Source organism: Miniopterus schreibersii (assembly GCF_964146895.1).
Source record: "Miniopterus schreibersii genome assembly, chromosome: 6".
Taxonomy (NCBI): Eukaryota; Metazoa; Chordata; class Mammalia; order Chiroptera; family Miniopteridae; genus Miniopterus; species Miniopterus schreibersii.
In genome coordinates this window covers 66,268,670-66,557,027 of record NC_138107.1, presented here as the reverse complement: position 1 = coordinate 66,557,027, position 288,358 = coordinate 66,268,670, and the positions used below count along the sequence as shown (strand labels likewise).

The 288,358-nt window shown below is 40.1% G+C and overlaps 3 protein-coding genes, 1 long non-coding RNA gene and 1 pseudogene across 12 annotated transcripts; 1 reads left to right on the top strand and 4 right to left on the bottom strand.

The window, feature by feature from the left end:
• Positions 1-75,671: 75,671 nt before the first annotated feature.
• TRMT11 (tRNA methyltransferase 11 homolog) lies at positions 75,672-117,019 on the bottom strand. 5 transcript variants are annotated; one of them, XM_081139851.1, is made up of 13 exons: positions 116,885-117,019; positions 112,757-112,822; positions 110,556-110,629; positions 106,644-106,725; positions 106,464-106,556; positions 106,089-106,223; positions 105,229-105,385; positions 99,141-99,221; positions 96,628-96,792; positions 94,898-94,970; positions 94,646-94,777; positions 92,397-92,517; positions 75,672-77,226 (listed from the first exon to the last, which is right to left on the bottom strand). In XM_081139851.1, exons 1-13 carry the CDS (start codon positions 117,011-117,013, stop codon positions 77,095-77,097), a joined length of 1,440 nt encoding a protein of 479 aa, XP_080995977.1. In that variant the 5' UTR covers positions 117,014-117,019; the 3' UTR covers positions 75,672-77,094. The 5 variants fall into 5 exon arrangements, with proteins under 5 accessions (XP_080995977.1, XP_080995981.1, XP_080995978.1 ...); XM_081139855.1 differs by having other exon boundaries at positions 76,662-77,226; positions 116,931-116,988; XM_081139852.1 differs by lacking the exon at positions 99,141-99,221 and having other exon boundaries at positions 76,662-77,226.
• A 4,220-nt stretch (positions 117,020-121,239) lies between these two features.
• HINT3 (histidine triad nucleotide binding protein 3) lies at positions 121,240-134,278 on the bottom strand. The gene is made up of 5 exons (XM_081139850.1): positions 133,894-134,278; positions 129,886-130,003; positions 126,961-127,030; positions 125,069-125,195; positions 121,240-123,517 (listed from the first exon to the last, which is right to left on the bottom strand). Exons 1-5 carry the CDS (start codon positions 134,050-134,052, stop codon positions 123,485-123,487), a joined length of 507 nt encoding a protein of 168 aa, XP_080995976.1. The 5' UTR covers positions 134,053-134,278; the 3' UTR covers positions 121,240-123,484.
• A 15,230-nt stretch (positions 134,279-149,508) lies between these two features.
• NCOA7 (nuclear receptor coactivator 7) lies at positions 149,509-274,968 on the bottom strand. 4 transcript variants are annotated; one of them, XM_081141079.1, is made up of 16 exons: positions 274,378-274,968; positions 256,797-256,911; positions 217,321-217,541; positions 203,531-203,610; positions 199,933-200,040; positions 195,866-195,979; positions 195,145-195,270; positions 192,957-193,141; positions 187,821-188,863; positions 186,765-186,933; positions 165,347-165,494; positions 157,100-157,225; positions 155,435-155,587; positions 151,080-151,175; positions 150,599-150,672; positions 149,509-150,229 (listed from the first exon to the last, which is right to left on the bottom strand). In XM_081141079.1, exons 2-16 carry the CDS (start codon positions 256,844-256,846, stop codon positions 150,094-150,096), a joined length of 2,829 nt encoding a protein of 942 aa, XP_080997205.1. In that variant the 5' UTR covers positions 256,847-256,911; positions 274,378-274,968; the 3' UTR covers positions 149,509-150,093. The 4 variants fall into 4 exon arrangements, with proteins under 4 accessions (XP_080997205.1, XP_080997204.1, XP_080997206.1 ...); XM_081141078.1 differs by lacking the exon at positions 274,378-274,968 and adding an exon at positions 273,688-274,248; XM_081141080.1 differs by lacking the exon at positions 274,378-274,968 and adding an exon at positions 273,688-274,248 and having other exon boundaries at positions 187,821-188,830.
• On the top strand, positions 229,828-230,215 carry LOC308558743 (protein mago nashi homolog pseudogene; annotated as a pseudogene). Its single transcript has one exon. The product of its transcript is annotated as a protein mago nashi homolog pseudogene (transcript).
• A 5,202-nt stretch (positions 274,969-280,170) lies between the features above and the next one.
• On the bottom strand, positions 280,171-283,079 carry LOC308558492. Its single transcript, XR_013999020.1, has 2 exons — positions 282,467-283,079; positions 280,171-281,029 (listed from the first exon to the last, which is right to left on the bottom strand). It is a non-coding gene; the product is annotated as an uncharacterized lncRNA (long non-coding RNA).
• Positions 283,080-288,358: the final 5,279 nt, after the last annotated feature.

The following is a 288,358-nucleotide window of genomic DNA, read 5'->3' as shown; positions in this document are numbered from 1 at the left end:
CTAGATAGTAAGACTACATCATAGATACACATTCAGAAAGACACAAAAACTGGCCAGAGTATGAAAAGTCAGGATATCCATGTTGTGACTCCTTACTTCACCAAAGTCAAGTAACAGACAGAAGGTCAATGGGAGAAACACCAAAGCACAACTTGAATAATGTCAGGTAATTTTGACCTACATGGGAAAGTTCAGAATGCACTTATTCAATGCATGAATAGGAGCAAAGACAACTAGCCAATCCAGAAGTGAGTCCACAGGGTGACAGGTCCTAAAACCTGTGACACCCATACTCTTGTCCTCAAAGTTGCCACTACCCACGCTCACCATAATGCTATCATCATTCAACTCTACAGGCAATGAGATTTACTTCTGGCATGTGATTGGAGCTTAAAAATACTAAAAATTGTTATCAAATAGATAAACCATTAGCTTCATGAATTTGTGAAATTATCTGTGTTGCTGTCCCAATTTCAAATAAATTTTACTCTCTCTGTTGAAGCAGGTGGAATGGTTATTTATTGCCACTGTCTCCCAGATTACACTTGAAAAACAACCAGTGACATAAATAAATGATCCTAGTCATTATGCTACTAGTTGCCCTAATGAGCATGTACCCTCATCTAAGTAATCTAGTTATTATGCCACTAAGGTGTATTGTATTTATTCAAAGACTGAGGGTTTTCTTCCCTGTTTCATTGAGTTTATTACATATAATTGGCATATGACACTATATAAGTTTAAGGTGTACAGAATGATGATTTGACTTTACATGTATTGTGCAATTATTACCACAATAAGTTTAGTTAACACCTATCATCTCATATAGGTACAAAAGAAAAAATATTATTTCCCTTGTGATGAGAACTCTTAGGATTTACTCTCTTAACAACTCTCATACATACCATACAGTAGTGTCAACTATAGTGAACATGATGAACAGTACATCCCTGTCTTGTAACTAGAAGTTTGTAACTTTCAAGCATCTTCATCCAGTTCCCTCTCCCCAATGCCCCCAGCCTATGGTAATCACAAATTTGATCTCTTTTTGTGTGAGTTTTGTTTTTTGTTTGTAGATTCTACATTTAAGTGAGATAATACAATATAATTGACCCTTGGACAGCACAGCATTGGAAGCAGTGACTCCTGCACAGTCAAAAATCTATGTATAACTTTTGCTCTCCTCAAACTTAACTATTGATAGTCTACTGTTGGCTGGAAGCCTTACCGATAACATAAACTATTAATTAACACATATTTTGTATGTTGCATGTATTATATACTGTATTCTTACAAAAAAAGGTAAGCTAGAGAAAAGGAAAGCTATTAAAAATATTATAAGAAAGAGAAGATACCTTTACAGTATTGTATGTGTTTAGTTAAAACCACTCTCATATAAGTGGAACGGTGCAGTTTAAATCTGTTGCTCAAATGTCAACTCTATTTGTCTTTCTCTTACTTATTTCACTTAGCATAGTGCCTTCATGGTCCACCCATGTTGTCATAAATGAGAAGATTTTCTCCTTTTAACGGCTGAATAATATTGTGTGTGTGTGTGTGTGTGTGTGTATCACTATTTCTTTATCCATTCATCTGTCAATGGACACAGGTTGTTTCCATGTCATCACTATAGTAAATAATGCTGTTATGACCATGGAGGTGCAGATAGATATCCCTTCAACATAATGTTTTCATTTCCTCTGGATATATTCCCAGAAATGGAAGTGCTGGATCAAATAATAGTTCTATTTTTAATTTTTGAGGCGCCACAATACTGTTTTCCATAGTGGCTATACCAGTGCCCAAGGATTCCCTTTTCTCCACATTCTTGCCAGCCTTTGTTATCTTTTGTCAAAGACTGAGGCGTTATACTCACTAAATCAAATCTACCTTCCTGAGACCATTATTGAGGACTTTTGTTTAAAAAATAAGCTAATATTCTAAAATGTGTCACAAAAAACCAGTTGTGATCTGAATCAATTTGCTAGAAGAACAGTGTCTAAAGCAACTATTCATATTGCTATATGCTGTTAGGGGCCCAGAAGAAAAAGCGAGAGCCTGAAAGTGGGGTGTGCTAGTCCAGCAGCGGGGTGGGTGGGAGGGGGGCGCGCCCTCAATGAAAGTGATAGCCTGTCTAACATGTGGCTAAAACAGACTGACAGGGCAATCGAAGAGATAAACGGTGGATTTGTCTCCGGGAGGGTCAGCCTGGCCTCGTTCCCGTGCTCTAGTTTCCTTTTAAAGGCGTGGTGTAACTGCAGCTTTATGTGTTGAGTTGAGGATTTACTTGAAATATACTTAGACGTACTGCTTCTACACAAGGGAATTGATGCGAGTTCTTAAAATTCCTGCAGTTCTGTCCTCGGGGAGCAAACACTCTATAGCTAAATCCCATAATGCGCCACCTTGCCAATACTGCTAAACCCCAGATCAGATATCTCCTTTGTGGACTGGGGTCGGTGGGGTTGGAAGTTTTAAACCAAGAGTTATCTAGACTGTGACAGGGTCAAAATTTGCTATAACAGCAATTCTCTTGTCCAGGATAAAATAATTCCCTTATATTGTATGTCTGTCTGTTGTCTTCAGACATGGAAGCTATTATTATCCTTTCTTGGCAGACTTTTTAAGTATATTTTGCTTTGTGTGTTTTTTTTCACAGACTTAAAGTACTTGTCAAAAATGGGTTTGTTCACATCTGCTGAAGGGAATACATATAAATACCTATAAACATCAATATAAATAGACTTAACGCCAAGAAATAACATGTTCCACTGCATGTTAGGTAATTACAGCAAGTCTCCTGAAGGCTAATAGACAGTGCCCCAAATTGTTCGCATGATGTCTTTCCCACTTATTCAGGGAAAATACTCTGATGGTGGCAAAGGTTCATATTTACCTCACATTCCAGCGCTCATTCAGAGTCATTTGTCACTGCTAATGTTTTCCCATGGAATTGAACTGCATGTGGGGAGAAAAATCCTCCTGCTCTCCTAGGGAAAATCTTGAGAGTTGGCTGCTGTGCGGTTGGCAGGGAGGTTGTGGTGAATGTTGAGAACCACCATCTCATAATCATATGCTTGAAGCTTTAAATCATGACTGTCAAAATTCATAGCTGGAAAATTGTGGGCCATTTTGGAGAATCAGAGATGTACTACAGACTCACAATAAAACTGGCAACATATACAAGGAACCTCTGCATTTTACCCAAGGTTTCTTTGGCTTAAATGCCATGACAGTCTCCTCAACACCTTGGAGCACATACCCTAGACTCAGAAGACCCAAGTTCACATCTGGCTTGGTAACCTACTGGCATGTTATTTAACGTCTCTGAAACTCAGTTGACCCTTACATTTAAAATATCAAATAATAGTGATAAAGGATTAAAGGCTATTACATATATCAAAGGATTCTGTGTGCAGTGAGTTTCTTTATATCAACAATCATCTTCTAAGGCTTGCTGTTCTCATAATACCTAGAACACCACATCAAGTAAGAGTGCAAACTTCCTATGACCAAAGACCCTGCTGATGATTCCGTCATATCTTTCTCTCTCCCACCTTCAGTGAGGTATATTTCCTCACACACTCAAAACTAGAACGGAGCTTACCATAGCTCAAAATGCCCAATAGGTTTAATTAAACTTCTAATAATTTGAACTGAAATGATCAGCCTTCCAGTTGTCAGTGTAACAGGATGCCCCATGCCAACACAAAGGTTCTGGAAGATCAGGTCATTCTCATGCTGAGCCTTCATTAGGCTATCAAACTGAGATACCCAAAGACGCCATCTCTGTGTGCCAGTTGACTGCCTCTGTGCCACTGATGAGTTCTATGAACTTGGAAATGGCAAAGGCAGAGTCTCTCTATGTTCCCAGACATAGGACAGTTCGCCAGAATCCAAAGACTGGTTGTATTAAACACACACACACAGCAGCAGCATCGCAGAACAGGAGATAAAGCAGCAAATTGTGGCCCAGAGTGAGTGATCAGGATATTCTAAGAACAGTTGGCAATACAACTTTATATAATGCTGCTTGAAAGCAGAATGATAAAAAATAGATTTAAAATCTGCATCTGGTGTACTTCCTGTGCCTGGCACCATGCCAGGAATTAGTTTATAATTTGAACAATTGGAGATGGACGAACATATTTTCAACAAAGTGGCAAAATAAAAGAGCTAACATAAAGTTGGAGCTTATTCTACATTAGACACTGTTCCAACTTCATATGCATCTTCTCATTTAATCTAATAACTTGTCTGAGGTTGCATACATTGGAAGGAGTGGCTAGAAAGGGACAACGTCACAGATAGAAGGAATCTCTCCACTTACTGTCAAGGAATATTTCTAATCTGTAAGGGCTAGAAATTCAGTGAATTTCAGCTCCCCCGTTTTATAGATGAGAAAGCTAGGACCAGAAAGACTCAGTGCTTGTTGGCTCAACACCACATTGCTAATTAGTGGTGGAGTTGGGACTAGATCCAAGTGTCCTCTGCTCTTTGACAACTCTGCATAAGCACGGGAAACAGAGGATCCAGACCACAAGAAAGGCTCTCTCCCCTCTTAAAAATTCGTGTTAAAAAAAAACAACAACAACAGCCAGATGTATTTTTTCCTGCCATGTTCCTATATGTTCAGAGCCATAAGAGGGTTTGTCATCTTTTCACTTCCAGAGCAAGTTCATTACCATCTCACCGGGGATATTTAATAGGTACTTACAGAGGAACTGCTGGACCAAACTTGTGGTGAATAAACAGAATGAGCTTATGATAGAAATCTTTTTCAACCACAAACATTTATTGAGAATCTCTACATGCAAGAGAGGGCAATAGGTGTTGTGGGGATTACAAGAAAGACTAGATTTCTGTTTGCCATCCCCAGAGAGGGAAAAACATGTTCACAAATGACCTCTCTCTAGTCAAAACACAAGAAGGGGTCCAGGAACGTGGAAGAAAAAGGCAAGAACTCAGGTTGAGAAGAATGGGTGCGGCTATGGGGAGAAAAATTAATAAAATTGAGCTTCATTCCATGTGAAAAAAATGAGACTGAATTATTCAATTATAGGTCCTCCTAACTGGATTTTCCAGATTTAACATATTCTTAACTCTCAGTGATGGTACGAAAGAGGTATTTATAGCCTTTCTCTACTAATTTGGAAGGAAAAGGGAAAAGGAATAGATATTACTTTTAACCCAGAAATTTAGGCCAAAGCTGACATTTGTTATGTTCTTATCTTAAATGGACCTAAGTAATTAATTTATGGAAAAAGCAGCCAAATTTATTTCAACAGTGTGTACTGGTATTTACTTGCTGACCAAGAACCTGTCTAATTTCCTATGAGTAAATATCTACATGCTAATATTTCATTATTACCATTACAATAGGCAGAAATAAATCAATTCCTAGGTTATCTAAAAACATGCGCAAGGCTGTTATTTTAAGTTTTAAAATTTGCAGGAATCTCCTGTCATGACAACGTTAAACACTTTAGAATCTCAGGATTAAAGGAAGCATAAGATCCTCTGGTCCAATCATCCCATCAATGAAATCTCTTCTACAACATCCCCACCAAGTGGTCATCTACTTTATGCTTGGTTGCCTAGAGATCTAGAATATTCTCCCTAGGCAGGAAATTTCAGCTTTAAACTATTGTCCAAAAAAAAAAAAAAAGCCCACGTATGTCTCCCTGGGGTCCCTAACCATTGCACCAACTTACCAACTTCAGCCTCTCCTCTGCATAGCAATTTGATGGCTCCGGTGATAACTAGGCTCTTTGTTCTCCCTCTCTGAGACCAGCCCAAGCTTTTCTCAACCTCCCCTTACATCCTGTGGCTCTAGATTCCACAGCCTGCCCCGAAGGCGCTCCTCTGGACTCCCTCTGGTTTACCAGCATCTCCCTCATTTGGTGGCGCGCAGGTTAAAACGATGCTCAGAAGTGGACGGAACCGCAGGGAAGAACGAGACCAGTAGCCAACCTCTTCCTCCTAATGTTGTCTTCCAACTACAATGCCCGAGGGTCATATTGGCTTTTATTAACTCATGTCTCTAGATGGAATCAGGCAAAACATAAGGGTACTATATAGTCTCTGAGGAACACAGGTTGTTTTTCCTAAGGAGCTAAGGAAAACCAATCTTTGTTTATAGGTTTCCAAGATGTAAACCAATTATAAATCTCACTTCAAGGGTTCAAATCAATCTTGACATCTTAAGGATATTCTACTCAATATGGTAACTATAGCAGGCCCTAGGGCTACAGAATGTCTAAACCCCTTTTTTTTTATTTTGGGAGGGGTGAGCCTCAGCAGGGCTGAACTAGCCACAGGCCTGCAGAGATGCAGGCATGGGGTAAACAGTTCTGTGGAACAACCAAAATTAAAGGGAGGCACCAGGGACTGGAAGAATGGCCAGGCTGGGGTCTTTAAGGGATGCCTCGAGCCCAAATACCATGAACAGCAAATATGAAGATGCGGGGAGATCATGAGGTTGGATAACTGGAGTCATGAGTTCAAAACTCTGTGGAGACTGGAGGAGGTTGTAGACCTTAGCAATTAGGTTCAGTGATCTGGCAAAAAGAGCTGGATGTCAGGTAGATGAGGAATTTCACAGAATACAAATAACTAAAAAGGCCAAAAACTTGTTCAGAATCTGCAACCCAAGTCATTAACAAATATTAGTAAAACAACAAAATTTTGAAATACATTTAAAAATATATACAAATAAATATGTTCATATTTAGAGATATCTGATAATAATAGAAAAAAATTATCTGGGAATAGTAATGTGTCTCAAGTCACAGATTAACTAAATATTCCTTAGTATTATTTTTAAAATAAGACTCCAATTTCCTAATCTCTAGAGCAGGTAGAAAAATCAAATGCCCACAGAGGTCAGACAAATAATGTGAATGTGTAAAATAGCCAGGTCTACTACCATGGAAAGTGGTGGGGATGTTCGCAGATGGGACAGATCATGCCCCATCTAAAGAGGACAGCCTCTATTGGGTTTTGCTTAATGTTACTATGCAGGAAGGTGGCCCAATGTTGTAGTGTCTTTTGATTTTTCAAAAGAAGCTGGAAATCAGAATGTGTGTATGTGTGTGTGCATGCTTATGCATGTGTATGTATATGTTAGAGAGAAGGAGGAGAGTGATCTTGATTTTAAACGTTGACAGGATGTTCTAATTTTTTTTAGCACTTTGTACTACCCTGAAGATCCCAAGGCTTAAGGGGGTTAATTTACTTCCCCATATTTAAGCTGACAACTACATGACTCCGCCCTTATACTGGCTCATCCCTTTATAAACTTCAGTGAGCAATGGAGGTAGCTGTCCCAATAATACTAGGACAATGCAGAAAGGAGTGCTTGGGGGAGACTGTTAGTAGATCTCTATAATGTAGGTTCCTTGAGGCGAGGAATCACTTCTCTTTTGTTCCCCACTGTTTCACCAGTACTGGCACAATACTTGACCCACAGTACACCCTTGAAAAATAGCCATTGAATAAATTACTACACAAGATTCAACACAGAAAAGAGAAATCATTGGTAGAGAAGTCAATTACCATTATATTATTAAATTATTCAGAGAAAGGTTTATAATCATGTCATTTAACACTCTGAAGTAAATCACACCTATCAGGTGAACATTCACAGGAAAGAAAAGAAAAAAAGAAAGACTTAGACTCAGGGAGAAAGCAATAAATCAATGGAAATATTTCTGGCTAAATATGGAATATTGAAACCCACATTTCTCCCCATTTCCTCTTAAAATCCCTCTCTGTGAGAGGAAAAGAATTAAAGGCCCAAGTCCCAGGGACAAAGTGAACCAAGACGGATGTGACAATAGACAAGATTGATCAACAAAACCTCAGATATTGGAAGGGGAATGGGCAGATAACCCCCAATAGGAGAAGGCCAAACCTTGGAGCCCCCAGAGGGAGACACAAAAAGAAACAACTCTGTTAGAACACAGGACCCTGGAAAAGCTCAGGAACTGTCAGCTCAGACCTGTGAGTATGGGCCCCAGGTGTACGCAAAAGAAGACTGGTTGAAGATTTGTATAAGATGCAGTTAGCCAACCCTGTTCCTCTCCCATATGACATGGTGACTTCTCCCCAATCCAGCCAGAGGACAAGAAGTTAAGTTCTGAAGAGGACTGTAGCCCTCAGGAGGACGGTAATACCCTGTTATATTAGTTATCTGGTTGGCAATAATGCTTTGTAACAAACAACCACAAAACCACAGTGGTATTCAGCAATAACAATTTTTTGCTTATGAATGTGCAGCTTGCTGGAGACACTCACAAGCTGGGAGACTAGTTTGCAGATCTAGGCTCACTTCGGCTAGGGTGACCAGAGTAACTCCATCTGATCCACAAGCCTCTCGTCTTCCAGCAGAGAGCTCAAAATGTCCTGCTGATGACAGGCAGGAAAGAGCAGGCCAAACGCACAAGGCTTTTGGAGCCCTAAACCTGGAAGTGACACACTGTCAAGTCTGCCATAGCCTATTGCCCAGAATCAGTAACGAGGCAGCCCAGATTTCACTCTTGGAGAAAGAAACTTTGCCTCTGCGGTGAGAGGAACCGCAGGGTCATACGCACAGCAAAGACGCGAATACAGGGAGGCGTGAAGAAGTGACGCTGTTATTGCCATCTGCCACGCCTGCGCTCAGAAAGAGGCCCGTGAGGCTCCTGCACTCGCGCCTGCGTTCAGCCTGAGGACACTGTAGCCAACCTCCCACCCCCAGACCGCGTACAATTCCCCTCCCGGGAAACAGGGAACCCCGAGAGAACTGATTCAGACACGCTGGGCACCTCCTCATGAGAAACCTCGCTAACCTCTTACTAATCTTCTGTGAAGCACATTGCCAATACCTTATAATTATAAATGGACAACCCAGGTTCACCAGAAATTTGAGGAAATCTCCTAACGCAAAAGGCAGAAACAAAACAAAACAAGAAAAGAAAAAAAAGGGGCAGAGAAAGAAGAGCTACAACGGCGCAGGAGGCAGAGAAAAAAAATTAAAACATTTTAAATCTGTCAAATTATAAATTAAAGTGATTTTTGGAAAAAAAAAAAAAAAAACCTCAAAAGGACAAAAGGCAAGAGATGGAACATTAGGAGAGAAAGAAAAAATATCTAAGAGGTTATTAGAGGAATGTCAATATCTGAAAGCAAGGGGCTATTTACAAGAAGTTCCCTGAAACATCAAAATGACTTAGCCACGATGTATATAGATCAGGTAACCAGAGCAAACTGTATATGTTCTTTATTTTTTAATATCAGATAATCTAGTTATTATGTTATCCACACAGGTATTCCACATCATTTCTATTGTATTAAACACCTAAGTTGTGAATAGATGTAGGAATTATATCAGAAAAAAAAAAAAGACATTTCATTATTAGGAAGTTCCAGTGTTTATTTATATGGTCAGCATCTGAAAAAAAATCAGTGGTGTCGAGGTTGAAGGACAAGATTCTTAGGCAGAGCCATCACCTCCCTTGTCTATTTACTGGAAGTGCTCAAGTCTGTCGCAGCTCACAGACCGCTCCTTATCTCACTGGGCGTCTGGGAACTTTTTCAGTGCCTTGTGTTCCTTGACTAGTACTGTTAACAAATCCAGACCTCTGTGAGCCACAGTCTCCAAAGTACATGCTCCCTTCCTCCCCCCAAAGATGGCACCAGAGCTACAATGAAAGCTTTAGTTCATTGTTGGAATACTTGGCGCAACATGGTCCTGGAAGAGCACCACCTTTTAAATCAATTTATTAGCAGTTTCTAGCTTTGGTTGATTGCTTACTATGTGCCAGGCACTGTTCTAAGTGCCTGGCAGACAAAAGCTCATTTTATCCTCAAAACAGCTCTATATGGTAGGTGGTATTATTATTATTATTTTAATATTATGATCAGTCCATGTTCCAGAAAAGAACCTCTCTCAAAAACAGAGAGTTTAAGTACAGCAACAGGATTTTTAACCCAAGCAGTTTAGCTCTAGAGTCCGCTAAACTCTCCTGCTTTGAGGATATAAAAGATTCAGAGATGATATACTTACAGCCAAATAGGCTTTTACTGCAAAAATTTATTCAATATTTCAGCTTCGTCTTCCCTCAAAATGTTGAAAGGCGCCACTGTTTGGAGGCCTGTGTTGTGCAAAGAGATTAGTTATTTCAGAGCAACAGACCCAGAAATTAAGTAAATACCACCCTGCAAAGTCTAGAGGGCTTAGCCCTGGCTTTCTCCGAGGGAATAAATTGTCCCGGATATGATGGATCCTCTGTCCTTATGAGCACAGAGACTTAAATCTGCGCCAGACACTATGTTAAGTGCTTTCATGCATCATTTCATATAATCCTCACAATGCTGGGAGACAGACATTAATTAATTCCGCATGTTACAAATGAGGAAACTGAGGCATGGAGAAGCTAAATCATTTACTCAAAATCCTGCTGCCAATAAGTGTCAAGGTTAGGTTCAAACACAGTTCTTTCTAACACAAACTCACATATTCTTCCATACTACTAAAGTTAAATAAACCACAGTGGAGAGTCCTGGTAACTTAAGCCATGAGTGCTTTATAGCTCTGTGCTCCATGTTTGGTGTCTGTAGTTTTCTTTAGAAAGATATCTTATGGAGAAATTTTTAAAAATTCATTCTTACCCTTCCGTGTGGTAATATTTTTGAGCTGATAGATGTGCATTATAACAAAATTGCATGAACAGAGGGAAGCAGACTCTGGGCCACCCGAATCAACACTTGATTCATTCAGTAAATAAGTTTAATTCTGATAAGATGAGCAAGGCATGAATGACGAGAGACATAACAACCCTTGAGCTTACAAAATGAACGAGCTACATTAATACAATGTACAAACACATATGTGTGCCAAGGCAGTTCTAAGGGGGGGTGATCACACTCATGAGGGGCAGCAGAAGAGGCTTTAAGGAAGAGCTTTCCGGTAACATAAGCCTAGAGAACGTGAGAGGACATGATTTTTTAGGCAGTCCAGGCAAAGGAAAGACCACTAAAATGGTACCAAGAGAGTGAGTCCAGATACCCTCTTCATATATGTCAATGTGTCTGAAACATGGAAAGCAAACAAAACTTAGAAAAAGAGTTTGATGACCCAGGTCCATGTCCAGTGAATAGATAAAATGATTACATGTGTGTGTGTGGTGAGAAGGGCCTGACTCAAGTCTTCCTCTATTTCTTGCATGTTTCTGTGATTGCTAAGTTCTAAGAAAACGGCTTAGAGAACATCTCCCTGTGTTAAACTCCATCCAACTTGTTTGTATCTCAAATTTGGCCACAGCAAACTACAATCCTATCCAAAGTCAAACATCAGGTCCAAAGTTCATCCTATGTAGACATATTTATGTAGAATTACAGCCGTTGAACATAAGGACCCGTACATAAAGGAAAGCCTGGCAGATCTTTAATTAACCGCCGGGAAATTGCTGCGTATGCAGCAACAGTCAATCTCCTCAGAGGACACCGTAGTTTAGGTTTATATGCTTGACACAAACACTTGCTCTTAGATAAATTTTTAATAATATTTTTCTATATCTAAAGTAATAAATAACCATTGTGAAAAATTTGGAAAATACAAAAAGGAATAAAGAAAAATAATAATAACCATTTATGGACAACTACTAATTCTGTCCTTTCATTCATACATATGTATTTTATATGCTTGAGAACATATTATTGATATCATTCATATACTGCTCAGTCACTTTTATAGCACAAATTCGTTCCCATAGTATTCATTCTCCTATTAACAAGCATTTAACTCGTTCCATTATCCCTGCAGTTATAAATATATATATGAATGTTGTTTAACCTCTTGATAAATATTTCCAACTTGTTTTTCCAGAAAGATATTTTCAATATACACCCAGCCAGATGACACTTCAAAGTGCACATCCCCATTCATAAATTCGGGACATCTAATAGAGAACCAGGCTGACACCCCCTGGCACACTGACACTTCATCTTTCCTTCTGTGCCTTTTTTTTCTTTTTTCAACACCTTTTTCCTGCCAGCCATCCAGTTTTCTCATCTCCCTGCGTGTCTTTTGTCAAAGGGGAAAGGATCTTATAATATCAAGCACACTGAGGTAGATCTATTGCCATATTTTAAAGAGAATGGCCTTGAAAGGCCAGATTTAACCAACTGTGGTGAAATACTATTAGTGAAGAAGTTCAAGATTTCTCAAATCGCACCACATAGGCAACCACGAGCAAAATTGTACCTGTTCTTACTGTGAAGGACAAAGCTCTATTTAGGGAGCTTTCCCTTTGCAAATGGCCCACAATCACATGCTTATCCAGTGATTAATGTCTGTGCTGAAAGTCTCATCAGAAAGAACTCTCCTGGGCCAGCCTTCAGAGGGATCCCAGGATCAAATGTTGGAAGTGAATGGCATATATTTGGACCAAGGGATTTGGATCCAGAACTCTGTGGAAATAAAGCAATTTGGTCCTTTTGGTCAATTTGATCCTTTGGGAAAGTGTATAAAAACCCTATGTACCTAAGGAAATGTTGATAAAAGAGATTAGACAGCCTAAATAGTTGTCATTCTGCTTATTAATGAATAGTGATACATGCAATTTGGCTTTAAGAAAAGGGAGATGTCTCCAAAGTGAGTAGCTGTTGAAATATTGTAAGATGATCTTCCTCTGAGCTTTGCCTTGTAAACAAAATATCTTCTATAATTTTTCATTTGTTAATCTCTATAATTAAAATTTCTATTATGGAGAGGGTAAAGAAAGTTGTTTTCAAACTTTCCTCAAAGAATTAAAAGAAAATAAGAAGCAAAGTCAGAAAACAACCCATTGGAGCTGAATTCAGTTCCTGAGCCAACTATTTGAAAGCTAGTCATTTCTTCAAGAAATAGGAAGAAAGGAGGTCAATTCCTCCATCTCCTTAGGAACCAGTGTTCATTTTCTGAAGAAAATAGCTTCACCAGCCCTTCACCCCAAACCTGCCAGACAGCATTACTACAGCCGTCTCCTCCATGCAGATGAAGGCCTTCGTCACGGCTGTGCACGCCTGTTTGCTCAGTGTTGTTCCGGAGGACTTTGTTGTTGTAGGGGGGGAGATAGTTTTATGAAATAGAGAATATGTGATTTTACCCCCACTTCTCACCCCCCCACCCCCAGGAACGTCTAGAACACTGAAGATAAGGTAGCATCCCCTGAACTGCTAGGAATCGCTGAGGCCTGACAGCCACTTACAGTGTTATCGTTTTCTGAGAGGGCTTGCTGCTGGTTTCGTGGGCACTGTCTCCACAGCAGCGGGCACTTAGTCGCTCAATGTTGTTTGAAGAGTTCTAAGAGGTGCTGCAGCTGCTGCAGCTCAGGGTTCTATTTTTAATTGGGATGAATTTAACTGGGGCCTGAATCTCTTCGAGAGAGACTCTCAAGAAACATGGTAAGTCTACCGACAGCAGCAGAATGTAAAGATAACTCAATCATCAAATCCTCTGAGAATAAAGCATGTTTCTAGAAAGTCAACCAGAACAGAAGAGTTGGGGGATTTAAGAGTTGATGGTCTATGAAGTGGACACAAACCTCATAGGCCATATAAAATGCATATTATAACTGACATTTTGCATTATAGAATAGGCAAATAAGGTCCAGAGAGGTTAAGTGACATGCCCATGGTGGCACAGCTAATAAGCAGTAGTATTCTGACTAGAATCTACATTTCCTGACTCCGTTTTCAGTGCTCTTCCTTTTTTATTCACTGCTTTCTGGTGACATACATTTTGAAGGACTTTATGGTCATTGCTGTTTTCCCAATCAGGTGGCAAGGTTACAGTTAGCCATCCTTATTACTTTTAAGTAGATGAATGGACCTGGGTCCTATGGAATAATGATGGGTCAGAATGAAAGTTTTAATTGAAGGTCTAGATTACACAAACCACTCAAACTAACTACTATAATCAACAGAAGCATTAATTAGACAATATTATAATATGGCTTGACCTACCCACTCGAGGTGGAAGAAAAAGCGTAATTGTTCCCTGATTGTACAATAGAGAAGCCATTTTCAGATGACAAACAGGAAGTCACTTCTGTGTTAAAGCAGATACAAAACATCCCTTCCAACCCCACAGAGGATGCTGATCCTGCGGAGAAAACAGGCTCATCAAAGAAAGGGCAGATGAGTTTATGTGGAGTAGGAAAAGAAAACTGCAGTGTTGTTCAGCCAATTCCACAGATATTAAGACTAAAATTTTTCTACAGTTAATAAGTATCAGAAGCAAAATATAAAGATCTCAGTGGAGTCCAGGAGGTATAGAATTCATAGTAGAGGACCCAGGGTGTTTTAAATTTCCCTTAAATGTACTAGCTAATAGTTATTCCATTTCTTTAGCAAGAATACAAAAATCTAGTGTAATCTTAACAGTTGGTATGCGTACGGTAAAGTAGTCCTCAGACATTCAAAGATTTAATATTTGTGTTTTCAATTATTAATAAGTAACCCTCCCAAAATCTACCTTTGTACTTTTTCTGTAACAATTTGAATTATGGGTTGTGGTTGAACCCTAGGCTAGTGGTTGATCCAAGGTTCTGCATCTTAACAAGGTTTGGTTTTTAACTTACTTTGTTACATATGCAAAAATGCTCATGAGGTGATTAAAATTATTTTATTGTTAACACAAAATAACTTCAAAATATTAATAACAAAGTGTCAAGACAGTGAAACAGTGTAGAAAAGTGGTGTGTGAATCTAACTCCCCCTCACAAATGCCCAAGTCCGCTCATTATAGTATATCAATCAATGCACTGCTTATATATAGATGGTAGTAAAGTTAAATATATCAGGTGCAGTAGAGATACTTGTACCAAATAGATCCTCCTTTATTTTTAGAGTTAAGATACTACTTCCCATAGTGGAAAAATCTGAGAAAGCATAACCTAAATTATTGTCTTAAGGAAACATATCCACATGGACTTACTATGTGTTATATAAGCACAGAGCATTGTCTTAGATGTGCCCCTCTTGACAGGAGTGAATCCCATGCCCAAGAGAAGATGAACAACATGCACTACCGTGTAATTAAGGACAAGACCAAAAATACAGAAAAAAAATTATAAACTCTGGGCTTAGGAAGAGTGGTACAGGGGACTTAGATTAATAAAATCTGGGTTTAGATTCTTTTAGTCAATTCCTTGGGGAGTTATTTTAAAACTCAAGTGGGTAAGAAAAAATGCTTTTAAAAACTCATACTATTGTTGTCTATTTACTAAAAACAATGTACATACAAAGAGGCTGAGGCAAAGAATTGTCACCCTGTATTTGATGTAACCTGACAAAAGTACAAATGTTACTGCTGGTGAAAAATGTGCCCAAGACCAGGAACTTGCCCCACTGCCTCAGCCACTGATGTAAGGCCAGGCAACTCAAAATTCTTAATAGGAATGTAACTGTCCCTCAATTAAACTGGCCTCGTGTATTGGTCCTTACTTTATAAATAAGAAAACCATGCAATTTATCATCAAAATAGAACCACCAAGAGTGAAAGAGAGCCCTGTTAATAAATCAGAACTGCGGGGCAAACAGGGCTATATAGTTACTCTATAGGAAGTCAAAATACTACAGCTTCCTTCAGGGCCATTTGGAGGCAACACCAAACCACCAAAAGTCACTTTGTTTATAATTAGTTATAAAATCTTAGAACATTGTATTGTGGTTGTTTAAATGCCTAGCTTCCCAAATGGAATGTGAGCTCTTATAAGGAACCATGAGAGGGGCTCCATCACTGTTTATACAGTTACCAGACTATAGGCTGACTAGGTCAGGCCTTGGCTCAATAAGGGTGTATTGAATTGATTCCATAGTCTAAAAACACCCAACCTGCCTCAGTAATAGGTTGTCCAGGCTATAGTAGGTAGATACATACAAACAGGAGACATAAGGAGATACTGATTCAAGGGGACTTAGTTTCTCTCCTTACAACGGAGAAGAATGATTAGTAAAATATCACAGTAATAACCAGTGGATGAAAGAAAGACAATGAAATAGAGGAAAGTAGGCAACTAGCAATCAGCAGAGGATTTGTGGTAGAAATGGCAGGTGAGAAAATGCCAAGAACTAGAGTCTAGGCGGAGCTACCAGCAGCCAAGCAGAAATGCGGAATAATTAATAAAGTTGACATTTTCAGACAACCAATTATGCACACGGTGGTTATTATTGCTACAACAAATAATCATTGCAGAGAGCGAGGCCAGGCTCCCTGCAACATCCTGGAGGAATTCTTGGTGGCAGCTAGCCAGACTATGCCAGTTGAGGGAAGTTCCATATCTCCACTAGGTCAGAATGGCTCTGACTATTTGAGGTGAAACAGCATTCAAGTAGAAAACCTTTGGGGTCGAGTGTAAAGAAGAGACAGAAAGAATTTACAGATCCAAAGACATCAGAAGGTGAATTATTTCACAGATTCAGAGAGACTGAACCATTCCTAGCAGACATCAGGAAAGGGTTGCTGATTGACTTGGCAGTTTATTCAAGCTCTGTCCTGGGGTCCAGAGATGGGCTTCACTGAACAAACAGCCCAGTTTTCCAATAAATGGGCAGTGGCCCAGTGCACCAAGCAAGGAGAAATGGGAGAAAGGGTTAACGCTGGGCAAAGGGTAGCTCTACAACACAGCAAACCCCCTTGAAGAGTATAGCCCAGTCCGAGCTTTTTATTCTGGATTTAGAGCAAGGCATACATACATAAGTGTATGCGTGTCATCTTTCATGGATTAGTGTTCAGGAGTTCAGACGAGCATGAAGTGGATTGGAAAGAAACTAAGAGGCATCCTTCATGAACTTACTCTATGCTAAGCATCGTCTTCTATGAGCACATTTAAGATTCAGAGCCACACTAGAAATTAGGAGACATTATCCCCAACTTATATACTAAGAACTAAAGGGGCAGAGAAGTCACTTGCTGAAGATGTCAGTTACTCGGGAGTTTGCTGTACCAGGTGTCTGAACTTGGGTTGTTTGGCCTCAGAATTCCATTTGAAATTTCCCCAGTGGTCACAGAGCAGGTGATGGGGAAAGCCCTCCTCACGTCACCCTGCCTGGGACGATGCCCTGCAAAGCCAGATGGAAAATTCCCCGTGTGCGCTGCAGAAACAGCACGCGATGGCTCTGTGAGCCTGCAGCTTATTATTTCTGCCTTCCTCTTAACACGTGCTGCCCATAGCAGCTGGAAACAAAACGGGAGGTGATCCGGGCCCAGGAAAGTGAGCAACCACGTAATTAGCAAAGTTAATATTGTGCAGTTTCCATAAATAACACGCAGTTTACCTTTGTTATTAAGAGACATTTAATATTAAAAAGTGTAGGGGGTGTCTGAGGCAGAAAAATAAAGACATTTCTGTGGCACATGTTAAGGAGGGAAAAAACTTATTCTAAGAAATTATATCTTTATTTTTGAATGACATTTATATCCTTTAAAAAATCCCCTCAGGGTTTCCCTTGAAGCTAGGGGACTTGATTATTTGTTGCACTGCTTATGCAGGTGGAGAGTGAGATTTCCACCTGAAAATCTGCCTACAGATTTTCAGGCCAGCTTGTTATTATCCAACACAGGGAGTCTCCCCACCACGATTCCTCCCAGGGGGTCTGAGTTGTGGTAGAGGAAGATTAAAGTGTCAGATCACGCAGCCTCCCGGGGCCCTCCCAGGGTTCTTGGAAATGGCTATAAACCATCCCTAAACTAGACATTTAAGTCTTCTCACACTTTCTTCATTCCCAACTGCCGGGGTCAAACTTATTTCTCCTTACCTACCTTTTCTGGGAATGCATTATTCAATATCCCTGTTTTGGAAGTATCATCTTTTTCTCTTTTGTGGCTTTGCTATCTAATTCCAAGCATAAATCCACTAAGCAGAGTCAACATCTAATTCCAGGGTCTATCCAGAGGACTATAGACTTGCAATAAATGTTAAATCACGAAAACAAAAACAATAGACTCAAATAGCAATGTGATCACAATAAAACACTTCATTTTCCCAACTGGATAAGCTCTGTGAAGCTTTGACCCCCAAACAGCTTTATACACATGCGTATCCACAAGCACACACATGTTTCTATGGTTTCTGTAACCATAGGGAGGGTTTCCATTCTGCCCCATTGTTTGTTTATACAACACCTCATTGCTATGCTCTCTAGGAACACTGCTAAATTAAATGAATAGGAAATGCCAGGGGACAAAAAAGGGATTAAAAGAAAGGAAGCGGAAAGGGAACAGAATTACAGAGGGTAAGGATGATTTTTATAAGCAATTGAATTCTAAAATAATTTTATCTGGCACAGTTGTTTCCCAGTGCATACTCCATTGAGCATTCTGATTCCCCCACTTTCACCCAACTCAGAGGTATGGAAATGAACTTGCATTTCTCAGTCTTACGGTATTTCTTGGAAGGATATGGAGCCCAAACCGAATCATGCTATGTGTTTCTCAGCCCCAAGAGCATTGCACCAGAAACCTTGTAAGAGAGAAGTGTTCACTAAATGCCAAAAAAAAAAAAAAAAGATGACAATGCAACCCTAAGGGAGTGTAGCTTCAGTGTTAGTCCTGCCCAAAGTGCACACCTTCAGTCCACAAGGGGACATCAGGCAAATGCAAATTGAAACACAGTTTGCAAAACAGCTGACCTGTACTCTTTTTAAAAATGTCAAACGAAAAAAGACAAAGACAGAAGCTGTTCCAGACCAAAAGAGACCAAAGAGACATGACAGCTGAATGCAACATGTGGTCCATGAACGCACCCTTCCAAAATATTTTTATTGGGACAACTGGTGAAATATAAATACAATCTATAGATTAGATATTAGCACTGAATCAGTGTTCACTTCCTGAAGGTGATGATTATAACGTCGGTAAGAGAATTTACTCATCTTAGAAAACATACACCAAAGTAGTTAGGGGTAAAAGGCCATTGTGCCTGCAAGTTATTCCCCGATGATTCATAAAATAACAATAAGTATCTAGAGAGACAAAATGATTTTTGTGAAAGGTGGGGAAAATGTTAACCACTGGGGAAGTCCGTGTGAAGGGATATGGGATTTCTCTGTATGTTTCTTGTAACTTTTTTGAGAATCTAAAATTATCTCAAAAAATAAAAAATTGTCCAAAACAATGTAATCCCCTAGAGTGAAAGATTGGTCTTTCCTAGTTCTTAGAAGGCCCAAAGAGCCGTGCACATCACTGCCCAGTAACAAGACAGCTGAGAAGACAATTCCATTCAACAAGCCAGCTGGGCAAGACGCCCTCAGTTCTGCTGCTGGTCACACTCCTCCCGCATCTAACGTCTCTTCTCACCCCAGCCTCCTGCTGCTCACGCTTCTAGAAAGGTCAGCGAGGGTGCCGTGCGGTGGAGGGGCCCGCCGGCAGGACTCGATCCTGGCTCTTTTATTCAGGAGCCGCATGTCCCAGGGCAACTAATTTGTTTCATCTCTGAAATGAAGGTGATAATAGCATTTACCTCAGGAAGGCGTTGTGATGATGATGTAAGGTGCCTGCCACATGGTAAGTATGCAACAAATGTCACCTGTTAATCTTTTAGGTCAAATAGATTGAGAACCTTCAAGAAACAAGAAAATTTGACTCTTCAAAATGAATAAGTTGGCACTATCCATGTGTTCACATCATTAGGACATCATGGGCTAGAATTCAAAAGGAAATTGAATTCAAGCAACTATGTAGCCATGACCAAATTAAGAATTTCCCCAAATCCAAAATAATAGAAGACATGAGCATAAATAAGCAATTTAATTCCATTTTAGGGCTCTGACAAATCTAAAACAAAGTGGAAATTATAGGCAACAGCTTAAGGAAAAATGAAACAAAAAAACCCATAAAAAAGTACTTTGCCTCCCACTGGGAAACTTTAAAAAGATAGGAAAGAATATTTGACTATGAGACAAAAACATGTGTAACTTTCTCATTTCCTGCTCACGAGATGCTCTGGCAGCCATTCTTTAAGCTGCACTGAGGACATATAATAAGAGACTAAGCAGATAGAAGTGTTCAGCAGGACGATTCTTTTTTTTATTAATTTGTCTTTATTGATTTCAGAGAGAGGAAGGGAGAGGGAGAGAGAGATGGAAACATCAATGATGAGTCATTGATCCGCTGCCTCCCGCACGCCCCCTACTGGGGATGGAGCCCACAACCCAGGCCTGTGCCCTGACCGGGAATCGAACCAGATCTCCTGGATCCCAGGTCGATGCTCAACCGCTGAGCCACGCCAGCTGGGCAAGCAGGACGATTCTTTATGGCCCCTTGGCACCCCATGCCAAGCATTAATAAGGTTTATGAGAAGCCAGCGAGCACTGTAAATGGCTCTCTCTCCTAATTTGAATCAAGCTGCAGACTTCATGTTTTTCCTGCCTGCTGACCTGACAATGAGAGATAAATCTGATAGAGTTCTCTAACTTGGAAAGAGATTTGTTTTCCGTCCAGGGAATCTATCTCTACAAGGAAAAGGCTATTGGGCCTGGAGCCACAGGCAATAACATATGTACCTGGACCGCCCCTTTGATATTCAGAGTGTTGTCACACAGGACACTTTGCTTATTCAGCCTTTTTAAATGGTTCCTGAAGGAATGTTTCTGTGCAGCCCCCTCAGCCGCAAGCTCGCCTGCAGTGAAGTGATTTAGGGCTGAGATGTCATTAAGTGAGCCGTATGTTATGAGCAAGGGCTGGGTGGCCATCATTTTAGATCTTCTGTTACTCCAAACTCTATTGCTTATTTCCATTTTTTAGTATTTAGGGAGTAAATAGTTCCAAGGCACATATACCAGTGTGTAGCTTGTCAGGGTACCCTGCAAGCCATTCAAAGAAGGGGGAATTGACTTCACCTTGATTTTCTAATATTTCAGGCTGGTTTGCATTCTGCCCCTAGTGATAGTCTTCGTGGCATAGTAGTGTGTTATATCATAATTGCATTAGGCAGAGTCATAACCGACTATTGCCAGGAGGGAACTATTCCATTCTATGGGGGGAGGTAAGGGATATCATACACTTTTTATACAACATTATATTTTCATTCTTTCCTAAAAGCCAAGAATCGCAAAAACTGTATTTCAGAGTAACAAGAAATCCAAGCAACACTCTCCATCCAAAACGGTGAAGTTCTTTTAATAAGTATCAGGCATATTCTTTTCTTTTAATGCAAAGATCTCAAAATATACCCTGAAAAGCTAAAGATATGGATAAGTGAAAACTATAGTAAATTTTATATAGGACAATAGTTACATTGCCACAACAGAATCTGAATTTTAACAAAAAGTAAAAACTGCAGCAATTACTGATGTATATACCAATACTACTAAGTGATTAAAAACAACTCATAGCTAACAATTATTGATATTTACTACACTTGACATGGATGACCTCTTTAAATCTTTATACTACCCTAAGAGGTAAGTACACACCCATTGTACACATAACGAGAGTGGAGCTTCGTGGAGAAATATTCTGCCCAAGGTCACAGTTCTTTGAAAACGTAGAGCCCAGTTCTCTCTCCAGAGCTCAAGCTCATCCACTTTGCCACCCCACCCCACTCCCCGCCCCACTTCTATCTTCTAATTCTGGCCTGTTTCTGCAGCAACAAGACTCTTTCCAAGACCGAGCACTAGTGATGCCATAAAACTAGCAATTTCTTAGAAGCCCCATCTGAAGTTCTAGTGAGAAAAAATATTAGGAAATAAAAATCAAGATGTTAACTAAACTTGGAATAGACAAAGGAAAATTCTAACAGCCCAATAAAGACAAGTAGCTCATTTTATGGAAATTCAGCAAATATGCATTGAACACCGACTGTGTGTCCGGCACTTGCATTCATGGGGATAACACACCTTTAGATTCTCTGTGTTCATTGAATGCTTTTATCAGAAACCTAGGTACCAGGTCCTATAACTAGAAGTCAGGGTTTCCAAGGTAATAAGACAGTCTCTGGTTTCCAAGACCTCACAGTCCAGTGCCAACTTGGCAGACAAGAATCAGGAGTGCTGTGGTCTTTACCACTATTGTGCTTTCTCTTCTTTTCCCTAAAAAACAAGAGTTAACCACCCATATCCAAAATAGCACACAGAACTTTTGAGATGTATCCTGTTGGTTTTCCCAATTACTCTCTAAAAGAAGCAACATGCCAAAAACCACCTTCAATCTGTAGAATCAGAATGTCTGAGAGCTAAAAGGAAACTTCAAGATTGCCCACCTGAACCTACAGGTGTGGAACCTGAGGCCTGGGTCTCACAGGACACCACCGGCGGATCGTGGTTCTAACCCATGTCTTCTGGCCCCAGGGACTTTGCTCTTCCCCAGAGCATCATGCTGAGCCACCTCCTGTGTGATCAGCCCATGTCCTTTCTGCCTACCAGAGGAAAATGAAAAATTTTATTGTTCATCATTTTGGATAAGTTTCAATATTGTAGGTTCATATAAATTTGCTCACAAATTATACTCAATAAACCCCAGTGAGTAATTTAAAGGCACGATACCACCCCCCACTCTTGCTGGGGGGGCAAGGTGACGATGGAGTAGGAGAGAGGAGAATGGGGAAGCTCATAAATTACGAGAAGCAAAGGAGTGATTTCATCAAAGTGCCAAGCTCAGTCCATGGAATGTTTCAATTGTATAAAATTTATAGTTTTCTGAGGGGGATGATTTATGGGCCCTAATTTTCCACAATAAAAAGCTCAGTGGGGATTCTGTGAATGAAATATCTTTTTAAAAATAAATAAAAAATGTAATTCGAAATGAGGGTCAATGGTGCCACGTCCGGAGAATTACTCCTTCTCGGATCAGCTCCAAAAATGAGTCATGGGAGAAAGACCCCATAAAACATGCATTGTTTTAAAAGGCCTAGGAAGTTGTATAATAAATAAGCAATATGCAGAAAAGTGTATCTGTTTCAACTTGTTCAATCGATAGGATTGTATCTTTATCATTAGGCTTCAATAAAAAACAGAATAACTGAATAGAAATCTAAGGACTTTAATGGAAGCTAAGGTGTTTAAAGAATAGGGGAAGGAGAAAAAGAAAATGAAAAATTTTGTTTAAAATGATTAAGAAAGCGTACCTATATTAAGGGAAAAACAAAATATAAATACCTATTGCTTCCTACAAACTTGAGCAAGATCGAATCAGAGCCTAGATTTGTTAAGATAATTCTCAGTCCCTTTCCTCAGGGAAGTCTTTCACAGGGAGTCTACTAGGAGCCTTCCTTCTGCCCACAGACCAGCCAAATGCTAGTCCTGTGAACAAGGGCTGGGCCCACTGAGTCACAATCCAGCCTCAACCCCCCCTGCCTGGTGGTCCATTCTTCATGGCTGTGGCTCTTCCTCAACTTCCTCCTGGCATTGAATCCCCCACTAGGCTATATCCCTACCCTTCCAGGCCGAGGTCCTGATAACCAACCTGGACCTCTCCAACTTCTCTTTCTCAGGGACTGAATGAACCCCAGACCTAATACACCCAGGCCTTTGCCACCCACTTGGACAGATGGCTTTGTATCTCAGTTCCAGCAAGAGTCAAGTTTCAGGTGCCCACACAGCTTTGGAAAGTGACTATTCATAGGAAGTTATATTCCTCAACACACACCCACAGTCTATATATTCCTGGGCTCCCTCTGCACCAACCAGAACTCACTGTGTAGCCAAGGCTATCTCACTATTAGTGGTGATGATTTAATAGTTAGCACAAGAAGATGAGAATCAGGATTCTGAATTCCATTTCAAGTACTATCATTGATTTGCTAAATGAATTTGATAAAGTCTCAAATATTTGTGCATTTCTTGCTTCTTTCACTTTCGTTGTGTATAGGCTCTAAAGTGGTCACCTCATGATCTTTACTCTTATTGTTCAAGTTCTTGTTATGGAGAGTGTGCATTGTTTCTAATGAACAGACTATGGCAAAGATAATGGGATGTCACTGTCATGGCTATGGTACACTATGCAAGAGTTTGTCTTACTAACAGACTCACTCTAGAGACTCTAAGTGGCTGGCTTTGAAGAGGGAATGTTCAGTTTTGGAAAAGGCCTTTAGGAGAGACCCATGTAGCATGGAACTAGGGGCAGCCTCTATCTGATAGCCAACAAGAAGATGGAGCCCTCAGTCTCACCACCACAAGGAAATGACTTTTGCCAACAACCCGAGTGGGCTTAGAGGCAGATCCTTCACCACTCAAGCTTCCAGATGAGAAGTGAGCCCCAGCTGATATCTCAATTGCAACTTTGCAGAAGACACAGTTAAGACAACTTCAGACCCGCAATAATTGTAAGATAATACATGTGTTGTTTTAAGCAGCAATACATAACCAATGCAACTTTAATTCAAAAAATACCCAAAATATTATTATGATGTTCACTTCAGTGAATGCTATAGAAGATACTTTTAATCCCTAAATACCAACAAGGATTTTTATCATCTGGATGGAAAAATTAAGCAAAGTTAAACAATATTGTATGATAAGTGAATGTTACCCAGGGCAATTCATAATCGGTTTCCAAATAAATGAGGCAGGCGTAAGTGCTCTAGGGCACTGTGGATCCCAGGAAGAGTTAATTAGGGAAACAGAGCCAGTTACACAGTTCTGGCAAGATGGATAGGGCTTGCTTTGGCAGAGATGAGTAGTTAACACATTTGTCGTCCAAGTACACCTTTCTTAGAAAATGGTGAACACACCCCAGTCCCTATAGAATGAAAATGCTCTTTTCTATGGGATCAACGATTCTATCATCCTACAATTATATGAGTTTGGCAAATTATTTCATTGTCTAAACCTCAATTCCCCCAGTTGTAAAACAGAAATAAAAATGTTACCTTCCTCATTAGGTTGTCTTCAAAGTCAAACAAGGAAAAAAGAATTAAAGTTCTTAGTATGTGCAAGCATCTGATTGTTAGCTCTTATTATTACCAGCAGGACAGTTCATACTTGCTGAGAGAAGAGAGCACAGTTCAGTATAGAGCTCTCTTTTCATTTGATCCTTCGGGAAGCTCAGAGGCAAGCTAAGAGTCTCAGCCTCTCCCAAACAGGGCCATTCCCAAGAAACAGTGCCTTCCGCCTTCCACTCCTGCTTCCTGCCTTGACTGTCAGGCATTTCAATGACAATGGAGATTCCCTGTACTAAACCATGAGTGACTTGAGGACAAAGGCCTATTTCACCTTCTTAACTCTCACCAGGTCCAAAGCAAAGCTTTGCGTGTAGTAAATTCTCCTGAAGTGGTTTTGTTTTGGTTTTCAGTGATGATTATTAGGCCAGCATCTCAGGAGGCTGGGGGTGGGGGAGGCAGTGGTGTGGAGACATTTCTCAAAATTCTGGCCTCTATCCTGTGTCCTTTGAAACGTTTTGCTTGAAGTTCTAGGATTTAATCCCACCTTGTTCAGCCTCGGGAGATTTTCCTAGCCCGATTAGTATAGGTAGTTCCACATTTTATTTTCAAGATATCCATCACCTACCACTTACACATTGTTCCCTTCTTTTCTTTCAGCATTCGCCTTGAGAAATGTTCCTTCCTTGCAAGTTTCTCCACAATAACCAACTGCCATGATCAATAATGACAGCAATAACCTGAGGAGGTCCCATCAGTGTGTATTTTTGCAAGCTGCCAACTGTCTCCATGGAGAGAGCATGCAACACCTCTATCATACTAAAAAGTCAAATTTAGAATGCATTACATCTATTGGATATTTATAAATATGAGGCATATGTGAGTCTTTTGGTTAGCTGATGGAATTTACAGTCTTCCTGTTGTTCAGTGCTGACACTGGAACATAAGTCCCCAGGAGTTTGCTGGAATATTCACATATGGTTAGATATTACACATACATTTGGCATCTTGGTATATTTAAGAAGCAGTGTGTCTTCACACAGACAATTGGCATCTGGCTTGAATTCTGAAAAGTATGGAGGGAAACAGAGATGCCAATGAGAAATCAAAAGAAAAGAGGACATGGAGAATGGCCTTTCTCTCAACCAAAAGAGAAATGGAAACACTCAGCTCAATCAGATGATCAGCTGCCCAAATCTGAAAATGTAGTGTGCCCTCGGGGTACTTTTACCTAAAATTAATCCAGAATGTTGTTTCCTTCAAATAAATGAAAAAGACCTGAACAACAAAGTTGATTTATTTTAAGAATCAAAGTCTCTGGGAGGAGGCTATGGTGGAAAAGGCTTGAGTTCCTTCTTCATAACCTACCAGCTGTGTGTCCTTGGGCAAACCATGTGACCTCTCTGCACACCAGTGTCCTTGTTTGTAAAATGGTAACAGGCACCTGCAAGACGTCATTGTGATTCGGAACAAGACCATGTAACGTATACACTCCCATAAATATTGTTAGTATTAGCTTCATTGAATCATTTTGTGAGTAAGTGGGGTATTAATTTCAAAATCATTGCTAACCACAGTACACATTTTGGGGGGTCTCCCCTCTTCTGGGAAATTGTGTTTCAACTCCCCCCTCCCACTCCCCCAGACCAGGCTTCATGGGTAGTGTGGGAGCCACCATGTGAGTCCAGCATGAGTCCAGCCTGCCCTGGATGACTGGGACAATGGTCCTGAAGTCTAGCCATACTCTTGTCCTCGGAGTATGCGCAGCAACCCCCATATCCATATAGCCAATTCCATGTAGCAATTTTTTTTTTCTTTCTCAAACTTGTTCAAGTTGAGTTTCTGTCACCTGCAACAGGAAAGATTTCTAAACCCAGATGGGAGAGAATAATGATTAAGGCTACAAAGAAATGGAGAGAATTTCAACATGGGGAGAATATCAAAAAGCAAGGAAAGTAATGGATAAGAAGTGAGACTGCCCAAGATATCTGCTTAAAGCTGTTGAAATATCTACATTTGTGACTTACTAGTCATGCAACATTGAGCAAATCACAATCTTGACCCAAATGCATAAAATGGAATTGGTTTGAAATGCTCATAACCCTTGGGGTACAAATGTGCTGGTGTCTCTTATTTTATCAGATATAGTTAAAACTAACTCAGGAATCCTATACTGCTCGGCCCTCCACTTTTCCTTCCCCTGCATCATCTGAGAACCCCAGGATGCTTAAATAAACCAAAGTGCCATAGGTTGGCGTGGCCCCTGGAAAGAGGGGAAAACTGCCAGCCTCACTACTCCCTTGCCAGTAGTGCCAGGCACACACTCAGCCAGTACCTTCCAAAGTCCCTACTGCCCACAGGCTCCATGCCCAGACTGGTACAAATGCCCATTTTGTCCAGACCCACAACCACATCTTTCTTTCCAGTCCCAAAGATCACCTCAGAAGTCTGATTGCTTTCCTTTTCAATCTCTGGAATTAAAAAAAAAAAAAAGAGTGAAGGCCTATTCCACTTCTTTCTGTGATTCTGGAGCTACGCATGCACCATCCTTCCTCACCCCATCTCCTTGTCAGAGTAGCCACCTGATTTGTCTTCCTCGCTGAAGTGTCCCAACTTTCAGCCTGAAGCCTAATTACTGTCCCTCCCCACTCCCTGGAGAGCAGGAATTGGAAACTCCTCTCACAGCTCAGATCGTGAGGCCTGTTCCTCTAAAACAACGAGCTCCTTGAAAACTGGGAGAGCATTTTTCTTTTTCTTTTTGTCAAACCATCCCCACCACCACCATCCCCCAACACCTAGCAAGTGCCAGGCACATATTTAACTCTTAAAGGTGTTCATCAAATGTGGAACTGCAAGATCCTTTACCAAAGAAGAGAGTTGGTTTGGCTCTGACATTCCTCCAGCTACCTACGTCCCACCCCACCCCACGGCGGGGCTCACTGGTCAAGGGCAGCGGTCAGGCCTCCTGTTGAACACAGAGCGGGAAGCTCTGCTACCTCCCTTTGCATTTGTTTTTGGCATCAAATGGGAACAAAGTAGCATGAAACAGAGGGTGTATGGTGCACTCACATGACGAGCAGTGTTTATTCTCATCACGATTTTCAAGCAGAATTAGAAAGGACAACTTCTGTGCCTCCTTTTTAATAGCGTATTTTGCACTCAGGTTTGACTCTCCATGTCCTTATTTTATCCACTGCTCTTACCCAGGAAAATTTATCATCTTACCTGTGGCTTTGGTGTCTTCACTGTAAGTAAAGAGTTTAAAATAAAAGGTTGGATCATATAGACAGTATAGGGTCCTTTGGACCTGATATAAAGTCTCCACATCATTTTACATCCATATGTCACTATGGTTATGCTTTTGTCTTCCCTTTAAAACTATTCTTCAGAAATGAGAGAATTTTTGTATATTGAAGTCCTGACAACATTTCTTATAGTACAGGGCACTTTCTTAATTGTTTTAGTTTGAACAGTAATGTTGACTGAAATTACATCACACAATGTTTATAGAGGTCACCTGAAATAATTCATTTTTTCAAATGAGATAGGAGGCAAAGAAACTTAATGCAGATTTAGCATTGTAAGCAGGCTTTTTGAAAATAACTTTACAATATATGATTATAATATAGAAATTACAAATAGAATAAAATTCCCTCTACCAGCATCATTCGCAAAATCAAACAATATTAGAACTCAAATAGTTAGGTGAAGGTAAAGATAATTTTGTTTGGAAAACTTTGATAGGTGATTCAAAACATCCTTCTAGTGATAGATTAAAAAAAAAAAAAAGGCTAATGCTGAAGATGTAGGTACAGTATTTAAGTGAACTTGTTTCATGAAATGTAAGGGTGGAAAAGAAGTCTTTCTAAATCAATACACTATTTTATATATTATTTTATATTAATATATTGATTCTAAAATGAATATATTATTTTATTTCAAATATATGTAGGCAGCTAATTAATCAATCATATAGTACATATACAAATTACCTATTTTATCTATTCATAAAAGAGTTTTGTATTCAAACTGGCCACAAAATTGTTTTTATTATCTTTTCTTCTGAAAATGGAAAATGGCCTAACACTTGGGGTTGCTTTAGATTAAGACATATACAAGATACCAAAATTAAGAGATTTAATAACGTCTACAGTTTTTCCCTTTTACTAAGGTCTAATCCCTGCCCCCTAGTTTTTGCACTCAGTGTTACAAAGATGTTTCTTTTTCTTTTTCCCCTGGTCCCTGGGCCGATGCTCAACCACTTGGCCATACCAGTCGGGCCAGAACACGCTTCGAGAAAGCTCAAACCTTTACAGAACCTGAAGCAACCACCATTCATTTCTTTGCATTACAATAATTTATCTGAAGGATACTCTTAGTTAAAAGGCAAGTAAGACAATAATGCTGGGAAAATAGAAGGCATCAGGAAAAAAGGAAGACCAAATACGAGATGGATTCGCTCCACAAAAGAAGCCATAGGCAGGAGTCCACAGGAGCTGAGCAGGGCTGCTGAGGACAGGACATTGTGGATCCCACCCACTCATAGGATGACCAGGGGTCAGAGATGACTCAATGGCAAGTAACACACACATGTCCAATAGGAATATTTATAATTCACATTGACTAATTCCTCAGAATTTAAATAGCACCATAGACAGAAGTGAAATTCTAATGAGAGTGGTGAAGTTTGGGGTGGCAGGATTGGGAGGAAGCGTCACAGAGAGCTTGCCACCACGCTGTGAGAAACACCTGTCACAGGGCTGAGCTGCGCCACACTGGGGACCTGAGAGCAGCAGCAAAGACATGGCGCGGAGCAGAGATGGAAAGTGAGTAGACACCAAATACAGTAAGTAATTACCACAAATTATAGATTAGAGGACCGGGAAGGGGCACTAAAGAGCTATCTGGCTGTTCAATGAGAGGAAAGGTTGTCTCCATTGGGTGGCCTGTGGAGTCCAGAGGTGTGATTTGTCCAGAAAAACAGTGGGGAAACTCCAGACTAGACCACACGCCCTTCCATTTAGTGTTCTGGAAGAAATTTTGAATAATTCTTCAGGTCATTAAAATCCAGGGAAAATTTCAGGGAAATTATCCTACCCAGCACTTTGTAAAACCACTTACCATAAGAATAAACAAAGAGAATTTGGAGATCTTTCTTTAAAATGGTAAGAGGTATTTTTAAGTGCTTTTCTCCACTTCCTCTCCTTACTGCCCACACCCCCCAGCCCTGCCCCAAGAACACACACATATTGAAATATACAGCGGGGAAAAAAAGAGTCAGGAATAAAGAGCTTAAGCTTAAACAAATTTTAGTCTTCATAAGCCAACTAAATCTCTGGAGTCGAGAGAAGTAAAGATGAGATGAAGAAATCTTGGTTCAAGTTTGTATTTCTTTTTTATTTCAACTGATTAAAAAATTTGAGAACACCCAGCATTAAAAATAATTCCTGAATCACACTTCAGAAGCCATTAAAAATAAAGAAAAGTTTAACACTTAATATGTATGCAATAAAACAAAAATTATGTCATATTTCTTAGACAAGTACCATGATATACTTTTGCCCTAAGGTAAGGAAAGCTAAAACGATGTACAGTGCTCTTTTTATTCATCAGTGTGGTGCACTAAAAATGTATTCTCTGGCCTTGGCCGGTTTGGCTCCGTGGGTTAGAGCATTGGCCCATGGACTGAAGGGTCCCAGGTTCAATTCCAGCCAAGGGCACGTACCTTGGTTGCAGGCTCGATCCCTGGCCCCAGTCGGGCACATGTGAGAGGCAACAAATTGATGTGTGTCTCTCTCACATCAATATTTCTCTCTCTCTCCCTTCTACTCTCTCTGAAAAAGCAATAGAAAAAATATCCTCCTGTGAGGATTAAAAAAAAAAAGCAAATGTACTCTCTGGAAGTTTGCTTTCTCTTCAGTATTATTTTAAATGATTAACATTTATTACTATATGGTCTTAATACAGAATGTAGGTCCTGTGATGTAAGCATTATTTATTGCTGCATTTTAGCAGCTGGTTGGACACCAACCGAGAGGCTGAGGCAGGGAGATCACCTTCCCAAGAAGGAAGTCATATTCCAACCTAAGTATTCTATTAGAGCCCTGAAGTTAATAGCTTTTCCCCTAACAATACTATCAGAACATTCCTCTATTTCATAGCCATCTCCATCAAATCACATATTTGGGGGAAATTACAAACCCACTCGTGTCTTTATCGAGTCTTCTTTAGTCTTGATATGTTAACATCAAGTAAAAGTCATGCTGAGAGGAAGAAAAGTCTGCAAGTTGGAATAATCTGATGAAACAAATAACATTCCCTGTAATTACAAATGATTCTAGCCATTGACTGTGGTTATAAACCCCAAGCTGATATCTGTAACAGTGACTCACTGCCTTGAATTCTGTTCTCCAAAATTTAGCTTTTTACATCTCTAATATAATGAACCTCTTCTTAAGGAACTCCTCCAAGAAAGTTAGATAAATTTAAGTCAATATCATATTAATAGATAATGGAAAACAGCAAGAGAGAGATTTCAGATGCAACCCAAAAAATTCTTTATAGGAAAAATATGATTGTGAACTCATCCTTCAGTGAACAGTTACTGAGACCCTACTACATACGTAGGACCATTATAGGTACACTGGAGATACAAAGATTAATAAGACCCATTTTGATTCACAGAGGCTTAAAGACAAGGCCACAAATAGCAACAATGCCCTCAAGCCCATGATCAGCATGCTAGGGGGCAGTAGCAGAGTGGAGGGGTCAATAGGGGAAAAAGAGGGACATGATTCACTGCTGATATTCAGAAATGTACTTTTTATGTATTGACCTTAAGTCCTACAAACTTGCTAAGTTAACTTACTTGTTTTAAGAGATATATATGTTTTATGGCCTCGAGCTATTCAAGCACCTGATTAACTGTATTCTTCTACCTAATACATGTTAACTTCATAATTTAACTCTCTAAGAGAGTTAATTTTATATTTTGTTTGTAAGTTTTTGATCACATTTCAGCACCCTCTGATCAGACAGTACTACGGGAAAAAAACATGTTCTATTATCTTCACTAAGGTGACAAATGAAACAGTCTTGGCTAATGTACTGAAAACTGAAGCAGCAGCATGCCTAGTTTGTCTCAAATCCTATTACACTAATAAGAAGAAAGCTGCACCCTGGCTGGTGTGGCTCAGTTGGTTGAAGCGTTGTCTCATGCACCAGAAGGTCATGGTTCTATTTCCAGTCAGGGAACAGCCTAGGTTGCAGGTTCAATCCCTGGTCAGGGCACATATAGTAGGTAACCCATCAATGTATCTCTTTCACATCAATGTTTCTCTCACTCTCACTCTCCCTTCCTCCCTCTCTAAAATTAATTTAAAAATAATAAGAAGAAGAAAGCTGTTACAAGTCCCTTCTGCTGGTCTACAAACTTCTCATCCTACATAATTATATTGGAATTAATTACCTTTATAGTCAATTTATCTTAACATTCCAAATACAAAGCATACAGAAAGTGGACAATGAAGAAAAAAATTTTAGTGTACAAATGAAAGAGAGCCAATAGTGTTTACTTCTGCCTCTCAGGTGCCTAAAGTTCAGATTAAGCAATATGATGAAGTTAACATGCTAGGAGAAATTAATAATTTCTTATGGGTTTTTATTCTACCTAGATCATTCAGATTTATGACTGGCCAATATAAAGATAACTTACAAAACTCTCAAAATTATACTTGGGCTTGTAAGGAAATAAGGTAATACCTTCCTAGGAAAATATCTCCCTTTTTCCACCTCCATTAAATAAGCAATATGGAAAATATTTCATAAGTAAGAAACAATTCATGGGATAGAGTAAAATATGATTCCTTTTCATACAGACAAACTCAAGTACAATGAGACTTTAGTGAGGGGTCCCGAGGATAAACATAGAAGTCTTGCTTCATTTCTAGAACCGTACAATTTAGTTCCACCAAGAACTGGCAGAGCTCATATACTTTCTAAGTCAAAAATTAAGAGTATGCCATTTTCACTTATTTGTGAGAATTCCAATATCCAATTGATCAGCCAGCAAATAAATCTTCAGAAACAGAACTACTGGATTGGTCAAAGTTCCTGACTTTTCTAGAAATAGTCATGACAGATACAGGAGTTCACAGTTGCTATTGGCTCCAAATATCGTAACAAAAATAAAGAAATAGACATATAGATGGACCACTAAGAAGAGCAAAAGACTCCAGATTGTATTCACTGAGTTCTCCAGTTCCTTCTTCTTACAAAATCAGAAAACCAGGTGTGGTACTTGAGTTAAAATTAAAACTAGATCTATGCAGAGAATTCAACCACTCTGAGCAAGTAATTATATTAATCATACCAAATAAAGTTTTTATAAGCCTACTTTAAACCTGAATCATCTGAATAGCTACCTTAACTGGCCATTTCATATTTCTTACACAGCTTCTTAAATTTTGAAATCATATAACTGTATATAACTTAAAAGTTTATTAGGACTCATAAGTGTAGGTGGTGAGTTATTTTTAACTCCTTTCTTCTGAGTAGTTTGAACACTGGGATATGAATTAACAACTTAAGAAGTCAGAATTTGAATAAACTGAAAAGATTTCAAGATATTAAATGAATTTCCATATGGTCATTTTAAGGCCAGAAAATACTGAAGAAAAGCAATCAATATGTCACCAAGATGCACAATATTCTTCAGACTGAGATATAACTGTTTGACTTTCACTATTTTAACACAAAAGAAGGCAACTAGTGCTCCTTAGACTTCTATGAAAACAATCAAGTTGCCACAATAGATAATCATGAACACCAGGGTTGACAACCCACACGATTGTAGGCAGAGGGTCCCTAACCCTGTGCACCCTAGAGACATTTCCCCAAATAGCTCTCCCAGAGTACATCTCTTTCAAAGGAAAGTTTTGAAAAAAATAAAAAGGCTGGATTCAGATGCTGTTTCTCATATTAACAGATGAACACCCACATTCCACATGTATAAATTAATTATCTCTCAACATGGTTATTTTAGTCACAGAAGTCCCAAAGATGAATGCCAGGATGGATCAGTCTTATGCACTAAAGAAAACAGTGTATAAGGATGTCTTATTGTGCTAAATATTAATATTACATAGAATCAAAATTTCAAAAGAGATGAACTGACTCCAGGAGACCAAGTTTACATCTGTACACATGGATAAGCACTGTTACCAATGGTCCTGTAAATCAACGAACTGCTTCCAGAGAAGGCTTTATCTTTGTTTAACACTAAATGTATTTATTTGTATATATGTATACCCATACTTCCCTTAAAATTTTTTGAGATGACAGGTTTTCAAATAAAACAGAAATCTAATCAGATCAAGATGAAGACTTAGCTCAACTTTTACAACATGATTTCTTGGGTAAATTCCAATTTTTCTCAATTATAATTCATTCAAAAATTCAACCCATCATTTATTGATCACATAATATGTGCTAGGCACTGGGAAACAGTCTTGCCCCAAAGAAGCTTCCCAACTCCTAGGAAAGACAAGTGAGAAAGGATTGCCATGAAAACTATAGAAACTATAACATAGCAAGTTATAAGGTATAGCCTGAAATAGAGAGACAAAGGAAAAAGTTATTTAGGCCACCAGGGAGTCGGGAGTTAAACGAGTTCAACAAGGGGAAACATGTCTGAGCGTCTTGGAGGACTGGCTGAAATTTGACAAGAAGAAATGACCAAGGGGAGGGAGGGCACATGGCCAGCCAGAGCAAACAGCCTGTGCACATCCACTGAAGCATGAAACAGCACAGCATGTTCTACAGCCAGTAGCTGAACTGGCATTGTATTTAAACACAGAACAGTTGTGTTAATATAGTCTATAATTTCCCTACAAATAAACCTTGCATTAAAGCCACATTGCTGCTCTTCCCCATCTTAAATACTATGGAGGGGAAATCCCACGAATTTTCTTAGAAATTTTACAAGATCACCCAAAACGCATTCTAGTGGAAAGTTACAAACACAATTACAGCAGACATAAATTCATAAATGACTTACAGTTGAACTTAAATGAAGAGGAAGCCCCCCTACAATTTATATCTTTTCCATCACCCTTGGATTTCAGGGTTAGCATTTCATTCAATACTGTGTTCAGCAGCACCAGATGGTAGAAGTTTTTCCTGCATGCACAGTGCAGAAGTCAGAGCTTTGGACAGACCTGAGAGTTCATCTCGTCTTTGTTTCTCAGTAATTATGTGACCCTGCGTAACTCTCTTATCATCTCAAGCCTCAGATTCCTTGTGTATAAAACAGGTGTTATACTAGCACATGGCTCAAATGGATAGTCTGACAATTAAAGAGGTTATATCTAAAGATCTTTGCAGAGAGCCTGGTATGCAGTAAAAGCTCGATAAATAATTTTAAAATAAGAACAAAACAAGACAATATGACATTGGTCTGTAAATGCAAGCAAAAACTAGGAATTCATGCAATTACCTAAACAATTGAGAATGAGTTCTCATTCTTGAGAAATAACCAGCTAGTTTAGATATAAAAATGGTGTGGGTTTCTGATGAAAATGGTTTGGGATTTGGTTTTCCTAGCAGAGCCAATTCTTTTTTCCTTTTAGCATACAGGACAAACCTCAACTTCCAGTCTCACTAAACTGCCTAAACTTCTTGGACCTTTGTTGTCCCATTTAGCTCTGTAGTTAAAAGATACTTACATTGTTTACTATAAATAAATGTCTGAAAGAAAAGTACCTACACACCAAAGGAGAGGCTATGGAGATATTTGAGAAGCCTAAAGCTCACAAACACACTGAAAATAGCTGGCAGAAGCCCCCACCCAGGAGCAGTTTCCATGGGCACCTTGACACATTAGCACTGTCCCCACTGACTGACATCAGATGATGGTATAGCTCAGTGCTTTTCAACACTGGCTCCATTTTAAAATCACCTGGGGACCCTTTTAAAACTCCCTTGTGCCTGGCCGGGCGTGGCTCAGCGGTTGAGCACAGACCTAGGATCCAGGCGATCAGGGTTCGATTCCCTGTCAGGGCACATGCCCGGGTTGTGGGCTCGATCCCCAGTTGGGGGCGTGCAGGAGGCAGCCGATCAATGACTCTCTCATCATTGGTGTTTCTCTCTCCCTCCCTCTCCTTTCCTCTCTCTGAAATCAATAAAGATATATTTAAAACAAACACAAACAAACAAATAAAACTCGTTTTCGGGTTCAATTGGTTCAAGTAGCAGCCTTGGCATCTGTATTTTTAAATTCCCCGTGTGATTCAAATTTGCATCCAGTATTGAAAACTCCCAGTGTGGCATAGTGCCCACTTATAATTTGGAAAACAAGAGAGGGAAAAAAGAAAATACTTTGTATAAAATACTTGAAGATGGTCACATTCTTATTTTTTGTTTTCTTTAATAAATTTACAAGGAGAAAATAATCTCTGTCATTAAATGCCTTTTGTTTAATTCAATTGAACTATAATTTTTACTAAGTGATTACTCTGTACATTGTACATTGTGCTAATAACTGTCAGGAATATTTTTTAAAAGTCACTTCCCTTTTTGGCAGAGGGAATAATCTGATTAGGAAAACAACATTTACAAACAAAAGCATAATTAGCGATAACTATAACACAGTAATATGAAAAATTGAGTAGTCTGATTCTAAAGCTTTCAGAGGGTCAGGGGAAATGGCCAAGGTGGCCGGAATTTCTAGGGAACACTTAGAGGAGGCTGGGGGACACTAAGACAGGTCTGAAAGCAGCAAGGTTTGTAAAAGAAAAGAAAGAGGGAGGAATCTCAACATATCTTTTGGGGATGTATGTTGGGAAGAATCCAGTTTTCAAGTTATCTTTCTAGCTGGGCCTTCTTATTGTTACCTTGCCCAGCCTGCCCAGCCTGCCCTGGCCTCATCTGGGGCGCTCCTTTCTTCATAATTCAGAACCTGTGTAGGATGTGAGCTAACATGCACCATGATAAAATGAGAGTCATAGCCTCTTTCTCAAAGGAAAATTCTCTGAGATCAGTTTACAAGGAAAAACAAAAACAATGAAACAAACTTGTAGAAATTAGATATTCTTAAAACTCTTAAACTTATTTCATTTTCACTGATTACCCAAGTGGGCTTCCTGACATTTTGGGGAGGGAGGGAGGCGGCTAATGTTCTTTAGTTTACCATTGGTCTTCATTCTACTGGTTTGGTCCCTGGACTTAGTCACATCTTCCCTTTAAAATGCTGGCAGCATTTACTTTAAAGTAGGTTTTAATATTGGTTGAGAATTTTTCTCCTTTCATTTGCAATTTGCGGTTGGGAAGTGATCTGCTTTTTATTCCAGGTTGTTTAATATTTTCCAATATAATAATATTCCTGCTTGCTCTCCAGTGGGTTCATCTACAAAACATTTTATGTCGTTTGTGCCTTTGAAGACCACTGCATTCAGTGAGAACAAAAGTGAGTTCCGCCCGGCCGGGCGTGGCTCAGCGGTTGAGCATTGACCTAGGATCCAGGCGATTGGGGTTCGATTCCCGAACAGGGCACATGCTCGGGTTGTGGGCTCGATCCATGGCTCTCTCATCATTGATGTTTCTCTCTCTCTCCCTCTCCTTTCCTCTCTCTGAGATCAATAAAGATATATTTTTTAAAAAGTGAGTTCCTTCGCAGAGCTTGTGATGGTTTGTCATCGGTAAACGACTAACTTGACCAGGTTTGTGAGCAAATAAAGAGTAGGAAACTTCTGGATGCTTACTCTTTTCCTTTCATTCATTCATTTATTCATTCAACAACCGTTTATCGAAACATCTCTGTGTGTCAGGCACCACACTAGGCCCAAATGAGGCTCAGCTCCTGCCTCCAAATGACTTAGAATTCTTTGGAAGAGGTGTGTGGAGAGGAGACAGAAAAATAAAGAGAGACGTAAACCCAAGGTGACAAATGCCACGACAGAGGTAAGCACGGGAAGCTGTGGAAGCCCAGAGGCGGAGTCCCCTCCCTGAGCGGTGCCGCAGCTCTAGGAAAAGCAAAGGGTTTTAGCTGCACAAACAAGAGAGAAAAATCACATCAGGCACAGGAAGCAGCTTGTACAAAGGCCTAAAACCCCAGGATAGCGTGAAGCTTAGAGCGCGGAGGAAATGACCCCAGATAAGCCCCAGCGTGGAAGGCCGCTCGGGGCGCCAAGCGCGTGAGCTGCAGCCGGTGAAGAGCCTGGAGCTGCCGAGGCCGCACCGCGAGTAGGCGGCGAGCGATCGGGCTTGAGGGGCTGTCACCTGGCAAGCGGAGCGGGGACGGGGCGAGCGGAGCGGGGACGGGGCGAGCGGAGCGGGGACGGGCGAGCGGAGCGGGGACGGGGCGAGCGGAGCGGGGACGGGCGAGCGGAGCGGGGACGGGGCAAGCGGAGCGGGGACGGGGCGAGCGGAGCGGGGACGGGGCGAGCGGAGCGGGGACGGGGCGAGCGGAGCGGGGACGGGGCGAGCGGAGCGGGGACGCGGCGAGCGGAGCGGGGACAGGGGGAGCGGAGCGGGGACAGGGGGAGCGGAGCGGGGACAGGGGGAGCGGAGCGGGGACCGGGCGAGCGGAGCGGGGACCGGGCGAGCGGAGCGGGGACGGGCGAGCGGAGCGGGGACGGGGCGAGCGGAGCGGGGACGGGGCGAGCGGAGCGGGGACGCGGCGAGCGGAGCGGGGACGGGGCGAGCGGAGCGGGGACGGGGCGAGCGGAGCGGGGACGGGGCGAGCGGAGCGGGGACGGGGCGAGCGGAGCGGGGACGGGGCGAGCGGAGCGGGGACAGGGGGAGCGGAGCGGGGACGGGGCGAGCGGAGCGGGGACGGGGCGAGCGGAGCGGGGACCGGGCGAGCGGAGCGGGGACGGGGCGAGCGGAGCGGGGACGGGGCGAGCGGAGCGGGGACCGGGCGAGCGGAGCGGGGACGGGGCGAGCGGAGCGGGGACGGGGCGAGCGGAGCGGGGACCGGGCGAGCGGAGCGGGGACGGGGCGAGCGGAGCGGGGACAGGGGGAGCGGAGCGGGGACAGGGGGAGCGGAGCGGGGACGGGGCGAGCGGAGCGGGGACGGGGCGAGCGGAGCGGGGACGGGGCGAGCGGAGCGGGGACCGGGCGAGCGGAGCGGGGACGGGGCGAGCGGAGCGGGGACCGGGCGAGCGGAGCGGGGACCGGGCGAGCGGAGCGGGGACGGGGCGAGCGGAGCGGGGACGGGCGAGCGGAGCGGGGACGGGCGAGCGGAGCGGGGACGGGGCGAGCGGAGGGAGCGCAGCCGCCTGAGGGAGAAGCAGTGAGGCTGCGAACCGGAGGAGAGGTTCTCATGCAGAAAAGGGGTGAATCTGCGAGGCAGCGGGGGCGGAGCTGACGGAGCGTGGGTGACCGGATGGGGACAGCGTGGCCGTGGGGAAAGGCAGGCACACGCGGAGGGCTCGGTTTCCAGCCTGAACAGTTGCGTGGGTGACAATGCTGCTAGCGTGCCTCTCTTACGCTCATCGTGGCTTCAGTAAATTTTGCCCAGAACCAAGCTAAACAAATGTGCTTAAGTAATAATGGAAGCTTAAATGATTCATTCATGATTCAGTGAGTAAAATGGGCAAGACTTCATTTGCGGTTATAATATTTGGATGATGTCTGAACTGAGCGCTTCTCAATTTGAATCTATCTCCTTTAAATAAATCAGCACAGGAAATAGAGACCAGAAAACGCACCCTTTTAATATGAGTAATCTAAGCACATTTTCCTCTGATGATTAAAATCATAACCTCTGATGCCACGTCTCATCTGTTTGTTAAACCTCTGAGTCCAGAAAAGAGACAACAGGCGGGCATCGCTCTGAGCACAGCCAGGTGCCAAGCGACTGGCCTGCTGCAGGCCGCGACTCTGCCGCTTCATGGCACGTGGCAGGCCCGAGGCGTATTTAGGGTCCCCGGGGCAGCCTTCCTCTATTAAATACGTCGTGCTGCCTCACACAGCGCACATTTTTCTAATGTTTGATATGCTTAGGAGGTAAAGAAATTTGAAATGGCAAGAAACCAAAGAAAAATGGTAAAGGGGCCTAGCCCCCAAACGAAATAAGAATGGATAGCGGTCCATTTCCTGAATAAGGAGTCTGCAGCACTCCCCGGCAGGTCAGCTGGTACTGTACCTCAGAAACCAGATCAGTCCCCTGCCCTGCTGGAATGCGCAGGCTGGTTAAAACACATTTAACCAATGATGAAAACTTGCTGAAAATTCAGAAAATAAATCAGAGGATATGAAATTCCAAAATGGTAAAAAAATAAAAGGAAATAAGAGCCTCTTGGCTCATTTCTAGAACACTGAGAAACTTGATATAAAGTAGATAAAAATTGATAATAGTTAAAGAATTTTAGAGAATAGAAGACATGCTTATAGACTAATTTTCAAAATGAAAAGCAAATTATAAAATGTGAATATAATGATAATTTAGGGCAAGAGTCCACAGGGTGGCAATCAAGTCTTCAAAGGAGAAAACACATAGTGAATGATTGATATTACATTATTACCTGTACATTACAATATGCAACTGATACCCTAATATATAATATTGAAATTGCAATAAAAACACAATATATTGATAATATAATACAATATATTATGTCACAATAATTTGTCTATTGTATTATCCTGGGTTCAGAGAAACAGAAGCAGTAGGATACATGCCTGAGGCTCACCCCTAAGCAGGGCTGTAATGATACAACTGTCCACTTGTGGTGGTAGGTCCATATAAAACGATCTGTAAACTAGGCTCAAGATTTTTCTTTCTTGTTAAGTTGGTTCTAAGGAACTCCGCTGGGGGTCATGAACTGAGAGGGAAGAGGCAATACAACAGGAATCAGTTTTGAAAGAGTCTGAACCACCCGCTAGAGCATCTTACTAGTATCTTCTAGACCAGCCCAAGCTCTGTCTCTTATATGTGATTTCCACTTGAAGATGGATTGTGCTGTACACACCCAAACCTGTGGCTAGATGGGTCAGAAAACATGCAATTCATGATAGGAAGCTTAAGTTACATAGTCAGTGTCCCACGGTTAGGCAGTCAGTCTCTTTACGGTGTAGTAGCAAGCCAGAAGCTGTTTTCAAAAGAATAATCACTTACAGAGGAAGGTATAGATTTGCTCTAAAAGCCTAGAGACCTACTAGCCAGAAGCTCCATACAGCATCTCTATTTGCTGTACACACATCGTCAGTGGATCTGCTGAATCATAAAGCCCAGGTGGTAGAGGAGCGGGCACTGAAGCCAGAATTGCTGCAGAGCCTTCTCTTGCTCTGGTTCACTTTCAAAACTGGCAGCACTGTGGGATAACTCTGCACATAGCCAGGAGTCGCTTATTCAAATGTGGTATATGTGACCTCAAAATTTTATTTAAAAACCACATACCAAGCATTGTACCTCTATTTTCATGGTAGTACAAGGTGCAAAACTTATCTTTCACCTTACTCCAGACAATTGAACCCTCAAAACTTCATGGAGGGGGTGGGCCCCTGAATTTTTGTGGCGTTATGTTCCACTCTCTTATTTACATATTTCTTACTAAGGCATCCAATTTGCTACTTACTGCTCATCAGATACAATCAACATAATATTATGAAATACAAGGTCAGTGTGATGTTTAGTGCACTATCATGACAACCAACTTCTCTGCAACCTAGATTATAGAAGAGAGCAGAATTGACATAGAGTCCTGCCTGACTCGAGGGTAAAGGTGTACTGTTGGTTGTGCCAAATAAAAGCAAACTTCTTCTAGTTGTCCTTGGAAATTGGTTTGGAGGAAAAGATGTTATTCAGGTCAATAGCTGAATTCCAAGTTCCAGAGCCTGTGTTTATTGGTTCCTATAGAGATGCCATATTTGGGATAGTAGCTGCAATTGGAGTTACCACCTGATTAAGATAATTATTCTTAGTAATTATCCAAGATCCAGTCAATCGCTGCATTTAAAAACACACACAAAAAAACAGGTGAGTTTAATGGGGATGTGATAGGTATTACTGTGAACATTTCAAGTCTCTGATAATGGCATTAATCTTTACAATTTCTTCTAGGGATGTGATATTGCTTTTAGATTACTATATTTATAGCGATGGGAAGTTCCAGAAGCTTCCATTTTGTCTTTCCTACCATAATGGCCTTACTCCATGGGTGAGAGAGCCTGTGTGGGGATTCTGACTGTTACAAATTATACATTCCAATTATTCCAATGATACATTCAAGAACTGGGGAAATAACCATAGGATGGGTCAATTGACCAACGGGGCTCACTATGAGTTAAACTTGGGCTTAGACTTCTGTCTCCTGATCACTGAAAACCCCCCATTTTAACTGGTGGGCTACAGTGGGTAGTTTAGGTCATAGGAATTAACATAATTAAGAGCCAATATCTAGTAATTCCTGGAAGTTCGAGGTATTTCCTTTTCCATGGTGCACAGTCACCTATTACATGGCTGTAGGTCCCTTTGAGAAAAGACTTACAGAAAGATTTATGGCATTTACTTGAAGTAATAACAAAGGGTCCTTCTTCCAGGAGACCTAGACTTTCCTTCATTCAAAAGGCTTCAAATCTGTGAATTAAGGTCAGGACACTTGGTGAATGGTGCTTACTCTCCATTGTAGCAACTCAAGTCAAATTTTTGGCCACCAGAACTGTAGTTTTTATATTATATAGATCAACCCATACTCTAGCAGACTGCCCAGCTATTTCATTCCTAGAGCCACCATGATCAAATAGCCACTCTCAAAGATCTCTGCAGCCCAATGTACTCTGATGGTTATTATATCCCTGCTGACTTCTACATAAACTTACAATTTCAGTACAAAGAAACCCCATATCACGGGGAGGAAAAACAAGGAGCTTACTCATCTTGTCCTGGGACTTTCATAGTAAAGTTGATTCCCTCTGGAGAAACTGACATAGGCCGACCTCATGCAGGTCTGAGGTTCTGATTTATTCTACCTTTATGGTCCAGGGACTTCCCAGTTGAGAAATTAGTAAGCAGCGACGCCTTTCTAATGTCATAGTTTGCTCATCTGAAAGATGTAAATACTATTTACCTGCTTCAAAGGGCTGTTGTGAGGACTGAGTGTGACAATGCACGAAAGCACATTGCATAATGCAAAGTAGATGGATAATTCATAATAAATATTAGTTGTTACTATTCTTTTACTAGAGACTATTACACTGGAAAGTGCACCTCAGCCACCATCCACTGGCCTGAGCAGCAGGACAAGAGCACAAGAACTTCAGAATGTCCCAGGGTCAGTGTTTGCCATTTGACTCCCCCTAAGCAGCTGTTTTCCCTCAAGCTGACTGAGGCCGTATACCTTCGGCTCCTCTGGCGGGGCTACGTGCATGCCCTCGGCACTGGCTGAGCTTGTCCTCAGAGCAGCCTGACTCTCTAACCTCAAGTAAACTCAGTGATCCAGGGCCTCTGACAAATGCACAGTAAGGACGACGTTACGACAGAGGAGCTGCTTGATTTATTGTGCCTTATGAAATAGAAACCTCCTCACATCATGGGAATTAGTGATGGAATTTTTAAAAGAATAACAAAATGAAATCAGGAATGGAAGAAAAAATGCACGGGTCCAACTCAAAAAAAAAACAAAACAAAAAACTTTCTAATAAAAAATGCAAACCAGATGCAGTTAGAGATGACTGATAATTAAGGATGATAAATGACTAATGTTTTCTATTGAATTATCCAGTGCGCACTATTGTTTCTACATGAGGGAAGGATTTACATATGGCTGCTGGGCTATCTTTTTACTTAAGTTTGATTTCACAGGCAATTCTCCCCACCCCAAAGTGCCCTCTCTATCCCTGAGTCCTATACTTCCCTCAGGTAAGTGACCATCTTACCCTTCAGAGATTTATTTTATAAGAATAAGGAATAGATTATGGATAAACATCTCTCCAATGAGCATAAAATTTATGCAATAAAGCCACAATAAGTAGGATACAAATACAGTTTCCTCAGTAAGGGTGATGCATTAACCCTAAGCTACCCATGTTCCCAAACCAGTCTATCTTGTGACTCAAGGTGTGTATTTTTCAGGTGCGTGTAGCGGGTAAGGTGCATGGTCTGCGATGAAACCGTTCTTAAACCCCAGAACAATCCCACCCTCTGTTGTCATTTATCATGAGTGCAACCTGTCTTGTGAGCTCCTAAAGAGGTTTAGTCTACACCATCTAACACAGTATTAATGGATGCTGCCTTTTACTAGTAGCTGTTGTTTAATCCATACTACTATTATCTCACCAACTGGATTGTGAACAAGGTAGGGACCGGATTTGTTGCCCCCATTCACTTAATACCATGTGAGCATGAAGACTATTCTCAACAAATACTCAGTGATGACTTGACAAAGGATGTTTACTCCATTATGAGAATGACGCTAACATTCAACTGAGACAACTAGCTGCAACCAGACTCGCTATGTAACTTCAGGATTTTTTTAGACTCGAGGTGATGGTGTTAACCACATGAGAAGGACTCTTTTAGTAAAGAACAGCCTAATAGACAAATGATCAACCTCTTTCTACCCCTAGAGAATCCTACTTTCCCAAAGTTGCTGTATATCAATTATTGTCATTTGGAATTGTCAATGAAGTTGTTAAACCTTCACTCTAACATAGGGAAGAAAACAATACTTACTTTATATATTTTAAAGGAAAAGCAGCCCCAATCTAGGAAGAAAGAAAATGTCTTCTAAGAGGAAACTTGATTCCTCCTGCCCACCCCTCTAGGGCCAATAACACTTTCTACCCAGTAGGAGGATGTGGGTTTAATTCATCTTATTACCTGAGGACATTCTATGCAAAGGGATTTAGGGGATTTTTCCATGTGGGTTCTTATTCAGCGCATTTCATTATCTCAGACAATATAACTTTACCTTTGTTGCCTCGCTTGTGAAACAGGAGGAATTCTGCTTTCCAGACAGAAGTTTCCAGCAAACTTTGACAGGATCAGATGAAAGAAACTACATAAGAAAGGAAAGTAATCTGTTGGAGCCTCTTATCTCATTTTGGATGTCTACGTGTCTTGTTTGATTTCCTAATCACACTCTTCAAAGCCCAGATGTTGAACATCTGGAACAGAGCAGGTCGGACACTGCGGTGATGACAATGTTAAAGAAAAGTCACTCTTCAGTTCCCCGTCAGACAGCCAAACTGCTCTGTTAGTTTTAAATTTAAAAATTGGCCCCAGCTGCTCCAACTTCTTTTGGCTCCTGATTTAGAACACTAAATAAAGACAAATAATTAATCAGCCTATTGGAAAGAAAGTAAGCAAATGTCATGTGAGTTAGAGACTGAGGTTACAATAGTTTGGGTCACCAGAGAGTTATTGCAGATCTACTTTCAAATTTTCTCCAGAAGTGTTGGGTTAAATAGGACAACTGGGCCAAGACTCCCAACACACTCTGCACAGCTTGGGTCTGGCTGTGGGATCCATACCCTTGCAGTGTGATGGCCAGAGAAAACATTATTCATATTTATTTCAGATATTTGACTCTAAGTCTATTTTCATGGAGGTGATAGGGAAGAAGGGGGTTCTTCCTTCATATTCTTAACACTGATTTAAATATCTGACTTCTCGCAAGTGAAAATTATCTGACAAAAATCCGTTTCGATTCAGAGAGTAATCAGCCAACTAGTAATTATAAAAATTACTGAGAGTTGAATTAGGATGAAAAGAAACATATAGGATGGCTTAGTCGCTCCTTATTTATATGGTATCTATATGACAAAAGCAAGAATTCTGTGATGTGAATGTAGCTATAATTACCTGTACTTTCTTAGGCAACTGCTAGCATTTGAAGTTTAAGACAAAGGGGTGTAAGGACACTGTTTTGAAGTTTTGTAGAGTAACAACTGCTAGATCTTCTCTATTAGTTGCAAGTCACAGAAAGCTCATCCTAGCTCACACTGAGGATGGTTCTATAGTCTCTTTGTTTGGCTTCATTTTCAAGCACACACATCCACTGGTGTCACTCTTCTGGCACAGCCATCATTCAGCATTGTAGGCATCCAGAGCCATGAAGCCCAGGGAGCCCTGAGAGAAGGTCCCTCCCATCTCACCTCCATTTCCTCTCAGTCAGGTGGAGGGCACATGCCCAGCTCTGGAGGAGACGCCAGAGCTACATGAACTGAAATTGGGAGACAGATGATTCTCATAAGGAAATGGGGTCCTGCTACCAGAGGAGATAGTAGATACCCACTGCATATGTCCCCTTGTCCTCAGTTTCTCCCATCTCCTACCCCTGGCCCCATCAATGTTGGCAGAGCACTAGGCAGGCAGAAAAAGGAGTTGATTAAATCTAATTGCCAAGAATAATGTGACAGAAGCAGCTGATGTTCACTGACTATTCAGGTGCTCAGATACATGCCTCAGCCCCCCTTGCAGTTATCTGGGGCCCTGTGACTAGATCTGGTAAATAGACTCTGAACCACAGTGACAAGTGTCTTCTAGGCCAAGGCAAGTAAGGGCATTATGCCTTCTCCAGCTTCCTTCTCCTTTGCAAACAGTGACCTTGGGGACTCTGTGGTTCAGATGGGATGCATGGTTACCAGATGGAGGAGGAATTCCCAACCCAAACTGGACTCCAAGTGAGCAAGAAACAAACTTTGTAACATTAAGTTACTAAGACTTGGGCATTTGCCTGTTGCACCCTAGTACTTTACTATTTACCAGAAGCCTCCTTGGACAGACGTGAAGTAACAGTTGAAAATAGCCTTACTGGAAAGAAAAGTCATCAAGAGGAGATCCTAGATGGCGGCAGACTGAGTGGAAGCTACACTGACACTCTCCAGGGACCAATCTGGATTTACAACTAAAACATAGAAAAACCATCCTGAAAACCAACAGAAGACGAGCTGAAGAGCACCCTCACAACCAAGGAGGAAAAGTGGAGACCTCATAGAGACTGGTAGGAAGTGTGGACACGAGAGGGCTTGTTGGGCTCCCACAGGCAGCAGCTGAAGGTCTGGAGGGAGATCTCAGTCTGGGGGGGTTCCCACTGAGGACTCTGGGGCCTAAACCCCAGGCTGGGCTTCCCAGCCAAGAGCACAGAACTGAGAAAGGTGCCCACATAACATCTGGCTGTGAAAAGCAGCCAGGTTTCTGTCTGCCAGGGAGAGGAGGTTGGAACTGCAGGCACCCTCTTAAAGAACCAACACACAAAGTTTCGTGTGCAGCCACTCACCTTGGGCTCCAGCGGAGGGGGAGTGGAGTGGACTGGAGCTGTGTGGGGAGAGACTGGGGAGAGTCAATCCCCCAGACTGTGGGGGACATCTTTCTCGAGAGGCAAATTTTAGGCTTTTGCCTGAGGGGGAAAGCAACTGCCCCACCCTGTTGGAGAGCCTCTCACCCTGCCCAGTGGAGTTTCTACAGCCTGAGGCTTGTTAAGAGACTGATAATAACCACCTGCCCCACCCTGTGGAGCTTCTACAGCCTGAGGCTCGTTAAGAGAATCAGATTAATCAGTCTGCAAGCAGAGGCCAATTTCAGGGTGCATTGAGTCTTTGCCTGATCTGCTTTGGGACCCGGGCCTTAGAAAAGCAGACTTTGGTGTGCATCTTGGTGCTGTCCAAACTCACCCAGCCCCAGCAGTGGAGACCTCAAGCTGGTTGTTGATAGCACCAAACAGGGTACTCAGGGCCAGTAACAAGCTGCATCTGACATTGGCCTGCACCAGAGACCCTCCAAAAAGACTGAGAGTCCTAGCAGATCTACCTAACACTTAAAAACAAACCCAAAAGTGCCCAAAATGAGGAGACCAAAAAACAAGCCCCAAATGAAAGAACAAGAGAAGTCTCCAGAAAAAGAGCTAAATGAAATGGAGATAAGCAATCTCTCAGATATAGAGTTCAGAATACTGATTGTAAGGATGCTCAACAGCATGAAAAAAGATATGGAAACTATGAAAAATGACCAATCAGAAATTAAGAATGACACAGCAAAAATAAAGAATACATTGGCAGAAATAAACAGCAGATTAGCGGATGCTGAGGATTGGATCAGTAAATTAGAAGACAGGGTAGAAAAAAATCACTTGATCAGAGACCCAAAAACAAAAAAACAATTAAAAAACAGGAGGACAGTCTAAGGGAGCTGTGGGACAGCATAAAACATAGCAATATTTGTATTATAGGAGTGCCAGAGGAGGTCAAAAGTAAGCAGGAGTCAGGGAACCTGTTTGATAAAATAATGACATAAAACTTCCCTAACCTGGTCAAGGAAAAAGGCACACAATTCTGGAGGCACAGAGAGTCCCAAGCAAGAAGAATCCAAAGATGCCCATGCCTAGACACATCATAATTAAAATGCCAAGAATCCAAGACAAAGAAAGAACCTTAAAGAAAGCTAGAGAAAAGCAATCTGTTACCTACAAAGGAGCCCCCATGAGGTTGTCAGCTAACTTCTCATCAGAAAGTCTACAAGCCAGGAGGGAATGGCATGAAGTATTCAAGGTAATGCAAAATAAGGATCTGAAACCAAGACTACTCTATCCAGCAAGATTATCAATCAAGATAGATGGTGAAATAAAGAGCTTCCCAGACAAAAAAAAGGCTAAAAGATTTTATCACTACAAAACCAGCATTATAGGACATGTTAAAGGGACTGCTATAATTAGAAGTAGAAATAAAGAGAGTGACAAACATAGGCATAAATAAACAAAATGGCTGTAGATAAGTATCTTTCAATAATAACCTTAAATGTAAATGGGTTAAATGCCCATTTTGATAAAAACTCTCGGCAAAGTGGGGATAGAGGGATTATACCTCAACATAATAAAGGCCATATGTGACAAACCTACAGCCAACAGCATACTTAATGGGCAAAAACCAGAACCATTTCCTCTAAGAACAGGAACAAGACAGGGGTGTCCACTTTCACCACTCTTAGTCAACACAGTACTGGAAATCCTAGCCACAGTGATCAGACAAGAAGAAAACATAAAAGGCATCCAAATTGGAAAGGAGGAAACAGAACTGTAATTATTTGCAGATGATATGATATTGTACATAGAGATTCCTAAAGACTCCACCAAAAAACTATTAGATTTAATAAATGAATTTAGCAAGGTAGCAGGATACAAAATTAATACCCAGAAATCGATGGCATTTTTACATGCCAATAATGAACTCTCAGAAAGAGAAACTAAAAAAACAATCCCATTTACCATTACAACTAAAAAAATAAGATATCTAGAAATAAACTTAACCAAAGATGTAAAAGACCTTTACTCGGAAAACTACAGGACACTAAAAACAGAAATAGAGGACGATATAAACAAACGGTAAAATATACCATGTTCATGGATTGGAAGAATTAACATCATTAAAATGTCCATATTACCCAAAGCAATCTATAAATTCAATGCAATCCCTATTAAAATACCAACAGCATATTTCACAGATCTAGAACAAACACTTCGAAAATTTATATGGAACCAAAAAACACCCTGAATACCACGGCAATCTTGAGAAAGAAGAATAAAGTTGGAGGGATAACAATACCAGATATCAAGGTATACTACAAAGCCACTGTAATCAAAACAGCCTGGTACTGGCACAAGAACAGACATATTGATCAGTGGAACAGATTAGAGAACCCAGAAACTGACCCATGCCATTATGGTCAATTAATATTTGATAAAGAAGGCAAGAACATACAATGGAGTAAAGACAGTCTTTTCAATAAATGGTGTTGGGAAAGTTGGACAGATACATGCAAAAAAAGGAAACTGGGTCACCAACTTACACCATACACAAAAGTAAATTCAAAATGGATAAAAGACTTAAATGTAAGACATGAAACCATAAAAATCCTAGAGTAAAACATAGGCAGCAAAATCTCAGACATCTCTTGTAGCAATATGTTTGCCGATACATCTCCTAGGGCAAGAGAAACTAAGGAGAAAATAAACAAATGGGACTGCATCAAAATAAAAAGCTTCTGCACAGCAAAAGAAACCATCAACAAAATGAAAAGGGAGCCCACTGCATGGGAGAACATATTTGCCAAAGACACATCAGATAAAGGGTTAATATCCAAAATATGTAAGGAACTCATACAACTTAACAAAAGGAAGACAAACAATCCAATTAAAAAATGGGCAAAGGACCTAAATAGACACTTCTCCAAAGAGGGCATACAAATGCTAAGAGATATATGAAAAAATGCTCAATGCTGCTAATCGTCAGAGGAATGCAAATTAAAACCACAATGATGTATCACCTCACACCTGTCAGAATGGCTCCATCAACAAATCAACGAACAACAAGTGCTGGCGAGTATATGGAGAAAAGGGGACCCTAGAACACTGCTGGTGGGAATGCAGACTGGTGCAGCCACTATGGAAAACAGTATAGAGGTTCCTCAAAAGATTAAAAATTGACCCCCCATTTGACCCAGTGATCCCACTTCTAGGAATATATCCTAAGGAACCCGAAACACCAATCACAAAGAACTTATGCAGCCCTATGTTCATCGCAGCACAATTTACAATAGCTAAGATCTGGAAACAGCCCAAGTGCCCATCAGTAGATGAGTGGATAAAAAGCTGTGGCACATTTACACCATGGAATACTATGGAGCTATAAAGAAGGATCTTTTATCCTTTGGCACAGCATGGAGGGAACTAGAAAGTATTATGCTAAGTGAAATAAGCCAGTCAGAGAAAGACAAGTACCATGTGATCTCACTTATATGTGGAATATAATAAACAAAATAAAGGGGATGAACAAAGTGGATCCAGAGACATAGAAGCATGGAACAGACTGAGGGATCTCAGAGGGAAGGTGGGGAGGGGGGAAGAAGGTGGGGAGAGATTATTCAAAGAATTTATATGCTTACAAGCACAACCCATCGACACAGATATTGGTATGGGGAAAGCCTGGGGGTGGGATGGATGCGGGGTGGAGGGGATCAATGGGGATAAAAAGGAGACATCTGTAATATTCTCAACAATAAAGATAAAGAAACTTAAAAAAAATAAAATAAAATAAAATAAAAATAAAAATAGCCTTACTTTATTTAAAGTCTCACAGACATTTACTCTGACTTCTTTACCATGGAAATTTGAAAGTTTCCTTTAATAAGAGAGTAAAAAAAAAAAAAAAAAAAAGGTTGTTTCAAAGTGTCCTGCACATGTTACCATGATTAATTTATTGACAATTTTTCTTTATACAGAGCATTTAATTGGCATTTAGGGCTTAATTTAGGAATCTCGATTCCCTAAATAGAATATTCTATTAACATTAAAATTATTTTTTAGCCCGGCCAGTGCAGCTCAGTGGTTGAGCGTTGACCTATGATCCGGGAGATCGCAGTTCGATTCCTGATCAGGGCACAGGCCCGGGTTGTGGGCATGCAGGAGGCAGCCGATCAATGATTCTCTCATCATTGATGTTTCTATGTCTCTCTCTTCCGCTCCCTTCCTCTCTCTGAAATCAATAAAGATTTTTTTAATTATTTTTTGAGTTTTTAAAAAGAACCTTTCTAAAATGTATTATTCTTGTTATCAGCCTTATTTTTTAAATTAAGAAATGTTTGATGATGGAACATCACCATGAAAATCAATTATTTTTATATACTTCAGTAAATGAAAGAATAGATTGAAAGAGTACTGACCTTCAGACTTTTTCTGGAGTCAGTCTTGAAAATAATTCTTTAATTATTTGCTCTTTTTGTTTGCTTTTTCCCCTAATGTCTGATTCAGGTGGTATCCAGTTGATTAAGGATTCTGCCTAATTAAGTTCCTATTTATCTAGGTTTCATTGAAATAAGAAATTGAGAAGTCAGTTTGGATGCAATCATCTCTATATTGAGGAAAAGAGCATGTAAAAAATTACTGCGTAAGAAAAAATCATTGCAAGACATTTGACACTAATAGTGTAAAAAAACAGACATTGCCTCAGGGGCCTAATAGCGAAATAGGTAACAACTCCTCAGTCCTAAGTGCTTTTCTCTCCATTGTAATGGCCCTCCTGGTAATTTTTCTTTTTCTTTTTAGCTATTAAAAATACAGGGCTGGGCAAAAGTAGGTTTACAGTTGTTCATATGGAAAATAATGCAATACTTAATAAATAACAGGAAAAAAATAAACTCTGTGTTTTGTGTACTAACAACTATAAACCTACTTTTGCCCATCCCTGTATTTTAGCCTATATGTCCCCATCCCCACCCCAAGCAGTTCACTTTGATGAGAAAAAATATAAGTATCATTGATACATTCAAAAAATAATGTGCTCCTATAGTAAAGCGTGAAGCCCACACCCCGTGCCTAAAGAGCTTGCAGTCCAATGGCGCACATGATAACAGGCAATTCTGGTGGAGTAAGTACTAAGTGCTCTGCAGCCCACAAGCACAGGAGCATTGAAAAGACCTCCTGGAGGAAGAGATGCCTCAGCTGCATCCTCAGGGATTACCAGCCAGGTAAAAAAGTGCAGAGTGAGAGACTTCTAGGCAGAGAGCACAGGCACAGAGGCAAGGAAAGCAAGGAGGACTAGCTGGTTTAATTCAATGGAATCAGCCATGAAATATTCAAGCAGCCATTTGGAACCATGGGCATCTTTTCAAAAGCCATGATTTTATAACCAAGTATGTTGTGCCTTATCTCTCAGAAACAGAGTTCACAGGGTATTGCATGAATTCTTGGTTTGAAAACCCTGATGCCCACAAATTCATTCCAGGGAGCTGAGATACGGCATTTTATATTGTTAGCACTGCAAGGACTCTCAGGAATGCCAAGAGACCCAGCCAGAAGGCAGGTGGTGACCCACAGAGTGAGCTGATTGGCTCGGTGGTCAGTATGCAACTAATAAAAATAAAACAGGGCTTCTGGGGTTCAGTGAGCTTCCTGCTGATCCTTGACTGTGGAGTGGACCCTTAGCCCAGCTGTGTCCAGACCTAAGTGTGCTACAGATCTGTCGCTCTCATGAAAACACCATTTAGAGACCATATTTTCTTGAGGATAGGTCAATAATATATTTTGATATGAAGGGTGGCATTGGTTCATCTTCAGAGGTGCCTAGAAATAGAAAATCTCCATCCATGTTGTAAGCAGAGGAGATCCCACTCAAATTGGAAGTAACAATGAAATACATAGCAGATGCTGTTAGATACATCACAGTTGTTCTTAAACCTGCACCAGAGGAGGTGCAGGTGATTCAAGGAAAAAGAAGCTAAGAAGTGTTCAGGTCACACAGCTGGTTAGCATGGATCTGGGACTGGAAGCCAGACTCTGAAAATTCACCTATCCCAGCAGCATCAGCAGCACCTCAGAACTTGTTAGCAGCACAAATCTCAGGCCCCATCCAAGACCTACTGAGTCAGAAACTCTAGCCTGGGGCCCAGCAATCTGTGTTGTGGGAACCCTCCTAAATAATTCTGATAATGCTGACGTTTGGGAATGACTGATATGCTGTAACATGCAGAAAGCCTTAGCTGAGACTTGATTTTTTTCAGCTGTGGCCATTATGTTCTGAACCTGTTCAGATGCTACATCTTAAACTAAAGGCCACTTATAGCGTGACTTCTAATCCCATATTCTTCTCCCCAGCTTTTGGAAGAGTTCATTTTAGCTTCTGAGGGGAAAAAAAAAGTCTCCCTCACTGATCAATACACCAGCTTTTATTCTTAGAACAAGGCCTGCATTGAATTATGTGCGAAGATCTCCAAGATCTTTAATATCCCACAAACACATGGGAAAATAAACCACTAAAAATGTGTCAATTTTTCTTTTTCTTTTCTGTGATTGCGTTACTGAAAACAATTCATAGCTTTTGCAATCCTGAGCTCTGTGAACTTACAGGAGATCTACTGAAAATGCCATAAACTCAAAGCAATTCGGTAAAGGAAAATAGGAATTCAAGCTATCACACAAATGTCAATGGCCCAAGTGGCTTGATTAAAATATAACGTCTACTTTTCATCATTTTTACAGCTAATTAGAAAGATTTATCAGCATCCAAAAGAAGCCTCCCAGAGGAAACAGGGCTGCATGCAGTGATTAATGACAACTAGTTTCTACTTAGCATGGAAAACTACCACGCTCCAAACACTTGTGTATGGCAATGGGGCTGACTATTGCTTCTGAAGGCAAAGAACTGATCAGAGTTGAGGGCATAAGAAGGCCATAAATGACACTCACTTGCTTACTTCTTCCATACATCCTTCCCCAACTCAAGTCCCATCAATTCCACAAACTTCCCTCACTGGCATTTTATTTCCTTCTCTTACAGTCCAAATTATTGTGGACTGCAAGGCACAGTGTAGGGCTGAATTATCAACGTGGTTGGAGGTCAGACCAGCTTGACACTTCCACTTAGTACATGTGTGGTATTGGTCAAGCTCTTAATCTCTCTAAGCCTCAGCTTCCTCATCTGTACAAATGTGGAGAATAACAGTACTGACCTCACAGACCTGTTTTAAGAATTCAGTGTGATAAAACACATTAAGTAAATGCTGACTAAAAGGTGCTGTTACATTGTCTTCATTGTTCAAATGCAGTTTGTGTGTGATGGTGTCACCAACTAGGATGTAAGTTCCTGGAAAACAAACACTAGGTCTATGGCTTCTATAGGGAAGAAGAGAGGAAGGGGGAGGGAGGGAAGGAGAGGAAAACATTCAGGCCCTCCCACCAACTGATTGATTCTTGGAGTTCTGCCTTCGGAGCTTCAAACCTTCACTTTAGGTTTCTGATCTCATAAATCTATCCAGTTTTGCAAACATCTTTCCCATAGGACGCATGCAAGATCTAAGCTATTTTTATTCAAATTTTGGGAAAAGAGAACATGTGAGAGTACCAGGTATATGAGAAGGGGCACAAGAGAAGAGGTGTCCGTGCAACAAGAACAAGCCTTGCATCTTCCAAAGTTCTCCGGATTCCAGCCACTAGAAGAAAACCAAAAACCACTATGGAAACCCACATGTCTCTTATTCTTATATGGGATTCCTAAGAGAACACAAAAGAAGGGCAAGTGCCTTCATTCTCTGGTGGAAAGCACATCTTGGTCACTGTCTCCAGAGATGAGTCTCTCTTTCCTGATTAAGCTTCTGTCCAGAGAACTCAGAAAAAGAAAGGGAGCACATGGCTACTACTCAATGTGTCTTCTGTGTATTTGGTTTTATTTCGATTCTGACAGATCCTTTTTTGTTTCAATGAAACTAACAAGAAACCTTCTTCATCTACAAAAACCAAAGGTATCATTATTGTCATTCTCTCCCCGTATGTCCACAGTTACAGCCTTTGAAAACAAAAGAAAAACTGTTCCTTAGAAGTCTCCAATGACCAGAGGAGACGATGCCTCTGAGTGCTGGCAGGTCCTGGATGACAGGTTCCGGAAACAGAGACACCCAGCTGGCAACCGCAGGTGGAGAGTCCCCAGCATGCAGCTGCTAACCAAGGAGAGTCAGGATAACAGGCAGCTTCGTGGCTTGATGGCTGTCTCCAATTGCAGGGCTCAGACAAGGGTCCGAAGCAACTAAGCCAGCAAGCACACCTAGGTAGAATTCCATGTTGGAGTTTCATTGTTTTGAGAATTTTGTTTCATTTAAGAGAAGAAAACTAGGTAAAAACCAGAGAAACCCAAATAATTATTGTTTTGGGACGTTTTCAGAATTCTCCCAGAAATTGTCAAGGTAAAACAAGGCACTGTCAATACAAGTTAAGCATTTTAATGGTTGCTCACAACCTTGTCTTTGTTTGGAGTCATGCACACGTTTGCTCAAAAGGAATTCCCTGTCTCTGATCACAACTACCAAGCCATTGGTCTGCTGCTGCTTTAGCACATTGCTGAACATTCACAGCTCAGTCTTCCTATGCGCTTGGTCAAGCACAGCCTTACAGGTAGTTAGGACAAAGCCAGGGAAGGGAGGAAGGTAACTCATGAGCATCTTCTGTGACTTGGCATTGTTTGGGGCTGGTAGAAACCCTTCACTCTTTCAGTCATCATGGAACCAGAATTATTGAATTTCACCACCTTCCAGGTATACACCTTGATACCTTAAATTACAGTGACTCCAAGTTCTCCCTCCCTAAATGAGCAGACTCTTATCTTTTCTCGGAGTCCCCTTTCCAAGTATTCAAGAATCCACAAATATGCTTACTCATCTCCTAAATTATTCCTGGTCCTTCCAATAGGTCAGGAACTCAGGTGGCCCTCAAGCCTGAAGAGCTCCACAACTGCTGGTCTGAAGGTTGCTTCCTACAGAAGCCAATGCCAGATGCTATAATGGCCATCATAGCTGGAGTGGCCCTGAACTTGGTAGACCTGGACTATTGTAACTCATAAAGTAAGAAGAAATAATTTTTCTTAAATTCACTTAGTAAAAATGGAGGGAAGGGGTAGGATGATGAAATGAAGTCTTCCAGTCAAAATTCTAACCAACTTTTTTGTGGTACTTGGTACAAGGTGATTTTAAAACTTATAGGGAAATACAAAGAGTTAAGAGTAGACAAGATACTTTTGAATAAAAAGAAGTAAAAAGGAAAAGTAAGATGACTGGTTTTTCCAAATATCAAATATCAGATCACATTCTAAAGTTATAGTGATTAAGGCAGAGTGGTATTGGCACAAACACATGTAATTATATCAATAGAATAAAAGAGAAAGCCCTGAAACAAACCCATGCATACATGGATACTTGATTTATGCCAAAGGTGGCGCTGCACAGCAGTGGGGAAAACAATCTGTTCAAATTGAAAATACGCATAGCAACAGCATGACATAGCAAGTCACCTCCAAGGTGTAAACCCAACCAAATGCATGTATGCGTTCACCAGGAGACATATAAAAGAATGTTCACAGCAGCATTATTCATAAACGCCAAAAACTGTAAACAACCCAAAAGTCCATCACCCCTAGAACTGATGAATACTGTAAACTATGGTATATGCATGCACGTAGCAAAGGACATGAATAAGGTTCAGCTAGATATGACAATATAGATGACTCTTACAAAAATGTCGAGCAAAAGAAGCTACTAAACTATGACCTTTGAAGATGGACTCATAGGTGGTAAGCAATGCAGTGATTACCTGAAAGTCAGGATATTGATTACTTTGAGCATGCACCCAAGTAATTGTGCTGGGAAAGTGGTCTACAGGGGGCTTCCTGTTTGGGCAATACTCTATTTTTTAAATTAAACTTATTGGGGTGACATTGGTTAATAATTATTCTATTTCTTAAGTAATGGTTACATGAGTGTTTACTTTGTGATAATGTATTGAGCAATATACTTAATGTTTTATGCGTTTACTCTATATGATATATTTTATAAAACTGTATTTTTCTTTAATTTAAAAATAAAGTTGTGGAGGGAGTTGCTCGGGCCCCCAACATTGCAGCCATTAAGTAATGCACCCTTGTTTTCGCCTTGGCTGGTGCAGCAAAGGTCCTGGCTGTCTAGGTGGAGGGCACTCCACCAAGCCTCACCTCGGCTGCGCCATCTGCCTTCCCTCTGCCCTACCCTCAGGGCAGACCTGACAATTCACCTAAGGCGTCCAGCATCTCTAGGCAAGAGAATGGAGCATCCTGACAGCAGGCTTAGACTCGGTCCACAGAGGGTCATGCTGTAGCAGCTTGGACCTGTGATTCACTCTGCAAGACAGGCAAGGATAAGTTCTGGGCCCAGAGCACCTCTCCTCACCCTGGCCCAGGGGCAGAGGCCAGTCTTGGTCCTAGCCTGCAGTGTGCATTTCTTCCAAGGGGCTTCCTTGCTCACCTACTTTCAGTCTGGCCTTAATCATGGCCTCCTGGAGTCATCAAACAAGGGAAGGGATCTGAATTCTAGTCCGTTTCCCTCAGGAGTCTCTAATCCAGGTAATTGTAAAAGACTGTGCAGGCACAAGGGCTCTCCCCAACTCTGCCCAGCAGCATCCAAGCTCCACCTGTCCAGAGTCCAAGCATCTGTCTCAGCACCTATCCCTTTGTACCCATGATATGCTTGTGAAATAGGTACCATTACCTCATTGCATTTAACAGAAACTATTTCAGAGAAATAGTACAATTTGCCCATGACTGCATAGCTATAATTTCAATTATTAAGTATTATCTATTCAGTACTTACTGTGCATCAGACTAAGTACTTCACGTGTTAATTTTACAATCCTCACAATAAACCCATGAAATGGGTATTAGGTACTATCATTATTCCCATTTCACAGTTAAGAACATCAAGGCACAGAGAGGACTAAGTCATTTTGCTCAAGGGGTTATAATTAGTGACTAAGGCACCAGGAATTGAACTAAGTTTGACTCACAGGTTAGCCAGCAGGGCCCCACCCCTGCCTGGGAGATCAGCTTTCATTTCTAAAATAAAAGCAGGTTCTCTTCTAGTATTGTCATTGCAGCTAATTATCCCTTTTAGTATCCCTGCTCTGCACCAAAGGTACTAAACAAGCAAAATCAGGTTGTTGCAGGAACAGTTAAGATATGGAACATACACCACTGAGTCTCCTAACTTACATGATTTTTTTGGCCTGCATAAATCATATTTCTGACCTAGTGTTTGCTCTCAAAACTGTCACCTTTTATTAAATACACAGTTTCAAAAGATTGTTTCTAATCTTTGATTGCAACTTTTATTGCATCTTGGAGGCAAATTACTTTGTCTTATGAGACTTCCCTTCCAGATTCAGAATGCAAGTCAATCGGGAAATGAGATCTAACAGTTTTCCCCTACACAACCTCAAGCAAGGGGCCATGGCTTTGGGCTACTCTGGCAGCAGCTTATTCAAGGTATTCTAATTCCCATTTTGAGAAGACAAAGTACTAACCTTTTGGAACTGTTTACATGTTCTTAAAAAGGGTCCACAGAGTTCTGGTTTAATCCTGGATGTCAGCACCCAGGCAGATTTTCAGAGAGGCCAGGGGCTGCCCTCAGACACACCAGGGGTCAAGGGTCCCAAGTTGTTGCATGGTCCCTGCACAGCAGGCCCACTTGTGCTCAGGAGTCAGCACCAACCTTCAGAGTCACCACCACTTGCTACTGACCCTCCCCCCACACGCACAAGCTGCCACTTCTCTCAGAATACCCTCTGCATAAGTTGCCAACATCTGTTTAGTTCTAATTCGCTGGGGGATGGGGACCAGCAGTGGCATCTTCAGGAATATTATATCAAATAATATTATAAGAAACAATCATGTCATCGAACAATCTCCCTCAGTCCCTCCTCCGCCCATCTGAGTATGTTCTGACCCAACATCCCACCTTGTCTGGATCTCTGACCTCAGTTCCCTTCTGCTGACACACTCAGGACCCAGACCCAGGAGGCTCAGAACCTCCCAGCTTTCTGCCCTGGGCTGTAAAAGCTTTTGTTCACCAATTGTTTATTTTTCCTTACCTTGGAGTTATTTCCCAGGTCATTAAAAATGACAACTTCTGTCTAGAGACACTTGCCACTCAAAGTGTGGCCCATGGACCAACAGCAGCCACCTTGACCCAGAAGCATGAGGAAAATTCAGAATCTCAGGCCTCATCCCAGACCATCTGCACTTTCACAAGATCCCCAGGGGATTCATCTACCATTAAAATTTGAGAAGCTCTGGTCAAAAACCAGAAATGTCTGTTATAACACAAGTTTAATTTATTCTTTTTTTTTTTTTGAATCCCCAACTGCAGGGCATCTTTATAAAATCAAACAGAACTATTGGAAAAAATATTTTCTTAATTTAAGCTTAACTGAATTTGGTTAATTCAAAATAATACCTAATAAGACTTCTCCCACATTCTCAGGGAAATTCAGTATTTCTGTGTAATTTCTACAAGGCATAAGGTTTAGTCTAGATATTTAATCCTTGACATATCTTCCCATATTAATTTATATGTAAAGACCACTGAGTTGCTAATTTATTTTTAACTAAAAATAACCTTTTCCTTTTTTCGTGTTATAAAAGCAAAACATATTGTTATAGAAAAATCAGAAAATTACATAATTGAAATAAAAATCAAACAAATCAATAAAATAAAGCTAAACTAAACTACCCAGAGATAACCACTGTAAGACACTGGACTACTTCCATTTATATGTAACATTACTATAAATAACAGATTATAAAATGAAGTCACATGGTGCATACTCTTTTTAATTTATTATAAACACATGCCCAATAAGTATTAATCTACATTTTTATTGGCTAAAGAGCATCAATTATTTATTTATCTACCTCAGCCAATGTTTCATCAGGATCCATCTCCAATTTTTCTGAAGGCATTATAAAAATAGGAGCTGTATGGCAATTTACAATAGCTAAGATCCAGAAATAGCCCAAGTGCCCATCAGAAGATGAGTGGATGAAAAGGCTGTGGGCATTTACGCCATGGGATACTATGCAGCTGTAAAGAAGAAGGATCTTGTATCCTTTGGGACAGCATGGAGGGACCTGGAGAATATTATGCTAAGCGAAAAAAGCCAGGAAGAGAAAGACAAACATCACATGATCTCGTTTATATATGGAATCTAAAGAACTTAATAAACTGATGAACAGAATAGATTCAACGACATGGAAGCATGGATCAGAGGGATCGAGGAGGGCGGGTGGGTGGAGGGAGAGATTAACCAAAGAATTATTTGCATATATGCATAACCCATGGACACAGACAATGGTATGGAGAGGGACTGGGGAGGGGGGTGGGATGGGGTGGAATGGGTCATGGGGAGAAAAAGGGACATCTGTAATATTTTAAACAAAAATTAAAAAAAAAATAGTAAATTGTATAGCATATGTATTCTATATTAATAAAATTAGTATTTTAAAAAAATAGGAGCTGTATGTTAGTGATCCTCTGGGCTCTTGATTCAATTGATGTTTTTATAAGGCAGTATTATTTATTCATTTTACTAATCTGTATTCATCTTCATCCCTTTGTGTTCACTAATAAAGTTAAGAAATACATTTGTGGAAAATGTGTGTGAATTTTTATGCAGCTCTATGAATAAATAAAACTGAAATCCATCAACAAAGTAACATACTTTGATGGTCATTAAGTGGATTGGCCTGTACTAACATTATTGTTTTCCATATGACAGATAAGTTACACATGTGTCCTTTTTTGTCCCAGGGCTAATTTTTAACTCACTTAGGATGTACTACGAGCACCTGAAGACCAAAGTCATAAGTTTAAAAGCTAAAAAAACACACTGAGGTCAAGGTTGATGTTGCCTCCTGATGATTATTAATCAGTATTAGCCTTTTCACAGATCTATACATAATATATAAAAAATATACAGCTAGGTAAGGGAGAAAAATTATGAATAGCATTTAAACAACCTTAAGTTTTTTTAAACCTGACTGTAGAACACAACCCAGTGAGTGAAACAAAGTGGCAAGTTGTGGTGATTTGTTAAGTGCCTTCCCTCCTCATTAAGAACAAAATTGGTTTTCCACAACATGAACCATATTTAGATTCCTTTGCTCAGCTGGGGTTCTTTGGCTTGAATTAACAAGAGGAACTCTGGCTACCTTAGGCAAATAAATGAACTGAATTGTAAGAACACGGAATAGTAGCAGAAGAAAAGGCTGAACCTCCAGGCGCTGGGCCGCACAGCAGTCCAGAAGCTCCGGGATCTAGGCAGCCACGGGCCTTTCAGCTATTACAATGAATAAGCGAACGTTAATCGCACAATCAGAGAGTGTCCATTTGGCCCCACTTTGGTCACCTGCCGACCCCTGGCCATTGGAGAAGGACTTTGATTGACAGCCCCACCTACCTGTAGACCTCTGACCAGAAAAGTGTTCTCATGAAGGGGAAACAGGTGCCTGGGCGAGCAAAACCATAGCTGCCCACAGCCGTCACTCTCTCCCAACAGCCTTACGGCTGCGCACTGGCTGGGGTGGCAAAGGACCAGCACAGCCAGAGGGCAGACGGAGCTGGTCCCGGGCCTCAGTGGCTAAAAGAACTGACTGACTCTTAGTTCATTCTGAGAAGGGCGACATCTGTGAAAAAAGAAAAAGAAGCCTGTGATTTAGTGATTCACAATAAATGGTTTCAGATAAAGCAGGCTATCTTGGTTTAAGTAAACAAATGATTAACCTTGATAACAAAAGTTTAAGAACTCTGTTAATGACTGCAGTCATCTTTCTTCCCTGCTAGCAGACAATAGTTGCAACATATGTGGTATTAATGGAAACTTGTTCCGAGTTTGGAGCGGAGCTTATCAAATTTTAGTGTCCGCATAAATCACTCGGGGATCTCGTGAAGAGGCAGATTGTGATTCAGCAGGTCCAGCGTGGGGCTGAGGGTCAGCCTTTCCAACAGGGGACTGAGCACCCCCCCTGCGGATCACCCGTGGCTGTGATTCCCCTCGCACGCCACGCAGTCCCTCACTCAGTCTCCGCTCGTCTCACCAGCACTTCCAGTAGCAGGAGGCCACTTAACTTTTGGCAGCTTTTAGAAGAATATGCTGGAGAAGATTGAAATTGCCGACTAAAACGAGTCTTGTGGATTTTATTCATACAAGTGCCATGGACTGAATGTTTGTGTCCCCTCGGAATTCATATGTTGAAATCCTAACTCCCAATATGATGGCAGTAAAAAGTAGGGCCTTTGGAAGGTGCTAGGTCAAGAGGGTGGAGCCTCATGAATGACATTCGTGCCCTTATAAAAGAGGCCCCGGAGAACCCTGCTGTGCCATGTGAGGGCACAGGAGAGGGCTGTCCGTGAACCAGGATGCAGCCTCTCACAAGACGCTGAATCTGCCAGTGGCTTGACCTTGAATTTCCCAGTCTCCAGAACTATGAAGAACAGATTTCTGTTGTTTATAAGCCACCAAGTCTATGGTGTTCTGTTAGAGGAGCCCATGCTGACTGACACACCAACTGATCCCATTTCGCTGAGCACAGAAACTACACAATGTATTTGTCCTCTGATCTGAAAGCAGACAACAAGCAGTCTATGTTGCATTCTCAAAGTGCTGCTTGACTCAGAAATCTAATAGAGTGACTTACCCCAGTCTTAAAATGGGGCATTGTCTGTCATCAGAGTTGGGGGATTTATTTCTCAAACGAAAGAAAAAGAGGGAACTTTGAAACAAATCTATTGTGTGCCTGCTGGACAGAGCCCAGGCCTTGTCCTCACCCCCAGCAGTGACTGGCCACATCCTGTGAGCAGGGCCAACCCCGACCCTCTGGGTGCTGTGAGGTGTTCTTATCTGCACCTTGTCACAGATGCACTGAGTGACGGAGCCCGGCGTGAATGGCCTATTCTCTCTTTGGGGACACAGAGTCAACAGGGTTCTTGTAGAGCACTTGGCCTTCCTTGCCTGAAGGAGGGTGGGGGCACCACGCACAGCCCTTCTGGCATTTCACTTCCCTTGGTGGACAGCTGGAACTGGAGAGCCAGTGATAAGATAGAAGTAAAACAGAAACAGCGGATGTCAGGTCTTGAGGCAAAGCATTATTTTTAGAGACTAGGTAATTGAGCAGCTAGCCCTTAGGGGAAAGCAATACCGCAATTTTTAAAATTTAGTTCCTGACCTAAGGTTCTGAATTTAAGAAATAGAATAAAAATCCTGCAATCAGGTCGAGGTTGGGTCTGCAACACGAAGAAAGGAAAAAGAAAACAGAAATAAACATTGCAGTGCCTTTGAAATTAATCCACAGGGTTTACATAATCTTCCTCCGGTTCTTGTCTGTCCATTTTCCCTAGAATGCTGACGAGTGGAAGGCTCATGAAAACCCCATGGTCAGCAGAAACGGCTCTCACCTACATTTCCATTGACCACGATGCCTTTTTCCTGATAAATTTTCCTCCAGATAAATGTTGCATTTTCTCAGAGCTGTCTCTGGACATGACTATGTACAGCTCTTCTATCTCAGTGGAGGCCTTATAGTTTGTGAGAGGAGGTTTAATCACATACAACCAGACACTATGACTAGGCATTGAGAGAACCCAGGAGAACGGGCCGGAGATTCTCCTAAGACAGGAGCTAAGAGCTCTGGGTAGTAAAGCATAATGCTCGGAAGTAAAGATACCTCATCAGATGTAGGTTCAAATCCCACCTCTATCTGACATTACTCACCATTTAACAGGTCACTTTGCTTAATCTCTGTGAATTTCAGTTTCTTCATCTTTAAAACAGATATAATTCCTAGGACTTAGAATGGTTATGAAGATTAAATATTATATATAACAAGCACTTATCATAATATCAGCCTATTAAATATTTAGTACAGGCTAGTAATTATTATTATCAGTATTGCAGCTCATAGAAACTCCTTACTCCCAGTCTCTGCCTTCTACCTACTAATAGCTTTTCCTTCTGTTCATGTTTTTGTTCTGTTTATAAGAGCTGTTATGCACACTCATTTTAGCCACATGATGCCTGGTCTAAAATACATTGAGAGCAAAGAGAAGCATTCAGAATTGTGTGATGTACTCTTGTCTTGTATCAACTCTGGGTCCTTTCTGGGTCCTGAATCTTAGAAGCTGTTATCTGCCCCATCTTTGGCCACCAACAGGGACAGAGTGGTGTCAGCAGAGAGTAGAGGTGCAAGGAGCCGATACATCCAGTGGAGTATAAAGGAATAACCTCAAGACTCCAGGCAGGCTCCTGGGCCTTACTGAGGGGCAGTAACAAAATCCAGCCAGCTCTGGCATCAGCACTGGCCTATCCTTTAGGAACACCACTGGGAGATGGACCTGCCCAGTCAAGCCTCTCAATCCTTACCTGCCCTTTAGCAAAGATGCTCTGGTAAAAAGACTTTGAAGACAACTAAGGCAGTAAGGAGGTAATCTCTTAGGCTGCTAGGTCTTGACCTGGGTTCCTTGAGTTCCGTTGCTGTCAAAAAACTAAAATCATCTTGCGTACAGATGGTGGATTTGACTGACTAAAGGCAATGGTGTAAATGACACAATTTCTGTGTTTTTCCTGAAGACTAATTGCTGCAAAGGCAGAAGCGTTTTAACTATTTTCATTATTACCAAACCCATCACAAAGCTCCTGGTGTCTGTGCACTTTATATGATTTGTTTAACCAAGCCTGTCCAGTTCATTGGTCACAAAGATATCTCCTACAATTACAGAGCTCTAATTTATATTCAACACTGACCCAAAAGCCACCAATGCCTTCCAATCAGTGGAGCACTCCAAGCTTCTCCAGAGATCTCCTAATAGAACCACCAATAAAACCAGTGTCTCCACCCAGGCATTCCAATATAATTCAGCACAACACACTGTTGGAAAGTATCTGGTTTTTCCCTAATACATGGAAGGTAAGTAACTTCAAATATAACCTAAGACAGAACACTTCAGTTCCCAGCACCAGAAAGTCAAGACGACCACAGACACCACGAGTCCCCCGTGGGGCAACCTTTACGTCCGCCTGCAGAGGGACGAGGGCAGAGGGGGAGCAGGCAGCAAAGACTTGCCAGCCCTGGGCATTCTCCCAGGCAGCCTGGGGCTTCGCTTAGGCTGCTTTGTAAAGGAAAAGCAGTGCTCAAAAGCAGCTTATCATTTATTGAGTCTCTGCAAATCAACCACTGGCTCTTAAAAAAGAAAGCAAGCTACAGAGGGCATAAGCTTAGGGTCCCTTTGGTAAAACCGCACCAGCGTTCGCCGAGCAGCGGGCACGGGTCCCTTCCACATCGCTGCAGGGCTCCCTCTCTATTTGGCACCATATGAGACTCAGTGGGCCGACCCACAGCTACTATCTGCACTAGACACAGGCTTCCTGGGGCCAGGTGCAGGGACACACAAGTGAAGCCTGCCTTATCGCTGCTCCTTGCTTCCTATCTTGTGTGGATAACCAAGGGCTCCAGCCCCAGACTATCAGGCCAGGTCCCCTTCACACACGCACATTTCACGGGACATCAGAGTCTGCATTCCTATCCCAAGTACAACTTCTTCTGAAGTCCACGGCAAGCTCTGCCTCAGGGAGGACGGTGATATCAATCCTGAAGTAACAGCCCTACAGCAGTCTATATTTTCTCCCAACTCACACATTTTCCAAAGTAGCCTTGACCGTATCTTTCTTTCTTTGAAAAACCACTCCACAAACCAGAAAGGAATCCAGCGGCCCAGGAAATAAGTCCCGGCTGACCCCAAAGGTGGCAGATCAGGCGGCTACAAAAGGAGTCGCATTCTTGGCCTAGTTAAGCATCTGAGAGAGGCCACCCCTTCCCATGGGTGATGGGAAAACTCAAGAGAGGATTGGAAAACTGACAGGAAATAAATCTAGCTCTTGTCTTTCTCTATTGGGCCCAATAGCCTCTCCACATCTCTTCATTGGAAACAAATGAGAGAGTTTCTGGGGCAATATCCTGGACAATTCAACTCCTTCCCACGACAAGACTGATGGGTTTAGCTTTGGGCTCTGGGTTTTCTCTTCCTTTATAGAACAGTTTTTCAAAATGCATTCATACACATCACCGTAATGGATTCTCAATCCAAGGGAGATAGCTAAGGAAACGTTATTATTATTTTTATGTTAACAGTGAGAAATAGATGAATTCAAAGCTGTCCTGATAGGGCCAGGATAAACCCCCTAACCCCTAGTTCTTTGTTCTTGCCACTGTTCCACATGGGTGTTGCAATTATGGCTTCACATTTGGACTATCCTATGTTGCTGGACATTGAGCTAAGCCATCTGTGACAGTGGTTGTCCCCAGGGCAGGGAGCTGGGTGGTTGAGAGAACCACTGGGAGGGAAAGAGCAGGAGAGGGAAACTTTCCACTGGGTATACCCTTTTGGACTGTTTTGAATTTTAAACCATGTAAATTTATTGCCTATTCACAAAGTTTGAAACTTCAAAATTTTTAAATAACTGCAGAACTTTATAGAATACTGAAGAAGCATGAAAAAGATGGTTGTAGAACTTTATAGGGAGAAATAAGAACATGTAAAGATAATGGTTCCACCATGAAAAGAAGTAATACACACTAAATGAGGAAAATGTTGAATTGCTTTAAGATTGAATACATCCCCCCACCACACCCAACCTCCCTAGTACCTCACCCAGAGAATAGTACATGGAAAGTGCTACAGTCGTATTTTTGTTTGGTAGTTTTGCTTGGTCTTTTTTTTTTTTTTTAAGTACCAGAATTTGGGACTCAGGGCAAATATGTTTTAATAATTTAACAAAAATTAGCTTAACCAAAGAGCTTTTTAGCCTAAGAAACACACCTTTTATCATCTTGGTGTCCTGAGTGGTTGGTATGTAGCAGGCACATGGCCAATGCTGATGAAAAAACAAGCAGAGAATGAAGAGGGAGGGCACTGGAGAGGAAAGGATGACAAGGGCCTATGGAGATCCCATCCGCCCTCCCTCTTTCTCATTACTGACAGGTTTTTAAAAGGCTACGGTGACTCAAAAAATATAGAAGGCTGGATGTTCTTGGTTGGCTGCTTCAAGGAGACGAGAAAGAGAATTGCTGGGGTTTCTGAGCCATTTTCTTTCAGGGAACACTCTGTATGTTAGAAGACAGAACAATGGACCTCAAGGGAAAGTTCTGAAATAAGCAACAGTGTTTGAATCATGAACCGTTTTTTATTTATGACAGATTCCTTGGGGTTGATCAGAAAAATATTCTGTATGTGTGTTGCTAGGATTTCAAAACCATGACACTTCAACAGCTCATTTGTCTTGGAGCAGAGAGGCAGCTCCCGGAGACAGGGCCTGTGATTGTCCTTGGAACCGAGGACACACATGAGCTGGCAGCCCACCATCTTGACTTTCATCAGCTCGCTCTTGCGCCGGCCTACACCGTCAGCACTGCGGGGAGAGCAAAATCAATAAACATCATCTCACTCCTTGCGGGAGGCCAACTCAGGACTGTTTCTTGGCTCTGGAGCAAGTATCTGTCAGTCGGGGTCAGGGAGGTTTCTGCTGTACTTATCTGAGAAATCTCCTGGACGGTGGAACTGGGAACCTAAGACGGCTTTCAGATGAAGAGGCTGAGGCCCTGAGGTAACGCGTTCCTTCAGGCCGCCTTACGTATGTAGCTCGCCCAACTCAGAGCTCATTACCTGAGACCCAGAACCAAGGGAGAAGCAGCCCCTAGAGCAGTGGCAAAGCCACAAACCTCATCATCACAGGACCCCTTCGTCAAGGAAGTCAGGGCACCATTTCGTAAGAAGCTAAACCTTCCCGAAGAGCCTGGGCTCTTCACAGGAGGGAGCTTCTCCCAGGATCAAGTCCATGCAAATCCTTTACGACCTGGCTCTCGTTTCTGCTCCAGCTTCACTTCCTCTCTTCATCCAACACATTTAGTTTAGCTCTAGGCACAGGAACTACTTGAATTGTCCAAATCTGCTTTTCCAGATGCTGATCCCTGTGCTGGAATCCCCCTCCCACCCTCACCACCTGACATCACCTGGCAACTTCCGCTCCTTCTCCAGGAGTCTCCTGAGACCTCATCATCTCTCAGAAGTCTTCCTCGCCCCAATCTTCTCCCATCCCTATGTTTCAAAACCAACAGGCCAGAAGACATTGCATTGAAAAGATAGTATGCTCCTTGCAGTTCCCAAGAGAAGGGCCACATGGGGTGTCAGGAGGAGAGAGGAGTGAGAGAAAAAGGTGGGAAAGACTCCTTATTGGGGTTCTGATGGGAAGGAATGAGTAAGACAGGGTAAGCAGGTTTGGGATGGGCTAGTTTGAATAGTTTCAGTGGGCTCTGGTGTGCAGGGTACTGTCCCTAGTTGCGTGGCCCAGGAGTGATCAGACAGGACTAATGGCCCAGAGTGTAAAAGCCAAAGAGAAGGTGGTGGCACATGTGCGCCCTGAACTGTGTAGTTTGCATATATGAAACGTACACTTGCAGATGAGTCCATTACTACCTCTAGGAATGACTCTGGGAGGGGCTGTGTCTCCAGAGTCAGCAAGGCCTCAAATGTCAAAATATAAGAAACACCTGGTAATATACCCTTCCACTGTTAGAAGTGGCTAAGTACTTACCCTGGGCTTATCCTCTGGAAGACTGACCACTATTTTTTTTAATATGTCTTTTTATTGATTTCAGAGAGAGGAGAGGGAAAGAGAATTGATCGGCTGCTTCCTGCACACACCCCTGCTGGGGATCAAGCTGGCAACCTGGGACTGACCACTATTTTAATGGACTATTTACCTCTTTGTTTTCTACCATCCTGTCCCCAGGCTATAAACTCAGTGAGGACAGGGCTGTGTTTTTTTCATTGCTGAGAATGGCAACAAGCTCCACAGAGAACAACTTCACAGGCTTCCAGGTGTAGCCCTTGGTTCTGATACACTAAGTGACATCACCTGTAGATTGAGTCTCCTGGACCACGTACAGATGTGGAAATGTGCCACATCTTTTCCCAGAGGCCTTGTTCATTACATGGCAGCATCTTGCCCGTCTTCTTTTGGGGGGAACCCAGTTCCTCTCCTGGGGTTCAGAAAGCCAGGTTGGAGGCCAAAGTTTCAGTTGTTCTCAAGTTCTTGATCTGTTTCTCCAAAACTGAGAAAGAAAACAAGCTAACAAAGGCAAAATAAAAAAATAAATTTTTATTCATTTATTTATTCATTTTATTTTAAAAATATATCTTTATTGATTTCAGAGAGAGGAAAGGAAAGAGGGAAACATCAATGATGAGAGAGTCGTCATTGATCGGCTGCCTCCTGCACGCCCCAGACGAGGGATCGAACCCGCAAAACGCAACCCAGGCATGTGCCGACTGGGAATCAAACCACAGTCCCCTGGATCCTAGGTCAATGCTCAGCTGCTAGCCATGCCTGGCTGGGCAATTTTTATTCATTTAGTTTGCTCCAAAAGATAAGACTATTTGTAGAAGTAAATGTCAAGGGACCTTAGAATATTTCCTGACAGAATGTCTGCGTGAAGCTGTCAACCAGTCAGCCTAATCCAAGTGAGTAGGAGCTTCAGAAAAGGATTTTGGCTGGTCCACAGCTGGGAAGAGGTTTATCATGCACTTTGCCAAATGCACAGAATATATAAAAAGGGGGGGTGGGGGGAATTGGAATTTTTGGCCCAACATTTTTTAATAAATGAAAAAAACAAACAAAACCCCTATTTAATTAAAATTTTCCCCATATTCTTGCCTATCCATAGTTTTAATGTCACTGCCCAAAAGCTATTATGCAGTTACTTAAATAAGAGAAAGATAGGGGAAGCATTTTTAATTTTAAAGGAGAAGAGAGAGAAAATTCTCTTAGTGTTTCTTTTTCCATATCTTGAGTCCAAGCCTTGGTGACCTGTGTTTCTTTGGCAGGTTTTTTTAGAGGCACATTATACCAACAGCTTATCAGTTCAGGTTCAAACTCCAGGATGTAGCCCAACTCATACAACAAATGGGTCACATCCGCCCACACACTTTAGTCAGAAGCACATCGCCCCAAAGCCAGTGTTCTTCTCTGCAGCTCCAAGCAGCGCAGCAGAGTAATTTTGTCTCATTAGTAATTCGAGTATAAATTTCTTGTAATAAAAACGTGTAATGGCCTGATCCAATCTCATGCATATTAGGTTGTGCCAGTTCTCTTTGCTGAACACACATATCACGCAGGGGGAAATGCAACAGAATGAATCTGAGCTGTACAGTGTATCTTAACTCAGTGGTTGTCTGTCCCCTACAGAGTCCTCTGCTCCCCACTGTCCAGCTTTGGTCTTACGTATTCAACAGCCTGCTGTGCAGTTCTCCATGGCCATTCCGTAGATCCGCATGTTCAGGACGTCAAACCTAAACACATCTTTTCCCCACTATTTTTTATTCCAGTTTGTATCATGCCATTCACCCAGTCGCCCAATCGGAACCCTGGACGCCATCCCTTACTCCTCCCTCACCCCTGTTCCCAATCGATTACCAGGACCTGCTTCTTCTAAATATTCTCCAGTCAGTCTCTATTGCCTCTGCTCTAGCCGTGACCCTTAGATCTCTAACCTTCTGACTAGCATGCTAGCTGGTGGTGGTCAGGCCAAGCCCGACAACATTGCCTTCCCAGGGAAAGGGGTATAAAGCCCTCCTGCCATACTCCATAGTCTTACTTTGTTGACTCCCAGTTCATATGTCACACTTCAGTGATTCTGAACTGCATGTAGTTCGCTTACACACCACACACCACGCCTTTGCATCAGCCAGTCACCAGCAGCCTTAGAATATGGACAAGTAGAGTGACACATGCAACTTGTTTTACAGTGGTTACCATTAAAATAAAATAGGAAAAAAAAAATTAACATTTTGGGGGAGCTAGAGGAAAATGTAAAGAAAAGAAGAAAATTAATTAAAGAGAACGAATCAGCTGGAATATTGGTTTTTCCTGCTTTGACGTCAATAATAAAGCATCCCAGGTAGAGGAGTCCTTTTCGACCGGATTGTCACAGCACCCTTGTTGGTGCTAGTCTTAGGAAATATTCCCAGCTTGAGACTCTAGGTATTAATCACCGATTGTCTCTGAGTTGAAACGCACTAATGAAAAGACTCAGGTGTCTGACAAAGGACAAAACACTGCACTATTCAGAGCTAATTTAGGAGCAATGTTCTGAGCCTTGCTGAAGGCTTGGTAGAGGACTGCCAGAGAAAATAAAGAACAAATGTAGAGAGAATTTCCAAAGCTCAAAACTTCCAAATGCCTGTGGATGGTATGGAGCATGGAAAGACTATCAAATACCTTGACTATCAGCCCATGGTTGAGTGGCTTTTGCAATAAAAGGTATAATACCATTGTCATACCAAATGGTCCAGAAAGCCAAACACGTGACACAGATCAGTTTCAAGGGCCAAAAACGGTGTGGCTGGAGTCAACTGACCGGACTGGAACAGCAACACTGAAACCTGAGAAAGCGTCAACCATGATGACGCACAGCCAAGAGCTCCGAGAGTGGGGGCAAAGATCCGAAGTCATCAATCTGCCAGGAGCAGGCTGGACACTTCGTGGAATGTGGTCTCCTTCACCACAAGGCAACCAGGTCAACTTCTGGCAGGAGTCACAAGTCTGGCACCAATGGTAGCTCTGCATCTAACACACAATCCATTACTTTGTTTGCATCCTGTCTATAACGGTGGATGTGCTGCCATGTCTGGGACAATGATGGATCCAGACAACAATGATGGCAATCTGGGTGGTGCCAGCTCAACCAACAGCTTTAGTCTAGTTGTCTCTTCAGAGAATGACCCAGACAGTTCAGTCAGCAGCCACCATCTGTTTCCAGTTTTTAGTCCCTATGAAAGGGTGTCTTTAATCTGCCAATCTGTAGTCTTCCAAGCGACAGACGAAACCATAGGTCATTAGCAACAGCCTAAGAGGCAGTAAAAATGTAACAAGGCTCAGCAAGGAGGGTATTGGCTGGAGCTAGGAAAATGGCTTCGAGTTCTGCCTGCTGAGCAGGCCAACCCCATCCATTTTCAGTTCTGCACACCTGGCACTGAGACTCGGCAGCCATAGCAGCCCGCTGGCTGCCACTGGGTCTCAGTTTGGCCAAGCCATCAGTCAGAGGCGGCAGGCATTTAAAGGAATCTCCTAAATGCAACCTAAATGTATTTTTAAACCCTCTAAATGTAATCTTTATTAATCAAAGACACCATTGAGCCAGTGCCTTTGTTTCAGGCAGGGGAATTTTCCCCAGATAGCTGCCACTTTTTCATGTAAATCCAAGGTGCCACTGGGACTAAGCCAGCTGCATTCTTGAATATATAGAGTCCATCTGACAAGTGAGGCTTGTTTGGGCCCTTCTCACCTTGGTAGTCATGAGTCTGCTTGATCCACTCCAAATGAAAGTATCAGGCTGATGGCTCGGGTGTTCAGTTTTGACAAGAGTCCAGTAATCTGCTAATAGTTGTTTTTCAGAAGGGGGAGGGGGCAAAGGAGGTGGAGACACTATCCCTATCTTTTAAGGGTGCTCACACATGCCCCAAAAGACAGTCTAGGAGGCAGGGAGTCAGCACCTCCTTACAAAGATATATACAGAAATGTAAGACACCTTTGGAGAATTGTCTCCCAACAAGTATAAACTGTAGAAAAAAATGAAATAATACAAAAATAATGGTTTTTCTGTTTGTGCTGGAAGCACTCAGACTTGTGGTGTGATACTCCAGTCCATAATTTATAATCAAATCAACAAATATTTAGGAGATTTTACAGATTTCTAAAGCTCGCCAATACCAGCTCTGACCATCTAGATCCACTTTACAAACTTATAACCCGTTAGATAAAATACTTGGGCAGTCTATCAAAGTCTGACTCAAGTCCCATTTCCATTTTCAACTTTAATTTTCTTTTCAGTCTTTTTTTTTTTTTTTAATTTGACTAGCTTCACACATAAGCCCAGCTAATCTTCACTGCTGGATGTTAGACAAAATAGAGTTCTTCCAATAAGCCCTCAGGAGAGATTCAGGGAGGCTTGATTAAAGGAGAGATTTTAAAGTCATAGGGGTCAAAGCAGATTCCTTTTTAGGCAATTGTTTGGCATCACTGCAATATGATTATCCCAGCATGAACATTCAAATTCTAGAACAAAAATATACTAAGTACATCCTAATAACCCAAGAAATAGGGCTCGAAGTTACACAAAGTGAAGTTGGCTTATCTTAGCATTCATCTATTAAGCCCCATTTTGTTCCATGACCCAGGCTTCCTAGGAGACTGCCATGACAACTTAGCCCCCCCCCCCCCAAGAGCCTGTCTACAACGGCTTATGAAGGAAGGGTAACAGCCAAATTCCAGGTTGGCCTCAGTTATGTCTAAATGTCAATTTGCTTATCCCACACAGTGAAACATGTGAACATCCTGAGGCAGACCCCTGTTAAGGGAATAGGGTCAGGTTCCCTAGTAAGCTTTTTCACCCCAAAGGACAGACAGGAATGTGCTGCCTCTATGATTCTATGGCTAGAGAGAATCACAGACGTGTTTATCATTTCATTACAATTCTTTACTCTCTAGACCTCATGTTCTCAAACCACTGTTTTAGAGAAGATCTCAGTGTTTTAGTGAAGTACAAACATGATCAGCCTAGTGTTATTATGTCCATGTGTACGTTCTGGATTAAGGCACTTTTTTTGTTTGGATTACAAACCACATTACTTGATAAATATCTGAGAAAAATGGGAGTGGGTGAGTTGGAAATGAAAGTAGACTTTCACTTATTCTATGAATACAATCCTTGTAAGAAAAAAGATTCCGACAAGTGTTTAGTTTTCTAAATACCTTTATAATGGAGTAAAACTATGCTCCTGTAGAAAGAGCCAAGGTCCTTATTCTGGTATAATATTCCCTTTTGGTCAAACAGGAAAATCAACAATAAGGTCATCAGTGTCCTCAGCAACACCCATGTCCATTTCTGCCCCGACACGCCACTGATGAATTCTGTTTATTTTTGCCCTGCTTCATCAACAAAGTGTTTTTTACTTCTATTAGAACTATTTATATCAGTTTAGTTCCATTGTTTTGTCAAGGGGGATTTATTCAAATGGTGTAGAATGATCACTGCTACTCCCCCCCCAAAAGTCACCTTCAATTTTCAATACATAAACATTGTTTCATTCCATATCTCTTTGGACTAGCAATACTTGATAATACTTCCAGCATAGGATGTCAGCAGCTTTTCTAACCCAAACGACTAAGGCCTTTGATTTAAAAGCTGGATTTGCTTATATTGGCATCTAGATAACACAATCTTAACATCTAATTTCCTGATGTTAAAAAATGGTCAAATCCCTGTGTCTTTAATTTAATTATAATAAGAGTATAAAACATATTGTCTCAAATGCTGTTTCTATGTCTGAAACTTTTAAGGCATATTTTGCATCCAATAGTATAAACACATTCACTGCGCGCAGCTGGTATGTTAACTCATACTCTACTTCCCCTACCAAACTTGAAATAAAGTTCTTGGATGTAATACCATTCATTCTGCCTTAGTATACAGGGAATCTCAAGTTTTAAGTGAGTTTTCTCCACAAGGAAATAGTGGTAACACTGACTTACCTCCCAGAGTTTAACCAGTCTGAAAATGTTTTATTGCTCAATCTTTGTATTTAAAGAATTACTCATAAGGAAGTTAGTGGTAAGCTGGCCCAAACCTGGGTCACTTGGGGCAGGAAGTGGCTAAGAAATTTGTAGCAGATTTTAAACTTTATAAAATCTGCTGGCCACTTTGGCTAAACACCCCAAAGACCACCTACTCCACTATTCCCTCCCAGCTATCACAGCAAAAAATTCCCACCAGAATGGATAGAAAGGAGGTTGCTTCTGACGGAACACAACCAAGGTAACCGTCTGGATTTTATGGATATTTAATATATGCCAGAAAGATAATTATAGATTTTGTCATATTATAAACATTTATAAACATTAAATAAGCCAGCCCACAGACCACCTACGCCTCACTCACAGATTATACCATAAATTCATACTACAAGAACTGTCCAAATGTAGGCATTTTGCTAAGCGACATTTCTAGTGTGTGCACAAGAAGTGCATACAAAACTAAAGCGATCCTGGAAACAATCTGCTGTACCTTATGCAGAAAGCAGTAACACCCTGAAGCCAGAAAATAAAGTGTCTCTTTTTAAAAGCAGAGGGCTTGAGACCTCTACTCTAAAATAAAAATTGGGTGAGTACCAACTTTAAAATGACTACACAAATTCACAGTCTGAGCCTGGTGGCTTTCAGGAATGGGAGACCGAGCTTACTGGTAAACATGAAAATAAGCCTCACGATAATGACGAATCAGAAATTAGGAGACCTCGATTAATGGTAATAAGAAATAATTTAAAATATTTTTTAGACTTGACTTTGGGTGGTAAACACACAATACAATACACAGATGATGTATTGTAGAAATATATACCTAAAACCTGTATAAAATTTTATTAACCACTATCACCCCAATAAATTCAATAAAAAAATTTTTAATGTTAGGTCATTTTAAAGAGCGAAGCGACCAAAATTAATGTTTCCAGAACTACTTGGACTTGTTTTTGTGACAACTAAAAAATGGTAAAAGGCTAAAATCTCGAATTCCATATTTACTCAGCTTAAACTCACCCCCCATATAACCTCAACAAATTTTAAGATGGTTTATAACAGAAATACTGAAAATAAATCATCCTTGAATACTTTTAGATTTTCCCTAGTGTACCACAAATCACAGCCAGAAACCCAAACAAAACAATCACTGAAATGCTTGAGATCTGCTGCTGAATCAGAGCTGCAGACAAGAAAAGGAGAGCGAGGTGGATGCCTCCCTTTTTCTCTCTCTGCTTGGGCAGCACTGCTCTTTCAGAAGTCCTAGGCCATGCGCATTCAAGTTGTGAGTCAATAAAAGCCAGCAGTAACACTATAATAATAATAATAACATAAATAACAATAGGGTCTGGTTGGAGGGAGGGGATTCATTTACTGCTGCCTGCTGAGGTGCATCTGACCACGGAGAGCAGAAAAGCTATTAGCATCCTGCAGTAATGGGTGCAGTGGTTTTCGAACAAGATATTTTCATGATGGACACAATGTAGACTCAGCAAAGTTTCTCCTTCAAGAAAAATATAGCTTCTATTTCAAAGAGCTCTGATTAGGCTTAATACTATTAGGAAACCATCAAGGATGTGTGTTGTTGTTACTGCTTTTAACTATCGGTTGCTTTCTAAACCAAAAATTGTGGGTAGTTAACTTGACCGACAGTCAAGGTTTAGGAATGCAGGAGCAAATCCAAGGTACAGATGAGCTTCAGATGTGGACAGGCCTCAAGTTGGGAAGCTTTTTAGGTTGTCAGGTTCTAGCCTTTCTCATCACCACCATTATCACTGTTATGACTTACTTGTCTGACATTTATAAATAAAAATTTATTTCCTTCATCACCTTCCCCCTGAAAAGCACCAAATACAACTTTAGGAATCCTCAGTAAGCTTTATTAGTGGCAATGTAAATCAATTACAATAAAAAAACAAATAAAACAACTCTATCTAACAAATAAACTCTAAACTACTATTAACTGCCTATAATATATTTGGTAGATAGCTGTTTAAAAAGTCAACAATATTAGCTTCCTTTGTAAATTACCAAAACTATAACTGTTTTCAATTTCCATAATACTTGAAAGTACAAATATAAATTAAATAAGATTCAAAAGACCACATACAACAAAATAGCCTATAAAACAAAGCTAATTTTAAAAGAATTGTTCAATTTACTTTGTAGCATTTATTTTGTTATATAAAATTATTTGAAACAGTACATGTTTTCTGTATCACACATGAAAGTTCACTTCCAGATGTCTTTTCTATGAAATCCTTATTCTTTCTCCATTGTCAAAATCTTAATTTTCACTCCTGGCTAGATTTTTCTTCTTTGGCAATCCTTTTTGTTATCCCACTGAAATATTTCTCACGGAAGGAATTATGGCCTTGGTATGGCAGAAACTGATCACTTAGCAGATGTGAATACTGGTCCCGGTTCTGATTGGTTGGAAAATACAGAAAATAAAGATGTTTGAGTTGAAACAGTCATTTACTTCAAGCAAAATCTCACTCTCTGGTGTATATTTGTTTTACTTTTCTTTTTTTTAATTACCAGAATTAGAAATATATCATCACCACTTTATACTTGCTTGGGTATCTAAAGTGTTTTCACCTACTTCACCTCACTTGATCCGCACAATCCTCTGCACAGAGAGGACAAACACTTTTACTGAGAAAACAGAGACCTAGAGAGGGCAAAGAGAGTCATCCCAGGCAACATAAGCTGAGAGGACCACGTGCTTCTTCTGACTCCTAGTTCAGCACAAACTGAGATCATCTATGACTGTAAGAATTATCAAACAAGAAGGCATCTACTCCGAAGGTATATAACAACAAATTACTGCACTTGTATAATAGCATACAGATAAATCAAACTGTTTGGGGATACATCTATATCCAGTTAATAAAATAAACTATACCTAGCAACTTAAAGTTACCACAGTAAATGAAGACACAAGATAAACAAGTGATCTCCCCACTTTTAGGCTTCAGAGACAGGTGAGGGCTAGTGCTCAGACGGACATCTGGACGTTGCAATAGCAATCTGGATGAGGGAGTCATATTTTCCAGCTTAGATGACTGAGAGAAAAACACTGAAAATCAACTTCTCATTCAATTTCACTAGTCATCTCAAAACATGAAAAAAATCTAATGAGAAATAAAATCTCATTTCCCACGTACTTCTCTAAATTTATATTCAACTGCATGTGGGTTAATGTGATTTTGAGAGCAGGTGTGGAAACACAATTAGAAAATATGAAGCTTAATTTTTTATCCTGGTTTCAGTATCAAAATGGTATCTACAAACATATCTGTGATATAACAATCCTCAAAATACTTTCACATTTTTCCTTATTCCTGTATAGGATACATGTCTTACTCCTTTCCCTCATAACTAATATTAATAAAAGCTTAGGTATAGCCAAAACAAAATCAAATTATTAAACATACTCAGATTTCCTGATTCATTTAAAAAAAAATTATGGCACTAAGTATATTACAGTTCCAAATTCATGCAAGCACACAAAAACATGACAATGGTTACTAACTTCAGGCTATATAATCCCCAAAAGATGATATATTTACCTGGTCAACCTGTAGGTATACAATTACAGAATACCAAATGAAAGGCAGTATTTACTGGGCATTTATTATAGGCCGAAACCTATACTAAATGCTTTACATGCACTATCTGACATATGCAAGCCAGCTCGCAGAGGAAAGTACACTATCACCACCTTTGCAGATGAGTTATTTAAGAGTGCAGCCCAGGACAACAGCTGTAAAGGACAGAGCTAGAATCTGACCACTGGTATATCTCACCCCAGAGACCATACTGTTAACTACAACACAGTGAGGTTTCTCCAAAAGAACTGACTGTTTCCTTGACTCTGGAAGGAGAAGCACCTCTGGGAATAAACAGGTGATGTACTAAGCCCTACCCAGAAGGAACCAAGAGGACCAGAGGTACAGTGAACTTAGTTCCAGTACCTGAGAAGACATATTTCAGTGACATAAAATTTTCATTCCAGGAGGGTACTTAAGGAGCCTTGGGAATGCCTGAGGGACACCTTAAGCCTAGAGCAGTCGACTTCAGAGGACCCAAGTCTGATCCATCTCAGGACCACATGTGGGAGAGCAGCGATACAGAGCAACATGCCCACGTCAGCCTCTATCAAGTGTGACTGAAGAGTCATATGAAAGGGAGGGCCATGCTCTCCTCTGCTTCTCCAGGTGTTCCAAATCCTGGCCTTATATCAAATACGATCACTGGAAAATGTGTCCACTTTCTGAACTACATCAGCTTAATCCTAGAAGAAATGTCTTCACGTGGCTGTACTTTAAAAGCTAAGTTTAGATGCTGACATCTCTCTGCTACCCTCCTTCTCAGAACTCTCTCCCTCTTTCTCCACCTAGTCATCAAGGTCAGAAACTTGGGTCAAAGCCCTGTCCCTTTTCTTCTGACACTTAGTCTTAAACCCTGAGGCTCTGCACCCTGAGTGCCCCAGTCCGCTCCTCTTCACGTAACCCGTTCTGAAGTCTGAGCCTTCTCCGTCTCTCCTCGTCTTTCCCAGGGGCCAGTGGCCCTGTCTTCAGTGGCCCCTGCTCCAGTCCATTCTTCATGCTGAGACCAAACTCAACGCATTAAGTGCAAATCTAATATGCCAGCATTTCTGGCTAAAATCTAAATGGGTTTAAACTCTCCCCAATTCCGAGGCTTTCCCTCAATGTTTGGGCAGTAGATTCGATTGCACATCAGTTTGCTGAATGTCCTCTCACTTTCCTCTCCTGTAGGAGAGGGATCAGCACTGTCAGGCAGCAGGGTCCTCCCCAGCTTTGCCCTTCTGCCCTTTTCTCCCGGTGACTCCTCCAGGCCATGCAAAATCACCTCTACTGGAAATGACTGTGGACTATGTCAGGGGCTGTCCTGGAGCTGCAGTGGTGAGGAGGAGATAGGACAGAAATGTGTGACTCCAAGCTTAGAAGGCAGAGGCATGGTGAGACAGCCGAGGACAGGCTGGGGACAGACTCAGGTTCAGGTGCTTGTGTGCCTAGCCAGCCACAGCTGCCAGGTAAGCAGCTCACGGGAGGAAGCAGGAGACAAAAGCCGAAGCACAGTGGAAAACAGGCTTCCTCTTAGGGCAAACTGGTGATAAAGAACAGAAAATTATAAAGACCAGAGTTGGAGACGGGGAATGAACAGAAGAAACCTGGAAAGCCCAAAAGGAATGATTAAAATGTATGCTAATTAACAGCTATCTAGAAAACATGTACATACTACCTATGACATTCTTTGTATGAACAGCTCCAATCTCAAGATTCCCTCAGAATAAAGCAAAAGCAAAAAAAGTCCCTAATAGATCATGGGTTGAGTTCCACAGGGATCCAGTGGCAGAGAAAAACATGCTACTGGGGAAGTTGGAAAGACCATCAACCTTAGAAATGCAACCTCGGCGGGGCGGGGGGGGGGAGGGGGGGGTCTCTTTTCTGCATCTCCCAGGGAATAGAGAAAAATCCCAAGAGGTATGTATTTGAGTCCCATTCTGGAACGCTTCCTCCTATAAGACTGATTGCCCCATGACTGTGAAATAAGACATTATAACAAAAACTGCTGGAGAACCTAAAAGCTCCAAATCCCTTGTATATATAGCCAGGGATCTGGCAAGAGCCGTCCTGTTACCTAGCAGCATAAGCACTGCTTCAGGGTAAGCCAGACAGTCCAGAGACTCTGGCTGCCATTTTCATCTAAGTAGAAAAGTCATGGTTCCCAAAATGTTCCAAATGAAACATTCAGTATATCTATGGTCTAACACATATTACCACATATATACCATACATGTAAATATCATATACCTATGAACAATACACATTTCAAATATAACGTGGTCCATATGAAGTATACTATTTGCAACATTCAGAATTTATGTTACCTCAATGCTGAAGAAAGTGGCAAACTTCTTTTCTTCCTCTCATCCTATCTTTAGTTTTGTTTACCAGGGCTCACACTTGAGATGATGATATTCAACTCCACATATTTTTCATCACCTTTTCATGCCTCTTCTTTGTTTGCATTCCCTGCCCATCTCAAGCAAGAATATCTGCAGATTTTTTTTTCAACTCACTATCTCAAAGGCCGAAGTGCTTACTTAAAAGGACAAGAGTATCCTCAGGCAACACAACCCTTGATGTCCCTCATCAACTCGAGCTCATCCCAGTCCCAGTGTTTGACTTCTGGTTTTCCTAGCACTTCCAAATCTGTCTCCCAGTATATCTATGTGTCATAATCCTTGAGTTCTACCAATTTTTAGTAAGCAAGAAATACTTCATGGAAAACAAAAACACACAAAGAATTAGGAAATGCCTGGCACTGAAAGATTACAGACCACCTTTCTCAAATTTCATAACTAGTGGTTAAATTTTGGAGCATGATAGTAGTTAAAGAGATACGAGTAAAATATTAAGATTGTTGGTTACACTGTCTATAGTTTATCATCTTTTTTATAACCAGAAATTAAGAATTTCTTTAGGAAAGTCTGTGCTAGCTACAGATGGCTTCCTAATGGAATTATACAGCTTTCAGACCTATCACTTAACCTTGTAAGACAAACAGCAATTGTAAATTTGACAAGAAATATACAAGCTCTGATTAAGAAAGCAACTACTATTATATGTTTACAACTATGTGCTTTATATAAATGCATTATTAAATTTTCTACATCTTTGCACAGCAGATTATTGACTAAATTTTGCAGGTAAGGAAAGGGAGACTGAAGGAGTTTAAATAGTCTGCCACTGGTCATATAGCTAGTTAGGTAGCACTGGCAGGACTGTAGCCTAGATCAGACTTCAAAGCTCACGCTTCTTCCCTCACACTTCTTTTCTTTCTTTAGCAGAAATTACATCAAAACAATGGTTAAAAAGTTAACTTCCCACATGGTAGATTAGTGAGTCGTTCAAAATGGAGTTTGACGTTTAGAGGACATTCCTCACTGAACAGCAACATTATGGTAGCACATATTTCAGATCTAAACTTTTAGACAGACCCCTTTAACCACTGTCCCACCCAGCCAATTTCCTGTCCTATCAGTACTGCTAATTCTAAACATAAACCACTCGAGGAATTTTAACACACTTGCCAAAGAAACCAAAAGAAGCCTTACAAATTGTAGTGTACTTATATGTGTACACTGCCCTCTGCTGGCAGAAGCAGATAGATCCTTTTCTTTAGTATTTCCTGCTGTGGATAGAGTTTGGAACAGAGCTGACCATACATCTGACAGTCAGGAGCGCTCTCTTCCCTCACCGAGTCCTAACTACTATAAACATCTGGAGTCACAGAGCACCGGGATGACCAGGATGGCTATTTTTCTTCAGGGAGCATCAGTATTTATTCACACCATTTCATTTTTTAAAGCATTATGTGGAAATACACAATACATATTCACTTTGGTGACGGTGAAGTGTATAATTGTCAACTATGTCCAACCTGGAATTACAAATTATTCTCTAGAAAGAAAAAAAAAAAGAGTACATAAACTAGACTTTATTCAAGTTATTCATTTTTACAACTAACCCTACATCAAAATAGAGCATCACAAAACCCCCAAAAGAAATTAAAAAGTACTTCAGCCACTTATAACTTAATTATCTAAAAGGCAACAAATTCTCAAGAAAGAAACAAAACTGTATGTTCTGTAGTAACATTTGAAACTGACACTTTAAATGGAACTAATGACTCTGGGTTATACCATGAGAAATATGTGTAAGAGTGTTTCCCAAACAGCACCATAAGTTATTCCAGGTAACTTCACTGAGAACTCTACTTCGGTAAAACCACCCTTCTCCCAGAAAGTTGCCATTCTTTGTTCCCATCTCCTCCTTAAATAGAGGGACGGTGTTTTCCACAGTATGGTGATTCAGCTGCTTTCCTGGTTTGCTTCTCATGAGAAATGAGGCCTGGGTTCCACAGAATTAGAATGTGTTTGTAACACTCACTGACTTTTGGAGTGATGTCAGGATAATAAAATTCAGTAAATTTTCAAAGACAAAACTTTTAGCTAGCTATAAACTATCTGTTCCTACTCTTCCTTCAAATGGATAATTTAAATACTGTTAAATTTAGTTGTTGTTTTTTTAATTCTGGAAAGGTCCCAAATAATCAATGGTTACTACTCATTCCCTAAACATTTACTGAGCAGTGAGCAAAGCAAAGGTCTGTGAATTCAGAGCTTATATACCAGTGGGAGACAGACATTAAACAATATATTCCCAAACATATGCTTGCAAACTGTGATTACACACTGAGAAGGGTACCATGAGAATATAAGGAGACACCTAGTTAGATGGAGTGAAGAAAATGGACAAGAAAGGCTTCCCTAAGGAAGTGATAGTTACCTGAGACCTCAAGGATGGATTAAACTTACTCATAGAAAGAAAGGGAAACACTATGGAGAAGATGAAACCAGAAAGAGGTGAAGTACATTCCGGGACCTGGAAGCAGACCAGTGTGGCTCAGGCTTGGTAAACAAAAGGGAGAGTCGCACAAAACGACATTGGGAGACGGCCAGGAGTAGGTCGGGTTAGCTCTGAAGGTTACCCGAAGGATTTTTAATTTTATTCTAAATTCCACAGAAAGTCATTGATGACTTTTAAGCAGAGGAATTTCATTATTTATTTACATTCTCAAAGATACTCCAGCTACTGTATAAAAATATAACAGAATAAATTGCAGAAGCCGGGAAACCAGCTGGAAGGCTACTGCAGCTCAGGAAAGCAGCACTGCCCCATGTCCTTCGGGGGTGGGGGATGGATAACAATATATGCAAAACTACCACCCCCTCAGTTATCCCACACCAGATTTCTTGAAGTTGCTCTTAACTCCTGTCTCCGTCACATAAGTATCCAGTCGGTCATCAAGTCCCGCCGCGCCTACCTCCCCCAAAACTCTCCATTCCAGTATCTCTGCATTCTCCAATCCTACCTTTCTTACCCACAGCCTCCTCATCTTTACGTGACCATGCCAGGAGCCTCAGCACTGGTATCACAGGCTCTCTTTCCACAACTCGAATTGTCTGCTTATTAAAGCAGAAGACCTTCATAAAGCTTCTGCCACTCCCCTAACACCCCTCACAGGCTTGCCATTACCAACAGGATAGACTTGGAGCTCTGTATGTAAAGACCTTCAACACTAGGAATTCCTTTGGTTTTCTGCTTCATCTCCAACCATTCCTCCCCCAAATAGTATTTCACTCATGCTAAAATGTCTAGGGTTCCCTGAATGCACCACAGCCTCTCCCAGTCTCAGCACCTCTGCTTAAAACGCTGGCTTCCTCCATGACTCAAGCACCATCTCCTCAGGTAGGTGCTCTCTGTGCTCACATAGCACCTTGCACAGGTCACTACAGAACCCAACACGTTAAGCTGAAATGGGCTAGGCGACCATTTCTCCCACTGTGCAAGTTTTCTAAGGGTATGGACTTCGCCCTATCAGTTTGTTTAGCCCCAACACCTCACACAAATGGTTCCATAAGCATGTGCTGAGCGATGAAAGCCATGGCTTTCCCCTCAGGGAACATGTAATCAAGTCAGGGAAAGAAAACAAACAAAAATATGAGAAATACACACATGTAAAAATTATTAAAAGCAGTTTTCTTTCTCATTTCTCATAGCACCTTTTCCAAAATTTCACCTGTCCTCAAGACCTTACATTAATACTCATTTATTCACTCCCAAACAAAACTTATATCCTTCTTTACAGAGAAAAAAGGAGTCATCAGGCATGAATTTCCTCAGCTTCCGTGCCCCACCCCATCCTCTACTGCAAACTGGATCCCCTTGCTTAGCTCTGCAGCCTCCTCTCTCTCACCAGGCCCCACCCACATTCTGACTAAAGTTAAAATGCTCTCAGAGTGTCCCTTTACTGCCAAGAGTTACTTTTTTAAAATTCCCCAAACTTCAGTGAAAATGCTTAAGGATAATCATCAGTTTATAAAATTACTGTATAAAAACAAGAGATTTCCCCTAGAAAGGTGTCACTTTGGGGATGAAGTTGAAAACCATTCAGAAGAAAACCAAATGGCTTCTACTTTAATTACAGGTCAGGTTTAAGTTGTCCTGTTACTTACTGACAGTTCCTGATAATGAAATAATGATTTCTTCTACCTCACTAGTATTAACCTTAAGTTATTTATATTCTCAGAGTGACAGTAGTTTATACAAAACAGCAGTTTCATTGCAAACACTTCAATACAAATGGCTGAAGAAACTTATTCTATGATAACTGAAAACCAATGATGCTGTCATCATAGTAAAAGCCACCAAACTGGCGATGCTCATCTAATTTTGTCAAGAAAGGCTTCTGGATTCATGAAACATTAAAGCTATGATATACATTCTTCAATAGGGTGAGAGGAAGAAGGCAGAGAGATGGAAGAGAAAAACAGTGGGTAGGTTTTCTGTCTTGCAATCAGCAGAGTGAAACGAAATGTAAATGACAGTGCTGAATATAATGGGCCTCAGTTCAGCTCCAGGGTAATTACCCACGTCCGGCTTTTGTTTAAAAATCCTGCTCCCCTTATCAAAGCTTCCCACTGTTCTGCATCTGGTACTGGACAGTAGCTATAGAAACCACTTGTGCTAAAGTTATACAACTATAAACAGCACTCGGCCGTTTCCAAACCAAGGACTAGGAGGTCAAAAGCCTGGCATCGGATACTGTGAAGAGAAACCTCTGGCACTACTCATGGGAACAGGTAAAACTGAAGCTCTCCATCCCCAAAGTAAGTATTTACATATGGCCTATACCTTGAGAAAATGTTCATTTCTCTGCAAGATATTCAATTACCTAAAGTCTATTAAAATATTTTTATATTAAAATCTTCTTATCTACAGTTCTGAAAATGAGCTGACATTTAACAAATGAACTCTGACATCTGGCACTCAGCACATAATTTCTTTCTAACAGTAAAAAGAGTCTCATGGATATTCGTGCTATCATGATGATATAGAACATGAGTACTTTCTACATGCTCTCCACGAATATCTGTAATTTTATAAAATTCAAAGCTTAACCTCAATTATTAAAAGAATGCAGGGCCAACACACCAGATAAAAATGTAATGACAACATATTAGTTACTGTATCTAATATTTAATTAAAATTAAAAACTGTACTGACCCTAACTAAGCAGCAAAGGATGAGTAACAGGCCAAAACATGTGCATACATTCTCTCTTGCTTTAATTTGGAAACTATTCATCTCCTGGGTGACTTTTTAAAACTGTCACAATCCATTAAAAAAATAATAAAATCACATACATTTATATAAAGAGAGGGAAAAAAAGCAAAATTACTTTGCTTAGGAATGAATTCGGTAGTGAAAATATTACAAAGGAAAACAGGACAGCGATTACCATAAAAGTCAGATTAGTGGTTACACCTGCTGGGAGAGGTGTTTATCATCAGAAATAGCCACAAAAGGGGGTGCTTCTGGGTGCCACATTACTCTGTAAGCTTGACCTTGGTGGTGGTTACACAGATGTTCACTTTATAACTATTCACTTTAAACTGTACACTTACGTTATGGACAAAAAACACAAGTTAAAATCTCAGGGTTAAATTCTTGGTGTGTTATGGAATGGGAAGAAGACACAAGTTCATGTTTGAATTTGAAAAACACTAGAAAGATAATTCTACGTTAAATAACATGATAAATAAATAAAAACACAAGAAATACAAAGTAGAAAATTCGTCAGGTGAGAATTATAAAAGAAGCTCCAGAGGATTATGCTGACTCAACACATATACTTCCAATTTCTCTAAACCATTCACGCCTTAGACTCCCAGATCATACTTTATATTTTGCAACTGACCTCTGCCTAAGATCCTAGAGCATCAATATATTCAAGACTATTTTAATGTCAAGCTTGAAAATATGAGCATTAGAGCTGGAACATAAAAACAGGTGCTCTGCCTTCAGTGACCTGCTTTGTCCTACAAATAAAGGAGTCATATCCAAAGAGTACCTACCATAAGTAGGACGCAGATATCTTAAATAATTGCCTTCCTGGAGCTGGTAGGGGATAGAGACTTTTGCTTCTTCTTGGTTTACCAGAAACAGTAACTTAAAACTATTACAATAGCATTATAACAAAGAATCCATTTTGTTTGGCAAAATTATTTAGTTGTAGAAGAAAAATAAAATAACCCTCTAAGATTTAAATTCAAGGAAAAGTACCTTTAAAAGCAAAGCAATTCATTTAGAAGTAAGTAGATGTCATGCAACACGATACGTAGCACCACTAGGATTCTGCTTTTATAAGCCTTTCTCAAACATCTCAATTTATCATCTATAGATAAATGCAAGTAGTTTCCTCCTGACTTGTTCTGCAAAATAATTCTTTAAAGATCCACTCTTTCATACACACACACACACACACACACACACACACACAGACTTTCACACTTTGATGGTAATGAATATAGCACTGTATTAAGACCTAGACTGACTTCATATCCAATTACCAATGTTCTTACATAGTGTCTCCCTGTCTTATTTTTCTTACTGATAAACGAAGTAGCATCTATTTCCCACCAGCAGTGTTATATGATTGAAACGCTTCATACCTAATCTCTTCCTCATTTAAAACATGTTGTTATAATGTTAATTGTTCTTCCTCCCTCCACAGCTTCAAAATCTTTCAGTCCTTTAGTCAAAGCCCTCAGTTTTGGCAACCTTCCATTCTGATTAATGAAGCATTCGTCAGCTTCATGTTACTAGACTCTTTCATTCAGTTCAAAATAAAAAAGTACATTAACTTTCGTCACCTGCCACTATGATCACCCAATGTTCTTTATTTTAAATAATCTGAACTACTCTGGCTCGCTATAAAAAATAATGACAACTGGTCTACATGATATTATAACTTTAGTCTAAACTGATGTCCATATAATACCTAGAATAAAACTTACCAATACTTCAGTCCTCAAATCACTAGGAGTACAAAGTAGCATGTCAGGTAAACAAGCCACAAAACAACAGGGCACAGGTTGGCCCATTTAGTACAATGACAATTTTAAATGATTTTTTATATTTAAACTAGTACTATAGAGTGTAAAAGTGGCACCCTACACATAAAAAAGATTTCAAGAAAGTCTTGAAAATGGCTACTCTGGGAACTTTTTCATCTGTCCAAGTATACTGGTAGAAAGAGTTGAGAGAGTTTTCTTTTAGGTGACTTTCACTGGAGACATAACTATTAAACTCGCATTCCTATCTGTTGTGGACAGCTCTGGAGATCAGCATTTTTCTATGAATTTCTTAAGAGAAAAATATTGTATAGGAGTAACCACTGTGACCAAAATTATATATGGCAGCATCGACTACATGCTGTATTAACAGGAGAAATGAGTTCTAGTAAAACAAGTCACATTCTACCATAGCCCCATGAGTGATAAGGAAAGGCTATCTTTAAAAGAAAATTATATGCCACTCAAGAATATTTGCTTTTTAATCTTGGTATATTGTGTGTGTTTTTTAATATATCTTTTTACTGATTTCAGAAAGAGGAAGGGAAAGGAAGAAAAGATAGAAACATCAATAATAAAAAAGAGTGATTGATCAGCTGCCTCCTGCACACCGCCTAATGGGGATCGAGCCCGAAACCTGGGCATGTGCCCCGACCGCGAATGGAACCGAGATCTCCTGGATCATAAGTTGATGCTGCTCAACAGCTAAGCCACGCCGGCCTGACAATCTTGGTATATTCTAAAGGTAGAAATGTATTTATGATGTAGAAAAAAGAATACAGAATTTCAAGTACAAAGAGGAGTTTTGGTCTCAACTCAGCCACATCCTAATCTCTAAAATGTGCAAAATAACAGGGTCAATGGATCTAAAAGCTTTGTAGACAATAAAGCATTATTAAAGTGTTACTTATAATTCACTTAGCTTTCAGACTATATAAACATGTAATACTGACCAAAACACTAGCTTTTCTTATCAGGCACCTTCATAATTTCAATATGGTTGGCAAGAATTTTCTTCTTTACTACTAACATTCAATAAATCTAAAAACTATGGCCAATAATCTAAAGATACAAAATTTTATGAAATATCCGTATGCTTTAAAAAGTTTTTGCATTTCTGTTTACATTCTAAAAGGCTGGAAAGGGAGAACACTTTGTAACAACCTAGCAAGTGGGCCAAAAGTTATACTGAAGTTAAACTTAACAAGTGACAAATCAAAAATGAAGAGACACAGTATACAAAAGTGTAAAAATCTAAAATTAATAGTCTTCCATTGCCAAAATCAACAACGCTGAACAAGCCCAAGAATAATTTGTTAGACGCGTATGAGAACTGTTTGACAATTTTATGTCATCACTTGCATTATAAAGGACTGGGATCTTGCTGCAATTATATACACTTCTCTCCATACAAACAGAAGGTAGAAATGAAGTAATTAATTAAAAACCAAACATGATGAATTTAACAAGACAGTATTTTCAGTTATAGCAAACTCCATACTAGTTAAAACTCACTGATTAAATTTGATCTTATAAAGACACCACTTCAAAAATTACTTGAGCATTAGGTTCTTTCCTTTTTAAAAATAAATTTTAAAAGGACAAAAGTAAAATAATAAAAAGCAACTAAACAAAAATTAATACTGCCCTTAAAGCTTTAAAAATATCTAAGGTTAGTGCTCTTATCATTTTTATGTAGAAGAAAAATTCTCAGAAGCATCCTTAGATCATTCTCTATTTCTTCTTCTATCAAATAAATTTGCTCAGAAAAATACTATAAATCTGGAAAAAAATACTAGGCTTTCTTAAACAAATTAAACTCAAGGGAACACAAATGTGAAATTGTCCACAATTTTGCCATTAAAATAGAAATGAAATAAATAAAATCAGAAATGAAAAAGGAGATATTATAACTGATACCACAGAAATACAAAGGATTATAAGAGACTTCTCTGAATAATTATACACCAACAATTTGGGCAACTAGGAGAAATAAATTCCTAGAAACACAACCTTCTAAGATGAGTCATGAGAAACAGAAAATCTGAATAGACAGATTACTAGTAAGGAGATTAAATCAATAATCAAAAACCTCTCAACAAAAATAAGTCCAGGACCAGATGGCTTCACTGGTGCATTCTACCAAACATTCAAAGAAGAACTAAATTCAAACTAAAGAAGGAGGGAACACTTTTGAACTCATTTTATGAGGACACAATTATCCTGACACCAAAACTAGACAAAGATACCACAAGAAAAAAAAATTAGAGGCCAATATCCCTGATGAACATAAATGTAAAAATCTTTAACAAAATATTAGCAAACTGAATTCAACAATACATTAAAAGGGTCATATGCAATGATCAAGTGAGATTCACCTAAGAGATTCAAGGATGGTTCAATATCCACAAATCAATCAATGTGCTACAACACATTAACAAAGTGAAGAATAAATATTTTATAATCATCTCAATAGAGGCAGAAAAAGCATTTGACAAAATTCAACATCCATTCAGGATAAAAACTCTCAACAAAATGGGTATAAAGGGAATGTACTTCAACATAATAAAGGCCATTTATGTCAAGCCTACATCTAACATCAAATGCGACAGTAAATAGCTGAAAGCTTTTCCTCTATGATCAGGAATAAGATAAGGATGCCCACTCTTGCCACTTTTACTAAATATTGCATTGAGAGTCCTAGTCAGAGCAATCTGGCAAGAACAAGAAATAAAAGCCATTCAAATTGAAAAGAAAAAAGTAAAACTGTCACTATTTGCAGATGACATGTTATTATACATAGAAAACCCCAAAGACTCCATTACAAAACTAATAGAACTAATAAACAAATTCAGTAAAGTTACAAAAATCAATATACAAAAATCAGTTGTGTTTCTATACACTAATAATGAGCCATCAGAAAGAAATACCTAAGAAGAAATTTAACCAAGAATATGAAAGACCTGTACACTGAAAACTGTAAGATACTGATGAAAGAAACTGAAGACACAATAAATGAAAATATATCCCATGATTATGGACTGGAAGAATTAATACTGTTAAAATGTCCATACTACAAATTCAGTGCAATCCCTATCAAAATTCCAATGGCACTTTTCACAGAAATAGAACACACAATCCTGAAATTTGTATGGAACCACAAAAGACCCTGAATGGCCAAAGCAATTTGGACAAAGAACAAAGCTGGAGGCATCATACTCCCTGATCTCAAACTATATTACACAGCCAAAGTAATCAAGACAGTACGGTATTGGCACAAAAACAGGTATGTACATCAGTGGAACAGAATAGAGAGCCCAGAAATAAACCCATGCAAACATGGTCAATTTTATGAAAAAGTGGGCAAGAACATACACTGGGGAAAAGACAGTTTCTTCATTAAAGGGTGTTTAGGAAACTGAACAGCCCCATGAAAAGAATGAAACTAGACTATCTTACATCATACATAAAAATTAACTCAAAATGGATTACAGACTTGAATGTAAGACCTGAAGCTATAACACTCCTAGAAGAAAACACAGGCCGGACCATAAGCTCCATGACATAGGTCTTGGTAATGATTTTTTTGGATCTGACTTTGAGAGCACAGGCAAAAGCAAAAATAAACAAGGGGGACTACATCAAACTAAAAAGTTTCTGCACAGCAAAGGAAACCATCAACAAAATGAAAAGGCAACCTATTGCATGGGAGAAAATATTTGCAAACCATATATCAGATACAGGGTTAATATCCAAAATATATAAAGAACACATACAACTCAATAGCAAAAAGAAAAAAAATCTGCTTAAAAAATGGGCAAAGGATCTAAATAGACATTTTTCCAAAGAAGACATACAGATGGTCAACAGGAGCATGAAAAGATGTGCACATCACTAAATTCTAAGGCATTAACAATCTGTTCTTTTCTGTTTACCCTATAGACCCAAAGCAAAGATGGGGCTTGCTCAAGTTTCTAGTGAACATGGAAGGGCTTTGGTTGTCAATCCAGGTTAAAAACAGTCCAAATAGCATTCTGTGCATTTACTTAAGCTCCCTTGTAAGGCATTATTCATATCAATTCTGTTCTGATCTGGATATGAAATACTGCAGATGTTTTATTCTTTCTTCTCAAGCTTGCGGGGGTGGGGAGAAGAAGAAAGAAGACATGTGTTGAGCCCTAACAGATTACTTTCTCCCTTATATAAAGTGACATTTTCTCTTCAGTATAGTCTGCAATCATGCTTTTGGAGAAAAATGGTAACTAGCAGACTGCTAATTAAACGAGTTATATAATTAAGAGTGAGCTGTTTTATAACTGAGTTAGCGACAGAGATGTCAAATGAAGCCTGGGAAGTTAAGGTCAGCTTTAATTCTGTTCTTCTCAATTTCTATAACCTACTTCAACCCTCTAACCCCATCAAATGCCACAAACCTCTTTACCTTCTGCCTTTTCCTGAATTCATTGATAATTTTTCTTTTTAAATCAAGGACTAACATTTCCAAACTCCACCAGAGGAAAACTAAAAAAATTGACTTCTGATCCTTCCAGAATTTATCCCAAAAATACTAGGATAACTTACCTCAAATTGCTTCACCTTTTCCATTGTTATCAAGCGCCTTGCTGTGTGACTGGAAAGCTTCTGCTCACAGTTGCTAATGAGTTTCAGGCAAGGATGCCAGGGCACCATCTCTTCAGTGTATCTGCAGGAAGAACAGCTGACTGTTACAAACACTTCACATGGATACCCCACACATGATGGTCATGGAGGTTATCCAGTGTGTATGAGACCTCCTCCCACTACATGTGATGCTGTACCATTTTATTTCATATATGCTGCTTACATAACCCATAAACAAGCTATTTAAAAAAAAAAACACAAAGTATTTTAATATTACCACATCTGAATAAAAGTAGTTTGTTTTACCTGTAGAATGGAAATGAGAGAATACAAGTATGTTTTATTGAAGAAGGCCAAGAACTTAAACCACAAAAATATAAGACAACAATTCCACACTAAAGGATCCCACAACAGCACCCAAAACAGTCAAATACATTCTACAACAACCTGACATTCATGAAAGACTGATTCATCAGGAGATTTATAATTTCCCAAAGTATAAAGGCCACTACAGCATATACATTACTCTATAAAATTTTGCCCCTGCAAAATTTTAATGGCATTTTGAGACCTCCATTAACTTTGTAAAACTTCAGGGCTAAAGTTATTTATAAGATTATTCAAATAGACTACCACTAAAATAAACACTACAGATGCTATCAGTTCTCTGGTCACCTTAACCATGAAATAAAACTGCAGGAAACCACAAAGATGGGCAGTGGTAACTGCTGCTATGGAGCACAGGGACTATGTGAATGGAGATGATGCCAGCCAGAGAGCAGGACAGTCAGGCTGCAGTAGTTTAGAACCTGACATCTGACAGGTTGTTGGTATCAATCTTGGCAGAAAAACAGATGACAGAGACATGGGGAAACCAGCTCTTGGCAGAAGCACAAGGGAGAGGGTACACCGGGAATTGCGTAGTTAACAACGCTGTAATTGCCAGTTCTTATTTTTCCTTTGCAAATCTCTATACCTTTCTAGATAGTGTCTGGAAACACTTATTATATAGGGAAATTTAAAGCTCTGCCCCAAAATGGGGAAGATGCTGATTTCACTTCATGTAAAGGACTACCATCTTGGCTAGCCTGTTCTTACGCATCAACACTGTCTCCACCACCCCACTTTTACTGACTTCTCTAGGTCTCTCCAACCTTCAAGGAGCTCTCCCCGTTACCTCAACCACATGCTCAAAACTTCATCACCCACTTACCAAGCAACATTTATAATGCACTTCATTTTATTATCAGTAGAAGGAATTCTCTTGAAGTCATTCTCTGCTTCCTTCCTTAGGGCTCTCCAACAAGCAATGACTATTTCAGGTTTCACCTCATCTAATAATTCTCTAATGTTCATTATATTGTCAGAAATGTTGCACTTGTACAACATTAGTTAAAATCAAATTTGGAGTCTTCATACAAAGTACTTATGATATGAAGGAATATATTCCACACCATAGTTGACAAAATAAAAAGTGGTAAGGGAGAGAAGACAGAGCCTTGACCTTCAAAACATCTTATCTTTCACTGTTGATGTACACAGCTCTATTTATAATTAATAATTACTGAATAATAAAACCCAAACCAGTAATGTTGAACATAATCAGGACCTTAAATAGATGCACAGCTTTTATACTGGTGTTAGCTTTTTAAAAAGATTTATTGCATTTAAGGTGATCATAATAGCCAATATATATTAAAGCTAGCTAGATACATGAATCATTCAGCTAAGTTGTTAGAAATTACCTATTTGTGGCCAGGAAAAACAGCCACTGAACAGCTCTATCAGGCACTAAGTCAAGTGTGAACACAACAGGGAGTGGCAAACTTTCTCTCTAAAGGGCCAGAGGAAATACTTTAGCCTTTGTGGCTAAAGTATTTTCTGTCACATATTCTTCTTTGTGTTTCTTTTTAACCCTTTAAAGATATACAACCAGTCTTAGCTTAAGAACTTTACAAAAACAGGCTGAGAACCATATTTGGCCCACCAGCTGTAGTTCACCAACCCCCGACATAAAATAAAAAGGTCAAAGTAATTCAATCAATAAGATAAAGGGCCAGTTTTACACATATGTAGGTAAACAAATACTACCATGTACATTAAATAGAAAGATGTTTATCCTAAAGACAATTATATAGGGAAAAAATTATGCTAGATATACAAACACCATAGACAAATGACACTAAAAAAAATGTATTTAATTTACGTACTCTGGTGTGTATACTGGTAACCAATAGACTAGTCTTCCACCTAATACGAGGGTCTCAGCTGCAAAGTTTAACAGGTCAAAAAACATATCGCTCAGATGATAACTCAAGGAAACAGGAACATGGCTTTCTGGACTAGACAAAAAAAAATTCAAAATCAGTGAAAAACTTTACAGCTGTTAAATTGAGTTAATTAAAAAGAAGCAACATGCTTCTTCTCGAAGTAGTAATACATCACATTTAGCTTTCACTTACCATTTTTCTATCCCCTTTGGTATTTCCTTCTGTGAACCTGTTCTTCTTGTAGATTCTCTGATACCATATGGAGCTAGACAGAAAACACAGGTAACACACACAGGTAGTCAAAAGTCACCTACTCCCCAGTGAGGGGCAGATGGACTTATGTGCCTCCAGTTGTGGCACCCTGAGAAGGATGCACATCACCTACACAATATTCCAGCTGAGAATGCGTACAGGAGGAACATATGATTTAAAAGATTTGGGAGGGCGGGCAGGCGATTGTGTTCTTAAAATGTCAGTGGCATAAAGACAGAAAGGCTGTGAAAGTGTTACAAATTAAAGGATGCCTACAAGATATGACTACTAAATGCAATACCTAACACTAGAGTAGGTATCACACTAGAGGGGGAAATATGCTATAAATGATTTTACTGGGTCAATTGACAAAACTGATGACAAACTGCAGATTAAACTATTGCACTGATTTATTGAAATTGGTACCTGTACTTTGGCTGAGAGACTATCCCTATTCTTAGGAGATGCACACTGAAGTATAGGGGTAAAGGGCCACAATGTATATACTTTACTCTCAATTCATCAGAGAAAAAATTATATTTTATGTAAATATACATGAAAGCAACAATAAAGCAGTGGTAATAAAAATTACCCAAGTTGCCCTAGCCGGTTTGGCTCGGTGGCTACAGATTCAGACTGTGGACTGAAGGGCCCTGGGTTTAATTCTGACCAAGGGCATGTACCTCAGTTGCTGGCTCAATCCCTGGCCCCAGCAGGGGCACATATGGGAGGCAACCAATCCATGTGTCTCTCTCACATCAATGTCTTTCTCTCTCTCCACCTCTCTCTCTCCTTCCCTCCCTCCCTCCTTTTCTCTCTCTCTCTCCCTTCCACTCTCTGAAAAGCAATGGAAAAAATATCCTCAGGTGAGGATTAAAAAAAAATACTAAAAAAAATAATAAAGTTACTCAGTTTTCATAAAGTATATTCATACTGACATTATAATCCCTTGATAATTTTTCTTTTGTTAACACGATTTGAAACCATCTAAGTTACCAAAGAACAAAAGTGGGCTGAGATGGAAGGGTTGAGACACACTTGCCACAATTTACAGATTCACTGCCAAATACTTTAGAAAAGGCAGATCTGTTCTCATACAGAATTCCTGAAGAGCCCAAGAACTCATGAGGCACAGGAACACAGTTCTCCTGCACATTCCTGAAGCTCAGTGGGTTTGCAAGCCCAGTGGCCACAGAATTTCTTGTAACTCTGGATAGGAGATGCCAGTGAAAGCAGGCACTACTAAAAACACAAAAGCTTACACACGGAAAAATGTGTGATAACTGAAACTCTCTGCTTCAAAATCTGATACCATAACTGCAAATGACATTTTGGCTCCAGTGGGTATACTAATAACCAGTTATAGCCAAATATGAAACAAATATAAAAACAAATACATACCTCAAAAAATAAGCTGAAGAGAAAAAGGGATGACAAGTTAATATACATAGTTTAAGAAAACTAAACAGTAAACTCTTAACTATTTAGTTAAAATGGTATCCTACCCTACATTCACACATTTTTCCTTCTCACTATGTGAAGAAGTCAAGGGTGGGGGAATACCAGTATAAGTTGGCATCTTGTGTGTGTGTTGATAAATCTTATATTTTAAATGTGAATGACTTTAGGAAACTAATTCTACTCCTACTTGTGTATAAAAGCAAACTTACGATCAGTGATGATTGCATCAAAATATGTATCCTTCCTCCAGGAAGGCTTAGATGCATCTGAAACCAGGACATCAAGGTAATACTTCTCTAACCCATACTGACGAAGATTGGCCCTAATGTTTTCATCTGGTCCTCTCCATTTCTGGTTTTTCCTACTAGCCTTTCCTGAAAGAAAAGAAAAAGGAAGAGAGGAAGTATTAAATCAAACAGGCATTCTTACTTCTTGTCATTTAGCTAAAAGTAACGTTTAATTCATCTAAACCTCCATTTATTCAAATAAAGCTTGCTTTCACTTAAAATCTGTTTTATTTATACAAATAATTGTTTATTTCAACTTAATAAAAAAATGTATTTTGAACAGTAAAATGTACTGATGTCTGATATTGTTCTGTTACCTTTCAAGTAAAACTGCTTTAAAACAAACACTCATTCAATACTTCCTAAGTTCAAAGCAAATACTACTAAGATACACAGTTGAATAGAACACGGGCTCTTTCCTCCAGCAGCAAGCAGTCCCATGTAGAAACACAGTGACGAATCGGATAAATGAAACAGGAACTAAGAAAGTTAATTTGGGAAGTGCAGGAGCTGTGGCCATGAGGGGGGGAGGCAAATGGAGACATTACAGATGAAAAGTTACAGCAGGGGTTGAAGGAACAACTTCAGAAGTTCTAGTTTAGAAGACGCAAGTGGATGATGATACCATCTATTAAGATGAGCGAAACCAAGAGGAAAACAAGCTTAGGAAAAAAGATGGGGTTCACTTGAGACACAACTATCTTGGTTCTGAGCTACCTACAGAACATTCAGAAAGACATATTCAGCAGGTAGCTGAGGTCAGTATATAAACACATAGGAGACATCAGTATATAAACTTACATAAAATCCATAAGAATGAATGACATTATTAACCCAGGTGGCAGTTACATACCTGTTTGCTTTATATTTATTCTATTTTTATATACTCTTCTGTATTATGATCTACTTCACAATAAAAACAAAACTTAAAAATCAAAAGGAGAAGAATGACATGACTACATAGCAGGCAGTGTGATCAGAGAAGGGGGCAGAGAGGTGCTGCATTGGCAGAGAAAGCCAATGCATAAACACAGGACAAAGAAAACTACAGGGCCTTAAGGAGGCTGCGATGGAGCAGCCAAGGAAATAAAAGTACGACCTAATGAGACTACTATCTGGGAAGCCAGGGGCAGCTTTATGAAGGTCAACACTGCCAAACGCTGTAAATCTGTGGCCTTAGAATTTACAGTACGCTTGGAAGCTGGCAAATTACAGGCACCAGAGACTGAAGATGAAGAGGAGACAGCATGTAAATACTGGTGTTTCAAGAAGTACGCTGGCAAAAGCGGAAAACAAAATGGTAGCTAGAATACCCCTACAGGATTGATAGAAAAGGTTTTGTATTTTTAAAAATAGGAGAAACTTGAGACTATTTGAGTACAGTAAGAGATCAGAAGCCCAGCAACCAAAGGGCGTATCTAACAGCATCTTGGATAAGCTCTGAGGAAACTCTACACCCATCAGAATTCTACCCAAGTACACTGAAAGGTTATAACATAACTTTTGTATACTCTTCCATAAATAAAAATTCAAATAAATTATATATGACAATTTTCTTAAAGCAAACATACTTCTACTATAAGCAAGCTGGAATGATTCTTAGTACTTTGTCTGCTCTAACATATTTCAGACAAAGAATATTTTTTTCCAGTGAGCTTACTTTGGTGAACTTGATAAAATATAACTTGTTTTCCTTATGATAAATATTACTAAAGTCCTTACAGTCAAGATAGAAAAAAAGACATGTCATCAAGAACAATATATCAAACTTCTTCAGCAAAAGAAAATAAAATATAATAAATTCTCACCTATATAATAACTTACATTGAGTAAGAAAAAGGAAAAGAGTATTTTAAGGGTTGATTCAACTACACGTATACAAACAACTTCAAAATCATCAATGAAACTTGACATTTTTAATACCATTCAGCTATAAGGAGTTGGTTTTTCAGTTTGAGTCAATTCATCAAATAACACGTCATCAGCAAAGCTCCCAGATTTTAAACTATTTTCCAAAACTCCCTCAAAAGAAAGCAATCTTTAAATAGAAACTGCATGTTTTATGAACACAGACATGCTGATTACAAAATGGCCAGTCCTTCTCTACTACTTCTCTCCCAACCCTAAAGTTCATGGCTTTATGGTTTGCCTCCTTTTAAAAACCTCTCTTACTAAGACCACAATCCCTCTGAGGGGAGGGCTTTTTCTCATTCATCACTGTGTTCCCCCAGGAGATCACTTTGCACATACTGGATTACTTCATAAAAAGCAGATACCCAATGAAATCTTACTGTTGTAAAAATAATTAAAACTGTATTATACCACAACTCTGTATTTTAACATTAAACATAGATGTATAATGCCACATAAAACTATTTAAAGGCATATTTGGTACAAGAGCAAACACTGTAACACTGTCTAGAACCACTACTCACCCAAGCCATGAACTGTGTTGTAGTCTATGTCTGTCCCGTATACATATGCACCAAAATGAGCAGATGCTACCAGAAGGCCACCTGAAAATCACACAATTATGATCTGTTAACAGAAAGTCCAAGACTCTTATGTCTTCCACTATTTAATCTGGCCCAGATTCTTACAAACCAGCTGCAGGGAGAGTACCCTAGAAAGACACTAGTCCTGGCCACAGTAGCAGGCCTCTGAACTAAAAGAAACAAACCCTTAAGTTATGCTCACTATGGTCACAAAGCAGGTAACTGATGTATGACTTGGAATCATTACTTTAAACAGCAATACTTACAGAAAAGTATCTTTTGGGGGTTCAAAATAATGTATATTTAGACATTATTTTCATTTCATTTTAAGAGGTCTACACAAAGCACCTTGCTCCTTTTATACAAATGAGCAGATGACTATTACACAAAGAGTTGGCAACAAATAAATTCTGACAACTGGGCTCAATTCCCACTGAAGTCACAAAGTTTCAAATAACTCAAGAGCATATAATTAATATGTAAGACATTAATCCTTGCAGTAATTAAAATATTAGGATCAGAAATAGTTATTTCTATAACCAATGAAGCAATGATCTCGTTTTAAAACTGTAAATATGAATTTCTGAATAACAATTATGAAACGCACACAAAAACAATACAATGACTTTTCTGCTTGCTTAGTGCTATGATCAGAGAAAGAACAAATGTCCCAATACAACTAGACTAAGTAATCTGGCAGATGTGACTAGCTCACACATAAAGAAAAATCCTAATAAAGATTAAAAAATTAATGAAATCCTCTAAAATAAAAGGCAATAATATTTTTAAATTGTTTTTAAAATTTCATAAAATTAAATACTTTAATACTTGTACTTTCATTGAACTTCACTTTTTTTAATCATCCAAATGAAAACGCTTTTACTGTTTGGGCAAGTCCTACTACCTTTACTATAGAAAGGTCTGTCAGTAAAACTGAAATCAGAAATACATTCTTAGACTGTGCACAGACTTGGATAAGGGAAAATAACCAGGGCCATTTCCCTTATATCCTTTTGAAATGTTCTCTCTAAAATTAAGATGGGTAGTGCCTCCAGAAGGTTAAGATCTATAAATTAATAGTGTTCCTCCCATAGCCATTTAAAATACAATCTGATAACATGTATTTACAAACACTTTTCTCATGAATAATATTATAACTAACTACCTCCTATTGGGGTCCATGAAGAAGAGAAATGCAGGACTAAAAACACAGCAAAAAGCAAAACCTAGGTTCTCTCATACTAACTACAAAAGCATTTGTGTGAGAGGTAAGGTAAGTAAGACCTTATAATTCTTACTCTATAAATGGAACAGTCCCTATTTGGGAAAGGTACATATGTGATGACGTGGAATACTCACAAAATCACTTCACCCAAATTACAGGAATTACTACAATTCTGCCAATTAATGCAGATACTCACCTAGAAGAACTAGTTGTCAAGGGGAAGAGAAAAGCTTTCCTGTGCTTCCTTAAACAGAACCTTATCCATTTGGTTAGTGAGTTTTGAGAAGACCCAATTTAGAGTACACTGCTGCAAGGAGATGAATAATCTGTTAGACTGCATCTGATAGTTAACTGTGCCCTTTAAGCTTTGAAAGTTTTAAATAAAATTGCTATAAATTCGCTTCTCTGTCTGTTCACTAGGTAATCACTGTCAATCATATAGTTGTTTTTCTCCATTATCATGAAGCATTTTTTGCACTTAGTTATACCTCAGCTGGAGTGTCCTGGAAGCTTTCTGGTGGATGAAGGGGTGATAAAAAGAAAGGCTGAAGTGCTGAGGGGGCAGGTAATGTGACTCATCTGGTATCTTATTACATGCTATTTGGTATCTTATTACATGCTATCAAATGTAAAAACACCACAAACTCAGTGTTTTAATTTCTCATTACTTAAATAGCAACCACTTTAAGGTTAGGGAAATATCATATAGGCAAAAGGACACAATAAGGGGAATTTATTTATGATAAAGAAATTAATTTATGATTTTCGTCTTCAGAGATTTAAGTGGAAAGCTTCACAAAATGTGAAAATGAGCAATTGGCTTTGATTTTGCAGAAAGAAAAGGAAAAAGGGAGAAAAATGGAGATACTATACATCTATTTTACCATTAAAAAAAACTCAAATAAATTAAACTAGCAGCCTAAGCAAAAGGATATTGCTAGAATACAGAAATTTTAATAGATAACCTAGAAAACTCAGGAAAAGGAAACTACAGAGAGTTGCGGACAAAATGGGAAGCAGAGGCTATTCACAGGCCTACAGAGATCAATCCTCGCTCTCACTTTCCCCCTGCAGTCGCCTCCCAGAACCAGGACAGTCAGTTTCCCAACACCTGGCTCCCGTGTCTATCATTTTGCAATGATCAAGTTTCAAAAGAAGCTACACTCCTTTCCTTACACCTGTGGGCCGTGTGAAGATAGAAGAGGCCAAGGAGAACCAAGTAGTCTCCTGGGAGTATTCTCAACTGAAAGGAGCTGATGCTCTGGGGGGGGGGGGGGGGGGGGGCCTCAGAACTATGGCTGCAGAGTTCCTTCATAAAATCATACCACAGCTACCTACACCAGCAGATACGGAGCAATTATTTTGTCACATACAAAGAACAAAAGTTTACAATTTTAACCCTCAGTTTCTTTGCTGGCTGTCATAATTTGCCAACAGGTGCAAATTATGAATATTTTGGAAATTAGCCAAAGAAGAGACTATAAAATAAGTTCATGGTACAATTGCTCATCATCACCATTCAATATTGGCTATATCTAACGTCTTTTACCAAAAAGGCATTTAAGTTCTTAACAAAATAATAATTAAAAATAATAATGATAACCAGTCCAGTTCACTGAATGTCTACCGTGCATCAGGCGACTGCCTAAGAATTTCATACATATACATTACATCACTTAATCCTCACAATATATTACTTATCAACATATTACAAATGATAGAAGTGAGGCCCAGGCAAGTTAAGAATCTTGTCCAACGTCACATAGTAACTGACAGAGTACAGATTTAAAACTAACTCTACTTGCTCTTATGGAAGTCTATGCCATACTGTCCCCTTTGGGGTCAGTAGCAACTGAAGTGAATATACACTAGCTTACCAATTAGGAAAACAAAAGTAAAATTTGTTAGTAAAATAAATTAAATTAAGTAAAGTTGCACACTCAGTTAATAAGAGCTGTAAACCATTCACAAGTCTTGTATCGTATCACAGGCAGGCCTGTACCCATTGTATGTATTCAACACATTCATGCTGATCATCCCTTTAGCCATGCTCACATTAGAACAGCAGTAGTTCCTAACTATTGAGAACTGACCCAATGATATGTACCTTCCCCCTCAGGAAAAGAGAGACACACAACTTTAAAAAAAAATCTTACAAAAATGAGAATCAAAGTACTTACTAATATGGAAAGAAAAGTGTTTCTGTAGCTCATAATGTCCTTCTAGACAATGTAGCAGACTATCTAACAGAAAAAGGAAAGGTATTTTTCCTAAAGATTGTATCTGTCCTTTCAGTTTCCCTGAAGCTTTCTACCCTAGTCTATAGCCCTGAGAAAATCAGAGGTCATAAGCAGTCAGTGGGTAAAGAATTTAGGAAACTAATATGTCAATTTTGTACCGTTAAAATGGAAAAGGGATTGGATAGACTTGTTTAAAAATACTAAAAGAGGAAACAGAAGAAAAAATATCATCAAATGCTTTGTGAAAAATTATGGCCATGGAGGAGGGCACAGGGCTTTTTAGTTATCCAATCCTTCAGAAGGTACTACCCATCAATGAGACAAAAGGCCCTAGGGGGGATGAGCTGTGCTTAAGAACTGTGTCTTTTCACAACTATTGGCTACTACCAGTTTTAAAACAAAACACCAAAAACTAGCTAAAGTCCTAAAGCTATGCTTAAACTACAAACACAAATTATAAAATATATTTTAGCAGCATCATTTTAAAGATCTTCCTCTTGCAGTTTTCCATTGACTGTCCTATATATACATAAACAGTCAAATGACCAAGATATTCTACACACTTTCAGGAGCTACCATAAAGCAATTTAGGGGCAGGTCTCCTCACCCCTTACCAAAATAAAGGTAGTGAAGACCTTGTTTGCTGTGGAAGTTAGCATTTCCTAATATATCCATCCTAATCTGCATGAAGGGAAGAAAATTTTACCTCCACTAGTTAACTCTATTTCTACACTTTATGGTCTGGTCTATGTGTTTGTGTGCATATTAAACATTATATACATGTATATATCTCAAAGAATTATTCTCACTTCACAGAAAAAGTTTTTAAAAGTCCAAGAACAAGATTAAGGATTAATTAAGGACTTAGCATTTGGAAAAAGATAAATTAAATCCATTCCTCACATCGTACAAGAAAATAAACTCAAAATGGACCAGAGATCTAAAAGGAAAAAATTAAGACTACCAAACTACTAGTCAAATGCATAGTTTAATCCATCTATAAACTGGATGTAGGGAAAATTTTTGCAGGTAAAAAGCAATTACAGGCTGTATCAAAGGATAAATGGAAAACTGGGAGAAAATATTTTATATACATACACGGGGAAAGAGGGGGCTAATGTCCCTAATATACAAAGTACTTTTAAAATTGAGGATACGCCCAGCCAGGCGTGGCTCAGCAGTTGAGCATTGACCTAGGATCCAGGAGATCACGGTTTGATTCCCGGTCGCGGCACATGCCTGGGTTGCGGGCTTGATCCCCAGTCGGGGGCGTGCAGGAGGCAGCTGATCAATGACGACTCTCTCATCATTGATGTTTCTATCTCCCTCTCTCCCTCTCCCTTCCTCTCTGAAATCAATAAAGATATATTTCTTTTAATTAAAATAAAATAAAATTGAGGAGACCAAAAAGTCTACAGAAAAATGGTCAAAAGACATGAAAAATAATTTTTAAAGTAATAAAAATGGCCCTTAAAATATGAAAACTTATTAGACTTCACTCATAATAAGAGAAATACAAATTAACACATTAAGATATATTTTCATCCAATGGAATGGCAAAATTTCAAAAGCTTCTTAATATACTCTGCTGGCAAGGCTATGGGGAAACAGAGACTCTCACATATTGCTGGTAAGAATGTAAAATGGTATAATGGAGAGGAATGTGGCAACACTTAACACAACTACATAAACTACATATGCATACACTCTTCAACCCAGCAATTCACCTTCTAGGAATTCACCTTAGAGATACATACATATGTATCTCCAATACACAGTTATTCATTGCAAACATTACTTGTAACTGCCAACTATTGGAAACTACCCACACCCAAGTATAGGGAACTGTCTGAATGAATTACAGTACATACACCCATGGAGTACAATTATAAAAAATAACGAAAGATACAGAAAACAAACTGATGGTTGAAAATGGGAGGGCCGGGGGATGAGGGGGATGGGAAGAGTGAAGAAAATCTCTATGAACAAATAGAGAGTGAGTTCTAGGAAATACTGTTAGGTAAAAAAAAGCCCACACATTTAAAAACAACATATATAGTATGCTATCTTTTGTGTTAGATAGAAGTGGAAATAAAATGTGCATGTATCTGCTAATCACTGCCAAAATAAAAAACACAGGAAGAATCAACTAACAAACAAAAAAGTCGGCTACCAAAAAGGGATGGGGAAGTATATGGCTGTCAATTTTAAAAGATAAACACATTTTTTTGTCACCCAAGTCTTTCTTCCCAGCCAAGAATTTCCCTATTTAAATAAACTATATAGCTTTACAACATTTCCACAATGTATGACACTGCAATGCATGGTATGCTTCCCCCTTGTGGTTTACTTGGGAAAACCACAAATTTCTATCAGTATCCTCTTTGAAGCAGCAAAAGTGTTAAACGCTTGCTACTGCACAAATATGTGGTTGCTTCTTAGTCACTACTAGTAATTAAAAGACGATTCAGTCCATTTAACCTTTTAGCAAAAATATTACTATGACCTTGACATACAAACAAGCAACATCTCTACACTAGCTTTAACAGTTAAATAAAAATACCTGTTCCAACAAATGGATCAAAGACAATATCATTTTTTTTCACTTTTCCATGGTTGGCCATGATGAATGATAAACCAGCATCCATGCTTGTATTTCCAATAAAGTGTCTCTTTTTGACACTGTATGACCCAATAAGTTCTCTCTGTCCATCTGCAATCTAGATCAGAGATATTTTTCAAATTAGTGTTACTGTACAGAACATATTTAAGATAATCACTCACAATAAAAACCACCACAATATCTCAATGATGAAAACTCCTTTCACTTACTACTGCTCTAAACTTGTTCCTTTACCAAAAAATTGTGGACAAATACCTTTAGTTCCTAGTGTGTTGTCATTTACTTTGACTTTTTAAATCAAATTTGAATTGAATCTGAATGTAATTATTACAGGGGTCTGTAGTAAGCTTTACGCATCTTTTCTTCTACTAAATAACAACTTTCTGTAACATAAGCCACAGCTTCCATTCACCTACTTAGAGCCTCAGGTAAGTGGCAGAACTGCTCTGCAGTAATTTCGTTTATTTTCAGAAAGGAAACCTAGACTGGAGAGCTCCACGAATGAGATCCCCCAGCTATCACAGCATCTGCCCTTGGCTTTATTGAAAAAGCAGTTTAGACTTTCTGACAAGTCTTGTGCTAATGTTTCCAGGTACACCTCCCACCTAGGCCCTAAATCTCTAGAAAAACAAACATAGCAAAAAAACAACACATAACCACATATTTTTCACTGACTTTAATTCATACAGTTCTGAGTCTTCAGCTGCTATAAAGTTCGACATCTAGAGTTAAATAAAAAGGCCAAACATTTAGCTTTGAGAGAAAATAAACTGAAATAGGTAAAAAGAACACTTCCTTACCCATCTCCCAAAATAAATATTATGTGGATTCTCAGGAATGCAGTTTGGGTCCAAACCATAATCTTCCAAAACAGAGAATACATGCTGTGGCTCCTTTAAATTTACTTTTCCTTCAAATGGCAGAAACTCAAGAGCCTACAAAATAAAAGTGATTCTAATGTGCTATAAAAATTTAAAAGGGAAAATAGTGTTTATATAATAATACCTATCTTATAAGTTTGGAATCAGGATTCAATAAGACAAAAAAATGAAACATACTTAGCACACAATGTGCTACAAAATAAGCATTTAACAGACATTGGGATTATTGTATATCAACAGGGGCTAGACTACATGAATCTCACAGGTTTCTTGGGTTTTGCTAAATTCACTTACATCTATTCGTTTGACTTTTTCTTCTTGTGTCAATGTTTTATTGAATGTGTGAATCTGTATTTTATATGTAGAATCTGAATGTAGAAATGGAACCTAAAATAAAAGCAGATAAATTTTTTAAGCTTGGTAATTCCACAGTATCTACAGACATACTAGATGAAACCACATTTCACTACGCACCATCTTCTCCACAGGGTAGTTTTTGAGAGAACTATACAGCTCCTCTGGAGATTTTCCATGACCCCATAGTTCAAATATGGACCTAGGAAATAAATGATTAGTACTAACCTGTTAGGAAATTAGTTCGCACAGTAATATGTAACAATGATTTCACTAGTTCTTTTTCTTTATGCTCACTCCACTAAAACAATTACTGTCTAAGTTTTCTAAGCTATAAATGAAATATATGTATCCTGGAAACAAATATAGCTGAAGTCCAAATCACACACAGGAGTTGAACTTTACACATAAATAGATAAATTTATCATAAATCAAGATTTTTCAAGCTTTTCATCATTATATTTTTGTACTAGAACACAAATGATACAGTAAAATCACTGAAGTTATTTTAGTGAAATGAGTGAAAAGTTGCAGAAAATTCCATTTTTCCCAGTGTATTCTCCATGAAACAAAAAGAAAAATGACCAGATACAAATGTTAAGTGGGGTAGAGGGGGTCAATGGGGGGTGGCATCTGTAATACTTCCAACAATAAAGATAAATAAAAAATGTTACTGATATTTAGCTATTATTTATTTAGCAATATTTAGTAACTAACAATTACTTTTATAACTATTACAGAAAATTCTTATATAAAAAATATCCTCAAGTTTCCATATATTTCAAGGAACGTTTAAACAATTACAAGCAAAATTTCATTGCAATCAGTTCAATAGTTCTTAGAATTAGTTGTAATACAACTTGATCTATATATTAGCACAGTTCTGTGCATCTAAATTCAAACTACTTTATAACTGTAATTAACAATGCCATCAGAATTGCGATTATCCTTTGAAAATGAATTCCTCCTTTCCTTTGTATTAAATTTATAGAAAGAGGGCCTCTACAGCAATTCTGCTCTTATGTAGCTATCACTTAAGGAGTGACCTCAGCTATACAAAATACAGAGAATAAAGGGCAATACACACACACACACACACATATATATAGACATATACATACATATATATGTGTGTGTGTATATATGTACATATATTTTCCAATATAGGTCCCAAAATTCCATGTATTCATTTTCTTAATGTTAAAAATTATAACAAGATTGGTCAATTCATTCATTTAATAAATATTAAGGATTACGATATGACAGGAATTGTTTCAGGCACTAGGAACAGAGAACAAAGCTCACTGCATTCATGAAACTTAAGGGGAAAGAAAGACTCCTAAAACATTAACTGAGAGAAAGCATAAATAACTCAACCTGAGAAAGGAAATACCTTGAAAAGCAAAAATAATGAGAACTAACATTTAATGTAGCTCAAAGTAACTCAAAGAACAAGGACTGTTCTAAGTCCACTTAATATTTATTCACTTATTCCTCATAGGTGCCCTATGAGGTAGCTGCTTGTATTGTCAGCCATTTAAACAATGAGGAAACTAAGGCATAAAGAGATTAAAAAACTCTCAGGTCATACAGCAACTGAAACAAGGGTTCAAATCCAAACCATCTGACTCCAGACTCCATGCTCTTTACACTACCATACGCTGTTTCTAAAAATTAAAAATGAAAAAACCCCAGGAATCCCAGGCTATTCAGGAAAGGTGCATCCAGTTCCAGATCGTAATTGTTCCTAATAAACTACTATACAGTATAACGTAAGAACCAATATTTGTCATGATAACCCAGAATCAATAAAATATGAAATAACACTCCTCCTCTTTTATGGAAAGAATTTACAAACCACTAACAATTTTATATTTAAAATGTTCAAAATAAAACATTAGACAAAATTCAAAGCTTCAGTTAAAACTGGAATATTAATTTATAGTAGTAATACCTTTCATGATATAGATTTTCAGAGTGAAAAGTTTTCATATGTAAGATTGCACTGTTATGATCCCTATTTTAGAGATTATAAAGTTTAAAAAGATTGTCTCATTTCTCATGGGTGCTACATAAATAAGCATGGATGTCAACTTAATATAAAATCAACGACGAGCAGTATAATAAAACCTTCCTGACAAAAAAGCTTTAAGAAACTATCCTTTGAAGGAAGGAGGTATTGGAAAGGTGCAGAGAGTATCAGTGGTTTCTGTAAAACGTATTTTTTCTTAAAAAACAAACAAACAGGGGAGATCTAACAAGATAGATACCTAGGTGTTTGTTATATTTTTCACTTTTTGCGGTATGCTCAAAATATTGCATGTTAAAAATAAATCAACAAAATTAACTTTCACTACCTAGTCTACCACACAAAAAAATTGAATTTAAGTTTTAAATCTATGCTTATGTGCTTATAATAGTTGATTTTACTACAATTAGGATTCTGAATTTTATACTGTGAAAATGAATTCCTCCTTTTCTTACAATTAAATTTACAGAGAGAAGGCCTCTACAGTAATACTACTCTACTCTTACTTAGCAATCACTTAAGGTATAATCTCAGCTATACAAACTATACAGGGAATAAAAAGCAGTCAAGGAAATTATATAATATTAATATAATCATTACACAGTTATTAATTGTACCACTTATCAAATATATGCATCAGAAGATACGAGCTTTGAATGAAATGTGAAAGTTCTTGGTCCTCAAGTAGCTATTTTAAACCTAGTAAACCATATCTTTGGAAATCAAACACCGCTTAGAGCCATAACTTTTAATACGCTAAAGTGATAATTAAGGGTGTGTTTTTTAGTTATGTTTCCATTTTCTAGTCATTTTTGTAAAATACCTTAGCCCCATTAACAAGCTTCAGTTTAAGAGATTAGGTTTAGTACTGTGGCCAGTTTTCAATAGGATGAATTTAACCAAATACGGGGTTAGGGTCTATTCAATAATACAGCAATTGCATATGCTACAAAACAGCCAACCATGTTAATAAAACTAGATATATGTAAATCTGTATTTGCACTGCATTACTAAATGTTATAATTTCTTTTTTTCTTTTTTTTAAATATATTTTTATTGATTTCAGAGAGAGGAAAGGAGAGGGGGAGAGAGAGAGAGAGATAGAAACATCAATGATGAGAGAGTCATTGATCGGCTGCCTCCTACATGCCCCCGACGGGGATTGAGCCCACAACCCGGGCATGTGCCCTGACCGGAAATCGAACCCCAATCGCCTGGATTCTAGGTCAATGCTCAACCGCTGAGCCACGCCCGGCTGGGCCTAAATGTTATAATTTCTAAGGAAAGAAGGCATCCAGTAATCTTACCAAATGTTCAGGAGAAAAAGGCAACTCAAAGATAACGTAAGTTGTTCAAATTTTAAGATGCATGTTGAAAATAGTTTAATTTTCAAACCCCAAAATAGAAAATTTTCCAGTAATATAAAAAAGAAGAAATGAAAGGAAAAAACAAATGCCAATGATAAATTCCAGAAAGCACTCAAGATAGTGAACAACATAATTACATTAATCCATACTAAAATATGATCATCAGAATTCCTCCCTCTAACAAATGAAACAGTAAAACTTACTGCATGCAGTCCTCACTTTTTCTCATCTTACACTTCACCAACCTGCTCATCCAACTAAAAACCAACTATAAGAGAAACATTTTTTAGATTTTCAATATTTTGGTTAGAATTAACTGTGGCATTTATGCTATGTAATAACATAGCACTTACATCTTATAACATACTATTGCTTAATACAGTTTATAAAAAAATTATTCCAAAATAAGTGTTTTCTGCATTTCATACTGAGATTCTTTCACCCTGTTTCAGCAGGTAAGTCTCCTCTGTTCCCCCACCTCCATCCAGTGGCAAATGCAGGTAACTGCAAGCTAAACTGACCGCCACTCAACAATTGATCCCTTTCACTTTGTGCAATACAGCAAAAAGTAGGGCATAGTAGTTATGAGAAGCATGGTATACACTCATGCAGGAGAACACTGTAAGTTTTTCTTACTTGGCACACACTGTCCGTTTCATTAAGTTTCTGGCAATATCTTCAGAAGGAATACTAAGAATCCAAAAAGGAGACTGAAAGAAAAAACAATATACAACTTACTTCTACAAAGTTTTATGGCTTCATATGCTTTTATTCAAGAAGTCAAGGAGATTACTATTTACTACTTTTAGATAATACGCAATCTGACTCCAACCAAAATTAAAAGTGCTCTAATAGTCAAAAAAGTAAATCACTTTAATAGGGGATCTGTTAGGATGTTATAGCATAATGTCAGAACACATTTATAAGTGACTCTATAAATGAAAATATCAGCAAATTTAAGGTTATTTAAACTTCAGGTTAATTTTGTAGTTGCTCTCCTATTTAGTTTGACCAAAATAATAAATGCATATAAAATCCAAAGTATAATCTTGAATTTTTTTTCTATTGCTAATCATTCCTTATAATAGAACTATTGTATTTCTAACTTCTAAGTAATGTACTTCTATGAATGATCCCTCTTTTTCTAGGTAGTTGTGACCACCTGAGTTGGGGGAGCGAGCTCTGAAATAACTAGGATAAATTATTAAATTATCATTAATTTTTCATATTCTAGCTTAGAAAAAAGTTATAGGTGCCATAAGGGGGATTTCCCCCCAACCCTCTGTCTCAAAACTGAAAACTTTTCCAAAACCCAGCAGAACCATGACCTTAGTTCATCACCCTCACTCAGTAATATCCACACTCTCCCTCTTTTCCTCCTTCCTCAACAAGTGAAAGTCACTCAGGAGTACAAGTCCAACATCAGGAACTTTTCTCTCATCTTTTGCAAGAAATAATACCTGCCACACCCAGTCTTTCTTCTTCCAGTATTTACAGGACCCTACAAAAAAATTCAAAATAATCCAAACAGGAAAAAAGATGGTCACCCTAGTACTATTATTATTAGAAAAAATTTTAAAGCAACCTGAATGAAATAAAATCATTAGATAAATTATGATAGAGCTAACCAATGGAAAATATTATACAGCCCTGTTAGTGATGAAGGCTGTGTAGCAGTGTGTGCTTATATTAATATAACCAAGGGAAAAAGAGACTGCAGAAGTTCATAAGTAGCATTACAACTGAGGGGGTGGAAAAGTCAATGAAAAAAGACTAGAAGGCAGTCTCCCTAAATTATAAGCCATGTCATGGAAGAAGAATTATAAATGATTTTTTTTTCTACTCCAGAACTTACCTAATACACTGATAAACTAACAAATACAAAACAGAAAGCTCATAAATTCATAATCTTGCACATGCACAATTTCAAATTTTAAAATGAATACCAATATAAGCCTGAAATTCAGCTAAATTCTAACTCTAATTATACCTCATCAAAGAAAGCCAGCCCTTTTATATCTACTCATCTACTCACAGACACTTGGGCTGCTTCCACAATGCACTACTACTCAACCATTAAAAAAAAAAAAAAAAAAGAAATCTTACCCTTTGGGACAGCATGGATGGACCTATAGAGCATTACGTTAAGTGAAATAAGCCAAAGAAAGAAAAGTATCATATGATTTCACTCATATGTGGAATCTAATGAATAAAATGAACTAACTAGCAAAATAGAGACAGACTCATAGATAGGGAGCAGGCTGACAGTTGTATGGGGTAGGAGTGGGGGTGGGCCTGGGGGGGTAGAGTGATTGAGCAAAAAAAAAGGGAAAAAAGAGAGAAAAAACTTATAGACTCGGACATCAGTGTGGTGTTTGCTGGGGGTGGGAGGAAGGTATAAGGGGATAAAGATGATGGAAGGAGACTTGACTTGGGGTGGTGAACACACAATACAGTGTATAGATGATGTGTTGTGGAACTGTGCAACTGAAGCCCGTATAATTTTGTTAACCAGTGCCAACTTAATAAATTCAATAAAACGGAAAAAAAAAAGCCAGCCCTTTTTTCAATGAAGGAACCAGATACAGATTATGGCACAATTGTTGAATTAAAGTTTATAAACTAAAAAAATAAGTAAATACTAGAAATAAATCTAAATTATTTTCCAAAACCACAATTTCCCCCAAAATATGCTTTTTATTCAATTGCCCCATAGAAACAGCTACAAGTAAGCACACAAATATAAATTTAACATTTGCAGTTCTTCTCTTCAGATCCAAGGTTCTATCTATAAGTATATTACACATGATTTAATAAAAAATATAAATTTGACTTACCTTTCCATAAGTCTCCTGACAATTGGTGAAGTGACCACCAAAAAGTGAAAGCAAGGACTTTATTTCCTATATTGAAAATATTATAGAGAGAATACATTTTAACACAGGGAACTCAAAGTCTATTAAAAGACATAGGTATAATGCAATTAAAAATGAAGAGAGTGGGTTGATGATCTACCTAAGGCATTTAAAGTTCAATACCATACAAATTACAACTCCAGGTTCTGAAAAAAATGTATAGTTACAAATAGTAATTTCTGAGAAATTATATACAACAGGAGAGTTGCCAAAAGATTTATCAGAAAATGTCCTGATTTTGAAAAGAAAAAAAAACAGATTACAAGAACTATAGATTAGTAAATCTGATACTAGAGCAATAAAAATAAATTACACAGATGATTTCAGAATGTTCAGAAAATAACATATTTGTAAACACATTTAAGATTCTCTTTTCTTCCCTCTGAATCTTAGTATCATTAACATTTTCCTCCTTGGCATCAGAATTGCAAATTTTTCAGTAGGAAACAATATACTTTAGGCTGAACATTTAGGTGGTTTCCAATTTTATCAGTTTAAAATAAGGCTAACATACAAATGTCATGAATATATGGCTTTTTCCATATTTTGGATTTGTTTAGGAGTCACAATAAGTAGGGTTACTATATCCAGAGATATGAAATTTTTATGGCTTCTTACAGTATATATGGCCAAAAAACTTCCTTAAAGGGTTGTCCTAAACTATAATGTAAGAGAGTCTCAATTTCTTTTCACTACTTCTCAACTGGATGTTGTACCACTTTTTTGATCAATTGATTAAAAAAGGTACTTTTAAGTTTTTTTTTATTACTAGCACAATATTTTTAATGTATTTGTTTACAAGTTGCATTTGGAACCATTCTTTCTCTAGAAACTAAAATCATTTGTGATGTATTAATTTGTGATTTAAAAACCAACAATTTTACCAAATAACAGGCAAGAATGAAGAGAGTCCCACTGCAAATTAACTTTGTTGTCTTTTCAGTTAATTAGATGAATAAATATATGTTGAAATAAAAAAAGAAACGATTAACTAGGGAGCATCACTGTGAATTCATTAAACACAAATTTCGGTAACTTAACCTCCTCTTCTTTCTAGATAAAGTTACAGAACTAGAAAGAGAACACAATAGCTACTTTAAAAACATCAGAAATACAAAATTAAAATCTGTCAGGCTTTGTATTGATAAACACGAGATGACTACGAATTTTATGATTTGTACCACTTTGTCTCCTCAAATAACATAAGGCAGGCATAATCCCACTCCTCCATGTAGTACTTATAGAGAAGAGGACCATGCAATGGTGGGCCTTGAATGCCAGACTAAGGGGCGTTAGCCTTAGGACAATGAGAATATAAAACTTGGGGGATAAAACTAAGAAGAATTTAAGTAGGAAGAAACAGGTAAAATCACCAAACACCAGGGACGCAATTTTTAGACTGTAGCCTAACCACTCCCTTCTCAAAGCACTGCCTGACCACACGCACTCACCCTCCTTGGCCTCACTCTAGTTCCACTGGAGTATTCCTCTAAGTGGGATCCTTTCTCTGGTACTCCAGAATTATCTTTCTATAACACAAATGATTGCTAGTCACTTCCTGCTTTAAAAAGAAAAAAAGAAACACTTCGTAACTTCCTGGCTTAAAAAGGAAAAAAGAGTCAATGGCTCCCGTTTAACTTAAAATTAAATCCAAATCCTTGCAATGGTTTCAAAACACTAGAGCATCTGGTTCCGACCCACATCTCTATCCTGTTCCTACTGCTTCATCATCTCTTCCCGCACATCCCACATGCCAAACCACCATAAGCAACCATCCTGCGCACTGTATACCTATACTAGTTTCTCACTGAGGTGGGCTTGCCAATTCTCTTCACCCACAGAACACCTCCTTTATCAATTAAGATCTAATTAAAATATTACTTCCTCAATGAAACTCTATGCTCTTGCAACCCTATGTTGCCAATGTGCCCAGTGGAACATTAATTCTGAAAGACACAATCTTTCTTTGTAATGAGAACAACTGAAGGAAATCACAGAAATCTTGGCAAAATTACAAATACAGGACCTTCACCCTCAGCTGGGTTTTCGGCATTACTCTAACACTTGTATTCTTATCTATTCAATTGTTTAACTTGTCAGATCTCTGTTCTGCTCTCAACGATTATTTCAAATTTTACTATTTTTCTCAATTTCTCCATAAAACTGCTTTGTCCCCCATCTCTCAAGTAATAACTTTGACTTATTCATTACCTAGAAAACAGGCCCTGGGGTAGCTACCTACCCCACAGCCATCCTTTGCCCAGTCTTCATTTCTATTGAAAGACAAACACCTCCTCCAGCTGTGACTTATATCCATTTTCCCCATCTCTTCAGCCTATTAGCATGCCAATCGCTGGGGGAAGTGGTTCTCCCTTGACCCTAGGTCCCTCAAACTCTTAACCAATCTTACTTTCCCTTCCTATGCTCTATTATGATCTAGTTAAGAGCGATACTCTATCCCTCCTTCCTCATCTTTTGTGACCATTAAACCAAAGCAATCTAGCCCCCCCTCCAAAAACACTGCACAACAGCTATAGCAAAATCCCTAAAACTTTACCCTCCAGTTTTCTGTGGCCTCACACCCTTCCTGTTATGACACGTGCCTATCTTCATGACCTCCTCTTTTCACTTAATATATTTCCAAGCACCTGGAGTTGGCTGACCACTCTCCTGACACTACGCTTTCTCTGGACAATTTCATTTTCTCTACTAGTGTTGGTATGCAGAAGGCTCCCAAATATGTATTACCAGTCGAGACCTTTCTATCGTGCTCTGTGCATACTCATGTATGTATTCACTGCCTCCTGGTCATCTTCACTTGATTTTACACAAGCACAGGAAATTCAGCACAACCAAAATGTAACGCCTGCATCTGGCTGTGCTGTTTTAAGTATAGACACCCTTATATCCGCTCGGAACTCATCTGTGATTGGTCCCTCTTCCCTCCCACAGTCAGTCATCAAGCCCTGATACACCTTATCACCTATACTGCCAGTCTATTCCATCCTCTTACCCCTTGCCCTACTTCTGAGCTTCTTAATCTATTAACAAGAATATTCCAACAGATTCCTAACTGGGCTCTGATTCTAGAAGTATTCCCCTCAAATCCATCCTCTGTGTTGCTACCAAAGCGCCTTTAAAAGAAAAATCTGATTTTCTCACTCGCTTAAAACTCTTCCATACATTCCCCTTCCAAGCTCCAGGATATTGAAGGCCTTGGATTCTCTGGCCCCTTTCTCTCCCTCCTGCTCTCTTCTTGTCACTCTCTGCTACATATTTTGTCATCCAGTAATAAACATAGCTTGTAATTCTAATTTACTTCTCTGCTTGGCCCGGCGAACTCCTATTCATCCTTTAGTTACTGCTCGGGGAAACCATCTCAAAGGCCAACATCCTCCGCCCCTCCGGCGGATTCGACCCCCGCTCCGTACGTTCCTGTATCTCCCCGCGCGCCTCCCCGCCGCTGCACTTCGCAACATGATTTCACGACGCTGTGTTTATGCATCTGCTCCGCCCTTGGACTCACCAGGAAGCTCCCTGAAGATGGAAACTGGTTTTGTCACCGTTATATCCCCAGAGTCCCGCGTGTTCAATTACAGGTACTCTGAAGGTGTTTCCAAGTGAATAAATAAAACCCTTCCCAACTCCTCCAGCAACTAAGCCCTACCACCCCCACCCCCCACTCTCCCCCCAGAGCCTGACCGGCACATCTGACACCTAAGACACCGCCCCGAGCCCCGCTGCCGGGTGCCTGCTCCCCGCTACGACCGCCTGGGGGAAGAGGGCGGTCACGTTCACCTGCGCGGCGCGCGGGAGGGAATGAACGAGAACGCCCGCGAGGGGCGAAAGGCCGTCTCGGACTTCTCCACGCGCGCCCGCCGCCGACCCGGGCCCGACGCGGAGGCCGCGGGACGGGAGGCGCGACGTCCCCGGCGAGCACGCCCCCGGGGTCCCCGCGGCTCAGGGCGCGCGGCTCGCCGCCACCCGCACGCCAGCCCCCGCCGCGCCGTCCGCTCCGGTGGGAGGCGGTGGCGGGTCCTGCAGGCTCACCGGCAGGCGGAACTCCAGGTGCTCTTGCGCCATGAGCAGCAGGTACCTGTTCAGGGAGCACGGCAGCGCCATTGCTGCCACCACGCTGCGCACGCGCAGCCCGCGCGGCGCACCCCCTCCTTCGCCCATCCGGCTCACACCCCCCCGAGAGTCGTTTCCGCTGAGGCGGGGCGTGAAGGGCCGGAAGCGGAAGCTCGGAGAGGCGCGCGGCGTCCCGGGAGCCTCACCTCGGGGCTTTGGGCTCCCGGCTCCCGGAGGGGCGGCGCCGCTGCTGAGCGCTTACTGGTCAAGGTCCCCTGAAGCCCCCAAGTACGAGCACTTAGTGGAGGGGCGCTGTGTGTTCTGGAGCCGGTTACGCGGAAGACAGTGTATCTCCAGCGGCCCTCCGCCTGGGATGCACGTGCAACTTGGTCCACAACTTCTGCAAACCCTAGTTCTCCGAAATTGGACTGAAAAGTCCTTTTCGTGCAGGCTTCTCTGACCACTCCAGGCTTTGGGGACTGACTGACCTGGACCACTTATTTAACATTTGGTATACTTTTTGTACTTTTGCAATAACTTTTTAAGGATACATGCCTTGTAAGCCAATTAAAATAAGCTCTTGCGGGCCAAGAACACCTCTTATGGTTCATTCCGTACTGCACACAAAACAAAACAACGGCCTCTTCATTGTAAGTATTCAATAATTACGAGGTTGTGATGTTAGACCCCCGTGACCACTGTATATTAAAACAGTGATGGAAGCTGCTTCTAACTGTTCACTCTGGCACAGGTGTCATAGTAGCACATAAGCAGTAGCATATTCATAAATTTTAATAATTTGCTAGTTTATGTATATGTGTTGTTTTTGAGAGTACTGAGTCCTTGAAGTTATTGAGAGCTATTTTGCACTGCATTCCACTGTAATATTATGCAAAGTACAAGAGTAGGTATCCTACATCTGCGCACCATGTGCCAGGAATGTAGGTGATGTAGTAGAACATAGGCTGTGCTGTCAGTCTTAGGTTCAAACCTCAGTTTCACTGTTTACCAACTATATGCTAGTAAACAAATTTCTTAGCCTGTTTTATCTAAAATGGAAAAATGCTGCCTCCCTCAAGAGATTGTTACGACTAAGTGAAGTAATATCTACATAAAGTGTTTAACATAATACCTGGCATTTTGTATGGGGCCAATAAATGGTATTTAAGGAGATTTTTCTTTAAAAAGTATGAGATTCTTAGTACACAATCTGCCTGTTAGGAAAATGTCTTGATTTCACTTGAGGTAAGGGAGTCTCTGAGGAGCATGGATGTCTCTTGGCCCCTAGGTTTGAGACCCGGGAGTAAAGTACTCTATCAGACACGGAAAGGAAGTTTACTTTTTGAGAGAGAGGCGGAGATGGGATAGAGAACCTAGGAAATTCTAGCGGGAGGGTGTGTAGTGCTTGATATACCCCATCCCCAAAAGCTATCAAATTTACCAAACACATGAGATTTTGATGGGGCATCTTTTTAAATATCAAAGATGTGCTGGTTTTCATGCCTGGAATAATATGCTGTGCAAAGACAGCAAATGAGAATACAGGGTGTAGGAGAACCCAGTGAATCCAAGTTTCATTTATTTTTCACATGGGATCCTTTGAGCTAAGGTTCATGACTAATTCCCCACTAATTCTTCACTCCAGAAATAAGCAGGAGAATATCTACATCATGAATCTCAAACTGTTGGATACATGGTTTGGGAAAATAGAAATTAACCCTACACAGGCCATTAGGGTTAGTATGAAACTACTCTGAGGTCAATTAAACTACCTTTGAGTGACTCACAGCCATACCTGTTCAATGTTTTTGAGTTTACTGAAGTAGTTAAAGAGCCACAGGAGAATATGGGCTTTGGAAGTTATTCAAACTTGCAAAAATTTTTTAAATTTGTACTGGAAGGGGCAAGAAGGTTCATCATCTCTTCGGGGAATTTATCCAAAGCTCAATCCCTGCTTCATCTACCAGGTCAGAACTCAGAGATTTGGCTCCTCCCATGAGATTACTGTTATGCAAGCATTGAAGCTTCTAGCACAGATTGTTGATTATTAAAAAACCAGAGACATTTCTGGGAAGCAAGGACCAGGAATTGTGGAAGAGAGTGTTGTGTTCTGGTTATAACAAGCCACCAGTTGAGACTAGTAGGACACAGTCAGTGAAGAAAGGAAATGACCAGAGAGTTAACAGTTCCCAACAACAGATGTCATGTGTAATGTCAAAACTGCTCATACATCGGTATCAGATGGAGCATCTAACACCTGAAAAGGGATTGGGTATCACAGAGAATCATAGGGATTTGTGTGCCAATGTGAGGGAGAAAACGTATCTTCATATTATTAAAAATAGAAGATTTTTGCAATGAGTAAAAAACAATGGGGCTTTTGAACAGTTTGGAGAATAAAATTTTATTGGAACAAATTATGTAAGAACTATGGAAACTTCACTAGAGTGAAGCATTCCTGTGGGAGTTCTAATTTCATGAGATACCAGAAGGGTCTCCAGCATCTTCAAGCTTAATGGAGATGATTCAGGAAGAGAAGAACACCAAGTGCTCTCAGGAAGCAAAACTGAACAAGTTGGGACTCTGGGGCACCAGTTCAAACTTATGCAGCTGCAGTTGATTTAAGTATGACTCAGCTTGAGGTTAAATTCCCAACAAGCAAGATATCCAGAAGTGGAGAAAAGTAGATCTTGTCCTCTTCAAAAGACTCCTCAGAACCAATCTGAAGTCCTAGTTGCAAGTTAGGCCCACTAATTTGCTACCTGTAAAACAGGTTCTATGCAGAGAAAAAATGTGAAGGAGAACAGGTTGGAGATTCAGTCCTCTCCCCCAGTCATCCTTAAACTCTAGTGCTGCCACAATTCCAATAATCAAGGGCCATACATTTCCAGACAAATGTAAGATTCAGCCTGATTGAGCTAGGCTCGAGGAAAACTGTCCCCATTTCTCAGCTGCTGGCTGAAATAGAAACAGTTTTCCAAAAGAAGCCTAGGGCCTGCCAAAATTAGGGATGCCTTTCCTCTTTGGGCCAGTTCTTAATTTGATTCTTTTGTTTGCAATGAGACTGAGATTGCAAGAGAATGAGAGAAAATATTTGCAGAAGACACATCTGATAATGTACTGTTATCCAAAATATACAAAGAACTCTTAAAACTCAACAGTAAGAAAACAAATAACCACCTTAGTAGATACCTCACCAAAGACATATAGATAGCAAATAGGCATATGAAAAGATGTGCCATATCATGTCATCAGGGAAATGCAAATTAAAACAACAATGAGATACCACTACATACCTATTAGAATGGCCAAAATCTGCCCTGGCCAGGTAGCTCAGTTGGTTAGACAGGCATCCCAATATGCCAAGGCTGCAGGTTCGGTCTCCAGTCAGGGCACATACAATCAGCAACCAGTGAATGAATGCATAAGTAAGTGAAACAAAAAATCGATCTCTCTCAAATCAATTAAAAAAAAAGAATGGCCAAAATCCCAAACACTGACACCACCAAATTCTGGCAAGAATGTGGAGCAACAGGAATTGATTCATTGCTGGTGGGAATGCAAAATGATACAGCCACTTTGGAAGACAGTTTGGCAGTTTTATACAAAACTACCATATGATCCAGCAATTGTGCTCCTTGGTATTTACCCAAAGGAGTTGAGTATGTCCACACAAAACCTGCATACAGGCGTTTACAGCAGCTTTATTCCTGTCAAAACTTGTAAGTAACCAAGATATCCTTCAGTAGGTGACTGTATAAACTGTGGTACCTCCTGACAATATATTATTCAGCACTAAAAAGAGATGAGCTATCAAGCTATAAAAAAACATGAAGGAACCCTAAATATGTATTACTAAGTAAAAGAAGCCCATCTTAAAATGCTACATACTGTATGATTCCAACGATATGACATTCTGGAAAAGGTAAAACTATGCAGACAATAAGATGAGTGGTTGCCAGGGGTTGGAGGGGGAAGGGTGAATTGGCAGAGCACAGAGGCTTTTTAGAGCAGTGAATGTACTCTATATGGTACTATAATGATAGACACATGTCATTATACATTTGCCCAAACCCACAGAATGTACACCAACAGTGAGCCCTAAAATAACCTATGGACTTTGGGTAATTATGATGTGTCAATGTGGGTTCAACACTTGTAACAAATGTACCACTCTGGTGGAGAATGTTAATAATGGAAGAGGCTACGCATGTGTGGGGGTAGGGGGTGTTTGGGAAATCTCTATACCTTCCTCTCAATTTTGCTGTGAACCTAAAACTACCCTAAAAAAATAAAGTCTTTAAAAACAAACCAAAAAATTCAGAAAGACAAAATTTGACACAGTATTTTTCCACATTTATTTAGCCTTCTTTTAGCTAAGTACAGTTTGAAATGGCTCATTATTAATAATTTTACAATTCTTTGATTACAAACAAGTATGACAACTTATATAAATAATGCTTTTGATACTACTTTAAACATTTTAAGATAGGTTTTGAATTAGCTTTGCGCTGAGCTAACATTATAGGTACCAAATTCTTAAACTACTGAAAAGGCTGAGTAAATTTTAATTGCAATAATTTCATTATTAATGTTTACAAGTTAAAGAAAACTGCACTGAAAGTGTGAAGTTCTAAGAATCTTCCAACAAAGAAGAAAAACTGTGAGAAAGTATAAACCTATATAAATTAAAATCAACTGGCTAATCACATTTTTTAAAAGGTTCATGAGTCACTGAAAATTCCATAAGCACTAAATGTCATTATCATAATGTTGTTAATTATATCACTGCAAGTTCACATAGTACAACATGGTGCACATGCTGAATATTCCTTTTCTGTATCTGGTCATATTTTAACTGATTTATATAAACTTGTAGCTGCTAATCTGTATAAGTGCTCAGCAGCTGCTTAACAAAACAGTGCTCAAAAACTTGTAAATCTGATTTTCAGAGTCCATAACCCCTACTCCCAAATTCCTCTCTCCACCTCCGGTGAATAAAACGGAATTTGGGCATCCATATCCATTGTAAAGTAAATAATAATGGAAGCAGAACACAAGAAAAAGTACATTTGGGTCTCTCAACCTTAAGTTCCACTATCCACCTCCCTAACATTGAATCTTAAATACTCAATTCTATTGCCACCTGCTCTCAAATGTGTTTCCCTCTCCACAGCCTCTTCTGTAGACATTATAGCACTTAATTCATTCAACTATAATCACTAGTTTTGTCTGATCCTTGTATTAGCCATTGAAGGCAGTAATTTCTCACTTCTATATTTCCTGATCCTAGCAATGGCTGATACACGGATACACGTTAAATGCTCAGCAAATATTTGCTGAATGAATAAATAAAAGAATTAAACAATATTGATTTCAGATGTTTTAACTAAACAATTAGTATTTCATTACTTAAAACTATGTTTATTATCATGCAAAAAATAAGAAAACTAGTCATTTTAACCTATTTCTAACATCAATATTTTAATTCTTACATTCCTAACATCAATACTTTAATCCTACATTCACTTATGTTCATGTACATAGCACTATTATAGACTGGAACAATGTAGGATTAGCTTTCAGTACCTACTACTCTTCATTCACATAGTGACATTATTATTCTAGATTAGCAACAAAAGACAATTCCTAAAGAAATATGTCTCATAAAGTGATATGTTAATAAAGTTAACATTATGTTATTAACATAAATTTTCTCATCCAAGTCTGTCTCTACTTTCAAACCACGACTTTTTCATGATAAAAGCTAGATCTTATCACTTTTTAATTCTAATTATCCTTTGGTACAGTTAAACAAGCCATAAAGCAAGAGTTTCTACCAGTTTTAATAAATTAATATAACCATTTTATGTTTCTTCCCCACATATGTTCTTACAGGTGTAAAATTCCATTACAGTGAATTCCCTTAGATAGCCAAATTGATTGTTAGTGCAAAGTCACTGTTAGAAATTATTATATATATTATATAGATTTCAGGATTAATTTATTACACAAATGCTAGGCTTCAAGAAGTGAAAACCAGCATCTGAAATCTGAGTAAAAAGTGACATGTATATAAATTCTATCAAGATCAGAGATCACTGTGTAATATGGTACTCTTTAATTTGAAATATTATATGCAAAATCATGGAACTGTCAAGAGATAGTTAATTTCTTTTTCTCTTTCATAGTAACAAAGACTCCAACAAAGTACTTTCTATACCAGTTTATTCTTCATAATAAATCACTATTATAATTGGCAATAGTGAGAAATGAAAATATTTGAACTTTTTTAAAATACAGAGCCCTTCTTGATTAACAGAATGTTTTAATGAAATTTTATCTATAGTATCTTATACCTTAGACAGTAACCATTAAAAGAAAGAAGACAATGACAAAGGATTCATATAACTCTATCACAGATCTCAGGAAACAGACATTCAGAAAAGATTTAAGGCTACCCAGTAATAGCCTCTTATAAAACCCAATAAACCTTACCACTGTAATTTGATTTAAAAGGGACCAAAATATTAGTTTATGTTGAGCCAAGAATAAGCAAATCTTCCACTGCTGTCATTTTCATGCTTTTAGTTTTTCAATCAAATAATCAGCCTGTAATTTAAAAAAACATATTTTTTATTCCAGATATTGTAGCTGGTGTGAAATAATCCTACAAACCACAGCAGATTCGCTGGATAATACAAATTCTCCTCCTAAAAATATCTTACAAGAAAAACTAAATATAAGTGGAATAATATACTGTTTGGTTTATTTTCATTAGTGTAATGTCCTCAAGGTTCATCCATGTTGTAGCATGGGTCAGAATTCCCTCTTTTTAAAAAAATTTCATTTTACAAATACAGTGGACATATTATATTAGCTTCAAGTGTACAACATAGTGATTAGACATTTATATACCTTAGGAAGTGTTCAACCCAATAAGTCTAGTAACCTTCTGACCATATATAGTTAATTCAATATTATTGACTATATTCCCTACACTGTAATTTACAAATTAATTTTTACTATAAAAGCCTGGCTCATGTAGGAAATTAGAAATGCAAGTAAGAAAAAAAATCCCGCTTTTATCACATTGATATTTTAGAGACTACACCAACTGTCCTGCAAAATCTCCTATTTTATTTCAAATACACACACACACATACACACACAAATTTCTTAAATATATTTCAATTAAATCATCTAGCCAAGTTAAAGAGAGGAATAAGTTTGAAATACGAAGTTTCTAGAAATCAGATGCTTTTGAATTTATGTACTATGACTATAATAATATGCATTAATGGTAATTATTTAATTTGCAATTTAAAAATTACTCAGATATAGCAACTATTGGTCATCTTATCATCATGGACACATAAAATAAGAGACTGGTAAATCACTAGTCCAGTGGCCTGGAAGGACAGAGTCATTTAATAACTAAGGCTTGACTGTCAGGCCACAGGTCTATAAGCAGCTGAATTCTATTCTACTTTTGTCCTAGCAAAGCAGAATTTTGCAATTTATTAAGCTCAACGCTTCAACCTCACATCTGGTAGTTGATGTTACTATTGTAGCCCTTTTTTAAGGGGTTTAAACTATCAAAAATGAGAAAATCTCAATTTCTACAATAATGTTGCTGATGAGGATAGACGCTGCAGGTAACATTTACTGAGTACTTACTGTTTGCAAGGTACAGTTTTAAGTGCTTTATATGTAAATTATTTTATAAATTCTATACTCAATTTTATAATCAAAATTATAAATTCTTTATAAATTCTATAGAGGTAGGTACTAGATGCAGGTAACAGATAAAGAACTTGGGCCTCAAAAAATTTAGGTAACTCGCACATGGTCCCTCAAGTAACTAATGACACCAGAATTGAATCCAGATTTGATTCTGGATTCTGCACTATTAATGCCATGGTTCTTCCACAGCACATCCTCTGCTTGGAACAGAGAGACTTAGCCTTAGCTTCTCTTCCTATAGATCTGGTGACCTGGAAAGCCCCCCAAGTTAAAAATATTATTTTGGGTATGTGCAAGCAGTATGTTAAAATAGACAATCACGCTTCTGAAAGCTGTTCCAAGAAAATAAAAGCTACAAGGAAAAGGACAGAAATGTTAAAATACTTTATATGCTGCTTGTGCAACAGTAACACTTACTGTGACAAACCAGTAGGAATCTGCTCTATAGACCAATCTTGACAGGAAGCTAAAATGATCGACTGGTGCTATAACATGAAGGTGCAAGTGGGAAATGGAACAGAACGGTGGCACATGGAAACCCATTCTAAAACAGAAAGGTAGGAGATAATTGACAAATCAGTTCTACAATAGTTTAAAGCTAATTTTTTTCATGTTAAAACACATAAATCTCAGAGATCCAACACAGGTTACCTAAGGTAGGTTTCCACTCAAACATCTCTTTTACTGTTTTTCTTTACACACTTCAAAGTATTCACACAGTTCCTCTTCTTTTCACGTTTAAGTGCCCAGTAACACAAACTCTTCATCAAGGAAGGCCTAACAGCATATTGTGCCTCCATACAGCCTTCATGAATTCTGAGGTGGCATTCTGTGTTATCACTTTCAGTCTTTACCATACTAAGCTTTAATTCTCCTAATATATGCCTCTGCAATAAATCTTTTTTAAAAAAATTACAGGGCACTCAAGTGTGGTTCCATTATCCCAAGACATGGCCAGTAGATGGCGAGCTTTCTCTTTTAATAAAAGCGGTAAATCATTTCATTAGGAACCAGTATTTCAGTAGTGAAATGCATTATATCATTAAAAAAACTTTACACTTGTTTCTTGTTTAATAAGGAAAAGTTAGATTACAATTATTCATATTCATTTGCTTTACAAAATAAGAGAATACCTTTGACTAGTAAATTTTTAAAAATATTTTAACCTTTTAAAAATCAATTTATAGTATTTCAAGTCCATTCTGTCTAAGTGGAAGAAGGCAGAGGAGAAGTGCTATATTGTATCAATATAGGACAATGTAAGTCAGATATACAACACATTAAAAAGTTTTCACCACTACCTAGAAAAGGAAACCAGGTTTTCCCTATGCGAAACACGATCAAGTAATCTTAACGCTAGAAGAAACTCAACCCTTTCATCCTAAAGATGGGAAAGCCAAGACCCAAAAAGTTTAAGAGACCGCCACTACAAAGTGGCAGTTACAATTTAGACTCAGGGCTCTTAACTCTTAGTCCAATGTTCATTCTTATAACAAGCAAGCACTCCTATGGTTAGGAAGGGAATGTGCTGCTTTTGGCCAAAGGATATCAAATACCATTTGTTCCTTGTTATTATCACTCTTGGGTATTGCTTAACAGTTTTCAGAGGATTTTCACACACAGTCTCACCTGAACCTACAAGTAGGCAGAGCAGGTATTATCTTGGAGAGGTTAAAAGACTTGTCTAAAGTAACACAGACAGTACACAGCAAATAGCCTGGATAGCATTAGAATTCAGGTTTCTCTGAATTTCAGTTCAGAGGAGTCAGAAGTAATCTCCATTATACCTGCCTTGGTACTGCTTTGGTCACACAGGAGAAGTCAGAAATATTTAAAAACAAACAAAAAAACAGTTGCCAAATTGAACATTTTGTGCTTTTGCTCAAACTTTGACAAGTGCCAGAGTTCAGTTAAGCAGGGAGCGAATTCAAGTTAATTTCATGCTAGAAGTATAATAATGTATTTTTAAACCACACAAAATAAAATATTTTCTAAGGAAATTTGATTTACATACAATTTTATAGAAATGCACATATTGAACAAAGGAAGTTGACTTGTAGCTATTCTGCCTACCCACTGCTGGAGTATACTTGTCCACCCAAATTATAAGTGGTGATTTTTAGATTTTTTTTCATTAGACATGAGAGGAACACTTTTTTTAATTAAACTACCAATGAACTATACTCTCACTTTCAGGAAAACTGCATTTAAAGTATAAACTCTGCCAGCTCTGCTTTCCTCTTCCACGAGGAAATGACATTTCAGAAAACCAACTGTGAATATTGGTTTCTATATGGAAGTATACATACCTCACATTTTGGAAGTCAGTGAAATTATTCTTTTCAAGAATGGTTTTTCCAACAGCAACCATGTCCTCAACTATAAACAGGAAAGAAACTACATTACACTATAGGAGGCATTAAATTTACTAAAGTATCATTAATCTTTAACTTTTAGGGTCCTAGTCAAAAATGTATCAAATGGGTAAACATTAAAAGACACATTCAGATACACCTCCTAGGACAAGAGAAACAAAGGAAAAAATAAACAAATGGGACTACATCAAACTAAAAAGCTTCTGCCCAGAAAAACCATCCTCAAAATGCAAAGAGAGCCTGGCCAACTCAGAGGTTGAGCATCGACCTATGAATCAGGTGGTCATGGTTTAATTCCTGGTCAGGGGGCCACGTAGGAGGCAGCTGATCAATGACAGTCTCTCATCATTGATGTTTCTCTCTCTCTCCCTTTCCCTTCCTCTCTCTGAAATCAATAAAAGCATATTTTTTTTAAAAAATGCAAAGGGAACCCACTATATTGGAGAACATATTTGCCAATGATGCATCTGATAAGGGGTTCATTTCCAAAATATATAAAGAATTCATACAACTCAACAAGAGGAAGACAAATAATCCAATTAAAAAATGGGCAGAAGACCTAAATAGACACTTCTCAAAGAAGGCATACAGACAGCTGGTAGAAATATGAAAAAATGCTCAAAGTCACTAATCATCAGAGAGGTGCAAATAAAAAACCACAATGAGATGTTACCTCACACCTGCCAGAATGGCTACCATCAATAAATCAACAAACAAGTGCTGGCGAGGATGTGGAGAAAAGAGAAGCCTAGTAAACCGCTGGCAGGAATGCAGACTGGTACAACCATTATGGAAAAAAGTATGGAGTTTCCTCAAAAAATTAAAAATGGAACTGCCATTTGACCCAGTGATCCCACTTCGAGGAATATATCCTAAGAAGCCTAACACACCAATCAGAAAGAATATATGTGCCCCTATGTTCATAGCAGCACTATTTACAATAGATAAGATCTGGAAACAGCCCAAGTGCCCATCAGTAGATGAGTGGGTAAAAAGCTGTAGTACATTTACACCATGGACTATGCAGCTATAAAAAAGAAGGATCTCTTACTCTTTCAGACAGCATGGATGGACCTGGAGAGTATTATGCTAAACGAAATAAGCCAGGCAGAGAAAGACAAGTATCACATGATCTCACTTATAGGTGGAATCTAATGAACAAAATAAACTAAGGCATAGAAGCATGAATCAGGCTGACGAATCTCAGAGGGAAGGCAGGGGTGGATGGGTGGGTGGGGAGAGATTAACCTAAGAACTTATATGCATATATGCATAGCCCATGGACACAATAGTATGGTGAAGGCCTGGGGTGATGCAGGAACTGGATTGAGGGGGGCAATGGAAGAAAAATGGGGGACATCTGTAATACGCTCAACAATAAAGACAATTTAAAAAAATAAAATCAAGTTGAAAAATGAAATATTAAAATGTACACAAAATGAGAAAGAGCAGCATAAGTATAATAAAGTCCCAAATACCCACCATGCTATTTCAAAATTAGTAACATTTGATTTGCAAGTTATAAAAAAACTTTTAATAAAAATAATTGAAATGCTAGAAAAAGAAAATTTGTCCCTCCTTAAGAAAAACAGTATAAAAAGTAATATAAAAGTATATCAGTACTTAAGGCTATGGTGGTGGCTGTTGCCTGGTACTAAATATTGCCATGTATAATGGCCTCCATGTTGGAATGAGTGTGAAATACACTGATAGAACTTCAGATGACTAAGGGCCTTGCATTATCTAGAAAAAAAAAACACACGTTCAAATACTGGTAATTCAGTAGTCTAAATACTAATGAACTACACACATCAAGATCTTCTATCAAAGAGATTTCTTATTCACCTTCAAAACAGTTAAATTTATCTATCTTGCGAGCTACCTAAAAGTATTGACCAAACTAATCCCAAACCCTGGTGACAAAGGATATCAAAGCAGATTGGAAATGAACTTAAAAATATCTCAGTAAATGATAACTGACAAGTCACAGAAATCACGAGTAGAAAAACATAGGATAATCTTGTAAGAAGAAAAAATTCAGAATCTCCTTTTCAGAGGCTAAAACTTCATCACTAAAATCTCATCTACTCAGGAAACTACAAGGCAGGTACCAATACGGTCTCTCTCAGGCAATAGAGCTCATATGCTATATCATAACTTTTTTGTATATAATTTTTCATAGCACCTTTCATTTTCAGAGTCAAGAAAAACATTTAAAAAACATAAAAAGGAATTATTTTTTAGAGATTTTAAAGATTAAATAAACCATGAGGGGGCAGGGTTCTTTGAAAGAACAATGCTAGGGGAAAAAGAAGGCAGCAGGAACAGAGGAAGACCAAATATGAGCTGGATTGACTCCATAAAAGAAGGCATAGGCATGAGTCTAGAGGTGCTGAGCAGGGCTGCTGAGGACAGGACACTATACACATCACTCATTCAGAGAGTCACCAGGAGTTGGAGCCAACTCAACGACACATAAAACATGGTATCTGGAATTTGCTTCAAATCCACTGTAGAAGATTAACAGGTGGAAAAAATTGGCCATGAGTTAATAAATATTGAGGCTGAGCAATGAATACATGGAGATTATACTATTTTCTTTATTTTTGTATATATTTGAAATTTTTCACAAGTGTATGTTTCAAAATATCATAATGCTCCTTTTCATAATACCTAGCTAGACTTTTTTAAAAGAATTTATCTTTATTGTTGGAAGTATTACAAATGTCCTCTTTTCTTCCCTGTTGACCCCTTCTTCCCGGCAAGGCCCCCCCCTGACTTTTCCTTTTTAGTTGTCACTGCCATCACTGATGCCAATTCAAGATGACAGACCCGTGAAGAATACTGCCATCATCTTACCGAGTCCTATTTGCTCTTTCTTTAGATCTGTGCAGTTTCTAATATGCTTCTTTGGCACTACAAGATAATGGTGAGGTGCTGCTGGTTTGACATCTTTGAAGCAAACTAGATCTTCATTCTAAAGGAAAAAAACATAACATTTGCTAGTGAATCTTTTAAAAGAATTACCTAACATGCCCTGGCCAGTGTGGCTCAGTGCTTAGAGCATCAGCCCACACACTTAAGGGTCAGGGGTTCGACTGCAGCCAAGGGCATGTGCCTGGGTTGCGTGTTCAATGCCTGGCCCCAGTCAGGGCACATGCGGGAGACAACCGATTGATGTGTCTCACATCAATGTTTCTCTCTCTCTCTCTCTCATCCCCTCCCCACTTCCCACTCTCCCTTCCACTCTCTCTAAAAGTCAATGGAAAAAATATCCTTGGGTGAGGGTTAACAACAACAAACAATTACCTAATGCTGCCTGGCATGTCTTAAACACCATAAATCTCAGTTCAAGTTCATAAATCTCAGTCTGATAGGAAAATGGTACTTATATTACAACTATCCCATCAATGTTTCTCTCTCTCCCTTTTCCTCTCTCTCTAAAAATCAATAAAAACATCTTCAGGTGAGGATTAAAAATAAGAAATACTGAACTCTGCAAAATTAAGAAACTCACTTTGCCTCTTGTTAATCTAATTTTATATTTAGTAAGAGTGAATGAAAAGGCAGAGTTGGGTCCCGTCTGACTCTATGGACCACTCAGTTTCACAGGTGCTTAGCTGTGTGGTTTTTTATCCCTACTTTGCAGGTAGACAGACACCTTATTCTGTCTCCCGTCTCTTCCTTCCCCTACTCAACATGGATTTCATGGTCTGTCAACCAGTCTCTCAGCCAAAAATTCTTACCCTTGTCCCACTGCACTTTGGTACACCCACATGGCCAGAGGCTGACCCTGGGCCCACACATTGGGCACTGTGTTATGAGAGTGGGTGCTGTGAAAGCGCAGTGGGCAGTTGTGTTGACCCAGGGTCAGGGTGTGGCCACCTGCTGGAGGGATAAAAGAATCACACAGCTGAGCAGGCGTTCAACTGAATGTCTTCAACCTCAGGGGACCCTCACCGCTGAACAGCCACCTTTGCTTCCCTGATCCTCTTTCCTGGCCCCCGAGAAGCTGCTTCACTTTCCACTTCTCCATAACCAGGTAATGAGCTCCTCCACCTCCCTCAAGCTTTCGCTCAAATGGCACCTTCTTAGTGCAGCTTTTCCTGACGAAAATTAAAAACTGCATCCCCTTCCTCTAGTATTTTTCACCGCCTAATAAACAACGTATTTCACTTACTAGTTTGCTTACTGTTTATTGCCTGTGCCCATGAGGACAGGAACTTCTGCGCTTTTTGCTTACCGCTGTATCCCACCGCCTCCAAATCACCCGGAGCAGGGCAGGCGCTCACACGCCGGGTGACGAGCGAGCGGCCGAGCTCCCTCTCCCCCAGGGGGCGCCCTAACCCCCGGCCAGTTCAGACCCCTCTCCACCGGCATCTTCCCATCAGGACCCGCACGCGCCCGTCTTCACTGCTTTAAAAAGGGCCCCTCGCCCCCTCGCCCCTCCTGCAGTTGTCACCCGCGTTCCCTCCTCCTCAGGACCGCCAAGCTTCCGTCCAAAGCTGTCTGCATTTGCTAATTTTTCGTCCCCAGGTTCTCCTCAGTCACCTCGGCCTGCCTCCGCCTCGGCGGCCACTGCAGCTGGGCGCCTGGAGGCGAAGGCATCTGGGGACCGGCAGCGCGGATCTAACGGCCTCTCCATGCTGCTGCTGCTGCCAGTTCCCCTCCTGACTCAACGCTCCCTTTCCTGAGCTTTCCCGGCGTCCCTTCTATTTCTCGGTCCCTTCTCTGTCCCCACTTCAGGCCCTTTCCTCTGCCCCTCCCGTCCATCGGTGACCTCAGGCCTCTGCAGGCCCCCTCGCCGTGGCCTCTCCGATCAGGCGCCAGCAGCGCTCCCTGACCTCACAGTGGTTACAACCCAAAGTGTCCCCAGGCACCGCCAAAGTCCCCAGGCGGCAACTGCCCAGTAAAGAACCACCGATCTCGGCCACCAGCAAGCCCCGCCGGCTTCACCCCCTCAGTACCCTGAACGGGCGCGCCTTCCTTCGCCCCCACCGCCACGTTCTTACTCCGGAGCCGCCCACCCGGCTCCGCGCCTCGGGACTGGTCTCCGGCCCGCAGAAGGGGCCAGGAGGGCCTTCCGAAGACCCACGGCCTTCGGGAAACTCAACCCCTTCCCCCAGCCCGGTTTTAAACCCTGTGGAGCTTCCCTTCACTGCAGAGGAAGCTAAAACCCCTGAAATGGCCTACAACACCCTTAATAACCCCCCCTTTGTTTCCCCCTCTCCTCAGACTCCACGCCCAGCCGCCCTGAACTCCCGCGGGCTCTCCCACGCGCGAACCACCTCGGGCACTGTCCGCTCACCGGGTCAGCTCCCGCGTCCCTCCGGCTCGGCGCGTCCGGAAGAACTGCGCGCCCTCAGGCCGCCGCGGCCCCCTCAGGCCCCGCCGAGGTCCCCACAGGCCCCGCCGAGGTCCCCACAGGCCGGCCGCGGCCCCCTCAGGCCCGGCCGAACCCCCTCAGGCCCCACCGAGGACCCCTCAGGCCCCACCGAGGTCCCCCCAGGCCCGGCCGCGGCCCCCTCAGGCCCCACCGAGGTCCCCCCAGGCCCGGCCGAGCCCCCACAGGCCGCCGCGGCCCCCACAGGCCCGGCCGAGGTCCCCTCAGGCCCCACCGAGGCCCCCACAGGCCCGGCCCACTCCCCCCTCCCCGGCGCTGCCCCTCGCCCGGCCCACTGCCCCTCCCCGGAACTGCCCCCTCGCCCGGCCCACTCCCCCTCCCCGGAGCTGCCCCTCGCCCGGCCCACTCCCCCTCCCCGGAGCTGCCCCTCGCCCGGCCCACTCCCCCTCCCCGGAGCTGCCCCCTCGCCCGGCCCACTCCCCCTCCCCGGAGCTGCCCCCTCGCCCGGCCCACTCCCCCTCCCCGGAGCTGCCCCTCGCCCGGCCCACTCCCCCTCCCCGGAGCTGCCCCCTCGCCCGGCCCACTCCCCCTCCCCGGAGCTGCCCCTCGCCCGGCCCACTCCCCCTCCCCCGAGCTGCCTCTCGCCCGGCCCACTCCCCCTCCCCGGAGCTGCCCCTCGCCCGGCCCACTCCCCCTCCCCGGAGCTGCCCCTCGCCCGGCCCACTCCCCCTCCCCGGAGCTGCCCCTCGCCCGGCCCACTCCCCCTCCCCGGAGCTGCCCCCTCGCCCGGCCCACTCCCCCTCCCCGGAGCTGCCCCTCGCCCGGCCCACTGCCCCTCCCCGGAGCTGCCCCTCGCCCGGCCCACTGCCCCTCCCCGGCGCTGCCCCTCGCCGCGCCGCCGAACCTCCAGCAGCGGGGCCTGGGAGGAGCCCAGCTTGGATTTAACGAATGAATGTACAGTGAGCTACAGAAAACCACCTCTGGGTTCCCTTTTGGTTTCTCTCCAAGGCCAGTAGAACCGACGGAAGCGTGTACCAGATGCGTTTTTTTAAAAAATCCGGGCAAGAGCTCGTGCCCTTATAACGTGCACACCGTCCAGCGGACGGCACTGCCGGGCGCGGGGCCCTCCGGGGAATCGGCGGCTGCTGAGCCCTGTGGCCTCGGATCTACTCCCCGCCCCACCCCCCCCACCCCCACCCCCAGCCTCTTCCGTCACTCTAACAACAACAACAACAAACTTTACACAATTACTACCATCAGTTTCCTACTCGTTTTCTCCTCAGCATCAGTACTGGCGTGTGCAGAACTCAAAAAAGCAGTGTTTAGAAAGGCGGGGAGGGGGGCCTGTAATGAAAGCAGAGGCCATAAATTCCGCCAAATACCTCGGCACCGAGAGACGGCCCAAAGCGCTTGGCTTTATTTATCTCGCTCCCTCCGCCCCGAGAGGCCAGAGACCGCAGGAGAAACTCCCCGCCCTAGGAGAGGCAGGTCCGCCGTCACCGCGAGGACACCCCGCCGCCCACCTCACAGTGCAGGAGCTGGGTGCGCGGCTCCTCCCGCCTCGCGATCCGGCAGAACACGCACTGGCTGCTGTAGTCTTCGCGCTCCCGCGACTCCGCAGTCGCCGCCGCCTCAAGGGAGGAATCTGATTTCCCGCTACAGCTCCCGCGCTCCTCCGCCATCGCACCTGCCCCCGCGGCCCAGAGCCTCGGTTTCTCCGGGACGGCCGGGCCTCCACCGAGCCCGCCTCCCGCACCTGCTCCCTTTCACCTCGAGGCGTCGCCCCTCGCTCGGCGCTGGGCGGAGCCGAGTTGGGCGCAGGCGCCGATTCCGGCGGACGCTAGGCGGAGGGCGACCCGGCGCTGGGCCTCCGAGCCAGCGCGTGGCCTCGACGCCTGCGGCCAGGAGGGGGCGCGCGAGTACGCACCACGGCACTATCGGGAGGAGCCCCGCCCCCTGCGTCTCCTTGGTAATGACGCAGGACGTCGGCCGAGACGCTGGAGCGCGCCCGGCGTCGTGGGGACTCACCAGCGCACCCTAGCGCCCGGCCACATGAAACCTGTTAGCGACCTAGACGCGCTTTCCCCAACCCCTGTAGTGCAGAAGGCCCCCAGCGGGCGTTCCGCTGTCTTAACACAAAGGTGGGTGGGTGGCTGGGTTTTTTTAATTCGTAGGTCTTAAGAGAATGAACAAAATTTCGAGAGCTTTCTTTTCAACATAGACCATTTTGAATTCATTTTCAGCCCAGTAATTTTAGGTGCTTAAAATGAAAACGTCGCATACTGAACTTCACATGCGTTTCCTTTTTGTTGTTGTTAACAGCACCACCTAACTCAGAGCGCGGCCTTGGGCTCCCGTTCCTCATGCACAGGCAATGCGCAGTCTTGTGGTTTATAGCCTGAAATGCCGCAGAAGTTCCCTGCCTGAGCCCCGTTGTGCCTCACCTGCTCCACCGCAGTAACCTGCTGGCTAGTTTCTCTCCTGATTCCCCCGTCGCTCAAGAACCCTTCCGTCATTACAGCGCCCAAAGAAAAGTACCAACGCCTTAGCTTGGTATTCAAGGTGGACTCCGATTTGACCTCAGCTTTTCATCTCATAATACTTGGCTTTTGCTGAACACCTAAAATGTGGCATGTATTTCTCTAATCCTTAAAACAAATAAGGTTGGTTTTATAATGCACACTGCAGAGATGAAGAAACAAACTCAGACTTGTCCGGGACTAAACACAACTAACCATTGATAGCGACAGTTCAGAGAAAGGTTCATCCAACTCCAGAACCCACCAGGGTTTCTGAACACAGAACTTTTTTTTTTTAACACTGAAATTTTTCTTAGACTAGCTCGTTAGAGTCGTTGGACCCTTGGGATTTGTCGATTTAGAAAATACATAACAAAGTCCTATTAGTAAATTCACTACTCTTTTTGAATGAATGCATATTGTATTAATCAAAAGCATTTACATATTAAAAGTTGTATGTATGTGTTCGAGACATTTTTCATTCCATTTTCAGTTTGCCAGTGGTTTGGGGGGCAGTAACAATAGCTTCACAGTCCCTCAGGAGCCCATGGCAGGGTTCAGAATCAGTACATTTCTTTGTTCAATGTAAGTACCCACTATTTCCATGCACTGAGTACACCTTTACATGTGCTTTTATCCATGCTATTCCCTCTGTTTGAAATGTTTCCATCTCTGCACATCCAAGCCACTCCTCAAATGCTACCTTCTTCACATAGTTTTCTTTAATTAACCAAACTGAAGAAAGTATTTCTTTTTCTGAATTCACACAGCACTTTTTAATACTTGTAAAACTTATCACCTTGTGTTATATACACTATTTATGTACATATTTTCCTGTTATAAATTATGTCCCTTGATAAAAAAAGAACAGATCAGGTGTCTTTGAGTTTCCCATAATGCCTGGTACAGTGCTTTGCATGCAGGTAGACACTTAACGATTATCTAACGAGCAAAAGAATGATTAGGAATAAGGTTGCTGCATAGGAGTGTTCAGTTTTCACACTGTACAACAACAGCACAAATAAGAATGTGCTACTTCACATCACTGACAAATACTAACTTACGTAAAAGCACAGGCAGGCTGGGAGATTCCAGGCCTCCTGGTCAAGTTCTGGAGCAGCGGTGAGCTGACTCCTACAAAAACCCACCTCAGGTGTATGTGACCACCTACATCCTGGCACACACACCTACACAAGTTACACGTGTCCTGACTTCATTTCTAATGAAACCTGCAATTGCTCCTCTCACCTGGCACTTTCAAAGACTTGCTTCCCATTCCCCACCCTTGAACCTGTTATCATTGCCTACCATGGAAGTGGGAGGAGCAACACAGAGTATTTGAAAATTGTCTGGAGTATGTGTCCTGCTGTGGCAAAAAGCAAAAGTATAGGCAGTTATGTGCACATAGACAGAGCTGCCTCAAGCGGTGCTCCTCAAGCTCCCCTGGAGAACAGCCGCTAGGGTTTCATGACAACAAATTAAATTTTACTTGCAAAATGGAGTGCTGTTTTCTAATTGTATAAGAGCGCCATACGGGCTAGCAGCAGCCCTGCTGCAGAGCAGGCTCTGGAGTCAGACAACTCTACAACTTACCATCTGTGAAGACTTGAGCTAAGCTATTCATCTTTCTGTGCTGAGGCTTTCTGTTTCTTCATCTATAAAATGAGGAGAATGATAATGTTTGGTGCAAACATTATGGTGAGAACTAAAGCCTGAAAGCCCAGCACAAAGCTCTCAGTAAATCTTACTGATTATTACCAATAGGTAGCGATGGTGTGTTAAACAATTTAAGTGATCAGATGGTTCACTTTCATTTAAATACAGAAGCTTTAGTGCTCACAAGACAGAGACGGGGTTATGCTTTTGCAATGCCATTTATCCTGTATCATGCTAACCAGAATAAACTTGAAGCAGTTAATGATCTGGTTATTACTTTAGAAAATGTTTTCAATTTTAGAGATCAAGTTTTTTATTTGCTGGTATTTACTCCATAGTTACTGACTATGAACTTATAAACTTAATGGGGAATTTATCCATCATTCTCATTTCTTTGGCTACTTTTTTTGGTTAAAAACATGACAGGAGAAAACCATGAATGTTGCATGTCCAATGATACATCAGGATATCTTATTTAAAAATAATATAGGATATAGAATAAGTCACATTACTATTATCAGTAGCAAGCATTTATTAAGAGCCAACTTTAAACATAATTAAAGCTTCATTTGTCCTCGCTGTCCCCATAACTACTGACCCATTTCTCTGTTCTTCTTTTCAACCAGACACCCCCAAATAGTTGTCTGTACTCTTCCCATCCCTCCCTGCCTCTCTTCTCACACTACTAGAAGCCTTTCACTGCCACCATTCCACCCAAATTATTCTGTTAAGGTGACCAATGACCTCCATGCCACCAAATCTAATGGCCACTTCTTTGTGGTCATCTTTCCAGTAACGGTCATTCTTTCCCCCTTGATAAATATTTATTCTCTTGGTCCAGGACACCACACTTCTTTGGCTTTCTTTCTACCTGATGGGTGTTCCTTCTTAGTCTCCTTGGCTGCTTCCTCTTCTTCCAAACCTCTCTCATCACTAATGTCTTCATTTTCTCTCTCTCAATAATACAAAAAGCTGTGCATATTTAATGTATCCAACGATAAGACTCTCCTCTTTAGCTACACTCAATCTCTTGGTGATCTCACAGTCTTTGGTTTTAAATGCCACATACAGGATACCTTGCTTTATTGTACTTCGCTTTATGTACTTCACAGATCATTCATTTTTTACAAATTGAAAGTAAGACCCTCCACCAGCAAAAAGATTATGACTCACTGAAGTCTCTGTTGATGATTAACATTTTTTAGCAATAGTATTTTTAAATTAAAGTATATACATTTTTTAGACATAATGCTATTGCACATTTAAGACTACAGTATAGTATAAACATAACTTTTATATGCACTGGGAAATAAAAAAGATCTGTGACTCGCTTTATTGTGATATTCACTTTATTGAGGTGGCCTGGAACTGAACCCACAATATCTTTGAGGAATGCCTGTATATACTAATGACTCCCAAATTTAAATCTCTAGTATAGACATTTCTCTTGAACTCCAGACTTGAATATCAAATGCCTGTCAACCACCCCATAAATATGTTAAAATCATGTCTGAAACTGAGCTCCTATAGGGAGAGCTCCTCTTTTCCTTCCAAAACCTGCTACCATCTTAGTTGAAGGAAACTCCATTGTGCCATCTACTCAGGACAAACATTTTGAAATCACATTTGATGCTTCTCTAACTTTTCATATCCAGTCCTTCAGGAAATTCTTTAGAGTATATTCAGAATCTGATCTTATCACTACTGTGAATCTTGACTGAGTCACCATTACCAGTGAATTATTCCATAACCTCTTTACATCCAACCTTCCTCCCACTCTCAATACTGTCTAATCTCAACATGATCACTCAGCCAGAGTGATTCTTTTAAAATGTAAGTCAAATAATGTCACTCCTCTGCTCGGCACCCTCCAATGGTTCCTTATCCCAATGAGAGTAAAAGGTCAAGTACTTACCAATGAGGACCCATAAGTCTCCACATTATATGCCATCTGCCCACCTCTATGCATTTTGACATCAGCTACTACCAATATTTTCATCACTTTCTCTGCTCCTGCCACACGAGACTTCTTCTTACTTGTGCCAGCCAGGCACGGTCCCACATTTGGGCCTCTGCACTGGCTGTCCCTCTGCCTGGGACACTTTCTACTATTAGTCATGCAGATTATGCCTCTCACCTCCTTCTAGTCTTTATTCAAATCTTGTTCCCCAGTGAGATGAACTCTGATCACCCTCACGGTTTACCTGCTCACTTGCACCCCCAACACTCCCTTCCCCTTTACGTTGTTTTATTATTTCCATTGTATCCATTACATTCTAGATTTTTAAATTTAAATATTTCCTATTATATAGCAATACTATATATAAGTACTTATAAACACTGCATATTTAACTTACTATGATTATTGTCTCTCTCATCCTCATCGACTGTAATTCAACCGAAATTTTTATCATTTTTGTCTATTAGTTCACGTGTGTGAGATGCCAAATGTAATCAAGGGCAACACCAAGATTCTTAATCTGAAAACTGGAAGGTTGAAGCCAATGTTTACTACAATAGGGAACTCTTGAAAGAGCAAGCTTGGGGCAGGGAAGACCAGGCATTCTTTTGTGGGTATATTAAATTGAGATACTAAATCAGTCTGTTTAGACTAAGGGGTTTTTGTTTGTTTGTTTTGTGTGTGTGTGTTTTGTTTTTGTTTTCAGTAAAAAACTCCAAAAGTCTTAATGCCTTAAAACAAAAAGATTTATTTCTTGCTCATATTTGTGTCCTTTGCAGGTAGACTCTGGCCATGCAGACTTCATCCCATGACTCAGAATGAAAGAGCAGGGATGTTTCTGGTGTTAGAACAGACGGAAGAGAGAGCAAAGTAGAGCTGCATGATGACCCTTAAGGCTTCTTTTCAGAACTGGCACATGTCACTTCAATTTACATGTCATTGACCACAAAGCAAGTCACATGGCCAATCCTGGCAGCAACAGAACAGGGTAAAATGTAACCCTAGGACTGGGAAAGGCAAAGAATATTTTGAACAATAATGATACAGTATTCTACAGGTGCCTATTTTACACATAAGTGGCAATGTCGTTAGTTAGTTAGATACATGAACCTGAAGTTCAAGAGAGAATCTTTAGAATATAGTATTCACACTCATGAAGTTAAAAGAGATCTCCAGTGGAGTAAGTATACGAAAGAGAAAGGTTCCAAGGACTGAGCTTGGGCACCCCAGCATCTAGAAATTAGAAAAATGAGAAATGGTCAAATGACTAAAAATAGTGGCCTGTGAGAGCCAGGAGGAAAACCAGGAGAAAGTGGTGTGCTGGAGGCAAAGCAAAGATCGTTTCAAGCAGGAAGCAGCGGTCAACTCGGTCAACGGCTGCTGACAGGACGAGAGGAGAACTGGGAATTGAGTGGAGATCCCTGGTAAGGCTGATAAAAGTAGTTTTACTCTTGGGGTTGGGGAAGAAGCCTGATTCTTTCTAGTGGGTGAAGAGAAAGCGGTAGTAAATATATTACAGGCAACAAGTCTGAACAGAGCAAACATTATTCACAGGAAAAGAGAAGGTACACACGTAAAGAATATCAGAGACCATAAGCCACACTGATAGAGATCAGGAGAGGCAGAGACGCTGGAACGTTTGAGCACAGGGGCAGAGTGGCTGCTGCCAACTCAAAGTAAATGCGGATCATTAAGTTCACCTACTCTGGTGTCTCTGTTCCTTGCAACCTGAGGAAGCTGCACTAGTTCATTCTTCCCACATGAATTACCTACCACCCCCTTTATTACATTTTAAATTCCCTTTCCTTGTGTCTCTTCTCTAACCTCTTAGTGTTGGAGTGCCCCAGGGCTTACTCCTTGCTCTTCTCATCTACATTTACTCCCTTGATCTCATCCAGTCTCAAAGCTCTAAATATCTATAGGCCCATGACTCTATTCATTCCTTTCTCCAAATCAAAATCCAGTTGCATACTTGATGTTTCCACTCAGACGTCCAATAGATTGAACTGCTGATCTTCCCACGACAAACCTCTTTTATTTACAGATTTCTGATCGTGGCTGATGGCAACCAAATCCATCCAGGACTAGATCCTGTCACTTCTCTGCTCAAAACCTACATTCACATCAGCAGAATCATCAAGAAACTTGCCCAGTGTCAGCCTATTAGTCACTGACAGAGCTGAGACCCAAACCCAAGCACTCTCATGGGACCTGTACTCTTAACTATGGTGCTTTGGCAAGGTTGCATGAGGCTATGTCTATAAGAGTCCTCTTTTTAAAAAAAATTTTAAAAGTTGATTTTTAGAGAGAGAGAGAAGGAGAGAGAGAGAGAGAGAGAGAGAGATTGAGAAATATCAATTTTGTTGTTTAACTTATTTATGCATTCATCGGATGCTTCTTGTATGTGCCCTTACTGGAGATCAAACCCACAACCATGGCATATCGGGTATCGGGACTACATTCTAACCAGCTGAGCTACCTGGTCAGGGCAGAAGAGTACATGTTTGTTAAATATACATCTGGATTTGTAAGAAAATTCCTGAAAGGATATATAACAAGTATTTTTGCACTGTGATCTCTGTGATAAATTAAGGACAGATGTTTTCTCTTGTTTATCTGTATAGCATATATCTACAACAATGAAAAGATATTACATTTGTCATAAGGAAAACATCCTAACAAATTTTTTTAAATTCAAGATTCCAGATGGACTTAATTTCTTTTAATCATTCTCTGTGTCATAAATAATCCTATTCCATAAATTTTTAGTGTTCAACCCTGCTGTCAGAAGTTTGCAGGGCCTTCTCAGGCAGATTTCTTGGTGTTCCTGGCAGAGAGGAACTATAGAGCCGCTGCAGAGGGACCATATGTCTGATACAGTGTAGTGTTTCCATTTGACAGTGAGGCTACAGTAAGCATGTTGGTGGGTTTGTCTTAATCTCATAAAATATCATCTCAACATTGGACACCCCCCTTCCACATCCTAAACAGAAGTTTTCTGAACCTAATTACAAAGGCCTTCCCTGGCTTATATTTAGTAAATAGAAATAAGTTTTTGCTATTTCACCAGTGTCTCAAGAGTATTAGACTTTTGTGAAGGTGAAAGAAAAACAAGTATGACCGCATTTCTCCCTCCTTAAGAAAAACAGTATAAAAAGAAATACTTCAGGCTAAAGTTTTGGCTGCTGCCTGCATGTACGTTGGCTTCCACTGTTAGAACGAGTGAACTGCCCAGGCAAAGAAAGGGGAGAAAAGAGTGCTTGTGTGTAGGAAAGGAGAGAAATTTCCAGTGTCTGATTAGCAAACGGCCTTACTTAGAGCTCTCTTTGAACAAATATTGGCAAGTGGCCCAGAGTCCCAACTTGTGGCTGTTTGAACTTTGCTAAAGGACTTTAAGGAAAGTCTTGATCTGTTGTTCTTAAATGGAAACTGTAAATCATTTGTAATGGAAAGAATGACAAAAGAAAAAAAAATCCCTTCCCATATAACGACTTTCTTATTCCTGTTATTTCCCTGATAAATTATTTTACTTGTCTACAGAATATAAGGCAGACACTTCTGCTTTTTTTCATAATGCTTTCCTAAAGGCCATGTTTTCAAACAAATCATTGAAAGCAATTCCTACTTTTTATCAAGAACAAGGTTACACTTGGACTTTGCATTTCTGATAAATAATTCAGCAAACCATAGTGTGATATGACTAACACCATAACAGTCCCAACTTTGTCTGGCTTTTACAATTTTTGAAGGCACTTTCATATACATAAATTTTATTCTCATTGCATCTCAGGAAGTAGATATTATTAACCCTATTTTAGAAATGTTGAAAATGGGACAGAGGGAGAGGAATCGCCCTACTAAGCATTGTTTAGTTGGAGAATGATTGAGATCCATCTTGTAGGAGCGCCAGAAGCACTCCCTGTTTCCCCCAAATCAACAGGAAACAGCTACTGTGTAAATGAGTACACCTCCATCATCTTGAAATTAATATAAATTTTCTTGTCAAATTCACACCTGTATTTCCTCATAATCTCAAGGCCAATAAATCACATCTACACCATTCATTCTGGTTCTTTACCCTCAAAGAAAAAAATTTCTCTTTACTCATACCCAAACTCTCCCATGCTACTTTCCCCCCAACTTTTTTCCACCACTGCTTCTTTGAAACTGTTTTCACTGTAAAGGCACAATTTCACTGTAAGGACTCTAATCTACAACCTCCACCTCTTCACAGAACCATATCTTCACCTCCTTTTAACTGAAACCTGGCATTCCACCAAGGGCGTCACTTCCCTTGATCCTTGACAAACAAAAAGGGCTTCTCTCCCTACCTTCCAGCCTTCTAAGAGATTTGGAAGTAGTGTTGGCCTTCTCCGAGCGTCTAACTTCCGTTCCAGGTGGTTCCATTTCTGCCAGCATGGGACTCCCCACCCTCTGCCCCCTTTTGAGCTTCAAGCTACAGCATGAAGCATAATCACCATCATCCTCTGGTTTCTAGGTCACTGTCTCGGGTTCACAGGAAGCTTTAGCACCTGGCCCACAGATGCTACCAAGCTCCAGCTGTTCTCTCAGGTAACAGCCTCAGTGTCCCTAAGTCACAGATTCTCAAACATCTGGATTCCAGTGACCTTTGCCTCCATCCCTCTTTAACACAATTCATTCCTGTGGCAAAATCCTAACTTTACGTTTACCCAGATTCTCTGAAAACCTGAACTCCAATTTCTCTTCACACCTCTGCAAGCACTCATCCCAGCAATTTTCAAACTCTCCTAACTTCTTAGTACTATCTGTTCTGGATCTTTCTCTCTTCAGTTCTTTGTCACCCTCCCATGGGCAGGGGAGTTGGACTCCCTCAATTTGAAGCCCATTTCTACCATTTAGTAGTGATTCCACCTTGAACAAGTCATTAATTTTTCAGGGCCTCCATTTCCTCAATTGGGAAATAATAATGGTTATAACCTATCTCATGACCATAACTTATTATGAAGATTAACTGACATAATATATGTCAAGTGCTGAGAATAGTACCTAGCACATAAGTGCTCAATAAATATTTACTGTTATTACAACTGAACTGTTTGATGCTGCTTCCGTTAAAAAAAAAATCATGTAACCAAATTCATAGGCATCAACACATGCCCAAATCTATAAAGCAAAACACAAACCAACAAACATCTTCCATTTTCACCCCTCTCTAGATATTACCAACTTAAGGAAGACCCTTTAGAAAATACTTTTGTAGGGCCCCAGACCCTGTGATTACCATCATGTTAACTATCTGTCCTCCTCATCAGAAGTAGAGAGGATTAACAGACTGACTATCTATTATTCTTAAAGCAGGAATGGCAAGGATTTCATGTGACCTCTTTCCAGCAGACAGACTAGAAGGAACAGGCAGAAGACATGAATAGACATCTCCCAAACAAGAAAACATGAAGGGCTAAGAAACATATTCAAAGATGCTCATCTTCATTAGTAGTCAGGGAAATGTAGTTTAAAACCACAATAAAATAACATTGCACAATCTTGAAACTGGCAAAAACTAAGAAATCTCACTATCAGATGTCGGACCAGGTGTTCTGATGGATATGTAAATGGATACAATCACTTTGTGAAACACTGTCGGTTATCTTATAGAGCCAAATATTCACACACCCCATGAGCTAGCAGTTCTATCCCTGTGAGATACTTCCATGTGGGCCTCAAGAGAATGGTCAGAGCAAGACGAAACAGAATGAAAAGCACAGAACTGCAAGCAACCCTATCCACTGACAGGAGGATGGGTAAATAGTGGTATATATACCAAGCAAATCACACAACACAAAGATATGATACACGACAAATTTTGTAAATATGTAAACAAAGCTTACAAATCAGTAAAATTATGAATAACTCAGTAGAAAAATGGACAAAGAACTTAGAATATTCAGGAAAAATGATATAAATATAGCCAACATGTGGAAAGATGTTCAGCATCATCATAATTAGAAAATGAAAATATGATACCATTTTGGCAAAAATTAAAAAGAGATTACTATAACCAGTATTGGTGGGGCTGTGAGGTAACTAATTGGCATACTCATCCATAGTTGGTATAAGCTAGTATAACTTTTATGGAGTAATAATTAATAGCATCTTTTAAAATGAAAAGTACATACATTCTTTGACTCACTGCTAAAGTTATTTCAGAAATATACACTCATAAAAGCACAAAGTCCCCTATACAAGGACATTCACCAAGAATTGTTTGTAATAGTAAAGAAAAAAGTCCATTAATGAAGAACTGTTTCAACAATGATGACCAATGCAATAAAGAATGGGATAAGTCTACGTATACTGATACAAAATATTTTTCACAGTATATTGTTAAAAATACTAAAGAATAGTATATATAGTATGTTTATATGAAGAAGATATGAAGAAGATATATGCATAGAAATATTCTAAAAGGAAACACAAAGAACTTCTTGTGATTGTTACCTCTGGGAATGTAGGGAGGGAAATGGGAGCATGCGGGAGGCAACCAATCCATGTGTCTCTCTCACATTGACATTTCCCTCTCCCTCCCTCCCTCCCTCCATTCCACTTTCTCTAAAAAAAATCAATGGAAAAATATCCTACAGTGAGGATTAACAACTATATATATATATAGCAAATGGGAGCCATTGCAATATGTTTGAAAATAGTTTTTAGAAACTAAGTTGCTGTCTTAGAAGATGAACTTTCCTTCAGAACTTTCACATCATTAGTTGATTCCTCCATCTGAAGAAGGAAATCTTCCATTATTTTATCTAATACTTAGTAGTGCTTACTTTATGCCAGGTATGATTTTAAGTGCTTTAATCACCATAAAATCATGGGGTGGTTGCTATTATTATTATCCACACATTGTAGATAAGGGAAATGAGGCACATAGAGGTTCAATTACTTAACCAAGGTCACAGCTACAAAACTCTAGAGCTGAGATTCAAACCCAGGATGTCTGGATCCAGGAAATTCATGTTTTAATCACTTATGTTTTGTTGCCTTTTAAAGTATTTAGAAACTTTGAGTTCTACCTGGGTGATCTGATTATATGACCTGCTGAAAGGGATACATGCCACATCCCAACTCTCCCTAGGATACCCCAGGTCAAACCTATCTACTCTTCTGACCCTTTGGAGACTGTAATAGAAAAACAAGACACTGCAAGGAAACAAGACCAGGGCTTACTGGATGTGGAGTAATAGTGGGCCCTTTTAACAACTTTTAAGGTTGACATAATACCTCAACATAGCATATCTTTGTAGAAATCTTCTTATTGTTAATTGGAGTCTTCAAAGATTAAAGGACTGATCTTAGTCAGCTGTTGGGTAAAATGTGGCTGATTAATCAGCCAGTGGAAACAGGTTAAGCCAAGGACTGCTGTGGGGATTGAAAGCTGAACCAATTGGCTGAGTTCCGATGTTTTTGAAGTATGTCAAGGTAAGGATGATTTTTTAGCTGTAGAAACATGAGAAGACATGCCTTATCATCTAAATCCATTGACTTTAAATGTGTTTCTTGTTTAGCATTTTTCTCAAGGTTATGTTAAGCTAGATCAGGATTACTTTTTGTAACCCTAGAAGTGGAGTGATTGATGGAACCCTTGTTGATGGGTAAATAGGACACTAAGATTATCTAATGGTCTCTTCTCTTAGAAACTTTCTCCACATGTAAGCAGGTTCTCGGATGTGTATCTAGCTCCCAGCTGGCAAGCTTAGTGAGGACAATTGGTCATTGAACAGAACTGTTGATCTGAGGTTTTCTTGGTGGTTCCATTATTCCTTGGTGGTTCTGAGACTGGATGCACAGTTCTATGTTAGGAACAAATTGTTTATCCTTCCTGTGGTTCCTCATGCATTGTGGATGGGTTATGCCTGGTGAGGGATACGGCATCCTACAGGGCTGCGTGGGCAGTAGGCTTTACAGTGTAAGAACAAAACACATCTTTGAGACAAGGAGGCCTGGGCACTGGAAGAGGTTTTCATACCTATCAGTAATCCTATAGAGATCCACGTTTTCAGTTTGGAAAGATTCTCAAGGAACTCAGCCATCTGGTAGTGTTATTAACTGACTACCTAAACAGTGAAACACACAATGTTACATTAGGTGGTGCGAAGCTGTGTGAAAATCATTCCATAATGGCAGAGATAAATCGAAGTAGTCAGAACTAAAGGTTCTCTTTTGGTGAGGGTGTAACAGTCTGAGTTCATTGCTTATGCAATGTGATTTGGCTGAGCCATATCTTGACCTTGATCTAGAGCTGTGCTGTTCAGTACAGCAGCCACTGGCCACATGTGGCTAAATTTAAATTAATTCAAGTGAAATAAGTAAAAAATTCAGCCCCTTAATCACCCAGGTCCCATTTCAAGTGCTCAAGACTAGTATGGTAGCTAGTTGCTATCATAAAGAACAGTGCAAATTCTGGAATATTTCCATTATTGTAGAATGTTCTCTTGAGCAGCACTGATCTAGAAGATAAACAATAGGTCAACAAAGATATTCTATCAAGAAACACTGTTTTGATAGCTTGATTGACCACACTAGAGAGGTCCTATCTAGTTTTTATTTTCAACCACTACAGATTTTAAATAGAAGGGAAGACAGTAAGAATTTAGATTTTGGTGTGAATTATAAAGCCTAATTTTCTTAGTGAAGACACCTTCTTTCAGGGGATCACTATGGATAATGGTCATGGGCAAGGAGGTGGGAGTAGAGGATGAATGCTCCGAGGTTAGGGCTTTCCCTGAACGAGGAGCGTGTGACCTGATTAGAAGGAAGTGGTTAAAGGTACGTCTGATTCTTGCACAAGGGGCAAGTATGGCTGACATTGTGTTTCTGCAACTTCCTTTGATTTCCGACCTTCTTACCTTTCTTTATCTGATTATATTGGTTAAAATCAGGCATCCTAAGAAGAACACGACTCTTAGCTTCCCTTTCTGGTTTAAGAGATTCTCAATGCCTTCCTCAAAGGGAAAGTAGATGTTTATCAGTCCTGTTTCCCATGCCTCTAAAACTTTAAAAGGAATTAAGGCAAAGGAAATCAAATGAAGGGCAATACTACTTCTCTAACTAGTTCAGAGTGTCCCCAGTGGCTTGTAGCGCGGGAATGTATCTGAATCATTTTCAAGAGTCTGGTAAGATGTTCTTGAAGTAGACTCATGAACTGAGGAAGTGAGAAGCAATGAAGACTGCTCGAGGTCTTCATCTTTTGGGGTAGGGGACAGGATGCCACGGAAAACTGGCCAGAGGATAAAGTGTCCATTGAAATTAGAAAGTAGGTCAAAAGAGAAATGTTAAAAGGAGATCACTATTCAAAGAACAACTAGAAGGATTAAGAACAGGGAAACTGGTAGGTTTTGAGACAAGAGTTGTCCCTAGTAACTATAACAGAAGCAGTCTTCATGAACTGATGAGAGAAGAGGATGGCTACAGGGATTGAAGAGGGGATTTCCAGGGTGGCATTAAAAATAATAATAAAAATTTTAAAATGGGTACTGGACCTTACTTAGTCTTGGCTATTTCATCATCCTCTCACACAAGTAAAAACTCCAGTATCCAATAAATATCTGTTGAATGAATCCTTGGGAAAGAAAATCACACTGAATGCATAAATTCCTTTATTGAAAATATTGGGCTAGCACTGAATTACATATATTCAATATCCATAAATGAAGGGCCACACATTTCTGATTGGACAATACTGGTTTAAATAGAGAACACAGCATGTGGATCTGCTCTCACAAGTAGGTATAATATTATGGACTAAACTAGGTAAGAGTGAAGTATATGCAAAATGACTGCTTTGCTAATAGCATATGGTTGCAAATGGAATAAATGGTAAACGTGATCACCATAAGACATTCCTGGTATCTCACACCAACACATTATTTAATGAGCAGATTCAGGTTAAACTGCCAACATGTTTTTCATCAAGAATTCTCCATAGAGGAACTCAGGGGAAAGCACACCAGGGCTACAGACTTAAGATTTTACAGCATTCATTTAAACTTACATGGAATGTAAGTGGAGTTAAATAACTGTTGATCTGACAAAAGGCCACTTGGCAATTTGTTTGTTCTCTTTTATAAATAGTCTAAAATAAGAGAATAATCTAAAGGAAATATTCTGCCAACTTAAGGCTTACATTCTAAGAATTGTTTTATTTTTCTAAATGCAGTTATGTAAATACTACTTTTGTTATTAATTTTTTCTTTCCAAAATCACTGGGGGTGTAATTTATGACAGACCACTTCTCAGCTTTGGCTATTATTTGAAAATTTTTTACATTAGCAATCTTTGGCTTTCATAAAAGTCTGGCAATCAATAACATTAGTTAAATTTTTAACAAGGCTTTTTTATTATATTTAACAAAACAGTGTTTTATGATGTAAAAATGGGTTCATGTTAAACAGGTTTTATTTTTTATTCCAGTTTTGGTATGAATGCATTTCTTTGCATTGTTTTTTCTCAAAAGAGTCTAGAAACCAAGACAATTGGGCTAATTTGATATTTTTCATTTTCATAAAAAGAGGCCTGCTTGTTAGTGTAAAAACTTCGGGGAAATTATGCAAAAACACTATGAAAATAAAGTTTCTGTTACTAGCACAAGTGATTTTATAAGAAGCAAAGTATTTTTTATTCAAAAGCAGGGTTTGTTCTAGTCTAGGTTCATAAAGGTATCTGCTTCTGTAAATATCAAGTTATAACTGTGAGAAATGGCTTATTATTCTTTACACAACTATGCTCAGAGTAAGTAACTAAAAATGTACCTTTTTAATGACTAAATGGAAAGCTGGCCTACAACAGTCAAATCAATGAACATTGGTGATGAGTTTTTTAAAGTTCACAATTAAGTGCATATATATATATACACACATACACATACACATACACATATATATATATGTGTATGTATATATATATATGCATGCTGTTTAAGATCTACCACCCTAAATAATCAGGGCAAAAAAAGCTCAATATAAAACATAGCACATTTCTTTATTTCAAGATTTGACACATTAAAAGAAAAAAGACTGGCAACACATTTCAGACAATATACTAGAAATAATAAATAAAACAGTTTTTAAAAAAATCATATACATAATCCCTTTAAGTGCTGTGCACTTTCAATTTTTCTAAATGAGACTAAACTTTCCCATGGCCAACAGGAGTCTGCTGTACATTTTGGTAATGAAAATTATGTTGATAAATACACAAGGCATGTATATATTTCAACAGTATCTTTTTTTCACAGTTAACAAAAATAAAAATTGCATTCAACTCATACATCTATAAATACTCTGATTCCTCACTGTATGGATTTGGAGAGAGTGGGAGTACAAAGTCTTTCAACAATCTGGACTTCAGATCTCTTTTGTCAGTGCCTGCCCTCCACATGCACCTTTTGGGATCTCCCTGCGACGTGATCATGCTCTGAGATGACGGCAGAAAGCAAGCATGACGGGGGTGAGGCAGTCCAGGCTGGGGCTTCGTCTGCCAGCCAGCGTTAGGAGGGCTGATCAAACCCTTTCTTTTTAATGTTGTATTTTAAGGCAGCCTGAATTTCACTCGAATGTCCATACCTCGAGGTCCTGAACTATGAAGTCTTCCTTTTTGGAAAGAATATCATTATTGAAAGTGCTGCAGGAATTGCTTCGGCCATGGTATAGATCAGCATCTAGCCATAAACCAAACCGTCCCCTGAAAAAGGTTAAGAAAAGAAGAAAACATTTCTATCTTATGTGGCACACTTTCTCTCCTTCTCTGCGCATTCTTCTTTCCCTTATGCTACAGACAAAAATCCTAAACTGCTTGTAAAACAAAGGGTATATTTCCTGTATTTCATTTAAATGACCTGGCTTTCCTGAAAGACAGCAGTAGCAGTCTCTCATTTAGACACATAAATAAATCATTTCATCTCTGATCCTTAGTGTCATAGGTTAGGCCACTGTCCTAATTAATGTAAACACACCGACTAGCTAAACTCACCTGACACCAAGGTTTTGGTTACCTGGGTCAAAACGGACCCACTCAGGTCAGGTGGTAAATTAATAACAACAAAAACCTTACCCTCCACCACCAAGTTCTAAAGAACTTATGTCTCCATTGATAAAGTATGAGTTTTCTCCACTCCACTTAAAGACCTGAGGGTAGAAACACAAGACAGAGAACAGACATTTTAATCTGGAGAATCGGCAAAAAGGGAACATTAGAATAGTACCTCTGCAACTACCCATTGGCAACTACCCAAGCGCCCGACTGCCAGGCCTTTCCCACAGCAGGATGAGATCTCCAAAGGGGTTATGAAGTGAGAAAGATCTCTCAGGCCCACGCTCGCTCTGACTTGCAATTCCCCCCTGGGCCCCAGACCACGCAGAAGAGCAACCCCCAAGGCCCATGCAGGTACCCTAAGCGGTTTGTGTACGCAGCCTGGTGCTGACCCAGGCCTGAGCGAGTCCAGATGGGGTTACAGGACAGCTGCGGCTCCAACCCCACCCACAGCCCTGCCGCTGCGACCCTGGGAAATCAGATATTTAACCCATCTAAGTACCTTGAAATTGGGACTAAACGTGTAGAGAAAAGTTTCGCCTGTACCATAATAGTGGTCACTGAACTTGAAAGGGTGAGTGGCATATGCTCCAAAAATCTGTTAAAAGAAAACAGAAACATCATCTACTTTCAAACCTGAACCTCCCAAAGAAAGACTTTCTGAAATATTGTAACACAATCCTGAGGTCTCATTATACCTCTTTCTGCAAATATCACTACTAAACTGGAGCTCTTAACTAAGAGACCACCCACAGAGATACAGCAAATATCCCCAGCTCTAACTGGAATCCAAGTGGCTCAGAGAACTTATTTGTCAAAGGCCAGCAATTGTTTCCATTTTAAAAGACTTCCAAAGTCCACAAGGGAGAAATGTCCTTTAGTGACTACAGACAACATAATGGGAACATTAAACAACAAGAAGCATCTTGCACACAGAAATGAGTGGTGGAGAGAATGAAGCCCAATCTTCTTTTGTTGTTTTATAAGTGCAACTATAGCCAGACATTTTCCCAGAGAAAACAAATTTTTCTCTTTTGATTGTGAAAATGAGTTCTCAATATGCTTATTAAAACTCTATCCTTAACATGACTGATCTGTCTTGTTCGAATTGGCTTTTAAGAAAAAAACACAAAACAATTCCATATACTATGGGCTTTAAAGGTAACTTAGATGTATTGGAATCAATGATTTTCTATTTTTTCTTGTTGGGGGTTGGAAGGAGCAGCATTTTTACAAGATGCACGTCTGCTGCCTCAGCTTCCTCTGCTTCTGCTCAGATCCTGATCAGTACTGTAGGAGTGAGGGCTGGCGAGAGTAAGCATATATATTTTGAAAATGTCCCTAGATAATTCTGATAGACCTTTTACTCCAAATCCCTATTGAGAAACACTGCTTTAAAGGGAGGTTATCTGAAAAATGCCGCAACTTTTCAAAATTATTTTAATTGAATTATAACCATTGTGGAATCTCTTCTTTACCAATCAGATTCAGTTCCTGGCTCCTTGAAATACTAAAAGTTAGAGTAGAAGTCTAGAAACACTTTCTGACCATTATTCTTCATACTTCCTGCTCCCAAAGCTTCCCACATTGCTGGTAAGAATAAACAGAAATAAAACTGTAACAAAAACGTCAAAAATCCATTTCCCTTCTTCTGGTGATTTCCAGTAAAAGAACTAAAATACAATCGAGCAAGGTATCTATTTTTAAAAGCTTGTGCTGAAACATAACAAGAAGGGTAATGACCATACATGGAAGAAAGTGGACCCCCTTCTGATCAATGAACAGGAAAAGGCATGCTTACTCTTTCACCCGCCACAAGTCTACATAATTATATTCTTTCTTTCCTAAATTTTTCTTAGTAATCATGGAAATCTGTTTGAGGACTGGGGATTGGAAGATACTAGGGAATTGTTAATTATGTAAAAAAATGTCCATTTTATTTTTTTCTATTAACTTTTTGAAAGCAATTGTGTAATATGCATAGAATAGTATTGTTGGGTCTACAACATAAAAATTTAACACATTTGGCAATGACAGGACAAACGAATCCGTGAGAATAAATGAAGACAACCAAAAGTGGTAAAAGGAAGGTTAATATAACAAAACCAATAAATGCATATTTTCTCTCCCTTTAGCTTCTCTGATAGATAAAAAATTATATCAAGTAGTCATCATAACAATTTATTGTGGGTTTGTAATATAAATCAATGTAACCTATATAAAAAAATTATCACAAAGAGTGGAATGATATAATAGAGCAATAAAGGATTAACATTTCTGTATCTCACTAAAAGTAAGTATAAATCAGACTCTTAATTGCATGATAATTGCTCTTTGTTTTCCACACCGCCTTGTGGTATAAATTACTCCACAGTCTGGTTCGATTAAATTTGGGCCCCTTTGCAGGGGTAGTTTCTTTGGTCAGTCTATCCTGACTCCTGGAAGGCCACCCTTAGCTGCCTTCTGCTTCTCTCTGGGAAACTAGATGGTCTGCCATTTCGCTTGTTGCCTTTATGGAGCTACCAGCCTCCTCATAATTATCACCAAAATCTGCACTATTTCTAGAGTGCTCTTTTGGCTTGAACTTCCCCCTACCCTTCTAAATAAAGGCAGTTCCTCTGAGGAGAGCTTCAGAGCTCGGTATCTTATGATCTGTCTCTTCCCCGGGAGCTTGGAGCTAGAGACTCTGCTCCGGAGCTGGGGGCTGGACAGCGGCCTGCTTCTTTCAGATGAATAATCTTGTTTTATTAGCAGGATGCTGGGCAGGTAGAAGCTGGTCTTGGCTCACCTCACCTGCCTACAGGCTGTGACAAGGGCATGCCTAAGGTACAGCATCTGCTCTGCGTAGGGGTGGGGTGGGGGAAGAAAGCCTTTGCCTCTAGGCCACACTAACATGGAATTCAGCTTCTGAAACAGTGATCTCGGGCAGCGGATGAGAAGTGCTGGGGACCTGCCCCCTGTATCATAACCCTGGGAGTTGGCGGGAGGGAGCCCCATCTTCTTGTCTATCAGTCTGAACTGGGGGTGAGTGGAGGGAGCAGGCTGTACTTCAAGTGCCACAGAATCTCACATTACTACAAGAGATTTATTATATTTTCTTGAATAAATGATTCTTCACTTGGATGCCCTTAGGACAATTTCCAGGGACTTTAAATTATTATTTTTATAATTTCCACCAGTATGTTTGTTTCACTGGGAATTGAATCTGCAGAGCTCCTTATTGCTGCCATTCGGCATATGTAATATTTTTATATTAAAATTTTATATAATTCATTTTCAGGTAAATTTATAAGTGTTGCTCTACCATGTTCTCAAACACAGCAATGCCACATTTGCCTCAGGGGTAGATGGGATGGGGCAAGAAAGTTAGTGTTTAGGTGTCTACAAATAATACCAGCAACCTGAGGGTACCAGATTTGGTAAGACCCATCCCTGACAAATAGTGTAACCTTCGGGTATAGGCCTTCTTTACATATCTGCTAACAGGAAGCTGGGTGAAACTGTGCTTCATCAATACCTGCCCTACGCGGCCAACACATTCCCCAACAAGTTGTCTACGGTGAGGATTTGTGTATGTGGTCTAAAACCATCTAACCACATCACATCTAAAACATCGCACCCAACTTTTCAAATATTCCACTAAATCCCTAGGTAGTTCTACTTGAAACCTCTGTTGTTATTATTTTAACTTTTATTTTGCCTCTACCCACCATTTAGTTGGATCATGATTAAATGTCATCAATTAGGAAATAACAGTAGTAGCAATGAGAACAGCTAAACTACTCCCTAGAACACTTAAGCTACAATGAAGTCACAGGAAAGAACACGGTTGAGAAAGAATGCCCCAGTACCCATTTCTCTGCTAATTTTCCCCAAGGCAAATAATGACAGCAAAGATCTATCTTCCCTAAAATGATCCCAATTATATAGCTTCACAGCAAGCTCTTCAATGCTTTAATAGTGTTCCATATGTAACAGGCACCCATTATATATTTTCTGAATGAATGAATGAATAAGTGAATGAATGGCTGCTGAGTAAAACTTGCTTGAATACCAGAAAGAGAAAATGGCATCTACAACTTAAAATGTAAAGGGATTTCTTCTTGATATAATGCAGACAAAACAGAAATAAAGAACAGACTTGAAAGATGCCTTCCTTTTGTGAAGCAGGAACCTGACTGGGTAGTATATAAAATATTCCAGGAAAGATTCTACTTGCATGCCAAGCTGATTAAGGTGAGGAGTACTAGTTTTGGGTAGATGGGGGAAATAGCTAGATTTCACCGGTACCTCCAAGACTGATGCAACAGAGGTAAAGTGCAATGAGCCACGGTACAGAGAATTCTCCCTGCTGCTGCATAGTAATTGCGCCCTTCCAGCACAACACACCATGGCCTGTGGGCTCTCCATCTCAGCAACCATGCAGGCAAGGTTTGCCGGCACTACCTCAGCTACCTGGATAAAGTTCTGGTGCAGCTCTGGAATTTCTTTCTGTAGTTACCCCCAATTTGGTACTTGACTTTTCTCCAACTTCTCCAGCTGTAGGTTGTAGAATATTATTATAGCTTTCTACAGTATGGTAAGTACATACAAAAACATTCCTTAGAGTGTGACTGTATTTGGAGATATGCTCCATTTTCTTTTTTAGAGATGCATTCTGAAGTATGACATAGTAATCGGGATTTATTTCAGCAAAGGAAAACCAACAAAGAAAAGGCAGATGAAGCTTATGTGGCAAAATCCCGCTAACTTGTGGGATCTGGGTGATGGGAGTTCACTGTATTCGTCTCTCTACTGTTGTGTAGGTTTGAAAATCTTTACTATAAAAATGTTTTCTAAGAGAGGAGCAAACCTCACCTGATTATCCATATCTTTGATAACCAACAGGACAGGACTGTCTAGCGACGCTGATTTCCGATAGAGAGTTTTCAAGCTGGTCCCGTGCTCCAATGTGCTATATGCGAGTCTCCACGGATACCCTTGTACCCTGGCTGGAAGGCGTCTGGCCAGCTGCGAATCCAAAGATGAACATGTAAATACACAGTTCACACATAAATCACTCATGAACTTGCAGAACAAAGTATGAGCCTGTGGATCAAACTTAAAATTACACTGATTTACATACTGTCCCTTTACTCTGGCGAATGTTTGCCACTATAAACCAAGGAAGAGAAGGGAAAATCATTCCTTGGTGGTGTTTACCTTGGCAGGACGCCTCCCCCTCCCTGAGCACGCTTTTACCCTTGGGGACCTGACTGTGGGGTCACTGTGCCATTATCCATTGGGAGATAGCACCTAGCTTGATAAAGGAGTATGAATTAGACACACGCTCTCCCTTTTTACACTTCAACCTAGCTTTCACCAAACAATTTATGTTTCTCCAATTGTTCTTTCTAAACCTTCAAAGGCTCAGCACTGCTACTGACAACTGCAGCTTCCCACAGAAGTGTCAACAAGAAAACACAGTGTTTTATGCTGTCAGATGTAGTCTGTCCGCATTGCACCCGAATCTTTCACTACATTTATATTTAGCTTGAACTTGACTTGACACAAATACCAATAGTGCATATCTCTTCAAAAACACTAACAAATGAGGCTATGAAGTGCTGAAGTCTTCAGCATGCAGAACATCTGCTCTAGTATCAGAATAAACCCCATTTCTGTAACTGTTTGGTCTAATCACTTGGCTTTCCTGGGCCTTTGTAGACTTATCTGTAAATTGAGGGAGTTAAACTTAATGATTCATTAAGGTCTCTGAAATTCAGGTCTAAGGCAACTGATGGGGAGGTGGAAGAGATTACTGACTAAAGGTCAAACGCAATCACATTATATACTATTTCATAAACAGGAAGTAACATATTTTCAGAAAACATAAAGCACACAAGGAAAACTACAGAACAAGGAATATTCTTCCTACTGGTAGGCAGTTTTCATAAAGCAAATAAAGTATATTTGCTGTATGATTTTTATTGAATCTGATAAATTAAAAACGCTGGAACTCTGCAGTAATCACTAGGATAAAATTGGATCTTAAGTATGTTAGCACTATAACAGGACACTTTAAAAACTGTTTTGAGGCCCTGCCCAGTAGCTCAGTTGTTTACAGCGTTGTCCTGACACTAAGGTTGCGGGTTTGATACCCGGTCAGGGCACATACAAGAATCAACCAATGAATGCACAAATGAGTGGAACGACAAATTGTTGTTTCTCTCTCCCTCTCTCCCTCCCTTTCTCTCTTTCAAATCAATTCTAAAGATTGTTTTAAAAACAAGAAATGGCATTTTGCTCAGGTTTGAGAAATGGATGTGGTGTCTAGCCAAGTCCTCACACTCCCAAGAAGGCAGCAGGGATGCTTCCACAGCCTTTTGGAAGCAGGGAAAGGGATGCTGGCCGTGGTTAGCTGCTGACCTTCCTCTAAAACCTGGCTATCTTTCACCTGGAGCGAGATGAGCAAATGTGGTCAGGGTGGGGAAGTGCTTCTGAAGGCTAGAGACCCCCATCCTGAGTCCCCAGGGAGGACACCTGCTCAATGTGCATGTTCTCCAGGAGTGCACTGTGGGGCTGCAGAACCGGCAGGCCAGTCTCCTCGTCATCTTCATAGTAGCTGCACGTGCTTTTCCTGCGCTTTGCCTCCTCGACAGTGATGATCTGAAATACAGAAGATGAATAAGCCCCCAAGCCCCCGGTGTATCTGCTTTACCTTTACCTGCTAAAACCAACCTCAGGTACGCGGTATCCTGCAACAGGCAGAGTTTTAGCAGCAGGACATAAATTGAACAGGGACTTTGGGGAATGGCTAACTTTTCAGTTTCAGAACAAATGCAGAATTTAACACGGTACAGCTGAGGCACTTAATATGTACAAATTAAAGTCCTTTACTACTGCTCTCAACTAACTGCTCAGTCCTCGAGCAAGAACTATGCATAACTCTACAGCCACTTATACCCTTGAAATGCCCTTAATTAGTCTCCTTGAGCCTGCATCTAAGTTTGAATTAAGGGACTGATCAGAGACCATTCTATTTGAAAGTCTTCTATAAATAGGGATATTGGGAAAACAGTGGGGGTTTTTAATTAAGACTCTTAATGCTCTCTCTTAAGACTGTGCACGTAGCAACCAACCCTGATAGAAATGACGAATGACAACAGCTACCAGAGTAACAATCCAAAGAAACACACATGTAGTTTAAATTACAATTAGGTTATGATTCTTTATGTATAGCTCAGAAACTACCAAAGCAGTTTTTCCTTCGAAACTGAGAAACATGATGTTGTACACAACATTACTTATTTCATTGTAACTATGCTTGTGAACTACCAAAGTAAATTTCACCTTAAAATCTATTCCTGCCCCCCTTCCTAAAGTCTGGATAAATCACTGAATTATTTTGAAACTGAAGATACAGATAAAGTGACTAATTTGCTAAAAGTCCTGGGTACCAGTATTAATGACTTCTGCATGAGAGAGGAAAACATTTAAGTGAGTTATCTACAGTAAAAGTTGTCAGATAATACACCACTCGATTTCCAAAATGCTCAGTCACAAATATAAAGTACCTGCTGTCACCTGAGCCAGATTTACAGTTAAGGAAATTTAGCTAATACACTTTATCACCTTCTCAAGGGGAAATTCTTAAAGAAAACACTATCAAAGAATCACAAATCCAGCATTTTCAATGTATTAAATGAAGCAGTTATTTTTTGTGAACTCTACAGTTAATACAGGTTCAAAATGAGGCTATGGAAAGAAAAAAATCAAATGTGGATATTTTGACTCCAAAGAGGGGGCCAAACCACACCATACCCATCTTCCAAATGAATAAAATACCTGCTCAGGCTGAAATGCCAGCACAATCCTTTCTAATTAAGAAAGCATTTCCAAACACACTGAGTGGTAGATCTCTGAGGACTCAGAGGCACCAAATCAGCTCTCAGGGACTCCCACATACCTTCACAAAGGGTTCTTGGTTAGGTCTGGCACAATACAAAATCTGAATGTCCAAGGGCAATCTTCGGACTCTCATGGTGACGGGGCGCGAAGCGCCTGCTTGCTTCCTAACGAGGAACAGGTTTTTCTCTATCCGCCTCCACACCAGGGTTACTTGTAACCACGCTGAGCTACAACTGTTTCTGCAGTATCTAGTTTCCTGCATGACTAGGTTTCTGTTTCCCTTAGGAGAGGGTTCAACATTTCTCCAGGAACACGCCCAAATTAGGATTTAGAGCAAACACACACTTCCTGCCAGGCAGAGCTGCAAGGCTGTAAACTGACACTTGCACCTTCCAAACGGTGGTTTCCTAACTGTACTACAAACTGCATTGTTTGCTTTTCTTTTTCTTCTTATACTCCCCCTGCCTCCCCCCCCCAATTGTCCTCTGGCTAAACTAGCTTTCCTGACCCTGCCTTTCCAGAGTTTTTTCCGCACCTTCTCTAAGGCTAAACCTCCATTTTAAACTTTATGTCATTTCCCTGACATCGGCTTGAATCTCACTGGAAGAGCCAAAAGGAGCCTTTACCGGAGGTTCCCTAAGAACAATGGCATTTCTCTTCAATTCCATGTCACGTTTGTTAAGTGTGAGCAATTCAAAAAAATGGGAAAACATCTGCTTTATATGAGCCCGAGGAAAATGTCACTTTAGATTCAGTGTTTCAGAACAGCTGGCAAAGTTAAAAAAAAAAAAAAGGCAAACCTTTTTACTTTTTAGGGTATTAATCTTTTAAAAATTTTCTATTGAACTTATTGGAGTGACATTGGTTAATAAAATTATATAGGTTTCAAGTTTGCAGTTCTACAATACATCACCGGCATATGGCACTGTGTGTTTACCACATACTTAGGATATTAATCTTAACGGCTAAGAAGCGTGATGAGACGTGTTCTACTGCCCGGATCTGATGTCAATGGGGTGGAAAGAAATGCAGAACACCATGGATTAATTTTCAGTGATCTTCCTGTGGCTTTTCCAGATCCAAAATTGCCTTTTAGTCCTGCTGAGGGGATGGGAGTGCTCTTGTGTAGCTCATCCTGGGGTCATTTCCAATGGGGACTCTGATCACAGGTACCTTGTGATCAGTCCCAGAATTTATTCTCAGTGCATGAGCTTAGGCACAATCTGGGCAGAATCACTAGGATTTTGTGCCAGTGAGATGGCATTCCTTTAAGTACCTGGCACTTTGTGACAGCTAACATTTATTGAGTGCTTTCTATATGCTGGCGAGTGCCAGGTGCTTTGCCAGGTGCAGGGACACAAAACAGTCCACAGTCTCCAGTGGGAGAGGAGACAGTAGAGAGACATTTATAAATAAATGAATGCCATTCCATGTGATACGAATGCCAACAGCAGCTCAAAGGAGGTTGGGGCCACCTAGAGAGTTCTGAGATGGCTTACTGAGTTTGAGAGCAGAGGGTGGGGTGTGGGGAGATGTCCGGTAAAGGGGACAAGCAGGAACACACAGTTGTGTCCTATGTTCACTGTGGTTTGAGAACAGAGGGCAAGCGAAGTAGAGAGGAGGCTCGGCAGGGAGCAGAAGTGGAGAAAATGAAGAATCTTGATACCACGAACGGCTTCGAGCTTATCAGATTTCTAAAACCTGGCTGTTCTTCAAAATCATCTAGGAGCTTTAAAAAAACAGATTCCAACATTCCTCCCCCAGACCCACAGAATTAAAGGTTCTAATGGTGAGGGTCTAGGATTCAGTAAAAAAAAATAATTTGCCAAGTGGTAGTTTGGATAATGATAGCTACAGGCAATGGAGAACCACGGAGTGTTTCAAGCATGGGAGTCCAGACCACGCTTGCGATCACTCGCTTGATCACTTATTTACAAATCAAGTTAAATAGAACATAGTACAGAACACATATAAGACCTATACACATGACAGAGAAAACATCACAAATCATTAAACAGTGCTGGAAAAAAACTGATGATTAAAAATATTACCTATCAGATATCAATAAATCAACTGTAGAATGAGTAGAGCTTGAATCAATAGTACAGGGCCAAGTATACATAAAAGCACTAGGGTTAAAAACCACAAACAAAAACAAATAAAATTAAAAGACAGATAACAAACTAGGAAAAAAAAATCTGTAAAAAATACAGGAGAAAAAGAATTAATATCTTTAATCACAAAGAGCTCAAAGTGTGATGAAACTATTACAATTCCCTTAGGAAAATAGGCAAAAGAATGAATCAGCATTACAACAAAGAAAAAAAGAACAAATTATATATAATAATATAATATAATCATACAAATATTCATTCTATCCTAAATAATGATTAATAAAATTGAAATTAAAATGTATTATTTCTCAACTTTGAAATTACCAAAAGTTTTTAGAAAGGATTCATAATAATATGTTCTGCTGGCAGAAGCACAGTGAGAAGGGTTTTCCTCACATGCTGGCAAGTTAAGTTGACATTATATAAAAAATTTGCAAATTTATACCAAGAAATTTCACTTCTAAGAAGCTACAAGTTGCAGATCATCTGTGTGAAAAACTTGAGCCAACAAAGATTCCTGAAAGTTTGGAATCATTAAATAAATCATTATTGAGAGAAAAAGTATTAGGCAACCATTAAAAAATGCAGCTTAAAAATCTTTAATATGATAATTATCACAATATTTCAGGTGAGAAAAGCCAGATACAAAACTACACACAGAGCAATCCCATTTTGCAAAAAATAAAAAGCTAGACTTAACTCCCAACCTCATCCCCTAGAAAACACCCTAAAACAGAACAGGAAAAAAAAAAAAAAGAGCCGAAGGAAATGTACAAAAGTGTCGTGTGGTTAGACATTATTTTAAAATTTGCTGCATTTTTTTTGTTTTATAATTTCCCCAAATAAGCGGGTATTAATTGGATAAAATTGGGAAATAAAGCTTATTTAAAGAGCTTGCATGGGAGGGTGAACAAGTGGGTGGGCTGGGACTGGAGGTGCCCTTGGGGTCCCAGTGACTGGTAGAGAAGGGCTGACTGAGGCAGGAGCGGTGAAGGGGAGCCCAGGTCCCTGCACACTTCAGAACAGAATCAACAAGATTCTGCCTAGAGATGAATGACTCAAGGAGAAGAATCTGGGAAGGTTTCTGGCTTAGAGCGCCACGAATTATGATGGGAATATGTGAGGAGAAGCAAGTTTGTGGAAAAGACGTCGTTTCGGACATGCTGAGGATCAGATCCCGGTAGCTCCTGGGGGAAGTGAAGGCTCCTCTTCCCCACCCACGGAGGAGAGACAGGCTGCCACGGGGACTTGGCTTTAAGGGAGCGCTGGTAAGCAGAGCTGAATCCTGCATGGGAGGGAACTTGGCCAGCACTGTTCAAACTGCACTTCTGAACTCTGTCCATGTGGCAAGAAAATAGGGATGAGGCGGCCTGATGACTCCAGTCACCTGTCTCTCCAGTTATCTTTTCTTTCCACTAGGAGCCTGGAACAGACCAACAATTTTCTTCCTCTTTACAGGTCTAGAGGGATTGCCCTCTTTCATTCTTCACAGTGGCGCAAACTGAGACGGCTGGGCAGACTGCCCAAGCTTATTCCATTGGGCTCTAGACTCTGAAGCAGACCTTTCTCTCCCTAAATGCCATTTTAGCTCCTTTTCCTCTGGTACTGGAGGGTATTGTCTATTCTCTCACTGGTGTTGTCAAGAGCTGAGATTCAAGGTTGGGATTAGTGGCAGAATAGGCCTTAAGAGAACTGCTTTGGCTCAAAATATTCAGGCCTAGTGAGGAAAGGATTAAGTCCCCAGTGCAACCTAAAACTTCTCTCTGGAACTCCACATCAGGGCAAGAGACCACAGCCTCAGCAAGGAAATGTACCCTTCCTGACTTGGCTTCCTCTGTGCACACATCTCACGGGGGCCTCTCGGGCAGAGATGACTAGGTGAGGACAAGACTTGATATTCCTGAGTGCCTTGGCCAGAGTGCTAATGTCACACGATCTTTGCCTGGTGGAGACTTCCAGCAGTGCCTATGGGGCAATTATGAGCTCTAGAGGAGCAGTTTGGGAGAAAGAGGTGTGTGGAAGAGGCGGATGTGGGAGGCGAGAGCACAAACCACCAGAGTTGATGAGCTCATTCAAGGAAGAGTAACAGATGGGAAGAGCCAAGGAAAAACTCCTAGGGACAAGCAAAGTGAACTCAGAAATCCTCGGAGAGGCAGAAGAAAAAGCAGAAAAAACACAAATGATATACAAAGCCAAGTGAAGGAGAACCAAACAGAACAGACAGGCTTAAGTATCTTCAAACAATGGGCTCAAAGAAGGAGTGTATGAACTATGGGGAGGAAAACATGTAAACAAGTAAATTGCTGGGCAATTTACTAGAGATTTATGAACAATAGGTTTAGGAGAACAGGAGGAGTAAACTATTCCAGAAAGCATCACGGAAGTGACAAATGAGCTGGACCCTGAAGGATCACAGAAGTTGGCCATAGAAAGCTGGCTTGGAGGTAGTAATAGCAAACGTGTATACGAAGGGACCTGGAATTCCAGAAGAAATTAGACGTCAGGGGCCAGCCTCATCACCTTTGGTCATTCCAATCCTGCAAGGTTTCAGTCTTGGGAGAATCCGACTGCTCACTGGATGATTCTGGAGAACATCACCCTTTACTGCAGCCTGGTGCCATTGTCAGTGTACGGTGCAGACTCCAATGGGGCCTTCATCCAGTTCCTTAGCATTTTTCCTAGTCTCCAAAGTTGCCATTTCACACCTCCTCCATTTTCCTCTAATTTCTCCTTCACTTCTAGGAGATGCCCCCTCCTTCTGTTTCAAAGAAACCATTCACAATTTTCTCCCACTGAATCTACACTTGATTTACACACATCCTACTCTTTTCCACTGTCTGACCACCAACCTAAGGCCCATCCTATCCCTACCCCCGCAACCCTTGTGGACACACAGGGATCAACTCTCCTGATTACTCTCGCCCTCATTCCCCTATCTTCCACACTGGTTTCCCACTGACCTCATTTAACGGGTTAAAGTCTCTCTAACAAGAGGGAAAACCCTTCCCCAACCTCCCCTCTTCTTCCAGTTTAATATTTACCTCATTTTTACTTTCCAAAGCCAAATTTGATTTTTTTGCCTCCCTTTACCAGCTCCATCTACTAATCTCCCACCCCCCGCTCATTCTTTGAACTACTGGACCTACAACTTTAATGAAACTGCTTCTGTCAAAGTAACCAACTAACTCCTTGATTTTAAATCCAAAAGACATTGCTTAGTTCTTACTTTTTGACTCCGCTACAACAGCATCAGTCATTTTTTACCAATTTCCTGTCTTTTCAAACATTCTCTTCCCGTGGCTTCTAAGACATGACTTTCCTTGTTTCCCTCCCCCATCCCCGGCTGCTCTTCCTCAGTCACCTTTGTGGGCTCTACTATCTTTGGCCCTTTAATGCTGGTGTCCTTAAGGGCTCTGTCCTGAGCCCTGCTCCCTTCCCACTGCATACTCTCCTGGGATGACTTCATCTACACTTGTAACTTCAACTCTGCCAATGATTTCCAAAAGTGTATCTTTAAATATTTTCCCTTTTATATTCAGTTGTTTCTTGGATATTCCATAGGTCCCTCAAATTTAGATTAAAACCAAACACAGAGCATTTTCTACTATGTCTAACCCTCTTGCTGTGCCCCTTATCTCAGTGAAGAGTAGGTACCACGATCCCTTCAGTTCCCACTCTGAAAACCAAGATATCAATCTTGGCATCGTCCTTACTTTCCACATGTAATTAATTACAAAGTCCTATGTATTCTACTTTCTATCTTTCAAAAGCACTCAATTTTCTCTATCCTTGCTGCTACTCTTTCAGCAATCCTTCTCTCTCAACATTAATTACTGCAAGAGCCTCCTAATGGGTCCTCAAGTCTCAAATGTTGTTCATCTCCAGTCTACTGAACATCTGTCTGCCAGCCAGAAAGCACTCTCCAAAATGCATATCTGCATATACTTCTCCAGGCACAAAACAGCTCCATGCCTTCCTACTGCCCTTAGGAAAATAACCAAACTCCTACACATAGTACATAGATCCTTCGTGATCTGCTCTTGCTTACGAGGGAATAGCATTTCCTGCTACTCCCTCAGCTTTGCACTCCATGCTCCAGTCACACTGAACTTTTGTTAGTTCATCAAATGCCCCATGCTCCTTCTTTCTTCCCTGGGTCATTCCTCTGCACAGACTTTTCTCTCTGGCCAGGACACATTCCACGTCCCACTCCCACCACAACTGCCTGTATTCCCATTTCTGATCTCAGCTCAGATCACTTCTTCTGGGCAGCTTTCCCTGCTCCCCCTGGCTCCTTTCAGATGACTGGCTACAGCCTCCCGCAGAGCTTAGTACTTCATCTACGAGAATTATCCCATTATAAAGTAATGATTTATTTATACTCCTTAATGCTAACATCTACTTATCTCATCCACTGTGCTCCTAACATGGGAAGAGTTTGATAAGTGCTCAAAAAAAACTCTGAAGGGCTTTACAGGCCAAATTAAGGAACTTGACTTTCACCCTATATGTAAAAGGGACACAGCAGCAGTTTTTAAAAAGAAAAGTTCAATGAGCTGGTGGTGGTGGTGGTGATGGGGATTTTCTGACATACATAACTGTCTTCAAGCAGGAACAAGGTTATATTTGGCTGTAACTTCAAAGGTGCACAGGGAACCTAACTTCTTGTAAGCCAAGAAGCTCTTGAAATCTGGACATAAGAACATTTTGACTTAATAGTGTAGTTTAAGGACCATGACAGTCTGGCCCCTGCTTGATGACTCACCTCCCAGCTCTTGGTGGTCGGCTCGCTGAAGAAGTTGTCGATCATATTTAGTTCTTCCTTTTCCACCACCACAAAGCCTTGCTCTTTGGCATCCTTCCCATAGACGTCAGGAGACCACTGAACAAAGAATGTGTACAAATGATCCACCCTGAAAAACATGTTCATTATAAGGATTAACACCAAATCCACTTTCTTGGCAGGCACTGGTAGGGACTTTGGCACATACAACCATCTTTTTCCTGCTTGGCAAATCCATTTTGCTAACTGGGAAATTTCTCACTGTGAAGATGACCTCTATTAGTTCATTCCAAACTTGAAAAATCAGTCAAGAAATGAAAGCAGAAATCAATAGACACTGAGAAACTCTTTCAATCTGAGGGAAAGATCAAGTGATGGGACATGAAACTGAAAAACACAAATATACCAATGTTTTCCTCATTGGGTTTTCATTTATTGTACATTTCTATTCATTGGGAAAAATTAATCTGAAGCTTAAGATGGAAACAAGGATAAACAATATTCTAATAGGTCTTATTGCAGATTGAAGCACTTTTATAATTTTTATGAAATACCTTTAATAACTACAAAGTGAATGATACCAGATATTGTTTAATATTGGAAGCAGAGCTAATTATATGGACATGGGAATGTAGTTTGTTTCCCATTTCTCAGTTCTCTTATACAGATTTAATGTCTGAAGGTTCTGAACCATCTCTCCAGGCTTAATCAATAGACAGATGGCTAGTTTTCAAGTAGAGAATGAGAGCTCTCAGTCCTGGCAGCTGCGATATCCTTCCAGGTATGAGAGTCACCAGCTCTCTGATTCCATACTTGCAACCATCACAGTGATGAGAGTGGGTGACAGGTAGGATCAAATGATTTTTAAAGTCTTTTCCAATGTGAGCCTCTACTGTCTGAGATAATATTGATTCACTGTTATTTTTTTTAAAGTTATAATTATGTAAAATTATTATAACAATATTGCTATAGCTTAAATGCTTGTGTCACCCCAAAATTCATATGTTGAAACCTAATCCCCAATGTGACAGTATTTGGAGGTAGGACCTTTGGGAGGTGCTTAAGTTATGAGGATGGAGTCCTCATGATTGGGCATAGTGCCCTTAAAATAGAGACTCCATAGAGCTAGCCAGCTCCCATTCACCACATGAGGACACAGTGGAAAGATCTATGAACCAGAAAGCAGGCCCTCACCAGAAAACAAATCTGCCAGTGCCTTGATCTTGAGAACATCCCAGTCTTTGGAAATGTGAAGAATAAATTCCTGTTGTTTATAAGCCCCCCCTCCCCAGTCTATGGTATTCTGTTACAGAAGCATGAATGAACAAACACAATTATTAATAGGACTAAAACAAAATAAAAAATGTCACCCATAACTCTGATATTCCAATGAATCAAATTGTTTTTAGTTTCCATATTCCTATCTTTTCTTGTCCACATGTACAGTTTTCTTTTCACTGTAATCAGGGCCAAGACATAATTATTTGTTCTATATAACATTAAATAATACACATATGCCAATATTGCTAGTCTTTGTATTGATTTTTAATGGCTACAATTCATGAAAGTAATAAACCATAATTAGCCTGTATTCCTATGCCCTCAGGATATTTAGCCTATTTCCACTTCTTCGACTGTACAAAGAACATTACAATAACCATCCTCAAGATCTATGCCTTTTACCATCTTTTGAATTATTTCCTCAAAGTTAGTTATCAGCTTTTGGTCAAATGCTAGTCTATACGCTGCTATAAAGGTTGTTTCTCTCTCTTTTTTTTTTTTTAGATGTGATTAATATTTACATTAGAAGACTTTTAGTAAATGCAAATTAGCCTCCATATTGTGGATGGGCTTCACCCAATCAGGTGAAGGACTTAAAAGAATTGAAGTCTCCTAAGCAAGAAGGAATTCTGTCTTTAGATGGCCTTCATACCTAAGACCGCAAAATAAACTCTTCCCTGGCTGTCTATCCCATCAGCTTGCCCTTCAGATTTTGGAATTGCCAGCCTCCACATCATGTAAGCTAATTCCTTAAAATAAATCTTTCTCTCTCTCTCCCCGGCCCCCCACAGACACCCTATTGTTTGTTTCTCTGGAGATCCTTGCCTAATACAGTGGACTACTCTAAAGGCTCTATTAAGAAATTGATCAAAATGGTTACCTCTGGGAAACAAAATGGAGTGGGAGAAAGACATATTTTACATTATATCTTTAAGTTATTTTAATTTTTAGAAGAGGTTGTACATTTTTATGATTCAAGCATCAAAATTATATTTTAAAAAGTAAATAATGAGAAGTTTCCTTCCCCCCTCCCTCCCAACCTTGTCTACCACATTCTGTGCCCACCCTCTTCCCCTATAGGTGATTTTTTAGTTTCTTGTGTTTTTGTAGTGTTATGTAAATGTAAATATGAATATACATTCTTTTTGTCTTCCATTTCTACAAAAGATAGTACTATTCTCTATCTTCATTTTTTCACTTAATATATGCTAATTATATTACCACATCAGTATATAGACGGCGTCGTCATTCTTTTGTTTATAGCTCTACGGTCCTTTACTGTGTGGCTTTACCACAGTTTATGTAACCATCCTCTATAGCTGTGGCCGTGGGTTGTTTCCAATACTGTGCTGTTATAAACAATGTTATGGTGAATAACTTGGTATGAGAGTCATTTCGCACATGTACAGGTATAGCTATAGGATATATTCCCAGAAATGAGACTGCACTGTCAAAAGAACAACTCATTAACAATGTTGATATATAATACCATGTTGCCCTTTTGAGGGATATCATTGTTTGCCTTCCCATCAGCAATATGTATGCTCTTTGGAATCTTTGTAGTTTACCATGTAGTATGACATTTTCTATTAAAAATTAACTTAGAAAAAAATGAAATAAATCACCACTCCAGAGAGGTTTGGTAAGTATACAATTTTAACTCTTTTGGTTTTCTAACACTTCAAATTCAGTCCATCTTAACTGTATTTTGTAATGGAGTTGAGAACCAAATAAGCTTCAGTCAAACTTTTGGAAAAGGAGACATTATCACATGTATATGCACACTGGATAAAATGGTTTCCTAACTACTTGTTGGCTACCTTACTTGTGAAAAAGAGAAAAGCAGTTCCTAATACCTGGTCCTATAGGTCCTAGCCTGGTCCTATAAGCCAGGCCCCAGTGTTGCTAGGAGCTACCCAGTTACTCACAGCTAGGCCCTGGTAATTTCCTGTTGAATATAATCACTTTAACAAAACATCAACATCAGGTAAGGACCCACCATGACCATGATGAATCATGATAAAAGCAAGACCACTCTGAGGTCTCATATCTGAACACAACAAAAACAAGAACATTATCCAGGCACAAAAATGACCAAATATCCCTCTAATCTGGCTAATATGAATGACTGTTCCTCTCTACCAATTACAGCATTGACCTCTCTAGTCTCCCCTCCTAGGTAAGATTTAGAAGACACAATCATACAGGGACCTCTGCTTCCTGACAGCATCCAATCTAGAGGAAAGTTCCACTTCTTTAAATCATCCCGAGTCACCTAACACAAACCCAAATCCCATAACTCTTTTCTAGCACCTTCTTCCTGAGATGGCCCATGATCCCATGGTGCATGCTCTCCTTCACTGCAACGAGTCAACCTAATTCATTCAACTTCAGCTACGTTCCTGGTAGTTCCTGGCTGGAGGGCACTGCTTCCTTTGACAACACTCTCAGTGTACCCACCATATGCCAGTGAATCTGACCTTGTAGAGCTTACCTTCTAGAACATTACAGCTGGTGGGTCATTGGATATCATTTAATCCACTAACTTTCCTTAGCTATAAGGGAATGGGGGCTCTGAAGTCTACCATCAGCATCATAACTAGATCTCCCGGGTGGCAATCAAAGTTCTTTCAACCACACTACAAAGTCCTCTACTTAATTCCACACTGACTTCTGAAACATTTCCCAGTTAACTTCCTAGTTATGACAGAAGACATATTTTTATCAGTTTTTGGACCCACTTTCCATGAATGACTGTTCATCTGTCCTCTAACATTTTATCCTCATAGGGGAAGTGGCTGCACAAGCACACACATTTCAAGAAGCATTCCAAGAAATGCTAAGAGCTCATTTACCTCTGTGCAAGACTGCAAGGGAGTGAGGGGTGAGGCACAGATTGGGAGTTAAGATTTCATTTCTCCTTAGATGTTATAAGAAAATGTAAATTGTGAAAGCTGCAGGTCGATAAAGATTTTAACAAGAGAGCTTATCTTAGCAATTGCCAGTCACTTCCCTTTTTGGTGATGATGATATTAGGTTGCTTGGGGAGATCATTTGAGCGGTCTTTTTAATTATGAATATAGAAAGTAAGTAGGACCTATTATTCTGGGGGATGGTGTAATTAGAAATCCTCTGCTTAATGAGGACAACTCATCCCTACAATCCACTGGGAGTGTGAATGGGATGGAAAACAGAGAAAGGAAAGGTTTGTATAAGGTCCAAAGGACTCCTGGGAGGGAGGAATTTTGTGACTAATACCTTCTCTTTTGAAGTTCAAGATTACTAGAGCATCTCTGATGAATTAAGGTGGTTCTAATAGAGGTAAGCCTGCAGGAAAGGATAACACTTCTTCCTCTACCGGCTTCTTGAAAAGAAGAGGGAGTGGTCTGGTCTAGACTGATGACTCGAGATCCATATGAACGCCATGATTATTTTAGGGACTGGTTAATTGGCGTGGTGTGCTGATCATGATAAAGCTTAGACAAAGCTCCCTGCCAAACAGGACAGACAGGGGGTGAAAGCAGCTCCCTATATCATATGTGTGAGTGGGGGGAAGGTCAATGTTGGCAGAAAGCATTCTTGCTTACATATGCCATTCTATCTGGAAGAAATATCTCAACCTGAGTAGGAACCTGGAGTGAACAGATAAGTGGGCTTCCCCAAGCCTCTTCTCTTAGGAATGAGTTTCCAGTGAGTGGTGAATAAAGTTCCTGGGTTTATTTGTCACTAGAGTGAGTGGTCTCTTCTGCAGCAGCCAGTAGTGCGACAACAGCAGTCAGGGCCAGCCCTTTAAACTGAGTAAGCACCAGGCTTGTTAGATTTACCACAGGAGGAAGTCTCTAGAAAGGAAGGAAAAAGCATTCTCAAAATATCACAGAAGAGAGGCTCAGAGTCATTAACGTTTTTAATGTTAAACAGAGAAGCGACCTTCTCGTTTTTAGCAATGCTGATAAAATATATCTGCTACCTAAAAAGAAAAGATGTGATTCCTTGACTCAGGGACCTTACATTGCACAATAACTATAAGAGGCAAGTGTTACTATGCCCAATTTAAAGATTAAAAACTGAGGTTCAGCAGACTGAATAACGTGCCCCAGCTCCCCATCCCTGGAAGTGTTCCAGCCAATCGAAGCTAACTGCTTCATCTTTTATGAATGCTGAACTCCAAGGAAGACAAGTACATTTGTGTACCTGTCCACAGAGGTCTCACATGTGGGAAACCACTTCTTTGGCTCTGGGTTTTATTAATGAAAGGTAAGTAATATTAGTGAGAAGCCCTGGGTGGCCCCTGGGGCACATGCTGCCCACTCCGTTCCTCCTCCCCTGCCTTCATCAGCAGGCTCACAGCACTGCTAACACTGCGCTCTGCCTGGAGGGCACCCTGGGGGAGCACCTCGCCTCAGTGTTTGTGGGAACCGTTCTTCACTGGCAGGCAGGGCAGCAGCCCTGAACGGCCTCCCTCCTCTCTCAGGTGGTGGCTTCTGCCTTACAGCCAACAGTCACCCTGGCCTTGGGAGGCCTCAAGTGGGATGAGATGGGAAACTTTAAAAGTATGTTCTGCAATGGGGCATGCCAAGGGGAAATGTTCATGTCTCTTCTCAGACATTCAGGACACTGTCACACTCTGGTTTCCCTCGATAATAGCCTTCCGCATAACATTTCCTCATTCCGTCATGCAGAGGGCCCTCATACCAAGCTGATGGAAAAGCAGGAGCAATGAGGAATCTGAAAGGCCTGTTCTACAGGAGAAAATTAGAGTCCCCTGGGAACCAAATTGATGACTTAATCTTAGGCCCCTGGGTATCAAATGGAAGAATCGGCGTCCCACCCCCCAACTCTATGTTTGCTCAGTTCTCCATCCTTTGTTTATGTTATCTTTACTAATTACTTGGGAAGGAGAGGAAGAGTATATGACTTCATCTTTTTGCCTTCCAGATTAGAGTAGAAGTTTACTGACGTTTATTTAACCTAATTCTCGGAATGGTTCTTTTTGGCTAACTGGGTTTTCCCAGTAGTTAGTTTCTAGAACTCAACCCTCCCCTCTGGAAACAGGCCCCAAGTTCTGAAAATTCCCCTCCTGGCCCTCTGCCTCCACCTCACCCACTCCTTCCCTCAAGACTGTATCAGACTCTCACCCTGACCCTATCCTTCCTCTTTCCCCAGCCATTAGCCTCTCCTGGGTTCACGTACTTCCAGGCCAATCTTTCCATCTCCCCCGCATCGCCGCCCCCTAGAGACGCACCACTTGACCCTTCCACAGCACCTGCCCTTCCAAACACCTGCCCACAGAAACAGAAACAATCGCCTTTCGAACTCCTCCCTCTCAGGGATGGATACTGCTGGGTTTGCTCATTCATCTTAAGGGATCCACTAGAAATCAAGGGCTGCAGACCTTGGCTAGGAAAAACCCTCCCTCCAGCTCTCTTCCTCGACTACTCCACACGCAGCTATTCCGGACCCCTGCTTTCTCAAGCTCAATCTAGTAGCCACCGCCCTCTCTGAACAGAGGATCCTCCATAATACCATTCTAATGATGTGTTCCTCTCCACTGTCCCTCTTAGCAATCTTTCTCTCTAGAAGAAGGAGCTCCTCTCGTTTTAGCCCTCTGCTCTGGACTCTTGACAAGGCCCACTCCTTGGCGAACTTCCTCCATTACTTCCACCCCACCTCTCTGTTTTCTCCACCCCTTTACCTCCTTCTCTTAATCCACAAACCTACTTCCATTTCCCCACCCTAAAAACATAAAAGCCTCTAAATTTTGTTTCTCCCTAAAGCTCCCTTCCCATAGCTCATATTCCCTTTAGGGCACATTATTAACATTTGGGTTAGCCTACTTTCCACCTTCTTTTCATTCCTGAATTCTTCCATTCTGATTTTGTGACCCTGTTAGTATATGCCCTTTGTTAAACTGTCTAAAAGGAGGCACCATTTTAAAATCTTCTTCCCTCCCTCACTGCTTTAGTGAAGCTGCTCATTTTCTCCAAGTAACCTATTGTCAAACCAAACAGTATCCTTAGGCATCATTTGTCTCGACCTTTTGATGGCTTTTTTGAAGCTCACTCAGCAACTCTCCCTTTGGTCTCCATGCATCATTGAGCATATTTCTCAGCCTCAGTTAGCTCAGGACACAACCAGTAACTGCCACTACACTGGTCACAAAGCTATGGATGTGGCAACTCATGTGAGCAGGAAACTGGGTCAAGATCTAGGTCCTGGCAAATGCTAATGTTTGAGGAGGAAGTGGTAGAAGTGGTCCTGGAAGGGAACCAAGAATAAATGGCAGAGAAGTAGAAGCGATTTTATAAAATGCAAGTCAGATCACTTCACCCAGCTGTGTAAAATCCATTAAGAACTCCCCACAGGCTTTATGATAAATTCAAACTCCTTGGGGCTGCTGAAGAGCTTTGTTTTGTGCCAATCTCCAAAATGTACTCTTTGTTCCAGCCATATGCTATTATATCTTTGCTCCAGCATCCCTTATTATTATTATTTTTAAGAAGAGTGATGACAAAGGTAAGCCCAGGGGAGAATCAGCTCAGGCCAGCGTCTGGAAAGGTTTCCCAGGGGTTAAGCGCGGTGCTGAAGGAGAAGTCAGTTACGGGAAGAAGGGGAAATGGCATCCACCGGAGGGAAGTGTGCCAGCTGCATGGCATGTTAGAGAGGGTGATGCTGGAAGGAGGTCACACTGGCCATGGCAGAGAGAACAAAGGACAATGCAGTCAGGTCACTGGCGATGCTGACAGAGAATTCTGCAACAGGGACACTGCGGCTGAGATGCAGGAGACCCCAGCCCTGCCCCAGAGTCCTCAGGTTGAGAGTAACAAAACCTCCTCACGCAATTCTAACCACATGCAACAGGAGCCACTAGCATCTGAGCTGACTGTCTCCGCTGAACAGGACTCATCAGACAGGGGAGGAATTCCCCGACAGGAGGAATGAAAGAGAGATTTATTCTTTACTTAATGGGAGTGGCAGGAACAGAGAAAGAAAGAGCCAGAGAGGCTGGGTCACTGGGGCACAGAAAGTCCTGGCACAAGATCAAATGCTTGGACCTTACCCCGAGGCCACTGTTTTCCAAAGTGTGGCAGGGGTGGCTCCAGTGACTTCAGAGGATACACAGAGGGACATATTTTGATAGTTACATAGTTATTTAAAGAGTGTCAGTAGTAAGTACAACTAGCTTATTTTACTTCTGACTTCACAGATATTACTGCTCAGGAAAAGGCTAAGGAAAAAAAGAATGATTTAAGTCCTTTAAAGACAACTATGGAGGGAGCAGCAATACAGACAGCATGCAGATATGGGGATATCTGTGAAGAGAGTGTGGCAATGACTGGAGCTTGAGAAGCACTGAGAGGCGACACCCAGGCCTTTAGCAGAGGGCGGGCCTGGCCAGATCTGCCGTTTAGAAAGATTGCTGTGGAGTCAAGCAGGGATGGGCAGGGAGAGAGAAAACTGACTCGAAACAAAGGCTTTGTTGAGAAGGCTACAACAACGATCCAGCCAAGAGATGACCAAGGCCAGAGCGCAGGCGTGCAGGGGACATGGTGGAGAGGCTTGCCATACATACTCCTCCAGGCACAAAACCTGACCCCATCCAGGCACGGTTACTACCCAAACCCGGCACTCATGCTTTCTTCAGATTTTCTGTCAAATTACAAATTTGGGATTAATCAGATTTCTTCATAAACTCAAAGGTCTTCATCATCAACACACGATTCACCCCAAAGGAAACACCTAATTCAAGTTACAGGTCTGTTTGCGAGATGAAGTTGCCATCTCTGAAAAAGAAATTCAAAGAAGGTGCTCAGAAGGCAGCAGCCTTACCTAAGACAACGAAGCACTGCAGATTGTGGGGGGAAGTCACAGCAGCAACTACCTCTCCCTTAGTGCATGGGCAAGCTCATTTTTCTCTCATAGTAACCCCATGAGGTGGCCACTGTAACTGTTGTTTCTATTTAACGGAGGAAGGAATAGATGCTCACACAGATTAACATGCCGAAGGCCACGCAGCATGTTAGCGGCGAACCTGGTATCAACCTCAGGTCAGCTCGCGTGGTCTTAACCAATATGCTTCACCATTTCCTTTATGGTCAGTCCCACTGTCCTGGTTTTACTATTTAATAAAAGCCTGTCACTGACAAAGCTGTAGGATTGAGGAGTATAAAACCCAGTAAAAATTCTGAGTTGATGCTTAGAACAAAACATTACTCTATTATTCATACCTTGTGTATGAGCTTTAGGTATAATTATAATCTATCTTATCAAACAAGACTACTAGTTATGGAAGGACTTAATTTGCTTTGCTTTCTCCCCCCCCTTTTTTTAAGCACAGTTGACAAGTTAAAAAAAAAAAAAAGGTACATTTTCTTAAGTTAAAGACCTGAATTCCTAAATTGGTTCCACTTGCTACTAGCTGGAGGCTTTGGGAAAACATTTGGTTGGAGATGGTGCGGAGGTTCCCAGCAGCTGTTCCCCAGAGCAGGTAATTAACGTTGGATTCGGAGCTGCCCTCCCTCCATTCCTCCTCCTGGCACCTGCAGGTATTTATGCTTGCAATAAATAATAATTAATCTCCCTGAACTTCTAAAGTGAAGATAAGAAAGCCAATATAGGTGTCTGAAGAATCAAATGTATAAGTTCATTCTACTCTCACATAGATCCTTAAGTCCCTTCAGTGTAATTATCTAAAACTTGCTACCAATCACACAAACCAACAAACTCGACCAAAATGACCCAGAAAGCAATTCTTGTCCTATCAAAAGTCATTTGATTAGTAAGAAAAAAAATTGGGGCCATCTATACAGAGCAAGATACAACCACCCACCTGATTTACAAATTATAAGCAGGAACCATTAAACAATTCAAAGCTATTACATTAAAAACCATACTTTAGAATACATTATGGCACAGAGAATGGAAAGTAATAAAACAAGGAAAGAAGAAAGAATATGACCTAGAGAGTACTGAAATATGTATGGATGCAGCCTCACTGTTCACTTGTACTACTGATTATAAATTAAAGATATTTCAATGCACTGCAGTCAAAGCCTCCTCGGGCTCCATTCTGAATACAGTCACAGAAGCCCAACAGGGCAAAGCACTCTTCACTACAGAGCTGTTACTAGAAAACTGCCACCTTTTAAAACCCACCTCAGTGGCCTGACCCAAGGTCCTTATATGAAAAAGGTCACTCGCCTTGCCCTGTAATGTCCCTTCTGGATTCAATATTCTGCTACTCCAAATGAGACCAAAGGAAAGGTTAGTGGTGATGCCCAGGCATAATTTCCATTCTTTACGAGGCTTAGTGTGCCTATAAAAAGGAAACTTTATTTACAAAGTACTAACTCAATATGCTTCTTCATCTGGTTCACCAAAAATAATAGGAAAGTTCTTTTGAGAATCAATGATCAAAACCACCAGTTATGGTTATAAAAAGGATCACTCAAAAACAAGTAAAAACTAAAAGTTTTTGTTTAATACCAATGCCAGAGGCCTTAGGCTGGTAGCCTGTAGCTTGAACTCAGCAGCAGATGCATTCTTTTTGGATTGAAAACTACTTAAAAAAAATTAAACAGTAGATATTACTTAGAAATTAGGGAGATCTGACACACATAATTCTTATTTCAGCTTCTTTCAAAAACTATGGGAAGACCCACCAACACCAGGCTCCCGTTCCTACACAGCAACATTGGGTTGGAGGTAGTACAGAAGTTCTCAGCGCCTGTTCCCCGGAGCCCATAATTAACACTGGCCTTGGCGCTTCCCTCCCTCCACTCCTCTGGCTCCTGCAGGCATTCAGGCCTTCAATCATTACTATTCCTGCATACTTACTCCCAAACACTGTGCGCAGCACCCATTGGCAGGGGTTAATTATCTGCAGTAGGAAAGGTCCAGGAGCTACTCTCCAAAGTGCTGGCGCTCACGCCTCCACCAGAAAGCGCAGCCACCACAGCGAAGAGCTCACTTATGAAGGGGGAGATTTCTTCATGAGCTCAGGTCTGGCTAGAGTCACTAATTAACTCAAGGTGTTTGCCAAAGCTGGTTAGTGAAGTTGCTGGAGTGGCTGCCTAATAAGGTACTTCTGGAAGGGAATAATGAATTTCTAGAACTTTAAGTTGATGAAAAAAACAAAATGACCAGGAAAAGAATGAAGGAAGTAGTATCACTTCAAAACGTTTTAAAGTATTCAAAAAAAAGAGAAGTGTTAATATTTACATAAGTGACTAATAATCCTGTAACATATTTTTTCAGTAGTTTTCCAAAACTTATAAGTTGTATTAAATACGAAGAGACAAAGATAATTCCTTTAGGGACTGCTTTGGAGGCCTTTTTGTTTGTTCCTTTATTAGTGACATGCCTTACTATATCATTATAAAATTATAGTATGACACAATGGTGATACTTAAAATACAGTTTTTCAGAATACAGTTTGTATTCTGAAGTATACCAGGTTTGGCTATGTGCGGCCTATGTTGTCCTAGAAAGTACACTATTTAAAGACTATTCAACACTATGTTCTTCTGAACAGTGACAGTCATTAAAGATTTCAATTTAGTTCTGATCCCATTAAAAGCCAGGTGTCTTTTGATCAGAAAATAGAGCATTAACTATGGTTCCAGATTCTAGGAAACTAGATCAGCCTGTGATTCCTTTAATTCTTTTTTTTTCTCTAAGGACAATATTCTTAAGAGCATTTTGCTTAGTCTTCATGAGGGTCCTTAGGACTTAGACATCTTCCTATTGTAAAGCAAGTTTCACAGGTAATCAATTTTCTTTTTTAGGATTTTACTTCTCATTACAAAAGTAATACATGATCACTAAATGAATGCAGATAGAATAATGGCAGAAAAAGACACTCTGAACCAAAATAGTCTACAAAATCGTGTATATGTATGTGTGTATAATTATCACATTACTCCATGCATAGAAAAAAGGCTGAGAGGCTACAAAAATAAAAATAAAGTGTATTAGCTTTAAATAACAAAATTATGAGCTTTTTATTTCCTTTTTGTTTTTCCGTATTTTTCTAAATATTATATAAAGTCTATGTGTCATTTTAGTTATAAGGCTAAGTTATTTAAACATCTTTATCTGTTTAGACTATAGACTAATTTATTCATGCATCCATCCATAACATTTAAGAGTATATTATATAGTAGACTCTATGCTGTTTCTAGGACACAATCGTCCTAGGACTTGGTCCCTGCCTTAGAAGGTTAAAGTCCAGTAGGAAAAAGCCCCATGAAGTCCACTTTTGTAAAAGAGGTGGGAGTATAGTAGAGGGATATCTAAACCAGACTGGGAAAGATTCTTACAGGAGACATTTGAATACATGACCTTAGGTGAGGTGGGTAAAGGGGGAAGTCAGGCATCCCAAGCAGCCAGCAGCAATAAGTCTGTCTCACATTTTTTAACATCGACACATAGCTAGTTATCCACAAAAGGTTCAGAATGGGAGCAAGAGATCCTAAACATGTCAAATGGATAAAATGAGCCAGATGTGCTGACTGACTGATGTGGGGAGATGACTGAGAAGCAAGTGTACGCCCACATTCTGGCTCCAGGGAATGAATGGCGGGTGGTACCAGTTACCATGATGAAGAAAACAGGAGGCAGGAGTTCTGGGGACAGTGGCAGGGACAAACAGAAGTAAGAAACCTAATTTAGGACATGATCTGTCCTGTGTTTGTTTGATTCATGGATGATCCAAAAGTTGAAGACTACTAGGTATATATGTGTTTGGAGCACAGTAGAAAGTTCTAAGATAGCTTTAAATGGTGGCCATATAAGAAAGAATTAAGTACAGGCAACTGTATATATAGTGAGAAGGAGCGAGGGCCATTTAATGGTATCATTTACTGAGGAAACAGAAGACAAGACTGGGGAGGGATGCTAGAAGGAAAGAGGGTGTCAATGGGGGATGGTCAATGATGTCAAATGCTACAAAGAGTTAAAGTAAAATAAGAACAAAATAATGCCCTTTGTGTATCGCCTTATGGAGAATGACTAAGATGTTATAACCCAAATCCAAAGCAGTAAGATGTTTAGGGAAGGACCTGAGTACTCTGTATGTTAATATCCTAAGAATCCTGAAACACTAATCAGGAAGACTATATGCAGCCCGATGTTCATAGCAGCGCAATTTACAATAGCTAAGATCTGGAAACAGCCCAAGTGCCCATCAGTAGATGAGTGGATAAAAACGCTGTGGGCATTTACGCCATGGGATACTATGCAGCTGTAAAGAAGAAGGGTCTCATACCCTTTGGGACAGTATGGATGGACCTGGAGAATATTATGCTAAGCGAAATAAGCCAGGCAGAGAAAGACAAACATCACATGATCTCACTTATATGTGGAACCTAAAGAACTTAATAAACTGATGAACAGAACAGATTCAATGACATGGAAGCATGGATCAGACTGACGAATCTCAGAGGGATGGAGGAGGGTGGGTGGGTGGAGGGGGAAAGACTAACCAAAGAACTTATATGCATATATGCACAACCCATGGACACAGACAATAGTGTGGGGAAGGCCTGGGGTGGGGAGTGGGTCAAGGGTGGAACGGGTTAATGGGGGGAAAAGGGGACATCTGTAATATTTTCAACAATAAAGAAATTTAATTAATTAATTAATTAAAGGCTCCTATATGACTTTATTACAAAGCTAAGTTTGGCTTCCATTGATCATGGCTTAGGCCATGAATTCTTTGTTCACTCCTACATTTTCATATTTATGAAACAATACATTTCTCCACAGGCTTTAGTCTACAACATTTCAGAATTTAGAAACTGAGACTGACTGCAACTGTAATGGGAAAAAGTGCCAGACTTCGATGCCTCTCCCCAGAGCCTCTGTGCCTGTGGGCTGTTCACCAGACAAGTATAGGCTGTAACTGCCAGTCTAGGGAGAGATGATTCATTGTAGGGTGCATTGCTTTGGGAAACAAAAATTTGCACAGGTAGAGAAGAGAAAAGAACCACTCGAGTTTAGGATAGTATTTGAAAAATGTGCCAAGCTACGAAGGTCCTAGACTTATTGGGTAAAACCCATAAAGTGACTAAATCTAAAAAAAAAAAAATGCAGATTCAGGAAGATCAAGAAAAAGCTAGAAATGTAGGCCAGTGTGCAAAGGGCTTTAAAAACAAACCAGGGGTTTAAACTTTAATCCTGAAAGCTGAAGATATTTTTTGCAGCAATGTAACAAGATCAAAATACCTTTCCGCAATATTTTTGTGGCCATAAGGTACAAAACAGATTTTACGTGGAGGAACTAAAGAACAGGAAAGAGCAGTTTAGGTACATGGTGCTGTGTTCATCATAGGAGCCATGTAAAACAGGGTAACTGGATCTTGTGATACCAGCTTCAGAGAACAAAATTTTGTGCCTTGGTTAGTTTTTGGCCAGATAGCCACTGCAGTATATAAAAGTTCATTCTAATAATGAGCGAATGCTAGAACAGCCTGCAAAACAGCATCAAGAGTACTGTGCCTAGTCCACGAGGTCACTGATTTAGTGCACTGCCTGCCCTCTGAGCCCTCTCTGAGTTAGAACTGGAGAAAGTGATAGTTGAACAGGTGAGTTAATTTCTTTGATATTCCCCTTTGAGTTTTTAAAAGGGAAAATCCTACTTTGGATGATGATGATGTTACAGAAGCATCTTTGTAAAAGCATGTGCTCAACTACAATAATTCAATGCATTTTATGTGAAGTTGCAATTCAAATACCAGCATCATATCAGAGTCCAAAGAAGCTTAGACCCATAGTTTAAAAATAAGTAAGATTTCAAATGGATAGCCCATCATGAGCAGCTCAGGTTTTACTCTAAACTATTCTAAAACTAATAGTGAATACTTTTTCAAGACAAAAGAAAAACACAGAGTTAAAAGGGGGATCCTGACTAGGGTCTGCCATCAACCAGTCACTCCTAACAATACAATACAGCTTTGATGTAAAAAAGAATTATATACACGGTATTTATATGCATAGCTGCTACTACTAGAAATGTGAAAAGGGGAAATAAATCACAATTTGTACTTACTATAGTAAAAAATTTAAAACCAACAGAGATTGGGCTAAAATAGTCTTAAATACATATATATATAAAATAATATTTAAAGACTATTTACATATATGCAGATATCCAAGTAATCTCAAAATTAAAATATGATTAGAGATAAAATTTTTAAAAATCAATTACATTCTATCATACGAGTAACAGGAAAAAATAGTAAAGAACAGAAAATAAAACTAAGAAATTCTATAAAAGTCTATTAAGAGAACAGCAAGTATGAGCACAAAGCTCAATTCCAGATAGAGCTAAGAACTAACTATGGAATATATTTAACTATGAACACCTATTACTTGTCCATGGGATAAGATTTCCATCGATTATCTTTTGGGGAAATGCTGACCTAAAGAAAAGGCACACTTCCTAAAGACAGGGCCTTAAACACTTGGTTCTACTCTCTGGGTTAGGCAACCAGGGAGAACTGTGGAGAGAGAGCATCCACTTTGCACGAAGTACTGCTACTACTCACAAATTGGATCTGAGAAATAGATATACAACACAGACAGCACCTTTTAAAAGGACAGGCACTTGCGGCCTCATGGGTACATTCCTCAGTTTAATTTTCAAAGTATAAAAAAATCCCAACTATTTTAAAGTGCCTGGGAACTTTAATTGTTATTGACATGTAAGGAAATACCATTCTTTCTAAAACAATACATTTAATATATACGATGAGTTTCTTCTAAATGTGGGCAGGCACAAAAATAGAACTATTCTTTATAAATCAAAGGGCTTGCTGATCTTAACTGGAAGCTAATTAGAGAAACATGATATTTTAGAATTTTTAAGAACTAAATATATATATATTTGTATAGCAAGATATAAATAAATTTGCTACTAAAGAAACCACATAGAAAAAAAAATCCTTAGGCCATTATTGACTATATCAAACAAATGTTATAGAAAAAGCTCTCACTAAACTGAAAACATTTTTAAAGCTACATCTGCTCCCTTTTTCATCTATCAAACTGATAAAGAATCATACTTAGATTTTCCCAGCATGTGGCAAAAAGGGCACTCTCATGCTGGTGGTGTATAAATTGCCACATCCTTTCATGTGCAACGTGTATTTAAAAGCCTTAAAAAATATTATCTGATTTAGTAAGACCCCCTGAAGGATTTTACAAAGGTGTTTAATGTAGCATTGCTTATAATGGCAAAAAATTTGCAATAACCTAACACCCAAAGCAGGGACATGATTAAATCAATTGGGAAGCAACGGGGGTGCTAACTATCTTGTTCACATACATAAAATAACATAGTATTTGGTATGGAAAATGTGCACAACTTATTAAGTGGGGGGAAAAGCAGATAGTAAAAAGCAGATTCTGCTTATCTGTATGTTCAAGCATTGCTGAAATTTTCTTAGCATAATTATTAAGGTTAAAAAATGTTTCTAAATACCTTCTCCTTCTCCCCCTTCCCCTCTCTTATTGGTTTACTAATTACACAAATCACACTAACCAATTAATTCAGCTTGGATTAAACATTTATGAGTGACTTGGCAAATTCGACATAATTCCTGCTATTTAACCATTTTCATCTTATTTATTTAAAATGCTGGATAGGCCCTGGCTGGGTAGCTAATTTGGTTAGAGTATCATCCCAACATGCTGAGGTTGTGGATTTGATCCCTGGGCAGGGCACGTACAAGAAGTAACCAATGAATGCATAAATAAGTGGAACAAATCTCTCTCTTTCTCTCCTTTACTCTCTCTAAAATCAATAAATAAAAAATAAAAAATAAAAAGATGGATAATATGAAATCAATGATTATAAAACATTTCAGAGATTAATAGGCCATAAGTAATTGGAAAAAGAAAAGTTTTACTTTGAAAAAGAATTATTGTTTCCGAAAAGGTAATAATCTCTTAGAATTAAGAAAAAAAAAGATAATAATTATTTTTTATATAGAGCAGTACCCAAACCTTTGGAATACAACCTATATCAAGTCTCTAGAAAGTGCTAGGAAATGTTATCAACAGGTTTTCATAAACTCCTCATGGTAGGGTCCTAGTCTTATTTTTCTACAACTATCCCAGTGCCTGCGAGGACATATGCACTCAATGGATTGTTCAAATATGATCTAATTACTTAACACTCACCATGACACATTTTTCAAATTATGAAATTATGTTTTAAATGGGTAAAAGGACCCACAATTCCTAGGGATTCTCATTCATCTCTGCCCGATTCTGGGGCTCACTGTCTCTCTGGCCAGAGCAGGGCAGCCAAGACTCCACACCTCTTCCAGGGCAGGGCATGCATGGTATTGTCTCTTCTACTTCAGATAACTTCTAGCACAGGCTTGTGTAAAGTAAAGGTACAAAAAATAATTGCTTATCAAAAACCATACTTTATCAATATAGGATTACCTTCCAAATAAAAGTTATTTTAGGAGCAATAGTGTTGTTTTTATACATACAAAAGTATAGATTAATAAGGAAGCTAAAAATAAATTTTAATAAAATAATTTGCAAGAAGTATTAGGTTTAGTAAAGGAAACAAAGTATATGCAGATGAGTGAATACTGTGAATATAATCAAATATATAGTTTTAAGTAGTCAAATTCCAAAATGATTTGGCTCTTATGGCTCACAATCACTTTCAGAATGGTGTATAGGCATTGGTCTGATAGTCCAATACTTGACCTGTGGTTCTCAGTTTGAAGTAATTTTGTCCCTTAGAGGGCATCTGGAAATGTCTGGAGACACTTTGGGTTGTCACAACTTGGGAGATGCTACTGTCATCTTGGGTAGAGGCCGTGGATGTTGCTAAACATCCTGCTACTCACAGGACAAAAAATTATGCAGCTCACAATGTCAGCAGTGCCAAGGTTGAAAAGTCCTGCATAGATCATTTAAAAAGGTGGAATTATCCACTATCCTCAAGTGTAAATTAGCATCAAGAGTGAGAGGTGGAAAAGCCCGAATGTCCAGTGTTTATGGCAAATTCTGGACACTTTGCAAAACCCCCAAGCACACACTGTCATCTTCAGCTGATTCAAAAGAACATGATTCTGCACACAGCAACGGAGAAAGGGAAGGTGTAAAGTTGAAATGTACTTAATCCTTGGCGAAAGTGCGCATGTCTCAAGTGCCAGTGTATGAGTGTGCAAGAAAAAACGACCAGCTTTTTGGATCCATGGTGATCTTGGATCTTCTGACAATTTCAACCAAGTAAAATAAAAACAGTATGTATTTAGGCACTTTTTAACTTCTTCATATCTCTAATTTCTAGTATCTAAAATTTAATAACAAGGACTGCAGGAACAAAACCGCACTGAAAGCAAGAGACAGAGACTATATACAGGTTCCCATCCTTGCTACCCCTGCCTCTCACACTCCCCATTTGTTAGACTATTCATTCAATGATAGAGTTAAGGAGGCCACAGACCACACTGTAAATGTAGAAGGGATATTTTAGTAGAATTAATTTCTTGGTAATAATAACAAAAAGAACAAAAGAAACAGACAGGAATAGTGAAACATGTTTGTAAAGTTATGTCAACATCAAAATATTATTCTCCTATGACAAGGAGCTTTGGTGCATGAGCAGAGAGACCTGCCAATGACAGTAAGTTGTCATGCCTAGAAGGTCTATGAGATGTAACCTAGATAACAAGACCTCCAGAAAAAAGCCGTTAAGACAGGGACCTTACACATGGGATCTCCTCCCTCCTTCCCTACCTCCCTCCCCCACCCACCCCAAGCTCCAAGTGCCCTTCTTTTGCCTCTGTAATTCATTTCCTGAGCCCATTTCTTCTACAGCTTACTTCCACCTCTGTGACTTTCTAAATAAATTTTCTCTTATAGTTTGAGTCTTGGCTCTGAATTCTTTCTTAGCCAGAACACAAGTACTGAGGTTGCTGAACCGATGTCTAACACCTGGTACCGTTCACAGCCAACATATGAGCTTTCATCTGGAGCCACTGCTAGGATGACTTCATCACTCAGCTGCTGAAACTCCAATGCACACAAGGATCCATAAAGTAGAAAGGCAAGTGGAAATGCTCAGTTTCATGCAGCAAGAGAATCCAGAAATCATCATCAGAGTAAGAAAATCAACAGATGCCACTTCTTGGTTCCTTAAGGACTTTGTTAAGTCTTAAGTTCTGAAGAATTTCATAAATCAAAAATAAAAATAAAATTTTCTTATTTCTTGTGTACTTGGGAGTTCTGGGGGGGAATTAAAGACAGGATTTCTTCATCTTTCCTAGTCTTAAACTACAATGTGACTTCCTTTAGGGTAGGTAGAAATGGAAATACATAAAGGAGCAATTAAAACAAAAATTTCCAAACATCTACACAAAGAATCCATCATTAACCCAATGAGATATAATGCCTCCCAGACAATTTTTGGTTAGTTAATTGTTAGGTCAAGAAAGAAAACTAAGGATTGCCAGGTTATTTGATAGCCAAAGACAAATAAGTCAAGGACACTATAAAATAGAGTATAAAAGAATTCAATAAGTGACCTACTTTAAAAAGTTCACAAAAACCACTTGCATGAAAAGTCAAAGAGAAGTGCTATTTCAGCATTACAGACTTCTGAGTTAAAGAATGACAGTAAAGTTAACTACATGTGTGAGATTGCTCTAATTTATTCTAGAAGATTCCCCTTCCTATATTTTCCCAAAGAAAAAGTGGCATATATGATAGGTAGTTTTTCTGATAGACCCTGGAAGTTAACACGGCTGAAAGTTTCAGTGCTTTGTTTTTTAGACCTATAAAATCAGAATTGGCTTAAATCCAAGTACTATCCAGCTGTGACACTTGGTTTTCAAACTCTGATTTTAGCAGGGCTTCACAAATTTACATTGCTTCTGTTGAAATATTTTAAAATAATAACAAAAGACACATTTTCTTTTTATCTCCATAGTATCTTTAAAGTTTCAATGAGATACTGTGGGGGTTGCATGCATAGGTAAAGGGGTATATTATATAAATGCAAAACAAATTATGTTTAATGTTCATATTAATGTGGGTTTGTGTCTAAGATAGGGAAAAGATATTAGTGAGTTCATTAATTAAAATCCTATTAATTTTGTCAAATTAAAAAAAAAATTTAAGCCTATTTATTTTTCCAATTAAACTATAATTTATTAAAATGAGGCAACTCCTGATGAGAATTCTCATTCTGGGCACTAATCAGCTCAAAAGTGTACCCTTGCTTGGAATTTAATTTTGCTTTATTAGCAATTCATGCTTAAGGAAGCTCATGGAGTCTATTTGTTCTTGGCAGGTGTGTGCCAAAATGTCTGCCAAGATTATGATGTTTGATGAACAGTTAGGAAAAAGAAATATGTGTGGGTTTAAAAATTTTAAAAATTAACCGCAAGGACTTTTAAAGACAATTTTATTTTACTACATATACAAAGGGAGAATTGTTTTTTCTAACAATGTTTCCTACTTTTATTATCAACATGTCCTCAGTGGTACACTGCTGAAGAATGTCTATGCCATTACTGGCTGCCCTGGGCTATCACATAACCAATAAAATTTCTTCTTTGGCAATTTAAAATACAAATCTCTCTAGAGGCATACATTGCCTCTAGCCCATCCACGTGACCTCATGTCACATTTCTCAAGTTGCTGAGTCACAGATGCTCCCTCCATAAGGCAAAAGTAATCTTTAGTTCCCCAGAATAATAAACACTTTTAAGATTACAATCATGCCTCTCTATAGCACTTAGATGGGTTTGGATCTGCTCCATGGAATTCCTTTCCTCTCAACAGAAGAGCACTCCCAATTATCAGAACTTGAGAATATTTAAGTCTTCCTTCATTTAAAATTCAATGGCATAAAAAGTTATGAAAGTGGTTCAGCACGCAGTTCTATGATGACCTCAAATTTGCTATATTGAAACTTCCCTTTAGCGGAAATTTATACTCAAATAATATTCTTCTAGAAATTCTTAAATGTATATAAGAGAAATCTCTTATTTAAGAATAAAACGAAGTATTTTAAGATTAACTTAAAAAAATTAAGATGCACTTAGAATCTAATTGACCAGCAGATTTTCCATCTTAGCCCACTCACCTTTCCCGAGGAACAGCAAACCAGTACTCGGGCTGTTTTCTTCGTTTGCCATACTGCTGGACCATGGCTGCCGTGTGAGTGGCAAAAGATTTTCTCATTGGTTTTCCCACTTTAATGCACAGAAACATGGGTGGAGTCTTGCTTTTCTCTTCTTTTGAAGGAAGTATATCTGCATCACACATGCAAAAATATCTTCCTCAATACTGACAATATTGGTGACAGTAACACCGTTCAAGTAACAAAGAATAGTGTTTAATCCCCTCGTAGTGATGAAAAGTCAAAACATATGGCAGAAACATCATACATCATCATCACACTGGGACTAATTAAAATTTTCAGACCCTCTTAAGCATAAAAGGAGAAAGCTTTGGACGTTTCAGGTTGGTCTACATCACATGAGATGCTACGTCCTACGAATGAGCATAAAAACCAACACACGCCTGGTTAGTATAGTTCAGCGGCTGAGCGTAGACCTAGGATCCAGGAGATCTGGGTTCGATTCGCACTTAGGGCACATGCCCCGGCTGCAGGCTCAATCCCCAGCAGGGGGAGTGCAGGAGGCAACCAATCAATGACTCTCATCATTGATGTTACTCTCTCTCTCCCTCTCCCTTCTGATCTCTGAAATCAATAAAAATATATTTAAAAAAAACAAAAAACAAAAAAAATAACACAATACCAAACCATGGAGAATTGTGACAAGCCACAAGAATACACATTAATCAATGATACTAAGGACCCAGTCACACCAAAGTGTAACAGTTTAGAAATGAAATATCAAAAAATATTTTAAACTCCTTTAGATTTAGAAATTCAAGGTTAAAAAGGAAAGTTACTTGAAAAATTAAAAAAAAGCAAACTACTTTTGAAATAGAAATCTGTCATACTTAAAGTTCCAAATTACATACCATATAATGCTAATTTTTTCCAATTATTAATGTATCAGTAAAGATATACTCTTTCGTTCTCAAATGACTGTACTACTTGTGCATATGCATGTTTAAAAAAGTCCAACTATATAACAGAGTATAAAGACATTAAAGAAAAGTGACTTACCTTCAATGGGTACCTGAATTCTCTTTAACAGCCATAACTGGATTTCAGATTTATTATCCATTTGTGCGCCTTGGCAGCTACTGTCCAGAGTAGATTCCAAAGAGTTGCCTAGAGACTCTTTACTCATATTTTCTTCTGTAGAAGAGCCCAGTTGCAGTGGATGGGGTGCTCTCTCTTTCACCCAGTTTTTATCTGGCTCTTTTTTGCCCTCAATTGGGGGCTCACTGACCTGGGGAAGAGAACTACTAAGGGTGATGTCTATTCCCTCTGGCTCAATACTTTTGCTATCACTTAATTCTGCCTTCTGCAGGTTATCAGACATCTGTGAGCCTTCCTTGTTCTTACTAAGGTAGTATTCGATGAGTTTAACTTTATCTAGATCTTCGTGTATGTTCAGTGTGTTTTCCACCTGGCTTTCTGGAGAACCAGGCTGCTTATCCACCTCTGGCATTTTATCTTGCTTCTCACAGGTTTCTAAATCTAGGGCCCCCTTCAGTTCAGCATCACTCTCTGTTCTTGAAAAGCTCAGGGCTGCCTGCACCTGCATTTCCGCAGAACTGATTGTCTGTGACTTAGCCTTGCTTTGCTCCTCTGGGCCAAGAGAAAGGCACTCCTTTGAGGTGTCTCTTTTGTCCATTCCACTATCATTTTGAGAAGGAAGTTCCTCCAAGTCAACGAAGTCATCATCTTCTCCTAAAAGGGAATTTTCTTTGGCTACAGATTTAAAGTCAGTATGAGGGTCTGGAGGTTCCTTGCTGACCTTAGCTACCGTGGTCGATCCAGTGGTGGCCTCCAAAGAGGAGCCCAGGTTCTTTAACGTTCCTGACACTGAGCCGTCCGAGGGCTTCGTATGTGTGTACTCTGTTGGTTTCTCCAAAGGCCTTGTTGCTCCGGAATCTGAAGTGATGGGTCTCTCTCCGTTCTGCTGCCGTTTTTCCTTGTTGAGAGATTTGAACTTACTAAATGGGTTGATATCCTTCTCCGAAGCCAGGTCCTCCCACTCTCCAGGCCTGTACAGAGGACAAAGATCCTGAGGTAGGTCACTGTGGAGGGAAAGCGGTGGGTGCACATGGAATGTTAAAAGCAAAACCAAAAGCAAAATGGAGGAAAGCAAAAACCAAAACAAAACCCAGCCAAAAACCAAAACAGAAATATACCACAACTTAAATGAATGTTTAAATGACTTCAGAATAAGAAAATGAAATTTAAAAAAATTAACTTCAAAATGAAACACAGGAAGCGGCAAAGCACAGGACCGTGAAAGCTGTATATTCCCCTAGAAGACAGGAAGGGCTGTCGAAGTGGTTAATGAACACGGAGACTGCATCCACCAGACTTTTCATGGAATAATATTTCTCATTTTCATGAAGGACAAAGGAGGGGAAATGTTTTAGTTCTATGACTACACTTCCTTAAATATTTAAAGCTTTTCCTTGTTATAAAATAGTACATAAACCAACTACGTTAATTCTGAATGGCTCATTGCGTAGCTACACATTTAACTGTTCTATAAAGTGATTGACCCTTAAGCCTAATTTGGGGTTTCATGGTTTCGGATCTAATGCTTCCAATAACAGACATCCTTCTGTTATTCCCAAGGGAGCAAGAGCAAGCTTCCACTATTAATGGGGATATACAGTACCTGTTCCATTTTACAACTTAAACATCTATAGGGAAGCGAATCAAATAAGCTCTTACTTATAATACTTAGTTTGAATTTCTTAACTAAGTTCAAATTTCTTAGCACTTTCATCTTCTAACACTATCATTTTACTTTATGACAATGGGCAATTGGTTTACCAGCTAAGCTTACTGTCTTTGGCTGCAAGCAATTTATTTTTCTTTACTACTCAGATTTGAGTTATACAAAAATATTGATTAAAGATGTTTTCCACAATTTAAAATAAATGCTAAAACCAACAACATATGTTTTAAACTATGACTGGAAATATCTTGAGTAACCCATGTTTTCACTTACCTTAGTGTCCGCCCTAGGTTAAAACACAGAGATATAAAAACCTTTTTTAAAAATGATATTTTCAGATTTGAGAAATAATTTGATTTTCTAAAAAGGTTAGATCATATTCAGATAATACTTTATTATTATGGCTTTGAAATAATTATGACAGTAAAACAACAAAGGACCAGGAAGTTCTCAAGTTACAAGACTGTCACACCAGTTATTTAATAAATCACTTGCATGGAACATCCATGCTTTTTCCAATAGAAAATAACAGTGAACATAATGGTTAGGCTCTGACAAATGCTTTAAAAAGCCTCTTTAATTCATAATTCACTTCAATTCACTAAGCATTTACTGAGCCCCTAAGTGCCATATGCTAAAAAATGACCGTGACGGCATCTCTGCTCTGCAGGAACCTGCATACTCAGAAAGGTGCTGCCCAACACTAGCATTCAGATGTTAAAGATGCTTCCATCCTAGAGTCAAATAAATGACTGTAATGTGGTATAGTTTCCATATTAGGATCCAAAATTTAATTTGGCATATTAAAGGCTGTAAGAAGTCCTGCAGCAAAGAAACCCAGCTCTTCACATACTTGATGAATAAGCAAAACTTTTTTCCATAAACATCCAAACCCCTTTCTCATCGCTTGCTTATCTGTCTAGCTTGACCCCCAGAAAGAAGACATCTGACTGCACTCTAGTCAGTCTCCTGTATTACCTTTTTGTCTATCCCTCCCTTCTGGTTCCTCTACCTAACCAAGCTGAGATTAATTTAGCCATCTGTTTTTCCTGCACTGCAGCTGCCAAGCACTGCTAGGGCAAAGTACATAGTTGTGTCAACCAACTCTGCTGTTGATTAATGTTTTCTACACTCAGCCAGGCACCTAAAAATGATCAATAATCCTTTCAGTTGCTCCCTTCCTATTTTCTGTGGCAGCTGGAGTTGCAAAATGTCCTACACAAAAAATACAAAGACTTAAGATGAAGATAGAGAGATTTTACACACATACACACTTAAAAACTATTTGCACACTGCAGCTGATTTACAGTTCTTGTTTTACCAGATAATTTTTAGTAATAATAAAATCTTAAGCTATTTTAAACTTTTTAAACAAGTGATGGAATTCTGAAGTCCCTAATACTAAGTTCATTTCACACTGATTGCATTCATACAACATATTTTCCTCATTGTTCATTAGGCTGAAAAGTCTTTATATACCTGCATCCAAGGCAGGAATCAGTATACAACTCTGAAATAATTTCAACACATTAGCAGCCAACTCTTAACTCTTGTCTTTCTCCCCAGTTATGGCATTAGCCTTGTATCCTTGATCATTAAACACCAACTCACAAGGAGAGAAATCTTTCTGTAAAGATGAACCTTCCCTTTCTATTATTAAAAAGAATATTTAACGCCCTAAGCTAAAGATGTACAATAGTATTACTCCATTAGAAGTCATCACTAGGCAAGAAATGCCCTTATTTGCCTGACCGTCCACTTCCACCCTCAACCATATATCTTTACCTAATCTTATCTTCTTTCCTCTTATCACAGAGAACACAATATTCATTCCTTCTTTCCAAAACGAATTCCTCACTGCTTCTTCTCTGCCTCCATCTAAGATTCTAAGGCAGCTGGACCCTCACATGGGTCTCATGGGATGCTCTTTTCACTTCTTTGTGTACAGTCTTTATATACGGAATGACTAACTCTGTCCATCTGTCTGTTGTACCCAGCAGACTGCAGGCTCCTCAAGGGCAAGAGCCATGACCCACTTATCTTCATAGCCTAGTCACCTAAAAGGCATACACTGAGATGTATTACGAGCCTCAATCCCCGCGCATCACAGGACTCCCACAGAACGATGAACAGAGTTTCAGATATGAATTAAAGGTTCATGTAATTACAGCCTATATTTACTACGTGCCAGGCTATTTTCTAAGATTTTGGTCTATCAATGCACTTAGTTCTTACAACAGCCCTAGATAAGCTGAAGAATACTATTAATTCCATTTTACAATGAAAAAACTGAGGCTTGAGACTGAGTAACTCCTGCAGGACATGAAGCCATAAGTGGCAGAGCCAGGAAAACCCATGAAGTGTGGCTCCCGACCTAATCATCATGTAGGACTGCCTCCTAAACCTCTCATTTGGACACCCCCAGCAGAAGTTAGAAACTTCCTCAGTGCCCATTTGGTGGTAGCTTCAGCGGCTTGGAGTTGGGTAGGAGCTGAGGGGATCAGGCATTGAGGATTGTAAGAGTCCAGGGGAACCTACTGGCATAAACTCCTAAAAACTTTGTGTCTCAGTTAATTCCCTGGTTACCTGCCCTTCTCTTCATGAGTCCCAAGGACCAGTTTCCCTTTGCATAGTTAGAACCCACAGCCTTGCCTCTCTACCTTTCTATCACTAAGAGTTTCTAGAGATTGTCACTGATACTATATATACAAAACAGACACACTGACAAAGTGACAGTAGAGTCAGATTGTCCCTGCAAGTGGATCAATTCCCGGAGCTCTCTTAACCCTCTTTCTCTTTCTTCATGAGAAGCTTCCTTCTTTTTAAACAAACAAACAAACAAACAAACAAAAGCCCTCAGTTTTATAAGGCAGAAATAATCAGGACTAAAGTAATATTCATCTACATTTCAGAGATAAAACAAACCAGCATTACACCCTCCTCACACCACTTCAGGCAGTGAGGCTACAGGGACAGTGGCTGCTGTCCAGTCCTACGTGGGACTGGGGAAGACAGGAGATGGGAAGACTGCCTATCCCAGAATTTGAATAAAGAACATAACTCAGCTTAACAATGAAAGTGGGAGAATAATACTAAAATTCTTTCAGAGAAACTTCATTTCTGCTTTCATAAATTCATTGAGAACATGTATTGCTTTTCAGGAAAATAAGCCAAACAAATACCATTTCTACGTACTGGCTTATTTGCTTTTCTTCTTTCATTTTTGTATGTTCAACTCTTCCCAACCACTGATGGTTACCATTTCCATTTCCTCTCACTTTCCTATGTTCTTAAATATAGTACACTAATCTCCACCGTCAAATTCACCTCCACACAATCTCTTGCTCCTGCCAATGCTCTCACTTTTTAATTGCATTTAATTCTCCCAAGAACACCCCCCTTTTTTCTGATAAATGAGAAATGTCTCTTACGATGGCAAGGCATCTTTGATCTTCATGTGGGAAATGTCATTGTAGAGAGCAATGGAAACCACCTCTTCCATGGGGCAAATGAGGCCGTACTCCTCACACCCATTTTCAATGACCAGGGGGTCAGACTTGTGAGGGTCAAACATGATGTTGTTAGGAGTGACAATCATGACACCTCCGACCACGCCCTGCAGGACAAATGGACAGGACAGAATCACTACAGGCACAAATGCAACCACCAAGGGAGTTTTAATGAACTCATGCTATCTTCCCATTGACTTTAGTGAGCCACAGGATCCTACATGACAATCACATCTCCTTTAAGAGGGTTGGGAAAACAGGCTGAAGACATGCAGTGTTGGGTACTGTGTGGTGAGGCAGAAAAAACAGACTGGACTCACTGTAGCAATCAACCGAGCCTGGTTCAGGCACAGCTGCTATGATAGTACAATTGTGGTGGGATCTTGGGTTACACATATAAGTCTCAGATTCCCCAATTCCTGGCTGTAAAATGAGAGGGGCTGTCCCAGATGCCTTCCTGATTGAGAACCGAGTGCTTTAGAATCCACTCAGCACGTATTCACCGTGTGTCCAAGAAGTACATGGTGCTGTGCTAAGGGAGCAGCTGTCTCCGAGTCAGGGTGCCAAAGTATAGTCCTAATACTTCTCTCTGAAATGTTTAGAGAGCTTACATCCAGGAAAATTTGACACAAATAGGAATATAAAATTTTTGCATAAGTGAATATAGCTGAACTATGGAAATTAAAAGCCAAAAACAACAGTTTCGTGGGAACTTAAAAGTCTGAAGCTTGTTCAATTTATATTATAGACCCTGATGGCCATAAGGATATTACTACCAGACAGCAGGATACTGATGATTCCCTTTAGGTAAATAATTTATTTCATACTCTTAATGACTTCAGTGATAATCTTTGCAAAAAGTTTTGCATCTCAGGCATTGCTTGTTCTTGATTGAAAAAGTTAGGAGTCCGTATTAATAACACATTTTCCTATCATTTGGAACCTGCCATGATGTTTCTACTATGAGAACAAGAAATCACTTTATACCAACATAACCCCCTCTTCAAAGGCTCATTAAAAGTTGAGTTTGCTCTGTGTGAAAAACACCAACAACAAAAAAACTAAACACGCGACAGCAGACATTTTAATACCAGCATCTAAAGCAGCAGAAAGCTGAGAACTCACCATTTTCCAGGTTAGGCGCTAAGCTCCTTACATGAATTGTCCCTTGTAATTACAATACTCTACCATTTAAATTTTATTGCTGTTCCTATTTTATAGATGAGGAAAATGGAAGCTTAGGAAATTTAAATACCTCGCCCATGGTCTCAGAGCTAATGGGTGGCAGAGTTGGAATTTAAATTCAGGGAGTCTGCCCAGCCGGGCATGGCTCAGCAGTTGAGCGTCGACCTGGGATCCAGGCGATCAGGGTTCGATTCCCGGTCAGGGCACATGCCCAGGTTGCGGGCTCAATCCCCAGTCGGGGGTGTGCAGGAGGCAGCCGATCAATGACTCTCTCATCACTGATGTTTCTATCTCGCTCTCTCTCCTTTCCTCTCTCTGAAATCAATAAAGATATATTTAAAAATAAATACATACATACATACATACATAAATAAATTCAGGGAGTCTGACTCCAGTATTTGCTGTTAAACATATACTACACTTGCCTAGCTGGCGTGGCTCAGTGATTGAGCGTTGACCCATGAGCCAGGAGATCATGGTTCGATTCCTAGTCAGGGCACATGTCCAGGTTTCGGGCTCATTCCCCAATGGGGGGCATGCAGGAGGAAGCTGATCAATGACATTCTCTCACCATTGATGTTTCTATCTCCCTTTCCCTCTCCCTTCCTCTTTCTGATATTAATAAGAACATACCAAAAATCAACAACATATACTACCTTATCTCCCTAACAATTTATAGGCCAAGAACTGAAAAGTAAAATGATAAACCCAAGGTCACAAGAAGCATATTTCCACCCAATGATCACATTTCCCTCAATAAGTAAAATGCCACGCATTCAACTGGAGAAAACTAATGGACACTTGTGAAATCTTACGTTGAAACTTTGGGTAAGATAGTTTAATGTAGCCTGCCTTCAGTAATTTGAAACCTAGTTTGGTTTTCCACAGATTCCAAGAAAAGGAAACAAATTACACTGCCATATACCTTTCCATCGGTGAAGTATCGACAATTCATTTTTAAAAATTTTACCACGCCTGGCTCGTCTTCTTCAGAAGTAGATGATAGGACTCTTTCAATGGGTTTTATGGCCTTTCTTGCTAAGTCAGCATCCTTTAGAAAGCAAAAATTTCCAAAATCAAATAGAAGCAATTTTTCAAAACAGATTATTTACAAGAATCAAGCCCCATAAGTTCCCTGTAAATAACCTGTTTCTATTTAACTTAAATATAAATAAGGCAAATGTCTTTTGTCATTCAAAAATATCACATATAGAACAATAAGTATCTAAATCAAAGGGAAATTTTTTAAAGAGTGCATATGTATGAACCTATAAAAATGGCTCATCAAGTATCTTTAGAAAATAACCTAAATAATAGAATTCACATTGGACTAGTGGTTCAATTTCTTTAGAAAAAGGAGTAAAAGTAGTATAAATAAACTACCAGTCTTGGTGAGAGTTTAACTTCATACACATGTAAACAAGGTGTATGTTTTTGCCTTTGAGACCTTAAATGTGAACAGGTTTCTTCTGGATAAAATGCATTCTCTCAACCAACAACAAATTACACTTAACACCAACTCCTTTGGGAAAAATTTAAGATGAAATCTTGTAAAAAAGAACATGCAGAATTCTATAACAAAATATATTCTATATTTATAAGTTCATATGTAACTATGAACTTCAGCGCATGAATGACATACATACAGGCAGCTTATCATATTCTGCATCTGATGATGAAGGAGAGACGGTAGCACCAGGACTGGATGATGAGAACCTCAAGGTACTAGAGGGAAAGTTGGCATCTGGCACAAAAAGAACCTGAGAAGCGGAAAGAAAAGTGAGGTGAGTACCAAGAATCAGGCAAACCCTAGGCAATGTTTCGAGCAGTTACTCTCTGCACAGTATCATTAGGTGCATGACTAAGACCTAGCTGGCTTTCACCAAACTCAAGCAACCTGAGGTCTTTTAGACTATTCCATGAAACAATATGCAGCAATATGAACATATGCGATGCAAAGGGTACCGAACACACCCACAGACACCGCAGAAGCTCACAAAGTGGGGAGCGAGGGGGTGAGTATTCTGCATGAGCCATGTGAAGCAGGTGGGGCCAGTGAAGCCTTGAGTGGCACAGCACACAGTGCGTCGGTAGGGAGGAAAGAGCTTTCGGGGAGGGTACTGGTAGTGCGAGGAAACGAGGAGAGAGAAGCATGGCATGCTTCTAAACGTAACACCTGTGTCAGGAAGAAATGAAACAAATCCAGGTTTGCTAACTCCAAGCAGGCCTTGAGTAATAATGCAGTAAGGTCCTTATATGATAAACTATACAATGTAATATCAATAATCTCAACACTTTCTCTTCCATCACTGGGTTATCTGGAAACAAAAATAAGAATCTTCAAAGATTGTAAAAAACAGCCTCCTTTTGCAAAATGTTCTGGTTCCTGAGATGTTATTATGAGCCTATCATTCAGAACCCTTTTAATGAGACACGCTACCTTTTGGCATATATTAAATACAATCTTCAAATGATGACCTCAAATGTTATAAAACACAATTCAGAGCTAATACTATAACAGCTATTCAATATTTCAATATTGTTATTCACTCTCTCCCACCCCTCAAGTAATATCTCTGTTTTAACTTTAGTTATTTAAATCTCTCTTCAATCCAGAAAAAAAAACACACAAAAAAACCCCACCACCCAAAGACACATTAAGATAAAGGTGGGAAAATCAACATCAAGGAGGGATAAGATAAGTACTGACTACTACTGAAAACCTGCGCTCCAAAATTACAAACACTCACTGACAGGTAACCCATAAAACTGGCTGTGAAGCATCAGAAAGGCTAGAGTAAAATTTTAGTTCAATAAGCTCCCAGGTAACACTCTGAAAATCACCTCTGACAGGTGGTGGGTCACTCATCCAGCCACACCAGTTCTCTTTCCTACCTCAAGATGACCTTCAACTCAGGCTCTAGAAAGGTGAGCCTCAAATTTTCTGAAACCAGAGCAGATGAAACCAGTTTTGATTAATCAGATGTACTGAGATGAGAGGGATGCCTACCCCTCCAAGCTCTAAGACAGACTATGTAAAATCTTTGAAAGCAAAATATCATCTACAGTTTTTGAAAGCCCCTCAATCAATGTTACTCTTTTCAATTCCTTATCTTTGCTGGTAAAATAAAGAGGTCAGCCAGATCCTGGGACAACTAACAGCACCTAACTGTTCAGTTATATGAGTGCTGGACAGCACAGCAAAGGCTGGAGGACATCTAAGACAATGCAGCCCAACCCCTAACTTCAGAGATTAGAAAGCTGAGGTCCAAAGAAAGAAGTGACTTGCCCAAGTCAAACAGCTCTCCCAAGGCTAAAAAGAACAAACTTTGGAGCACCTATTCCTGGTGTTTTTACCCTTACAGTAGGCATATTTAAACAGTCCCTATATCTGTTGTTGCCTACTGGACCTTAAGCAGCAATAAACTATCTGTTTATGGACAGGGTAAAAGAATAACGAATCACGCTGAATTTTTTACTACGTTCCAGTAACTACAGTATTCAGCCTTGAATTAGTAAATAGCTGCACCTAGGGTCTCTGCTATGTGTCAATTATACAAAGAAAAGGTTCCTGGACTCAATTCCAACATGGAGAGTACGGCTCCCCCCACACCAACAATGTTTGGACACCATCAGAGTGTACAAGAATTCAACTCAATTCTGATACTATCTACTTGGAAACAGCATCAGATTCCACAGGTTAAGGGTTCAGTCTTATAAGATTGCACCACCTCCCCATACACACACACTTCAGATACCAGCAGCAAGTTCAGGCTCTTACCTATGCTTCTGACCAACCCGCTATAGGTTGGGTGTTCCAGTGACCCCCTCCAACTCAGGATGCCAAATGCAAGTCCAGGTTGTCATCTGTACTTTGGAGCAACTGGCTATACATCAGAGGTTCCCACAACCCCCTCCTTGGGTTCGCTTAATTTGCTAGAACAGCTCACAGAACTCAGAGAAACATGTTACTTACTAGGTCACTGGCTTATTGTCAAAGGATACAACTCAGGAACAGCCACATGAAAGACATGCATAGGGCAAGGGATGGGAAAAGAGCAGGGGGCTCCGATGCCCTCTACAGGCTCACCACTCTCCCTGAATCTCCACATATTCACCAACCTGGAAGCTCTCCTAAGCCTGTCATCTCGGCTTTTTATGGAGGCTTCATTACGCAGTCATTCATGATTGGCTAGATCACTGGCCCTTGGTGATTCAATTGTCAGCACCTCTCACCTCCTTGGAGAGGTGCTGGCCTGGGGATGTGGGGGGAACAACCCACGGAAAGTTCCAACCCTCTAATAACATGGCTGTCTCCTAGCAACCAGCTGCCATCCCTAGGTGCTTTCCAAAAGTGACCTGATTCACAAAACAAAAGGCAACTTTATCACTCTAAACACATGGAAAATTCCAAGCATTTCAGGAGCTGTGAGCCAGGAATTGTGGAAGACCAAGTACAGGGGTGGGCAAAAGTAGGTTAACAATAATAATTAAAAATAATGCAATAATTAATTAATAAATAATACAAGAATAAACTCATTTTATGTACTCACAACTGTAAACCTACTTTTGCCCAGCCCTGTATATATGAGAAATATACTTTGGTCATTCTTATAAATCATAATAATGTAAGCATTATGCAGCAATACTCCATTAATTTTCCTAGGGATGAAAATTTATTAATTTTTAAAAAGCTTTAATGTATATTTTCCCTCAGCTACCTGGTCCTGGCAGTATCCTAATTTCTCCTTTTGACAAGGACATAAATGCCGAAAGCACAACAGTACAAACTGGCCAACTATGGCCTGTTGGCTTCAACTATGGCCTGTTGCTTCCCTTGAAAAAATTGCAAAGAACAATATCACCATTGCCTGAATGAAGTTATACTTAAAAGTAGCAGTATCTGTCCTGAAAGAATTAAATGTCACTATAATGCAGATGCAGAAAGATGCAATGAAACCAGAATGTGCTCATAGCAACCAAGCAGCTCTATGGATGGGACTGAACACCTGACCTCAGCTCAGATCCGCCAATGACTGGGTCACTTACATTTATTGTCTAAATGTAGTTTTCAAACAGAAATACAAGAATGTCTTATCATGTAGAAAATACTAAAAAAATTTTGCTGGATTAATCAAGAGTGGTATAATTGTCTACTTTGTCAATTTCATTCAGTTTAACAAAGAGAGTACTAAAATTCTGAAAAAAAGTCTCTGTGGCCTTTTCTTGATGGTCCTGCTGAATGTCTCTGTCTTTGGCTTAATAGACTATTTTTGTCAAAATGGTATCAAATGGAAACAAGAATTACAAAAAATTATGCCTAATTTAAAATAAAATGATTGCCATAATATACCCCAGGAGTGGACTAAACTAAAACTTGCAATTCTTAATTAAATATCCTAAGAATATCTATGTGATATTCTATAGGAAAAAGTCACAGTGATTTAACTTTTCTTGAGGCTCTAGAAAACATTACAATATAAGCTAGTAATAGTTAAGTAAACTGTGTTAATCATTTGCAAAACATTCATCTCTGAACAGTTCATAAGTACTAGATGCTTTCAGAATTCTTGGACCTAAAGGAGAGGAAAGACTGAACCAATGCACATTATCATTAATGATAATCCTGTGACACTAACAGTGAGGCATTAAAAATGGCAATAATACATAAATGTAAAATTTCTAAAGTAATATTCAACAAGAAAATCATTACCTGGCCCGGAACAATAGTATGTGTGAAAAGTTTATTCAGTTCCACTAATTTATTGGGAGTGATGTTGAACTTCAGTGCTATGGAGTTTAGGGTGTCCTGGCTTCCAGCCTAGAACAGTCCAACAAACAAGATTCAATATATAAAGCAAAACAGAACAGAACAAAAACTTCCTTTTGACTGACATGAATCTATTTATGATAAGAATGAATAAAAACTAATACATACATCTAGATGTATTATGAAAAAGAGTGAATACATTTTCAATTCTTAAGGAAAAAAGTTTTCAATGTTATGCATTTCTGGGCTCCCTTATCTTCAATTGTACTATTCACTAATAGATTTCTAAACTTACTTTGGCACAACTTTGGTGTATGGAGCAGAGGTCCATGAGATAGAATACAAAACTGTAAGAAGAAAAGAAATAGAACATACACACAGTACCACCCACAGGGGGAACAGGACTACTTACTTTCTCTTTGCTTTTTTCTGTCTACTTGCCTGTCTCTTCACTGTACTATAGGCTACTGGTTGGTGGCCTGTTAATGGCCATTTTCCTCCACAGTGCCTGACAAGTAAAAGGTACTCAGATATTTGATGAATGATAATTAATAGAGTCAAAAGCTGAAAGAAAACTAGGTTAGCCACCAGTGATTGTTCACTGTCATTAAAAATGACAACTTCCTATAGTGAGACAAATCAGCGTTATTCTACAAATCTATAAAACTAGTGATACATGTTGTTCTTTTCTCTCTAACAGAGGGAGACTAGGAATAAAAGGGCAGTGAGAAGATGTGACACTTCACAGTATAAGAGCTCTATCCTAAAAAAGAAGTCGGCTGCCTCTGGTCAGGTCAATATCCCAGGATAGACTCCCTATCCAGGATCATCGGATGGATCTTGTTAGTGGGAGGTTACATTGATGAATGTCACTGAGAAGTTCCCACCTACAGCCCTAGGTCAAGACTGGTGGCTGTCCCTATAAGCAGAACTGTCTCCACCAGGTGAGCCTTGAATTAGGTGGAGATTTGAGATGGCTGCAGGAGACTGTGAACTGGTGAAAAGAATTAAACTCACCACTGCCAACTAGATGAACTATCTCAGGCTAATCAAACTCATAGTTACGGGTTATACTAAAATTACTTTAAAGCATTCCTAGAAAAAGTTAGGATATAAATACATATTTTTTAAAATCATTGAAAACAATATAAGCTCTAACCTCTACCCTGAGCAAAATTATCTTTACTAAAAATGAAAAAAAGGCCCAGCCAGGCGTGGCTCAGCAGTTGAGTGTCGACCTACGATCCTGGTGATTGAGGTTCGATTCCCGGTCAGGGCACATGCCCGGGTTGCGGGCTCAATCAATGACTCTCTCATCATTGATGTTTCTATCTCTCTCTCTCCCTCTCCTTTCCTCTCTCTGAAATCAATAAATATTAAAAAAAAGAAAAAAGTTTAAATATACATATTTTTCCATTAGATATTTACATAATATAGGGTGGGAAAAAGTAGGCTTACAGTTGTGAGTAAATGAAACAGAGTTTATTCTTGTGTTATTATTTATTGTATTATTTGTTTGTTTGACAATTGTAAACCTACTTTTGCTCACCCCTATATATTCAAATCCAGGGAATGTTAGAATTTAGAGTCAGTACAAGACACAGATTGAGAATACAGACTAGAACCCAGGCTGTTGGATCTGAATTCCAGATCTTCCACTTGATAGCTGTGTGACCTTGGGTTATTTGCTTAACCTCTCTGGCTCTTTTTCTTCATTCACCATATAGAGATAATCACAATTTCTGCTTGACAGAACTTACTTTATGGGAAGCAATCAATAAATTCACTTCATATTTTTATGAAAAAACTTATAGAAAATACTGTGTACAGGGAGTTAAACTTAAGGAAAGGAAAAACTTTAACAATCTAGGGTTATGACTTAAGGATAAGACATTCATAGAGAACCAAGTCACAGACCGTGGAAGGCATTCTTATTACCATTAACTGTTTGAAACTTATCAGAATGCTTGAATATCTACAGGTCAGGAGCAATATAAGCAATATGGTAAGAGCTAGCATGGTTCTCTAAACACGAAGTTATGAAATCACTTTTTAATTCCAATAAAACAGACAAAATAACTTGCCAAGTAACACTAATATCCATAATATAAATCAAACAGATGGGTGTTTCTGCATTTCTAATTTAACCACCTGCTGATATGAATTAATTTGGAGTTTATTTGGGCTCTCACTTCACTGCTTAGTGTATGCTATGTGAAGCATCCTAGCAAACAACACTTCTCATTTCTTTGGAGGGGCCTGTGGATGCACAGACGGCTTTGGACTATTGTTATTAATGACAAATATGCCAACATTCCTTGAGTACCTACTATGAAGTAAAGCACTGTGCAAGGTGTTGTGGGACCAACTATATAGTGTAATCATAGTGGTGATGTCAGCTATATAATCACCCCAAATCCTTTCTGGAAAGGGCTAGGCCTATAAACCACAGCAAGATGTTTAGAGATGTTCAGAGCACTGAGCAGAAAATGCCTGTGCCAGGGCTCTTCACTGTGACTCTCTGGAGGCTTGGAGAAGATGGACCACTCCCAAAGAACCACCAGGAAGGGATCTGGTCCCGCTGCTTGCCTTAGATAGAGCCTGGCATGCATACAACTAATCAGTGGAAAGTAAACATGCATGATGAAAACACAACCAGGCGATGGCAACAGCACTTAATTTCTTCTTAGATGTCAGCACACTCCTCGACAATGCTATTTCAATGTGAATTAAAACACATCTATAACTCAGTGGCCCACATTATACCAGGCCTAAGAGAAACAGAAACAGTTCCTGGCTTCCAGGAGCTCATGGTGCAGTGAGAGCAAGGAGCATCTGCCACAGAACATAGAGGCACAGTGATGAACAGACACACAGCATTGTTCAGCTATTGGTTCAACAACACGGAGGTCTGCACCTTGCAAGCACCTGCAATACAATGGTGGCCAAAAATGGGTCTAGCTTCTACCCAGGGATGTATGAATGAAGGCACACGATAGACATTAAAATAATAATCACACTAGTGAATCAATAATATCAAACTGAGATAAATTATGTAAAGGAACATGATTCTATGAGGGAATAAAATGAAGAGAGATCTGGCCTAGACTTGCTGGATGATTATAAAAGGTAAGAATGAACATGGAGAGTAATGGGAAAATGCTGAGGCTAAGGTTCTGGATGTAGAAAGGTATGGATGATGGAGCCATTGCTGCTTTAAAAAAGACTAAGCATGAAGGTCTAAGTAGATATGTTGAGAAGTTAACTGAATCTATAATTCTGGAACTCAGATAGCATGTCTGGGATGGAGACCTAAAACTGGCTGTCATTGGCTTATTGTAGGTAATTCAAGTCACAGGTGTAGATGAGATTGCCCAGGGAGAAAACATGGAGAGAAGAGAGTGACTCAGAACAGGTCTTAGGAAGCCGCAATGCTTACTGGGTACATAAGAGGAACGCAGCTAAGGGCAGCATGTGTTCCGGAAGACATTACGTGAATCTAGTAATATTAACAGAAAATCAACTTCCTATTTATACTTACAGTGTATTCCACAGTCCCGTGGGGCTTCTGAACCACCATCTTCTTCTCTTTTTTATCATGTGTTTTGTTTTGATTGTCATCTGAAGAATAAAATGTGTGTAAATGAATAATTTAATTTTGGCAATTGAGCACAGGGTAATCGACAGTGTACTAGAACCCACTTTCAAACTGCCTATTAAAAAAGACAACAAAATAAAACGGACTAAGGGTGCAAACAGACCACACTTCTACATACTATTCATCCATGAACACTTTCATAAATTATTAACTGCAATAAAATAATACAAATACTGAGATAATGTTATTAAAGTAATAGTCTAAATGATAATATCTAAAGATGAAGGAAGAGTAATGATAATGCAGACTGACGCATAATGTAAATAAGTACAACCCTTCTAGAAAGTGATCTGTCAACATGTAACAATAGCCATAAAAATGTCCATTCTTTGACATTCCTTCCCATAGGAATTTATCCTAAAGAAATATTCAAAAGGAGAAAAATGCTACATGTCACAGTATATTGTTACTGCAACATTATTTATAATATGAAAACTCGGAAAGATCTATCTGTCCAATAATATATTAAGTTGGATCACAGATTTTGCTGTTTTTATAGATCAAACGTGGCCAACCTGTCAGCTGCATATGATTTAACCTAAATGTAGGATTAAATACATCTTAACATGATCAACCCAGGTACTGAAAACCAGAGAAACATATACAATGAATAAAAATTTAAGTGAAAAAAATATAAAATAGAATTAACTATGAAAAGATGCTCTAACTTGTATGTGATGAGAAAAAATGCAAATTAAGATATTTTACACCTATTAGCATGGCAAAAAATCAGAAAGCTGGATAATTCTAGTGTTCACAGAGATATGAACTACTACTAGGAATATAAACTGGTACAGCTATTCCAGCAAATCAAGTATATGTCGCCTGTATGGCTCAGCATTCTAACTCCCAGATGTATCTTCTCCCAGGAGGGATACACTTTATGTATATCATACAGTGACCTGCTTGAGGGTGCGCACACCAGCGTCTTCTGTGGCATGAGGAGCTGGAGGGTAAGGAAATGTGGTGGATATGCTCTAGAATTCTAGGCAATAATTAGACACAACAAGCCAGAAGTATACACTGAACGTGTTTACATCAAGAGGAACAGAGTAAGATGTAGAGAAGAAGATGCACACACAACAACTACACACATTTTTCAAGGTCACATCCAAATGAAAGTCTATGCACACTGAACACAAGAGAATGGTGTGGTATGGAGAGAGAAACGGGATCTGGGAATGAGAATAAAGGGGAATTAATGAATAAATAATAAGGAGCCCAGTTCGACCAGGGACAACATGGTATGAACTGAGAAGTGTGATTAACTTAGCCCCCTACAACTGAGGTCCCACACCCCACCATGCCAATCACCGACATAAAATATGGGTGTACTGGATGAGAACTGGAAGGTTACACAACAACATGAAAGTAGTTAATTCGCATGGGATTAATTCACGTGGACCCATGACCAACCCCAGGATGGACATAGTGGACCCATGACCATCCCCCAGGATGGAACTATCTCCCCCAATGACATGGACACCTCCACTTCCAGCTTCAGGCCCCCTCAGGCCCTTCATACCTACTCAAATCCTGACCCTCCCCCTGCTTGCGGGAACCTGAAGCAAATTATGCAGAAGTATCTACTGTGAGAGGGGGAAGCTGGCCCGGTGCCCCTCGGAAGTCCTTCACAGCTGAGCAACTGAACCGTCTACCCGCCACACCTCTGAAAAGTCTTTAGAGCCAGTTTTTCCCAGTCCAACAAGGAAGTAACTCTTACAAAATTGACAAATACCCTAGAGAAATGAAATATAGGCCCTTTAACGCAGTTTCATTTCTCATAAATTATGGAGGGGGGGTTGAAATGAGGGAAACTCAAGCCAGGTGGATTTGATGCCCTGACCACAAGTCCTGCCTCATCCCTTTCAATCCCAGAAGACGGCCAAGAACACACGGCTCTCGGCTCCTGCATCTGAGTCCTAGGTAGAAGTTTCCTGGAAGAAGACTTCTCTTTCTCTGTGCATTGGAGCTAAAAGAACTTGATGTTCAGGTGTATGCTGGGGACCTGGAGGGGCATGAAGGCTGGATGTGAAGTAATCCTGTGCAGTGGTGATCTGTGAAGTCTTGGGTGAGGTTACAAAGGATAGGAAATTAAGTGTAATGTCACAGAGGCCAGGGAAAAAGTTAAAGGAGGGTTGTTTTGACACTGTCAAATGCACGGAGGATGAGAGATAGAAACCTGGAAATAGATAACTGGGAGGTCACAGAGAGTTCCTGAGGTCAAAGTGTAGGGATGTAAAGACTGATAATGTTAAATCTATCAGTAAAGATAAGGTCATTCGCTAAAATGTAATGGGGTGAAGACAGGATTGGGGGTGCTTAAGGGGTTGTATAATTTGGAAGAGTTACTATGACAAAAATAAGGTTTCAATAGTGTGATATTGAAAGAAGCAATAAGAAGCAAAATAAGGGTTCACCCAGGGGTGGGGTCTCAACCTCAGGGTGACAAACCATGCAAGGAATAAGCAAATACCCTGCTGCAGCCCTCGCTGGTTTGGCTCCATGGTTAGAGTGTCCGCCCGTGGACTGAAGGGTCTCAGGTTTGATTCCGGTCAAAAGCACATGACTCGGTTGCAGGCTCGATCCCTGGCCCTGGTGGGGGCACATGCGGGAGGCAACCGATTGATGTGTCTCTCACATTGATGTTTCTCTGTCTCTGTCTCTCTCTCTTCCTTCCACTCTCTCTGAAAAGCAATGGAAAAAACATCCTTGGGTGAGAATAAAAAAATGAAATTCCCTGTTGTAATGGCTAACTTGTGGGGTGTAGGACGTGCAGGCAGGGCAGCTGCAGCTAACGCAGTGGTGAGCGAGGGGCACAGATGCTGGAGTGAAGAGAATGGCATGACGTGTAAGTTTCCCACTGCTAGTGTAATGACTTAGCACAAATTTAGTGGCCTCAAAGTGAAAAATAAACACAAATTTATTATCTCATAGTTCCGTAGGTTCCAAATCTAACATGGGTGTCAATGGGCTAAGATCACGGTGTCGACAGGCAGCTCCTTCTAGAGGCTCTAGGGAAAGATCGGTTTCCTTTTCCAACTCCTAGACGTAGGCTCCTTTCCTTGGCTCAACGTCCCTTCCTTCATTTGCAAACCCAGCGACGCCAAGCCAAGTCCTGTCACGCAAACATTTCTCTAGTTCTTGCTCTCCTGCAGCCCTCTTTCATTTTGAAGGACCCCTGTTTACACTGAGCACACCTGGATAATCCAGATGCTTTCCTTAAGGCGAGCTTATTAGCAACCTCAATTCCATCTACATCCATTTGCCTTCGCTGTGGAACATAACAGGTTTTAGGAATTAGGACATGTGTATCTTTTGGGGGGGGAGGGTGGCATTCTGCTGCCTACCACAGAGGGACAACAAGTGCATGGGAAGACAAGGACGGTTCAGATCAAAGAGGGAATTTTTGAGGATTCAAGCAGTGCTCATGGGTGTGAGGGTCCATGTATCAGGGTGGGGGCCAGGGGTGTTAAGGAATGCAGCACTGGTTAGATGTTCTGGTTCTGAGAAAAACTGGCAAGAATGAAACAATACTAAAGTCATTCAAACCCAAGCATCTGTCTCCTGTCACCAACCACTGGGGACTGTGTGAAGTCAGGACAATGGACATTATTCATTACGTACTTGAAAACAAAAACAAGAGACACTGAAGTCCTTGATCTTGATTCTATAATCTCTGCACAGATATAGGAAGGACAGAAAAGACAGTATGTAGCTTTTCTTTCTGTTATCAATTATGGGAACAAGCACAAACTTTGAAAATTGTCAGGTTTTCAAATTATATAAGGACCAATTCTGCACTGGCCTTACATTTACTTGGTGTGGGTGTGTAACCCCTTTTTGCCTTAGCCATCTCTACCATAAGACCATCTGATTGGGGTACACCAGGCTGAGAGCACAAGGCCCTCAATACTTTGTCTCAAGAGAAGATGGTTTCCACAGCATCCAAATGAGGGACAGTCAAAGAGGCAAAAACTGTCTAACTCTCTAGGTCTTTCTAAGAAGGAGACACCCTGATTTATAAACAGGAGAATCTGTTTCCAATGACAGGCATATCCCTATACTAGGAACTGATGCACCTGGCTATGACAGTTTGGTGACATTAACCATAAAATCAGGTCATGTGCCATCTCCTTTATGTCACCAAACATCATTCTGATTACAATTTGATTTGGGGGTCAAACGAGTTGGGTTCAACTAGCAGCCCTAACACATTCTCACAGTTGTGTGATGTAAGTTACTTAAAATCTTGTGCCTCCGCTCCCTTACCTGTGAAATGAACAACTATCTCATAATGTTCAAAAGATTCAATGACATGAGGGACAGAGTGTTTACCTCAGAGCCTGGCACAGGCTTAACGAATAAGTGCTTAACGAATGCTATTACTACTAACGATGATGTTATCAACATAAGTTAATAGTAATTTGGATAGATTAAGGTATTAAAAGAATTATAAACGATAAACCCAAAAGGTTTTATTCCAGAAACACAGAGCGATACAACATTACAGCGGTACCCCGGTTTTCAAACGTCTCCGTTGATGAACATTTCGGTTTACGAACACCATAAACCCAGAGGTAAATGCTTAGATTTTTGAACATGCCTCTGAAGTCAAACATGCCACGCGGCTTCCACTGAGGGCAAGATCCTGAGGCCCAGCTGGGGGCCGTTGATCCCTCAGTTTTTGAACGTTTCAGAACTTGAACGGTCTTCTGGAAAGGATTACATTAGAAAACCGAGGTACCACTGTTATATGACACATGATTATAAACTCTTTAAAGGCATGTATCATATCTGATCACTTTGATACATGCCAAAAAAGCATCTGATGGGATTAAACAGGCATTATAATATTTTTAAAAACAAAATTAAAAACCCATTACAAGAATAGAAGTTCAAGAATAGACATGAACTTCCTTAACATGATGATGAATTTTTACTCTTTGATATTCCTTAGAAATATGCTTCTGAAAAAGTAATGGAACCCTAAAGGGTGTATATCAAAAGTATTTCCCATAAAAGTGAAAGCTGAAAGACTTCATGATGTCACTTCCAGGGGTGCAGTAGCTCATTAATTGCCTAAATGCAGCCTGAATGAAGGCCCTAGTGAAGCCCCTACCCAGCTTTACAAAGACAGACTGCAGGGTGTGCAGTGGGAGGGATACCCACAGGGACGGCACCAGCTCCACCCCAGTCCTTTCATTCCCGTAGTTCTGTGGAAGACAAGTGCCTGAGAGCAATTCCAGCAAAGCTCTTAAGGCTTCTGGGCATAATATCTTCCACTCCACCAAATGACAACAAAGAGGTTAATCATAATGTGATGCAAGGCTAAACCACAAGTATTTAAGGTTGTAAAAATAAACTCTGTAGGGAAGATGAAAACAGAAACACTATAAACATAATGGAAACAGTTTGGAAACCCCAATCATTAAGAGGGAATCCCTGCCACTCATTGGAGGCCAGCTTTCGCAGCAGGGCAAGGCAACACCTGGGCAGAACTCTGTACTCTAGGTGGCCACTTGTTCATCAATGGTATCTTTAGAAATTAAGTACTATTCTAAACTCTCCTAAAGCATACCTGTCTAAACTGAGATGAGCCCTTATATCAGAAACCAAAAGCAAATATTAAAAGTAAAATACTAACCAATATAAATACAATACTTCCTACTATCATGGTTTATACTTAATTTTGTTTACTAGAATTTTTAATCAAAGCAAAAGATAAAGGAGTTTTAAATAATGAAATGAAAATTTGATTATTAGTAGGTGAATTGTCTAAAGAACCAACATCATAAAAAATCCAGAAATAACACTGTCCAGTAAGATGGCTAGATATAATAATCTTTTATACTTATGATGGACATGTACTTGAATAAGTCCCAGGATAGTGTTATCAAACTAGAAAATACCTAGGAATAAATATAGCACGATATATATATAGAGAGAGAAAATTTAAAAGGTTTACTAAAGTACATAAATCGAAGCCTGAATAAAGGGAGGTACATATAATGTTCCTAAATAGGATATCTCATTTTTTATAAATATTTCAGTTTCTCTTCAAATTAATGCTTAAATTAAATGCAACTTAAATCCAAATTTAAAAAAAATTGGAGAAGGGAAATATGCCAAATTGGTAACCAGGTTTATCTAGAAACATAAATACATAAAAGTATCCAAAAATTTTTTAAAAAATGTTTTTATTGATTTCAGAGAGAGGAAGGGAGAGGGAGAGAGAGATAGAAACATCAATGATGAGAGAGAGTCAGCTGCCTCCTACAGTCCCCCCCTACTGGGGATTGAGCCCAAAACCCAGGCATGTGTCCTGACAAGGAATCGAACTGTGACCTCCTGGTTCCTAGGTCACCACTCAACCACTGAGCCACGCAGGCTGGGCTCCGAAATTATTTTTGAAAGAGAAATAAGGGTAGGAACACTCTGTGGGTGCTAAAACACATGATAGAGGCATAGCAATGAAAACATTGGGGTAAAATAACTAAAAATAGAACTGAAGAAATTTAGTGTAAAATAAAGATGCGTTTATAAACCAGAACGAAAAGACTGGCTTTCCCCATAAATGTCATGTTGCTTCATATTAGAGGGGAGACTCTGGCTTCAGACAGACTAAATGAAGAGTCCTGGTCTGCCCCTGACTCACTGAGTGACACTGGACAAGAATATTTACTTACTCAAAGACAGTTTCCCAGTGTGTAAAATGGGGATGCCAACTGGACTCCCAAAGAAATACTGTAAGGATTACATAAGACAATTCTTTTCAAGTAAAGCACTCCGCAGTGCGAGACCTAAGGGCTCAGGAAACTTAAGGATTATTATTAAATGATGGGTAAACATTGTTAAGATTTGGAGAAAAATCTAGACCACTCTTAAAGCAACACAGATGGATTTAAAATTTAATAGTAAAAAATAAAGTCATTAATGTCTGAAGAAAATATTGGGCTTGTATTTGCCTAAAGAAACATTGTTTTCTTTATGGGTGACAAACACATTTCAAATTACTGGCCTGAATCTGAGATTAAAATATTCGATGTTATTATTTAGCATTTTAGGATAACTTCTGGAACATCAGAATCACAAACTGTTACAATAAATTTTTTAAAAGTGTATCCTGAGGAGCCTTAATCTCCTGAGTGTGGAGAGGGCGGGGATGTGGAGAGGAGTTAACTCTGTACTCAACAGGAACTCCACGTTTTATCATCTCTAGACTCAAAAGGAAACACACAGCAGATTTTCCTTCCTTCAAGCACATCAGAGGCAACACAGTGACTAAAACGAGTCACACAGAAGAAAAATCTTGAATTCGAGAAGGGCAGGGAGTGGTCTCTCTGGGATTGCGTTACCTCAGAGCCTAGTAACGCCCTCAGCACTGAGCAGGCCCTCCAGCATTTGTAAAATAAATGAAACTCTTCTCACTCTGTATCTGAAGAAACAGACTATTTCAGCTGTTCTAGAAGACTCTGACTTATATTAGTATCAAACCAATGAGAGTTTTAAATGTAGCAACATATATGAGCAGGCCAAGTAGTTAAGCCTGGAGAGAAACGTCAACCTTATCATCATTTAAATCACAGCTCAGGGGAAATGAAACTCCTCGTAGGGTCATCTTTTTCCTCCGAAGAAACACCAATGTTCTTGGGGCAGTGGAGAAGACACTACAATTTTATTTAACTTTTGCCTTATTTTTCTCTGTGTTGATACTGAGAAAGCATAATGTACGAGGTCCCTGTGGGACTTCAGTGCCAGAGAGCTGGGCTTGAGTCTCTGCCTCACGCTGATCTGCAGTGACACGTTCCTGAGTCACTGGGCTTCTAGGTTTTTTCATGTGTCAAATAGGCTACTACTACCCGCAGGACACCAGGATGAGTAGTAAATTAAATAATGAAATAAAGCATCCAGCCCGCAGGAGACACCCATGCAAACCAGGATCTTTCCCCTCTCCCTCAGCCCTGACACTGCTTCTCCTCTTTTTCCCCTACTCTCTTTCCCAGTCTCACAGCTCATTCAAAAGGGCTTCTTTGCTCCTTTGTAGGTAGATATATTTTTTTAACCCTTTATCCATGACCTGTAAACATTTGTTGCCATTTATCTAAGTGCTGAATTCCCCCCTTAATTCAGTCTAAATGCAACGTGAGCTCTTTTGATTTGTAAAGCCGGGTATGGGTGTCGGCTCATGGCAGCTTGCTTCTTACACTGATTGCTTCTCCCATTCCCACTGCTTTGATTTGTTCACCAAAAACTCCTTTGATTTGTAGACTCTTCACTCAAGCCTCCCATATCTGACTTCTTCTCTCTTATCATCTGCATTCCTTCTGCAACATTTCTGTACATTGTGGGGGGGACTCACCAGACTTGTCCCAGTTACCACCTAGGTTTTCATGGTAGGACTTCACATAAACATTACTCTGACTTCCTTGGTGGCCCCAAGAAGCACATGCCTAATTACTTCTATCCTAATAATTTCAATTTATTTTATACCCAACTCCCTCAAGTCTTTATATTCTACTTGATTAAAAAATATACTAAGTGGATTATTGATATTCTCTTGCCACATGAGTCCATTTTAATCCTGTATTCTGTGATTAGAGCTCTCAAGCACCAGAATGATCAATATTTTTAAATAGAAGAGCAATACTATTATATGTCTGTGGCTTTGCTATAGGACAATGAAAAACTAGAAAAATTCCAGGGTAAGTAGAATAGGGAAACTGAGAGATGATGATTAAACAAGGCCAAACAGTGTGGGCAATTTGCAGCCAGTTTGTAAATTGCAAGCCCTTTATCTTCCCAGCCAAGGACACTTGAGAGCAAATGGCTAATATCCCTCTCCTAACTAATCAAAAAATGCAGAAAAGGAGGGGGAAGGAAAGGGGGAGAAGAGCAGGAATCTCAATGTAAGCAAAGAATACATAGTGTAAATCACCCTAGAACTGCTAAGGACAGCAGAAAGGAGGGGTGGTAGGGGAAAGGAAAAAAGAAAAAAGACAGTTTTATTATTATTATTTTTATTCCCTAAACAGAGAACCCAGCAGTCTCAAGGCTTGGCAAGATAAAATTGCCAGGTACTTCTCATAAATTCTGTGAAGGCCGCAACAAAGTAAAATGGGACCTTGAGAATTAATCTGTACCAAGATATTCAGGAGAGGAATTTTGAAAACTATAGACAGAAGGGTATATAACTCCTCAAATCCCCACAGCTCTCACTTTCTCCAGACTCTCCGAGAAAGCCGACCTGCACTCTGGGCTGGATGAAATATATTCACTTACCTTGCTTCTTTAATAAATTTGCTTGCTTTAATAAATTGGCTTTATCACAACACAATCAAGGTCATTCATTTAATTTCATTTGTACGAGAAAACAAGAACAGAGGAGGGGATAGCTCTCTCTCTCCGACTCACTGGGCTGTCCTCTAACAGCTTTTCTAGGGTCTCTGAGCTGCCTGTAACAGCCTGACCTACTTATATGTTTGGGAATTAACTTTTCAAAATAACATAGCTTTGGCTTTCTGTAAGTAAATGACAGGAAATTGCGATTTTGTGATTCATAATAAATACATATTTGGTTTTTATCCACAATTTCTGACTCACAGCTCCTAAGACCCTTGGAATTTCCTGAGTGTTGAAAATAAAGCTGTCCTTTGTCATGTTAATGATGTGACCTTTAGAAAGTACCTAGAGATGGCAGCTGGTGGCCGATGGAACCACTGTGATTAGACTGCTGAACTTCCAAGTCCCAACTCCTGACTTCCAGGGAGAGGAAAGGGGCTAGAGGGTGACTCAATCTCCAATGGCCAAAGATTTAATCAATCATGACTGTGTTTGAAGCCTCCATAAAAACCAAGAGGTTGGGGTTCAGAGAGCTTCCAGGTTGGTAAACACCTGGAGATGTGGGGCGAGTGACAGCTTGGAGAGGGCACGAAAGCTCTGTGTACCTTGCCCTATGCATCTCTTCCATGTGGCTGTTCCCTTTACCAGTGACCTAGTAACATGTTTCTCTGAGCTGTATGAACCATTCCAGCAAATTAACTGAACTCAAGGAGGGGTGTGTGGCAACCTCTGATTCATAGCCAGTTGGTGATAAATTTTTAGAATCAGCACTATTTTGTTACAATAAGGCAATTCTAGTGACACCATCTTTCCATAACATCATTTATCAGTATCTTAACTCTTCTATCCTTCAAAGTGCCAGGAAATGGCAATGAATTTATTGGCCAAGGCTTATATGAGGCACAGATAAACCTAATGTAAAAAGTAAAAATATTATTTTGTCAAAGTATGCTTCCTTAGATCAGGTAGGTAATGTTATAGATGTGGAAGCAGATAGCTACAGAAAGTATTTTCTTTTATAATGATTACAGAACTTTACATTTACCTAATGTTCTTTCGGCAAAGCCCGTAAGCTTATTCCATTATATTATTCAGTTCTCTATGTTTTTTGATTAATATTAAAACTAACTATAAAATGTGTACTATGCAACAAAAAATGTAGAAAACCAAATCTCTTGCAACTTCTATACCCAGGGAAAACAATTATCAACATATTGCTATAGATCCTTCTAGTTTGTTTTCCTATAAATTTATTATCATTTGTCATCCATGAACTTCTTGTTTCTTCTCTCTGTGTGTTACCTGGATGACTTGTTCACACTTATTGATTGACTTCATATCTGTAAGGAGCAATTTCCACACCTTTCCCCTGAAATCTAGGCTCCTCCAGATTAATCCACTTGGAACCTCAAAAACATCTCTTAACAAATACATCTTCTTTTCCTCCTTCCTGAGTTTTCTCGTCTGAAAATTCTTGACTGTTCTTTTTCTCCCTCACACACCAAATACTAATGTTTCTAAGAGCAAAATCTCTCTCCCGGGTGCCTATCTCATCTGACCCAGTCTCCCACAGCCTGGTCAGCTCACTTCCACCCATTATCTTTAGATTTGTCATCTCAAAACAAAGAGTTGATGGAGTTCCCCCAACGGATAAAGTCCCAATCCTTAGTGTGACAGACAAGAGCCTCCCATTTTAGTGACTTCTCCTCAGACTAGAGCCACCCAAAGCAGTGAAGTGGAACTGGGATTACCATTCACTTGCAGCCTCACGCTCCACCTAGTGGTACAGAACAACATCCTGGGACAGGAATCCAGGGAATATGCAGGTCAGCCCTGTGAGATCAAGCAAACCTGCCAAGATGGGCTTGTGAGCTAGAGTCAGATATGAAAAGAACAAGGAACCCTGGAACTCAAAGCCCCACCTAGTAGTTTCATCTAAGCACTGGACTCTCCTATGGAAATGCCCAAGCCTCCAACCACTGTTATCACTGCCATTCCTGAGAGCAGATGAAAAGCTATGATGGCATCTATTTCCTTATTGCTACTGAATATAATCACAGGATATTTCTGACCCAACTATTGTACTGTCATATATCTACATATATCTAGAATTTCCATAAAATTCAAACAAATCAAAAAGAGTATTCATTCATCTACAGATTAATTCATCCACTCATGCACATTTAAATAACACCTATAATGCCTTAGATACTGCACAAAGTTTAAAATACAGGGTCTGAGTCATGACAGCCCATAAATAGGGAAGCAGGTAAATAGATCCACAGAAGGGAAGTTTAACCTGAACGGGGGCAGGAAGGGCTTCATGGAAGAAATGATGACTGAGCTGATTTTGTGAAGTTAAGAAAGAGTTAAGAGTGAAGGGTATTGTTTCACACTCAAAGTGTTACACATGCAACAGAGGGCATCACATTAAAAAGCAACCTAATGCAACATCCACAATTGTGTAGTATCACCACTAAAAAGAAACCTCATCGGGTAGGACTATCAGCCTTCAGGGAAACCCACAGAGCTAAATGTCTCCACTTTAAAATACCTCTTGAGCAACAGCATTTGAAGTAAGGATGGACAAAACTCATACAGGGGGACAAAAGTAGATTTATAGTTGTGAGTACGTGAAATAGTTTATTCTTGCAGTATTATTTAATTATTGCATTATTTTCCATACGAACTATAAACCTACTTTTGCTACACCCTGTATTATAAACTGCACAACTATAAAAACCACACATTTTCAAATGTCCAATGTGTAATATTGTCTGCAAATGAAGATGTAAAATGAAACTTTCCTTGATCTTCTTTCTCTTTTTGGAGATAAGGGATATATACACTTTAAAGTTTAAGAGGAAGTTTACTGATCACACAGAAGTGTCTTTCAATAGGTTCGCAGTTACAGTTTTTTATAAAATTCTGAATGGCTTGAGATTAAAAGCATTCATGAAGCTGTGTAATATACGGTATAATTTCACATTAGCCCACTGGAATGCTGGAACCCATGCGCTTTCTGCTATAGATACCTCATCTGCCTCTGTTGGAGCAATGTCAGCACAGCCTCACTTATCACCACCCAAAGGCAGTCCATTTGATGCGCACCATAAGTAAGTTACATAAAACATGGAGACAAGACCTGTCTCCTGGTAACTTTGGCATTAAACATGACCCAACTTTGAGGCCCCCTGGAATAAGTCTCTGCTCTCAGACCATGTTTCAGGTACTGTATTGCAACAGGCTCTCGGAGACCCCTCAGTCCTCTCTCTTAGTCTAGCATCTTGAGTATACTGTAACTTGTATGCCACAACGGGTTTTGTTTGACTCATGGTTCCCCTTCTTTGTATTCTCTTTCTCTCTCTCTCTCTCTCCCTCTCTCTCCCTCTCTCTCCCTCTCTCTCCCTCTCTTTCTTTCTCCCTTCCCTTCCCTTCCCTTCCCTTCCCTTCCCTTCCCTTCCCTTCCCTTCCCTTCCCTTCCCTTCCCTTCCCTTCTTTCTTTATTTTAAGGTATCTTTATTGATTTCAGAGAGAGGAAGGGAGAGGGAGAAAGAGAGATAGAAACATCAATGATGAGAGAGTCGTCATTGATCGGCTGCCTCCTACACGCCCCCAACTGGGAATCAAGCCTGCAACCTGGGCATGTGCCCTGACCGGGAATCGAACAGCGATCTCCTAGATCCTAGGTTGATGCTCAACCGCTGAGCCACGCCCACCCGGGCTGCATTCTCTTTTGAACATACTCCTGGCCTGCATGTGACAGGAGCCTTAGGTGTGAGATGGATGATCCAAGTAAATCAGGATCATCACTTTCATCATGCTAGATATGCCACTTTTGCTAATGCAGTTTCAGATGCAATGGCTATTCTGAGAAGCTGCTGAACACTGTGATTCCCCTAACGAAACTTCCCAAGTTGTCTTTTTTTTAAACTGACAGATGCTTGGCCATGTCTCCATCTATTTTCTGTTGCCTAGCTAACGCCAAAGGTGCACGCATTTCTACCAACATTTTTATGACTATGTATGCATATTACAAAAAACATTTCTCATACAGGGAAAGTGCCCATTTGTTTGACAAATTATTAGCACACACTATCTGCTAGGCACTGTGCTAGATGACAGAAACACAAAGTTTGGAATAAGGCACACCAACGTTATTTCATTTTCATCCCTTTACAAAAGATTACGTATAGAAAGCAAGGGCTATTGGCACATAGTAGCTGCTTAATAAACTGTTACTATTATTATGATCGGTTACAAATCAGAGTCTTAAAAATTACTGTAGATTTTTAAAATGAAAATTCTGCAATATCGCCACCAATACTCACCAATACTATAATATCTCTTTAGTTCTGTGCGTCTGATCTCCTTTAACTGGTTATTTTTTCTCTTTTTTTTCTCATCAGTAATATATTCCTCTTCCACAGAAATGTTGCACTTGTCTTGTTCTAAAATGACTGTACTAACATCTTCTTTTCCAGCATGAGTCCTTGTAGCTATAGCTGAGGCTGCCTCTGCATTTTGTTTGGCTTGTTTTTTCTTTTTCAGTCTAGGAATGAGAAGAAAAAAAGCAAAAACACTGACGAAATGATTTGTTAGGAGAACTTATATTAATTTCATGCTGTTGGGCTTTGAGAAACTAGTTGATACAGAAAACAATTCCTTTATATCATTCTTAATTACATTTTCCTGTTATATTTTCCATTCCTGTTCACTTAAAAATTCTTAAATTGTGGCCTTTTCTCAGTTTAATATCCTTAATACTAATGTCTCAGAAAATTAATGGGAAATGCTCTAGACCCAAGGAAAAACTAGATTATTCTATTGGCCACTAAATGGTGAGTATTTTTTATTAAGATATACAATTACCCAAATATATTGCCACACTTGGAATGTTACTTTTTTTTTTTTAAGTGTTTCTGGTTTTCAGTGGTACCTTTGAACTGATGGACAAGTGCATCTGTAAAAGCAAACCCTTTATAATTGGGTCCCATGCTGAGTATAAAGATTTGGCAGGGTGCACACAGGTTTAGGGCTAAGAATTCTTTTCCTTTATATATATGACAGTGTACCGAAGAAAGAGGTGCATTACCTGAGATAAAAAACGTCATACTGACAATATATAGTCATCATTATGATTACTAATAGCTTACACATATTAGTTAGCATATTTGATGTTTTCAATCCTATACTCCTAAGTCACAGATGTATAAGAGATGAAGTTTATTATAACTCACTGAAATTCAAGAACACAAAATTGTTCCAACTGATGTATCACTCTAATTAATTGATATGTCACTCTATACTTACTAGTCCTTACGAATGTTTTTACCTTACCAGATGTAAAGAACACAAGTCTTACCTTCTACTCTATGTGGCAGTCTGCTCATATGTAAATATTTATTAATTAGGATCTTTTCCCTCTTTCTATGTTGGCACAGTCAGCTTTCTCTTACACACATCTATTTCCTTTGCTCTCCTGAGCATCTATACCATTTGATGTTGGACACGGTTAAGGAAATATTTGAGGAGAAAAATAAGTGTAGGATAATACAGGAGCTAAGGTTTGATTTTATGCTGCTTTGCTCTGTGATGTTGGACAAATCAGTTTAGCAGTCTGGAGAGGCCCCTGGATGAGGCCTCGGTATCTAACCGGGTCTTTTGTTAGGATCAACTGAGATATGTGTGAACATATAACACAAACAGAAATAATAAAATGTCTCCTAATATAATCCTACAATAACATAAGAACTAAGCATGGTAAGGTATATAACAAATTCAGCTTTTGAGATAAAGGTCTCGTATTCTAACAAAGGATTTCAACTAGGTTGTTATTCACTGCACACGGAGCAGCAAAATTCTTATTCGTTCATTGGCTAATAAATGAGATTACAGCCTACAAGAAAGGATAGCTAGGGGAAAAAATCACAGACGGATATATTCTCCATCTCTAATTTAGTTATCTTTTTATGTTTACTTGTTAAAAACAAAACCAAAAATCAAGCAAAATTGGAGACTCATAAAAAGGAATTACATTCAGTTATACACATTTTATTTTCTATCCTCGGATTCTCTCATCAAGATTTCTGTATGAGTGTGAAATTAATACACAGTAACTTAGATATACAGGTCAGAGATCACCTCGTTGCGTAGGAAGGTCTGAGCAGAACTGATCTCTGTATCCAAAAGGATATTGCTGATCTTGTTCTGATATATTGGCTTATCAAACGAAGCTTGAATAGTCAATAATATTGTAATAGCTATGTATAGTGCCAGGTGGGTACTGGAAATATTGGGGGGGAACACTTTGTAAAGTACATGATTGCTTAACCACTATGCTGTACACTGAAAATAATACAAAATAATATTGAATGTAAACTGTAATTGAAAATAAAATAAATATTAAAACATGCTTGCGATGAACCTTACTGCCCACTTCCAAAAATTATTCCTCTAGGAGGAGAGAAAGAGACATCAAAAATTAGTTCTTTGTGGCCTGAGATATGTTGCTTTATAATCTTCTGAATTTTTCCACTTTACGTTGATCTAAATGTCCTCATTTCACTGTCCTCACTTAGATCTAGGGCATATATTTTGATAAAAAGCAGCACTGCTTGAGGACATCTCATTAGGGACTGGTTTTCACACTTGAAAATAAGAAAATGGGATACACTGTTTTATTCATTTCCCCCCTTTTCCACACAGACCACTACTGTCAATGCATATAGACAAACATTGTTATTTCAGAAAAAAATGTTAAAGAACAGCAAAACCAAACTTGTTTAACAGAAAATCGGGTATAATTTAATACTTCACTAATTTTACAATCAGCTAATCTTTTCGGACTAGGGTGTACTTGATGGGGGCAGGGAGGGAACAGGGTGCGGCACTAGTAATTTCACAGATATTATAAATCATGTCCGTTCTTTCCAAGATTAAAAGAAGGAACACTTTGACTCGGTCACTGGGCCCAGATGCCGACCCCTCCGGGAGTCTGCCTCAGGAATGCCGTCTGTTCTCCAATTCCAGGAACAGGATGGCGGCTGTGACATCATACTTGAAGATTCTGGGAAGCGATAAACACGTACCGTGCTCCCCCACCCTGCTGCGCTGGTCACCTGCACATAGTGTCCTTTCTCCCAGCCCCTATATATCTGGCTGGCTGGCGGGAGTTGTTAGAGCAGTTTTTCAAGGTATCATACCTGCTGCTCTCTCCGATTGCCGGCAATTGGAATAAATGCACATAAAAGATTCAACCTTGTCTCTGCTAATTGGCCCAGTACCGACAGGTAGCCCTTGGACCCCCTTTCGTGTCCAGTTTCAAAATCTGGCAACTCTGCCAGGACAGCGAGCGGGATTTTTTTCCTGGGTAAGTACCTGTGGTCCCGCTGGCTGCCTGGGCAGGGGGTTCTGGGGCTGAAACTGAGGCTTTTTCTTTACTTGCAGCACTACCAGGAATTTTCCTGTTGAGCCCCACCTTCAGCCCCAGCAACCTCTGCCTTTTCGCTTAAGCGGAATCATGCGTTCTCAGGGGAGGATCTGTCACCTCCTACCTGGGTTGAGCCCGATCAGGTCCAGGCTGCAAGCAGCCCCAAGGGCCCTTGCCTGGTCTCTGAACCAGCCCAGCTCTGGGTCATAGAGACACTGCTCTGTTCGGTTTCTTCTTGAGCCCGATTGGCTCCTGGATACAGGGCACCCTGTCTAGCCATAGAGACAAAAGGATGAGCCTTTGTCTGTCTGTTGTGCGCACCTGTAATTATTGTATACAGAAGTGTTTTTGTTGTCTGTTGCTGTGTTGTCTTTATTGTTTATCTGGTTTAATTTGCTTGGAAAATGGGTGCAGGTGGTTCAGTCCCAAAGGACAGCCCACTGGGACTAATCCTGTCAGATTGGGCGACTTCCGCATATCCACCTATGACAAAAAGGAAAATGGTATTTTACTCTAATACTGTTTGGCCTCTGTATATTTTAGGTTCTGGAGAGAGGTGGCCGTTGAATGGGTCTTTGAATTACCATACCATATTACAACTGGAATGGTTTTGTCAAAGACCAGGAAAGTGAGGAGGGCTACCATATGTGCAAGCTTTTATGTCACTACATAATTATGATTCTGATGAAAACAAGGAAGGGACTAAGTTAATGGTTCAGAGCAAAAATACAGTACTGGTAGGACCAAAAAGTAAGAATCAAGAAGAGAGGGTCACGGATGAGCAAGAGCAGGAAGAGGCTGCCTTGCAGTCTACCCAAGAGGCACCCTCTCTGAGTGGTCCAAGAACCAAGGGGCTTCCCCCTACCCTGGGCTCTCAGATGGAAGTTGCCCCGTCTCCCTCAAGGATGAGGCAAGGCACTCAGTTTGGAGGGGATAAAGCTACCTCCCTGGCAGGGCGACTTCTACTCTACCATTAACCAGTAGGAGCCCCTGGAACTGGACAACCAGCAGGAGTCGATGGGCCCACACCTCCTTCTCTACCTCGGGTTTGCCTAATTGGAAGAATTCTAATCCCTCTTATCGGGATGATCCCACCAAAGTCATGGACCTGACTGTTTCTATTTTTGCTACTTATAATCCCAGTTGGGCCAATATCCAGGCTCTGTTTAACATCCTTTTAACTGGGAATAAGATGAAATTAGTTAATGACAAAGCTGGAGAGGGAGCACACCAGCTCCATCGGGAAGATCCGGCCCATGTTCCATTAGTCAAACCCAGCTGGGATCCTAATGACAGGGGATTGCCCTGGCTCAAGTACTATCTAAGATGTATTATAAAAGGGGCTCAGGAGAGGGGTCCCCAAACAGAAGAGCTTGAATATGGTACAAGCAGTCCAACAAAAAATGGACAAGGACCCCTCTGCTTTTCAGGAATGAATCTATCAGGCCTACCACAAATATATGGACATAGACCCCCTGGCACCAGAGAATGTTCGCATGGTGAACTGGACTTTTATTTGCCCAAGTGGTCCAGATATTAGGAAAAAGCTACAGAAAGATGAAGGGGCATCTGGAATGAATCCTCCCCAACTAGTTGACATTGCTTTTAAGGCCTATTGTAACAGGGAAAGTAAAAAGACCCAGATGGCATCTGTCTTTTTGGGACAAACTGGAAACCAAAGGCCTGGAGAGCCAAAAGAACAGGGAAAGAAAGAAGAAGCACCTTAGGCCCCGATCAGTGTGCATGCTGCAAGAGTAAGGGCCAAAAACACAAGGGCAAAAGGTGCCCACTGTGAAGTTAAACAAGGAAATTAATCTTGATGAGGACCGACAGGGAGGGCCCAGAGGCTCAGCCGCTTCTGCAGGCAGTCAGTGGCTAAACTCCTCCAGGAGCCTCAGGAAAAACTAACAGTGGGGGGACAAAAAATAGATTTTTCTGACTGACATGGGAGCCACTTATTCTGCCCTGAATGTCCCTCTAACTTAAACCTTCATCTCAAACAGTGGCGGTGACTGGAATCTCTGGATCGCCAGAACAGCAAGCCTTTTTGAACCCGTTAGAATGTACTATAGGTGATTCAAGTCTCACTTGCAAATTTCTGTACATCCCCGAGGGCCCCATTCGTGTTCTAGGGCAGGACCTACTACTATCTAAGCTCCAGGCCCAGATCCCCTTTCTCCCGGATGAGCAACGGCTCCATCTACAGGTCCCGGGGGAGTATGTCTGGTAATTTCTTGTACAAGATCAAGGTAAGCCAGAGCCTGACCCAATGCCAGCTGAAATGGAGGCTCGGGTACAACCACCATCCGTATGGGCTCAAGGAGAACCGGGGAGGGCAAAACGGGCTTTACCAGTTAAGACTGAACTGAAACCAGGAGCAAAGGTTCCCCACAGAAAGCAATATCCCTTGAGGAAGAAGGCACTTGAGGGGATTCAGCCACTTATCCAGAAATTTCTTAAATTTGGTTCGACTCGGCTGTGCCACTCCCCACACAACGCCCCTATGTTGCCAGTGAAGAAACCTCAAATAGGGTTCAGGACTTACAGGTCGTCCAGGACTTATGGGCCATAAATGAAACTACCCAGGACATACATACCCAACACTCTGATTAATGGGATACCTGGAGACAGTGAATGGTACACAGTACTGGACATTAAAGATGCTTTCTTCTGTGTGCCAGTTGACCCAGCCTCTCAATCACTTTTTTGCCTTTGAATGGCAAGACCCAGAAACTCTGGTCAAGACTCAGTGCTCCCCAGGGGTTTAAGAATTCCCTATTTCTGGAGAAACGCTAAGCCAGAATCTGGATGAGCTACAGCTCCAGAGAGGCACACTGTTACAATTCATAACAGGACCCACGTATGAGGACTGTTTGAAGAATACTATCGATGCCCTCAATCATTTAACAGACTAGAGCTATAAAGCTTCAGCTTCAAAAGCCCAGATTTGTAAACAAGCTGTTAAGTTTCTGGGATTCCTCCTAGAACCTGGGAAAAGGAGTTTAATAGGGGACCACAAGGAAACAATTATTCAAATACAGTTCCCTAAAACAAGGAGACAACTGAGAGGATTTGGGGGAATGGCTGGGTATGTTGTATTTGGATTCCCAACTTTGGACTTATAGCAAAACCTCTGTATAAGGCTCTGAAAGGGCCAGGGGACAGCCTCCTCGAATGAAACAAGGAATGTGAATGGGCCATTGAGACCTTGAAGGCCCAACTGGCAGCAGCATCTACTCTAGGATTCCCAAATCTGTTGAATTCCTTCCAGCTATATGTGCAGGAAAGGAAAAGAATTGGAATCGGGGTCCTCACTCAGACTCTTGGGGGCCACCCGCAGCCAGTTGCTTACTTGTCTGGGAAGATGGACCATACTGTTCAAGGTTGGCCAGCATGCTGAAGATCAGCAGCGGCTACCTGTGAGCTCCTACAGGAAGCAGAAAAATTCTCTCCTGGTCAACCAATTACTATTTTTGTGCCTCACCAAGTTCTCAGTCTATTGGAACAGCAAGAAAACCACTGGCTAACAGCAGGAAGGATGGGAAGATACCAGGAGGTGCTCCTAGACAATCTCAATGTCTCTCTCAAAACTGTAAGTACTCTCAATCCCGCTCCACTGCTCCCTGACAGTACCCCTTTGTTTCATGGCTGTATTGAGATCATAGATGAGGTGTATTCTAGGGGGTCAGATCTCCAGGACTACCCACTAGACGGGGCTAATTGGACTTAATTCGTAGACACGAGCAGCTATGTAGAACATGGAAAGAGAAGAGCCAGATATGCAGTTGTCATGCTGGACAAAACTACTGAGGCTAAGGCACTGGCTCCAGGAACTTCAGCATAGAAAGCTGAATTAATTGCTCTTCCTAGGGAACTAGAATTATCTAAAGAGAAACATATAAACATTTACACTTACTCTAAATATGTTTTCTTAACCCTGCATGCACATGGTACTATATGGAGAGAGGGGGGCTGTTAACAGCCAACAGAAAGGACATTAAACATGCACTAGAAATGTTGGACTTGTTATAAGCCATTCTCGGCCCTACCGAAGCGGCAGTAATCCACTGCCCTGGAAATCAAAAAGAGAAAACACACACAGCAAAAGGAAATGGGATTGCCGACAAAACAGCAAACGAAGCAGCAAGAGGAGGCTATTTACTGCCACTAATACCCGCATTAGATTTATCCCAGTTTCAGCCAGAATATTCAATTTCAGATCAGGAAAGAGCTGAGAAATGGAAGTTCAAGGAAATTAACAATGACTGGAAAATAAATGAACACGAAATTATCCTTCTGTTTGAATGGTTAACAGAACCTGTCCTGAAGCATATTCATGAGACAACCCAGGTCCAGGAATTGCTCACATGCCAGAAAAATAATCCCAAGACAGATCCCCATCAAAGGAAGGAAGGGGGGAAGTACCAAGGACAATCCCACTTTGAGGACTGGGAAATAGTCTTTACCCAGATGCCAAAGTCTGGAGATTGAAGATACATATTTGTTTTTATTGACACATTTTCGGGATGGGTAGAGGCCTACTCCACCCAAACAGAACAAACCTCAGAACCACTCAAAGCCCTTTTGAAGGATATAATTCTTCAATTTGGACTCCTTAACAGCCTGCAAAGTGATAATGGACCTGCCTTTGTTTCTGAAATTCCACAGAAGGTCAGTAAATTCCTCGGTATGACTTGTAAATTGCATACTGCGTGGAGACCATAGGTCTCAGGAATAGTTGAGAAAATGAACCATACCTTAAAGAAAAATGTAGCTGTGTCAAGAAACTCACCTACAATGGGATCAGGTGTTGCCAATTGCCCTGCTCAGGATCAGATTAGCTCCCCGAAGCGGGACTGGTTTAAGCCCCTATGAAATAATATACGGGCGACCCTTTCAGGCCACTATAGGGACAAGAGATGTGTATATAGATCATGGTATTAAGGTTAAAAATTATGTCCAACATCTTATTCAGATATTAACTATAATTAACGATTTGGTATGTACTAGAGATCTTTCTGTCACAGGTCCACTGCATCCCTTTGAAGCAAGAGACGTCTTATTCATGACATGGAAAACTGGATCACCAGAAGATCAACTGGAAGAAAGATGGACCAGGCCATGGGATGTACTCCTCACCACCCCAACTGCTTTGAAGTTGGCAGGAGTAAGACCCAGGGCCCATCACACCAGAGTCAAAACGGCACCAGAGGAAGAGTGGACAGTCGAACCCGAGGAGGACCTAAAAGTTGTCCCCCAGAGATAGCAATTGTCCTAATCCTGGTTTTGCATCTTACCTTCCCAGCATCAGGAGAGATATACCCTTTGAAGAGAGATGAGAATATCTGGGTATATTTGGCAAGGAATGTTCTTAATGTCTCTGACTTTTGCCTTTCAGGTGGAATTTATGTAAAACAGACCTTCATGTCCTGCCTAATTGGAGTTGGGACACCTATTGCTAATATACAAAATTATACTCATTTAATTCATATTAGGAAAGAGATAACCTACTGGGACCTTTATGCGTTAGGACCAAGTGTCCAAGAAAAAGATAAAGACATGTTTTCTCTGAAGATTGCAGCAGTAGCCCCCAGTGGTGAATGTTTGTATTTTACTGGCTGTACTAGTTACTGTCTCTCCTTGTTTCATAATTATAATATGAACTGTTCTGATAATTCATCTATCTCTTATGGAAGTGGACATACCAGATTGCCGGCCGGTTGGTTTCTCATATGTGGTCTAACTGTTTATTCCTATATCCCTGCTAATAGTAAAGGGGGACCATGCTCTTTAGGACGACTGGCTGTTTTCCTGCCTCAGAAACATCACACCACCCGAGTTCGACAAGACCTTTCTACGTCCCTGGCTCCAGTCTGCAATGACAACCTTCATTTGCAGAGTCCTGCTGAATATGTTTCTTTAACCATTTTCGTCATGTCGGTAATGGTAACTTCTCCCAGTGTAGAAATAGGTCGAGTGGCTTGCAGCATGGTAAAGGCCCTCAACACCACCTCCAGGGCTATAAGTGCCATAAACCAAGAACTGCGTCAGGTTGGGCAGGCGGTCCTAGAAAACCGAGCAGCGCTTGACTACTTACTATTACGACACAATCATGGATGTGAGGAATTCAAAGGGTTGTGCTGTTTTAACCTTTCTGACAATCCTCAGCTGCTAGAACAGAACATTCAGCAAGTCAAGGAGACCATTTCCAAGATAAAGCAACGTGAAGGATTTTTCGGGATTGACCTATCCAGTCTGCCTGGGCTCCTAGAACTCTTTTCAATTTTTCTCCTGTTTATGTTTTGCAGCTTGTTTGCTTATTGCTGTCGTCATTATCTGCCCCCTTTCAGGTCCCCCGTACGCTGTATTCCCTCACCTTGAGCTGTCTCTGACGCGAAGGAGAAATCTCTTCAACAACATGAAGGATTTCAGCTATAACTAATCTCACAGATATAAAATAATACTAACAGTGGGGAAGTGATAGGGGCAGGGAGGGAACAGAGTGGGGCGGCAGTAATTTCACAGATATTATAAATCATGTCTGTTCTTTCCAAAATTAAAAGAAGGGACACTTTGACTCGGTCACTGGGCCCAGATGCCGACCCCTCCGGGAGTCTGCCTCAGGAATGCCGTCTGTTCTCCATTTCCAGGAACAGGATGGCTGCTATGACATCATACTTGAAGATTCTGGGAAAGAATGCGATAAGCGAGTACCCTGCTCCCCCACCCTGCTGCACTGGTCACCTGCACATAGTGTCCTTTTCTCCCTGCCCCTATATATTTGGTTGACTGGCATAAGATGTTAGAGCACGTTTTCAAGGTATCATACCTGCTGCTCTCTCCGACTGCTGGAAATTCAAATAAACACACATAAAAGATTCAACCTTGTCTCTGCTTATTGGCCCAGTAGCGACAGGTAGCCCCTTGGACCCCTTTTCGTGTCCAGTTTCATACTCATGAGAATTTATTTCTCTGGCGGTTATCAACATGATTGGAACTTTCTGATCTTGAAATTGGAAATCAGAGGTGAGTTCTGGAAGCCCACTATGAAATCTTTCCTTCAAAGCCTGGAAATACACTTTTAACACCTTTTCTAAGAGGGAATGTCCACCATTCTGATAAATGTGGTATAGCTAATGCTCTTCAAACATTCCGTCTTAGATCTTTCCTTTTAGGTCTTCTCTTTTGTTCTCAAGTCAGTATCTATCATGCTAAGATGGTCGCACAAAAGGGTTTTGTTATCACTAAATTAAGGTAAACTGAAAACAAAAGGTTATACAAGAAAATAAACTCCCCTTACTTCACCTAAGCAATTTTAATAGCCCCCAAATATACACTTATTAATATTGTGGACTAAACACAGACTTGGAAAATCACCTTATACAGATAAGTGACTGAAAATAATGAGACATATTTCATATTTGACTGCTGTGAACACGAATTAAAAAGCCCACTTTTATTTTGTGTAAGCTGCCATTATCTTTCTTCAGAAGAGATCACAATGACATAAAACAAGTGTCTCTTTTTCTGTTTCCTCTGTTATAACTAGACCCTGTCAATTCTATTTTCTAAAGCTCTCCCTTTCAAATTCACTTTCTCTTCTTAAGCTCTGCTCCCATCCAGCCATTTCAGGCATTCACTATCTCTCAAACTAGACTATTTTTTACAATATAATTTATTATGCTTTGTTTTCTTACAAACATAACACATGCTCATACTAGAAGAGTTTGAAAATGTAGAAAAGTAGAAAGACTAAGACAAATCCAATAAAGGCTAAGGCTAGCACTGTTTTGATTATATAAAAGCCTCAAGACAGGGTAACTAAACCACTCAGACTTCCTCAAGGGCAGAAGAAACAAGGCCATAATTCTGATTACTGCCCGTAAAGGACTATTAAAGCCTTAACCTGGAATATCCTGGCTTTTTTCCATAAAAATTGTGTGCACTTGTAGGACACATGCACACCTCTTTTTTCCCCCCCTATTAGTATCACAACCCTTCGCTGACTGAAGACATAAATAAGGTAATAGATACTGCTAAAGATACATTTTTCGTAGCTGAATGAACTGTTTTCCCTTTACTAAATGAAATAAGTTCAGGGTACCGGCAGCAATCAAAGCCAGGGCCTTGGGCCAGTTCCTTTCTTTGTCTCTGCAGAGGTCTCTTCTGTTGCTTGCTGACATCCAGTGGAACCCAACACAGAAAGGCACCAAATGATAAGAGAGGCTTCCATTAACACCTAAGGGAAAGTCTCAGGAGGGTGGAAATTTGTGTTTCGTTACATGCTGCACTCCCAGGGCCTATGCATGGTACACATTAAGCACTCAATAATATTTCTTGAATGAATGAATGAATGGATGGATAAATAAATAAATAAATAAATAAGGCTATGTTCTAATTTGGTTGAGATCTGCTCTCCTACAAACTTGCCATTCCACAGCTTTCTCTGATTAGTAGCATGTTCTCGAAAATAAACTCCCATCTCCTTATTTAGATATTTATGTAAAAAGAACATATTAGCCACATGTAATTAAAAATGTATTAAAATATCATTTTCTTTAATAATATTAAATTAATGATTCTATATGACTCCTTAATTCCACAATTGAGGTCCATGTATTTCTGTAAAAAGTACCATAGACAAAATACCTAGCATGGCATTGTCTAATGTAGTAGCCACTAGGCAGCCACCTGTGGTTGTTAAATTTAATTAAAATTTAATAGAAATTTAAAACTCAGTTCTTCAGTTGCAAGAGCCACACGATTCAAGGGCTCAATAGACTTATGTCCTAGTGGGCACTTGATGGGACAGCACAAGTATAAAACACTCTACCCTCACAGAAAGGATTGGACAGTGCCGACCTAGAGCTACTGATTCAACTGTTAGTCCAGCAACAGCATAGAGGGAAAGGTGAAGATAAAAATCACTTAATATTTAAAATTTACTGAGTATATGCATAGACTACGCCTACAAGGTTACACACAAAAAAACTGTTTCCAGCAAAAGAAAGTTAGTAGCTGGGAAAAAGAGAGAGTAAGAAATATTACTATTAACTGTGTGTCTCTTGTACCTTTTGGATTTTATATCATGTATAATGGTCAAAAGAAAAAAAAAATTAATTATTTAGTCTTTAAAGTCTCCTTCTTACTGTAAAAATATTTAAAATTGTCAAATTTTAAAAATGAGTTTTACTCTTTAAAAAAGGTTATTATGAGAAGTTTAAAGGAGCTTTCTTCTGACAGCAACGACTACTGAGTTGGCTAAGGAATGAGGTGCTGTGATATGCACTTTATAAATATTATCTTATCGGGCATGGTTTGCTATTAAAGTTCAGTCTCCCTGGCCTGTTGAGAGGCACAGAGAGTGACTTTTATCTGCATTACTACGTCGGTCACAGGGGCAAGTTCAGCCACGAATTCCTGGAATTTGAGTTCTGACCTGATGGGAAATTGAGATATGCCAACAGCAATTACAAAAATGATGTCATGATCAGAAAAGAGGCTTATGTACATAAAAGTGTGATGGAGGAACTGAAGAGAATAACTGGTAACAGTGAAATTACCAAAGAGGATGATGCTTTGTGGCCTCCTCCTGACCAAGTGGGCTGGTAGGAGCTTGACATTGTCATTGGAGATGAACACAGTTCTTTCACAACATCAAAAATTGGTTTCCTTATTGATGTCACTCAATCCAAGGACCCAAAAGGCTTGCAAGTATTTTATTATCTTGTCTAGGACCTTAAGTGTTTGGTGCCAGTCTTATTGGATTATAGTTCAAGATTAAACAAATCTGATTGAATATTGGTATTGACACAAGAGGGTGGGAGTAGCTGTTTTTAATTACCATTATCAGAAAATTTTTGTGTATATCAGGCCAATTTTTTTTTAATAAACTGTAAATGACTGTCTTTAATAAATACATAACAAAATGAAAAAAATTATCCTATTCTCAAAAAGCCCAACAAGGTAGGCAATCTTATCTCCATGTGACAGATAAGAAAAGGAAGGCTGAGAAAAATTAGGGTCATTTCCTAAAATCACAGGACATCATTAAGTTGTGGAGTTGGAATTCACAACGCAAAGTCCAAGCCAATGGTCACAAGGCCTCCCAGGACCTCTCCTCAAAGTGTCCTATGGTGTATATGTGTAACTTAAAAAAAAAATCCACTGGACTTTTGAAATTCTCCATATTATTTAGAGGAGAACAGTCTGGCAATCGAATGGGCTTCAATAAAGAACACACCCACAGGAAGGAAAGATTTAGCCTCCGGGTGTGGCTCTCTGTGTATCAGCTGTGACCTCTGGAAATGTGATAAAGTCTCCAGGACTTCTAAGGGTAAACAAAGCAAAAGGTTGGCATGATTTTTAAGGTCCTGTCTGGCCCTAACAGCTTACATGTGGCTAAGATTAGAAAATGTGCTAAAGCTGCTGTTTTAAGGTCAAGAAAAAAAATTATATATATATTTTAACTCAAAACTAAACATTCCCAAGAGTCTGCACTTCCCTGTGCTCCCTCACATCTGATTACATTTTCGTCACCCTGCAGAGCTCCCAGCGCTCAAAAGGCCAAGGCAGAACACCATTCATATACAGAGGATGTTAAGGGGGTGGAGAGGAGGGAGCAAAAAAAAGGACACTGCTCTTTGATTTGGAGCTAATAGCTACATGAAGAAAAGTAGAAAATGTCAAAAATGACCAACCCTGACGGGAATATAGTCTTTTGTTTGTTTTATTTTTTTGTTTTTTAATTTCCTTAAGCATACCCCCCACTTTGGTGTCTCATTGTTACAGATGAAGAGGAAAGATATGATCTGTGGAACTATGGAGAGTATATTAACAAATGGAGGAAAATAAAACCTACTTTTGACCACCCCCGTATAGCTATGGAAAAATGGCTGGTCAATAGGGAAAGAGAGAAGAGGGGGAACTTTATTTAGATTTATATAATTTGTTACTGTTGAATATTTTGTACAGCAAGAATATACTTTTGCAAGCATAACATCATTAAATGTGTAAAAGTTAAATATCTGCAGCTATGGCAACATTTCTCTAAATCTCTGTATTTATTCTTTCTCCTGAGTTCATCCACCACAGTGAATTTCTGGACTGTAGCCCCATTCCCTTCCTTATCAGACAAAGCTGGTCTGTCTCCCTCAGGAGATCTCTTCTAGGTTCCTATTCCGGCCTGTTCCACGGCAACCTTTTCAGTGTGCCATTCTGACCTTCAGAGTCTAGGCTGTTTTTTCCTGGTTGCCTAAAAGTGACTCGTCATTTCCAGACTCACGGAAATGAGGTGTAGCCACGGATCTCCTTGTTCCTTCTTAGGTATGCATCCTTGGGCAAGTTACTAAATCTAAGCCTCAGGTTCCTGTCCTTGAAAGGAAAATAATGGCCTCACATGGGGCCATTATTAAATAGCACATAGAAAGCTTACTTTTACTATTAAAAACAATCTGTGCCGGGTTCACGTAAGAGCTCAGCTCAGTAACCAGAAGTTATTACTTTGTTGTGCTACAGCTGTCGTCATTACTTGGGAATTTGTCAGGATCCAAGTAAATGAGTAATATATAAAGCAGTAAAAACACAACGAAGAAGGTATTTGATAAGTTCCAGATATAATTATGTGTTCACATTATTTTTCTCACTGTATTTTAAAACAGTGACGGGGTCAGCAGATCTTAGGGTGCTCTGTTCACCAAAGGGCAAGTGCGCAGAATGGATGCAAAATGTCACCCTTTCAGAGGAGCCTGGAGGTGGGTTCATAAAGGACATTTCAGAGGACCTTACATGTTCCCCCAGTAACAGGATGGCAATGACACTGTCAGAAAATGGATGCATACACAGTGTGCAGACGGTTTGCCTTGCATATATAGATAGCTTGTGTGGGAGTCTGGTTCCCTTTTCTAAAAATCAGGATGCTGAGCCTCGGCCTGAAAGTTACAGGGAAGTCAGCAGCACAGACAATGATAGTGTATACCTCCCCATAAACTGAGAAAAGGAACCAGAAAAGGGAACTTGCTCCAGGTGATAATAGGATTGTGTTGTGCTAAGAGGAACCAGCAAAGTCCTGTAAATATGGCATTTAAATACTAGGAATTTACTGCTTATCAACTAAGAACAAGCTGATGAACATAGCAACACAGAAGTTCACCAAAAATCTGCAAACAGAAATGTTAAGAAGTGATCAAGTATTTGGGAGTTTTTAAATTCTCTTTTGCTTTACAAATGTTATTATATACAGTATGTGGTTTATTTAACTTAATATAGATAAACAAATGGGCTTAAAACAACACATATTTATTCTCTCAGTCTGGAGGTCAGGCGGCTAAAATCAGTTGCAGGTCCACACCACCCACAGAGGCTCTTTTCTTTTTTCCTTTTTAAAATTTGTCTTTATTGTTGAAAGTATTACAGATGTCCCCTTTTTCCCCCTCTTGACTCCTTCTACCCCGCCCCGCCCCCACCCCTGCCCAAGGCCTTCTCCACACTATTGTCCATGGGTTATGCATAATATGCATATAAAAGTTCTTTGGTTAATATCTTCCCACCCATGCACCCACCCACCCCTGCCTTCCCTCTGAGATTCATCAGTCTGTTCTATGCTTCTTTGTCTCTGGATCTATTTTGTTCATCAGTTTGTTTTATTCATTAGATTCCACATATGAGTGAGATCATGTAAAACTGAATCAGAAAGAATCAGAAAACCTGAAAAGGCTAATAACAACTGATGAAGTCAAAGCGGTAATCAAAAAACTCCCAGCAAACAAAAGCCCTGGTCCGCACAGCTTCACAGGGGAGCCCTACCAGGCATTCTGCTTCTTACTACAGCAGTCCCTTTAACATTTCTTGCAATGCTGGTTTGGTGGAGATAAACTCCTTTAGCCTTTTTTTGTCTGGGAAGCTATTTCACCATCTCTTTTGAATGACAGCCTTGCTGGATAGAGAAGTCTTGGTTTCAGATCCTTGCTTTTCATTACCTTGAATACTTTATGCCATTCCCTCCTGGCCTGTGTAGTTTCTGATGAGGAATAAGCTGACAGCCTTATAGGAGCTCCTTTGTAGGTAACAAATTGCTTTTCTCTTGCTGCCTTTAAGATTCTTTGTTTTGAATTTTTGGCATTTTAATTATGATGTGCCTGGTTGTGAGCCTCTTTGGGTTCTTCTTGCATGGGACTATCTGTGCCTCTCAAACTTGTGTGACTTTTTCCTTGACCAGGTTAGGGAAGTTTTCTGCCATTATTTCTTTAAACAGGCTCTCTAACCCTTAGCTACTTTCTCCACCTTCTGGCACTCAAGATGCAAACATTGTTATATTTCATGTTGTCCCACAGCTCTCTTAAGCTGTCCTCCTCCTTTATAATTGCTTTTTTCTTTTTGGTTCTCTGATTGAGTGATTTTTTTCTACCCTGTCTTCTAATTCACTGATCTGATCCTCGGCTTCCTCTAATCAGCTATTTATTCCTTCCAATGTGTTCTTTATTATGGCTATGTCATTCTTAATTTCCTTCATAGTTTACATATCTTTTCTCATGCTGTTGAGCATTCTAACAATCATTATTCTGAACTCTATATCTGATAAATTTTGTATCTCCATTTAACTCTTCTTCTGGAGAATTCTCTTGTTCTTTCATTTGGGCATTGTCTTTTTGTCTCCCTATTTTGGCTGCCTGTTTGGGTTTGTGTCTAGGTATTAGGTAGTACTGCTAAGACTCCCAGTCTTTTCAGAGGGTCTCTGGTGCAGGACAATGTCAGATACTGTTTGCAACTGGCCCTGGGTACTCTGTTTGGAGCTTTCAGCAATCCACACCTTGTGGCTCCCTCTTCTGAGGCTAGGCGCATTTGGAAAGGACCAAGATGTGCACCAATATCTGCTTTCCCTAGCCCTGGGTCCAGAAGCAGATTGGGCAAAAACTCAAAGCACCCAGATATCCACCTTTGCCTGCAGGCTGATTGTTACTCTCAGTTGCTAAATGAGTCTCAGGCTATAGACCACAGCAAGGCATAAACTCCACAGGGTGGGGGGGAAAGTTTTTCCAACAAGGTGGGGCAATTGCTTCCCCCAGAGGCAAAAACTGCCTGTATGGTAAAGGTCTGAATGAGAAATATGTCCTCTGCTGTATGGGAGAATGACTCAGAACAGAAATCCAAGCTCTACCCCTAGAGGCCCCAACTCTGGATTCTCTTCACACAGCTCTACTCCACTCTGCCCTCCCTCTGCCAGAGCCCAAAGTGAGTGGCTACACCTGAAATTTTGTGCATTGGCCCTTTAAGAGGGTGCCTACATTTCCAGCTGTCTCTCCCTGGCCGACAGAAACCCCACAGGGTGGGGCTTTTCACAACCAGATGTTATGTGGGCATCTTTCTTAGTTCTGGGGCTCTGGGCTACAGAGCCCAACTTGGGGTTTAGACCTTCCCACAGCTGAGATATCCCTCTGGACCTTTAGCTGCTACCTGTGGGAGCCCAGCCAGCAGAGGCTCTTTTCTTGCCTTTTCCAGCTTCTAAAACTGCATTCCTTGTGGTCCCTTCCTCCACCCTGAAAGTCAGCAACATAATATCTGTCTTCAGTGTCACACTGACTTCTCTGTAGTCAAATCTCTCTTTGCCTCCTTTAATGGCTACTGACATTGCACTTAGAAGCCAACATTGAAAATCCAGGATAATCTCATTTCAAGGTACTTAACTTAATCATATTTCCACATAAGGGAACATTCACAGGTCCAGGATTTAGGACCTGATTATATTTGAGGGCCATTATTCAGTGTCCCAAACTGAGTAAATTAACTTTTGTGTCATAAGTAAGTGTAAGCTGAGCATCATATTCCTGTAGGATCTTAGTTTTCCATGTCCATATCAGTACTATATCTACACAAAGCATTGTCTGTGTTACTTTAAGAAGTTTACTGCTCACAAAGACTGTAATAAGCACATATTTCTAAAGAAAAACAAAAAAAGTTTTTTCAGGACCATCCTGAAATCTCAAAGTGCAATGAAACTATTAGAGATACTGAGCTTTCATTTTATATTGGGTGACTCCAAAACAGCTTCTTGGGGGTGGGGATACTGTAAGAAAAATTTTAACAGGATTTCTAAAAGGTTAAATCTCATTTTTATATCTGATTACTTTACTCTTCCCTTAAGTCCATCATTCACTGTTTATGATCACTTAAAAAGCCAAGGAAGTCTTCAATTTTTTTTTTTCTTCTATTAGAGCTCATTAGTGTGCCTAGAAATCTTTTTTTTTTCCTGTCAGATATTTTTTTTAAATATTTTTACTCAAAATGAATCATACGCTCAGACTCCCCAATGACTTTTAGAAAAAACAGCATGGGATTATTTCAAAATGACATTAATATCTCAGTACTACAGCAATATATTTCAGGGACACAGTTCGTCTGGAGAAACAGAAAGATTTTGATTTCTTGAAGCCATTTCAGCAAGCTAAAGCATAGCTACCTTAAAATTTTTCAAGCAGAAATACAATAATGCCAGGGATTCAGTTTTCAGATTCCTACCTAATTCCCTATCAACTGCTTAAACTATAGAAGAATGGAGGAAAATAAAGGCTAAAAAAATACAGTCCTAAAAATAATCAGTTTAGTATATAAATGAATGCTCTCCTGAAAGTCTAGTGAAACATAACATTTACGACCAGCATAAATGGCCTGTTGACAGAAAACAATCATGACTGGCATAAAATTAGAATATGTTCTAACTCAACTTATCTCCTTCCTTCCAATTTTTAAGATATATTCTAATAATTTTAACTGCTTTTGAACAATTTTAGCCATACACATATACTTACCCTTTTATGATAATTTATTTCAATGTCATAAACTGGAAGTGGCCTCCTAACTGGTTCTGTCATTATAGGTACTTTCAGAACGGAGAATCTAACAGCATGTATAAAATTTTAAAAATTATTTTGGCAGGTGTCCACAATTTAGTTGGTTTACATCCAGTATGTTCATTCAATTTCTTAGAGGTATTTTTCCAGTTGACGTATCCTGGCTGTATCCTTTGGAAGTGACATTGCTCAAACATAGGAATCAGGGGTGGGAGACTAGTCATACTTACTTTGAAATTTTTCCCTTTTAAATTAGTGTAGGTTTCTGGGGGAATTCACTTATGTACAAAGGTGAACCAAAAATAGATTTTTGGAGAAAAACCCTGGGCTTGCTTTCATATATCTGAGGGCCCATCTCTAGAGCAATGACCATCCAACCACATGTCAGTCTTGGTCAGGCTCTATAAAAAGCATCATCAGTGGTCATTGCTCAAGTATTCTCGTTCGCTCCTCACCAACTAAAAAGAACACCTGTGGTATAATAAAAAGTACATATTTTATATTTGTCCCTCCCTGGTTCCTGGCACAGAGTCCTTGGAACACTTGTCATCTCCTAAATGATAAGAATGTCTTTTGTATGCTAATAAGATGACTCATAGTGTGTTTGGGATGTGAGGGGGACAGGTAACTTGAGGATAGGGGCTGATCACCAGAAACACCAAGCCTTGATTAGAAGTTTGGAACTTTCAGCCCCCACCCCCTACCTCAAAAGAGGGGCTGGAGATTGAGTTCAATCACAAATGGCCAAGGAGTTAATCATGCCTACACAATAAAACCTCCATAAAAACCCTATGTGACAAGGTTTGGAGAGCTTCTGGGTTGGTGAACACACTGAGATACAGGAGGGTGAAGTGCCCAGAGAGAGCATGGAAGCTCTATAGACTCCCACCCCCACCCTTTGTCCTATGTATCTCTTCCATTGGACTGTTTCTGAGACATAACCTTTATTAAAAATGGGTATAGCTAAGTAAAGTGTTTTCCTGAGTCCTGTGTCATTCTAGTGAATTTCAACCTGAGGAGGGAATCATGGGAGCTTCCAAATTTGTAGCCAAATCAGACAGAAATATGGGTTGACTGGGGGGATCTGAAAGTGAGGGCACTTTTGGGGTACTGAGCCCTTAAACCTGTGGAGTCGAACTTGAAGCAGTCAGTGTCTGAACTGAACTGAATGGTTGGACACTTAATTGGTGGTAGAGAATCAGAGAACACCAGATTCTAGACCTTGTCAGAGGACCAATCTTGAGTCCAGCAGAGAAGATGGAAGTGAGACTAACATTTTTACAAAAAAACAGGCAGGCTAAGCTTTTCTGTGATCAGATATGGATGACTGAATGCCTGCCGGTATGTTCTGCTTGGCCCACGAACACTTTTTAAAAAATCCAAATGACTGAATGATGAGCATGTAAGTGGAGACATTTCACATAAAAATCTGGACTTCAGGCTCACCTTGAAGAATGAGAAGACAGAACAGCACTGCCCTAGAACTGCCCACGGCAGAGCAGGATGGGCTGAGCAACAGAAGCTGCCCACCTCCGAAAGGGCACAGTCCCCGGTCCTTTCTTCCCCTACAATTCCCCAGCGCAGCTACAATTTGCCAGCCACTCTTTTTCATCACTGCTTTGGTCCTTTCGCATCACTGTTTGCATTTTTCGCTTCAAAAGCATAATGTTTTATTCTTGGGTCAATTCAGATAATCAGAAAGCTGCGGTCTTGGACCACACTGTGGGCCCACTGCAGAACGTCTTTTACTGAGCTGGACACTGGCATCACGTCCTCTCATTTCACTGCAACAAATTGCTTTATTGATGTTGTTAAACTCACTACCACTACATTTTGTTGTGTTCCTTTTACAAAGAGTGTGAAGTGACTATATAATTTTAGAGTTAAGGACCAGGAAGGGCTTTGTCACCTGGGGAACTGTTTACGTGCTCTGCTCATGAATTGGGAGAACTATGGGAAGGAGCCCGTTTTATCACTGACCATGAAGTAGTTCTGAGTCAACTATGTAACTAGTAATAGCATGCAGTTTGGTGTCCTGGTGTCCTACTTTTCATCCCAATTTATACTGCCCCTGGTCGGGCTTTCCATTTTTAATTAGCATTTTACAATCTTTTATAAGGGCAACAAAGAGAGAGTATTTTAACATATGGATCACTGCAGCCTCATTCCTGTGGGACCTCCTAAGGGAAACTCTGGGTTTCACTCCCAGCTTTGTTCCTTTTCCTCTCTTCTGGGTTCATTAACACAAATGTGAGAAATGACTCAGGAGGAGAGCAATGGGAAAGGACATCTAGTGAGAAAGGAAACTGAAGAAAAGATGGCTAAACAAGAAGGGACAGAGGGGAAAGGAAAGGACTGACTGGGTTTGGGGAGAGCGGGTGTAAGTTTCAAACAGGAGAGTGAGTTTGGGCAAACATCCGACAGCATGTACACAGCAACAGGGATGGGGAAAGAGGATTTCTAAAAGTTCTGTTACATGTATATCATGCATTTGCTCCCCTATTGGATATTTTCTGAGAAGGGAAGCAAATATTTGAATTATTTTCAATGATTTTCTCTGTCATACTTATTTTTGAATGTGACAATGCTGGGACTGGATCAAAACAAGGCTGCTCATACGTGGGTTACATATGTGTAGTTTTTATACAATGTCTCTAATTTTCTGGAATAAGGTAGGGTATGAACGAATGAACATATAAACAAGAAACTTCAGTCCTGGAATAATAAAGCAGGCTAATTAAAAGTTGAGTTATCTATGTCAAATTTCACAGATTAATAAAACCCTTCAATCTGACCATGTCACATAGACTAAAAGGAACCAATATAGCAAATAAAGTTGTTCAATACCCTTACAATGACAGAAGTCAAATTCCACCCAACACCAAGTTACTAATATAAATAATAACATAAGGTGTTTTGAGGTGAACAATTACCCTGAAACCTAAAACTCTCTCACCACTCAAACATCTGCCCATGCCCCCCAGAAAAAGAGAACTGGGCTTTGCCTTCATTAACTCTTCTTTCTATCTAATATGTCGCTTGGCACACTGAGATGAAACAAAGCACATTATACGCCATAGACTGAGTAATTAAGCCCCTCTTCAAGAGCAATCTTTACCAAGAAACTTTCACTTGGACTTAATTATACTTTATTTTTGATGTTTTAATAGTTGTTGATAATAGGGAAGGTAATTTCTCATAAATATATATTTAGTTTTAAATGTTGTCATCTCAGGAATTCCTTTCAATTTTAATACACATTATGAGGCTCTTTAAAACCTTTACCATATTGGAATAACAGTCATCCAAATTTCCTGTGGTTTTCCATGTCCTCACGTTAGTCCACAGGAAAACTCAGCTGGACTTTATTTTGGCTAAGATTAAAGAAGGCTTCTTAAAAAAATCAAAATGTAATGATAACAGTATTTCATAAAATGAGGGAAAATAAATATGTTTTTAACTATTACTGAGACTCTCTGCAGAGAGTATAATACAGTTCAAATCAAAGTCAAATAAAAAAGTTTCATTGCTGTTTATATGGATTAGGACAAAGAAGCTCCAGTCAATATTTAACCCATGTATACATTACAATTTTGCATGGGTAAAATTCAGCATTTGTCAACTATTATATCCTTAGTAAGACTACTATACACACAAAAAAGTAAGGTGCTCTTCATCAATGTATTAATTATTCTATATTCAGATCTTGTTTTAGGGGACATGTGATGTTAAAGAAAGCACTGAACTGAGTTTTCAGAATTCTACATAAAACTGTCACAATATCAAAAATTCTAAAATGGTAAAATAATGACCTAGGCTAATAAACAAATGATCTTTTCTACTTTGTTTTCCAAGAAGCATAAATCACAAAATTTCAGGTAGGAAAGCTCTTTAAAAATCATCTCATGGACTCATTCAATGATGGAATAAACTACTGTATTTGCAGATTCTTTCAAAACACTCCAGTGCCTAGAAACTCACTAAGACTCAACATACATCATTCTTCTTTTTAAAATGTTAACTCAAGTGCCTAGTTTGGTGTCTGACGCTCCAGATAACTGGAATAGGCTTTGCTCAGCCTCCCTACAATCTTTCTCTCTTTGTTTTGACATCAAGGACCAATTGTCAATATAAAATACCCTTCCCCAACTTTTCATACCATATCTGGATAGGACTCCACCCCACCTCCAGGGATGAAATACTTGACCCAGGCCTGTCCAATCAAAGCACTGAGGCCCCTCCAGGCAGCTGCCCAACTGCAGTGACTAAAACCAAAAACTGGCACATGTTCTAAGCTGGTCCAATCAGGGTGAATCTTGGGACTTATATGAACTACTGACTTGTGAACACACTCGCTTTGTCTGCTGTTGTGCAAGGGGGATCCTGAGTTGGCAGTTTATTAAGTAAAATCTGAGAAGGAATACAAAAGAATGGAAGAGCTTAGATATAGAAGAACTGAGTCATGATGACATTACTTGGGCCCCAAATCATTCTTCAAGTCAAATCTAAAATCTAACCCAGGACTTTTAACTTACGTGTTCAGCACTAAATCCCCGAACTCCTTTTTTTCCCCTAAGCTGGTTTGATTTGTTTTCTGTTACTTTGTACCCTCCCACACAAGGGGGAAGAGAGCCCTGACTATTAGGGAAATGTATATGTGTTTGACCCCAAAATGTGGATTGGCTGAACTGGGGTTGGACGACAGCTGGGAAGTTGGCCATCTTTATCAATAAAATGGATGACTGCTGTATCTTAAAACTAGATCATGTGTCTTTCAGTACTGTATTATTAAGGGTCTTAAGAGAATTTCTGGAATTCTGGGAATTCTAAAAAAATTTTTGTTTTAGACTTCTGCAAGGTCTTACAAAAAAGAGACAAGCTTGGGCTGTTATCAATCTGCTGAAAGTACAACGAAATAAAAATACAACTCTGCTAAGAGAAAACCTTTGCTTGTGGCTTACAACAGCTGAGAGTCTGGTGACCTGGAGTCTTGCAGAGGTAGGCAAGCCAAATAATTTGCCCCAAACTAAAGTTAGTGCAGGAAAAGTAAGGAACTTCACTGTATGTAGATGAGGATCTGTGAGAAGCTGACCTTCCTCAGGACCCTCCCAAACGCCTCTGGCTATTCCTTCTGCCAGACTCATAAAAGGATGGCACCACTGCACTGATGCCAATAGTACAAGGCTCCTAAAAAGCAAATAAATAATGTCTTCCCAACTCACCAAACTGGTTTTCACTGCCCTGAAGCAGAGACCCAGAGGGTAGCCCTACTCTGAAGGCTCCTGGGATGGGCTGAGCACCAGTTCACTGCCAAGAGAGCAAAATTTCCAAGCCAAATTCTATCTCCATCCAAAGACCATGACTCAGGCAAAGCTATGATTCTTGTTACTAGCCTGTGGTGTTTGGCCAATGAAAACAGAATGAAAGTCTGCAAAATTCTTAAATGAGACCGTATTGCCAGAGAGCCCTCTGATTTGTCAAATAAAATAGTCTTTTAATTGCTCAACTCCAAAAGAAATCTCTAGGTCTCCAAATCAATGCCATCAGAAAATGGGCTGCTAGAGAAGTCACACCCAGGAGGGCTCCTCCTCTTGTTGCCAGGACAATGGACAAGAGCGAGCCACTCTGAGCAGAACTGGTGACTGCCACAAAGCTGACCAGGGAACTCATTCCACAGCCAGAGCAAGGAAAACGGGCTGGTCCTGTTCAGCCAGATCCCGTAAGCGCAGCTGACCACTGGCCAGGGTGTGCGTCTCTGAGCTCCTTTTCCCAAGCCAGAGTTTTCACTGCAGTCTAAGCAGGGCAACTCTGAGTTGGACTGAATGAGCTACCAGAAAACACTCTTGCTTTTTCCTACCCAGAAAGATATGAGGCGAGAGCTGCACCAATCTTCCCGTCCCCATATAATGAGAGTCACCCCAGGAGCTCATTGTGGGGCCTGAGAATAAAGGGGAAAAAGAGTTGAGAGATGGAGTTAATATATGAACCCAAGTCCATTCTTAATGCCATGCCTACTGAGAGTTTTTCCCCCCTACAAGACTGCTCCCTCTCTCCATCCCTCCAAACTCATACTTCAGAGACCAAACACCCAGGCCCAGGTTACCTGTGCTTCTGGCCTACTGGCTACAGGCTGGAGTTTCCAACAACCCCCTCCAACTCAGAATGCCAACTGCAAGTCCAGGCTGTTAACTGTACTTCTGACCAAGCAGCTACAAATCAGTTTCCCAAATCCCTGTCCTTGGGTTTAAGTAATTTGCTAAAACAGCTAGCAAGTCATTGATCGTTTCACAACATATATATAAGTCAAATCATGTTGAATATAGTATAATGTTATACGTAAATTAGATCTCAAAGGAAAACACAACCCAGTCACTTACAGTTTAATTTAAAAGTTCCTATCAGTAAGGAAAATAGTTAATACCACCAAGGTACTCTATTTCCTAGCAGTGTACATCTGTTTCTTAAAATAATATGCAAAAGTTCTACTCAGTCAACTTACACACTTAGGAATTCTCCAACTACTTTTGGATACATATTACAAAGAGGGCACATTATAATAAAGTTTTTTACTAATTGTTATAAAAATTTTTTATTTAAAATTTCTGGAGTTTTCATTGAAGACAGTAAAACTGAAAATTTATAGTATGGAACAGATTTATTCTAATTAACTTTATATATCTTTAGAGGGTCCTAAGGAGGTAGTTTAGAATAAAGGCTTTGGAGTTAGCCACAAATAGGAAGAAATCCTGGCACCATGCTTGCAAGCTGTGTAACACGAGAAGTTACTAAGCCACTCCAACCCTGTTTCCTTGCCTGTCAAGATAAGGAAGACACCACCACCTACCTCACGGGTTGTTCTGAGGATTAAATGGGGTCAAATTTTTAAAGCACCTGGCATAGAGCGAGCAATCATAAAAAGAGAATGTAGTATCACAAATACATAAAAGTAACATTTTACAACGTGGTCTAGGCCCTGGGTGGGCAGGTGCCAGCAGCTTGGTGTGGCTCATCCCCTAGCTTCTGCTTTATCACCTTGCTGATGTCCTCTTGACTTTACATAGGGGCCAGTCCTCAAGCTGACCTCTCTGAGGGGCCCGTCTCTGATGGATCATCACATCAGCCGATACTCATGCTCTAACACCACCCCTTTCACCTCCCTCTTTCAGAACTTGCCCTTCCTTCCTTAACCTCCATGTCTCCTTCCTACCACGGCCCTTCCCAGACAAGTTCCCAGAATGACTGACAAGATGCTCCGTCTCCATTCCCTTACTTCCCATTTACATTAAACTGCCTTCTGCCACCACTGCATTGAAGTAGCTTTTATTTAATTATCAGTGATGTCCACTAGTCACAGTTAATGGATACTTTTCAGTCCTTATCTTAATTTTTAATTTCCCTCTCACTGCTTTGAAAATTGCTGGTCATTCTCTCCTCTTTGAAATGCTCTCTTCTCCTGGCTGCTGTGATTCCACCTCTTCTGGATTTCAGGATTTCATCCTACTAGACCACTAAACATTGGAGTTACCCAGTTTGCTCCCATTCCTTTGTTCTGTTCTCTTTTCAGCTTACACTCTTTCCCTATATGATCTCATCCATTCCCATTGTCTGGGTCCAACAACTCTTCAATTTCTATCTCAGCCCTGACCACCCTGTGCTCATTCCAGATTCACATACCCAGCGGACCACCCTGTTTTCACTCCAGATTCACATACCCATACTGGGATGTCTCATGCATCTCAAACTGAACACATCCCAATATAAATTCTTGAGATTCCTTCCCAAAACTGTTAATTTCTAGTTTTCCTATTTCATTTAATGGACCTTTATCCCTCTAGTTGCTTAATCCAAATTCCTAAACAATGGTGAACAAAGCCCTGCATGACCTACCCCAGCCAACCTCTCCACCCTTCTTGTGCTATCCTCCCTAAGAGCACTCGATGCCAGCCACACTGGCCTTCTTGCAGATCCAGGAACCTGCCAAGCTTTCTCCCACCTTAAAATCTGTGAGTCCAAGTGTCTCCCCTACTTAGAACAGTGCCCTCCTCTCCTTTCTCCCAGCCCTTCTCTAAAACACATAGGTCATCTGGCAAACTCCTGCTCCTCCTAACCAAGATCAGCTTACATGTCACTTTTCCCAGAGTCTTCCATGAACATCACTCCTGTCGAAAGGAGATATTACCCTTGCAATTATTTCCTAACATCCCATAATTTTCTCTCATAACAAACACTACAATATCTAATGACATATGCATTTATGTGTTTACTTGTTTAATGTCTTTGGGAAAAGGAATCTCCATAAGAGCAGGGCCCATATTTGTAGTGCCACTACTCTACTGTCTGGGCTTAACAGGTACAGGCACATAAGTTCTGTCTGAGATATGAGCAATGTATAAGTTTATTTCTATAACACAGTGATTTACTTCAAATCCAAGGCTAAACATTATATGACTCTAATAAAGTCTTACATTTGATTAAGTCAAAGAACTGGAGATGTCCTAAGTATCTACTTGCGTCAGATAATATAAAAACCAAAATGGTCATTTATTCAAAATTAAAGAAAAGTTTTCCTCTGCATTAAAAATAAATAGGAAGAAGGTAAACTTTATGTATATTAGGTTCATAACTCAATTATTTTATAATTTTAAGTTTTCAATGACTTGTTAAGAAAGCACAAGTTGCACTTAAAGATTAAAGATTTATGGGTATGTTTATAGCTAATTTTTATATTTAAAAATCCATACACTCATAAAAGAAAATTATATATTTGCATATGTGTGTGTATACACATATAACTCATTTTAACATTTAAAATACATCTACTCTTATTAAAAGAGAAACCCCAAAATCCTGATTATAGAGTTGTAGTTAAAAAAATTTTTAAATTTCTCTCATTATCTAATAAAAGCAGTTATTTAGCATAAATTTAGTAATAAAAGGTAATACCCCCACTTAAAAAAATAATAATACAGCCATTGAAACGGAGAATGGTTCAGTCCCCAATGACCTCACCACCAGCATCTGCTTCAATTACCTTCTGAAAACGAAATAACCAAATTACTGTTCAGCTTTCTGCTGTGCTAACAAAATTAATCTGAAATATCAACCTTCATCTGCTTTAAATTATGCAACTTCTAAAACCAAAAGCTCTTCCAGCTCTGAAGTGTGAGGAACATGCACCATAATCCACAATAACATATTCTCACATACAGAGAAAAAAACCAATGGAATGATTAATGACTTTGTTCAAATCATCCACACAATGATTTGATTTAAATCATTCCACCTAGTCCAAAGTGGGATTGATCAATTTTGATTCTATTCTGCTTTGTACAACAGATGTGCTATTGAAAATATATATGCAAGCTGAATTTTAAATGCCATAGAGTGACTCAAAAATGCAACTGGGTTTCTTTTTTTTTTTTAAATATAGAAAAGAATATTTAAAGCATGAATAATCTGCCTCTAATTTAACTGTTTCCTAAATACACTAATACCATTTAAAATTTTTGATGTAATCCATATTTTTGTTCTCTGGTTTGTCTACATTTAAACTTACTTCATACTCTCATTCACACCTAAACAATTCTTAGCTCACAACCATCAAGCTATATTTCTCATTTCAGTCCATGATATCCCACCCCACAGTCATCTCTGATTTTTCTTCATGTGAAATCAGTTGCACGGTTGCAGTAACAGAGCTACTGAGGAAAGTCCTCCTTGCTCTCCACCACCCTCTGCCTCAGCAGATGCTAGGTCCTGTCCAGCTTTGGAAAGAGGCCCAGTCTCTGTTACATAGTAAATGTTCAAAAAATGTTAGCTACCACTCATTGCAAATGACTGTTGGATGCAGGGCATGAAGCTAGACCATGGGAGGAATATAAAAATGAAAAAGAACATAAATAACAAAAGTCAAATAATGCAGAGAAGATGAGAGTGTTGTTACTGGGTGCATCCAAAAAAAGACTGATTTAAGGGGTCCAACGGAAGGCATCAGGAAGCCTAGCATGCCCTATGAGTCCAGTGGCAGTAAGGCACATATCTAGCGGGGCCAGGTGGGAGGCAGTGAAGGGTTACATGAAATAGGAAAGGCCTCAAGGAGACAGTGTCACAATTAAAGATGGCTTTGACAGAGTGATGGGTTTGACATCATGGTTTATAAGGACAGGACACCGAAGAGCAGTTCTTTCTATAATGAAAGCAAAGTTCTGAGGGGGTGAGGTGTAAGACAGTTACAGAAAATCAAAGTAGGAAATAAAGACAGAAAGGTGGGAATGAGCCACACTGTGCAGAACCTCAGGGTTGAGAAAAGATTTAGGGATGCAGAAGTGACATATTTGAACTGCAGCTCAGGGAGACTAATCTGGGAAGATGAGTGGGAGGTTATGCAATTAGCATTTGACTTAGGACGGTAGAGGGGGTGACGGCTGCTGGAATTTTCAGATATGAATTTTCAGGGGGAGGGGAGGGAAATTTCTACTAAAATCACCAACAGCTAGACTACGACATGAGCTATAAAGTTTCTAGAGCTGCGAGCACAAAGCATTTCCTGGTTCAGAACTCAATTTTCTCTTGCTGAAGAGTCGTAACAGCAACAGAGAAAGGTTTCAAATGCATGTGACAAAAGTTTCTTAAGATGACAGTGCCAAGTTTAAGTCCAAATTCAGGAGTCAGTTCAGCTGAAGTCTCCTTCAACTGCCAGCAACCACATTTAAAAAGGAAGAGGGCAGCTTAAATCATTCACTTTTCACGTGCTCCAGTCTTTTCTGTGTATGGAGTCTGGAGCCTTGGGTCTTTCACTGAAGGCTGCGTGACTAGAGCATATAGTATATGGACATGTCTCAAGGGATATATAAAATCTCTAAAAATTTACACAAAATTTGTGCCTATGTATTTATTCTTACCTTTTCTCATTTATTATTATGTTCCTCATTCAGGCAGTATGCTTTTACATTAAAATTTCTTAGTGCTTACTTTTCATTAGTGCCTATTCTAAAGACTATGTATTTTAATTCAGTCAGTCCTCTCACCAGTCTGATAAGGTAGGCACCATTATTATTCTCGTTGTAGAGAAATGAAGACTCTAACCAAGGCCCTACACCTAGGGCATAGTTCTGTAGAAAGGAAACCTGCAGGAGTCCCACAAACAAAAGCTGCCCACGCTTTGTGACCACAACAGTTCCATCTGGTGCTTTTATTAGGTTACAGTCTCATTGGGTCTCTCTGGGCCGGTCCAGATCAGCCTGGGATTTCAGGTTAAATGAAGACGTATTTATCATTGACCCTTGAAATTAATTTCATAAGGCTCCATTACACTGTGCTTTGGGAAAGTATATTTATAGAACAGGTCCTTTAAATTCAGCTATCTGTGAGCTGGTTAATGTGTGTTAGAGCAACAATTTTCAAAGAATTTCATTTTCATTGAAGAAAAATAACTTCACTTCCAGTGTACTAACCACCAAAGACTCTCTAAATCAATGAGTCATTTTCTTATCGTATTTAAATATAGGTATTTAAAACAGAAATTTCATGAAATATATATTCTGAATACATACAACATACTCTGATATTTTCTAATCAGTCTAGCTTAGCCCAGGCTAATCTATTCTGTTCCACTCCCTTAGAAAAAAAAAAAAATGCTGGTTCCTATCCACTAAATTGATTTTATGATGCTCCAATGGGTTTGTAATCTACAGACTGATAAGCAGTATTCAACATGGAATTCAATCAAGTAACTCTTCCTGTTCATTAAAAATGTAGCAAAAAGTATATGAGTCTAACTAAGACTGTGTAAATGTTTATGAGCCTTTTTTTAAAATCTGTAGAAAAAAGTTAATGATTTCCTGAAAATATTATCAGATCAAACTTGTCCATGGATGTTTTCCCATAAATGAATGACAAACAATATGTAAATGTTCCCTTAAGAGCTGCCTAATCTAAACTCAATCAAGAAAACAGGAAACATAAGTCTTAACAACATTACAGCTAATACAAGAGTTTAATTGGTAATATTTTCAAATTAGGCACAAACAGTGTTTTCACAGGAACTGGTTTAAAAATATTCTTAATCTTTTTTAAGATTAATAAAATTGCTGAACACTGAAAAGTTTGCAGTGATAAAAATTAAGACTTACAAACCATTTATATTCTACATTAAAGAAGCTGTTTTAGATATTCTCAGTCTGTCAGTTAGTCAAAAAATATTTAACAGTTATTATATGCCAACCACAATTTAACAAGGCACAGGAAGGAGTTACTGAACTATTACACAGTCTCCACCCTAAAGATGGCCCATCTGCAAACACGTAAACAAACAAGACCTATGACTATCACCACGAAAGTGTCCCTGGGCAGTGCTGTGAGTCACTGCAGGCCTGTGTCCCTAACAGCAAACAGAGTCCTCTGGGATGGTTCTTAGAAATCGAAATCAAACATGGTTTCCAGTAAAGTCAACTAAAACAGTCTACTTCCAAACCCCGATACAATTTTTTCTACTTATCATGATGCTAACACCATGTTCTAATCCCCTTCTCAAAGTAAAAACTAATGCTTACTGCAATTTATTTTATATATATATGTATGTGTATACACACGCACACACACACACAGGCGCGCGCACATTTTGATTGATTTCAGTGAGAGTGAACGAGAGGGAGAGAGATATAGAAACATCAATGATGAGAGAGACACAATGATCAGCTGCCTCCTGCACACCCCCTACAACCCGAACATGTGCCCTGACTGGGAATCGAACCATGACCTCCTGGTTCACAGGTTGACACTCAACCACTGAGCCACACCAGCAGGGCTGCTTAATGCAATTTAAACTGATGTGACATGGAATGAAAAAAAATAATCAGAGATGCAGACAAAGTGGACCGGGATTCTGGGCTCAGACTGAAAGGCTAAGTGATTTGAGGCTAGTTATTTAACCTCCTGAACTATATATTCATCATCTGCATTTATATCTACTCAGAAGATCAGTGGGAACAAAGTAACAGAATGCACGTGAAGGCATTCTATAAAGTACTAACAAATGCTATTATTTTTATTAGAATCAGTTGGCACTGTGAAACAAAGAGAAAAAATATTAATCAAATATTAAGAAGCTACAGAGTTTACAACTGCTAAGCACTTCAAATGGTTCTATTTGCTTTTCATGTATTGACTCAATTAAAATCTGCAATCTGACTGTCTAAACCAACAGCTGGTAATATTAAAGTTTCTCCTCGAATCTTAGACATACTAAGGTTTTTCTCTACAATGTGGTGTATTAATTCTTAGCACAGGCATACCACAAAGAGACAGCTCCTTCCTGGGGTTCAAAGACTGCCTCTGTGGGGCTGGGGGAGCACACGCTAGGTCCTCAGCCTCAATGTAGATCAACCAGCCACACCCATGCAGGTGACTCCTTCCACTGAATCTTAGACTCTATACTTGATCAAGAGGGCAAGCTGAGGCTTTCTGTCCAAATGTATTTATGCATTCGTTTCTATTATGGGCAACAACTCTTTTTAGACAAGATGCAATCCTAGATAGCAAAGTGGGTCACTATAATGCAAAACCCTGACTTACACAGTATATGCTTCTTACTGCTTTGGTTGGTTAATACTGACATTAACCGTGTCATGAATAGATAAAGTTGACAAGACACATAATATGGATGTCTTCAAGTTATAAACAAGGTGTTTTGCAAAAGATTGCTTATAAGTTAGGTCTCTAAAATCCAGGATGCATTTCTGCAAATTAATTTACATTGGTGTAAATTAATGTTACGCCGCCAGGACTAACAAAAGCCAAATATGCCACCACATCATTGGGGATGAAAATTTTTATATATCAGAGCCTCCCTGTATGAGGATAATCTGGACCACTTCTCCCACACTTTATCACTTCAAAGCATACACAGAAGAAGAAAATATTTATACTGCACTCTGGGGTAAGATGCTGATCATGGCCAAAGGTGACCAGCCTGTGTCTCTGGCCACCCTGAGGGCTGAGGGGTCCGGGTGTCTGGTACAACTACTTGAGCCATGAGATTGTGTCAAGCAACACCAGTGGTGAGGCTCTGATTAGCAGTTTATATAATCATATGTATATATATGAATCAGTAGGCATTGTGAAACTGATATATAAAGTGCCCTGGTATGGAGCCAACACATCATTGACAATTTCCTCGCATGGGCTTAAGGTCCAACTGTTAAATAAAAGGGTGACTCAGATTTCTGAAAGCCCTTTGGACAATACAATTAGACTTCACAATATTCGAGAACCTGGCTATTCTCATAACAATGCACCTTTGGGAAGCTCTGGTTCCACTTGGCATTGTAATTGCCCCTGCCTCCCCAACCTGAACAACAGGAGCAGCTCACGGATGGGAGTAGGAGATTAAGATGAGGATTCTTTTGGGTGAAGATGAAGGTGTCGGTAGGCACAGATGTTAAGGTCAGGAATGGTTTGTTTTTACAGGAGTGTCTGAGTACTCACTGTGCCAGGCACTCTGTATATGTTATATCAATCTTCAGAGCCATCTTCGTTTGCTTTTGTTTGAACAAGAGAGCTACATAGCTTATAATGTAGTATACTTAATAAGTAAAAAAATAGTCCAGTGGTCAAATATCAGTCTCCAGATCCTCCTCCCTGACAAAGAGGTCAAACCTCTATCAGTGTGGACAAGGGAGAGAGGTCACCATAATGCAAAACCCTGACTTACACAGGTGGGGTACATGATAAGAGTACATGCTTCTTACTGCTTTGCTTGGTTAATGATGTCATGACATGGTTAATGTCAGTCCTCTGGTTCAATCTTCTTTGCTGTGTCCCATTTGGGCTTCTCCTGGTTCAGGCTGGGATGCTTCCTTCTTTGAAGTCTCTTTGTTAGTGGGTTACTATGAGCCTCATTTAACAATTGAAGAAATACAGTGTGAAGGAGTTTAGAAAACTTGGCCAAGATTAGGCACTGAAGTGATTTTCACACTCTAGGTGGTCCGATGGGTCAGAGGTTCAAGGCTGAAGAGCCAGGGCAAAGGCCGGAGACAGAAGTGGGAGATGTCAAGGAGTGGGGATGGAGCTAAGATGCGTTCTACACTCTGCATCCTTGGGGGTGCGGGTGAGGTGAAAAGAAGAGCATCACCTCCCTTTCTGCTGCTTCCTACTGGCTCTGCAGGGGGTGAGTAAGCCAAAAGAATAGGTGGCAGAGGCAGTTCTGCTTTTCCTGATAACCAGGAAAGAGTGGGAGGGGTCAGCAAGTGTAGGGAGAGGAACCAAAGTGAACAACACAGTCTCTTGAGTGGTTTCTATCACTAAGTATCTATTCACAGGCCCTCTCAGACCTTATCAGAGAGGAAAGCATCACTATGGGTTAACTAAAAACATATTTTTGATATCCTAAATTAATCCTTGATCCTGAAAATTATGTTCTTAAAGAATTTTCAAACACATATACAAAGAGCATAAAGGGACCTACAGAAAAATCACTAAGTGGGTTCTCAACGCTACGCAAGTCAAATGACGTCAAAATGAGTGTGTTAGAGAGCCCTGTGTGGCACTACAGGAGAAAATACCTGCCTTTTAACTTCAAGGGGACAGAAGAGGGCACAGGAGCCATATGGCTAAGGATCACAACAGAGAGTGTGCAGGGAGTACAACGTGCTTTAATAATTTAGTTTTTCATTTGGTTTCAAGACCTGTCAAGTATCAAGGAATTGATACACACATATATAACACAGTGATTTTGTATATGCAAAGTCTTTGGAAATGCATGGGAAAATGTCTCATGAATTGTTAAATCTGGAATAAACAACTGGTACAAAACAACACTGAAGATCCTGAAAACCAGGTAGGCCAGGGCCAGGAGATGCTCAAACTCCTTCGGCATTATCCAGAATAAGTGTATCTAGTAATAATGCTAGTCCACTCTTTCCATTTCGAGTTACAAAGGCATATTTCAAGATAAACTACACGAAAGGAAGTATTGAGTGATCCTCAAATTGCTAATTTCAACCCAAAATTATTAAAATGGGATCTTTTAAACTTATCTTTCTTTGCAGTTAAATTCAGAGAGAGAGAGAAACATCAACAAAGGTGGTAAACAAAAGATTATTTACCAAACACAATCACACAATGTTTATGAAAACACCTGGTAAAATTGTGCACCAAAAAAACAACAACAGGCTACTTAACTACTCAAGGGAAAGGGGTGGGGGGAGGGGTGAACAGATTTTAAAAACAATGCTTAGGGTTTCAGACACCTATTGTGGCAGCAGGCAGAAGTCAGGAGAAATCTTCCTCTTGATCTCTGCGCACTCCTAGAGATCTGCGATTGCACCAGCTCGGTCTCGCCCCTTGCCTGGCTTTACATTCTCCTCGGGAGATCTTGCCTGTTCTGCCCTTGTGCACACTGCTCCAGAGAAATCAGCCCCATGGTGCCAGAGACTGGCTTTCCAGGAAGCTTTACCAGTAACTGATTTCAGGGAATGCCACAGCTTAGTCAGAAGGCATTTGAAAAGATTTATAACTTTCGCTGCCTCTTTTCTGATACAGGTTTTTGTTGTTGTTGTTTGCTTTTTGCTTTTAATAGGCTGACCATTTTTGGTTGTCATTGCATTATAATGGCCAAACTACAGGTGTGTCGTTTTCCCTTTCCCTCTCAATTCCTAGTAAATAATCACGTAGACCTACTGTTTTAATAGTATCACTGTTTTTTGTCTTGTCCTGCTGTCTCTATGCTTTGAAGGTCACACTTCATTTTTTTATATGCTTTTCTTTTCATTGTTAGAATACTTTTCACAAGAGATCAAAGCAAGCATGACAATTAACGGCATTTCTGAGTTGAAAAAAACTATGCTGCCCCGCCGGGCGTGACTCAGTGGTTGAGCATCGACCTAGGATCCAGGCGATCGGGGTTCGATTCCCCGTCAGGGCACATGCCCGGGTTGCGGGCTGCAGCCGATCAATGACTCATCATTGATGTTTCTCTCTCTCTCTCTCTCCCTCTCCTTTCCTCTCTCTGAAATCAATAAAGATATATTTAAAAAAAAAACAAAACACAAAAAACAAAAAAAAATTATGCTGTTTTTTCTTAACAGTTTCATCTTGCATTCTGAGTTTAAGGGACTGCCCTAAATCTACATCTTAGGAACAAGGAGTGGTTAACTTTGAGCAGGTTGTTCATGACCCACCAGTCACCCTTACTATTTAGAATCAATTTGGATTCAGAATGAGAAGGCACTGTAGCTTTTAAAATCACTATTTAGGGTATCCATAGGCAAAAAAATAAAAATAAAAATCCTGACCTAAACTCACATCTTATACAAAAAATAACTCAAGCTGGTTACTAACTTAAATATAAAATAATACTATTAAAACTTTTAGGGAAAAAATCTTCAAGACCTATAGATGGGCAAAGAGTTGTCAGACTTGACATCGAAAGCACAATCCATAAAAGGAAAAACTAATAAACAAAACTAAAAACTCCCATTCTGCAAAAGACACTATCAAGAGGATAAAAAAAAAAAAGCTACAGACTGGGAGAAAATATTTGCAAACCATAAATCAAAAGACTAGTATCTAGAATGCATACAGAACTCTCATACCTCCACAACAACAACAAAATCCAGTTAGAACACGGGCAAAATGCATGAAAAGACACTGACTGAAGAGGATCGGTAGATGGCCAATAAGCACATGAAAAGATGTTCAACTTCTTTAGTTATTAAAAGAAATGCTAATTCAGCTACAATGACATACTGGTACCTTCCTATCAGAACGGCTAAAATAGACAAAAGTGTTAATACCAAATGCTGAGGAGGATTCAGAGAAACGGCGTCGCTGACACACTGCTGATGGGAAGGAGTGTAAAATAGCACACACAGCCCCTCCGCAAAAGACTACGGAAGTTTCTTAGAATATGGGAAGTTTCTTAGAATATGGAACGTGCTCTTGTCATCTGACCCAGCAATTTCACTCTTGGGCATTTATCTGGTGAAATTAAAACTTTTACATTCATGCGAAAACTGTACACAAATGATCCTATCAGCTTTGTTATTTCTTTATTAGATAAGGCACAGGTATAGATGGAAAACAGAAATAATCTAAAGGTGCCTTGCTGCTGCTTCTTTTTTTTAATATATCTCTAATATCCCCAACATCTTAAAACAAAAAATGAACAAGACCACGCCTTCCTCTTTTATTGAGGCTGTATCCTTAAAGCAGTGCACAAATAGGTTGGTTTAAACAGAACTATTTTTAATAGGATAACTGATATATAATGATCTCTCGACTTGATTTGTAACAGCCCCAAACTGGAAAGAACCCAAATATGCTTCAGTGGGTGAATGGTTAACAAACTGTGATACATTCCTACCACGGAATACTACCCAGCATACAAAGCAACCAACTATTAATACATATAGCATATTGGACAGATCTCAAGTGCTATGGTCTAAATGTATGTGTCCCCCCACAATTCATACACTGAAACGTAGTGCCCAATGTGACAGTATTGGGAGGTGGGGCCTCTGGGGGGTGACGAGGTCATGAGGGTAGACCCCTCATAAATGGGAGCAGTACACTTGTGGAAAAAGTATGAGAAGGCTCCTTGCCCCTTCCATCATGTGTGGTTACAGCAAGAGGACAACTTTATACTGTTACCACTGAATTAGCTAGCTAATATCAGTAACAGGCAGAGAGCAAAGAGAAGGCCAGACATTCATGGTCATCCAGGCGGTTTCACCAGGAAGCTACAACTTAGCACTGCCCACAGGGAACCCCCAGTCCATTCCCTGCAGGTCACTGGGAGAAGGGACTGGACAAGTGGAAGACGGACACATGCACAGTAAAGTCTGGGCGACCTAAGGACAATACTTGCCTATCAGTCTAGCCTGGGGAATCAGGGATTGGATAGAGCGGGTGGAGCCACTAAAGCACACGAAATCACAGGATAAAATCCCCAAGACAAAGGAATTCTCTCTCGTTCCTCTGGCTTGGCTCCTGCTTCCTTATACTTGCCTATGTTCCCTCCCCGGCCATGTGGCCCTAGAAGTCACATGGCCCACAGTCATGCACATCCCACATGCAATAGACTACAGCTGGGAACACAAGCTAAGCTAGCCTGATGCTGGACTGGATTGTGCAAACTCTTGCTTTCCAAAGCCTTTCATTCATGGAACACACCCTTTGGAAACAATCTTATGTTTGAATACTGACTCTTACATGGCATGAAATGGACAAAATACTTACTTTCTGCATCTTAATTACCTCACTGGTAAAATAGGGGGGAAACCTAAGACATAGGTTTATTGTGAAGATAAATAAAATATACAGTGTAAGTACTTGGCACATAGTAAGTAGTTCCTTAAATATTCATTTCCTTCCTTTTCCCATTAACAAGCTGAAACCTAGCTTAATTTCTGGATACAAACATGAACAAAAAACTTTGGTTGTCCGTTACCAAGGCTTGTATTTGGAAAACAGGAAATGCATTTTTAACAAGCAAAAATTGGGGGTTGGGGATGTGATGAGCCTAAATTCAGTTCTAAAGATGTATTTCAGTTTAGGAGACAATAGTGATCATTTTAAGCTTATCTTCTAACTGATTTTGAAAACATTCTAATAATCAAAATAATTTATAAATATTTTATCATTCATTTTATTGTGATTAATAAGTGGATGCCATGTAGATGTTTAGATCTGTAGATAGCAATCAATCACATACTAGATTACTTCTACCAGATGTCAACAAATGTATATATGTTAGATGAGTTCGAGCTTTAAAAATGACATGGGCACACTGGCCCTGGCCCAGTAACTCAGCTGGTTAGAGTCATCCCTATACACCAAGGTTGTGGGTTCCAACCCCATCCGAGCACATACAAGAATCAACCAATGAATGCATAAATAAGTGGAACAACAAAAATAAGTGGAGCAAAAAATCAACGTTTTTCTTTCTCCCCCTTTTCCTCTCTAAAATCAATGAATAAAATATATGTTTTTTTAAATGACATGGACATCAATGATAGAATTTTAAAAAATATTTTTACTGATTTCTTTTAGAGCGAGTACAAGGCAGAGAGAAAAAAACATCGATTGGCTGCTTCCTACACAACCCAGGCATGTGCACTGCGGGGAACAGAACCAGCAACCTTTCTGTGCATGGGAAGACGCCCAACCTGAGCCACGCCAGCCAGGGCAGTGACAGAATTTTCATCCATTCCAACCTCCTACAAAAATACTATCTATTTATTTATTTTTCTGTCTGTGAGGTGTGTTTTTTTGTTTGCTTAATCCCTTTACCTTTTCACCCCAACCCAAAATACTTAATAGATACCTCACAAGGTATTAGACTTTAAATATGTCATAGATTTTTAATTATAGCTCAACCAATTAAGCTACAGAGCAGAAACAAAGTATAATTTCTACTGGCTACCTGCTCTGTTTATGAATAGTCACAAGACACAAAATGCCAAGTAATACAAAGTCCTCTCAAAACAATTTTTTTTCAGAACTGATATAACTTTGCAGAGGGAATGCTTACCGAGCAAAATAACTTTGTTTCCGTTCCTTCTTCTCTTCCTTGGTATCCATAATATGAAGTCAAAAAGTGCAAAGTATTTGGGGAAGTTCTTCTTTTTAATCAATGAATCATAACCCTGTAATACAAAAAGCAACAAAGCGACTGTAAATTAAGACACTTACAATGGCCAATATTAAGAATAAGGCAGAGTGAACATACCTCCAGTGAAGATAAAAAAAAAAAAAAAAAAAAGAAGGCAGCAGAGTGGAGCTACAAATGGGAGAAAAGCTTTAACCAGTCAACACAATTACATGAGTCATATGAAACACAAAAGCCAACGGCGGACTAAAATCCTACAGTGAGACTGGGGGTGTCCGACTGAAAAATAAAAGGCAGCTAGCAAAAGAAACTGAGGTGTTTTCCTCATAATAAACAATTATTTCTAAATGTGCTAAAATGAAACCACTGATTTTGGAAGAGTTTAGGCTAGCTATGCAGAAGCTAATTTTTTTTTAGATTTAAACTCATAATCACTCTTTTCAAGTAATTAATAATGACTATGTCTCATACATAGGAAAAATGGATCAGTTAGGTAGTTTACAAGAATGTTCTTTCTTTAAAAATAAAAATCACATCACTGTTCCACTTTGTTTTCGGAAACATGCCAGTGAGTCCATCCCACTTGAGCAAATGAAAGTGAGAGTCTCGGGAGGCTGTTTGGAATGGCTTTGGACGCTGGCCTCTGCCGCTCCCACCACGGCTACCTTCACCTGTGTTTCCCAGGAGCACTTTAAACCTATAATAAAAGGTTGTCTCCAGATCAATCTTCCTTAAACACCAACTTTCATCACCACACCCCTGCTCAAACATTTCCAATGTCTACTTACTGCCTGATTCACTAATTTTCTGCAGAGCACTAACCTTTTCTAAAATCTGTCTTTAAACCAAGGGGTATCAAAGTAAAAGCAAAGAATGTTCAGCAATCAAACTGTTTACTAATTCACTTCAATTCAATAAACAATTCACATTACATGTTACATGAAAGGTACTGTGCTAAGTATCAGCGGCCAAAGATAAATAAGACACAATGTTTTCCCTAATGGAAATTACTGTCTTGCAAGGGAAACGCCTAGAATTTCAGGTCAGTGGGCTACAAACTGCTACGCAGAAGGCACAGGTGCCACCAGAGGCTGGAGGAAGAACACTCGGCCTTATGCGGGGCCGCCCCATGCACCCCTCACACACACCAAGACCTGAAGGATGAGTAGGGGTTTCCTAGTTAAAGGATTCAGGGGCGCAGGTCCAGCCTGAACAAAAGCAAGAAGACCATTTCCCTGCTATGCCAGGATTAACTGTGGAGCAGGGCAGCGGTGGGAGCCGAGGATGGAGACGTGGCCAGGACTGGGTTTACGGAACACCTTTCATGTCCCACCGAAGAGCCTGAGCCTCATGCCAGCTACGCATGCATGAGGGGTGCTGCCCACCCCCTCCCGGCACCTGTCACACTTCACCAAGAAATCACCATCAGCCCGATGGCAGCGCTCACAGCAGACGTTACCACCCTGACCAGAGCTGGTTCAAGAGGTTAAACAGCTCCGGGGTGTGTGACAGGAAGCCGCCACGGGGTTTTCCAGGATGGAGGGACATACGCAGATTGCAGATGAACTTAAAAGAATGGAGCATAGGGTGAAGCAGGTCTATTGGAAAGAACTTACTGTAAAACTACTTCAGAGAGAAGGCCCACATTTAGGTAGCAGTATTTAACACAGGAAGAGTGGGGGATACGTCCAAGAAATATTTAGGAGGCAGATTAGTCGAGATTTGGGGACTTGCTCAATGTAGACAACATGGGAAAGGAAGGAAGGAAGGATGTCCAGGTTGCTGCTTCGGGGACTGGGGAGGCTGCGATACCAAGATATACAAGCTGCATGAAGGGATCCGACTGTGTGTGGGACCGGGGAGTATAAACAAATGAAGGATCAGTTCCGGACACGTCGTCTCAGAGGTGCCCATAGGCCAGTCAGCTGGAGACATTCACCAGACATGCGATTACGTCTAAAGCACAGGAGTGCAGTTAGGGCTGAAGAAAAAGATTTAGAAATGATCGGCATATGGTTGTAGTTAAGGGGAAGAAAAACAATATGATGATGATAACACCCTGCAACCATGACAACTATGCACAAGGCTCTGTATGGAAACACAGCCTGGGGGACACCATCTGAACTCTTACTGCTTTATCTCCACGTCCCTGACATGGGCTCTACCCTCAAGTGTACCAACCTTTACGGAAAATAAGACGTGTGCAAATAACTAAAATGTAGGGTTAGTAACTTAGAGCTGTGCCAAAGACTACTACTAAGAATCCAAAAGACACAAAGTTGAGTTTTGATTGAGGTGTTAAAGTAAATCTTTCGGGGCAGTGTGGATCTCAACAGGTAAAGAGGAGAGAGAGGCTGTGCATTCCAGAAAGAGAGAAGACCTGAGCACAGGTGCAGGCGTGAACAGAAGACACATTCAGGCAAGGAGGAAAGAGCGGCGGCCAGGTAGGAAGAGCAAATAAATCATGATGCCTGCCTATCGTAAGTCATTTATTTCAACATGTTATCCACATTATCTCTTTTAATCTTTACAACTACATTATGAGTTAGGTATCCATTAAAATGGGCTGAGAGATACTAGTTTCCCTAGTTTAACAGCAGCAGTTAAATCGGCACAAGTCCAGTTTGGTGCACATTTCAATGCCTTTCAACAACCATGGAGCCAGAAAGCATTTGGATATGAGCTAGAAAAGAAGCCTGGCATCAGCAACGCCCACTATCTCAGCATAAATTCTGCAGGTTAAGACAAATGCACCTGGCACTGAGGGAGTGGGTCAATGAGGCCTCTGACAGGACCACATCAATAGAGCAGTGGGAGTAGAAGCCAGGCCTTAATGAATTACCCAAAGAGTAAAATTAATCTTTTACTCTTTGCCCAAGCTTGAAGTAACTTTATTACACTGTTCCTTCTGACCAGATCTAGCACAAGGCCCAGTTCTGCTTTGGAGCCTATCCTGACCACTTGCCTGCCCTTCTCTCTCTTCCTTTGGAGCTTATTTCACATGTCACTTATCACTTACTGGGAGGCACTTAATTACACTGGGTAACAATGGACAAGGCCACCTCACTTAACCTTCCCAGCCCCAAACAAACCCAAAGTTTCTTCAAGTCAAAAACCACCATGTTTCATATTTTCCTTATACTTACCTAAGTACATAACACAGAAATAAGAAGAAAATCCACATAAAGGATAAGCAAGTAACTAATCTAGACTTGGGGTAAAGACAATTATATGGCAAATGGATATAAACCCAAGGAATCCTCCCAAATTAAGAATTACTTGGGGATGATGGATGCACACTCAAGCCAGCCTCTCTCAGGCTCCAGAAAGGGTTAGGATGCCAGCTCTCCACCCTGCTCTGGGCCAGGTGGCTTATTTTAAAGTTCCTCTCCTGCACACCACCATATGCGATGATCTCTCTATATTAGATTTCCCCTCATGAATAAAAATGAAGTCATAGCAATCTAATTGGAAAATTTTTATATTGCAAGCTGAGCCAGAAACTAATATTTAGTTCCAGTGGAAAAATATTGACAAAAATAAGCACAAGAGAAAAATGATTAAATGATCCAAGAACTGACATCTGGTGCTGCTGTGTGTCTCTGGAACTGCAAAGCTTTTTGTTTTAATATATTCTATTCGATAAATTTAAAATATGCTAATCTTTGGTTTCTTTTAAATTTCTGGGAATTTTTATATTCCTTAAATGAGACAGATGCAGCCCTTTCAGCTCTAGACACACCAAGAGATTAACCAGAAAGAGATCAGCAAAGGGTTCCATAAAAATGATTTGCACTGAGCAGCCTTCATGCTTCAGTGAAGAACCAGAGCTCCTTAAATCAATCTCTAATGCGAACTACATTTTCCATTATAAATGGTTATAATGGGCTTCTTAAAAGCCCTTCTTTCACCTAATGTTGACTTTTCCTCACATCAATAAACTGTAAACTCATTCAAACACTGAATTACAAGAGTCTCTTACATTTACGGCCTATTACAGACCAAAAAGAATTTTATGAGGGAGCACAAGATGAATCTTCTATCTAAATATTTATTTTTGTGATCTTAAATCAGAACACTTGATTTAAACCTAAATTCAGTTCATTATTCAAATAAAAATGGCACATCCACCATCCTTACCTCATAAGAGCTGTGTGGAAGGCAAAGTACGTCTGGATTACCAGCAAAGTGCTCCCTGTTTGAGACCACGGTGCCACAGAGGAAGAATTTAAGCACAGAGCTATTGGAGACTTCCTAACTATATCCAACCAGTGTGAACCTACACCGTCCAGGGTGGCTTTTGGCTTCACCCCTGACACATAGCAGCTCCTTGTACATTCAGGTATAACTAGTCCAAACTGGAAAAAAACACAGCATACTCATGATGTCCATCAACTGTTTTCCCCAAAACATGTTTCTTATATACAAATGAAATAATGACAACAACGTGCTTTGAGACTTGGCCACACTAAGTTTAGCCATTTAAGGAACAGACCAAAATGTTTCTTTCTGTGCAGACATTCCCTTCTAGAAAATACACTTATAAAGAAATATAATGGGTGTTCAGTCTTTCTCAAAGCCACACTGTTATCTAAAGTAACAAAGGAAGGCCCTGGCTGGGTGGCTCAGTTGGTTGGAACATTGTCCCATACACCAAAATGGTTGTGGGTTCGATCCCCAGTCGGGGTGCATATGGGAGGCAACGGATCAATGTTGCTCTCTCATATCTATGTTTCTCTCACTCCTCTCTCTCTCTCCTTTCCTTCTTCTCTAAAAAAAAAAATTTAAAAAAATCATTAAACAAACAAAAAAGAGTATTAGTCAAAGGAGCTGGTCAGGTTTAGCCTGGCAAGAGTTGGTATGAAATGACAGCTGTTTTCTAGTATCTCGAGGATCTTTTCTGGTAGAGGATTTAGGCTTGTGCCAATAGACCATCAAGAGGTATACCTAGAACCAGGCATTAAATGTGCAGGGAGAGGGTCTTTGCTCAAGTAAGAAAGAACTGTCTTACAGACACATGCAAAGAGCTGCCTCCAGATAGAGTGGCTTCCAAATCTCCAAAAGTGATTGAGCACAAGCAGAATGACCACTTCATGGGACTGCTGTAGACCAGCAGTTCTCAACTTTATCAGAATCAACACCCCTCACCTAAATAAATACATAAATATTTTCTCTATATATGTTTTTTAATATATCTTTATTGATTTTAGAGAGAGGAAAAGAGAGGGGGGGAGAGAGATAGAAACATCAATGATGAGAGAGTCATTGATCGGGCCCACAAACTGGGCATGTGCCCTGACCGGGAATCGAACCCCGATCGCCTGGATCCCAGGTCGACGCTCATGCCCGGCTGGGCTGTAAATATTTTCAAATACTCCTTTTATATGATTGAAATGAAGTTTATGGATAATATAACCTACTTACACACCTAATTTTATGAAATCAATATAATGCCCAAAGGAAAATTCTCACGTTTTTAAAAAAATCTATACAATGCCAAAAAGAAATTTATAACAAGTATTTCAATTAGTAAACTCAAAAGCACAAGTTCATTAGAAGCCATAATGAAACACATGCTTACAGCTACTTACATGGACAAGTTAAGCCCTAGTCAGTTTGGTTCAGTGGTTAGAGCACCGGCCAGAGGACTGAAGGGTCCGGGGTTTGATTCTGGCCAAGGGCACATACCAATCAATGTGTCTCTCTCACAATGATGTTCCTCTCTCCCTCCTCTCTCTCTCTGTCTCTGTCTCTCTCTCCCCCCCCTTCCACTCTCTCTGTAAAGCAATGGAAAAAATATCGTCAGGTGAGGATTAACAAAATAAACACAAGTTTAGCTGTAGGAGAAACGAGATCAGGAACTATTTCACTACATATGAGAAGCACAGGAAAATGAAAGAGTAGAAGTGAGGGAAAGGGAAAGGATGGGTAAGGGGTGGGGGTGGTGCATGGAACATTAGAATAAAAACTAGAGCTATAAATAACCAAAGTGATATTTCTATGCATGGCGACTAATCTTTCTTTTCTTTAAATGTCCCACTAAATATTCATGTAAGTCCTACAGAAGATAGGAAATTCCCAAGTATAAGGGACAATTTTTCGTTGTCTAGGACTATCCCATTCATTGCAGGGCATTTGGCAACTCTGCTTCCCTCCAACCAAATGCCAGCAGGCCCCCACAATAACTATGCCAACCAAACTGCACCTTGGTCGGGGGATACTGCACTCATTGAGAATAATTATTGCAGAAGAAAGTTCAGTTCTCTGGGTAAATTAATACTTTTAATTAAAATATTTTCTTTGTAAAATTCCTTCGAAGCTAATATTTTATAAACTCTACAGGTGAGAAGTTCCCTGTTTTCCAGATGCTCAGTGCTTCACCTGACTGACCCCTCTGACCCGTGTGGGTGAGGCAGCCCAGAACCTTTAAAGCAGGACAGGCCTGGCTGGATTTCAGACTAGTACTTCCAAGGTATGTAGCCACAGGCAAGTTGTTCAATTTCACCAGCCCTCAGTTTCTTTATCTATGTAAAAGGACTGTTATAGAGATTAAATGTGTCCATGGAACAGAAAATTCTACCTACTGAGATTCCAGTCAACCCAAATGTTCAAGTGGCCATGAAAATGATTCCTGCCTTCACCAACACCTGTCGAGTTAAATTCAAATTTGCCCCAAACATTAAAATCATCCAGTGAACTAACTCAAGCTAGGCAGTTCTACTGAATATAAAGATGACAACAAGCAGCAACAGTCAAAGATTTAATGAACATTAACTATATGGACCAATTTTTTTGTTCAGTGCTGTTATACACAGAATAATCTTTATGACTGTATGAGGGTATCAATATCCTTGACCCTTTTTCAGATAAAAAAAATGTGAAGTTTAGAAAGGTTAAAGAACTTATTCAAGGTCAAAGAGCTATGAGTTAGAGCCAGATTAGTCAGTTTTGTCTGATACCAAAATCAGAACCACTAATAACGGTCTCTAACACTAGGCAATTTTACCTCACAGAATTTTCACTTCAGCTTCGTGGTTCTTCCTGAATTTACCCACCATTCAAAAGAACAAGTGGGTGAACACCAGCTTTCTGGCCAATTTTCCTTTAGTATGTAAATCCTAAAGTCAATATTCTCCAAGGGAACTTGATTATTAGCAAGGGAGATAAAATTTACATAAATAAAACAATCAGAAAAAATGTATAATACAAATTAATGCCAAATAAAATGTGTTATGCACAGAGAAGTACTAAGGGAAAGAAAAGGGCGAGGTCACATGGGCCAGTGTTGTTAGTGAAGGTGTTTGAAGTGGGAGGACACAATCAACAATCATCTGTTCACCAGAAACAGTTTTATCCATCTTCTAAATTTTATTTATTGATTTTTTAGAGAGAAACATTAATCTGTTGTTCTACTTATTTACGCACTCATTCATTGGTTGATTCTTGTAATGTGCCCTGACCTGGGTTCGAACCCACAACCTTGGTGTATTGGGACATAGTTCTAACCAACTGAGCTACCTGGCCAGTGCCAGCAGTTTTATCCTTAATGCCAAAATCACCCGAAGCTGGAAGAGACCAGGAAGGATTCCTCTATAGGTTTCAGAGAGATCATGGCTTTGCTGACACACTTGACTAGACTTCTAGCCTCCAGAAATGAGAGACAGTGAATTTCTGTTGTTTTAAGCTACTCAGAGTTTGTGGTACTTTGTCAGAGTAGTCCTAGTAACCTAATTCTCTTTTTAAAATTTTATACACTATTACTGTTCCAAAAAGACACTACATCAAAGATGATATTACTTTCCCACCATGTTTATTCTCCCACTTTCTCTTACAATTTAAAGAAAATGTGGGCATAAAATTGAGAGCACTGGTAAGTATGATTGTGAATAGTGGAGCAGAAAGCTCACACAGTTAACATCTGTACCCAGGAGATAATTCAAACATACCATATTTGAGTAGGTAAACTAAGAACTGACCTGGTTATCAAGGAAAAATCTTACAAAAGTGTTTTGAAATACTCTGAGAATGTAGCATTACCGGGTATTATGCTATTCTTATCACACTTTAGTAATTTTAGTAATAAACTCTTACTGCTAGGTTTCTTGTACATATTTACGCTGTCTTGGGACCATTGTCTAACCAATTGCTCCTCAGGCCCACAATCTTTCCAGACGGTAAGCTCCCTACGGGAAGGGAATGTATTCCATTGTACCTGTGTGAGCACATGTGTGAGAATACACATAATACACCTCCTAGTATAAGCTAGATGTAGGATTTATGTTTAATGTGTTGATCTTTGATTTGTTAGGGCTAAATACACATAAAAGAAGCTGACTTTGGGTTATGGAACAATAAAGTCTTGCCTTTTATTTAGATTAGTGATCTCCATTTTTTAAAGTTGTATTCCACATAAATACAAGTATCAGTATAAAATACTTTTATGTATGTACATTTTTTCCTTATAAAAATGTCTTCTACACTAATATATGCATTATAAAACACATAACAAAAATAGAAGTCATAAAAAGATAATACAGACATTCTAACAATTTCTTCCCAGATCATCATGGGGTGTGTGGATCTGTTTAGAAAAAGACCAGGAGAGCAGATAGTAAAAATATTTCCTATGATTTGGTCCTTTCCAAGAAATGCAAGATCTATGAGAATTTAATATTTATGAACTTTAAACACATTCTCTGGCAGATTTGTGAAATTGTCTTGACCAAGCAAGCAATATTTCAGAGTTGATGATAGAGTTGTCTTTGTAACGATGAGTCTGTATATTGGCAGAGTCCCATTGTAAATGCATTTGCTAACTGTGGTGTTCCCTGCAAATGGAACCCTTTAGTTTTTTGACTTTAGAAATGAAAAGCTATCATCAGATTTTCAGGCAAATTTCTGTAAGACTGAGAAAATCAAATTATATAACATCCTGATCTTGAAGATAAAGGGGAACGAAGGATGAACAAAAGAAGATGGGACAGAAAACATAAATCATCTCTTAAGAATGTTTTCAACGCAACATCCGATCTTCCTGTGTTCCATGTGCACGTATATGGACAACACTGCTAGAAAACTGAAGGGCATAATGTAAAATACAACCCCTATCAGCTTACTGTAAGAACTGAGCCATAAAACAAGCCAATATTGAATTTTGGCACAAGTGTTTAAGTGCCAAATAATCTGAAATCAGGAATACAGAAGATGTTTTAAAAAATGTTCATAGAATTGAGTATCTACCTGGTGCAAAATACTGCCTTTAAAGGAAGAAATGTGCATGTAAATTTCAGATATTGCAGACAAAAGCCTGGAGGCAGGAATTCCCCTCTACACCCCCCTCACACGCCCACCCCCTGGTGTACGGGGTACAGAGGATTCTGACCCTACTGAAATGCTGAGTTTATGCACGTGGAGAGCGGAGACAAGGTGGAGTGTGTGAAATGTGAAGCGGGCACAATTCCATTAGGATCTAAGCAGCATTCACGGACTTAAACTTCCAACAGAAAGCCACCACCCACAAAATCTCAGGAATCATTTCCCTTGGTCTACTTAATCTTGAAGAACTGGCCTTGGGGCTGATCGAGACACAAAGCAAGAGAGCTAAATGCAAGAAAACATCAAGCAGATGGCATGTGGGTGAAGGTGTTGGGGAAGTGAAATATGAGCTTTGAAAGGAGGAAGAGAAAGTAAAACACATCAAAAGGAATATGCATTTGGTAAAGAAAAGTACAGAATGTAAGAATCCCATCATTTTAATTACATATAACAAGTTCCACTGCATTATATGGGTAACAAATACAAATGTGAAAAATGAAAATCATTCCTATGATTCCATCGATGGGGAAAAGAGCTTTAACATCCTGTCACTTTCCTGCCTTTCTTCTATGTATGTGCATTTAAAATCAAATCAGGATCTTTTTGTGTACAGTTTGGTGTACTATCACTTAAAAAAAAGACCCCATTGTTGGATTCGTCTCAAAAGTTCACACTATCACCCTTGACAATGACTAATACTTACACAGTTGCTTACTCTGTGACACGCAGGGTTCCAAGTTCTTCACAGATATTTAATTATCTAATTCTCAATATATTGTGGGAGATAGATACTATTATCTTCATTTTACAGCTGATAAAAATCAAGAAGAAATTCACTTGCCTAAGGTCACACAGCTGGTAAATGGTGGAACAGGACTCCAATCCAGGCAACTGGCTCCAGAGAGTCCCTGCTCTTAAGATTGTCTACCATACCACCTGTCTCCCACAGACAACATGCTCATCACTGAAATTCAGCCTCATCTCTGATTTCCTTAGGATGTACTCTGAGAATAGAATCACTTATGCCAAGGGATTCCATGAGCTAAACTGCTCTCCATCTATGTATACCAACATACCCTCTTCACCACCCATTGAAAGGGAATGTGACTCAACCTAAACCTTGCCAGCATTGTTAGGAACTTTTAAAATCTAATTATAATTTAAATTTCTTTGATGTAATAGAGTATTTTTTTCATATCTTGGCAATTTGTAGTTCCTATTTTGTGAATTTCCTATTCCTGCTAAAGACTGAATTTTTGTGCACCCCCCTCTCCCATTCATATTTTGAAAACCTAATGCTCAAGGTGATGCTATTACGTGGGGCTTTGGGAGATGATTAGGTCATGAGGGCAGCCCCTTCATGAATGGGATTAGTGTCCTCACGAAAGAGGCCCCAAGAGATCCCTAGCTCCTTCTTCCATGTGAGGACACAAAGAGAAGTCAGCAGTCTGCAACCCGAAAGAGGGCCCTCATCAAGCTTGACCATGCTGGCACCCTGATCTTGGACTTCCAGCCTCCAGAACCGTCAGCAATAAATTTCTGCTGCTTAGAAGCTACTCAGTCTATGGTATTTTGTTATAACAGCCCAACTGGACTAAATTCTTACTAGAATTAAAGAGTTAAGGCCTGTTAAATTGAAATTATTTTGGAAGGTGCTGTGATTCAAGATAACAGAGAGTTGCTAAAGAGCTGTTTCAGTGGGACCCTATAGACAGGCAGTACCTTGGGGATAATTACCAGGACGTAGGGCTGAGGGCTCAGTTGGAAGCACCTGGGACTATAAGGACTGAGCAGGCTGTCCCAACAGACTAATAGCCTGAAACTGTGCTTTAAACTGTACAGCAGGGGCTGTACTTATCCAATGGCTAGAATATGTTACTGCTACTCAGGGAACCCTCAATTCCTGGTACCAACACGTCTGGTTTGCTTAGTGAAGTCAGATCCACAGAAAGAAAACGAAAGATCTTGAGGTTTCTCTCCTATGGAGCCATCTCACAAATTTTTCCTATTCTGCACAACATAGCTGGTTAGTGATTAGAGTCATCCACCAGTTAGAGGATTCCACATGAACGGTGCTGCACAAACACTATTAAATTCTTACTCTCTGAATCCTGTTAATCAGTCAACAGCAAAGTACCTCATGTCAGGCACTCGGCAATAACACTGAGCACTTTGGACGCCACCTGGTTACTTGACTTGGAATTAAAAAGACCTCATTCACATACTAAAGAGTCACTTCTTAGGAAGAACCACTCTGTCCAGGTGGTCCATATCATCTATCGGGGTCAACAATTCACAGTGTCTACTTCTTAAGAGTAACACTGTCTTCTATTAGATCCCTAAACTTTAGTGGCACCCCATTTGGAGGTTTACACCTCTTTGTGTACCAAAAACAGAGGCAAACCGGGGGGGGGGGAGGCATGGAAGACACCCAGGGGGAGGCCATAATAAATATGAAGTTATTTTTAATGAATGTCAACACAATGTTTGAGAGAGAATCAGTACTGTAAGGCAGGGAAGCTAAAGAAAATGATACAGGCATGTTTTCTACTGAGGCTGGAGGACAGAAGAGATGAATGGTTAAATAAAAGCTTCAACCTTGGGCTTTTTTTGACCCATCCTAGCATGCTATCCAAAATCACAGTTAATTTTTACTAGAAAAGCAAATTTTTTATGAGAAATGCCTGTTCCCAGTATGGAAGCCTGCTCGGGACTCTAAACTCCATGTGGAAGGCTCTGTAAGTTTATGGATTCTCAACTAAGGATGACCCCTGGAGATGACACCAGAACTAAGTGTGGCTTGCCAATGAAAATAGGACAGAGTGTTCCAAAAAGAGAGATCAGCATGGAGAAGAAAAATCATATGCTATACATGTGCTGGAAGTGATTTTTGTGTTATTAAATATTCTTAACTTGGGGTCCATAAACAAGGATGTGCAGGCAAAATGGTGTGTGTGGTGTGTGAGATCATGAACTTTCAGATTTTTTAAAGAGTCCATGATTTGGCAGGTGTGAGGGTCAGTTAATAACAACTGTGGTGCCTGGCTGGTGTGGCTCAGCATTGACCTATGATCCATGAGATTGTGGTTCCATTCCTGGTCAAGGAACATGCCCGGGGTTGTAGGCTCCATCCCCAGGATGGGGTGTGCAGGAGGCGGCCGATCAATGACTCTCTCATCATTGATGTTTCTATCTCTCTCTCTCCCTCTCCCTTCCTCTCTCTGAAATCCATAAAATATTTTAAAAAATAAACAAATAAATAACAACTGTGGGCCAAATGCATGGCAGGAAGAGGTAGAGGGCACTAGATGAATTCCTCAGGGCCCAAGAGACAGGGCTAAGATTCTAAGATTCGTGGTGGACTCCTTCCTGGGCAGGATGGAATCCTTTAGAAGGTTTGAAGAGGGAAATTTAGAAGGAAGACTGGCGTTAATGTAGAGGAAAGTAAAATGCAGTCAACAGTCTAAAGCACCTGAGGAGACAAACCAGAGCAGTGGGAATGGAAAGAAGGGAATTGAGAGAAGGGAATTAGGAGCTAAAAGAAGTATGCCAAATGGTTATATTTGTTTGTATATGCATAAAATGCCACTGGAGGATTCTCAATTAACAGATAATACTGGTTGCCAGTGCGTAGGAAAAGCAGGTAACTAGGGGGAAAAGATGAGGAGTCCTTTCACTCTGCATCCATTTGTATCATATACAAGTATTTTGAATCATATACAAGTATTACCTACTATACAAATTATTTTTTAAAAATACATGGAGGTTATTGGAATGAAATGACTCTTTGTAAAAAATATGCCCATATCTCTCTCCAAATCCTCTCCAATGTTTCAAGTCACACTTCTGAATTCAAATTATTTTTACTCCAAAGGCTCTGACCCTTGAGAAGAGCCAATCTCTCTGTTGACCTGGATAAAAAACATATTAAATTTATCAAACTAAACTTGGCATCATATAGATGTAAATCAACCAACTTAACAGGTAGTTGTCAAAACACCAGAATGAAGTCTGGACAATTGACCAGGGAAAGCAATCTCTTAAATTTTATGGTAAATAAAAGTGGCTCAAAGAAGACTCTATATCTGATTTATTAAAACAAGGATGAATCAAATAAATTACTGATGTGAAAGAGGTCAGATGTGAGATCCAGTGGTGTTAAGCTAGTTGAGACTAGCCCTTTGGCTAAAAATAATTTTTAAATTATATGGAATGATCTTCTGTTCAGTCTAATATAGCATATAAGGTAGGTACTACAAAAATAATTGACTTAAATTGAATGATTTTACCAATTTTAAATTAGTGATAAGCAGCCATAAATTTAATAGTTAAAAAAATAAGTGTAGCCCTGGCCAGTGCAGCTCAGTTGCTTGGGCGTCATCCATGCACCAAAAGGTTGCTGGTTCGATTCCAGGTCAGGGCATATGCCCAGGTTGAGAGCTCCATCCTCGGTAAGGGGTGTGCAGGAGGCATCCAACCAATGCTTTGCTCTTGCATAGATGTTTCTCTCTCTCCTTCTTCCTTTCACTCTAAAAATCAACAAAAATATATTTTTTAAAAAGTATAACTTAGTTGTCCAAAACTATGTAATATTGTTTTCCATTTGGCTATTTAAGCTCAAATATATTAAACTTGCAATACTTGTTCAATGGAACTGATTAAACTTGTTAATCAAAAGCATACTATGTCCAGAGATCAATTTTGCAAATATTTTCATTTATTTGGTTTTATATTTTATATTTTGCCTTGTTCCACAAAGGATATAAATCAGCTTAAAATAATAAATTCAATAAAATGGGAAAATATAATTAGATAAAAATCAGAATCAACAAAAACAAGGTAGAACAGAAGCTCAAGATCAAAGGAAAGTTAGAACATCAATAATTCAGGTCATAGGTTTTTAAAGGGTTCTTAAAATTGAGCTGCAAATTTGATTCTGTGTTTTCTCGCTGCCAAATCAGAAAGGGAAATATAATCAATTATCTGATTCTAGTTTTGCATGATGAAAAACAGACACAATAATTGTTCAGGGGAAGTAAAGCTTTTCTTTGGCATTTAGAACTGAATGGAATTTCTTGCATCGGTATTTAAACAGGAGCTGCAGAAGGGACCATGATTTTAGTAACCACATCTTGTAAATAACAACAGTAGGTTTCTTGTGACTGCCTTTATTAATAGAATCCCTCGGTGTGAGCACAAGGGTGGAGGTGGGGGGCTGTAAGGGATGCAAAACAAGGTAACCAAAGTATGTAGTTTCTGAAGATCAAGCTAGACTCCTGGTCTTAACATCCGGTATTAGAGGGAAAGGGATGGATATCATGGCCTTTGTTCAGCCAACTGTTTGTAAACATTATTTCTCTCAATTAAGCTTCTGATCAAATTTATGAGCAGACAACTCATATTCTCTGGTAGGTGCACAAACAAAGGCATTCTATACCACGTTCAGGGAAGATTGGTACACAACAATTACTCTCCAACCACCAGTTCCCCACATTTGAAATTCAACGCTATACAAATTTTATTTTCTATACTTTTTCTAGTTTCTACATTTATTATACTTAACCATAACAATCTTGGTTCCAACATATGTGAATTGAGTGAATCCTATTTCATGTAAACAACAACAAACATATGGGCTGGGGTGAAAAAGGACTGAGATAAAAAATTATGCCACCATAAAAAAAAGCAGAGTAAATAACATTTAGCAAGGAGGGGATGCAGTTTTCTGCAATGAAAACTTAGGATACAGAAAAATAAGACAGAGTAAATCCAGGTCTTAGAATTGCATTCTAGTTGTACATGTGGAGGCAGGACTCTGGGGGTCACGGAAAAGGACCCAGGCACAGAGAGGCATAGCACATTTAGTGCAGGATACACACAGAAAAATTCCTTTTCCATTCTGAGATTAGGAACCAGCTCTTCCTGATTTCAAGGCCAAATGTACCAGCACAGTTTAAATGTTCAATTCTATTTGTCAAATTTCACAACCACCCTGGCTGTCAAACTTATATCCTTACATAGTAAGGAAAACCCATATAGTTAAAAATGTGTATCTATACCATATATTTTGAATCATTTGGGAATCACAGACACTTCTACATGCTTTATTTTTACATTTCCCTGTAATAAAATACATTAGAATTAGATCAACCATAACAACTCAACTTTAAAGCAAGTTAATATGTCACTTATTAACCAAATCACTGTTATCTTTGGAGTAACTTAGAATTTTCTTTTAAACATGAATTGTACTTTTAAAAATTGTGTTTGGGAGTTTAACTGAAATAAGTTTGATTGCCAGTGAGACTGGAAAATTTGCAAGATTGGACATGAAATAAATTTATATCAGGAGTTGGGGAGAATTATCCATATAGTCTTTAAAATGTCAAAATGCAATCTCAGATGTTAACCGAATTTGACTATTTACACAAAGCAGGAATTTTTAAAATCCAGTTAAACTTCAACGGCCAAAGGACAGAAAACATATTTTGACACTAAACTGTCATTAGCTGAAGCCTGAAACAGTTCATACAGCAAATAACTAGGGCACAGTAAGCATCAGATGCAAGGGATTACCGGATTGAACAAGGCACTGAGCTCCTGGAGTTTACACTATTTCATTTTACAAAGCTCTAAACCTCAATACATTAATATAAAACTGGACCTTACAATGATTCACTTTCCAAAACTCTACACCTTGTTTAAAATAAAATAATAGTAACCTGTTAAAATCCATAACCAGTTTCTCAGAAATACAAACCGTACCGCCTCGCTGGGAGCCAGGCTGCTCCCTGGCTGCCTCTGCTGGACGGCCCGGCGCAGCGCCCGGCGGATCCCGGACCCCGGCACCTGTAACAAACTTGCCACCCAACACATCCTTCCGCGGGCGCAGGGGGCTCCCACGCGGGGAGCCCGCAATCCCCAGCCTCATTTACCTCGGGCAGAATCTGACTTCTAGGAGGACCTCTTCTAAGCGGTGCTAAAACGTTGGCTGTAAGGGCTGAGCCACCTACTTTCTATGCCAGCCAGCCAGCTCTAAAATCCACAGAAACCCACAGCGACTTCGACACGCCGCTAAATAACGCTTTCCAGGTCTACACGTTTAGCCGAAACAGGAAAAAAAAAACGCCTCTGCTCATGCAGCCGAAGAAATACGGTGACATATTGCTACCTGAGCTGCTGAAAATCCAACGGTCTTCCCCCCCAAATCAGCCGCACGCCGATCGGCGCTCCCCACCCCCGCCCGCAGGGGGCCGGGGGCGGGCGGGGCAGGGTCGAGCTCCTGTCCGCCACCCGGGCTCCGGGAGGGGCGGTCAGCTTAAGCAGGGGCAGCGCCCAGGGTCACCGGCACGCCTCAGGGCGCTCCACCGACCGCGCGGGAGGCAAGTTTGGCGGGTCCCGGCCCCTGCCCCTGCCCCCGCCGCTCCGCAGCGCAGCCTCAGCAGCGGCAGGCTGCGAGGACGCCCCGGGTCCGAGAGAAGGGGTCTGGCGCACCTACCTACAGGGCGGGGGCGGCTCCTCGGGTCTGGGAGAAGGGGGTCGGGCGCACGCATTTCTGGGAGCGGTGGCCTCGGCTGCTCCGCGCGGGGGAGCGCATCCTCTAGGGTGGCTGCAAGGAGGGGTCGTGGGGGAACGTGCGCCAAGGAGGGGCCAGGCCCGAAGGGAGGAGCCCCAGGCGCGCGGCCCCCGGGAACCGACGCCCGGAGCCGGTGGACGCGGCCGCCCCGGGACTTCTCAGGCCTCCGGCCACGAGCGGCGGCAACCCTGCCGCTGCGCTTGCGGTCGGGGCATCCGCCGCCGGAGGCTCAGGGGCCCGGCCAGGGGCGGAGAGCTGCGGCTGGCACGACGCGGGGTAGACGCCCGCCTTTAGCCCCGCCCGGCCCGCGCCGCGCTCTGCGCCCCCCGGCGGCTGCGGGGGCCGGGGCGCTCGGAGGCCCAGCTGGGCGGCTCAGGCGGCGAGCGCAGCATCCTCCGCGCGCCGGCGACCTCGGGTCCGGGGGCCTGCGCGCCCCGCCGCCCCGGGCTGCCGCAGCCTCGGCGCCCACGCACGGCCCAGCCCGGCGGCGGCTCCGCCCCGGGGAGCTGCGCGCGCGGCCTCCGCAGGCCCCGGCCCCTCGCGACGCCTGTCGGGAGCGAGCTCCGCGGCCCGCGGCCCGAGGCTCGGCCGCGGGGCTGGGGGGCCCCTTACCTCGGCCCGGCCTCGCCCCCCGCCGCCGGGCTGCCGCGGCCGCCGCTCTTCGTGGGAAGCGCGGCCTTGAGAGCGGAGCTGGAGCCGGACGTCTCCTCGAGCCTTCAGGCCGTGGGTTTCCTCCCAGCGCGGGGACCGGCACATTCAGCCTTCAGTCCTTTCCGGCGCGGCGTTTCGCAAAGGGGCCCGCCATCTCCGCCCCCTCTCGCTCGAGGCCGCCGCGCGGCGTCCCGGGTGCTGCCAGGTTGCAGCCATCACAGCAGTTGGACCCTTCAGGCCGACGCTTGGCAGGGGCCCTGGAGAGCCCGGGCTGGGACGATGTGCATCAGCAGCGGGGCAGCGCCGGGGAGCTCCCCGTCCCCACCCGGGTGCCGTTCCCTCTATGGCCCCATGGCCCGCGCTGCAAGATGCCTAGGAGGTTGGCCTCGGGGTCTGCCCGTGCAGAACAAACTCAGAGCACAGCCTGCAGCTGGTCTGGTCTGATAGCACTGGTGTGTCAGTATTATCAAGACACAGCAGACACACACACACTCGATAGCAGCCTCCCTGGGTTGCTGACGCCGCTTAGGCTGTGACAGCCTCTCCTGGAAGTTGGAGCAAAGCAATCAACAGCCGTGGCTTTGGGATTTCAGTTGCCAATGCTCGTGACACTCTTGCAAAATATCGAATAATTGCACTCAGCATGTATGAAAACGGACCTCAGGTTTACATCTTCATGGTTTCGATGTGAAAATTTAGGGGTTTCTCTTTTTCTTTAGGTATCGTGTTACTTGCAAATTATTTTCAAGGGAAAATTAAGCTCCTAAAATATAGAGCTGATTTTTTTTTAATGGAAAGAACATGATTCGAGATGTCCAGAGAAACTGACCTGCTCTCACACAGTTCTTTGATGAGTGCTTTTATGATTTTAACATCTAAGATCATCTTGCAGTGCTGGTCATGGGGCCATATAGGGAACAGCACCCAAGTGGGGATGGGAAGCTCACAGGCACTGCCCAGCTGATGATGCAAATCTTCCCAGCCCCGGCTTTCTCGGGTCTCCCCCAAGAGTCTGCCTGGAAGGCCCAATTGCTACATTCCTGTTGCTGTAATGATCGCAACTTGGCAGCATCTGGGGTACTGCACCCGGGACAGGAGCTGGAAGGGGAAGAGATGATGGGCCCCTTTGCAAAACACAACACTGAAAAGGACAGAAAGCTGAATTTACTGTGGCCAGTGGTTTTTAATAAAAAATTTGTTTAAAAGCAAAAGAAAAGACATGTTCCATAGCAGTACAAATAAATCACTCAGGCTTTTTGAGATGAGTTCCTTTAAGCAAAACGGTGGTCCAGGGCTGAGCAGGGGAGGATTCTCACCTCTCTGGGTTCAGAAACATGAGCATGACTTGGTCACTTCCAGGGACTCTGATTGATCTGGAGCCCCAGTTTATTTTCAAAAGATACCTATTATTAATTACATTTTGCCCTCAAATCAGAATCACTCGGTTATAGGAATGTGTGTGTGGATATGCAGTATGTGACATATGAGTGACAGGATGAAGTCGATGAGAATTTGGCAGTTGTTTAACAAAGTTTATAAAGATGTCTGCCTTAGAATGTAGTTTCTGCAGGAAACGTTCATTGAGTTGCAATTCTGGACTCTTCCCATCCTTTCCCCACCAAAAGTTCCCTTTTGTTTTTATCCCTATGGACCCGATGTTCTGTCAAGAAACTAATTAAGTAGTAATTTTTTTTATTAGCCAAAGATATAACTAAATATCTAGTATTTAAAAAGTAACCATCAATTATAAAATGTTTGTCAGCCTTTCCAAAACATTGCATGTAAGTTAAGGATATTCTTTACTATCTCCATGAACTCCTCCAGGACTACATGCTGTATCATGTATCATGTTTTATTACAGTGAAAGTTCCAGTAAAATAAAGATTTCTTCTTCTAGCTTAAATGGTGGAGGAATTACCCCTTAAAGAGTCTTCACTCGTTCTATTTCATTAACTCAACACTTACTGATTTGTCTACGCCTTGTCTTTATACAGAAATCAGAAATAAAACCATTTCCTTTCCAGATCTGTGCTATCCAATATGGCACCCACTAGTCGCACGTGGCCATTTAAATTAAATTTAATTTCAAAATGTTTTTTACTCCAGTAGCCACATTTCAAGTGCTGAACCACACATGGCTCGTTACTGTTCTTTTAGAACAAAATAGAACATTTATATTATTGCAGAAAGTTCTTCTGGATATACTGCCTTAAATAGTATCAGCTTTACATGGTGGACACAGTATTAAATGAGATAACCCATGAATGATGCTTATACTAAAGTCTAGAATGTGACCTTCAAGAGAAGTTAGCTATTGCTCTAACAATATACGTTATTATAACAAAGGCTTTCCTTTTTTAAAATGGTATCCCTAGTATCCCTTGTTGTGCCTGCATAATACAAGATGTTTGGTAAATGCTGAGTTAATGAAAAATTATAATGCTACATTGATTTTATGGATATGAGGGCCTCTGTTAAATATGAAAATTGACCTATCTTTGTTGAAGGGTAGAGGCTGTTGTAGGTCAGTTTAGGTAGGACCGTCATCTCACTTTTTCTGGGATTGATAACCCCGTATGATGAAAGTTTGGAATAGATATGGAGAAGCAAAGATTCCTTCAGTTCTTAAAGGAAGGAAAGAGCGGTCACTTCACTTGCTCTTCTTTGTCGTAGGAACTGGACCAATGGGAGGCAACTGGATCCCTGAGTTCAGGTTATCAGTTGTTCTCTCAAGCAACTTCCCGAAGGGCTTGAGTAGGAATTAAACAGCCTCAGGAAATATCAAACAGTAGCAACTGTTCTTGCAAATGTGTTCAGTATTTTTCTTATGTATCTATCTAAAGATAATTTTATAGTGAAGTATAGTTAGTATGGCTTTTTAAAACACAACACTGGTAACCTCACATAAAAGTGGAATTCCAGGAACACTGGAAAATGCTCCTCTAACACTGCCAAAGGGAAAGGTTTCCTGGATATGTAATGAGATCACTACCACTGAAGGTACTGAAACTTCTCTGGAAGTTTTCTCTGTAAAGATGTTGGAGAGGAGATTCATGCACTGGGTGATGAGTGTAGTCTACTAGCACCAAGAGAGTTCACTCTTTGGTGGTTAAACATCTCTTCCTCTTTCCAGCACAGAGAGAAACTTCCTTTCGCACACTGGACTTGGGCTGGCTGAGACGCAGGAGTTCCATAGGAGGTCAATACTGATTTACTTTAGTATTTGCTAAATACTACTAGATTTATTAGTGTAGCCATCCTGCACCTAAGAGGCAGAGTAGATTTCACTATTTAATAGTATGGAAGGCGGTGGCTCATTTTCACAACTGGGGTCATTGATCCAGCACATCATAGTTTTGAGTAGAATGTAAATAAGTTCTTTGGTGGATGGGCCTAGGTCTGGTGCTTCTTTTGGCTTGTTATAAAGTCTAAAGAGGAAGTAGAAATCTCCATATCACTTGAAAGGAAGAGGAGCCTACCAGGGTGTGTTGGGAAAAAAATACTGACATATATAGAAATAGATTGCTGTCTGGGTACCTGTCAGCACACAGAATTTATGGCAGATTATTTGGATTAAGCCCAATAAATTTGCCCTTTTATTCACAAGAAATTAAAAATGTATGTTCTTGGGCAATTTCTGCTGTCTTTTTTCCTGCTAAGAATAGTCTGTTTAATAGCTTGAGAATTCATTAGATTTTTTTTTTACATTTTCTGAAAAACTTAAATAAGCTGGTGCTAAGACATTGGTGCTAAGATATAATTTAAAATTCTGAATGAACCCCTGAACTCAAAGTGTCATTATGTAGTGGTTGTTGCTTAGATTTATTGGGTGAAGGAAATTTACAGTGCAATAAGCTGAAAAGGAAGTTTTTCTAAGAAAATAGTTATAGACTCACAAAATGTTGCAAAAAAGTACGGGGAAGTCCTGGGTTTTCCCCCATCTCCACTGACCTAGTTGTCCCCCAGTAATAACATCTTGCATCACTATAGTACAATATCAAAACCAGAAAATTGACACCTGTTCAATCGTTAGGGCTTATTTAGATCTCACCAGTTTGACATACACTGTGTGTGTGTACATGTGTTTTCTATGCAATTTTATCATGTGTATAGTCTTCTACGGCCACCACTATAAGATACAGTCCTGCTCTGTCACTGCGAAGTTCCCACAACCTACACCTTTACAGCCACATCCATGCTCCACCCAATGCATCTAATTCCTGTTAATCACTAATCTGTTCCCATCTCTATAATTTCAAAAATGCTATATAAATGGAATAATCTAGTATATAACCTTTTAGTTTGGCTATTTTCCCCCACTCAGTATAATTCCCGTGGAACGTATCCATGTTGTCATGTGTATCAATAGTTTGTTTTTTGGACAAATATTCCATGGTATGGATGTACCACAGTTTATTCACCCACTGAAGGACATTTTGATTGTTTCCAGTTTGGGAGTATTATGAATAAAGCTGCTACAAACATTCAAGTGAAGGTTTTGTGTGAACATAAGTTTTCATTTCTCTGGGATAAATGCCCAAAAATACAATTGCTAGGTCATATGGTCCCAGCATGTTTAGTTTTATAAGACATTGCCAAACTATGTTCCAGAGTGGCTGTACCATTTTACATTACATTGCCATTCACAAAGTATGTGTGATTAGTTTTTAATCTGTTAAATCAACTTATTAAAGTATAGCCACACATTTCTTTTACTACCCACTGCTCTACTGTAATTGCTTGTTTACTTGAACCCCACCAGACTAAACTTCAAGGTCAGGAATCCTGTTTTGTTCACCTTAATGTCTTTGGTGCCTAACATAGTCCCTGACATATGTTAGATAGTCAATAAATATTTGTTTAGTGAATGAACAAATTAATGAACAGAAGAAAGAATAACTGAGTCAGGCTGAAATCAAATTGAAAAATAGTAAATCATAATTTTTGTTAGTAAATCATGATTTTTTCTCCAGTATATAATATTTTCAAATCAGATATTGGCACTCTATAAGGTGAGTTTCTTGTGGACAAATTAATAAAAACTAATTGCTAAATTATGTCAGGCCAAGGTTATTCATTGTACTACTTTGGTAACAGCAAAAGATTGAAAATAATCTAAATGACCAATGATAAACTGTTTTAATATTTATATAATGGAATACCACTCAGTAATAAAAAATAATCAGAAAACTATGTAAGGAATGGACATGCTTCAAAAGATAATTTTTAAAAAAAAGTTTACAGAAGAGTATGTAGAGTATACCATTCTTTGTGTGAAAATAAAGGAAATTTTAAAATAAAAGATATATGCATAAAGATGTTAATTCTCCCTAAGTCAATCTAAAGTACAGGGTGTGCCTGGACCATCTTATACCACAAATTAAAGAAGTGTTCAGAATTTGTAGGAACATACCAAAAGAATACAGGAGCCAACCTAAAGGGACTCCTGGACAAATTGGGGGTACTTTAAGTTTATGATAATGTCAGCAATAGATTATAACACGCTGAATAAAAACACAGAAACAGAAAATAATCGGAGTCCAGACTGATATTTAAAATTAGAGAATAAAAAGAGGGAGGAGAGAAAGAAAGTTCTTTGCATTAAATGATAAAATTAAAATATCACCATTTTGTAATCACCATAGTAATAATTGATTCAGGCCAGGATCATCAGTGGATGTGAAAACCATTGGGTCAAAGTTTGCTTAGGAACAGAAAAGATTCATACATTCTCAAAACTATTACTTCCATGGGTGATATTTACTTTTTAAAATCTTTATTAATTACAGATGTAAATAGCAACTTCACAGTGGAGAAATATGTCAGACACCTTAACCAAATGATCAAACTTCCTGTCTTAGTTTCCTATTGCTGTTGTGAAAAATTACCACAAACTTGGAGACTTAAAACAACAAATTTAGTATCTCACAGTTCTTTAGTCCAGAAACCTGACACACATCTCACCAGGCTAAAATCTAGGTGTTGGCAGGGCTGGTTTCTTTGTGGAAACTACAGGCGAGACTGTTTTCCTTGCATTTTACAGCTTCTAGAGACCACCTACAGTCCTTGGCTCACAGTCCCCTTCATCCTCAGAGCCAGAAGGCTAACTTGAGTCTTCCTCAGATCACATCGCTGGAACTCTTGGCTCTTCTGCCTCCCTCCTTCACTTATAAGGACCCATGTGAGGATTTAGGGCCCAGCCAGATAATGCAGGATCATCCCTTCTGTCTCAAAATCCTTAATCGCATCTGTAAAGTGTCTACTGCCATGTGAAGTAACATTCTCTCGTCCTGGAGATTAGGACAGGGACATCTCCAAGGGCACCATTACGTTGCCTACCACATTTATATTACAAAGAGTGCCACGCACCAGCATTATGTGCATTCTGATGTAATGCACTGAAAAGGACACATCACTTAAGGTACTTTTCCTGCCAAAAAAAAAATTACCTAAATTGAGGGACTTTTTGAAACAACTGTCCTTTACTATTCAAAAAGGTCAATGTTGGTTTTTTTTTTTTAAAAAAAGGAAGATTGGGGAATTACTCCAGATTAAAGGAAGGAGACTATAGAAACATGAAAACTAAACACAACATATAATCCTTGAGTGGATCCTGAATAAAAAGAGAAAGTATAAAAAGTGATATTAGGACAAGAGGAAAATTTGATTAGTTGTATAATAAATAATAATATTGTATCATTTAAATTTCCTAGGTGTCATAAACATATTGTTTGTTTTTAGGGAATATATGATAAAGTATTTAGAAGTAAAGTATCATGATATCTGTGACTAACCTCAACTGCTTCAGAAAAAAAGATGACGAGAAAACAAATATGGCAAAATATTAACAGCTGGTGACTCTGTATCAGTACTGTAAAGCAAATATAATGCAAGCCACATATATAATTTTAAATACTGTATTCTAGTAGCTACATTTTAAAAAGTAAAAAAGAAATGAAATTAATTTTAATAATATTTTAACTCAATATATTCAATTATTTAAAAATGTAATCAATGGCCCATGTGACTCAGTGGTTAGAGCATCGGCCTATGCACCCGAGGGTTGCTGGGCACATACTTGGCTTGTAGGTTCCCTCCCTGCCCCTTGAGGCATGTGCAGGAAGCAACCAATTGATGTCTTTCTCACATCTGATGTTTCTCTCTCTCTCCCTCCTTCCCTTCCACTCCCTCTCAATGGAAAAAATATCCTCGAGTGTGGATTAACAACAACAAAAATACGTAATCAATGTAAAAATATTAAGATATTTTACCATTTTTTCAGAATAAGGCCAGTAGGCATCCAACACTTATAGAACATGTAAACTTATACTAGTCATATTTCAATGCACAATATAGTGTGTTTCTGGTGCTACTAAACTGGATAGCACAGGTCTAGATGAAGGACGTATATGTGTGTTCACTGTCCTATACTTGCAATTTTCTGTAGGTTTGAAATGTCTCAAGATAAAAAGGGGGTTAAAAATAGATACTGTGTAGGCACAGACTACATCTAGGAAGATACAGAAGAAACTGTTAACATTGGTTACCTCTGGGAAGAAAAACGGAGGAGTGATTAGGGGATAAGAGAGGGATAGTGGTTTTCACTGTACCCTTTTGTGCCTTTTATACATTATAACTGAACCTATTAAAACCTAAAATCATTCTAAATGTAATATCTCCTTTATCTTTTTATTCAAAACCAGATATGCTACAGTGTATACAGATAAAGAATTATAATGTTGTACACCTGAAACTCATGTAATGTTATAAACAAATATCTCAGTTTAAACACACACACACACACACACACACACACACACACACACACTCTAAGGTTAAACTCTGGTGGCTCTCAATTGAGAGGAAAGAGCTCCAGCTATTGAACTCAATTTCCTGAGACGTCCGTGTAGGATAGAGGTGTGTGTCTCATCTAAAATACAGTAACACCTGTTCGCGTGTTATTAAGTAACTTTAGGTAAATTGTATCAACAACCTAAACTCCACCTCCGAGTTGCTGAGAACAAGAAACAGCTGGCAGGCACAGGCTCACCTCAGTCCTGCGGCGAGGGATGAGGGCTGTGACTTAGTTGCCCGTGCGGTGAGCGAGTTCATCGCAAATCTGGATGTTTCACCTAAGCCCCCCCGCGTCTCGCCGAGGAGCCGGGTAGACTAAGGTTGGGCGCTTTCAGAGCCGAGTTACATCCTGTGGCTCTGCCCGAATTTCAGGAGCGCCCTCGAGTCGAGGCTGATTTCTTGCCTCATTTGGTTGTGACATCATTTCCTGGCAGTGCCTCGTACGAAACGCGGAGAGACGCAGCCATGGCCCAGAGAATAAGTTTAAAAATATGAGGATAATGGACACAGTGGGCTTGAAGAGCTTCTTTGGGTCCGGCTGCAAACGCCCGGTTCCTCCCCAGGCACCCCCCGCTCTCTCAGCTGCGTGAGCCTGCCTCACAGGGACATAACCGGGGCATCTATCCCGCGTCTGTAGGGCCGGGCCCTTCGTCACCCGCGTTCACGGAGCGCGAGCCTCGCGCAGCGGCGCCCCAGCCCCGCCGAGCGAGACGCCCTCCGGCGCCGGCGTCCGACCGTCGGATTCAGTGACACGCTCGGCGGGACGGAGCCTCCGCCGCGGGGAGAGACGGAGCGCGCGCAGAGTCGGGGGCCGGGTGGTCGGGGAGAGGGGCCGGCGGCGCGTCAACGCCCGTCTCGGCGGCCACCGCACGCCCGTCACTAGGATGCCAGCCCGCGCGTCTGCCCGGCGTCGGGAGGCGTCTGGACTCGGAGGGGCCAGCTTCCTTCTTGGGGAGCCGCTCGGGCGCCCCGCGGGCCACGCGGCGGATTCGCCCGGTTCAGGCGACTGGGACCTGGAACGGGAAGGGAGCGGGGTGGAGCCTGAAGACAGAAACCTCATTTTCCATTGGCCGGGGTTCCGTGGCGTATTTTTGTTTAAAGACACCAAATGTGACTCAGGAAACCTCCTTGTCAGGTTCCCTGGTGGTCTAGTGGTTAGGATTCGGCGCTCTCACCGCCGCGGCCCGGGTTCGATTCCCGGTCAGGGAAGACACTTTTTTTTTGGTCTTGCAACCTAAAACACAAATCGCGTTTATTCTGCTTTTTTTCTTCTCGTGGCTGTTTATCTGTGTTAACCGTAAAAGTACAATTCGTCTGTAAGTGTTATTTACTCTAAGGTTTCAGATACGTGACACCTGTTACGTGTACTATCTACATTCGAGGACACCGCGAGGATTCCTGATCCGAACGTACTCTACATTTATTTGTCCAAAACCACGTTAAGCCACTTACAAAACTGCATTTTCCAGCTTTAGAAGACAATCTGGAAGTTTATACAAGCATTACGTTTATAAAGTCTTTGTTCAATCCTGAGCTTTGTTTGACTAATAACAGGAGGAAAATTATCTTAGAAGGGATTATACCTATTTTGCATCATGCTTAGAATCAAGTTCTATAAAGTCAGATTTTGTGCTATATAGATTATTTGTGTATACTGGAGATGTTCTTATGCTGTTTTCATTTATGAATCTAAGATTTTTAAATGATATATTGTTGGTTAATTACCAAAGAGTTGGTTTATTATGTTTTCTCTTAATAACTCATTTTAACATTCTTTAAGAGCCCCCACACTACAACAGCTTTCCTGGCGGCACTAAGGCATCTCCTTTGGAGCAGTCTTCTACAAATAAGGGCGGCTTATGGGGGATAGTGCATAGAAGCAAAAAGGGAATTGTAGGACATTTCAGGTTCTCTTTCAATGGATAATTGAATTCTGCGCATTACAAATTTGGTGCTTATTGGGGGTTACCAGATTCCATAGAAGATGTGGAAATTTTAAACTAAAAATTAAGTTTAACAGCAAACATAGTGTTCCTGCATTTATGAATAAGCATGTTGATTTGTGAAAGTGTTTTTCTTAGGTACAATTTTAATGATTTTATGTATTTAAAAATAATTTTTGCTACATCTCCATGTTGATCACTATTATTTTATGACTTAGAAATGTTTTTTTTTCATTTTCCTCCTTTACTGAGTAGGCTGTAGACAAAATTATTTGTACTTTAGTTACCTAAAAGGAAAGCAATTTAAATTCAAACCATAGACCTACTTGATCCATTATCTTTTTTCTTGCTTATTATAGCCTCTGAATTTCTATAATATACAGTACTTTAAATACTTTGCTATCATTTTGTGTAAGTTATGTTTTTGTACATTCCTTGAGGTCAGAGTTCATAAAATATACTTTTGCCTTGCAAAGTAATAATCATATAATTGGTGGTCAAAAATTGTTGCTATTTTTTGGTCTTGATAATAATATTATCTTTGAAGGCAATAAAGTGATAGCAAGCGAAGAGCTCCGTGAGGGCAGGGTCCATGTTATATTTACCTTCATATCCTCTAGGCTGTGATAGTACTTGGCGCATAGTAAGCGATTCAAATGACTCTTGCCTGGGTAATTAAAAGAATGAGGCAAAAGACTGGAATGAGCACTTCTCAGAAATACCCTGGGTGACCAACAAACCTGGGAAAAGAAGGTCAACTTCTTTTGTAATCAGAAAATGCAAATAAAAACAAAAGAGATTCTGTTTACACCCCCAAAGTGGCAAAGATGGAAAATCTGACAATATCAAGTGTTGAAAGAATGTAGAACTGAAACTCTTATACACTAATGGTGGGAATGTAAATTTGTGCAATAAAATAACTCAGGAAAACAATTTGGCATTATCTAGTGAAGTTGGAGGTTACCATACCCAGCAATTCAAGCCCTGGGGAAATTCTGCATGTGAGCACCAGGAGATGAAGAATGTTCACAGCAGCACCATCATAAAACACCCAAAATGGGAGCAACGTAAAATCCATCAAGAGCAGAGCAGCTAGGGGTAGCAATGCTTCTATTAGACAGAATAGACTTTAAAACAAAAGTTATAATATGAGACAAAGAAGGATATTACATAATGATAAAGGGGTCAATCTAATAAGAGGATATAAACATTTATACACCCAATATAGGACTACTTAAATATATAAAGCAAATATTGATGGACATGAATGGAGAGATCAACAGTAATACAGTCACAGCAAGGGACTTTAACACTCCATCAATGAATAGATCTTCCAGACAGAAAGTCAATAAGGAAACAATGGCCTTAAAGGACACTAGACCTGAGGGACTTCATTGATATTTTCAGAGCATTTCACCCCAAACCGTCACAATATACAGTCTTTTCAAGTGCACATGAAACATTTTCCAGGATAGAACACGTTAGGCCACAAAACAAGTCTCAATAAATTTTAAAAGACTGAAATCATATCAAGCATCTTCTTTGACCACAATGGTATGAAACTAGAAATCAATTACAAAAAAAACAAAAAACAAAACCAAACAAAAAGAAAAACCCTAAAAAACACATAAAGATATGTAGGCTACATAACAAGTTACTAAACAATGAGTGGATTAACAATGACATCAAGGAAGAAATCAAAAGATACCTGAGACAAATGAAAATTAAAACACAGCAACCCAAAATCTAGGGGACACAGCAAAACAGTCCTTCCCTAAGAGGGAAGGAAATTCATAGCAATACAGGCCTACCCCAAGAAACAAGAAAAATCTCAAATAAGTAATCTAACCTTACACCTAAAGGAACTAGAGAAAGAACAACAAAGCTCATATTGAGTAGAAGGAAGAAAATAATAAAAATCAGAGCAGAAATAAAATACAGTCTAATAAAATAATACAACGGATCCATGAAACCAAGAGCTGGTTCTTTGAAAAGATAAGCAAGAATGAAAACCTTTAACAAGACTCATAAAGAAATAAAGACCTGTACGCAGGATATTATAAGACACTGAAGAAATTGAAGAAGATATTAATAAATGGAAGCATATACTTTGCTCATGGATAGGAAGAATTAACATCATTAAAATGTCCATACTACCCACAGTAATCTATAGATTCAATGGGATTCCTATAGAAATGCCAATTGCATTTTTCACAGAACTAGTACAAACAATCCAAAAATTTATATGGAACCACAGCAAACTTGAGAAAGAACAAAGTTGGAGATATCACAGTAACTGATATCAAACTATGCTACAAGGCTATAGTAATCGAAACAGTATGGTACTGGCATAAAAACAGACATTTACATCAATGGAACAGAATAAAGAGCCCAGAAATAAACCCATGCCTATGTGGTCAATTACTATACAACAAAGGAGGCAAGTATATACAATGGGGTGAAGTCAGTCTGTTTATATATCTTTTTTTTATTGATTTCAGAGAGAGGGCAGCAGAGGGAGAGAGAGATAGAAACACCAATGATGAGAGAGTCATTGGGGATCGAGCCCGCAACCCGGGCATGTGCCCTGACAGTGAATCGAACCCTGATCGCCTGGATCCCAGGTCGACGCTCAACCGCTGAGCCACGCCCAGCCGGGCAGTAAGTCTGTTTAATAAATGGTGTTGGGAAAAGTGGACAGATACATGCAAAAAAATAAAACTAGGCCACCTTCTCACTCCATATACAAGAATAAACTTAAAATGGATTACAGACTTAACTATAAGGCTCAAAATCATAAAACTCCTAGAAGAAAACATAGGCAGTAAAATCTCTGACATTTCTCTTAGCAATATTTTTTTCTGATATATCTCCTCAGGTCAGGAAAACAACAACAAAAATAAACAAATGGGACTACATCAAACTAAAAAGTTTTTGCACAGCAGAGAAAACTATCAACAAAATGAAAAGACAACCTACCTGATGGGAGAAGATATTCACCAATGATACATCCAATAAGGGGTTAATATCCAAAATTTATAAAGAACTCATATAACAACACCCAACCCCCCCAAAAAAATCCAATAAAAGAATAAGCAGAGGGCCTGAATGGACACTTCTCCAAAGAGGATATACAGATGGCCAATAGATATATGAAAACATACTCAGTGTCACTACTCATCAGAGAGATGCAAATTAAAATCACAATGAGCTATCACCTCATGCCTGTTAGAATGGCTGCCATCAATAAATCAACAAACAGCAAGTGTTGGTGAGGATATGAAGAAATGGGAGCCCTCATTCACTTTTGGTGGGAATGCAGATTGGTGCAACCACTAGAATACAGTATGGAAGTTCCTCAAAAAAATAAAAAATGGAGCTGCCTTTTGACCCAGTGATTTCACTTCTGGGTATAGATCCAAAGAAACCCAAATCACTAATTCAATGAATATATGCATTCCTATGTTCATCATAGCGTTATTTATAGTAGTCAAGATATGGAAGCAACCTACGTGCCCTTCAATAGACAAGTGGATAAAAAAGTGGTGGTACATATATACAATGGAGTATTAATCATAAAAAAGAATGAAATATTACCATTTGCAGCAGCATGGATGAACCTAGAGGGTATGATACTAAGTGAAATAAGTCTGACAGAGAAAGACAAAACCATATGATTTCACTTATATGTGGAACTTAAAGAACAAATAAATGAACAAACAAAATAGAAACAGACTCATAGATACAGAGAACAGACTAATGGTTGCCAGAGTGGAGAAGGAAGGGTTGGGGGGCTGGCTGAGAAAGGTGAAGGAATTAAGAACTACAAATTGGTAGTCACAAAACAGTCATGAATTGTGAAGTACAGCATAGGGAATAGAGTCAATAATATTGTAATAACTATGTATGGTGCCAGGTGGGTACTTGAAACATTGGGGAAGCACTTCGTAAAGTATGATTATCTAACCACTATACTCCTGAAATGAATAAAAATAAGATTGAATGTAAACTGTAATTAAAAAATAAAATAAAGAAAATTGGGTTAAAAAAGGAAAATTTTGAAAAATATTGACATGGATTTTGGATTAGATACCTTTTAGTAACCTTTCATAGATGCAGGTAAAGAATATAATTCCATTATAGTT

What these genes read in the sequence shown, in the direction of transcription:
- TRMT11 (XM_081139851.1), bottom strand. Translation starts at nt 117,013, where the DNA reads ATGGGCGAAGGAGGGGGTGCGCCGCGCGGGCTGCGCGTGCGCAGCGTG. An exon ending in ACCTGGAGTTCCGCCTGCCG is followed by an intron (nt 112,823 to 116,884) that starts GTGAGCCTGCAG and finishes TTTTCAATATAG; the next exon opens with GAAATAAAGTCCTTGCTTTC. An exon ending in CCAAAGGGGATAGAAAAATG is followed by an intron (nt 94,778 to 94,897) that starts GTAAGTGAAAGC and finishes TTTTTTGTCTAG; the next exon opens with TCCAGAAAGCCATGTTCCTG.
- HINT3 (XM_081139850.1), bottom strand. Translation starts at nt 134,052, where the DNA reads ATGGCGGAGGAGCGCGGGAGCTGTAGCGGGAAATCAGATTCCTCCCTT. An exon ending in CCCAGCTCCTGCACTGTGAG is followed by an intron (nt 130,004 to 133,893) that starts GTGGGCGGCGGG and finishes TTTTTCCTTTAG; the next exon opens with AATGAAGATCTAGTTTGCTT. An exon ending in ATTCCTACTGGTTTGTCACA is followed by an intron (nt 123,518 to 125,068) that starts GTAAGTGTTACT and finishes TTTAAATTACAG; the next exon opens with GCTGATTATTTGATTGAAAA.
- NCOA7 (XM_081141079.1), bottom strand. Translation starts at nt 256,846, where the DNA reads ATGGATACCAAGGAAGAGAAGAAGGAACGGAAACAAAGTTATTTTGCT. An exon ending in AAAGAGATATTATAGTATTG is followed by an intron (nt 203,611 to 217,320) that starts GTGAGTATTGGT and finishes TTTATTCTTCAG; the next exon opens with ATGACAATCAAAACAAAACA. An exon ending in ATCAAAGATGCCTTGCCATC is followed by an intron (nt 188,864 to 192,956) that starts GTAAGAGACATT and finishes TTCCCTCCACAG; the next exon opens with TGACCTACCTCAGGATCTTT.